Source organism: Dromiciops gliroides, chromosome 4 (assembly GCF_019393635.1).
Source record: "Dromiciops gliroides isolate mDroGli1 chromosome 4, mDroGli1.pri, whole genome shotgun sequence".
Classification (NCBI taxonomy): Eukaryota; Metazoa; Chordata; class Mammalia; order Microbiotheria; family Microbiotheriidae; genus Dromiciops; species Dromiciops gliroides.
The window spans coordinates 461,146,644-461,435,001 of NC_057864.1; the positions used below are offsets into that span (position 1 = coordinate 461,146,644).

Here is a 288,358-nt window from a genome sequence, read left to right on the forward strand (position 1 = left end):
TGACCTGTAGCAGAAGTCATCCAGATATGTTGTCTCCCTCATCAGAATGTGAGCACCTTGAGAACAGGGACTGCTTCTACTTTTCTGTTTGTAGCCCCAGCACTTAGTACCTCGAGAGATCACAAGTGAGGCTTCCAGAGGTAAGGTGACTTACCCAGGGAGGCAAGCAGTAGCTTGCTTGGGATTCAGTCCCAGGTCAATAACGAAGTCAATCAGTAAACAAATATTAATTGCCTGCGATGCATCAGGTACTGTGCTAAGTGCTGATCTCTCCTCAATCCAGATCCAGTGATCTTTCAGTTTGACCATAGACTGACTGCTAGAGTTAGAAAGAACCAGAGAGGCCAACCACCTCATCCTCTCTTCCATTTTACAGATGAGGAAACTGAGCCTTTCTTATTTGCATCAACTTCTCAGACTTTAGGAAACCCAAAATTGGCCAGGATGGCAAACCAGCTTTTCTCCCATTTCATATGTTAATAACAGCTGACATTTATGGAGCATTGAACAAGTATTATGTCATTTGAGCCTCACCACAACTTTTTTTTTTTTTTTGGTGAGGCATTTGAGGTTAAGTGACTTGCCCAGGGTCACACAGCTAGTAAGTATTAAGTGTCTGAGGCTGGATTTGAACTCAGGTCCTCCTGAATCCAGGGCCAGTGCTCTATCCACTACGCCACCTAGCTGCCCCCTCACCACAACATTTTGAAGTAGATGTTACAGGTATCAACATTCCCATTTTACAGGGAAGAATACTGATATGGAGAATAAAGGATTTGGCCCTGTTCACATGACAAGGAAGTATCAAAGACAGGATTTGAATCCAGGTTCTTCTGAGTCTAGGACTGGCACCCTCTCCCATATGCTATCTTGGTTTCTGGATTTGAGAAAGACTTTGAAAGAGCAGTTTCTTTCTGTACCCACAGAGAATGAAGGGTTGTGAGGACTAGCTGGGTCAGAGGCCATGGGGATTATAGACCACCATATTGCACGGTGGTTGTCTGGCAGAATTTCCAGCTACAGGCTTGGAGCAGGTCTCTTCTTGGTGCCCAAGAGACTGTCAATTGCTGTTGAAAAGCCCCCATGCCCAGCCTGATGACCTGACATGGGCTGTTGGTCTTGTCATCAGGTCATGGGGAATTTCTTTGCCAGTTTCTGCCTCTTGGTTCCTTCTTGCTCCCGGGGCTTCTGCTTTAGCAGGAATTGACCGATAAGACAGTGCATCCTATTTCTTAAAATAAAGTCTCTGCTTTCTCTCAAGAGTGGAAATCCACTGGGAGGCTATAAAGTAGTTGATCTTATCTGGATCCTTAAAAATTTTTTTTTTTCCGAACCCTTTTCCAGATAAAGGCACTGAAAAGATTATTTGCAGCTTCAGATACTTTGGGATTTTATACAAAGAGTACTTTAGAAGCCATCGGTGGGAAAAGGGGGACATAAGATCATTAAGTTAGACCTGGATGGGAATTCAGAAGTCCTCTAGTCTGCCATGAAGCTACCAGAGGAGAAAAATAAAGAACTTGCTTCCTCCCTCACAGCTGAGAAAGATGGGGGGGGGGCGGGGAAGATACTAGGACAGAATCTTAGATACATTGTCAGACGTGGTTTCAGTATCAGATGTTTCTGTTTAATTTTTCTTTTTCTCAAGGGAGGAGTGGGAAATGACTATGATGTAAAGGCAGAAGAGATTAAGAAGACATTTTTTAGTCCACAGGATGATCGATCCAGAGATCTCAAAGGCCATCTGTCCCATCCCCTTCCTTTTACAGGTGATGACCGCATGGAGAGCCCACAGCTGTTAAATGACTTGTCCAAGAACACCCAGATAGTGTCAGTGACAGGATTAGAAACCATGTTCTCTGACTCCAGACACCAATTTTCCCCCCTACTTGTGGTCTAACTGTATCATTTTATAAATGAGGCAAAGAGGGGGGCAGCTAGGTGGCGCAGTAGATAAAGCACCGGCCCTGGATTCAAGAGGACCTGAGTTCAAATTCGGCCTCAGACACTTGACACTTAACTAGCTGTGTGACCCTGGGCAAGTCACTTAACCCTCATTGCCCTGAAAAAGAAATAAACAAATGAATAAACGAACAAGTAAATAAATGAGTGAATGAATGAATGAATGAGGTAAAGAGAGGGAAACTTGTCCAAGACTACAAAGGTAATTAACAAATTTTTCTCAAACATCTATCTGCTTTTTCTGTCAAACACAAAATGCTGGGGATACAAAGAAAAAGTACAAATTAATTGACCCTGCCCTCAAGGAGCTCCCATCTTCATGAAGGAGATAACATGTAAATAACAAGATACTGTACTAAGTAAGTACAAAGTAGATACAAGGTAACTTTAGAGGTTAGTGCCAGTTAGCTCAGTGGATAGAGCTTGACCTGGAGTCAGGAAGACCTGAGTTCAAATCTGGTGTCAGACACTTACTAGTGGTGTGACCGCTAGTGGAAGGGGCCAGTGGAACTGGGTCTCAGAGGCCATAGGGGGATGTATGGTGTAAGAAGACTGGAAAGATGGCAGGGCGAGGAGATTATGAAGTCTTTGAATGCCTGAGGATGAAGAGCTTAAAATGGCAACATAAAGGAACCTATATTTGATCCTAGAGGTACTTGGGAGCCATTGGAGTTTATTGAGTAGGATAGCAGCATGGTTAGATATGTGCTTTTGGAAAATCCCTTTGACAACTGAGGATGAACTGGAAAAAAGACAGAGGGTGACCAGTAAGGAGGCCATTGCAGTAGTCCAGGTGAGGAGTAATGGACTAAGATGGTGGCCTTGGTTGTGGAGTTTGGAGTGGAAAGAAGGATATGTGAGAGATATAGAGATAGAAATGCCAGGTCTTGTGATGCCAAATTCAGCTTTTTTTTCCATGACACCAGATGGACTCAATGAAGTATCTTTACCATTTTTACCTTGGCTTAATCATTTTGTCGTTCTTAAATTTTTTTTTTTTAAATCGTACTCTAAAAAGTTTATTTTTCAAGGGGGGAAATAGACACAGGAAACGAGGGGAAATCTCCCATAACTTCTCTCCCCAAGCCCCCAACCATTGATTTTTCTTCACCCACCCTGTAACCCTGTTGGGCCTTCACCCTTCTGTTTCAGCTGCTGTTTTCTGGAGAAAGTAGGTGTGGAGGAGGGGTGGGGGTGGTACAGAGTCTGCTTCCACAGACAGGCAGCTGCTTCTGGGTAGGGGCCAACTTAGCTACCAGCTGTCCTTGCCACTCAGCTGCTGTTGGGCAGTCAGAGGGAGGGGAAGTTCATCCCTCGGTCTCTAGTCCCCTATCATCTTTGTCGTGGGGCCGTGACTCTGAAGCTGGGGGTGGCATCCAGAAGGGGCATCCCATGCATGCACCCAGGCTTCCTGGGAGACGTATCCAGCCACACACATACACAGACACTCTTTCTCTTTCTCTCTCTCTCTCTCTCTCTCTCTCTCTCTCTCTCTCTCTCTCTCTCTCTCTCTCCCCTCCTCCCTCCTTCCTTCTCTCCCTCCTTTCTTTCTCTCTCTTCTCTTTCTCTCTTCTTCCCCTCTCCCAGAAGATCTCCGGGGAGCTCACGCTGGATGCTTTGCTGGAGATGAACGAGACGAAGGTGAAGGAGACCATGAGGCATTGCGGTGCCAGCGCCGATGAGGTCAGCCGTGTACATTATGCCCTCTCCTGCCTCCGGAAAGTGACCGGCTTAGGTAGGACTTCCTTTGCTTTCCCAAGGTGGGCCTCTAACTGAAGCTTTCCCCAGCCACCTGCCCAACCTTTTCCGTAACTGAGGCTGGCCCTGGCAGGCTTGGGGGCTCTCTTGAAGGGTCAGACCCTGCTCCCTGCTGCCCCACAAAGAGGGCGAGGGTGACGGAGATGACGAGATCTGACTCAGCGTCTCATTTGTCTTTGCGTTTGAAACCTCCAGGGACTTTTTTTCCTTGGGGCAGGGGGAAGGGTGGGTGGAGGGGGTGAACAGACAAGATGACAATCTAGAGATCATTCTATCTGGGAAGTCTGGGGTTAGTTCTCTTGTCTTTGAAGTCTCAAGCTTATGATTTTTCCTAAGATTGTAGCCTTAGAGCCAGAAGGGACCTTAGAGGACAGATGAGCAAACTGAGGCCCAGGGAGGGGGGAGTGACTTGCCCAACTTCACAGCAGGCAGTAGATGGCAGAGCCAGGATTTGAACCCAGGTCCTCTGACTCCAAGTCATGTCTGTCTGTCTTCCTGTCTGTCTGTCTATCTATTTACTTAACATGAACTAATCTTTTGTAGACTCCATGAATGATTTTTTTTTTCACCTCTGGAGATCATCTGTGATGACCTTTAATACCTAGACCGAGGAACTTTCCCGCCGTGGTCCAGCGGCTGTGTGCTCAGGGAACTCTTGTTCCCATGTCCCAGGGTCACATGGGGAGACAGTGTGGTATGGTGGAAAGAGGTCTGGATTTAGGGTCAAAGGTCCTGAGTTTGAATCCTGATTTTGTCACATCCAACTTGTATGACCCTGGGCAAGGCACTTTCCCTGGGTTTCTTCCTCTATAAAATGAGGAAGTTGGATGAAATCATCTCTAAGGTCCCTTCCAGCTCAAGATTTATGCTCTGTTGCAGCCAGGACCAGAATCCAGACCTTCCACTCCTGGTTCAGTGCCTTTTAGACCCTCATCTTGTCCATATTCCCACCTGGATGAGGATGAGAGCAATCCTCTACCTGTGGGCTGGGGGTATCCCTACTTGGAACTGAAGGGTGTCTGAAAACCCTGGTCTTTCAGGCTTGGGAATCTGTCTCTGACCAGGTGTTCAAGGATGCATCATGGAAGATTCCAGCCAGCTCTCAACCATCCTGAGCCGAGTGGCCGTGGAAGGTTGGGGTGGCATGCCTGGCTTCTTCTGATACAGAGACATTCACAGGAGAGAAATGTGCAATTTTTAGACCTGGAAAGTACCTCGGAGATCATTTGGTCCAACCCTCTCATTTTACAGAAGATGAAACTCAGGCCCAGGGTATGGAAGTGACTTGTCTAAGGTCATGTAGCTAGTAAACAGTAGGACTAGAATTCAGATCCAGGCTTTCTGTCTTCAAATCCAGGGTGCTTTCTTCTGAACCCCAAAGAAGTATGTGTATATATTTTATTTATTAAAATACACCAAGGGGGCTGCTGTGGAGAGGAACACCACAAGGCTCTGTGTGGCCAAGCAAAGCCTGCCTTTTCGGATTTGAGTCTCCTAAATGGTGTATTTGGGCAGCTTCGGTTTTCTCAAAGCTAGGGTCCCCTGTGCCCACCGATTCCCTTTACTAACCTCTTACAGATCTGTCTCTGGGATTTGCTTCCCTGCCTCCCTTCCTCCCAAATGCTGTTCACTGATTTGATAGAGTAACGTAGTGGTAAGAGACCTGGTTTCTAGTCCTTGGATTTACTGCGTGACCCTGGGTGAGCTCCTCCCCGTCTCTGGGCCTCAGCCTCCTCCTCGGTCAGACGAGAGGGTTGGAGTAGATGATAGCTCAGCTGCCTTCCAACTCTGACATTCTATGGGTCTGTGATCTGACCCCATGGGCCCACAGGTGGGGAACCAAAGGATGACCCCGCGTGGAGCCCGCTGGAAACCCGGCACGAGAGCGGCTCAGGACCTCCCATGGACGCCCTTCCCCCAGCCGGCTTGACTTGGACTCCTGGGGCCTCCCAGCTCAGTAAAGGCGGCCAACAGCTCCGCTCCGTCTCAGTTTCCGCCCTCCCCACGTCGGACACTCCGCCCCAGGGCCAGGGGCTCTCTGGGTATGGCGAGGGCCTCTCGGACAGTTATGTTTCCCTGCATCACAGTGGTAGACTCACCCCTCGCACCCCACACAGCTTCATCACCCCCCCAACCACGCCTCAGCTACGACGGCAGAACAAGCTCAAGCCCCCCCGGACGCCGCCCCCACCCAGCCGCAAAGTTTTCCAGTTACTTCCCAACTTTCCAGCCCTTACCAGGAGCAAATCCCATGAGTCGCAGCTCGGAAACAGAATCGACGAGGTGCCCTCCATCAAGTAAGTGTCTTTGGGGAGGATGGGGGTTAGCCAGAGTGCTATCTCTAGGCCCTACTAGCTATGTGACCCTGGGCAAATGACTTGACCTCTCTGAGCTCAGTGTTCTTATTTTGAAAATAGGAATAATGATGCACGCATTACCCACACTTCAGGATGGTGAGAATCAAGTAATACATGGGGCATAAAGTGCCTCGTCTGCAAATCTTATAGCCTGTTATGGTCTGTTGTTATTACCATTGGTACATTGTATTTTCTACTTGTCTTCTTGAGACTCTTAGGAGTTTAGTTAAGATGCTTAGAGCCCCAAGACTTTCTATGCCTCAGTTTCCCAATCTGTAGAATGGGGGGTTGTGTTCCCTAGGTCACTGTGTGGCTGGAGATCCTTGTGGTCTTGGGTTCTTTGTTGGCAGAGATTTGGATAACACCACTTCTACTAATAATAGCTAATATATAATTATATATTATTAAATATATTAATAGCATATAATTATATGTGTAATATATAAAACTAATGATAGCTAATTGTATATAGCACTTTTTGGGTTTGCAGAGTGCCTTACAAATCTCCCATGTGATTCTCACAACAATTCTGGGAGGTAGGGGCTATGATTATCATCACCATGTTATAGATGAGGAAACAGACGCAGACAGAGGCTAAATGACTTGCCCAGGGTCACACAGCTAGTAAGTGTTGGAGGTTGGATTTGAACCCGGGTCTTCCTGAGCCCCAGTCCAGCTCTCTATCCACTGTGCCATCCTGCTGCCTTGTTAAGATGCCAAAGCCAGATCATTTCCAAACACCTCTTCATAAGAGAGGGGATTTCTATGCGGTCAGCAAATACTGGCCAGAAAGGGAATTCATCAGAGCCTGTTGGTCCACCCATCCTCCTCAAGACTCCCCCCAGACACCAGCCCTTTCTGCTCCATAGTTGCACCAAGCTGGCCCCTCCCTTTAGTGGGGGACATTAAGGCTTCCCAGTCCTAAGGAGTGTGCTTCCCTTCTGGGTCTTGATTTGAGCCATCCCTTTATGACTTTCTCTCTGCTCCCCTCCCTCAATTCAATAGAACGTTTGGCAAACACTTTATCAAATACCTACTGAGTGCAAAGCACTATGTTAGAATGTAGACAAGGTGCAAAGTTAGATTAGGGATTAGAGAGGTCCCCTGCCTTCTTACAGCTGATACAGTCTAGGGGTGGAACATGGGCTGGAAGATGAAGGATACAGGCGAATACTCAAAGACCTGGGTTTTTAGCAGCCTGAGGTTCTCCCACTGTGGAATCTCCTTCTACCAATGCAAGTCGCCACCTTTCTTTGACCAAATAGATAAGTCCTAGGAAGTTGCCCGATGTATATAGAGACTTGGGACATATTGACACATACAGTAATACAAAATGACATATAAATACCTGGACATGGGACAAACCCTGGGCTGAGGGTCTAGGGAAAAATTGGAACTGCCTGAGAAGAGTCAGGGAAGGCTTCTTGGAGGAAGGGATGTTTGAGCTGGGTTTTAAAGGCTCACAGAGTATGGAAGGACCTCAGAGAGGATCTGGTCCAACCTCCTCATTTAACCCCAAGCACATTAGGGGTCTGCCTGACACCTAGCACAGTGCCTGGAACTGATGCTTGCTGATGGATTGGATTGCTGCCACGGGAACAGGACCACACTTATCAATGTCCTTGTCCTTTCACATTTGACATCCTAGATCGGCAGGAGTCTGGGACTCATGTTAAAGCCCATTTTTTTTTTTTTTGCAGGGTAGTGGGGGTTAAGTGACTTGGCCAGGGTCACACAGCTAGTAAGTGTCTAGAATATGAGTTTTCCTGACTCCATGACCGACTCTCTATCCACTGCCTCACTTAGCTGCCTATGTCTGGGCAATAGGCATAACAAGATAGTTTGGCTGAAACAGAGAGTTGGTGAAGGGGAGTAAGTGATGGGAAATAAGAAGGAAGATATATAACCACATCTAGGTGTCAAGGATCACACCTACAAAACACTTACTTATTTATTTGGTGAGGCAATTGGGGTTAAGTGACTTGTCCAGGGTCACACAGCTAGTGTCAAGTGTCTGAGGCCAGATTTGAACTCAGGTCCTCCTGAATCCAGGGCCGGTGCTTTATTCACTGCGCCACCTAGCTGCCCCCCTAAAGCCCATTTTCTACAGAGGTAGACTGAGGTACAGAAAAGAGTTGGGAGAAGGGCCGGGAGAAGCAGTGGCTCAGGGCGTTGGTGGCTGTGACCGCCAGGAGCATTGGATACTGTAGAATGAAAGAAATCTCAGAAAATGTAGCAATATCCTGTCATTCTGCAGAGGGAGAAACCGAGGTCTCATGAAGGGATAACGCCCTGATCAACTTGGAAATAAAGCTAGCTCCAGTGTATGCTTGGCCCTTGGCTCTGCTTCTCCTGTCCCTTGCTTGTGACTCTCCTCTGTACCTCAGTCTACCTCACTGTACAAAATGGGCTTGAACATTTGAGTGCCAGCCTCCTGTTGGCCTACAGTGTTATATAAGAAAAGCTTACTGAGTACTTTCCTTCAAAAAAAAAATTGTTTCTTCTGAATCTAACAAATATCAAACAATATTTTAATATTTGTGGTTCGTATCTGACTCTTTGTAACCCCATAGACCATAGCATACCAGTACTGTTCATGGGATTTTCATTGCAAAGATTCTGGAGTGGTTTGCCATTTCCTTCTCCAGTTCATTTTACAGATGAGAAGACTGAGGCAAACAGGATGTAGTGACTTGCCCAGGGTCACACAGCTACTCAGTGTCTGAGGCTGGATTTGAACTTAGGTCCTCCTGAATCCAGGGCCGGTGCTCCATCCACAGCGCCACCTAGCTGCCCCTAGTCAATAAGCATTTACGGGCCTCCTGTGTGCCACAGTACCATGCTAAGAACCAGGGATACAAAGAAATGCAGAGACACTTCCTGCCCCCCAGAAGCTTACCTTCTTATGGGGGAGACAATTGGGGAGATGCAAGATATATAAAGAGCAAATGGATAGATCGAAAAGACAGATAGATAGATAAAAAATAGAGATGAATAGGTAGAAAGATACATGGATAGAAAGATAGAAAGATTGAATGAAGAAAGCTACATAAAAAGAGCAAGATAGAATGATAGGTAGGCAGGTAGATGGATGGATGGATGGATGGATGGATGGATGGATGGATGGATGGATGGATGGATGGATGGATGGATGGATGGAAAGAAAGACTGATAGAAAGAAAAATAGAATGAAAGAAAACTAGATAAAAAGGTAGGGAGGTAGATGGATGGACAAGCAGACAGACAGACAGACAGACAGACAGACAGACAGATAGATAGATAGATAGATAGATAGATGGATAGATAGATAGATAGATAGATAGATAGAAAAATAGAATGAAAGAAAGCTAGATAAAAAAATAAGTATGTCAGTAGATAGATGGACAGACAGACAGAAAGAAGGTGGAGGTGACCTCTGAGAGGCACAGGTGCCCGCAGCTGGCACTTTGAGAAAGGCTTCCTGGAGTTGGTGGGATTTGGGCTGAGTTTTGAAGGAGGCCAAGAGGCAAAGGTGAGGAGGCAGGCCTTTCGAGTGGGGAGCCCGGCTGCCCTGCCCCAGGTCTCCGGGGTGGGGTTCTAATTGCACTCCCTTGGGCTGCCTCTGATGGTCCCATGTTCCCCCGAAGACGGAACCCCAGCTTACCCATGGTGCTTATTCCTGATGGTTGCTTAGTAGGTTAGGAAGCTAAGTAAACATAGTAAATGGAGAAACAAATCAATAGCCATGCCCCTTATTAAAGGGTGCGGTTAAGCTGAGAGCAGGGGCTTTCTTTTACTGTGCAGGCACAGACCCATCCTGGATCCGTGAGGGCCCAGTTGGCAGGATCTCACGGTGCCCTTTGCCCTGGAGGGAGAGACCAAGCTGTACCCTAAGAGTTGGGGTGGGGGCAGCCCTGCATGCCCTCCGCCTGGGTGGGGCTCAGGAGAGCTCAGACAGGAGCCCCTTCCAAGAGCATTCTCACCAGTCAATTTATTTATCCTTCTGCCATCCCTGGGCTCCAGGAGGCACAGTATGGATTCTCCCTATTTTAAAATCATGAAGAATAATATAGACCTTGGATTAGCATATGGCAAGAGCAGAGAGAGATGGCTGAAATGAACAGGGCTAATCTGTCCTATACTGTCTGTGTGACCTTAGGCAAGTCACTTAATTTTGGAGGCCCCCACCTAACTCTTCTGTTTGAACCAGTAGAGGACATTTCTTACATGGAGCTCCCTAAGTCAATGAAACTAGAGGACCAGTTAAAAGTGTGTGTGTTTATACACACACATATATATACACATATTATATGTTATATACAATATACAATGCAGAATATAGAAATATGTATTTAAAACATTCTAAATATATAATTATGTAATAATTATATAAAACATACATAAATATATATAGAATTATATATAAGATATATAATACACATATATACATTTGTCTACACACATATGTTGTGTATAATATATAATGCATAATATATAAATACATATTTAAAACATTACAAATATATAATTACACATAACAATTATATAAGACATACATAAATATCATATGTAGAATTATTATATATTTATGTATGTTTTATAGAATGATATATAATAATATATAATATTTATAAGAGATATATAATACACATATATACATTTGTCTATACACACATATATGTGCATACACACATATATATATAGAGCAGCTAGGTAGTGCAGTAGATAGAGTGTCAGGCCTGGAGTCAGGGAGACCTGAGTTCAAATCTAGCCTCAAATACTTACCAGCTGTGTGATCCTGGTCAAAGTCATTTAACCCTGTTTGTCTCAGTTTTCTCATCTGTAAAATGAGTTGGAGAAGGAAATGGCAAACCACTCCAGTATCTTTGCCAAGAAAACCCCAAATGGGGTCAAGAAGGGTTGACATGACTGAAAAATGACTAAACAACAAAAAAAAGAGCCAAAAGTCTGAGAGCTACTATAGGGCATGGGACCAATGAGGTACAAAGAGTGGAAAGAGCTCCACCTCTGGAGTCAGAGGACCCGGTTCAAGTCCCTTCTGCTTCCTACTACCCCTATGACTGTGAGCAGGTCTCTCCACCTCCCTGGAGCCCAGATTCCCACTAGATGTCCTGGGAGGGCAGGGGGGCCTCCAGCTAGGGATCCATGTTCCTACGACTCAGAATGCCTTGGTTCACATTCTGCCCTGACACTGGGACAGTTGCTTAACCTCCCCCCCCCCCCCAGTCTCCTCATCTGTCAAGTGGGGATGACCCTTGTTGTACCCACCTCATCAAGCTGTTGTGAAAATCACAAGAGGCAGATAGTGACCGCATGGCAGTTTGTGAACCTTGAAGCCTATAGAAATGTCAGTTATTCCTCTTGTAAAAACAGCTTGATGGGATGTCCCAACAGCCTTAATGCAGCTTCAGCCTTTTGGGACAGTTTGTATGTTTTTCAAAATATTTTCTCTTTCATCAATCAACAGATAGCCTTTGAGCACCTGTTGAATATAAGCAGCTATGGGAGGGTACAAATGAGGTATATATAGTCTTCATCCCTGTTATCAATGATCTTAAGGATCCAAGGCAAGGTCCATGTGCATCAATCAATCACTTAATCAATCAGCAAGTACTGTTAAGCATCTGTGGTGTTCCAGGCACTGTCCTAGGTGCTGGACATGCAGCTTCACCAAGAAAAGGACAAACATTTATTTTTGGTACCTACTATTTACCAGGGCCCAAGAGTACAAATCAGTCAATCAATGAACAATTATTAAGTGCTTACTGTGTGCCAGGCATCATGTTAGGCACTGGCAGAGCTTATGGTGTAGTGAGGGAGACCACCACTGCCCAGAAATGTGTATAGAAAATGCGTACAAATAAATACACCAAAAGGTGACCGCCATGTTGAATTAGGGGAACAATGATTTAGAAGCTTAGCGGAGGAGGAGATCACTCTGGGCTAGAGAAGGTAGGGAAGGCTTCCTAGAGGAGGTGACATTTAATTAAGCCAGGCCTGGAAAGAAGAACAGAGGTAATAAGAGGTGATAATGGGTGACCTTCTCTATTCAAACCTCTCCTTTAAAACTGAGCCAGGAGCTGGCAGACCTTGCCCAAACCAACATGGGCAGGCTGGGTTCTAGATTAAGCCTAGAACTGAAATCACTGTCATGTCCTCTCCAGAGGTAGAACTTTCTAGAAACCAGCTGCCTCTATTCTATAGCTTGCCCTGTCTTGTGCCAAAATGCTGACACATTCTCTCTCTCTCTCTCTCTCTCTCTCTCTTTTTTCCTCTAGGTTTGGTAAGAGAGTTCACTTTCCCCGCGATGTGTGCATACGTTTCCTCAGGGGCGGGAGAGCATCCTCCTCCCTCACACTGGGGCTGCCCTTCTGAGCCCCTCCTTCCTTCATCCTTCTTTGGAGCCTGGAAAAAATGATGTGGCCAGATGTGTTTTGAAATAGCTGGGGGCTCTGAAACGAGTGGAATCCAGCCATGGCGACGACTCGGAGAGGGCGCATAGGCCCCCGGGACCTCACAGCCAGTGTGACGTGTGCTCCATGCTCACTGTGGTCTCTTGAGCACCAGCATGTGTCTTCTCTGAATAACTTGGATTATTTCTTTATTTGCCGTGAAGCAGCTGGGTTTGGAGGAGGGGAGGAGACTGAGTATGTCCCAATAGACTAGGGCATCTTGCTGGAGAGACTAGACCCAGTCTTGCAGCACTCTTTCTCCACTGCCCCACCCCACGCTCACCAGGTTATTTTTGCCTCTATCTCAGTGTCGAGCTGGCTTCTTGGACCTCCTTCCTTTTCCTGAAAGGGAAGCGTCTAACAGACACAGAAGCCACACTTTACTCAGCCATCCAAGGGTCGGGTCCATCAAGGGGCACTGACCAAGCGCCTACTGTGTGCTTAGCCTACTTCTCTCTGTTATTATGCAGAAACAGAACAGCTTCCTCAAGCAGGGTGTGATGCACCCAGAGTCAGGAAAGACCCCTCTTCGAATGCAAAGGCTACTAGCCGAGACCCCTTTCCTAGCCATGTGACCATGGGCAAGTCAGCCCCTCTTGGCCTCCATTCCTATGTCTGTGGAATAGAGATAGTAATAGCTGTGGCACTTCCTTCCCAGGGTCTTGGGGAGGCTGGCAGGATTTTTTTTTTTAAAGTGAGGCAATGGGGGTTAAGTGACTTGCCCAGGGTCACACAGCTAGTAAGTGTTAAGTGTCTGAGGCTGGATTTGAACTCAGGTACTCCTGACTCCAGGGCCGGTGCTCTATCCACTACGCCACCTAGCTGCCCTAATGTTCATTTGTTTTTGGTTTTGGTTTTTTTGAGGGGCAATGAGGGTTAAGTGACTTGCCCAGGGTCACAGAGCTAGTAAGTGTCAAGTGCCTAAGGCCGGATTTGAACTCAGTCTTCCTGAATCAAAGGCCGGTGCTTTATCCACTGCACCATCTAGCTGCCTCGGCAGGATATTTTTAAGATTAAAAAAGCTAAAGGTAGATGATGGGATCCTACTTCTGGAGCCAGCAGGGAAACTCATTTTGCAAAGGAGGAAACTGAGGCATAGGCAAGTAACATACCCAAGGTCACACAGAAAGTAAGCATCAGGTGGGATTTGAAACATGCCCTCCGAAGTACTCTTTGCAAATGTTAAAAGCAGCTATAGAATTAGCATTACTACTACTACTACTGCTGCTGCTACTGCTACTACCATTTTTACTACCACCACCACTACCACTACTACTTCTACTACAACTAACACTACTACTACCACCACCACCACCATCACCACTATTATTATTATTATTATTATGGGCCAGCCATCCCTAGTGTGCCTTAATAACCTGTTATCAATAGGTCCTTAAAACAAAACCTCATGCATCCACAGCCTTCTTCTTAAGAAGTGTGTGCAGAGGCAATGAGCCACCATGGCCTTTTTCTGGCCAACCTAAGATTTGTGGGTTTTACCCTTAGAGTGGGCAGACAGCAAGGCTTGGGAATGCCTGTGTATCTCCGTAGCTATGGCTGCCTAGACCCAGGAAACAGACATGGTGGCTGGATGAATGATCTAGAGATTGCAGAGGGTGGAGCACATTCTAGGGATGCCCAGCTGTAATTTTCCAAGCCATGACTTGTTATTGAGGCAGTTGTGGGTTCAGATCATCATGGTGATGATGAAGGTGACAATCATGATGGTGGTGATGGTGCCTTCGATTTCACTGGTTTGGGAACACCCAGTGAGGGGATTCCCTCCACCAGTGCAGCTTAGCACCTGCTGTGAAACTTTAGAGTCTTTGAGGAGGGGTTCTTAGATTTCTGTCACAGACTCCTTCCAGTGAAGCCTATACACTCCACAGAATAATGTTTTAAAATGAATATAATAAAATACATAGAATAACAGAGGAAACCAAGTTATATTGGCATATAGTTATCAACATTTTTTTAAAAACGAGTTCATGGGGGGGCAGCTAGGTGGCGCAGTGGATAGAGCACCAGCCGTGGAACTAGGAGGACCTCAGTTCAAAATCTGGCTTCAAACACTTAATAATTATTAGCTGTGTGACCCTGGGCAAGTCACTTAACCCCAATTGCCTCGCCAAAAAAACCCAACAAAACAAAAAACAAAAACGAGTTCATGGACTCCAGGTTAGGAATCCTTGTCTTACAGAGTCATCTGGGGCCACTGAGAGGTCAAGCAGCTTGTCCAGGGACACACAAACAACGTTTGTTAGAGATGGGACTGTGATCCAGGTCTTCCTGACTTCAAAACCAGCCCTCGGTCCCTTTCAAGAATATTGCTGGGGCAGCTAGGTGGCACAGTGGATAGAGCACCGGCCCTGGAGTCAGGAGTGCCTGAGTTCAAATCCATCCTCAGATACTTAACACTTACTAGCTGTGTGACCTGGGCAAGTCACTTAACCCCCAACTGCCTCACTTAAAAAAAAAAATTTTAAAAAGAGTAGGAAGAATATTACTGTCCCTTTTATAATTATATTTCTTGACCATTTGACCTTCCTCCAGGGAAAGAGCCCAGGAGGAGGAGTCTGTTGGGAAAGAGTACCCAGGCTTGACCTCACACCCATCCCTGCTTGTAAGCACAGGCTTTATAGTCAGATGGTCTGCAGGGCTTCTCTTTCCCAAGTGTTCGTTGAAAGGAATATAGATCTATTCTTCCTATCATAACCATTACTAACATGGGGTGAGGAACATGGGGAGGAGCATTGGTTTAAGAATCTGGAGACCTGGGCTCCAATCCTAGCCCTCCTTTTTAGTAGCTGTGTGGCCCTGGGGCAATTCGCTGTCCTCTCTGGGCCTCCACTGCCTCCCTTGGATCATCTCTTGACTACCTCTTTGAGCTCTAGGTCTTGGGATCTGCCTTAACCATATCCCAGAGCACTTCAAGCCAGCCTTGGACAGGGACTGGGAATCTTTCACTCCCCCAGCCCATCCTCTTCTCTCCATTGCCATAATGATGGTAGGCTCAGTCGCTGTACTGCTACCCTGATGGGAAGCCAGGAGGAAGTCTTCAGGCTTGTGGTCCACATTGAGATTTTCTTCCATCCTTGCTTGTCCAAAGCCTGCTTTCCTTTCCTCAGGCCAGCAGCCCAATTTCTTTCAGACCCTGTGCATTTTAGGTGGCTTCACCTGTGGCCATTCAGTTTTTGATGCTCCACTGTTGAGGGAGCTGAAGTGTAGGGGATGCTTTGTAATTCTGTATTGGGAGAGCTAGTCAGCCTGCTACCGGCTGTGATTGGCAGAAAATCTGCCTGAGATATGTGTGTGTGTGTGTGTGTGTGTGTGTGTGTGTGTGTATCAGGAGCAAGAGAATGAAGAAATGAAAAGGCATGTATTAAGTGCTTACTGTATGTCAAGCACAGTCCTAAGGCTGACTAGGGATATAAGTACAAAAATGAGACAGTCCCTGACCTCAGGATGCTTTCATTTTAATGAAGGAGGGAAGAGAAAGAGACTGAATGAATTAAATGAACGAAACAGCAGGTATTAAATGCTTTCTATGTTCTAGACCCAGTGCTGAGGCTGACTTTTGTATACAGATACAAAAAGCAAAATAATCCTTGTCCTCAAGGAAATTAGAGTCTAATTGTGTTGGAAGAGAGAATGAATGAATGAAAGAATGAATAGCATATATTAAGAGCTTACTGTATACCAGGCCACAATAGTAAGGCTGGCTAGGGATAGAAATACAAAAATGAGTGTCTGACCTAAAGCTATTTACATTTTCATGAGGGAGGGATGAGAAAGAGAATGAAAGAATGAATTGAATGAATGAATGAATGAATGAAAAAGCATTATTAATGTTCCAGGCCTATGATAAGGGGTACAAATATAAAAGGTAAAATAATTCCTTCCCTCAAGGAGATTTGAGTCTAATTGTGCTGGATAAGGGTAGAAGAAAATAGAGTGAATGAATGAAAAAGCATTATTAAAGGCTTACTATGCCCCAGATACAGTCTCTGGCTTTAAGGAGTTTACATACTAATTGGGGGGGGGGGTTACAGTAGGAAATGGAGGTTGGTGGGTTTGGCACGGGGAAGGTCATGTCGGTCCTTGACTCAGACCCCCAGCTGTGCAGCACCCCTCCATTTCCCTGTTCCCTTCTCTTCATTTCTCATACCAGTGAGGAGGAAAGTGTCCATCAGTAGCTCTGGGAGGACCAAGAGTCAGCTACATGTACCTGAGAGGGTGTAGGGCTGAAATTAAGAAGACTTGACTTCTAGCATAGGCCCTGCCATTGCAAGGTTGGGAGTCTTGGGCAAAACGTTGACTGGTTTATGGGGCTCAGTGCTGGAAAAGCCCTCAGGGTTCATCTGTTCTAACCCCCTGAGAACCTCTAGCTAGACCTGGAAGGGACCTCAGACCCATCTAGCCCAACCCCCTCATTTTACAGACAAGGAAACTAAGGCCCTGAGAGCATGTGACGTGCCCTAGGTGGGTTTTGCCCGGATCTCCTGACTAGCCAGTGCTCTAACCATTGTGCAACACTGCCTTATAGGGTGCCTCTCATCTCTTGGCTTCAGTTTAGACTAAACCATAGATGGAGAGGTTGAAGGGACCTCAGGGACTGTCTGGTTCAAACCCTTTGTTTTATTGATGGGGCAACTGGAGAAGGGAGTGACTTGCCCAAGGTTGACACTGTTAGAAGGGACCGAGCAGGAATTCGAACCCAGACCTTCGGGCCCACTTCCTGCTGCACTGTGTTGGTGCTTCTTTCTCTTCCATTCCCAGAGTGCTCGGGTTTGAAAGTTCAGGGTATGGGTGATGGGGGAAGAGCATAGGACAGGGTTCTTCCGTATGGTAGAGCTGGGGTCGTTGCTTGATCTGGGGGATTTCCTCCTGGAAAATTTTAGCAACTCGGGAGGGGCAGCACTATGGCAACGTCTGGAGTCAGGGAGGCCTGGATTCGAGGCCTAACTCTAGTACATCCTGGTTGTATGTCCCTGGACAAGTCCCTTAACCTCTCTGGGGTCCTGAGCACGAAGGCCAGATGTCAGGTGCTGTAAGCTGGTGCTGATCATCCCGATTCCCTAATTTGGAGTTCTCCACACCCATGCCGTCATACATCTGCCTGTCCCTCCTCACCCTCCCCAAAATGGGCCAATAGGCCTCTGCTGTGCTTTCCTTTCCCGGCAGAGAAGGCGATGAGAAGGTGTAAGGGAGTTTCTGTAGTGATACTTTGGAGCCAGACCTTATGGAGATAGACAGGCAGTAAGCATTTATTAAGCCCCTGCTGTGTCCCAAGGACTGTGCTAAGCCCTGGATGGGATGAGCACATATCCCAGATGCTTCTTCCACCATTTGGCCTTGTCTGGCCCCTCAGAGCCCTGACGAAGGCAGCCTTTGTAGGTACCCTTTCCTTCCCGCTGACCTTTGGGGTGTGTACCCAAATCCACTCCACCTGATTATCCTGCCAAGCTGGTACATGGGGAGGAGGAGTGTTTGCTGGTCCACGGGGCTCCGTGAGAGCCACCCCCCCTTCCTAGAGCAGACCATGCTCAGGTTCCCTTCTAAACTGACTCAGTCCCCGGGAAGCATGCTCAGGAAGGCCCTGTGTGAGGAGGCACCTTAGCATGCAGGAAAGAGCCCTGGGAGGTGGCTAGGGGGCACCGTGCCGGTTTTGGAGGGAGGAAGACCCGAGATGTTTCTTAGCTGTGTGACCCTGGGCAGGTCACTTACCCTCAGAATCTCGGTTTCTCCATCTGTAATGGGAGGAGGTTGGACTCTGGCCAATAAGGAAGGACCCATCCAGCTGTAAATCTGTGATGGTGGGATCTCATCACCACGAATGAAGGCAAATCATTAGGGACTTACTATAGGTGCCAGGCTTGCCTTGTCCCACCCACAGTAGAAAAACTGTTGAATTTGAACTCAGAACACTAGGTTCATATCATACCTTTGTCATCTACTACCTTTTTTGGCCTTAGACAAGTCACTACTCTTTGTGGGCCTCGGTTTCCCAATCTGTAAAATGAAGGACCTGGTCTAGCTGGCTTCTCTGGTCCTTCCCAGCTCTAAGTCTATCATTCTATGAAGCTTTAACCTGGGGTTCAGGTCCTAGCGCTGCCATTGACTACCTGTGTGAACTTTGTCTCTTTGCCTCTGTGGACCTCGGTCTTCTCATCTGTAAAATGGGGGGAGGGAGGTGTCTTTGAGATCCAAGTCTGTGGTCCCCAATATGTGGATATGTCCTACGTGCCACCCCCCTCACTTGAAATCTGTGATTCCTTTGGGTTTTGAGACTTTCTGTGTTAAGATTGCTGCAATCTCAATGACGATTGAGATTCTAAGTGTCTCATGACACCACGATGTCATGGCGGCCCCAGTAAAGGAGAGAAAGGGAGGGGCGGGGGAGTTGGGGGCAGTTGACATACAATTTCACTAAGAGAAATCTGGAAGCAGAGCAAGAGACACCCCCCCACCCCCCAGGCAGAAGAGAGGCCAGCTGGTCTTCCCCTTCCTCCCACCTTCCTTCCCAGCCTTAGGTCGGCATCTGATATGAGAGGAGGGTGCCCCTGACCTTGCCCAAACCCCATTCTTTGCCATCAGATCTCCCCCACGGATCCCCACAGACGGTACGAAGAGACATCGGCCTCTCAGTGACCCATAGGTAAGCCCACCTGCAATTGAAGATGCTCTGAGAAAAGTTGGCTGTGGCCACTCAAGTGTTCTCCTTCCCACAGGGTCTGGGGCCCATGGAGGGGAGGGGGGGGGCAGTTCCATGAGGGATCTCAAAGTGCTTGGTCACTCTTCCCCATGGCGAAAAGTCCATTACCTCAATTTCCCTCTGTTCAGCTTTTAGGCTTCTGAATCCTTGTTTAAGGTTAGACCAGACAAGACTTCCAGCAAGGGGTTTTGGTTTGTTTACTAGCTTGGGTCCCGGTCTGGAAAAAAAAAAGAGATAGAGAACAGCAGAGTAGGCACTGGAGTGGAAATCAGAAAACCCCCTTTCTTTTGAGCAAGCTATGGCCCCTCTCTTGAACCCTCAGTCTCTTTTTCGGTATAAGAAGAGAATCGGACTCTCTGAGCCCTTCCTAAGCTCTGACATCTCCAGGACTGGGATTCTAACTCTTGCTCTTGAATCTGTGGGCCAAATCATTATCTAGGAATCAGGGCCCACTGCTGCTTCAGCCCAGTTTCCTCTGTGGAAATGGCCTCTCCTGGAGTCATCAATCATTGTCTCTCTCCTCCCACAGCCCAGACCTCTCTTAAATTACCTTCCTGGGGTTTAGTTTGGCTTACTGGAGTGGGAGGAAGGGGCTCCGTGGCTCGAATCTCATCACCTTGGGGATGGGCTGTTATTCAATTTTGTTCAGGTTCTCAACGAAGTCTTGGCTGTCCCAAATTTGTCACGTGTGCCAGAAGAGCATGATGTTTGGAGTGAAGTGTAAGCACTGCAGGTGAGCATGGGTGTGATGTGGACAGGTGGGGAGGTGATCTGCCCGCGACAGGTGGGCAGATTCCTTTGGCTCTGTGGGGAATACTTATTCATGTTATACACATTCTTCTCTTCTTCCTGGTCTCCTTTCCTCTCTTCTTCCTCTTCCTTCTCTTTCAATAAGAAAAGCTATCTTATCAATATTATAAATAATCATGTTGAAAGGCAGTGAGGCAAAGCAGATTTGTTATTGTTGTTTATTGTTTCAGTCGTGTCTGATGCTTTGTGTCCCCATTGGGGGTTTTCTTGTCAAAGATCCTCGAGTGGTCTGTCATTCCGTTTTCCAGCTCATTTTACAGTTGAGGAAACTGAGGCAAGCAGGGTGAAATGACTTGTCCAGGGCCACACAGCTAGTGAGTGTCAGGCCAGATTTGAACTCTGGAAGATGAGCTTTCTGACTCCAGGTCCATTGCTCTATATACTATGGCACCCCCTAGCTGCCCCGCACAGCAGTTAGAGTTGGCCTAAAACCCAGGAAGACTGGGGTCAAGCCCCACCACTGATAGGGCTCTATGACCCTGGACAAGTCACTTGTCTTCTTAGATCTCTAGCCTACTTTGAGACTTATCATTTGCAGAGAAGACGCTGACCTGCATTGGTAGAAGGAATTTCCTTACTCAGGTGTTCCCTAAACTAGTGAAATCATAGGCCCCAGCTCCCTCACTAATAACAAGTGTTACAGGAAAGTTAGGTCTTATTATTATTAAGAACTATTTTAATAATCATAATTAAGAACCAATAATTAAAAACTTATTATTAAGAATAAGACGTGTCCCCTAATAAAAATGGTTTATTAATAGAACTGGAGTAAGAAGATCTGGTTTAGATTCCTGCCTTTGCTATTTACTCCCTGGGTGACCCTGGGCAAGTTTCTGAGCCTTAGTTTCCATCTCTGCAAAATGAAGGGTTTGGACCCACTGGTCTCTGAGGTCCCCTTTAACTCTATTTTTAAAAATATTTTTAAAATTATTATTATTATTTGGGAGGGGTGAGGCAATTGGGGTTAAGTGACTTGCCCAGGGTCACACAGCTAGTAAGTGTCATGGGTCTGAGGTTGGATTTGAACTCAGGTCCTCCTGAATCCAGGGCCAGTGCTCTATCCACTGTGCCACCTAGCTGCCCCTAACTCTATTTATGATCTGTCCCTTTTCACTGTGATTTCCATTCTGCTTTCAGGGATCTCTGGATTTATCCTTGGTTGCTGGTAGCTCCTTATTACTTCTCCTTCAGCTTTTCCTCCTCACTCCTCCTAGGCTCTCTTTCAAATGTTTAACAAGTCCTTGAGCACCCTTGAGACCCATTTAGCTCCTGGGTCCTGGTGCAGTACAGGTAGGCTCTAATTTATCCCATTAGTGCCTGCCCCGGTTTAAAGGAGATCCCTTTGCTCCCCCTCTAATTTGTCTGCTTCTATTAGTTCCAAAAGTGGAGCCCACCTGTGCTAAGGGAGTGGGGCAGGGGAGGAAGGGACAGGGTAGTTAGCCTCTCAGGAAAGCACAGAAAAAAATAACAGGGAACTCTCCATTTTGGAACATTGAAGCTTGGGGTCTGTGCATAGGGGAGAAGAAACTAAGATGTTGCTCTCTGGTCCTTACTCCTGGCTGAATCATTGGTAGGACTGCCTCTGGCCTTTATAACTATTTCAGATGTCCCCATGTGGCCTTCAGGGGAGTCTCATGAAGACTGTTGTTTTGAAAGAGCCCTTAGAATTTTCTTTCTTGTATTTTCAATTTAGAAGAGAGAAAGAGAGAGAAACAAAAAAGAGAAAGAAAAGAAGGAAAGAGAAAGGGTGAGAGCAAGAAAAAAAGAAGGGAGGAAGAAAGAAAGTGATTAGGAAGGAAGGAAGAAGAAAGAAAGAAGGAAAGGAGGAAAGAAGGGGGAAAAGGAATGAGGGAAGGAGGAAGGAAAAACAGTTGTTGAAGCATTTCTTTAAATGCACCAAGCAGAGTAGAAGGAAGGCCAGCAAGGATCACAGACAAATGGGACAGCTTTGAAAGTTAAAGGTTTAGGGGGCAGCTAGGTGGCACAGTGGATAAAGCACCAGCCCTGGATTCAGGAGGACCTGAATACAAATCTGGCCTCAGACACTTGACACTTACTAGCTATGTGACCCTGGGCAAGTCACTTAACCCTCATTACCCTGCAATTAAAAAAAAAAAAAGAAAGTTAAATGTTGAAATGATCCTATATTAAAAAAGAAAAGCAATTTGTACATGATCGAAAACTGCAGTTTCATGGACAATCTTTTTTCCCCCTCTTCTCCTATGTCTATTGAAATACTTGTGTTATTTGCTGCTTAAGTTCAGGATGAAAAAAAATTAAAAATAAAAACAAAAACAAAACAGATGAGCCCCTTGACCCCCCCTTGGTTCTCTTTCCTCTGCAGGTTAAAATGTCATAACAAATGCACAAAAGAAGCCCCTGTTTGTAGAATATCATTCCTACCAAGTGAGTCTCTTGGTTTTTTCTCATCCGCTTTTCCAGACTAGGTTAAATTTTTATGGAGACTGACCTCTTGCCCACTCTGGTTTTTCTCCCCAGTATCTAAACTACGGAGGACAGAATCTGTGCCTTCAGACATCAACAACCCAGTGGATAGATCAACAGAGCCCCATTTTGGAACCCTCCCAAAAGCACTGACAAAGAAGGTAAGGCAGAGAGCAGCCCTGATTGTATAGAGCATGAAATTGCCCAGGCAGAGCTCCATCTTGTAGCCAAGCACCACGTTTGGATACGTACCCCCAGCCCCCCACCCCCTTCCAAACTATAATTCTGGGTCCCAGTGGAAGTGCTCCAGGGCAGTTTAGCTTTGCACTCATGGTCAGTCAGGCCATTTAGAGATGACTTTGTGAAAATACATTTGCGTAAAATGCCCAGATTACAGAAGATTCTTACTTGGGCATTGAAGTAAATCTAAGAAAACGTTCAATGAACAAAGCCATTGATGTGCACACTTGTACTTAAAGTGTGTCAAGGAATTGTCATTTTGTGGGCACAGATGTGCTTTCCACCAACACAAATTGTAACGTTTTCATTCCTTAGTAATTGTACCTTGAGAGTTGTTGTGGCCCCCAAAATCCATTACCTGGTGGGCGGCCCATGGAGGGATAAGTGTCTTTGCACCTAGTGATGATAGTCTGCAGATGATCATGCCAACCATTTATAGGTCTCTAATAGGCCCCTAGGTGGCACCACGGTGCAAAGAGTGCTGGGTCTGAAATGAGGAAGACATCTTCCTGAGTTCAAATCTATCCTCAGATACTTACTAGCTGTGTGATCCTGGGCAAGTCATTTAACCCTGTTTGCTTCAGTTTTTTCATCTGTAAAAATGAGCGAGAGGAGGAAATGGCAAAGCACTCCAGTATCTTTTCCAAGAAAACCCCAACTTGGGTCACCAAGAGTGGAACATGACTGAAAACAACGGAAGACTAAGAGTCAATATATTTCCACCTTGGTAGAAGGTGGTAGAGCTGACCTTCCACGGGCACAACCTTTGAGAATCCAGAGTTGCTTCCATGGCTCAATGAGGAATTGGGGTTGAATTTTGGCCATTATCTGATTATAATAAAAGAGCATTTGAATCTTTCAAGTCTTTTGAAATGCTAAAAGTGATAAATACACATGAGTGATTATTATTTAGAGGGTCTCTAAATCACAAAGTCTCAGAGATGGAAGGAACTTCAAAGGCCGTCGATTCACCCTGTCTCCATCTGGCCACATCTCTCCGTCTTGTCCATGACAGAATGAACTAATGATTGAAAAAGCGTTTATTAAGATCTGGCCATGTGCCAAGCACTGTGATGCTAAGTGTTGTTTGAAGATTGGTCCCTGCATTCCAGGAGTGGGAGACAACCTACACAGCAGGAAGGATGGAATAGAGTCCTAGACTTGGAGTTAGGAAGACCTGAATTCAAATCCTGCCTTAGATGCTAGTGTGACCTTGGATAAGTCATTTAACCCCTCTCAGCCGCAGTTTCCTCATCAATAAAATGAGAATGATAATAGCACCTACTTTAAAGAGGTGTTGTGAGGATGTAATAATGATAATAATAGTTGTGAGTATTTGCAATAAAAATAATAATTATGACAACAACAATAGTAACTAACATTTATATAATGCTTAAATGTTTGCAAAGACCTTTACAAATAGTAACTCATTTTATCCTCACAACAACCCTGGGAAGGAGGTGCTGTTATTATCCCCCCTTTACAAAAGATTAAACAGAAGTTAAGTGACTTACCCAGGATTGCACAGCTAGTAAGAGCCTGAGGTGGGATTTGAACTCAGCTCTTCCTGACTACAGGGCCTGTGCTCTATCTACTACATCACCCAGCTGCCCTGAAGTATCAGTGAAATGCTTTGCAAATCTTAAAGTGATAAATGTTATTTAAAATGTAAAACTCTTCTTAGCTCAGGGGCTATACAAAAAGAGACAGTGGTCCAGATTTGACCCACGGGCCATGATTTTTCAACCCCTATACCATACATCATGAGTTTATAATTCTGCTAATTTTTTTGCTAATTCAGACTTGTCTCCTTTGCAATGGACTCAAATGAGCAGTTATTCAGTCAACCAGAGCCACGCATCACTGTTTTTAGCAAGCCGGTTAACCGGTGGAATGTCCTTCAAATAGATTTAATGCTGGTATGGTTGGAGAATTTGCCCTTGTGCAAGGGCCAGAGGGCACGCTGTGACCTCCCTTCACTGGGGCCTGGCCTACAGGCTAGATGCTTTTCTCTGCATCCTGAATATGGGCTTGCAGGTCTTCTTTAATGTCCCGTGATGCCATCACACTCTGCTGGTGTTGGGTGCCCTTGGCTCCTGAGCTAGTTCAATCTGGTGGTGTTTCCTCATTACCCCCCCCCCATGGCACTTGTGTGTCAATGCATGCAGATGGAAGAGGAAAGGCCTCAGCCACCACAGGGGGCTCCTGCCCCTGGCTCAGCCCACCAAGGCCCAGTCAACTGAGCAGGGACCAAAGGCAGCTGACGGAAAATAATAAGTCATGGTCAGGCTGTTCAGTGGCAAATCCTCCCTGGCTTGCTGCCTCCACTTTCTCCCTCCATCCTGTATATGGGCCTTTTCGGTCCAGACCCTTTTGTCTGTCACTCAGGGCTTGCCTGAATTCGATTCTCCCTGAACTGTTGGTACTGATCAAGTGAAATCACATCTGTAAAGTGCTTTAAACTCTTAAAGTACTACACATAGGCTAGCTATTTATTATTACTATGACAACTGCAAATTTTCTTTTGGAGGCAAACAGGGTTAAGTGACTTGCCCAGGGTCATACAGTTAATAAGTATCTGAAGCTGGATTTGAACTCTGGTCCTTCTGACTCTGTCCAGTGCTCTATCTACTGAGTCACCTAGCTGCCCCTACTACTATTAATATTATTATTACCCCATATGTTCTATTTCCTTTACATGAACATTTGCTCCAGTCTCCCATTTCCTCTCTGTCCCCTCCTCATGGTTTTCTGCACCCTCTTACTTTTGCTCATGTTGTACCTTTCCATTCCTCCTCTCTCTCCCTCCCGCCTCCTTCTCTCTTTCCCCTCCCTCTCTCCCTCTCCCTCTCCCTCCCTCTTCCCCTCTCCCTCTCCCTCCCCCTCCTTCTCTCTTTCCCCTCCCTCTCTCTCTCTCCCTCCCTCTTCCCCTTTCTTTCCCCTCCCTCTCTCTCTCCCTCCCTCTCTCTCTCTCCCTCCCTCTTCCCCTCTCCTTCTCCCTCCCTCTCTCTCCCTCCCTCTTCCCCTCTCCCCTCTCCCTCCCCCCCTCCTTCTCTCTTTCCCCTCCCTCTCTCCCTCTCCCTCCCTCTTCCCCTCTCTCTCTCCCTCCCCCTCTTCTCCTCTCTTTCCCCTCCTTCTCCCTCCTGACATCAATTCCTTGCTTATCCAAACCCTAGGTCTTCCAAGACCCAGCATAATTCCCACCTCTTTCTCTGGATCCCCAGACAATGTAGTTCATACAATCCAGTTGGGTCCTTTTCAGTGCCTCATGGGGTCTAGAAGTAGAGGAGAGTTTAGCGATCCAGGCAGCTTTGTGTCTTTGTTCACAGAGAGGCCTCTCCAGATGGGCGGATCTGCTGGGTGACCAAGCTGGCTTGCCCCCACCGTGGGGGTCTCCGCATTTAATCCCTCCTGTCTTGCAGGAACACCCTCCGGCCGTGAACCACCTCGACTCCAGCAGTAACCCGTCCTCCACCACCTCCTCCACGCCGTCCTCCCCAGCGCCCTTCCAGGTTTCCAACCCCCCCAGCGCGACGACCCCCCCGAACCCATCCCCGATGGCCCAGCGGGACAGCAGGTTCAATTTCCCAGGTGACTGCTTAGGGTGTGATGCTCGGGGAGCCCTGTCGGCCTTGGCAGATTCTGCCAGGGCTCCTGTGTGTCCAGTGATCTTTCTCCATCCATTCTTCTTGGGGACTTTGGGTTGGTCGAGACTTGCCTATGTCTGGCTATGATCTGTCCTTCCGATTTCATTCTTTAACAAGTGGGTTGTGTGGGACCGGAAAGGCAAGGGATGAGATACGGGAGGCGCCTGTTTAGAATGAGTCACCTGGGAGCGTCAGCTTGGCCTCTGTTAATGGCCTGTTCCAGTTGTCACGTGAGGGGCAGTGGAAGGGATTGTGAGCCAAGAGTGTGCTCTTGACCCACGGAGGTTATCTCCTGTGCTTCTCCGTAAACTACCTTAACCCCAGTTACGGTCTACACTGCCCTCGCCACGGTGTAAATAAGACCTTGGCTCGTCTCCAAGTGCGAAGAGTCTGATGTCTTCTCTCCAGGTGAAGGACAACAACCTTGGCATCCCTGAAGGAGAACGGGGCTGGTTTGGGGGGGATTGGGGAGGGGGGGGTTGGAGATCGGAGGATTGGGTGGGCAGGGAAGGAGAAGGATGAGAGCAGCTTCCCTCTGAGCTCACTTCTCAGCACTTTGTGCATGCTGCCTGAAATCTGTGGGCCCTAAATTAGGAGCCAACGTAAATCTCCACGAGCGCATGTCAGATCGAATGTTCTCAGCATGAACGGGTGCCTGCTTTTCTCTTCTGCTTCTCAAAATCAGTTTCTGAGCAGCTGCAGCCTTTTGCTAACCACCCCTTCACCCCCTCATTGAGGATGATGGTGTATTAAGTCCCAGGGATGCTTGGGTAGCCTGAGGCTGCAGGGGGCCTGGGTTGTGTGGTTCCCTTCTTTCTTAGGGTTCTGACACATCCCCTCACTCCTTTCCTGGGACCCCCCCCCCCGCCCTGACACACACACACTGCCTCTCCCCCCTCTCCTGAGGTTCTGACACTGTCTCCCTTCCCTACCCACCCACTGCTCCCTCCACCTCTCTCATCTCCCAGCCTATCATTAGGGGCTCCCTAGGGGGAGGCCGCATGAATGTACAGGTTCCCCCAACCCCAGGTTTACTGTTAGCTCTGATTCCTTTCTCTGGTCTGAAATCAGCTCTCCGGAGCTCTCTCCCTGAATGTGTACTGTCCCCCGCTTTGTATAGACCCAGAACACAGAGGTTGCTGTGATGCATTAGTAGGCCTTAATCACTCACCATCCTCATTGAAGTAGCCTGCCTTAGGAGATGTCTTCAGGCCTCTCAGAGAGGGGAGATACAACCCAAAGTCCGAATGAAGGCTCACCTGCTTATAACCTCACCAAGATGAACAGATCCCCCGAGAAACCCTCAACACCAGTTTGTTTTGAAAACCAGCAAGTCTGAGCCTCTGCTCTTTGGTTGAGGTCATCGTTGGTAGTGAAGGTCATGCCTTGACTGTCCAGGTGGCTTTCCCAAGGTGCTTTTCTCATGCACAGTCTCGGTTTACACTCACCTGTAACTTGGGGGAGGAAGGGTAATTAGCTCCTCTTTTATACATAAGAAACTGAGGTGCTGAGAGAGCTAAACTCTGAGAAGGGGAATTGTGGGGAGTGCTGTGAGACTCAGGGAGGAGCGATGAGAGGGGCAGAGGCCCGGACCCTGATTCTGGTGACTCACCTGGGAGATGCAGAGCTTATCTGGCAGGCCTTTTCAAGTGACCTGTTCCAGTATCTCTCAGATTTATTTAGATGAGTAGGGGAGGGGCAGATGGTCACAATTTAAGACCCATGTCTCCTCTCTCTAAGCCCCCCCCCCCCCACTCTTCCCACACAGGTAATCCTGCAGGACCCTGTAGTGCTGGGAGCTTCGGGACCTGTCCCCATTTCCACACAGCTCCTTCTCCCCCCCCACCCCCTTTCTCTGCCAGCTCAGCTGCTTTTGAACCTTGGACCATCCACCCTCTCCTCCCTTGGCCTTGGCCTCCCTTGGTCCGCTCCTCTCTCTCTGAGAATTCTGTGGGGAGTGGGCAAGGAGCCCCATTCAGCCTTGCCTGAGCCACTGCCATGCACCTGGGTCATTTAAGGCATGCCCCTGCCGCTGACCATGTCTCTCAACATGCTTCTCCCGGCTGTGTCTGCCATTTGTCTGTGTGACTCGCTTTCCTCTTTTGTTTCAAGCTGCCCACTACATCCATCATAGACAGCAGTTTATCTTCCCAGGTGAGTGACCGTTGGATTCTACTAACCGCTCGCTTGTCACTTGAGTAATTCTGCCTTTGCTGTCTTGGGCGAGCCTCTCTCTGGAGGGCTCTCATTGCCCCAGGTGGGATTATGAGAATTAGACCCCAGTATTGGGGGAAGGAGGGGTGCTGGAGGGGCCCTCCCCTCTTAGCAGGTGTGGTCAACCCAGCCCTGGCCTGAGAGTCAGCTGACCCGGGGACTAGGCTTCTGGATCTCAAGAAGGTCACTTCCCTCCTCTTTAAACAAGGAGATCAGAATAACTAGTTCTTCTCTTCCCTTCCTGATAATACAACATTTTTTTGTCTCGCTGGGCCTGTAATTTAATTGGTATGTGGAAATCCTTCTACCGAGCAGGTCAGTATTTACTCCTCAACTTACAGTCTTAGAGAATTATCTGAGACACTTAGAAAGGAAATGACTTACTCAGGGTCACACAGCCAGTCTATGTCAGGGGCTGGATTTGAACCCAGATCTTCCTGCATATACTGCATCTCACAATAAAACAGAACCCATAATCCCCTGTCCTTGGGCTGATGCCATGACAGGGGGTGTGCTGGTTGTCTTCTTTGCTCATTTAAACCTGACATGTCCAAAATGAAGCTCACCTTCCCCTCTAAACTCCCCCTCCCTTTCTCCTAATTCCTCTAATTTCTATTGATGGAACCACCACCCTTCAAGACCCCCACCTCTGCAACCTTGAAGTCATCCCTAGTTCTTCTTTCTCTCTCCCTTCTGCCTCCTAGAGGCTGAGTCTCCCTGTCAGAAGGGACTTGGTCATCTAGTCTAACTTGTCCCTGAACAAGAATCTTTTCTGCAATAGCCCTGACAAGCTTGTGTTTGAAGACCTCAACCAAGGTTTCCAATAGAGTCCACTGTAAGAAGCATTTATTAAGTGCCCACTATATACAAGGCACTCTGCTAGGTGCTAGCCATGGAAAGACAGATCAAAAGAAAATGGTCTCCATCCATGATGGTGCAGGACAGAGCATACCATAGGTAAACTGGTAAATCTTCATGAGTTATTTTTTATTTATTTTTTAAAACACTTATTTATTTATTTATTTGTCTATCTATTCATCTATTTGTTTGTTTGTTTGTTTGTTTTATTTATTGCAGGGCAATGAGGGTTAAGTGACTTGCCCAAGGTCATACAGCTAGTGTCAAGTGTTTGAGGTCAGATTTGAATTCAGGTCCTCCTGAATCCAGGGCCAGTTCTTTATCTACTGCGCCACCTAGCTGCCCCCATCTTCATGAGTTATTAAGGAAGGAGCAGGCACTTATGACTGATGGAGGATGCAAAGGGTAGGCGAGGAAGAAATCTGTCCTCTACAGGGCTGCCTTCTTCATCAATATGTCTGGAGTCAGAAAGATCCCCGTTCACATCCAGCCTCAGATGCTTTTTAGCTGTGTGAACCTGGGCAAGTCACTTTACCTCTGCCCACATTCACCTATAAAATGTAGCACTTATCCCTCAGGGTTGTCGTGAGGAATAAATGAGGTAATATTTGTAGAACACTTGGCACAGTGGCTGGCACATAGTAGTAGATGCTATATAAATGTCAGCTGTTTTTATTCTAAATAGAAGGTAATTTAGGAAGGAAGAGCTTAATATGGACTAGTGGGATGGGTGGAGGAAGTCCTTGGAGTGAGCCTTGGTGCTATATCCACTGTGCCACCTACCTGCCTTTTGGAGGCAGGAAGAGCTGGCGATGATTTCCAGGTTACCAGGGGGTCTTGAAAGGTGGTGGTACCCTCAAAATGAATGAGAGGAATTAGGCAAAGGGGAGGGGGAGGTTAGAGGGGAAGATGCCCATGGGAAATCCATATACAGCCGTAGACTTGCTGCAGAGTGCCACCTACTGGCCACCATGGGGAATAGCTCCAGATCACAAAAAGGATTTCAGAGCAATTGCATGTATAAGGGTCCCGATAATTAGGCCAAGCACAGTTTTTAATTAGAGGATCAAAGCTTTATAACTGAAAGGAGCCTCAAACCACCTAGACCCAACCTCTTCCTGTTACAGAGGAGGGAACTTGAGTCCCAGAGAGGTTAAGAACTTACCATGGTCACCCAGGAAGTAAGTAGAGTCGGTATTTGAACTCAAGGCTTGTGACTCTAAGTTCGATACTTTCACTCCTACACCACATTAGTCAATTGGATTCCACAGTTAGACTGTGGAATGTAATGGGGAAATACTTGCCATTTAGTCTGTGATGCATCATCCTATAGCATCCAGGGAAAAAAACTTTAAACAGGAAATTCCTTGGCTACCGGACACTGGGTGGTGCTAAGGAGCAGTGTCCGAATAGACTCGCTCTTTCAGCCCCTGCTGGTATCAGTGAAATGTTACCTGCTCCTGGGTCTCAGAATGGCAAAGCAGAGAGGAGCTTTGAGATCATTCTCAGTGACTAATTCCCATTTTACAGAGGAAGAAAGATGTGTTCTTTTCCAGATGCCACATTTTAGGAAGGAGGGTGGTAAACTTGGAGAGCCTTGGAAGGAGGGCACTCAGTGTGGTGAAGGGCATTGGATTGGTGGCATAGGAGGATTGTCTGAGGGAGCTGGGGTTGTTCAGCCTGGAGAAGAGACAGCTGGGGGTGGGGAGAAACAAGCAAATGAAAAACTGGCCTATGGAAGAAGAATTTGGTTTCTGCCCTTTCCAGAGGGCAGAACAAAGAGCAATGGGTGGAAGTTACAAAGAGGCAAATTTAGGATCACAGGCTCGAAGGTTTAGAGCTGTAAGGGACCCATTAGGCCAGCACCCTCATTTTACAGACGAGGAAACTGAGTCTGTGAGAGGTTTTGGTACAACAGCAGTTTAGTGCAATTGACATGGCTCAGTGCAATTGACATGGTTCAGTGGAATTGAGGTGGTATAGTACATTGACTTGGCCCAATGCAATTGACATGGCTCAGTGCAATTGACATAGTGAAATGCAATTGATATGGCTCAATGCAATTGACATGGTATGGTATAATTGATATGGCTCAGTGCAATTGACATGGTATATTACATTTGACTTGGTACAGTACAACTGACATGAGTCAGTACATTCGATATGGTACAATGCAATTGACATGGTATGGTGTAGTTGACATGGGTCAGTGCTATTGAACTAGGGATCTCAGAACCGAGTTCAAATCCCAGATCTGCCCATTACTACCAGTATGACCTGAGCGATTCTTTTCCTCTCCCTGGCCTTCAGTTTCTTCATCTATAAAAGGAGGGGATTAGACTAGATGATTCCAGTTTTAGCTCTACAATCCTAGGAAGAAACTTTCTGACAATTAGAGCTACCCAGTCATGGACTGTGCTGTCCGAGAAGGGCGCTTAGTTGGGAACATTCTCATTGGCTGTTTCCATCCAAAGGCTGGATGTCCATTTGTCTGGTCTGTTGTGGGGAGACTTGTTGAGGGACAGGTGGGACTAGATGACTTCTGAGATCCATTCCAACTCTGTGATTCTGTTAAGTGAGCCAGATAAGGCTCAATTACAGGTTGGAAGAATTGGCCGAATTTCCTCAAACTCAAAGCTTGTACTCATGGAGATTCATTAGTCACTCTGAATTGTCGCCATCTTCCCTTTTTAAGTAAAGAAGCCTGGTCTAACCACAGGGCTACGCTATCTTCCTCAGTCTCCCCCCACCCTATTTACAGAGGAGGTGACATTCAGATTTGAGGAAAGAGTGCTGAATTTGGAAGCAGAGGCCTTGTGACCTTAGGAAAATCACTTCTCTCTGAGACTCTGTTCCTCATCTTTAAAGTGAGAAGTTTAACTAGACATTGATTGTCCCTTCCTGTTCCATATCTATGATGCTATATAGCCCAGTGAGGCAGCCAGTTAGTATCACAGCAAAGACTAAAATTCAGATTTCTTGGTTCTTATATAATATTCTGCTTAGACTGCATACTTCTCCGTACCTTAAAGACTTTATATATGGGGGCAGCTAGGTGGTACAGTAGATAAAGCACTGGCCCTGGATTCAGGAGGACCTGAGTTCAAATCTGGCCTCAGACACTTGACAATTACTAGCTGTGTGACCCTGGGCAAGTCACTTAACCCCAATTACCTCACCCCCCAAAAAAGAAAAAATGTTTTTTCTTTCCTTTTAAAGATGAGGTCTCTCCATCTTTCCCAGGTTGGAAATACCTAGACTCTTCATGGGGTACTTACTATAACAAGTATCCCAGTACTGATTAGCTTGGGCTGGTCTGCCCCTCTGAAGACAACCTGGTGACCCTCCTCCCTCCCCCCCACTCAGGGATTTATATATTGGTGATGACAAAGAGCAGAGACCCAATCAGATTAGCCAAGACAACTTCTGAGCTCAAGAGAGATCTGACAGCTTTAGCCTCTCTGGTAGCTGGGATTACAGGGTGCACCATCGTGCCCAACACCATGACTTCTTAAGTCATGGTGAGTGAGTAGAATAGAGGCAAAGAATCTGTCTTGAGCAAATGAATAACCTGACCAGCTTTCTACAATAAAGAAGATTCGTCCAGAAGGAGCCTTGAAGGGAGGAAAGAGTAGAGTCAGGAAGATCTGTTGGGTTGTTATGGCAGCAGTCTTGGTGGGTGGGAATGAGGTTCAGTGTCAGAGTACGAGCAGTGGGGTTGGGTTGTAGCATCAGGCTAGCCAGCCCAACCCTCTCCTTTTTTTTTTTTTTTTTTTTGGTGAGGCAATAGGGGTTAAGTGACTTGCCTAGGGTCACACAGCTAGTAAGTGTAAAGTGTCTGAGGCCGGATTTGAACTCAGGTCCTCCTGAATCCAGGGCTGGTGCTCTATCCACTGCACCACCTAGCTGCATCCCAGCCCCCCAAGCCTCTCCTTTTACACATGCCCAAGGAAGTTGAGCAACCTGCCCAGAGTTACACAGCCACTATGGGTCAGAAGAAGGATTTGAACCCAGGCCTTCTTACCTTCAAGGCCTGTCTCCATCCACTGCCTCTTAGTCTGGTGTGTGGTGATTAATAAATGTTTGTTGATTGGTCAGTTAACTTCAAAAATGTGCTTTTATTGTAGTGCAATGCATGGGGGACATGGAAATAAGTCTATCAAGTCTTTTCTTTGGGGTATGTCATGGTTTAAGAGAAAGAAACCAATTAAGAAATGATTTTCAAACAAAGGTTCCACCCCTGCTCTACCCCCTTGACCTTCAGTGAATGGGAAACGTGCCCCCTCATTCTTAGTGTTAATGTTTTTTTGTTTTATCTAGACATTTCCACCCCACCACAAGCGCCCCAAGTCCCTGATGCAACTGAAGAGACGCGGTAAGCATCTACTGCACCTTCATATCCCTCCTTCCAGCCAACAGGGGATTTCTTAATCTCCATCAGCTTTTCTCTCTCTCCCCCCTTTCCCGAGTTAATAAAAAATAAACCCCCAATTTCTTCAAAGTAGCAGGCTTGTGGGTTAAACTTTCCTCTTCCTCTTTCTCTTCCTCTTCCTACTCCTCCTACTCCTCTTCCTCTTCCTCTTCCTCTTCCTCTTCCTCTTCCTACCTGTGTATTTGTGGAGTTGATACCAGCAAATTAAAGTCAAGCTTCCTTCTCAAGGTAGACATTGGAACAAGTTACCCACTTTGGTGGCCAAAAAATGGCTTATTGGCCTAATGTTCATTCAGCCAACTGGAGAGCAGTGGTGTTGTTTCTCTCTGTTGCCCACCTATAACATTGAAGGGCCTTGTGGGATACTATGACTGTGATGTGGGAGAGAGAGCTACAAAAGACCCCACCAATCTGAGTCAACTCCCTCATTTTATTTTTTTGTTTTCCAATTCACAAGCATTTATTTTCTCTCCCTCCCACTCCACACCCAATTTAATAGAAAGGGAAAAAACAAACGGGCAGCTAGGTGGTGCAGTGGATAGAGCACTGGCCCTGGAGTCAGGAGGACCTGAGTTCAAATCCAGCCTCAGACACTTAATACTTACTAGCTGTGTGACCCTGGGCAAGTCACTTAACCCCAATTGCCTCACCAAAATAATAATAATAATAATAATAAAATTTTAAACAAAAAACCCCCCCAAAAACAAACAACCGTTGGAACAAATATTCTCAGTCAGACAAAACATTCTACATCTGGAGTCCATTAGCCTCTCTCTCTGGAGGGGGAGTGGTGAACCTCATCATAGAATCTGGAATCATTAAGTGGACATTGCATCAGTCAAAGTTCTTAAGTCTTTTGAAGTTGCTTGTTTTTGCATTGTTGTTCTTATTGTATACATTATTCTCCATATCAGCCCCCTCCTTTTAAGGAGAGAGAAACAAGCCCATATTTGGGAAAGTGACTTTCCCAAGGTCACACACACAATAAGTAGTAGGAGAGCTGAGGCTGAAACCCTGGTCTCCTCATTTTAATCCTGTGGGTTGTTTTTTGTTTTTTTAACCTCCCTAAGTATCTCAAAGTGGACCCGAATGCTACTGTATCTTTCAGAGGTGAACTGGGAAAAAGGAGGGGGATGAAAAATGTGTTTTCTCCAGAAACATTTCGTAACTTGGCCATAGACAGTTATCTGACGTTGGGAATCACAGTTTTTCCTTGGGGGGACCAGGCAGAGATCTCCAAATCTCTACTTGGTTACAGTTTAGCTTTCCATCACCATGAAAACCGGAATGATCTGCCTTTAACTTTCTTTGATTAATCCTTCTCTCCCCAGGGTCAATGACCACCCGAAAGCCAGCGTGGCAGAGGACCACGAAACAGAGGTGAGCTTGCCAATGGCACAGCAGGGGTCCCTAGGTCGAATGTGCCCCTCCCCTTCCCCATTCATACCTTAATGTCACTATCAGAGTAATGGGTGTAATAATTATGTGTTTATCCTTAATACTGATAGCTAACATTTATGTAGCTCCTTAAGGTTTGCAAAGCATTTTTATATATGTTATCTCATTTGATCCTCATAACAACTCTGAGAGGCATTTTTCACATGAGGAAGAGGTGAAGTGATTTGCCCAAGGTCATACAGCTAATAAATGTCTAAGGCAGGATTAGAATCTTGAGTCCAAGTCCAGTGACCCCTCCGCTTCTCTGCTTTGCTGTTTCCTTAAGACCAATTTGAACCCAGATCCTATGCATTGGTAGCTAGGTGGTGAAGTGGATAGAGTGCCAGGCCTGGAGTCAGGAAGACCTGAGTTCAGATATGGCCTCAGACACTTACTAGCTGTGTGACCCTGGGCAAGTCATTTAACTTCTGTCTGCCTCACCACCCTCATCAGTAAAATAGAGATAATAGCAGCATCTACCTCACAAAGTTGTTGTGAGGATCAAATGAGATAATAATTGTAAAGCACTTAGCACAGTGCCTGGCACATTGTATATAAATGTTATTAAAAAACAACAACAACAACAATAATAATAATGCTATACAGCCTGGCTTCTGGATATAAGATATGGCTTGTGAAAGGTAGAGAGACTGTGATTTACTAGTGGCCTAAAAGGCAGAAACAGTTGAATAATAAAAATATCGACCCCAAAACCCCCTGAATTGATCATTCTTCCTCTTTGCTGTGGCCACTAGCAAAACCTTCTATAATTCTCAAACACTACTCCTTAGTCACTGACAGATCACGGAACATGGAATGCTGGGGTTGGAAGGAGCCCGCAGGCTCATGGAATACAACCCAGCTGAGACCCGAATTAGGGGTGGGACTTGTACAAGGTCCCTCAGAGGCCGAGCCTGGATTGGTATTGAGGTCAGGGCCAGCGGCTCCCTCACTGCACCACGCAGCCTCTTCTCCGGCTCAGGGCGTCTTCGTCTGGTTGGGTTTTCCCGCCAGGTGGAGGAACAAGAGGCAAGTAAGTCGGAGCTGGAGGACGACGAGGACGAGCTAGATGACCTCCCAAACTCGCGGAAGCCGTGGAAGGGGATGATCTCTCGCAAGGCCAGCAAGACCAGCGTCTACCTGCAGGAGTGGGACATTCCCTTTGAGCAGGTGGAGCTGGGGGAGCCCATCGGGCAGGGACGGTGGGGGAAGGTCTACCGGGGCAGGTGGCACGGGGAGGTGGCCATCCGCCTTCTGGAGATCGACGGCAACAACCAGGACCATCTCAAGCTCTTCAAGAAGGAGGTGATGAATTACAGGCAGACGCGGCACGAGAATGTGGTGCTCTTCATGGGGGCTTGTATGAATCCGCCCCACCTCGCCATCATCACCAGGTAGGCAGAGGGGCCTGTGGGCCCCGGCTCACTTTTTAAAACCTAATTTTATTGGTATCCTTTGTTCCTATATCATCTTCATTTCCCAGTATATCCATCTCTCTCCTCATCTACAGAGTCATCTCTTATTAACAAAGTTGTTTTTGTGTTTGTTTTTGTGTTTGTTTTTTTGTGGGGCATTGAGGGTTAAGTGACTTGCCCAGGGTCACACAGCTAGTAATTGTCAAGTGTCTGAGGCCGGATTTGAACTCAGACCCTCCTGAATCCTGGGCTAGTGCTTTATCCACAGCCACCTAGCTGCCCCAAAGTTATTTTTGTTTTGTTTTGTTTTGTTTTTTTAGTGAGGCAATTGGGGTTAAGTGACTTTGCCCAGGGTCACACAGCTAGTAAGTGTTAAGTGTCTGAGGCTGGATTTGAACTCAGGTCCTCCTGACTCCAGGGCCAGTGCTCTATCCACTGCACCACCTAGCTGCCTCCAAAGTTTTTTTTTAAAGAAAAAACAGCTTAGCAAAATTAACCAACATGTCAACAAGTCCAGTATCATATGCTCTGTTCCATACCCATAGTCCCCCTACCTTTGCAAAGAGGGAAAGAAGTACATTCTCATATTTCTTCTTTAGGCCCTTGGTCTCAATATTATGGTGTATACTTTTTGACATTGTAGGCCTTGGAGGCAGCTGGGTGGCAAGGTGGATAGAGACCTGGGCAAGGAGTCAGGAAGACCTGAGTTCAAATTTCACCTCACTTACTAGCCCTGTGACCTTGGGCAAGCCACTTAACTTCTCTCAACTGTAAAATGGGGATAATAGCACCTATCTCCCAGGGTTACTGTGAGGATCAAAAGAGATAATATTTAGAAAAAACCCTTATCACAATGCCTGGCACATAGTAGGCATTTAATAAATGCATATTCCCTTTCCCCTTCTTTCATATAGCAAGGTTCCAAAAAGAATTTCATTCCCTAGAAAATTTTTTAAAACAGGCTCTTTCCGAATGGTGTTTTGATTTTTGATTTTTAAAAAACTCCTTCCTAGAAACAGAGGTCTCCACTAAAAGTCCTTCTTGACTTAGGGATTTTTGTGGTTGACATTAGCCTTAGCCCTCCTGCAGGCCTCAGAAAGCTCTGGATGAACTTATTCTAGCTCTTATTAAAGCTTATTAAAACCTTAGTAAGAATTTACTAAAGCTCGGGCAGACTTATTGGAGAATATCATGTATTATTTCTATGCTGTTGTCTCATCTCTTTCCTAGACTGTTTCTTCTATGAGGGCAGGAACCACAGCTAATTAAAACTTTGTTTCTCACCCAGCAACTAGTACAGAAATCAGCCTACAGTAGCTGTTTAACAAGGGTGTTGTTTTATTTGATTGTATCATATTGCAAGCAGAGCCCCTGAAACTTCTACACTGACTTCTTTGAAATTCAACCTCTTATCCCCACCCGCCCCCATGCATGGATTTTTAAAAATGTAAGGTTGTTGGGTTTTTTTTTAATAGAATTTTTTTTCTTTTTGGTGAGGCAATTGCGGTTAAGTGACTTGCCCAGGGTCACACAGCCAGTAAATGTCAAGTGTCTGAGGCTGGATTTGAACTCAGGTCCTCCTGAATCCAGGGCCGGTGCTTTATCTACTGTGCCACCTAGCTGCTCCCCGAAGCTTATTTTTAAAAATAAAGGTTTCTCACCTCTATCCATAGTCGTCTTTCCTTAGTGAAGGTGAAAGGGAGCCTGGATTTTCAGAGGCTATTCCAGTGTGGAATATGAGAAGATTCTTCCATGTTGGAAAGGCTTCTCTGTTGTCCAAGCACTAAACAAAGAGAGGCAGCTATCACCAGGCTGGCCAAAGAGGGGTGGACAGCAATACTTATAGGCCCGCTAAGTCTTGGGGAAGGTTGTTATCTGTGTGGGTGGAGAGAATGAGTCTGCAGATCAACCAAGCAATGAGCATTTATTGAGCACCCACTGTGTGTTAGACACTCTTCTGGACCCTGAACAAAAACAAGACAGTCCCTGGCTTCAGGAAGCTTACAGTGTCTGGGGCAGGGGCGGGGGGAAGGTGGGGGAAGCAGCATGAAAACATCTGGATATATCTAGATGACATACAAAGGACATAGAAGGTAATTGATTGGAGGAAAGGTTTGCATCATCTCATTTGAGCTTTACAACAGCCTGAAGCAGGTGCTATCAATTATTCCCATTTCACAGGTGAGGAAACTGAGGGTGAGGGAGCTTCAATGATCCCTCTAATATCACATGGCTGGTAAGTGTCTGAGGCTGGATTCGAACTTGAGTCTTCCTGAGCTCAGATCAAGCATCCTGTCCACTCTGCCACCTAGCTGCTTCAGTGACATGAATTGATTGTTACTTTGTTCCCTTGAGCTTAGTGAAGGAATGTTCAGTGTGTGTGTGTGTGTGTGTGTGTGTGTGTCCTATTCTTCCTGACCCCATTTGGGTTTTTTTTTGTCAAAAAGACTGGGGTGGTTTTGCCATTTCCTTCTCCATCTCATTTGACAGATGAGGAGATGGAGGCAAACAGTGAAGTGACTTGCCCAGGGTCACACAGCTAGTGTCTGAGGCTGAGAAGAGGAGTCTTCCTGGCAGTCCATCCATTGTGCCACCTAGCTGCCCTTCATCTTATTAGATTGGGTCACAAGCTATTGTATAACTAAATATGAATAGTAGGGCCAAGATCTAAGAAAATCTCAACAAGCTAGAACAGCGAACCCAATCTAAGTGTCTGAGGTCAAATTTCAGTTCATCTTGATGAGTCTTCCTGACTTCAGGCCCAGCACTCTGTGCTCTGAGGTGCCCCCTAGTGGCCAGTGCAGGAATGCCAACCTTTTTTAATTTGCAGAAAACTTTAATTAAAGGTAAAGAGAGAGTAGCCAGCTATCAGAGACCCTAGAATCAGGAACACCTGAGTTCAGACTTTAGGACTTTATCTCTATTCATTCATATATATATCTTTTTAGACATTCTGACTTTAAACCCTCTCTCCAACACAATTCGTATGACCCTTGACAAGTCACTTAACCTCAGCCGGTCTCAATTTCCTCATCTGTAAAATGGGAATAAAAATCACTTTCGATTCATAGGCTTTACCAAGCCTATAAATATGACCCATAAGAGGACCACGGGATTCTCAATCTAGAATTAGAAGGGACCTCAGAGGCCATCTAGTTCAACCATCTCATGATAAAACTGAGGTCTAGGAATGTCAATGAACCCGCCTAAGGTCACACAGGTAGCAATCATCAAAGGTGGGATTTTAACTTTTAATTTTAAGGATCTTCCTACTGTCCCTCATTCACCCCTCCTTTTACAGAGGAAGAAACCAAGTCACAGGGAGCTTGGGTGACTTGCTGAAGGTGACAGGACTAGTAAATGGGGAGGGATCAGATGGGATTTGGACCCAAGCCCTCTCACACCAGAAGCAGTTCTCTTTTCACCAGACCTCTCTGTCTGCCACTCAGAAGATGTTAGAACTGGAAGAGACCCGGGATCCCATCTGGACCAGCCCTCTCATTGTCCAGAGGAGGACAGCTGCTCACGGGTTCTTTCTCTCTCTCCCATCTCCCTTTCACTCCCCTACAGTTTCTGTAAAGGGCGGACGCTTCACTCGTTTGTGAGGGATCCCAAGACAAGCCTGGATATCAACAAAACCAGGCAGATTGCTCAGGAGGTCATCAAGGTAAGCGGGTAAAATCCCCATTTGGCCACTTTTCCTATGGAATATGGCTTTTTCAGCTTGTGCCTCCCCTCATTGGCCATGCCTGGTGAGCGGAAAGTGTGAAATAGATTGTAAGACCCTTGAGGGCAGGCAGGGACTGTTTGTTTCATTTTTTCAATACTTGAATTTTTTTTTTTTTTGGATGAGGCAATGAGGATTAAGTGACTTGCCCAGGGTCACACAGCTAGTAAGTGTTAAGTGTCTGAGGCCAGATTTGAACTCAGGTCCTCCTGAATCCAGGGCCGGTGCTCTATCCACTAGCGCCACCTAGCTGCCCCCCCTTCTCTTCCTCGCCTTCCATCTTTCCTTTCTTTTCCTTTCACTTCTTCCCTCCCTCCTCTTTCTATCACTATCTCTTCTCACTTCCATCTCTTTCCTATCCCTTCTCCTTTCTTTTTTCTTCCCTTTTCCTTATCCCTCTCTCCCTCCATCTCTCCCTCTCTTCTTCCCTATCCCCTATCATTTTCCATTTCTCTCCTTTTCCTTTCCCTTCTCTCTTTTTTCCTCCTATCCTCTTCCACCTCTCCCTTCTCTATTCTCCCCCTCTCCCTCCATCTCTCTCCTTTACCCACTTGCCTCCTCTCTGTTTCTTCTTTTCTTGTCTTTCCCCTCCTCCTCTTCTCTATATCTATATAAATAATTTGGAGAGGGAGGAGAGACTAGCTCTATGATTTCTTCAGTTAAAAAAAAAAACCCTCCTTCTGCAGATGCCACAGTTCTGTCACTTGTATCTTCAGAGAATTTCCTGGGGGCACCGAGAGGTGCCACTTGCTCTGGCTGCAGAGCTAGTCTTTGGCCAGGGTAGGACAAGGCTGCCCCTCTCTAAATGTATCTAACATAATTATTTAATAAAGAAGCCAACTTTTGCCTAATCTTTTTTTGTTTTGTTTTGTTTTGCGGGGCAATGGGGATTAAATGACTTGCCCAGGGTCACACAGCTAGTAAGTGTCAAGTGTCTGAGGCCTGATTTGAACTCGGGTACTCCTGAATCCAGGGCCGGTGCTTTATCCACTGCACCACCTAGTCGCCCCCCTAATCTGTTTTGATGTTTCTGAACTGAGGGTCTGTAGACTCATGGAGACCTAATACTGGTCAGTGTCTTGCAAAACTCTAGTCACAGGGCAGAGCAAGGCGTGGTTGTATCCCAGCCAAGAAAAAAAAATGTTCATTGGTTGCTGGCCCAGTAAAAAAAGTCGGCATTAAAATAATATGTGAAAATTCCTAAAATGCCTATTTTCCTCCCTTTCCATGACGTAGTGGATAACTCTGGACTTGGAGTCAGAATGTCTGGGTTTAAATCCTGTCTCTGACATTTGCAAGCTATGTGACCCGGGCAGGCCATTCATCTCTCTGTGCCTCAGTTTCCTCCTTTGTAAAATAATAATGCTAACATTTATAAAGCAATTGCCCTGTGTCAGGTGCTGTGCCAAGCGCTTTACTATTATTTTGTCTTCTGATCCTCACAACAACCCTTGGAGGGAGATGCTATTATTATCCCCATTTACAGATGAGGAAACTGAGGCAAACAGGTTAAGTGAATTGCCTAGGGTCACAGATAGTGTAGACTAGCCTTGGGTTGAATCAAACTCATTTCAAAATCACTTGGAATTAATGCCAGTGTCTTCATTCTTTTTTTTTTTTTTGGGTGGGGCAATGAGGGTTAAGTGACTTGCCCAGGGTCACACAGCTAGTAAGTGTGTCAAGTGTCTGAGGTTGGATTTGAACTCAGGTCCCCCTGAATCCTGGGCCAGTGCTTTATCTACTGTACCACGTAACTGCCCCCTTTTTTTGTGGGGCAATGAGGGTTAAGTGACTTTCCCAGGGTCACACAGCTAGTAAGCGTCAAATGTTTGAGGCTACATTTGAACTCAGGTCTTCCTGAATCCCCGACCACCTAGCTGCCCCCATCTTCATTCATTGAAACACACTTCTGTTACTGTTTCTTCCTTTGCTACCATCTTGTCCCACCCTAATGTGCATGCGCGCACAGACACAGACACACACCCCCCTCCCCACTTTAATACCCATTCTCCCATTCTCGAGGGAGCCGTGTCCACATCAGGCACCTTCAGAATCATAGTTGCCTTCCTGGTGCAGAAGCCTTTGGGACTCAGGACTTCAAGGCCTTGCCTCCACCTGACCTGTTTGTGGGCTTCTCTTCTAGGGCATGGGGTACCTGCACGCCAAGGGCATCGTACACAAAGACCTGAAGTCCAAGAACATCTTCTATGACAATGGCAAAGTGGTCATCACAGACTTCGGGCTGTTTGGGATCTCTGGAGTGGTGCAGGAGGGCAGGTGAGGCAGTTACAGGGAGGCCCCACCCAGCCTAGCTCCCTCGTTTAACAGGGGAGGAAGCTGAGATTCTGATCACCCAATGGTCAGCTCCCATTCCAGTCAAGACTGTGAGATTAAAACCAAAACAACAAAACAACCCAACCACCTCTGGATGACTCTTGGCTCCTTTGGTGATAATGCCTAAAACAGAGCAACACAAAGTCCCAGCCTACTCTTGATTGGGAATTTCCAGATTCAACTTGCTGCTTGGGTGATACATTCATTAATGCCAGGTGTTTTTTGCCTTGTCTTTGTCCCAGACTGCTTGGGCACACAGTCTGGTGAATCCCATGGACCCCTTCTCAGAATCACAGTTTGAAATGCACAAAATAAAATACACAAGATCACAAAGAAAATAAATTCCACTGAAATCCAGTTATCAAAGTGTTTTTAAAAACTAATTTCACAGACCCTGGGTTCAGAACCCCTGATCTATTCTGTTTACTGCCTTCCCTAGGTTAGAATGTGGGAAATTAGCTCATCAACTTCATGGAAGCAGAAGGGGACCTTGGAAACACCAAACTCTTTAATTCTTTTTTCTGGCTTTTTATAATTCAGGCGGGAGAATGAGCTGAAGCTGCCGCACGACTGGCTGTGCTACCTGGCCCCTGAAATCGTCCGGGAGATGACGCCGGGGAAAGATGAAGACAAGCTACCCTTCTCCAAAGCCGCTGATGTGTATGCCTTTGGGTGAGCTGAAGCCCCGGGGTGTCTTTTTCTCTTTTCTCCTTGAAGGGGCAAATGGGGAAGAGTCTGGGCCAAGTGTCTCCAGCTGCTCCCCGTGTTAGTGGTCAGTGAATCAACAAGTATTTATTAACCTCCTACAGTGTACTAGTAGGCACCTTGCTAAGTGCTGGGGATACAAAGAAAGACAAGAAATAAGCAGTCCTTGCCCTCCAGGATCTTACAGTCCAATGGGGGAGATAATAGACAAACAACCATATACTAACGAGATATAGACAGGATAAAATCTTAGGGGTGGGGGAGGGCACAAAGATGAAGGTGGCTTCTCAAAGGTGAGACCTTTGCTTGAGGCTTGAGAGAATCTGCTAATGATTAACTCCCTTTGGCCGTGTAGACCAGCCATCTCCAGCTGCTTGAGTCATATTACACAGCTCTCAAGGGGCCCCTTGGCCGCCATGTACAAGTCAGGGGAATAACGGGCCTTTGTGAAGAGGAAAGATGACCAGATGATAGCAGTTTAAATAGACGAGTGAAGGAAATTTTAGAAAATGACAGTATGAAATTGGAGTCAGAGATTGATAGCAAAGAGGTAAATCAATAAAGAGCCTCCGGAGCCTGGGAACCTTTCCCGAGGATGATGGCTGATGGGACACTTTAAGGTTTCCAAAGCACTTTATAGACATCCTGTCTCACTTGACTGTCCCAGCAACGCTATGAGAGAGTTGATTCAGGTATTGGAGATATTTAGGGGGAGGAAATGATCCAGACCATTTCACCAGTGTAGAGAACTTCCAACATGGAAACTCTCTTCACTGATGTAGGTTGGCAACTCATCTGTAACTTACAGCATTAGAGAATTGTCTGGGGGCACTAAGAGGGTGAATGAGTCGTTGTTGTATTGTTTGGTCGTTTTCAGTCATGTCCGACTCTCCCGTGACCCCATTTGGGGTTTTCTTAACAAAGAGACTAGAATGGTTTGCCATTTCCTTCTCCAGCTCATTTGACAGATGGGGAAACCAAGGCAAACAGAGTGAAATGACTTGCCCAGGGTCACACAGCTAGTAAGGGTCTGAAGTTGAATTTATAGACAGTATGTGTCCAAATCAGTACTTAAACTCAAACATGACTCACTGACTTCAGCACTCCCACTCCACTCTCCACCCACTGTACCCCCCTACCTCTTATGACAGGTCTTATTTTTTGGAATAAATTTTTGTTGGTATCTTTTGTTTTTACATCACCCACATTTCTACCAGGAATATCTCTTCCCCTTGACCCACCCAGACAGCCATCATGTATGACTGGTAATATTTTAAAGGGGAAAAAAAGAAAAATAGAAAGAAGAGGGGAAAAAACTAGGAAAACCAATCAAGATTTTTTTTTTAAAGTCTGAAAATATATGTGTATATATGTATGTGGGTGTATATATATGCATACACATACATATGTGTGTATATATACATACACATACATACATGCATATATACATGCATACATACATGCATACATACATACACCCCACATGCATACATACACATCACTGCAAAGGAGTGGGGTGGGAGAATGACAAGTATTATCAACCCCATTTTATAGATAAGAAAACTGAGGCTCAGGAAAGTGATTTGTTCTTGTAGCCCCAGTGGTTACATAGCTGGTAAGTGGAAAGGCAGGATTCAAATCCAGGTCTGCCTGACTCTTAAGTAAGTCCAGCCCTATATCTACTACTTCATCGTCTACTGCTTCACCAACCCAGAATCAGATAGATGGCTGGTACAGTGGGTAGAGCCCAGGATCTTGAGTCAGGAAGACCTGAGTTCAAATTTTACCTCAAATAACTACTACTAGCTGAGAAAGTCATTTATCCTCTGTATGCCTCATTTGGGGGGAGGGACAGCTAGGTGGTGCAGGGGCTAGAGTTCTGGCCATGGAATAAGAAGGATCTGAGTTCAAATCTGGCCTCAGACACTTACTAGCTGTGTGACCCTGGGCAAGTCACTTCACTCTGTTTGCCTCAGTTTCCTCAAATGAGCTGGAGAAGAAAATGGCAAACCACTCCAGTATCTTTGTCAAGAAACCCTATGGACAGGTCCATGAGATCACAAAAAGCTGTCCCGACTCAGTCTGGTTGTTCTTTTCAGGACGGTTTGGTATGAGCTACAAGCAAGAGACTGGCCTTTTCAGACCCAAGCTGCAGAAGCCCTGATCTGGCAGATTGGAAGCGGGGAAGGCGTCAAGCATGTTCTGGCCGGGATCAGCCTGGGGAAGGAAGTCAGTGTAAGTGGCTGTCATGCTTGAAGAGCTTGGGCCGAGGTGGGACGGGGCAGGGTTGGGGCTGGAGAGGGGAGAAGGGGGGGTGGGGAGGAGAGCAGGATTCTAAAGACAGTAACAGGGGGCAGAAGAGCCCAAGGCGCAGTGGGGGCTTCTGAATCTGGGGCCAATGAACTTAAAAAAAACAACCCAAACAACTATTAGAATAATGACCTCCCCGACAGACACACACACACACACACACACACACACACACACACACACACACACACACACACACACACGGGGCAATGAGAGTTAAGTGACTTGCCGGGTCACACAGCTAGTAAGTGTCAAGTGTCTGAGGCTGGATTTGAACTCAGGCCCTCCTGAATCCAGGGCCGGTGCTCTATCCACTGAGCCACCTAGTGGTCCCCAGTATAATGGCTTTCAATAGAATTGGTTTCCTTTGCAATTCTTGTCATATATTTATCTTATGCATTTAAAAAACCTGATTCTAGAAAGGACTCCATGAGTAACTAATTTGTGTTTTTCTAAGTCCATTTGTGGCCCATGGGGATGTTCATTTCTCCATTTGGTTTTCAAAGCCCTTCATAGTTTTATTCCATCCCACCTCTGCAGGAATATTGCCCTTACCTCCCCTTTACCATCGCCACCTTCCTGCCAACCTGGCCTACTTGTTACTCTCCATCTCCACCCAGCCTTTGCACCTTTGCCCAGGCTGTCCCCCACTGTGCTCCCTCCTCAGCACGAACACTTAACAGCCTTTGTTTCCTCCAAGGCTCAGCTCCCACCTGCAGGAAGCCTTTCTCAGTCTTCCCAACTGTTAGTGCCTCCTCACCACCTAAGTTACTTTGTATTTCTTTACCTGTCTAGGGGTCCCCCCACCCCTACCCCTAAGCTCCTTGACAGCATGGATAGGTACGGCTCTATTAGTCTCTCCCTCCTTCATTCCCCAAACTGTGCCTAGCACAAGAGTTCTCTCATTGTAGGTGCTTGACAAATGCTTGTAGATTGAATAAATGAATGACCTTTCACGCTGCAGGAGATCCTGTCTGCTTGCTGGGCTTTCGACCTGCAAGAGAGACCCAGCTTTCCCCTCCTAATGGAAATGATGGAAAAACTGCCCAAACTGAACCGGCGCCTCTCTCACCCAGGCCACTTCTGGAAATCGGCTGAGTAAGTATCCCCCAGAGCCCGTCTGCCATCCCTCTGGAGGCCCCAGGGCCTCTGCCTCGGGTGCCGTGCCCCCCTTCTCCTGCATCCTCTGTTCTGAAGTTCCCCAGGCCTGAACAAGCTCATGCAGGCCTACCCTGATCCCCTGCTGGCCCAAAGTGACAGTAAGGGCCATTGAGGGAGGGGGGATCACTTCTATGGCAAGGAAGCTTTGGGGAAGGGGATTGGGCTCCAGTAAATAGTGAGCATCCTTCCCTCAATCAGTTTCCAGTCCTCACCTATAGGAAGGGAAGGGGAGAGGAAAGAAGTCAGGTTGGGACCCCAGGGGTGGCCCCTGGGACTGAACCATCTCCTTCCACCAAGGCGTGGGCTCTTGTAAATTCTAAAGGTCAGTGAGAAATGAGAAAGCATCATTAACAACCCCACCCCCCAATTATCTTTATACACAGATAGGATTTTTCAAAGACGGGTGTGTCTGCACAGTGACTACATGTGTCTAGGCACAGCCAGACCTCTGGGATCTTCACATTTCCCCCACCTTCCCCTCAGGACAGTCCTGGGAGAGGTGTAGGGCAGGTGTGAAGCTTTCCATCCCATCTCATGGGTGGAGAATCTCACATGTATGTACACACACACACACACATACACACACACAGATTTTTCTAACTGCATATATGTGGTATGTTATAATATGTCTGTGAACACACACATAACATTTATACACATGTGCATGCATGCATGGACATGTGTATCCACATGTACACATACACATGCATATCACTTACACGAAATATCCCAAAAGTCTTAGGGCAGTTCAAAGCTATTAAAACCTAAAAAATCATTAAAGTTCACACCTGCTCTCTGACTTGTGGGACATCCCATAGCCTTCAGACACACAGATTCCATGCCAAGTTTAGAGCTAGAACAGATCTTAAAGATCAGTTAGTCCAACCCCTCCTTTTAGAGATGGGGAAACTGAGGCCAAGAGAAGTCATCGGACTGGAAAAGGCCCTTCATGGTTGTCTCTTTACTTCTGGCCTCATTTTAGGCTGGAGGCTCTCTGAGGGCCAGGGGCGGCTCCAAACATTTTTATTATTATTATTATTATTATTATTAGGCCTTTGGGTTCCCACCACCTAGCATAGAGAAGTGAGAGGCCAAGTCACTTGTCCAGGGTCACACCCCCAAAAGGTGTCAGAGAGGAGACTAGAACCCAGTATTTTTCCTGGGTTGCTGACTCTGAGGCCAGCACCGTCTACTACCCCACACTGTGTGTGACATAGAAGGTAGGTCCTAAAGATGGGCTGAATATACAGACAAGGAAACTTTAAGGGAGGGAGGGAGGGAGGGAGGGAGGGAGGGAGAGAGAGAGAGAGAGAGAGAGAGAGAGAGAGAGAGAGAGAGAGAGAGAGAGAGAGAGAGAGAGAGAAAGAGGCAAGAGAAAGGAGAGAGAAACAGGGAGAAAAGGAGAGAGACAGGGAGAGCGAGAAGGAGGAGGAGAGAGAAGCAAAGAGACAGAGAGAGAAGGAGGGGAGATAGGAGAGAAAGAAGAGAGACAGAGAGGAGAGATAGAAAAGGAGAGAAAGAAAAAAGAGAAAGGAGAGAAGGAGGAAGAGAGGAGAGAGACAGAGAGAAGGAGAGAAAGGAGAGACAGAGGAGAGAAAGAAGCAGAGAGAGACAGAGAGAGGAGGGGGAGAGAGAGAGGACAGAGAGAAAGGAGAGAGAAGGAGGAAGAGAGAGGAGAGAGAGAAGGAGAGAAGGAAAGAGAAAGGAGAGAGAAACAGAGAAGAGAAAGAGGAAAGAGAAAGCAGAGACAGAGACAGACAGACATGCACACATGCACGCGCGCGCATACACACACATCCAAATAAAATATCTAGCTGCCACAGAATAGGTCCCTAACTTGGTCTTCCTCAGTAATGCATCTATTGGCCAATAGCACAAGCATTTACTTCCTTACCCGCCCCCTCCCCCCCCCACACACATTTCAGGCCACGGACTTAGAATACAATGTTTCCAAATGCATCCATCTCAAAAGCTGTCTGGTGTGATTGGTTGGAATGTAGATTACATTTTGGGACATTTCCTTTTGTCAAAAATATATTGGCTGGGGCAGCTAGATGGCGCAGTGGTTAAAGCACCGGCCCTGGACTCAGGAGTACCTGAGTTCAAATCCGGCCTCAGACACTTGACATTTACTAGCTGTGTGACCGTGGGCAAGTCACTTAACCCCCTTTGCCTAAAAAAAAAGACAAAAAAAAAAAATATATATATATATATATTGGCATTCCTGGGACAGCAACACTCATGGATAAAATGGCGGCCCATAGTGAGCTGCTGGTGCCAAGGAGTATGGCTCCACCCAGCCCTAGAGCTGCATTTCTGCAGTGTCCCTCTGGGGCCTGTCCACATCCAGCTTTGGAAAGGGATGAAGTCAAACCTCTGATTTTGGGTCTAGTTGGAGGGAAGATCAATCTGGCTTAGGAAAGTCTTCACTTTGAGACCTCAGATTTAGATCTGGAAGGGAACTTGGGGGCATCCTTCAGTCTGTGCCCCTCATATTACAGATGGGGGAGGCAACCTTCTCAGTGTGGAACCTCCATCCCCTAATACAGATTGGCAACTCCTGACTGAGACACCAGACCAAAGGTATCTCTGAGACCACAAACACTTCATTTGGCCTCTTGGGCCTCAGTTTCCTTCTTTGAGATTGTACCAGATGGCCTCCCCAGTCCCTTTGAGCTCTAGATCTAAGATCCTCTGACCTCTGAGGTCCCTCCACCTCTGTGGAATCACCTTCTGTGACTCTGGGATGTAGCCGCACAGGTCCATCAAAAGAGACCCTAAATTTTAGAGACCTCTCAAATTTTAAAAAATGTATTGTTAAGGGGGCAACTAGGTGGCACAGTGGATAGAGCACTGGCCCTGGATTCAGGAGGACCCGAGTTCAAATCTGGCCTCAGACACTTGACATTTACTAGCTATGTGACCTTGGGTAAGTCACTTAACCCTCATTGCCCCACCCCAAAAATGTATTGTTAAAAATTCTTTTGGGGCAACTAGGTGGCACAGTGGATAGAGCACTGGCCCTGGAGTCAGGAGGACCTGAGTTCAAATCCGGCCTCAGACACTTAACACTTACTAGCTGTGTGACCCTGGGCAAGTCACTTAACCCCAATTGCCTCACCCCCCCCAATTTTTTTTTCTTTTACATGGGATTGGGAAATATTTAATGAAATATATAAAAATAATTATGTCATTAAAAAGAAGGGGGATGTTTTCACAGCCCAGGGACACAAATGCCAATATATTTACCCCTGGTTGATCACCAGCACCTTTCTGCTCATGATTCCTGCTTTCCCGAGCTCAGCTTCTAATTTTCATTTTTTCTCTTCTCTTTTCCATCGGTGTCTGTCCTGGGGTGTATTTCTCCTCAAAACTGGCTTGTCACACCTCCTCTTTCTCTGCCACTCCATTTTTTATCGTGTCTTCCTTCACCCTGTTCTCATCTCCACCCTCCGTCCTGTTGGCTTCTGACTGTCCTGGATGGCATACCACACTTCTCCAAACGTCAATATGGCGGCTCGGCTTGGCTTGGCCCCAGACGCTGGCGGAATCGCTACTCCAAAGGGCGCTTCTACCACCCAGAATTTAAGGGGACCTTCCGGCCCCTCTTGGAGGAATAGCGTGTGTCCTGTTGGGGCCTGTTCCTCACCATTGTGCTGATATGCCCATCATCCGTCCTGCATCCCTCCCTCCACTTTTCTTCTCTAGCTCCTGTCTCATGTTTTCATTTTTGACTCCCATGCAACAAAGTGGGTTTTTCTTAAAAGGTGAACTGGCAAGTTGAGGGATTGATGCTTTCTTATTTCTCCATGAATCATCCAGTCCCTCAAATGGAAAAGAAGATAAGTGAGTTTGGCCTAAGCTACCTCCATGTGTACCTGGTCTTCCCATTGACTGAGACCCCCAAAGTTGGAGATCCTTAGCATATCCTCCCTCTCCCCGAACACAGAAGTTAATTATCATTTCATCGGCTAAGGGGGAAGGGCGATGTAGAATGATTGACAAAGGGCCAGACTTGGAATCAGGAAGACCTGAGTACAAGTCCTGAATCTGACACACACTGACTGACTAGATCACTGAGTTAACATATGTAAAGTCCTTTGCAGACCAGAAAGCGCCGTATAAATGTTAGTGATTGTGATTATAATTCTAATTTTGTGACTCTGGGTAAGTCACTTACACTCTCTGCTCCAGGTAAATTAAGTTACTGAGGAGTTGCTGGTCTGCATCAGTGAAGGGAGTTTCCACAATGGGAATTCCCCAAGGCAATGAAATCACAGGCCTAGGTAGGGAGCATTTCCTGCCTTCCATTTTTTCTCTGCTATCTTTCCACTCTGGGTGAATGCCCCTTAGGAGACCAAAGGAAACTTGACAGTGAGTGGCCAACAGAAGTGATAAGTCCTTTTAGGTCCCCTCAGGGAGGTTTACTAGGGTATGGTCCAGTCAATAAGCATTTATTAAGCACCTACTAGGTACCAGTCTGGCCTAAGACTTCACAACATCCTAGACAAGTTAACCACTGAAAGACACAGCCTCTTCTGTGGGGCACAAGACCACCCCAGAGAGGGTGTTGCTTGTGTTTTTGTGCCTCACAAATAAAAGGGCTCCCCTCACCCTCAGGCACCTTTCCCCTTCAGCTTTGGCAATGGTTGGAAGCATCCCCATTACTGATTCATCATTAAAGTTCCCCTCTGGTACTTTTCTCTGGGCCCTGGGTTTTATTTCTGCCTTTGTGGGAGCCTTGCATCCTTCTGCCTCCAGAAGATCCTCTCTGCCTGGACTGGCTTCCCTTTCACCCCGAATTCCTTTGCCTAATAAGTCCCTGCTCTACCCACATACATTGGGCTTTGTCTCTCCTGTTGGCTTTGACCTCATCCATCAAGGTTTGGGGATGGGGGCGGGGAAGGGGCGGGGCAGAGGTGCCAATAATGTCTAATTTCCTTTGGGGATGATTGCTTAGTCTGATTTTTTGGGGGGAGATTTTGGAAACCTTACCTAATTATTTACATCCCTTCTTCAAAATGAAGGGACAGTCCTAAAAGGCAAATGCCATGCTCTTTCATTGTCAATCAGTCAACAAATATTAATAAGCAGCAGCAGCAAGCATTTATCAAGCACCTATTGTTTACCAGACACTGTGCTTTAAAAAAAAGCAAAAATATACCCCCATCCTCAAGGATCTTACAATCTAAGTGTGTCCCAGACATTGGAGATACAAAGTCAAAGAGTGTTGCTTGAAATAGATGAGCCAGAACCTGGCTGGGGCTTGGAAATCTTGACCATGACATAGAATTGTACCATCATGACCCTTTTGTTTTGAACAGGATTTGTCCCATAATCATGCCAGAGCATCTCGTAGTCAGTTCCAGGACTGAACCCAAAACAATGAATCCCCATCTCTTCCCCCAAAGTTCTTTATGTCATTAAGTGCAAAAGCCTTAACTAGGGTGGGGTGCCTGGGGTTCTGACCCAGAAGGTCAAATTTTAGAGGGTGCTAACAAGCACATGTAGCACTTCTCTAGGTGAAATGTTTGAGTTTAGCAACCCAAGTGGGCACCTTCCTCCCCTAATCTATGGTCCTAGGCTATCTGTGGATACAACCACGTGATTAATAGTTAGCATTTTTGTAGTGCTCCAAGATTGGCAACGCACCTTATATAGGTTTCTGTCATTTGCTCCTCCAAATTAACATGGGAGGAAGGCACATTTAAGATATCTCCAGGGCCCATGGGATCATCCAGCATCATAGATGTGGGGCTGGCAGGGGACCTCAGAGGTGATCATGTCCAGCCCCCCTCATTTTCTAGATGAGTAAATTGAGAATGAGAGAGTTTAAGTGGCTTGTCCTCTAGTTAGGAAGTGTCAGAGGCAGGATTTGAACCCAAGTCCTCTGACTTCAGGTCTAGAAGTCTCTTCTACCTGTTGAATCCCCTAGGGATTCTGAGTATTGGGATAAGTATGGTTTTGTGGTTAAAGATAGGCCAGGAACTGAGGGAGAATCCATAGGAGGCCATGAGAGCATTTGCTTGGGGACAGGGGTCCCTATTCAGAGCCAGGCGGTGGTGGCAGGTGGAGGAGGCCCACCTAGTAGTTCTTCACCCTGACAATACGGGGGCAGAGCCCTGGCTCTGGAGTCAGGGGGCCTGGGACCGAATCCTGCCTCTGACATGAACCATCTATGGGACCTTAGGCGGGTCATATTCCTTCCTCAATTTCCTCATCTGTAAAATGTGGGGGTTGGCCCACAAGGGGACTTTGGAGGCCCTTTCCAGCCCTAGACTTAGAATCCTGCGAACTTGTGACATGGTCAGGGCCCTGCCAACAGAGTGGCCGCCCCCCCCCTCCGTCTTTCTCTGCCCAAGTCCCAGGGACCGTAGCTCCCATTTCTATCGTGTTTCTCTCTGGTAAAACCCATCTGTTTACAACATCAGAGCAGGTGGCTTCCCCATCCGGATAGATGATGGGACAGAGGCCCAGGCATGTTAATTAACTCAGCCAAGGTCCCACCGCTAGGAAATCGTGCCAACAGGAAAAATCTACAGAGCATGTCAGGGCTTCCAGACTGCTTCACCTGCACTGGATTCTTCCTATATCCCCGGGAGGAAGGGGCTGTTATTATCCCCACTTTACAGATGGCTCAGGGAGGATGAGAGACTAGCCCAGGGCCACACAGCTAGGTTCAGTAAGAGAAGACCAAGTTTTGGTAAAATTCTTTACCAGGTCAAGGTTTGGCACATCTTATTTGTGCAAATACTGAGCTTACCCTGTCCCATATGCTGGGTAAGTCGCTTTTCTAGTAAACAAAATTATTTCTAAATTCCCTTCTAATCTGTTTAATCAATAACATGATATCCCAAACTTCATGGCACACCCAGTGGAATTTAGGGCCTACTAGAGTATAGGGCATAACTTTTTTTTTTTTTTTTGCGGGGCAATGGGGGTTAAGTGACTTGCCCAGGGTCACACAGCTAGTAAGTGTCAAGTGTCTGAGGCTGGATTTGAACTCAGATTCTCCTGAATCCAGGGGTGCTTTATCCACTGTGTCACCTAGCTGCCCCCACTGCGCCACCTAGCCACTTCCTAGGGCATAACTTTTGAGAAGCTCTGGACCAGCTAGACTCAGAGGTCTAGCCCCACAATTGACGATCCTTTGATCCACTGAGTCAGACACGATCTCAAAGGGCATCATCTAGCCTCTTGACTCTTTAAATCTGGAGAAGAAAGAGCTGATGGGTGGGCTATGATGTTTTTACATCTACTTTAATAGGTCAACATTAAAAAGGTTTGTTTGATGGTTTAGTGGTTATCCCTGTTGAGTTTCCCTAGATCAGTTGATATTCGCTTCTCCACCCTTCATTCTGAGAATATTTGGGGCGGGGGTAGGGTTGGAGGTTTTTTTGTGTCTTCAGGCTGTGTAGAAACAATACTACCCACTTTCATTTCAACAAATATTTAACAAGGGCTTAGGACTATGTCAGGTGCTAAGGGATAAAGAGACAAAAACAACCATTCCCTGTCCTCCAGGAGGCTACAATCCAGCGGGGGAAATAACATATACAGTAGGTGGTCACTGGCAGCCGCAGTAGGTCACCCCACTTCCCCAGATCCAGAGCGTGCCCCTTGCCCTAGCCATCATCATTCCTAGGGCCTCAGGCAGATCCCAAGCTAACATTTCTCTAATGCTTGCTCCCACTGTTTTTCACTGATTGCTAACTCTCCAATGGTGTGTGTCTGTGTATATTTGTCGATTTTGTCTGTTTCCTTTTCTAGGTTGTAGCTCCTGGCACTGCCTTGCATGCCTCCTCGGCTTTTTTCCCCTCTCTCCTAATCGGCTTCTCAACTCAAACAGTTGCCTCTACTGACTAAAATGCAAACCTGGATTCTTTGCATTAACCATGGGGGATGTAACCTCCGCCTCGCCGAATCCTTTCCTCTGAAAGTATTTTTATATATATAAAAAATCCTTCCCTTTTTGTTACGATTTTTGTTGTTATTTGGGGTTTATTTTTTTTGCTTGTATAACACACTCGTTTTGGGGAAATAACTCCTTCACTAAGTGTTGGATGTGGCCGCCTGTGTTTATTCCCCACCAAAGCACTTTGATCAGCTTTGAAAACCCCCGCCTGGAGGTAACTTCTGGGTTTCAGGCAGTTCTTTCTCACTGTTCCCATCAGCCCCAGGCAGAGAAGCCTGGAGCCCATGTTGTAGGGGTGAGGGATGTTTGGCATCGAGTCCATTGAGTCATCCTATAAGCAGCATCACGAGGCTAAGGCTTGAGCCAGAGCCTATAAAGAAATCAGGGAAAGGTTTGCAAGCCCTTTCACCCCAGGATGTAGTGGGAAGAGTGTATGACTTGGAGGCAGAGGGTTCAAATCCCACCTCTGCCACTGACTACCAGAGTGACCTCGGGCAGAGCCCCTGACCCACCTGGGCCTCCAAGGTTCCCTTAAATCAGGGGCTCTTACCCTTCTTTGGGCCCCAGGCCCCTTGGGCAGCTGTCTGGTGCAGCCCCTGGACCCCTTCTCAGAGTCAGGTTTTTTAAATGCCTAAAATAAAATGCAGAGGATTGCAAGGGAAACCAGCTCTGTTGAAATACAGTGATGAGAATTTCTAAAAGAACAAACTCACAGACTCCAGCCTTCAATCCATGGTCCTGTGATCAGGAGGACCCAGCCTGAAATGTCCATGGAAGAAAATTTCCTCTAGATGCTGTTTCTGTTCCTGCTCTCACAGCCTGGATGGATGGGAGGCTGTCACAAGGGCTACCCTAAAGTTTGCATGCCTGGCTAGCATGGGCTTTCCTCACATCCCCCGGGGCTTCTCCTAGCACTGTGGGGACCCCAGTTAATGCAAACCCCATTTAATACAGTAAAGCTAGAGGGGGTGTTTTGCAGTGGCAAATATTGCATGAGGAGTCTGAGGTCCTGAGTTCGAGTCCTTCTCAATTCTTAACTCCCCGTGTGACCTTGAGGAAGTCACTTCTCTCTCTGAGTCTCAGTTACCTCATCTGTCAAAATGAAAGGGATAGGAGAGAGGATCCCAGACATCCCTTCTGACCCCAAATTTATCCCGTGTAACCCTGGCACAGACCCAGGATTGCCGAGTGCCATGAATTGGCACCACAGGAATTCTCTGATGGGAGGTAGTACTTCTGCAGCCACCTTGCTCTTGAGGCTTGGTTTACTTGTTAATCTTGGAAAGTCAGTTAAAAAAAACCAAGAGCATTTTTTTCTAAATAGTTGCCTGGGTGCCTTTTGTTTTTACATCTCGATCTTTCCCAGCTCTGCCTCACTTCCTCCTTACCCTGAAAAGTCAGCCCTCTATTATAAAAACAACAACAAAAAAGGACAATTAAGCCAAGCCAAGCTCAGTGACTGTGTATGCCACATTCTGTGCCCACAGCCCCCCCCCCCCCACCTCTCCAACCAAATGGAGATGGGAAAGACTTTAATTTTATGACTTGAAAAAGGATCCTTGCTCTCAGTCCACTTGAGTGGCTCTCCACTTAACAGTTGGGGCTCCTTTGGTGCTTTGGATCCTTCAGTTATTGTGAACTTCCTTTTATGGGTAAAGATCCTAAGGAAGATACTTCCCTCTCTGAGTCTCAGTTACCTCATTGGTCAAAGTGAAAGGAATAGGAGAGAAGAGGGAACTCACCTAAATCACCAACGTGAGATTTGAACCTGGGTTTTCTTGACTGCTAGGCTTCCTCTGCTTACCAGATGGGGGCTTCACACCTGGGGCAGCCCATGTTAGGATTCTTCTTGTCATGAGACTCAGTCCTTCACTCCACCTCCTCACCCCTCCTCTCCCCCGTTTTCTAGTCTACCCAGACCAATGCCCAGGAAAGCAAAATGGCGGCTTGCCTTCCGTCTCTTGCAAAGGCAAGTAAGTGGTAGTAGGATGCCCTGGCCTTGTTACTGGTGAAATCCTTGTTACCCTTTTGTCAGATGCCTGGGCTCTTTGTTGGACCCTGGGGACTCCCCCCCCCACTGCCCCCCCACACACACCTGTTTGAAGGTTTAGGGACTCCAGCAGAATGCCACAATGGGGCTAAACCATGTGTTTCTCTTCCTTTTTTCAGCATTAACAGTAGCAAAGTTGTGTCCCGGTTTGAAAGGTTTGGCATGGGCATCCCGGAGTCCAGTAATCCAAAGATTTAGCCTGGTGTGCAATGTTTCTCACTGCTGTTGATTTATATTTTATTTTATTTTTTGTTTTGTGGGTTTGTTGTTCTCCTCCTTTATTCTCTGTTCCCCCACCCCCATCCCCAACAACAACAACAACAACAAGAAGAAAATGAAGAAGAACTCAACTCTGCAAACCATCAGCCACTTCTTAAGACTCTCCCAGCAGAGCCAGCCAGGAGCCTGCCCACCACCATCATAACAGACTCTTTGCACACACATATATTTGTCTCCTGAATGTAGAGCTGCACATAGTGTGTATGTGTATATATGGACACACACACACGATCAGATATATGTATATATTCACAACATGCATAGTATGCATGTGTGTACATACATATACAGGCACATATATGATTCTCTAGGTACATATATGTGCGTGTATAAATCCAGACAGACAATAAGTTTACATGTAAGTTTTCTGTTGAATGAACTTGGTTTTTAGTGGGGTTTTTTTGTTGTTGTTGTTTTTTGCTAGGTAATAATAAAGGTGACCCAAGGGGTCTACAGCCTGGATGTTTGGTTGGCCTGAATGGTGGTGTTGGGGGGAAGGGATCCTTCTCTTAGGAAGGTGAATCTCAGAAATCCATCAGACTACCCATGATAGGAAGGGCTGTGCTGAGGGTAGCCAAGGTGGGGACCCAGCTAACCAAGACTGGATTCCTTGGAAGGAGAGGGAGGGAATGTCTTCCCCTCCCCCCTTCCCTGAAGTCTTCCAGCAAAGTTTGCTGGCTGCCTCCTTGTCGGGTACGTTATACAGGGGACCCCTTTCTGTCATGGTTTGGTGAACAAGATGGCCTCTGGAGTCCCTTCTGGCTCAGACATTCTGGGGCTCCAATTGGACCCCGATTTTACTCTGACCACTTGCTGCCTTCCATGAATCAGTGAAAAATGACCCTTAATAGGGGAGGTCCTTGAGACCTATAGGATAGCGTAATTCAGAGGAAAATCTGGTATCTGACTCCAGAGGACCTGGGTTCAAATCCCACTTCTGATGTAACCCAGCTGTGTGACCATGGGCAAGTAATTTTCTCTAAGCCTCCATGTTCTTACCTGTAAAATGAGGGGGTTGGGCTAGCTGACCTCTTAGGTTCCCTCTGGCTCTGAGACTAGCCATGTGAAATGTGGGCCGGTTGTTTCTCCTCTCCAGGACTCAGTTTCCCCATCTGTAAAAGGAGGGGGTTTCACTAGAGGTAGTCCCTTCCAGCTCAAAGCTATGATCTCCCAATCTTTTCCTCTGCTGGCTAAGATATAAGAGGTGGTTTCCTATTCTGGGGACTCCATGATCAGCACCAAGTTGGGAGAGGATGCCCATTCGGGTTTTTCCCACCCTCTTCCCCAGGAAGGTCACCCTGGACTAGAGGGTAAGCAGGGTATAGAACTCTGCTGCTGCTGCTGCTGCTGCCTCCACAGTGGGTGTCTGCAGTTGTCTCCTGGGAGCTTTCAGGAAGGAGTAGAGTGACGTGAAGCTGGTCTCCAGGAAGTGGGGGATAGACCCAAAGTGAGCACTTGAGGCCCCTGGCCTGGGTGAGGCCAAAGGTAAATGGTTGAGATGAGGAATAAGCAGGGAGTGAGAAGCACAGTAAACTCCCATCTATACCTTCCCCCATCCCCCAGCACAACCTCAGTAGCCACTTTTTGCCTTTCCTGGTTGTCTGATGCTCTCTTCAATCAATTACTAGTAATTATTAAGCACTACTGTATACCAGGCACTAAGAATGAATGTACAGTACAAAGAATGAAATAATCCCTACTCATGAGGAACTTATGTTCTGGTGGGGAGACAACTACCTCTTGGCAGGAGCTTTTTTATTCCTTCAGCAAGCATTTATTAAGCACCTACTATGTGCCTGTCACCATTGTGCTAGACCCTGGAAATAGAAAAACCCAAATAACTCCCTGCCCTTCAGAAGCTTACACTCTGCCAGATATCAGCTGTATATTTGGGAACACTGTCCCACAGTCCTCAATTGGCCATTGCCATGGGTGCCTTTCCACTGAGAATGGCTGAGTCCTTTTATATGGTGTGAGATGTGTAGATGGGTGAGTCTGCCCCACAGAGGGGGTGTTGCAGAGAATCTCAGAGGAGAGGGGAAATCTATCCATGAACCCCACCCAGGTCAAGAACTCCTGCTCTAATCCTACCCTCTAGTTCTGATGAGGAAGTGATAGAGAGGTGAATGACTCGCCCAGGGTCACACAGCTAGTATCTAAAGTGTGCTTTCAACTCTAGTCCTCTGAGTCCAGTCCTTACACATGTGGATTGGACTCAGTTCTTGGGTTCATATTATAGACACAACCAACACTGGCAGTTTGTCCCCATCCTCCCCAAAAATGGGCCTTGGAAAATGATGGCTGATCCAGTAGAGGTCATTAGGCCTGGAGAAAGAAGATAAGTTGAGCCAGAGAAGGCCTGGCTCAAAAGACCTTGGGAGGCCCAACCTTTCAGCCCTGCCCAGAACTTGACTAGGCCCAGCATCCTTAGCAGTGCCTTTCTTTATTGCTACTGAGAGTGCCCTGGGAGCGGTGTAGTGGTCAAGCTCCCGCATCCTCATCCCGGTCCCTTTGGCAGTTGGGGTCTTCCCCAAGGGATGGGGGGAGAGGGTGGTAATTACTCCTCCTGCCCACCCCCCTCCCTTAGTCTTCATCTTCACCACCTGCTGATAAGGCTGGCCACTCACTCTGGTTCTCACCTCAAAGTCGGCAAGCCGACCTGAAGGACCACCCCCTCCCCCACTCTAAAGAAGGTACAAGGTCCTTGAACTCATTCTTGTAGGTGACATGCCATCAAACACCATCCCTTGGCCCCCCTTCCAAGCAGGAGATTCACAGTCTTTCAGGCCCTGGGCTCCCACTTCTCTGCTAAAGGAGGAAGCCCCTCTGGAGAGGGGGGAGGAGGTGAGAAATCACCCCCCCCTTCCAACAGCTCTTTTGATAGCCACACCTTGCAGTTCCCAGAGCCCGGGGCGGGGGTGGGGTGGGGTGGGGGGGTGAATGCTGAGGCCAGATCGCAGGAGTCCAAGGCCCTGCTGATCTCCGCTTCTCAGCTCGACCCCCTCTCCATCCACCCTGGCCAGACAAGTTCCTTCTGAACACTCAGCTCCATTTGCCTCACATCTTAGTGTCAGCATCATATGATGCCGGAGCCAAAAAGAGATCCCAGAAGCCATCGAGTCCTTGTTTAAAGTGACTGAAGCCAAAGCCCAGGGACAGGAAAGGATTGCTGATGGGCTAATGGGGACCCCCAGGGGCAGAGCCTCTTCTTTCTGTTACACCTAGATCAGTGTCCTTGTGTGTGCATGCCTGTGCCCCTGGGTGTGTCTGGTTCCATTGGGACTTTCCAGGCTGGGCCCGCACCTTCCCTGTTTAAGGAATAGGGTTTCCCCCAGACCTCCAGGGCCCTGAGTATTGGCTCTCTTCAGCCTGATAACTCACAGACCACTCCTGGTTTTCTGCCTTTCAAGCATCTTCTGCCCCGAGACCGTGGGTTTTGTGTCTCCCGTTGACCAGATAGAGCAAAGGAAGGCTAGAGTACTATAGTAGTCTGGGTGTTGGAGGGGATAGAGAGCCAGGCCTGGAATGAGATCTGGGTTCGAATCTTAACCTTTTGTTTCAAGTCCCTCTTTAAAGATAGCCTAGTCATCGAGCATTTATTAGGTACCTACTATGGGCCAGGGACAGTGCTAAGTGCTGGGGCGGGGCGGGGGGGGGGTACAAAGAACAGTATTGCAGCCCATACTGTCTATGTGACCCGAGCAAATCACATCCACCCCCCTCCACAATTCTCTAAGAGCAGGTGTCATTCTGCATAGCAGGAAGAATTTCCTCCCTAGGAGTCCCCTATGCCAGTGAAATCATACCGTCTAAAAGAAGCGGGAGAAAGCATACATTTACTTAAATACAATAAGTATATAATTAACCACTTGGTGGGGTAGGTGAGAGCCTGAGTCAAGGTCAGGGCTTGCTGACTGGGCTCAAGGGAATAGAAGAGATGCCCTTAGGATTCCCTCCCAGGTGGGTGGGATGATCTCCCAGCATGAAAACGTACAGACAGTATTGCCTTGACAGTTCAGAGGAGCCCTTAGGTACTGAGTGACTCCATTCCTTTGTCAGAGAAGGGTTAACTCCCTTTTCTAATTCGCTTCCTTTATATTAGACTAGGAAGGAGCTAGCAAGCACCCAAACTTCCCTCCTCTCCTTTACTTGATTGTGTTTTGTGGGGGTGGGGTAGGGACGAGGAGGAGAGTTCTGTTTTTAAAGGTGAGGAAATCACCTGAAACATTTCTCCCACTTTGGCCTTTTTGTTCATCTTTACAGGTGACTGTGAAATGAAACGTAGCTGAATTGCTTGCATGTGGCTTTCCCTAGTTTTGTTTATGCGATATATTGGAAAGATAATGAATACTGTAAATTATTGGCAACTGTCTGAGGAGAAAACCCCGGAGTCCTTCATGGGCTGAAAAGACCACTGATTAGAACCCTGCTTGGAACTGGTCCTTACCCACTTTTTAAAAAAAATTAAGGCCCAGGGGCAGCTAGATGGCGCAGTGGCAAATAACTGGCCCTGGATTCAGGAGGACGTGAGTTCAAATCCGGCCTCAGACTCTTGACACTTACTAGCTGTGTGACCCTGGGCAAGTCACTTAACCCTCATTGCCCTGCACAAACAAAACAAACAAGGCCCAAATCCAAACTTTGTTTGAGATAGGAAGCAAACCTTAAGGCCTTAGAAATCATTTCCTAATTCCAGGCAAAGCCACCCAGCCCCGGGGGACCCCTTCACCCTCCCTCCTGACGCTGGCTGGCCATCTATTTTCTTGGATGTCCAACTTGGTATTTTGAACTCTACTAGGTTCTAGTTTCCATTTAGAATGGCAGGCGTGGACTGGATTTCTCAGTGGCCATTCCTTAAATATGCATGAGGCAGTGGAGTCTTTGGCATTTATAATGTTTCTGATGATACTTAAAGATGTGCTTAGCTCTCTTAGCCTGTATTTTTGTTTGGGGTTTTTACTAATTTTGGGGGGCACATAAATGTGAAACTGGTATGGGAGAGAGGAGGGGCTGGTGTAATACTGCTACATCCTCTGAGATTTCACCTTGTGTGTGTAAACAGTCTCATAGGGTTAAAAAATGAACTTGTTTTCTTTTTAAATGTAATGTAAAATTTGTACAGCAAAAATTTTTATATTTTCTATCAACTGAGTTTGTCTTCCACAGATGCTATTAATTTAATTAAAATGGTTGGTGTTATTAACAAGTGTGTTGTATTAGTCATGTTACTGTCAGGAGTAGCCTCAGTGCCAATGGAATTCTGATCACTTGGAGAGCTTTTCAGTGAATAAAATCGATGTGCTCCATCAAAACATGACTTTTCGGAGTCTGTGTAAGTTTTTGCTTCATTGCAGCAAGGACCAGTGAAGATGAATATAGACTATGTGTGACTCTCCCTGGCATGGGTGAGAGAATGAAGAAGGAGACATTCCAATTAAGTTATCTGTCAGTCGTAACATGAACACTTTGGGGCCAAGGGAGGACACAAAGTAAAAAAAAACAACACTATACTACAAAACAGTATTCACTAAATCTAATAGGTACTGGTTGAAAAAAATAGAAAAGTTGATTAGTGGAGTGGATTAGTTATGCAAAAACCCAGAAGCAATCAAATATTATAAGAAAGTGTTCAATAGACCCAAGCATACCAACTACTGGGATAAGGACTCACTGATAAACAAACAGTGGTGGAAAACTTGACAGGCCAGCATCTCACACCATATACCACAATAAGGTGTAAATCAATTCATAATTCAGATTTTAAAAGTTAGATCATAAATAGATAGAGGAGAAGGGAAGAAGATACATGGCTGTATAGGAGAAGAGTTCTTGACCCAACAAAGAAAAGAGGATCACAGAAGATAAAATGGAACTTTTTTCATAAAATTGAAAAGTTTTTGCACAAACATCAGCAATGCAATGAGACCAGGAAGTAAAACCAGTTAAGTGGGAAGAAAATCTTTGTGGCAAATTTCTCTGATAGAGATCTGATATCCAAAGATAGAGTAGTTTAGTTGTTTCAGTCATGTCTGACTCTTGGTGACCCCACATTTGGGGTTTTCTTGGCAAAGATAATGGAGAGGTTTGCCATTTCCTTCTCCAGCTAATGAGGAAACTGAGGCAAACAGGTGAAGTGATTTGCTCAAGTTCACATGACTAGAAGTATCTGAGGTGGGCAGCTAAGTGGCTCAGTGGATAAAGCACTGGCCCTAGATTCAGGAGGACCTGAGTTCAAATCTGACCTCAGACACTTGACACTTACTAGCTGTGTGACCCTTGGCAAGTCACTTAACCCTCATTGTCCCCCCACCAAAAAAGTGTCTAAGGCCAGATTTGAATTTGGTAAGATGAATCTTTCTGACTCCAGGCCTTGTACTCTATGTATTATGGCGCCACCTTGCTGCCGGGGGGGGGGGGCGGGGGAGATATAGTAAACTGATACAAATGAGTAAGAACAAGAACCATTCCCCAATAGAGAAATGGTCAAATGAAATGAATAGATAGTTCTCAAACAAGAAAAGCAAGGTATCAACAACCAAATTTTTTTAAAAAGCTCTAAATCATCAATAATAAGTCCCAATTAAAACAATTCCGAGGTCCCACTTTATTCATCAAATTGGCAAAGATGACAATAAAATTGCAGGGTTCTCTTGTGCAAATTTTTTTCTCATTGTTTCCTCTTGGCTCACTCTGTGGTGATGGGGAAAAAAGCACCTTTTATTTGGCTGCACTGAGTATGAATGCACAAGTCACAAACATCTCTTTTACTCTTCCATCAGAGCTTTCATGTGAGGATTAAAAAAAAAATTGATGTAAGCCTCTAAGTTCAAATCCAGGTCTCAGATAATTATTAGCTGTGTGACCCTGGGCAAGTCACTTAACCTGTTTGTCTTAATCCATTGGAAAAGGAAATGGCGAATCACTCCAGTGTCTTTGCCAAGAAAATCCCATGATCAGTATGGTCCATGGGGTCAGATATGATTAAATGACTCAAGGATAAAAAGAACAGTAACAAATTTGTGTGGGGGAGAGAGAGGTAATGACTGTAGGTGATGCTTACAGATGCCTTATCTCCCCATCTGGGCTCTCATCTGACCATTTGCCCTTGGTCACTTCTGTTTCTTCTTTCCCTTTTGTAGAAATTCTTTCTTGATCTCAGTGAATGGGAACTGGAGACAGGATGGGCCACTTAACAAACTCATTCACTTCAAAAAGTCAGAATAGACACCAGAGAGAGGTCCAGCAGCAAGAGTTCTGGGTGGAGAATCTCTCCATTGGGTCCCGGCAAATAAAAGGGAGCAGGAGACTCTTCAAAGTACTCCCTGCTATTGCCTTCACCTCTGTACCCACTGAGATGCTTATAGTAGGTTTTCCTCACTTGGAAGGGAGAGATTTCATCTGTTCTTGCCTTTTGTATGCCAACTCAATAGCAGTTCATTAGCCAACTAAATGACCTTGTTTTTATCACCATACATTAATGCCAAAAAGGAAGCTGTTGGAGAATGCCAGTACACGCTTCAAATTGGGACATGGGTCCCTCCAGTGCCCATCAATACATTTCCAGGACCAATCTGTTTCCACATGAACTGGTTCCAAGGGGAGCATACAGTACAGGTTCAAAGAACTCCCCCCCCCACACACACACACGTACTCATACACACACACACACACACACAGAGGTACTTTGTGTGTATAAATAATATATGTTATTCATCCTTTGTTTTTGAAGAGGACCACTGACATCACAAGTGAGGTCTTAACTTTTTCATGGATTGGATTTAAGTGAATTGGAGTTGTACAAACACACACACACACACACAGGTACTTTGTGTGTATAAATAATATATGTTATTCATCCTTTGTTTTTGAAGAGGACCACTGACATCACAAGTGAGGTCTTAACTTTTTCATGGATTCGATTTAAGTGAATTGGAGTTGTACAAACACACACACACACACACACACACACACACAAGCAATGGAGTAGGGATTTGATTCTTCCCCCACCACCACCCCTAGCTCATGTCATATAGTTGCTGCATGTAATCAGAGACAATAATGTGTTAATGTGTGACTAAGCTGTTAATACTATTGTCCCTTTTTCCAAAGTGGGAATCCCTCTATGATTCTGTTTGAAGGGGTAATTCCATAGGTGGGGTTGAAATTGTCCACACTCTAAGAAACTTTCCATAGCTAAGACTGTCAATAGTGTGGACAGTTAGAAACTCTTCCAGTAGGGGGATACATTACCTAGGAATTGGAGAATCAGTTCAAGAATCCCTTTGAGGGAGTTTAAGGCTAAACTGAGAGTAGAAACCCACACCTTCCAGATGGACATATAATTAAAGACTCAAACCTGAAAGCAGTTTTAAGGAGTGGGATCTCAGGCAACAAAAAATAATTACCCATGAACTTAAAAGAAATAACTCAGGGAACAGAAAACTGCTCTACAGAGAGGAGCAAATCCTGGGAGACCAACTGAGTCCGTTCAGCAGAGACACTGGGTTGAACAAGAAACTCCATGAAGAGAGAAAGAGTATTGAGTCCCTGAAGTAATGATGTGAATCTGTTAAATTGTGAGGTTAAAGTCAGAAGCCTCTTTTTGCTTTTGTTATAAGGATACAATATTAGACAAGTTAATATATTAGTAAATGATGTAATTTATGAGCTGTCTTATGTCACCCTAATGGGAAATCTGGTTTTACCTATGTTTGTCATTTAATCTGGAATTAGAACATGTGTAGAAGTATATACAAACTAAGTTCAAAGTCACCTTTGTTTAAAGGAATTCTGAGAACAATAGTCTGTATTTGTGTTCATTTGAATGTGATTAATAACTGAACTTGTTATTATGTGAAACATCATCTAATCTGTTCTCTGTATACAATTTGGGATTATTTGATTTCTACATCTCATCCCAAGTCTTTTTGTTGTTTGCTATTAAGAATTTTAAAGCAAAACCATTTGTGTAATGTTGAATTTAGGGATGAAAAAGCATCTACTAAGCATAAGTATTAGTCATATCAAGATAAGGTGCGATTTTTCTCTAATGAATTTCTTACCATTACCAATGTGAGATTATAGTCAATACTTATCAAGGATATGTGATCCTTGAGAGATGATTTCACCTGAAACACTGTTTATCACTATCTAAGATATTATAAGACTGTCAACTGATATTGTTCTGAGTCAATGAGACAGGATGCCAGCAACTTTATGGGGTTTTTTGGTTTGTTTTTTTTTGGGGGGGGTGAGGCAATTGGGGTTAAGTGACTTGCCCAGGGTCACACAACTAGTAAGTGTAAAGTTCCTGAGTCCAGATTGGAACTCTGGTTCTCTTGACTCCAGGGCTGGTGCTCTATCCACTGTGCCACCTAGCTGCCCCCTTACTGCATATTTTTCCCTATTCTTTTATAGTAAATTTCTATAATCATGTCAGATGTCATGTTATAAACACAATATTGGATCCTTATCTCTTGGGGTTTTTTTTGTTGTTTGTTTGTTTGTTTGTTTGTTTGTTTGTTTTTTGCAGGGCAATGGGGGTTAAGTGACTTGCCCAGGGTCACACAGCTAGTAAGTGTCAAGTGTCTGAGGCCGGATTTGAACTCATGTACTTTTGAATCCAGGGCCGGTGCTTTATCCACTGCGCCACCTAGCTGCCCCCCTTATCTCTTGTTAATGCTGGACTACATCTGTGCTAGTATGCTAAGATGCAGGTATAAGATTTGAGCTATTTGGTCTGGAATTTTCATCCTTTCCATATTCCCAACAACTAGTGATGAAGTATTTTAGCCTTGACATCTGTTACTAGCTGTATATTTCTGTGTAAGATAGGGTCCTTTAATTTCTCATAATAGTATGAGGATAATTAAGCGATTGATTCAAAGATTTTTAAACCTGAGATATGATTTTGTTATTTAGTTAATTTCACAATTGTCTAAATTCTTTGTTCAGGAAAGGAATATCAGCATGCCTTGTGTTCTCTTTTGCAAATGTCTTAAAGAGAAATCCACTTTTGTTAGGAGTTATTCATTTAAACACGGCTAGACGTTTTCTATAAATCACTTGATAAACACTCTTGTAAAATTAATCACTCAGATATATTTTGTATGTCATCCCTGAACCTTTTTTTCCCTTGTAGTTTATTTTTTAAAATAATAAACATCTTTATTTGTAATTTTGAGTTCCAAATTTTATCCCTCCTTCCCTCCCTCCCCTCCCTGCTTCCTTGAGGCGGCAAGCAGATATGGGTTTGACATATACGATTATGTAAACAGGACCATATTAGTCATTTTGTACAAGAAAACTTGAATAAAAGGAAAAAAATGAAAGTGAAAAAGAGCCTGCTTCAGTCTGTGTTCCATCAATATCAGTTCTTTCTTTGGAGGTGGATAGGATGTTTCATCATTAGTTCTTTGGGATTGTCTTGGATCATTGCATTGCTGAGAATAATAGTCATTCACAGTTCTTCATCAAACAGTATTGCTTTCTCTGTAAAACACTCTGGTTCTGTTCACTTCACTATACATCAGTTTACGTAAGTCTTCCCAGGCCTTTCTTATAACACAATAATATTCCATCACCATCAAATACTACAGCTTGTTTAGCCATTCCCCAATGGATGGGCATCCCTTTGATTTCCAATTCTTAGCCACCACAAAAAGAGCTGCTATAAATATTTTTGTACAAATAGGTCTTTTTCTCTTTTGGGGGATGTCTTTGGGATATACACCTAGAAGTAGTATTGCTGGATCAAAGGGTATGCACAGTTCTATAGCCCTTTGGGCATAGTAGGAGATTAAAATTTTTTTTTCCTATTTAGAATTTTGGTTTTTTACCCCAAAATTACATGTAAAAACAAATTTTAACATCGATTTTTAAAACTTTGTGTTCCAAACTCTCTTCCTCCCTCCCTCCCCAAATTTTTTTAAAGCTGAAAATTATTTTAAATATATTGTATAAATCAATAATCTTGTTTTTTTTTCTTTGTCCCAATTGAAAGAAACAACACCTGGCTATGGGGATAGGTAAGGTTGGATAGCCTGAACCCTGGAAAGGAAGTTGGACTTTCTGATGGCTCCTTATTCTTTTTTTTTTTAATTAATAAAGTATTTTTTTTCCGTTACATGTAAAAATAGTTCTCATCTTTTGTTTATACGAGCTTTACAATTTCAGATTTTTCTCCCTCCCTCCCCTTCCTTCCCCCTCCCCTAGACAGCAGGTAATCTGATATAGGTTTTATATATATATATACATATACATAATAACATTAATCCTATTTCTGCATTAGTCATGTTACAAGAGAAAAAATCAGAGCACTGATGAAAAACCTCAAAATAGAAAAAAACAACAGTACCAAAACCAAAAGAAATAGTATGGTTCATTCAGCATCTATACTCCACAGTTCTTTTTTTTTTTTCTTGGATTTGGAGATCCTCTTCCATCCTGAGTTCCCTGGAACTCTTCTGTGCCATTGCATTGGTGAGAAGAATATAGTCCATCACAGTAGATCAACACTCAATGTTGATGATACTGTGTACAATGTTCTTCTGGTTCTGCTCATCTCACTCATCATCAGCTCACACAAGACCCTCCAGGTTTCTCTGAACTCCTGCTCATCATTTCTTACAGCACAATAGTATTCCATTGTATTCAGGCTCCTTATTCTTTTTTTTTTTTTTTTGCAGGGCAATGGGGGTTAAGTGACTTGCCCAGGGTCACACAGCTAGTAAGTGTCAAGTGTCTGAGGCCAGATTTGAACTCAGGTACTCCTGAATCCAGGGCCAGTGCTTTATCCACTGCGCCACCTAGCCACCCCCTTTTCTTTTCTTGTGTTTTTTTTTTTTTTCAGGCTCCTTATTCTTGATGGGCTGAACTCACAACAGGCTGTGATGTTAGAGTGGAACCCAGGCTTTTCTGTACCATATGGCCCACTCTCAGATTGAGGCCCTGACAACCCCAGAGTTTTGTGCTGGGGTTTGGGGCGCAGCTTTTCCTTCCCTCCATTGGTGAGGGAAGGGAGCTCCTGGAGAGGACCCAAGCCTAGATTTTGACATCATGAGACATCAGGTTTCAGTTCTAGAACTGGGAGTACTGTTTTCACAGGGTCACCTTGACTTCTCCAAGAGGTTCCTATTCTTTCAGCAGAACAACAGGAAACCAGGACCAGATGTAGAGATCTGGTTCTGCTTTCTTTTGTGTGTGTGTGTTTCTTTTCTTTTCTTTTTTTTTTTTGTGGGGCAATGAGGGTTAAGTGACTTGCCCAGGGTCACACAGCTAGTAAGTGTCAAGTGTCTGAGGTTGGCTTTGAACTCGGGTCCTCCTGAATCCAGAGCTGGTGCTTTATCCACTGCTCCACCTAGCTGCCCCCTCTTTTTTTTTTTTTAAGTGAGGCAATTGGGGTTAAGTGACTTGCCCAGGGTCACACAGCCAGTAAGTGTTAAGTGTCTAAGGCCGGATTTGAACTCAGGAACTCCTGAATCCAGGGCCGGTGCTCTATCCACTGTACCACCTAGCTGCCCCTGGTTTTTTTGTTTTGTTTTGTTTTGTTTTTGGTGAGGCAATTGAGGTTAAGTGACTTGCCCAGGGTCACACAGCCAGTAAGTGTTAAGTGTCTAAGGCCGGATTTGAACTCAGGTACTCCTGACTCCAGGGCCAGTGCTCTATGCACTGCGCCATCTAGCTGCCCCTGGTTCTGCTTTCTGATGGATGGTTGGCCTTCTTAAGAATGGGATGGCCTTTGTTTCTCCTTAATGAAAATTCAATCCTTCGAAAATGGAGGGTAACATCTCTTCTGGCCCTGCTTCTAACCAAGAAACAAGTAATTAGCTGATGGGGTGGAGATGATGGAAATCTTGGAAGGAAGTCACCACTCCATCAAGTGAAAGAGTGGCCACGTGTAGGGGACAGGCGTGAAGAAGCACACAGGTAAGCATATGCATGGAGGCATAAATAGCTCGTGCTGCACTTGTCATTACTGTTGCCTGCTGGATGGCATCAGCTGGCTTCTGCCAGGCCGGTTCTAAGGCTCTGCTCTCAGTCTCTGTTGGGCATTCCTTCTCCAGGGATGGTTTTGCTAGAAGATCCTCCGTTGTGGTCTCGTCTCCACTCATCCCTGAACCTTTTGTGTCAACTTTTATATGGATTCATTTTTGTATTGGAGCCCATCTTATAAAAAGGATACTGAGATGCCTTCCTAATGGGGGATTGAATAAAGCCAAGTAAAAAAAATTGGGTTCCAATTTTCTGTTTGTGTCTAGTCTAAAAGGTTCCAAATTTCATTTTCTAATAATGGAGATATAAGGTTTGAGCTAACTTTCATTATCTGACCTGTTTATTGGTAAAGTTATTTAAAGTTGTGTTAAGATCAATTCTGTAGGAGTTTTCTTTCTTTTCTTTTCTTGTGTGTGTGTGTGTGTGTGTGTGTGTCAATTGGGGTTAAGTGACTTGCCCAGGGTCACACAGCTAGTAAGTGTCAATGTTCTGAGGCCGGATTTGAACTCAGGTACTCCTGACTCCAGGGCCAGTGCTCTATCCACTGTGCCACCTAGCTGCCCCTGTAGGAGATTTTTAATAGAGAAAAAGGTTCTCTATGAGTGACCAGAGCCTAGAGCCTAAGAGAACAGAAAGCTGGGGAAGACTTGCTCTGAGACCACACCTGAACCACAGGATTTCATCGGATGTTTCCAGAGGAACAGGAGACACATCTATGAATATCATATTTCTGTTTACTTTCTCCCTTTTTGTGGGACAATAATGGATTTAAGTCAGATTAAACTCTGAGGATGGAGTCTGAAAGATACCTACCCCCCCTACCCCCCCGCAGAATAGCTAGCCTCTCGCTTTGCCTAAAAGTTAATTGCTTGTCAAATTCTCAGTCTCCTTTAAGTTTTATCGTTGAGATAATGGACTTGGGACAGTTCTGTAAACTTTGGGGATGGGGTCTGGGAGATATCCAGTCCCCCAGTAAGTTTTATTACTTGTCACAGTTCTACCAATTAGCACTATTTACTTTACTTCTGCTTAGTTCCCACATGCCAGCTACACCTTAGTTTATGGCCTATAATAAAAAACTCCCCTCTCACATGTCAGAATCCCAGTCCCTCTCATGGCAGATAAGGGAGTGATTTCTGCCTCCCTCTTTCTTTGACATTCCTCAGACTTGTACCCCTTCCCCTTCTCCCCTTTGTTCTTGGACATGTCTCCATACATGGATGACGAGCTGGGTACGCACCTTGGGTGAGACAGGATTGGATGTTAGATTGTGAGCTCATCCACCCTAGATGTACGTGGGGACAGTCCTTTTCAAGATTACTATAAAAACCTAGAGGATTGGGCATATCTTTGCAAGACTTCAATGTGTAATTGGGTTTTGCCCGTCCTCATGAGGATGTAATAAATCTGTCTCTGCTTGACTTGGTGGTCTCCTCGAGTTATTTGGATAAACTGAGGCAGTTTGTCCCACACACCTTTGTGTATATTACCTGTAAGGTCTACTTACTAAAAGGGACTGCCCCCTTTGGTTTTGTCAATGTGTCACTCAATTTCTCCCTTTTCCCCCTTCACTATGCCACTATGGCTCACAGGGCATAGAAGCAATCAAGAGTGTCTACAGAGCAATCCTCAAACTCTACTCTGACAATTTGTTTTACTCTTAGCCTTTCCCCTATGTGCCAGCAAGGAAACGAAGTGAAATAACTTTCTGGTCCTCCCTTTTGGGGCAGCTAGGTGGCTAAGTGGATAGAGCACCAGACCTAGAGTCAGGCAGACGCAGGTTCAAATCTGGCCTCAGATACTTACTAGCTGGGTGACCCTGGGCAAGTCACTTCACCCTGTCTGCCTCAGTTTCCTCATCTGCAAAATGAGCTGGAGAAGGAAATGGCAAACCACTCATTCCAGTATCTCTACCAAGAAAACCTCAAACAGGGTCAGGAAGAGTTGAACGTGATTGACTTCCCCTCTACCTCCCACTGTGGCTCCTGCAGACTGGCTACTGAGGCATGAGGGAGAGAAGCAAGGTCATTGACAAAGTCCACCCTCCAGAGCTGGCTGTCTTGGGTGGGCAGCCCCTGTGAACATGCTGTGTAGAGAGTGATAGTTAGAGGGTTAGAGAATGGATGCTTGTTACCCACTCTAGCAGCTAGCTAATGTAGCTCTTCACCCCTGCCCCACTTACTGTAGGATTGTATTACAAGATCCTAGCATAATATCAAGATTAAAAACTAGGCAGAGCCTTAGACACTATCGAGTCCAGCCCTCTTATTGTGGGGAATGGAGCAGTTTCGGTTGCTGGTAGAAGATCGGGCAAAGGTCACCGGCTCCATCTGGGGCCTTTTCAGTCTTGTTCCCAAATCGATTTGCATAACAACCCAAGGCATTATGGGGGAGTGTGTGTGTGTGTGTGTGTGTGTGTGTGTGTGTGTGTGTGTGTGTGTGTGAATCCCTTCAGTCCAACTCTTTTGCAAGTTTGTCAAGTGGCATCCCAAGGAGAACTTGAACAGCAGCCTGACCAGTAACAAAGGAAAGGGAGTTTAAAAAGGGTTTAAAACCAAGGGACCCAGAACAAGTAAGAGAACAAAAGCAAAAAGACAAATGTAGAAATTCTTAGAGCTCTCCTAGCACTATGACTGGAGGTAACTGAAGAGACTTTTGTTTCCCAGAAGAACTAAAGATACCCTTGGGGCTGTCCCATTAAAGAGCTGCTCCCCTTCTTCCAGTGGGGGAAGGGCCATGCAGTATCAGATCAGCCATGGAGATGCCCAGCACAGACCAATTCATATTTTTGTTGGAGCTTTGACCCTGTTATTATCTTCTTCTTCTGAGGTTATATTGTGGTCTACCTTACCTCTTCTGCTTTCTCTGCCTACTCATCCTGGCTTACTATTTCTTGGCTTTTAACTCCTTCATAAAGTGTGGCACTACTTCCAGGACACACTGTTCAAGCTACAGTGTGGCCCGGGGAATGGTTGGACTTCTTTTCAGCCTGCCTGGCCTCGATTTCATTTGATTTTAAACTCTCCACTGCGGGGTGGGGGTGGGGGTGGGGCTGCTTCTTGGCTCCACTCCTGTTCTCAGCTTCAGAGGGTCCCAGGTGTTTTGGGTTGAGGGAGGGCAGGCTTTAATCTCACCTGCCCTGTTCTCAGGTCCAGAGATAACCTCAGGCCTACTTTACTAAGCAACCAACCAGCAAAGCTTTCTGTTGGTGTGGTTCTCAGCTTCCGATGAGACTGCTCCCCTCCCCTCCCCAGGTCTCCCACCACTCAGGATTTCTTCCTGGTTCCCTGCTGGGGTGGGAGAGTCGAATCCTTCCCCCCAGTCCACTGGTACCCCTGCACTCCCCCCCCACCCCGCCCCCTGCCAGCTATTCAGTCTGACAGTGCTCGGTTCCAGAAGACACTGGTGCTGCAGCCGATTCAGAGGCACTGGGGCAAATTCCTCTGGCGGGTGCCTGGTGTGTTGGCCTGATTGCAGGGTTCGTCTTTATTTATGGCCCAGCACGGCCCCCTGAAATCTATCTATAGCTGGAGAAAACTCTCAGCCCATATTTTTGTGTGTTTTTCTGCCCCAAGGGGTCTTTTATTGCTATTTTTGGGGTGCTTGTATCAGGAGCCCTGTGGGTTTAATGTCTATCCTCCGCCATCTTGGCTCCACCCCTCTCCTATCATTCTTCTATGCCCAGCAGAGAAAAAAGGGACAGGGAGAAGAAAGGAGAAGACCAGCTGGGCAGAGATGGCAGTTTCCTCAGTGACCTCACCAGAGACATTGGCTCTGGAATGTCAGGGGAGTGAGTGGTCCTGGCCACACAAATGCCTTGGGCATATGTATTCCTCATGTGTATCTTTCCACACATGTTCCATAGTCACATGTGTTCTGTGCATGTGTCTCTCCCCCCCCCAACGTGGGAGAATATATCCCTGGGTGTATGGGGGGGGGTATTCTTGTCACTACCTTGCTATTGTGGGTATAATTATCGGTGCCGAAACAAACCAAAACCAGAACCAGAACCAGAAATAAGTTTAGGAATCAATGAGAGTATATTGAATTTGCCATCAAGGGAGCTCTGCCCCCCCCCAGGTAAAAGCAATATAGATTTCAGTTAGGTGGGAGGTAAATTGAATCCAGGGCCCCCCTTCATTGGACAGGGCTTGATATTGGAGTTTGGGGGCTAAGACTGAGGACATGTAACAGGAAAGGAAATTGGGTTAGCTTTTCTCTAACTCTGGATACTTGCTGTTTCAGCAGAAAGATTGCAGACAAGGGCAGGAGCTGTAATACAAACACAATCAGAGACAAAATAGAGGAACTACAGACAAAAAGGAATTGCTTGCTTCTGTTTTCTCAACTACCCACACTCTGCTATTTAAAGGTCCTTTACTTTGAACTAATCATTATTGATTTGACTGGTACAAGAAACCCGGGGAGACACAAAGATATGTCACTTCTCTACTTTCCCAAGGGAGGAGAGCAGCTTACTCTAACTCCTCCCCGATGGGGGTGGGGGGAGAGCTTGGGGCTTAGAGTCCAATCAGCCAGGGAGAAGTGAGGATGGGAGGGAGAGAAGAAAGATTCAGGCTGGGACACCTGGCTGGGAGACCCTTCATTATCAGACACCTGCACCTAGGACATCTGGGTTGTAGGCCCTTAATTAGAACTGAATGTGGGTCAACTGGATGTCTCCAGAAATCTCCAGCTTGTCGATAGAGATCAGGTTTGTCATGCCGTGATTGTAGTCAAACTGGTGCTGCCCATTGACAGTCACCTTGAGGCAGCTGACTTCGCATTTGATCTGCACCTGGAAGACAAGGGGACAATCAATCAACAAGCATTTATTAAGCACCTACTGTGTCCTGAGGACCATGTTAAGCACTGGGAATCCAAAGTAAAAAAAAAAGAAAAGAAAAGAAAAGAAAAGAAAAGAGAGAAAGAAAAAAGAAAGAAAGAGCCCCTGCCCTCAGAGAGTTTACAGTCTTGTTGGGAGACTTGTGCCTCGATATGGGTCCATAGGAAACACACATAGAGGCGATGTGAGGCACAAACCGTTTTCAGTGCTGCTGCTCATTCATATGTGGCCATGTGCTGCTTCCATAAGTCAGCTAAGGCCTCGAGGAAGATCAGTTTTTCTGACAAATGATTCTAGGAGACTTGTTATGAGGTTATGACTGTGTTGTCCTGGACTGAGATGGGATTAATGGAATTGATTGTATCATAGACAGAAGATCAGAATTTGATCATTAGCCATAAACTAAGGCAGCTAGGTGGCTCAGTAGATAGAGCCCTAGTCTTGGAATCAAGAAGACCTGAGTTCAAACCCTGAATCAGACACTAGCCTTGTGACTATGGAAAAGGCACTTAGCTCACCTCAGTTTCCCCATCTGTAAATTAGGGGTAATAATAATAGCACCTGTCTCCTAGGGTTGTTGTGAGAATCTGATGAGATAATAATTTTAAATTCACTTTGCAAACTTTAAAGCACTATATAAAATGCTGGTTATGATCACATATTAATTCACAGAAATCTACTAGAATAGGACCCTCACAAGAGCCTACCTTAGGATCCTGGGCTTACAGATTTGGAGCAGGATAGGGTAATCAGGAGTCTTGTTCAGCTCCAAACTCTACAACCTACTCCCTGTGTGCATGTGTCTTCCCTCCCCTCCCCTTCCCTCCTCTTCCCTCCCCTTCCCTCCCCTTCTCTCTTCCCTTCCCTTCCCATTTTTCTAATGTCCTATTTGTCTAAGCTTTATTTTCTAAGTATAATTATATGTGTGCTGGGCCCTCAACAAGGATCCCTCTAGATAAAAATAGTATTTAAAGGCACCTTTTTGACACCTCTACATGTCCTTCACTTTGGTCCTCTTCTAAAGCCTCAAGGTGGCATAGATGTGTGACCCTGGGCAAGTCACTTAACCCCCCTTGCCCCAGGAAAAAAAAACCAAAAACAAGACAAGGTGGCATAGAAGAGACCCAGTATTTGGTGAAATCTATGAGAGTAGACCACACAAAACTGGAAAGGTTTCTATGGGACCAGTGATGGAGTGAGTTAAAGCCCACCATTGGAGGTTCAGTCTAGCTAAAGAGAAACTCATTTCAGCTTAACTTCAGTATGATAAATGTTTTGCTCCCAACATCTCTTGGAGAGCACTGATTAGGTGGTCTGTGACAGTGGAGGGAGAGTCTAGACTGATGAAATCTCTGATCCTTGTAGTATTGAAGTCATGCCAGGGCCATTCTGTATCATTTTAAGCATCATTACTGACAACACCTCTTGGAACTTGCTTCATGAACCACATTAACCCTTGGGTTATCACTTTCCTGTTCTTCATCTTCCCATGAGCGCAGAAACCTGGAAGAGATCTGCTTTCACCCCTGAGAAATGAATTACCTAGTGTCTTGGATTGTTAAACTCCTTCCCAGTTCACTGTGCTCTGAAGGAACATCTGGAGTTCAAGGTCTATCTGCTTCCCACCCACCAAATCCCATCTCCCTCCTCATGCTTTACCTTGAAGGCCTGACCTTGGGTGAAGGGCATCAAACTGAGCAGACCACGCTCCTCAGATTTCTCTGAGTGGGGAATCTTTGTATTCCAGATCATGGTTTTCTCATTAAACCGTGGGTTCAGATTGAAGACAATGTCCTTCCCATCCTTCAGGTTGATTGTGAACCTGAAGGAAAGAGACAAGATGTGTACATGTTATTTTCTTTGAACGTGTACAAAGATTGCAAGCTCCTGAAGGGCTTTTTTTTTTTATCTTTTTGCCACCACCTCCTAGGACAGTACCTAGTGCTTTTGGGGAGTGATTAATTCAGTCCTCTCTTCTCTCTCTCCTCCACCCTACCTCTCTTTATTGAAATGCGCCTTTTCCTTCAAGACCCTTCTCAGGTGCCCCCTCCTCCAGGAAGTCTTCTATGATACCCCCACCCAACCCAGCTGAAAGTGATCTCTCCCACTTCCTACTTCTCACTTTGCCTGGATCTCTCCTTTGGGCTTACAACTAGGTCCTGATTAGTTCCAATGAGGAATCCTGTCAAGTGGTTACATGATTCAAATTCATAATGCATATTTCTATTGAGCTAGAATCAATTACCAGAGTTTATATAATTTTAACTTCAAATACTGTACATTTGAATATTTGCAACCCCCACATCTCCTTCTCCCTTGTAACAGTATTGTGTGCTCAGGTCTTTCTTCCCATTAGTTTGTCAGTTGTTTTCTACAAAGTTATTAATGATTTCTCTCTGTGTGTGTGTGTGTATATATATATATATATATATTATATATATATAATTTTCCCCAATTACATGTTAAAACAATTTTTAAACAATTGTTATTTTATTTATTTATTTAAGTTTTGAGTTCCAAATTCTATCCCTCCCACTCTCTATTCCCTTTCCCCTCCCTGAGATGGTAAGCAATCAGAGGTTATATATGTGCAATCATGTAAACCTAATGATCCCTTAAATGCCAAATCTATCTATTTTCCTCATTCCTTATCCTTCTTGACCTCTCTGCAGCCTTTGACACTGTCAATCACCCTTTATTCCTTGGTAATCTCTTCTGTCTAGGTTTTTGTGACACTACTGTGTCCTGGTCCTCCTCCTGAATGCCCTCCCTCCTCATCTGTTCCTCTTGACTCTCCATGGCTTCCTTCAAGTGACTGCTAAAGTCCTACCTTCTATAGGAGGCTTTTCCAGATCCCCCTTAATGTTAGTATTTCCTTCTGTTGATTAATTCCAAATTAATCCTAAATATTGTTTGCATGTTGTTTCTCCTCTTAAATTGTGAACTCCCTGAAGGCAGGCACTGTCTTTTGCCTTTCTTTGTATCACCAGTACTTAGGACAGTGCCTGGCACATAGCCTGTGTTTAATAAATAAGCATTAATTGATTGATTGATTGATTGATTAACTGAATAGTGAGTGGGAAGGGACATGGCTGCCCAGAGATGAGAGGAATGCTAGAAAAAAGGGATCTGCTCTCCCAGTGAACTTAGAATTGGTGCTAACTTGTCAGCAGTAAGCAGGATGGTGCCAGATATAGTGATGTTCCTGGATGGGTAGAGTCCTCCAGTGACTGTTGTAGCGAAAGGTAAAGGCTGCAGTGAAATAAGAGACAAAGGGTTCAACAATGGGTTGAGTAATTTCTTTTGCAAAGAGGGTCGGTCTAAAAATGTGTTACTTGGGCAATTGACTGAGGGTTTGGGAAATAGTTTGGTGCCTTTGAGAAAGGCTAAGAACGGGGACTAAAATTTTTTTAATGAATAATAATAATAATAATAAAGAATGGGGACTAAACCAGCGATTTCATTGATATAAGGAAATCCCAAGTAAGGAAACTCCCTCTACCAATGCAGATGAATACCTTTTCTGTAACTTAGAGTCTTAAAACATTTCCTGGAGCCTAGAGTGGTTGTGACTTACCCAGGGTCACACAACCAATAAGTATCAGAGGCTGAACTTGAACCCAGGTCTGCCTGGGTGGTCAAGGCCACCACACCATGCTGTTTCTCATTTAAGGGAAAAGGATGACAAAGATGTTCTCCACAGAAAGAAAACAAAAGTCAGAGGAAGCTGGCCACAAGAAGAATTGAATCAGGGCACAAGGTAGGTTTTGAGGGCCATCCCAGGGGAGTGGGAACGTTGCCCCCAGGTGAGATCTTTTGGTCATTTCCAAGGGTGGGCTGTCTTTGGCTTTCTGAGCTTTTGGGGTCCCCTCCACCCCAGAGGACCTTCTCTAAGAAACCACAGGGTTTGAGGTTTGAGGCTCATGCCATCCTCCACACTACCCTCCCCCATGAGCACAAGGCAACAACTTACATATGGCTGACTGGTCAACACCATGGGTGGGGAAACTGGTGGCTAGAAAAGAGGAAAGAATAGAAACACCCAGAGTCAGCAACACATAGTCACACACACACAGACACAGTCACAGTCACACATAGACACATAGAGACACACACAGAATCACACATGCAGACATACATGGCCTCTTAGATAAACTTGTAGTTGCACAGATATACACAGACACAGACTCACACACAGAGTCACACATAAAGACCATCACACATGCAGACACATGTATACATACAGACACACAATCATACACAGATGCTCAGACATACATACAGATGCACAGACATACTTACACTCACACATAATCACACTGTCACATACACAGTCACACACTATCACAAATACACGTAGACACACAGTCACACACATATACATGCACACAGTCATATAGAAACACACGTAACACAATTGTTCAGACTCATACAGATGTACACACACACACACACACACACACACACACTCCTCCTGAAAGCTGGAGAATATCAGTTCGGTCACAGAACTTATAAGAGAAATTCTTCCAAGCCTGTCTCTCTGCATGTCACTTCTCTGTTGTCCATGGAGGGGATTTCCCTTTCTTTTCATAATTTCTTTAAGCTACTTCCTGAACACCCACTGTCCTCTGCTCACAAGTGCTGCCCTGAATGCCCCCCTCTCTCAACCTCTCCACTTATACTGAGCCAGGAGAGAACAAGTCAGAAGCAGGAGCCCGGGCAGGGTTGTACAAAGAGCCTGAGTTCAAATGCCATCCCTTCTACCCATGTGACCTTAAGCAAGTCACTTCTCTGGGCCTAGGTCTCCCCATCTGTAAAATCAGCAACTTGGACTAGCTGGTCACTTGGGGCCCTTCCAGCTCTGTTCCTATGATCTAGAACTTCTATGCTCAGAGCACAGAGAGTGTGGGACAGAGGCTTTTATGGTGTTAGGTCAGATGCTCCAGATGCTGTTATTCTTCCTGCACCCTTCAAAGGGAAGGCAGAACAATTTCCTGTCCTTCCCCCCACCCCCAGCCTCTCAGGCACATCTCTCATTCCTTCCTGGTGAAGAGGAAAGAGCATTGGTTCTGGAATCAGAGAATGAGCTCAGATCCCACCACTGATACTTCCTGTCAATGACCTGTATGACCTGAGCCCAGTCATTTGAACATAGGATCATATATTTGGAGCTAGAAGGAATCTTAGAGGTCAGAGAGTCCAATGCCCTTATTCTACAGTGGAGAAAATGGAGGCAAATGGGTTGAGTGATTTCCCCAGGGTCACACAGCTAGGAAGTGTGTGAGGTAGGATTTGAACCCAAGACTTCCTGACTTTGAGACCAACTCTCCATGTGGTTCCTCTCTATAGATTTAGAGCCAGAAGATCAATGAGTCCAACCTTTCTGGACCTCATTTTCCTCCTCTGTAAAATCCTTAGCACTTAGCATAGTGCCTGGCACATAGTAGGCGCTTAATAAATGTTTATTGACCTAGAGTGTTGGATTAGAGAGCCTTAGGGAACCCTTCCAGTTCTAGCCCTGATGGACTGACTCCTTGTTCTAACTGGCCAACCCCCTGGGCCAGCTGCCATGCTCTGTCCTAGACAAAGTGACTGACTCAGTATTCTAAGTGAGGGGACAGTCCGACTGCCTGTTCTGACTTTGGTCCTGTCAGTGCTGAGCTGTCTGATGTCGGACCCAAGCTCTCTTCTAACTGGGCCGGCTGATGCTTCTAACCGGCTGGCAAACAGGGTCAGTCTCCTCACTCACTCATTCACTCACTTTGGGTTTGCCCCCATCGGGCCTACGGGGAGGTTGTGCTGTCATTGCATGATGCGGGATAGCAGAAAGGCTTGAGTAACAGTCTGGTTGGTTCACACAGAACCTCCCTCTCTTGAATGGGGGCTTCTCTATGGCTGGGATGCCAAGTCTAGTCCATGAGCTGTGTCACAAGGCTTTTGTAACACACCTGAAAATTCCCACTCTCCCCATTGCCCAAGCCCAAGACTCAGATAATATCCCTCACATCTGAAACCATCTTTCTGGTCTTTTTTTTTTTATCCATTCAGTCCCCATCCTGCCTGATGCAGACAGAGAGGGTGCCTTCCTGGGCACCCAGTTATTGCTGAGAATCTTTTCCTGATCCTTTTTATGAGAGAAGATTGGATGAAAAATGATCTATGATCTGCTCTCAATTGAAGAGAACCTGGAATGGGTGAAGGACAGTGGGGCAATCCCCTTGTCTTAGGAACATCCTTGGGATGCTCCATCAGCATGACAATACATCCAGAACATAGCCAACATATTTCCACACATCCCAAGCAGAACTCACTATCTTCCTTCCTAAAAACAACCCTCCCCCCTGCTAAGGGCACCACCATCTTTCCAGGTGCCCAGGTCTGAAACCTCAGGGTCATCTTTGAATCTTCTCTCTCTCTCACTCCCAGGTGCCAAGTCTTGTTGAATCCACTGCTCAAACAAACGTCTCTCAAATCTGTCCTCTTTTCTCTACTCACACAAACATGCCTCTGCTTTATAGCCCTCTCCCCTCTCCCCTGGACAATTGCTGTAACCTTTTCACAGAACTTCTTCCCTCCAGACACTCCCCTCTCCAATCTGTGCTCCCTAAAGTTGTCAGTCATCTTTTTTTGTTTGTTTGTTTGTTTTGTGGGGCAATGAGGGTTAAGTGACTTGCCCAGGGTCACGCAGCTAGTGTCAAGTGTCTGAAGCTGGATTTGAACTCAGGTCCTCCTGAATCCAGGGCCAGTGCTTTATCCACTGCATCACGTAGCTGCCTCCAGTCATCTTCTTAAGGCATAGGACTGACCTCCCTGCTCACCAACCTTTAGGAACTTCCTAGAATAGGGCCATGGACAGTTGAAAGGGACCTCAGAGGTCAACTATGCTTCAGAGATCTGCCACTCCAACTCTCTCATTTTAGAGCTAAGGAGCTTTATTACTTAATTGTAATTAAGTAAAATGAGTACAAAATTGATTGTACAGGTGTTTACAGCTTTATTGCACAAGTAATAAATGACAGAGCTAGAATTTGAACTCAGGTCAATTTGAATGCTAAGGTCAGTGCTCCAAGATCAGCACTCTTTTAATTATAGAATACTTCCTCAAGGATCTCCTATCACCACTGGAGTAAGACACACATTTTTTAGGCTGGTCCTGAAAACCCTTCCCAGTCTTCCAACCTTATTTTATTTTATTTTATTTTATTGTTTTTTGTTTTTGGGTAGGGCAATGAGGGTTAAGTGACTTGCCCAGGGTCACACAGCTAGTAAGTGTCAAATGTCTGAGGCCAGATTTGAACTCGGGTCCTCCTGAATCCAAGGCCAGTGCTTTATCCACTATGCCACCTAGCTGCCCCCCAACCTTATTTTATATCAGTCTCCTTCCAAACTGGCCTACTTGCTGCTCCCCAAACAGCATTGTATTTCCCACCTCCAGACTTTTGCCTCCCTCTTTACCTTTGCCTATTAGAATTCTTAGCTTCCTTCATTTCTCAATTCCAATGTAATTTGAATGGAATTTCCCACCTCCAGGCTTTTGCCTCCCTCCTTACCTTTGCCTCTTAGAATTCTTAGCTTCCTTCAATTTCGATGTAACTTCCTGTGGAAAACCTTCCCTGATTGTCCCTAGTCACTATGTCCCTCCTCATCTTAAATCACTTTGTGTTTATTTCTCTGTATGTTCCAGTAGAACGAAAGTTTCTGGAGGTCAGGAATTACTCTGATATTCAGCTTCATATACCCAAGGGCCTTGCACTTAGGAAGTGTTTAATAAATGCCTGGTGAATGAATTGAATCAGCAATAAACTACATTAGGTAAAGGTCCATCTAAAGGGAGAGGAGAGGTCAGCCTTCATCATGACCTCCTCCTCTGTTAGCAATTTCCTATGTTGGGGTGGGAGATGTTTATGAAAAAGGAAGGAAGGAAACAGAAGGAAGAGAAAGGGCAGGTGTAGGGAGAAGAGATGGATGAGCAGGGCAAAAGCACAGACGGAAATAAGGAGAGGTAAAGATGGGGGAGATAATCAGGGAAATGCCAACCAAGGCCACAAATCTTACAGGAGAGGAAAGAAACTGGATGGGGGCAATCCAAGTTCAAAGCATTTAGAGGTAGGAGTAACCCTAAACATCATCTCAATCAAGCCCCTTGTTTTATATCAGGAGAGGTGACAAAGACCTAAGCTAAGGGCCTTGGAAATTAAGTGGTGAGGAGACAGTGAAGTCAGAGACATCACATGACTTGCCTCAGATCACAAGGGTAGCAAAGTCAGGATTTGAACTCATGTCCTTTTGCTCTATCACTTTGCCTCCAAATCAGTGAAGGAGGAGCAGAAATAACAGCATTTACTTAAAGGGACAGAATCAGTGAGGAGAGGGTAGGAGTGGGGATGATAGAGCCCAGCAAGGGGGCAGTTTAAGTTTGGTTCAATTCAATTCAATTCAACAAATATTGTTTAAATGCCTACTATGTGCTAGGCACTGTGGTAGGTACCAAAAATGGAGGGGGGGGGGTGTAAAATGACAAAGCTCAGTGGAAAGCAAAGGAAACAGAGCCCTTGGGAGGGTAACTGGAGCTTTTCCATTCTAAATTCAGGAGAGACAAGCCCCAGCTGGCCAAGAGAAGTTGGGACAAAGGGGACAGGTGAGGAAGGGGCTTCCTCCTGGCCAGTCTATAGTCCTGAATATGTCTCCTGGGAGTGGCAGCTGCTGCTCAGTAGGATCTTTCCCACTCCTTTGGGACATGACAGAGGACAGTGGAGGTGAGTTGTGCCACCCATTCTGACCTGGAATTGGATGAAGGACACCTGCACTATGCCCTGGATGGCGAGGGTGTTCACTTTCTCCAGAGGGATCTGATGCTTGTAGAAGACAAAGTCATTGTCATTGACCATCACCTGCCAACAGGAGGAAGCTGCATGAGCAAGAAAGCCAGTGGGAACCCCAAACTTGAGTCCTGGAGACTGGATCCTCCCCCACCTGACATCTTGAGCATCGGGTCTCCAGTCCCTGAGAATGGCCAACATCAAGCTCCCACCCAGTGCTCCTGGTTCTGTCCTTTGGCAACAAATAGAACAAATCTAATCTTTCCATATAACTATTTTATTATTTTCCAGTCACATTGAGAGATAATTATCAACATTTGTTTTTATAAGATTTCTAGTTTCAAATTTTTCTCCCTCTCTCCCCCCTCCCCAAGACAGCAAGTAATCTGATATAGGTTATATATGTACAATCACAAAATCTAATCTTTCCTCAGCAGGACAGTCCTTTAATATGTGAAGGCATCAATCACCTCTCTCCTGAGTCCTCCCCTCTAAGGCTAAATGTCCCATTTCATGTTGCTTCATCTGCTTTTGACATGGACCCAAGATGTTTCACCATCCTGGTTGGCCTCCTATGGACACACTTCAGCCTATCAGGGCCCTGTTTGAACTGTGTTGCCTGGGACCCAACACAGCACTCCAGATGTAGCCGGAGAAGGGCAGAGTACAACAGGACTATGGTCTGCCTCTCACTGCAGCCCAACTTTGGTGACTGTGTTACACTACTGATTCACAGTGAGCATGTGGGCCGCTAAAACCCTCTGATCTTTTTCAAACAAACTTCTCTCACCAAACCACGCTTCCTCCATATTGTATACCACTGTGCTCTCTTAAAGGAAGGTGACTTAGGAGGGATGATATTATACTTACATTAAAGCCTATACTCTGGACCTGAAAGTAAATTTCAAAAGGCTTCCCCTTCTGGAAAGGCATCTCCATCTTCCTCACCTCAGGCTTCCAGTTACCATCTTGCTTTGTGTTGCACACAACATAACCGCCACCATCAAACCGAGGGTTAAAATGAAAGGCAATATCGTTTCCATTGAACCCACACTCAAAATTCACAGAAAACCTAGGCCTAGGGACAAAACAATAAGACCAGTTTGTGGGTGCAGTGTGCTGCTGGTGATCAGTAAGATGTTGGCTGCTCCCCAGAGGCTACTCCCTAGCCTTTGAGTCTTTCCTTTCTCTGTCACTCTTCTTTTCTCTCTTTCCTTCTTTCTTTTAGTCTTTGTCACACTGTAAGTGCCTGTACTTGGAAATGTTAGTTCTGTTGTCTCTAAGTACATGATCCTGTGACTTCTCAGATGATAAATGAGAGGAATGTCCACTTATTCTTAGTCCCATCCTACTTATCACTCAAGCCCCACTTCCTCAGGTTCAATTAATAATGCTTGATTGATTTAATGCCGTGTTTAATTTCTCCTGGAAATGTTCTGGATTCCTATTCCTAGTTTAGCATGGGCCAGTAATAGCTGAGAAGGTTAATGTAGCCCACAAGTTCAATTCATTAATATTTATGAAGCTAGATTCTGGGAAAACTACAAAATTTAAATCACATATGTTACCTGCCTTCCTTGATTTTTACAGAGTAGCAGACAAGTAAGGAGGTTAAGGGGTAGTGGTGGATAGAATGCTGGGCTTGGAGTTGGGAAGACCCATCTTTTTTTTTTTTTGTGGGGCAATGGGGGTTAAGTGACTTGCCCAGGGTCACACAGCTAGTAAGTGTCAAGAGTCTGAGGCCAGATTTGAACTCAGGTACTCCTGAATCCAGGGCCAGTGCTTTATCCACTGTGCCACCTAGCCGCCCCAAGACCCAATTTCTTGAGTTAAAATCTGGCCTCAGACACTTACTAGCTGTGTGACCCTAGGCAAGTCACTTAATGCTGTTGGCCTCAGTTTTCTCATATGTCAAATGAACTGCAGAAAGAAATGGCAAACCACTTCAGTATAATTGCCAAGAAAACTCTAAATGGGGTCACCAAATGTCAAAAATGACTAAAAAAAATTTGACTGAACAATGAGGCTAAAGTACCAGCTTCGATTCCTACGTGGTCAAGGGTCAAAGTTTGACCAAATAAAATGTCATCCCCTACTATTTCCCACTTCTGGGCATTTACTTTAAGACTGACCAGTTTTCCTAAAATGGGTGCCTACCTCTTCATCTCTGCTTCTTAGATTTTTGGTCTAAGGCTCAAGGCTCAATGTAATGGTCTCCTCCTTCAGTTCATCACCTCCCCTCCTCTTCTAGTATTACCTTTTTTGATATCTCCTCTGCCTTCATTACACCCTATGTTATATTTACCCAGCTCTGTGTGCATGTAGTTCCTGAGACCCTCCACCCCATTATCATGGTAACTCCCTGATGAGAAAAAACAAAACAAAACAGAAACCTAGGTCCTAACATGGTGCCTTATGCATAGCAGGCACTTCAGACAAATTGGTTTTTTCTGGCTAGAGACCACACCCTTAATGCCGACCAGTCACCTGTCAGATAAAATCAGGTCCAGAGACTGGGCCGAGAGAGTTTGTGACACACTGCCCTATTTAGATCATGACTGTAATCCCATGTATTGCTGACGGTCAACCAGGGTATCATTGTCCTATGATTTTGCCATAATTATATGGTTTTCTGACCCTTTAGCTTGTTCAGCCTCTGAAATCAGGTGCAACAAGTTGAGAAGTCAAAGCAATTACCAGGGACAATTCTTGAGATGGTTGCTTGTGCAACCTGCTGGTGAGTCCTCTGGTCTATTCATAGATAAGGCATATAGGAGGATAATAGAAGGAACAATTACCAAGTACAACAGGTATAAGAGGAGACCAATCCATTGACAATAACCACATGTCCATCCTGGAGCTCATTTGGGATTTTTGTCCTGAATGGAATGACCTGCAGAGAGGAGGAAGGATAGAGTTGTCAATTCTAGGTCTCCTAGCAAAAAAATCCAGGAATCTCCTATAGTCCCAGGTCTGGGTTTGGAGTCAGAGATAGGGCTGACCAAGGCCAAGCCCAGAAGAGACGGCTCCCCAGGATTTTACTACTTTCTACCAGCAGCACCAATTAGAATGGCAGGGAGAGGGTCTTTCTCCCTCTCATATTTGGGACAATGGCTTTCTCCTCTGATTTTTTTCTATAATTATTTAAAAATTGTTTTTCTTTTTCATTATGAATTTACTGATCATAAACAAACATGAGCATTTCAACATAGACCAAAAAGGAAAAATGAATATGAAATCAATAATTTCTCTTACCAGCAATTTGTTTTTTTAAAGTATATTAAATGTAACATGGTAGTGACAAGATTGGCTTATGTGTGTTCTTTCAGGAGTTCCTATTTGTTTTCTTTGACCTTATCAATTCTATTTGTTGTTGTTCATATTTTATTGTTTCTAGGAACTTAATAAACACCAGCAAATATGAGTATTTCAACATCCAAAGAAAAGCAGAAAAGGTGTATTATATAAAAAACTATTGTAATGGGAGGTTGGTCTCATGTGGGCCATCTTAGCAAAGTGATGGGATCCACATATGCATCAGACACCCATCACTCTCTGAACTTCTGTTATAAGCCCTTTCTTTTTCTTCTTTTCCCCCATTTATTTAAAATTCTATTTTTCCCCAATTATATGTAAAAACAAATTTTAACATCTATTTTTTGTTTGCTTGTGTGTTTGTTTTTGCGGGGCAATGAGGGTTAAGTGACTTGCCCAGGGTCACACAGCTAGTACGTGTCAAGTGTCTGAGACTGTATTTGAACCGAGGTCCTCCTGAATCCAGGGCCGGTGCTTTATCCATTGTGCCACCTAGCTGGCCCCAACATCTATTTTTAAAACTGTGTGCTCCAAATTGTGTTCCTCCCTTCCTCCCCACCCCAACCCCCTTAAGAACACAAGCAATTCCATATAAGTTATACTCTTGTAGTCATGCAAAACATTTTCATATTAGTCAGGTTGTGAAAGAAAACAGACAAAAAAAGTAAAAAAAAAAAACTAAAATAAATTATGCTTCAATCTGTATTCAGATACCATCAGTTCTTTCTCTGGAGATGGATCACATTTTTCATGCTAAGTTGTTCAGAGTTGTCTTAGATCATTGTATTGCTGAGACGAGCTAATTCATTCACAGCTGATCATCTTAGAATATCACTGTTACTTTGTATATAGTATATTTCACTTTGCATCAGCTCATGTAAGTCTTGCCAGGTTTTTCTGAGAACATCCTGCTCATCATTTCTTATAGCACAATAGTGTTCCATCATAATCTCATCCCATAATTTGTTCAGCTATTCCCCAATTGATGGGCATCTCCTCAATTTTGAATTCTTTGCACAGAAAAGAGCTGCCATAAATATTTTTGTACATATAGGCCCTTTAACTTTTTGTTTTTATCTCTTTTAGGATATCAACCTGGTAGTGGCATTACTAGGTCGAAGAGTATGCATGGTTTTATAGACCTTTAGCCATAGTTCCAAATTGTTCTTCAGAATGTTTGAATCAGTTTACAATTCCACCAACAGTGCATTAATGTCTCATTTCCCCCATATCCCCTACATTTGTCATTTTCCTCTGCTTGTCCTGTTATCCAATCCAATAGGTATGAGGTAGTACCCCAGAATTGTTTTGACTTGTATCTTTCTCATCAGTCATGAGTTAGAGCATTTTTTAATATGGCTATAGATAGCTTTAATTATTTCATCTGAAAACGTTATTTCTTTTGATCATCTATCAATTGGGGAATGCCTCTTATTTTAATAAATTTGACTCAGTTCTCTATGTTTGAGAAATGAGGCCTTTATCAGACCAACTGGCTTCAAAATTTTTTCACAATTACTGTTGCTAACTGTATTTCCCTCCCATCCTATTCCCTCCCCATGCCATTTATTCTATTCTCTATCTCCTTTCACTCTGTCCCTCCTCAAAAGTGTTTTGCTTCTGACTGCTCCTCCCTCAATTTGTCCTCCCTTCTATAACTGCCCCCCCAATCCTCTTTTCCTCCTACTTTCCTGCAGGGTAAACTAGAGTACCATAACCAATTGAGTGTGTATATTATTGTCTCTTTGAGCTCTTCACTGGCACGGCCTGTGCTGGACTGTGCTTCACTCTCACCCTGGTGCAATAGAGCTTTACTGCTGACCTTTTAAGTTGTCTTCGGCTGGTAAAGTATTTCACCCTCTCTTTTTGTGAATTCTCCTGCTCCAGGAATTATCTTACAGCATTATTTGAAGGTATTTGGAGGGGTCTTGAGGAGAGCTCAGGCAGGTCATTGCTGTTCCCCCACCATCTTTGCTTCCCACTGCCCACCCTGGCCCACCATAAGCCCTTTCTTTTTTAAAAAGTGTACTAAATTTCACATGGTAGTTCCAAGATATCCCTCCTTCTCTGCATTCCCTTATCAACTTTCTTCTTCTCTCTTCTGGGCATTTTAAAATATTTAAGTGCCACTATTACTTTTCTTCTTCTTCTTTTTAGTTATAATACTATCATTACATCTCCCAGCAATGCCCCCATCCTATAAAAGTACTCAGTTGTTGTCCCATGACTCTTAACTGCCCTATGACTTTTAAACTCTCACCTGCCCAATTTCCTTTTCAATCACATCTTTGGGGAGCAAATATTTACAACTGTTCCTAGATCACCATTCTCTAAGTCCCCAAGACTCTTTCAGGGGCTACACGAAGACAAAACTATTTTCACAAGAATACTAAGATATTTTAATTTCTAATGCAACAAATATGTATAATAAATATATAAACATAATAAAGATGTAATCCACATAAACAAAAGATCTTTAGGGGATCCACAGTAATTTTTAAGAGTATAAAGGAATCCTAAGACCCAAAAGTTTGAGAATCACCGTTCTAGAATAAGCATTGCCTTGTTAGAGTGGTATGAAATTTACAAGTCACTGACCTCTTCTTAAGATTCTTACTAAACCGGGGCAGCTAGGTGGCGCAGTGGATAGACCACCGGCCCTGGAGTCAGATTTCCAACTGATAACAGGACCCATGCTCTTATTTCTGTTCTGTACACTCCACCTGAGTAACGCCCTCATTCTCTTGTTATCATATTATTGTACCTCATCAGCCATGCGATCATGTGATCAAAATGTTTCTGACTTCTGCCTATTTGCAGCACAGATGTCGGACTGTCTGTAAACCTTGATCTCTGGGCACACACTTAAATTCACCAAAAACTATTGCAAACATTCTGCAGAAACAAACTTACTGACTCTCTTTGCAGTATTAAGGCTGTTCTCCAATTCACACTTATCCCCCATACAGGTAACTATTCTTCTATCTGAGGGAATAGCTAATGATAGAAGAGAATGTCTCCTCTGAAAGGATTCTTTCCTTACAAAGGTTAGTTTATATAATATATACATTTATATGCATACATTACTTGAACTCATCTAGTTTCTTAAATATGAATCAACATATGCAACTGAACTTCCAGTACATTTATCATTCAATATAGTGCTTGTTACTAGCCAGCAGAAATGTAAACAGTTCATATCATAATTAGCTGTTCTTTTTCACCAGGTTAGGTGACTAAACATTTAAAATGAATTTCCATCTCTCAACAAGAGAATTTGTCATATTCTCTTACCATTTTCCACTGTATGCTTGTATGAGTGAATAATTTCCTTTTATTCTTATTTTAAATCAGAATAAAGAAATAAATTGTGCAAAAAATGTACAAGATTCAGAGGAGGTATGTATGTTCAGTTGGTTTTCAATCAAGTTTGACGCTTCATGACCTCATTTGGGGTTTTCTTGGCAAAGATGTTCTAGTGGTTAGCCATGTCCTTTCCCAGGTCATTTGACAGGGAGAAAACTGAGGCCAATGAGTTTAAGACATTTGCCCAGCATCACACAGCTAGGTGACTAGCAAGCTATTTAGCGTCAGAGGACAGATTTGAAATCAGGAAGATGAGTCTTCCTGTCTTCAGTCCTGTCACTCTATGCACTGCATCATCTAGCTGCCCCTGCTAGATATAATAGGGGGAACTTCTCTCCATAAGGGCAGACTGACAGCTCTTTAGTCATACTCATTCCCCCACCCCCCATCCCCACCCACAGCTCCTAGACTAAGATTAAGACTTGTCTTTTCAAATTCTTTTGTCTGGGTAGAGCTCAATCCTCTGTTACAATTTGGGGTTAGATTTTTCCATGATCTTCTCTGGATTAGCTCCCAAAAAAGTAAAATAAGGAGTCAAGGTCTTTGTTCTCCACCCACCTAGCCCCAACTCCTCTCCAATCTGTCCACAGTAAAACCCTGATGCTTTGCTCATGTAGTTTTTTGTTTTTTGTTTTTTTGGTGAGGCAATTGGGGTTAAGTGACTTGCCCAGAGTCACACAGATAGTGTTAAGTGTCTGAGGCTAGATTTGAACTCAGGTCCTCCTGACTCCAGGGCCAGTGCTCTATCCACTGCACCACCTAGCTGCCCCTGCTCATGTATTTTTATTAGTGAAAAAAGCTGGCCATCTCTTTGTAAGAACATGGCCCCAGTCATCGGAATTCCATTTGGTACAGAGGATTAATGTTCTCACTCATGGCCTCTCTGCAACTGTGTACATAGCGAAATATGGAACCACCAATTGACCTTTACATTATCAATGAATCATCCAACATGCGAGACAGCCCATGCCCTCATGGAGTTTACATTCAACAATGCAGATACATTTACACAGAAGAATAAATACTGGGAAATAACTACACAGTCTTTGGGGGAGTAAAGGGACAATAAAAACTGGGAGGATCAGAAAAGACTCTTGGAGGAGGTCGCACTTGAACTGATCCTTGAAGAGGCTCCATGGTGGTTCTGAAAAGCAGTGGTGAGAAGGGCACCCAGGCAAGAGGGACGGCCCAGGCAAAGACATGCAAAGAGTCAGAGGAGACCTAAGTTCAAATCCCATCTTAGACATTTACTACCTGTTGACTTGGACAAGCCATTTAACCTTTTTTGTACCTCAGTTTCCCCATCTGGAAAATGGAGATACTCCTACTTTCTTTTTTTCCCATTTCTCCCTCCCCCTTTTTCTTTTCTTTTCTTTCTTTTCTTGTCTTTTGTTCCTTTTTTTTTTTTGGCAGGGCAATGAGGCTTAAGTGATTTGCCCAGAGTCACACAGCTAGTAGATACTCCTACCTTCATGACCTGACTCAGGGATGTTGTGAGGAGAGCACTCTGTAAACCTCATAGCATTATGGCAGTATGAGCTATTGTCAGTCAGTCAAAAAGCATTTTAAACTATGTTGCAAGTACTGAGGTTACAGTTAAAGGCATGTGTGCACACATACATGTATATGTTTATACACACGTGTATGGATATGTATACATATATTCATGTGCATATACACCTGGATATGTACAAACATGTACATATGTGTCTCCATGTGTTTTGTGTGTGTGTGTGTATACAAGATAAATGAGAGGTGATCTCAGAAGGAAGAGAGGAGGCAGGAATGCTGGGAAAGGCTTCATGCAAAAGTTTCAGTTAGAGCCGAGTCTGAAAGGAAGCCAGGAATATCAGGAGGCAGAGGCTAGGAGGGAAGAAAGGAAATGAAAAGTTAGGGTTCTGATAGCTGGGGATGGAGTTATTTAAGTCTTACTGCTATGCCTCCTATCTTTTCTTGTTTTAATTTAACCCTGACCCTTAGCTCAAAAACCAAACCAACCAAACAAAACAAACCCCAAACCCCCAACCAACCCTCTTCTATTTCTCTACTTAAATCCCCTCCCCTAGAGTCACACATCCAGTCCTTCTGGCCAGTTACCCAAAGGCCTCTAGTTCATCTCATCCTATCACAGTCCAAACATTGGCAATACTGAAGCCCCTTTTATATTATAATTATTGTTAGTGTTCAGCCATTTCAGTTGTGTCTGACTCTCTGTGACCCCATTTGGGGTTTTCTTGGCAGAGATACTAGAATGATTTACCATTTCCTTCTCCAGCTCCTATTAAAGATGAGGAAACTGAGGCAAATGGGGTGAAGTGACTTGCCCAGGGTCACACAGCTAGTAAGTGTCAAGTGTCTGAGGCCGGATTTGAACTGAGGTATTCCTGAATCAAGGGCTGGTGCTCTATCCACTGCACCACCTAGCTGCCCCTTCCATGTATATTTGGGAGAGGGGAGTATTGGCCACAGTTTATTCTACCTAGTCCTTACCCTACCACTAACTATTTGGGTGATCTCAGACAAATCATCATTGCTTGGGGGCCTCAGTTTCCTCATTTGAAAACTGATGATCAGATCATCTCATCTGCCTCTCAGGACTGGGAGCAGATGCAGCCTCAGCCAAATTGAGTCAGACACCTATGGGCTGATATCAGGGGTTCTGGAAAGATCCATCTATCCCTCCAAATATTTCCTCTACCTGTTTTCTGATGCCTGAAATCCCATTTAACAATCAGGAAAACCTTTAATTCTTCTCTGGAGGCCATGTTTAAACTACAAATGCTCTTGACAGGGGTTAGAACTTAACTTGATCCAACATAAGCCATGGTAATAACAAAATGATCCCGTTTGTATTTCTTGAATTTCTTTTTTTTGTTTCCTTCTGCCCACAGAGTGTGGGATTGGATAGGGAGAGAGACTCTGGGATACCTTAGTATGCCCCCAGCTCTTGGAGGCTCTTGAAATGGGAGGCATTTTAGAGATTATCTAGTAAATGTTTTCATTTACTCATTGATACAAGGGCTCTTAGGGTCAGTGGATAGAGCCCTGGCCATGGAGTCAGGAAGACTCATCTTCCTGAGTTCAAATCTGGCCTCAGACACTTACTAGCTATGTGATCCTGGGCAAGTCACTTAACCCTATTTGCCTCCATTTCCTCATCTATAAAGTAAGCTGGACAAGGAAATGGCAAACCATTCTAGCATCTTTGCCAAAAAAAGCCCAAATGGGCTAAGGGAGAGTCACACATGACTAAAATGACTGAACAACAACTCCCTAACTAGTACCTAGTGCACTCCTGCCTCAGGAGATGACCCCCTCTGGCTGTGGGGGCAGAATTCCATACCAATGGTGGATAGCAGGAGGTCAAGATGAGGAACCTTAATATTCCTTCCTCGGCCTCATTAGAAGGGACTTTTTCTTCTGCAGCCAGCACCCTGGTTTCCAGACCCCCCCACCCCCAGACCCAGAGCTCCGAACCACAAGCATTTGTAAGAGCCCAAGGTTTTGGAAGTTTAGCAATGAGGTTACCTCCTCAAGGGCTGAATAGGGACCTCAGGGGCTGATCAGATGTCTTGGACCTCCTATCCTGTGTCCCCATCCCTGAAGCCAATAGAATGAGAAGTAATGAGGGCAGAGAGGCAGTGAGTGGTGTGGAGAGCAAGCTGGAAATAAAATTGGCAAGAACTGGATTCAAGTCCTGCATCTGATTCTTACTATTGACATGGGGGTTGGTACTATTAAAGTTTAAACTGGCCAGCTAGATATCAGGAGGGACACACCTAAGACGTTTGGGGAGATTTAATTCTATAGCAAGAAAGTCAGTTGGGGGTGGCTATTACCTGAACTAGGAGACAGAGATAATAACTCCAGAGGTCTGGACTATCATTCCAAAAGAAGCCCCCCCCCTGCCTCGCCCAGTTTCTCAGGAATCTTTCCCCACCCACCCCCAAAAGTAACTTTCCATTGTGAGGTGGTTCCCCTGCCCCTCATCTATCCTCCCCATCATCTTCTATAAAAGCTTTTGCCTTTCTTCTGTTTGAGGAAAAAGGTATCTCAGAGAATCCTGTCTCTATGCCACGTCCTCTCCTCTTGAGGTGAGATCCTTGACTTCCCTCTTGGTCACTTTCTCTTGTGGCCAAATAAAAGACTATTTTATTCTAATTGGATGGTGTGCTGAAAGATATAATTCTTTCTTTTTTTGGCGGGCCAATGGGGGTTAAGTGACTTGCCCAGGGTCACACAGCTAGTAAGTGTCAAGTGTCTGAGGCCGGATTTGAACTCAGGTATTCCTGAATCAAGGGCTGGTGCTTTATCCACTGCACCACCTAGCTGCCCCCAAGATATAATTCTTTAAAGAGGAATACCTAAGGACTCCTCCCCCCCATTTCCCCTGTGACACTATCATACTATCATACATGATACCTAGCTGGGTGATCCTGCCAAGTCATTTCACCTCCATGAGCCTCTGATTCCTTCACTGGAAATTGAAGGGGTTGAACTAGATGGCCCCTGAGGTCCCTTACAGTCCCAAATCTATCAACTTTGTTGGGCCTCAGTTTCCTCAGTTATAAATGGAAATTGGCAGGGTTTGATTTGAAGCTGTTATGAATGCATAATGTACAATACTCCACCACACAGTTTTGCTCTGAGGAAAGGCATTGAGATGTTTCTACTCCTATGTAAATGTGAGAAATGATTATTAATAACCAATATCTATAGGAGATTCAGAGACTTTCACCTTCTTCTAAATTCCTCATTTAAAAAGACCCTTTTTTCTGCAAGACATTACTGAATGATATTGCATTGACTCTCCTCATCTCCGTCAGCCCCCACCCAACCTTTCAAGGAATTTAATCTAGGGTGGGGAAGTTTATTATGTTCTACTCAAGATTGAGTGGAGACAGATCCTTTTGTCTATATAGTCAAAGGCTTCTTAGTCCAGGGGTAACTCAGCTCACCCCCTTCCCCCGAACCCTCTATTGTTTTGGGGGTTTTTTGGTGAGGCAATTGGGGTTAAGTGACTTGCCCAAGGTCACACAGCTAGTAAGTGTCAAGTGTCTGAGGCCAGATTTGAACTCAGGTTGTCCTGAATCCAGGGCCAGTGCTCTATCCACTGGACCACCTAGCTGCCCTCTGCACCCTCTATTGAAGAGGGGATATGTTCTTTGAATTGATAGCACAAGGTTGGGGATGGTCTGAATACAGATAATCTCTTTGTGCAGGGGTCAACTCTTGGCCCCACTGGGTGGGAAGACAAAAGGAAAGGAGTCTAAAGACAGTTCTGGTATAGAGTAGGGAAGCTGGGGGCAGAAAGTTGGATCCTTCAAACACCCCAAACCACTACCCCAGATTTTCTCATCCACCAGGTTAAAGTACATTTAATCATCACCATGTGTCTCCAAGCATAGCCACCATCAAGGAGAGATCTCTGGGCTGAATAGACCATGGGACTGCATCATTTGAACCTTCTTAACATTCTCTGTGGAATGGGGTTTGTGCTCTCCCCTCACCCCACCACCCCCATCCTATCTAAAATGAACCATCCTCTCCTGACTATTTCTTCCAGTACCCCAGATGCATGTCCCCAGAACAGGGTCCTTATAGCTGCACGGAGGGAGCTTACTCCACTCCATCCCAGCCTACTTCCTCTATGTGGTGCCCACCACAACTAGACTCACCGGACCGTGGTAGGTAGTATGGTTGTTCCTCAAAGACATGCTGCTGCTGCTGCTGCTGCTGCTGCTGCTGCTGCTGCTGTTGTTGCTGCTGCTGCTGCTGCTGCTGCTGTTGCTGTTTTGATTAAATCAAAAACTTGGAAAGGGGAGGGATACCACTTGATGCAAAGTTAACCTTGGCAGCAGTTCAAAGGGGAGGGAGCTGCTGAGAAGAAGGAAGTGATGGGGAGAGTTAGGTGGGAACAGGCGACCGTGGACGGTCACTATGCTTTCTCTTGTAGCCTCTATTACAGCACCTACATGTATATAACATGTACTCAATACAACATGTCCCCAAGTCCATAAACGCAAAGTCCTTTCCAGAGGGAGAGAACACTCGCCTCCCTGAATGAAGGCCGTGGGCAAGAGGGGCCATCTGAGCTCTGCTCATAGACACAGACATGGAAGGAACCTTCATACACGAGTCAAACTCCCTCCTTTGACAGCAGAGGAAACTGAGGCCCAGAGAGAATCAGTGGCAGAGCACGGATTCACATCCCAGCCCCCTTACTCCAAATCCAGCCACTCTTTCCAACGGACTAGGCTGAGCTCCCAGAACACGTGGGGTCCCTTTTACTCCCTTGGGCACTTGATAGCAATTGTCTCCTAGTCAGACATAACTGGATGAAACCAGCTGCTTGTAAGTTCCTGGAGGGCAGGACCTTCATGTTATAGGACTCTAGTTCTAGAGCTGGAAGGGACCTCAGAGGGTGTCCAGTCCAACCCGTTCATTTTACAAATGAGGAAACTGAGGCCCAGGAAAATGAAACCACTTGCCCAATGCCACACGAGTGAAATTGTCATACCTTCTTATGTCCCCTTGGGTCTCCTGCAAAGTCTAGGGAGCTCAATCATCATTAGAAGTGCAGAGGGGGGGGGCAGTGGATAGAGCACCGGCCCTGAAGTCAGGAGTACCTGAGTTCAAATCCAGCCTCAGACACTTAACACTTACTAGCTGTGTGACCTTGAGCAAGTCACTTAACCCCAATTGCCTCACAAAAAACCAAAACAAACCAAAACAAAAAACAAGTGCAGAGGGATAACTAGCAGTTTGGGAGATGGGGCAAGTATCGGCCAAATGTGCCCTCAAATCCATTTTTACCTAGATTTGGTGGCTGAAGTAGGGAGTAAAGGGAAGGCTTTGGGATAACAGGCCCTGTGGAAATGGCGATACTAGGTGGCTGTCCTGTGGTAGGGAGAGAGTGACCCTAGAATGCTAGTTTTCCAGGGCAAAGACCCAGAACTTATTGAGGTTGCTGCCAGCGAATCTGATATCTGGTTAGGGTGGGGATAGGTGTGGTACACCCAGAACTCTTGTTGTAGGACCTATTTTTGGTGGCTATTTTGACTTTTTGAAGTATAAAAGATTGTAATGTGGTTCATTCTGTCTCCAATACCCATTCACCCAAGATCAGAAAAGAATTTATACAAGAGGGAAAGAAGAGACAGAAGGGGCCAGGGTCAGATGAGAGCCCACATGTTGAGATAAGGCATCTTTAGCATCACCTGCAGTGGCCATTAGCTCTCACTCTCTCCCCACCCAGAGGTGTTGTTGTTGTTGAGTCATCTAGTATATCTGACTCTATGTGAACCTATGGACCATACTGTCCACAGAGTTTTCTTGGCAAAGATATTGATTGGAATGGTTGGCCATTTTCTTTTCCAGTGGATTAAGGCAAACAGGTTAAGTGACTGGCCCAGGGTCACACAGCTAACAAGTATCTGAAGCCCAGATTTGAACTTAGAAACTAAGAGCAATTCTTTTTCCTCATCATTTGAATGCACCCAGGGAAGAGTAAAACAGATACTTGTGACTTAAAAAAAAATTTTTTTTTTACTTGTGACTTTTGCATGCATACTCAATTCTAGGTTAGCAGCCAGTTAAATTTTTTTTCATCCCTACAAAACAAACCTAAAGGAAACAGTGAGAAAAAATTTGCACAAGAGAAGCCTGCAATTTTGATTGGCATCTTTGCCAATTTGATGAATAAAGTGGTACCTCAGAATTGTTTTAATTGGGATTTATTATTAATGATTTGGAACTCTCCCCCCCCAGTTTGGTTGTCGATACCTTGCTTTTCTTTTTTGAGAACTGTCTGTTCATTTCATTTAACCATTTATCTATTGGAGAATAGTTCTTGTTCTTATTCATTTGTATCAGTTTACTATATCTTTCTCCCCTTGAGCAGTAAGGTGGTACCATAGTGCATAGAGCACCAGGTCTGGAGTCAGAAAGACTCATCTTTCCAAGTTCAAATCTGCTCTCAGACACTTCTGGTTGTGTGATCTTGAGCAAGTCATTTCACCCTGTTTTCTCCAGTTTCCTCATCGGTCAAATGAGTGAGAGATGGAAATGGCAAATCACTCTACTGTCTGTCAAAAAATCCCCAGAGAGTCAGACATTACTGAAGCAAATGAACAACTCTATCTTTGGATATCAGACCTTTATCAGAGAAATTTGCCACAAAGATTTTCTTCCCACTTAACTATTTTTATTTCCAAGTCTCATTGCATTGCTGTTGTTTGTGCAAAAACTTTTCAATTTTATGGAAAAAGTTCCATTTTATCTTCTGTGATCGTCTCTTCTCCTTGTCAGGTCAAGAACTCTTCTCCTACAGTCATGAGAGGTATCTCCTCTTCTCCTCTAACCTATTTATGATAAAACTTTTAAAACCTAGGGTATAAATTGATTTGGACATTATTGTGGTATGTGGTGTGAGATGTTGGCCTATTAATCTCTGCCAGATGGGTTTTCAATTTTTCCAGCAGTGTTTGTTGTTTAGTGAGCCCTTATCCCAGTAGTTGGTATGCTTGGATTTGTTGAACACTTTCTTGTGTTTCTTAAATACTTTCTTTAAAAGTTTGATTGCTTCAGGGTTTTGTGTACCTAATCTAGTTCGCTGACCAACTTTTCTATTTTTCAACCAGTACCTAATAGATTTGGTGATTACAGTTTTGTAGTATAGTTTTTCATCCCTTTCTGTCTCCCTTTAGCCACAAAGTATTCATGTTACTACTGACACCGATAACTTACTTGTATGCCTCCATCCTCATTCTTTCACCCATGCCAGGGAGAGTCACACTCTGGGCCACATGGTCAATATTCATCTTCATTGGTCCTTGCTTTAGTGAAGCAAAAACTGACACAGACTCTGGAAGGTCATGGTTTGATGGAGCATATCAATTTTATTCACTGAAGAGCTCTCCAAGTAATTAGAATTCCATTGGAGCTGAGGGTATTCCTGACAGTAACATGACTAATACAACACACTTGTCAATAACACTAACCATCTCAATTAAATTAATGGCATCTGTGGAATATGAACTCAGTTGATAGAAAATATAAAAATTTTTGCTGTACATATTTTACATCACATTCAGAAAGAAAAAAGTCCATTTTTCAACTTTATGAGACTCTGCTTACACACACAGGTGAAATCTCAGAGCGATGGAGGAGGCTAAAAAAAGGTAAACAGACAACCTAAGATCGGAGCTCTAAGACCCACCCCAGCTCTAAAAGGGGCTAAGAGATAACCTATCAACTGTAGCTAAAAAGGATTAAAAGATAACCTAAGGGGGGCAGCTAGATGGCCCAGTGGATAGAGAACCGGCCCTGGAGTCAGGAGTACCTGAGTTCAAATCCGGCCTCAGACACTTAACACTTACTAGTTGTGTGACCCTGGGCAAGTCACTTAACCCCAATTGCCTCACTAAAAAAAAAAAAAAAAAAAGATAACCTAAGACTTGATCAATAGTACCTAAAAGGGTTAACAGAGAAACTAAGGCTTGTGTTCTTACAGTAACCGAGAGGGTTCAAGTCCCTATCAACCAACACCATCAACAGAGACAGTAACTAGGGACCATTTACCATTAATAGCCATTAATATTCCTAGATGGCAGGGCACATAGAAACCAGATCTTACATAAAGAGATATAAAAAACACAGAGACCCTCTGGGTCTAACAAGTTAAAGCATGTCTTTAGGAAAGGGTCAAATGTGTCCTTAGGTTCACCTTATGACAAGTAAACCCCCAAAACACACCTCCAAGGAAAAAGGTACCTGCCTCAGGGGTTGTCTTAGGATCCCAGGAAGTCCAAATTAAGGAGGAGATTAAGATAATGAGGAGATAACCTACTTTTTCTTACTATAAATATGACAATTTTCCTCTCCCTATTCGAGACCCCTCCCTGGTACTCTCTCTGTGGTCATCAGTCTTTCAATAAAACTTGGGACACTGAGTCACTGAGTCCTGTAATTCTTTGGGAAGCCTCATGATCAATTTGATCAATTAAATACATCCCTACTTCAAAGGGACATAGCAATATTATACCAGCCCCCTTGACAGTTTCACATTTATATGCCCCCCCAAATTAGGAAGAACCCCAAATAAAAATACAAGTTGACAGAGCTAAGCACATCTTTAAATGCCAGCAGAAACATCATAAATTCTGCAGAATGGCTCCATCGCCTCATGTATATTTAAAGAATGACCATTGAGAAACCCAGTCCATTACTGCAATTCTTTTTTTTTTTTTTTTTTTTGGTGAGGCAATTGGGGTTAAGTGTGTGTTAAGTGTCTGAGGCCGGATTTGAACTCAGGTACTCCTGACTCCAGGGCCGGTGCTCTATCCACTGCGCCACCTAGCTGCCCCCATTACTGCAATTCTTAATGGGAACTAGAACCCATTCATATTCAAACCACCAAGTTGGAGGTCCAAGTAAAGAGAACATCAGCCAACATCAGGAGGAATTATGAAGGGGCTGCCAGGAGACAGGACTTCCCTGAGGCTGGGAGGATTTGCAGAGAATTAGGAAATGAGTTCTAAGGTTTGCTCTCCATCTCAAGCAAAGTTTGGATTTGAGGCTTGATGTGGGGGGTGAGTTCAATGGATCAAATTGATCATGAGGCATCCCAAAGAATTACAGGACTCAGTGACTCAGTTTCCCAAGTTTTATTGCAATACCATGACCACAGGGAGAGCACCCAAAAGAGAAAGGTGTCTTGAATAGGGAGAGGAAAATGCTTATATTTATAGTGAGAAAAAGTAGGTTATCTTTTTTTTTTACAAGGTTATCTCCTTGTGGGAGGATCATGGGAGGTCTTATCCTAATTTTACCTTCTTGGGGTCCTAAGGGCTGGAGGTGTGTTTTGGGGGTTTACACATCCTAAGGTGAACGTATAGTCTTCTCTGCACATGTTCCTAAACACATGCCTTAAACTTGTCAAATCCTAAGAGTCTCTGTGTTTTGGGTATCTCTTTACTTAAGATCTAGTTTTTAGGTGTCCTGTCATCTAGGAATATTAATGGCTATTAACGGTTAATGGTCCCTGGTTACTGTCTCTGTTGATGGTGTTGGTTGATAGGGACTTGAACCCTCTTGGTTACTTTAAGAACACAAGCCTTAGTTTCTCTGTTGACTCTTTTAGGTACTATGAATAAGAACTCAAGCCTCAGTTTATCTGTTAACCCCTTTTAGCTACAATTGATAGGCTATCTGTTAATCCTTTTAGCCTCCTCCATCACTCCCTCCTTTTCATGTGCCCCAGGAAAAGGGACAAAGATCATTTCTTGTGTAACTGCTTCCTGCTGAGTGAGGGTGATGGTAGGGGCCCACAGCGGCATCTAGGAGCTGAGGGAGATCTAGGAGCCAGAGTTACAAATGCAAGGACCACAACACAAAACACAAATGATAAACAGACCAAGGGGCAACAGGGACCCTAATACAGAATAAATCTAAGAGGTCCATAAAAAAACAGACGGAGCAAACAGTTGTCAGCCATCAAGGTGAAGACCTGGTGCAACCTTTGTCCAGGGCAATCCAGTTGTCCAGGACCACATTTGCTAGAGAGTTTGAGTGCTCTTCCAATTCTTGTAACCCGAATGCAGTGGAATTAGAAATGTATTCTATTGTCAGTGTTAAATTTGTAAGCACAGCTTCATTTTCAAGATACCCAACCCAGGGGATAGTCAAGGCAGCAGTTATGGACCCACCAAAGAAAATTATCCCAGGTTCCTCTTCTGACTCTAGTATGAGAAGAGGGAGTAGGATTCTTACTCTAGGATCCAAATAGCCCAAGGTAACATATGGGCTTAAGCAGGTGGTAGTTAACACTAAAGATTTATAATTTCCTCCCTGGTATAGGAAAGGGAGATACTTTGGGGCACAATAGGGTGCAAGGGAACGAAGTCTAGGGTGAACAGGTGAATGGACCTGGCGACTGATTTTGCTGCAAAGTCTACCCTGTGATTCCTTTGTGCCATGGAGTTGATAGCTTGGTGCCCTTGGCAGTGCATAACGATGTTTCCTAATTTCCATCCTCCCTTTGTTTGCAATGGGGAGGAATTTCTTCTAAACCAAAAAGATACCCAATTAATTTAACCTTATAAACATTAACAGGCAGATGGCACACCTGAATATTAATACACCTGGTTGTTTGACATATCAGATGACCACACATTTAGACTGAAAACAGTAAGATCTTACATACTTGCATTGTGCTCATTTCTTCTATGGACTTCTTGCTCTGATTATAGAAATCTGCTATAAAAGAAAAAGCAGGGACATAAAAATAAAACGGCCAGGATAAAACATCCTTAGTTCTGTTTGATTTCAGGTGAGAGTTACAAGTGACAATTATAGTCATGCAGTACTCTGGGGTCTAAATAGCCAGATAGCCAGGTGGGAAACTTCCTGTTCAGTAGGAACACAATGAGCTAGAAGGTTCCTACCTTGGATGAGAGTCAGATTGTCCTTTTGGATTTTTCCCAGATACCTCCACCTGTAAGCAGCACATTCCTTCTTGTGGCATTGATTTGTGGCCTTCTCTCCAGTGTTTGATTACTGGCTTAATGAGCCAGATAACTATACCTGAATTCAAAACTCAAAACAATATAAATTACAGTCCCAACATATTTTATCTTAAATAGCAAGCCTCTACTCTAATGGAAACAGACAAAATCGACAAATATACACAGACACACACCATTGGAGAGTTAGCCATCAGTAAAAAACAGTGGAAGCAAGCATTAGAGAAATGTTAGCTTGGGATCTGCCTGAGTCCCTAGGAATGATGATGGTTGGGGCAAGGGGCATGCTCTGGATCTGGGGAAGTGGGGTGACATATTGTGACTGCCAGTGACCACCTACTGTATACGTTATTTCCCCCACTGGAATGTAGTCTCCTGGAAGACAGGGGGTGGTTGTTTTTGTTTCTGTATCCCTAGCACATGTAGTAGTAAGCCCTTAATAAATGCTTGTTGAACTGAAAGTGGGTAGAATTGTTTCTACCACCCCCCCAAAAACACACCTAACCCCCAAAATAGTCTCAGAATGGAGGGTAAACAAGTGAATATCAACTGATCTAGGGAAACTCAACCAGGATAATCACCAGACCATCAAACAAACCTTTTTGATGTTGACCTATTCTTAAAGTAGATTTAAAAAACTACAGCTCATCCTTTAGCTCTTTCTTCCTCAGATTTGGAGAGTCAACAGGCTAAATGATGCCCTTTTAGATCATGTCTGACCTAACATGATTAGCTTCCAAGGCTAGTTAGTCCTGACTCATCAGTTGTGGGGCTGGAAGGGATCTCTGAGCCCAGCTGGTGAAGTGGTTCTCAAAGGCAGTACCCAGAATTCCAAGAGGCCCTAAGTTTCACTGGGTATGCCATGAAGTTTGGGATATCATGTTATTGCGGATAAAGGAAATTCAGAAGTATAAATGCAATTTATCCAGCATATGGGATAGATACAGGGTTTGGATAAATAAGATGTGCTAAACCTCGACCTTGTAAAGAATTTGACCCAAAACTGGGCTTCTCTAACTGAAAGGAACCTTCTTGGGGCTCTGTTGGACTGTGCTCAACCCTCAATACAAAGACCCCAGTGTTTATAAACAGGAAGAATTTGGGAACTATGGAACTAGTCCAAGCCAACCAAGGAAGGAAGTACTGAGGACCCAAGAGGAAATGGCTCCTCCAAATTCACAATGGAAGTGAGTAGGAGAGTGAGGCTTTGAAGGCTATGGTCTCTGACTTCATATCCAGTGTTTTTCCACAACCCTTCTAAAACACTAACTCCTAGTTAAAAATTAAATTAAAAAAGCAAAATGGGTAATAGGTAGAATGCCAGAGCTGGCATCGGGAAGAGCTGGGTTCAAACCCTGCCATGGATACTAACTGTGTGGCCCTGAGCTATCTTTCATCCTGTTTGAGCCCATTTTCTCATCTATAAAGTGGAGATAAGAACAGCACCTTCCTCCCAGGGCTACAGGAAGGATCAAATGCAAGTGAAGCATTTGCTTTCCAATCAGATAGTGAAGAAGGAACAGATATAACAGCATGGACCTAGAGGGACACAGACATAATAAGGAGGGTAGGAATGGGGATGATAGAGCCCAGCAATGGGGGAGGAGTACAATTCAGTTCATTTTAGTTCAATTCAATTCAATTGAGCAAATATTGATTAAATGCCTACCATGTGCTAGGAGCCAAAAATGGAAGAGGGGAAATGACAAAACCAACTGGGAAGTAAAGGAGACACACCCCTGGGGGAGGGTAACAGGAGCTTTTCCCATCCAAATTCAGGAGAGACACATCTGGCCAAGAAAAGTCCCTCCTTTAGGACATGAGATGGGACAGTGCAGGAGAGCTGTGCCACCCATTCTGACCTAGAAGTTGATGTAGGACATTTGCACTATGCCCTGGATGGAGATGGTGTTCACTTGGAGAAGGATCCAGTCTTGGTAGAGAACAAAGTCATTCCCATTGACCATCACCTGCCAACAGGAGGAAACTGCATGAGCAAAATGTCAGTGGGACCTTGGGAACCCCAAACATGAGTCCTGGAGACTGGATCTTCCCCCATCCGACATCATGAGCATCAGGTCTCCAGTCCCTGAGAATGGCCAACATCAAGCTCCCACCCAGTGCTCCTGGCTCTGCCCTCTGACACCAAATAGGACAAATCTAATCTTTCCTCAGCATGACAGTCCTTTAAATATGTGAAGGCCTCAATCACCTCTCTCCTGAGTCTTCCCTTCTAAGGCTCAATGCCCCATTCCCTGTTGCTTCATCTGCTTTAGGCATGGACCCAAGATGTTTCACCATCCTGGTTGGCCTCCTATGGGCATACTCCAGTCTATAAGGGCCCTTTTTGAACTGTATTCTAGATGTGGCCAGTGGAGGAAAGAATACAACAGGACCATGGTCTATCTCACACTGCAGCCCAAGGTTACATTTAGCTACTTTGGTGATTTTTACATTACTGATTCACATTGAGCCTGTGAGCCACTAAAACCCTCTGATCTTTTTCAAACAAACTGCTCTCACCAAACCATGCTTCCTCCATATTGTACACCTAATAGCGCCTTTAATTAAACCCAGGCTCTTTGACTTATAACCCACTGTGCTCTCTCAAAGGAAGGTGACTTGGGAGGGATGCTGTACTTACCTTGAAACCTATACTCTGAACCTGAAAGTGAATTTCAAAAGGTTCCCCTTCTGGAAAGGCATCTGTACCTTCTTCTTTTTGGGTCCCCCAAAACCACTCTTTTTTGTGCTGCATACAATATAACCAACATTTTCAAACTGAGGGTTGAAATGAAAGGTGATGTTATTTCCACTGGCCCCACCCTGAAAATTCACAGAAAACCTAGTCCAAAGGCCAAAACAATAAGACCAGTTAGTGGGTGCAGTGTGCTGCTGGTGATCAGTAAGATGGGGGCTGCTCCCTAGTCTTTCCCTTCCCTGTCACTCTTCTTTTCTCTTCCTTCCTTCCTTCCTTCCTTCCTTCCTTCCTTCCTTCCTTCCTTCCTTCCTTCCTTCCTTCCTTCCTTCCTTCCTTCCTTCCTTCCTTCCTGTTTATCTTTGTCACACTTTTCCCTGGGTACTTTAAATGCCTGCCCTTGGAAATGTTAGGTCTACTGTCTCTAAGTTTATGATCCTGTGATACTACAGATGGTAAATGAGAGGGATGCCCACTTATTCTTAGTCCCATCCTACTCATTACTCAAGCCCCAGCTCCTCCTTGCAGCCCCTTCTGTCTGCTCCAGGCTACAGGGATGTTCTGTGAGCTAGATGGAGGAGGGTGGGAGGGGAGAGCAATGAACAGTTTAGACTACGTACAGTCCCTGCCCTCTTGGAGTATCTCCTCCAGTAGCAGGTGAAGGTAGCAGAGCTGAGATTTGAAGCTGGGTCCCTAACTCCTGGTGCAGTGCTCTCTTCAGACATCCCCTGATGCTGGTTAGGGTAGCCTGCAAGTTCTATTCATTAATATTTATTAATCTAGATTATGGGGAAGCTGCAAAATTTAGGTTGCGTATGGTACCTGCCTTCCTTGATTTTTACAGAGTAGCAGACAAGTAAGGAGGCTAAGGGGCAGCAGTGGATAGAGTGCTGGGCTTGGAGTTGGGAAGACCCATCTTCTTGAGTTAAAATCTAGCCTCAGACACTTACTAGCTGTGTGACCCTAGGTAAGTCATTTAACTCTGTTAGCCTGTTTTCTCAAATGTCAAATGAACTGCAGAAGGAAATGGCAAACCACTCCAGTATCTTTGCCAAGAAAACCCTAAACGATTACAAAGTGTCAATAATGACCAAAAAACTGACTGAACAATGAGGCTAAAGTACCAAGTTCAATTCCTACATGGTTAAAGTTTGACCAAATACAATGTGATCCCCTACTATTTCCCACTTCTGGGCATTCACTCTAAGGTTGGCCACTGTGCCTAGAATGAATGCCTGCCTCTTCATCTCTGCTTCTCAGATTTCTTTTCTTTTCTTTTTTTGGTGAGGCAATTGGGGTTAAATGACTTGCCCAGGGTCACACAGATAGTAAGTGTTAAGTGTCTAAGGCTGGATTTGAACTCAGGTCCTCCTGAATCCAGGGTCAGTGCACTATCCACTGCACCACATAGCCGCCCCACTTCTCGGATTTCTTGACTGAGGCTCAAGGCTCAGTAGAACTGTCTCCTCCCTCAATTCATCACCCCCTCCTCTCTACACCCCTCTTCTAGATTTCTTCTCTGCTTTCATTACACCCTTTGTTGTATTTACAAAGCTCTGTGTGAATGTAGTTCCTGAGACCCTTCACCTTGTTATAATGGAAGTTCCCTGAGGGGAGACTCTCATTAGAAAAAAAAATCTTGCCATCCCTAGTTCTTAGCACGGTTCCATATGTATAGTAGGTTCTTCAGACAAATTGGTTGAATTGAAAAACTGTTTCCTGACTAGGGACCATACCCTTAAGGCTGACCTGTCACCTGTCAGATAAAGTCAGATCCAGAGGCTTGGACAAGGGAGTGTTTGTGACAACATTGCTCTATTTAGATTGGGGCTGTAAGCCCAAGTCTTACAGTGTTGGCCAGGGTATTATCGCCATATAATTTTGTCATCGTTGTATGGTTTTCTGACCCTTGGGCTTGTTCAGCCTCTGAAGTCAGGTGGAACATCTTGAGATATCAAAGCAATTGGCAGGGACAATTCTAGAAGTGGCTGCTTGAGCCTTCACCTGCTGGTGGGTGCCCTGCTCTACTCGGAGACAAGGCATGTAGGAGGAAAACAAAAGAAGGAACTCCCTGTGATAATGACTTTGTCTCCAAACTAGAGTCCACCATGGATAGGTCCAGAGAATGGAATGAGCTACAGAGAGGAGGGAGAATAGAGTTGTCAATACAGGAAGCTCCTATAGTCCCAGTTCTGGACTTGGAGTAGGGCAGACCAAAGTCAAGCCCAGAAGAGATGGCTCCCCAGGATTTTACTAGTTTCTACCATCAGCACCAATTGGAATGGAATAAAGGGGGTCATTCTCCCTCCAGTCCTTGGGACCATGGCTTTCTCCTCAGAATTTTTTTTGTAATCATTGAAAAATTATTATTTTTTATTATGAATTTAACAATCTTTAGCAAACACGAGCATTTCAACATAAGGAGAACAAAAAAGAAAATTGTATACAAACCATAAATTTATTATTTGCAATTTGTTTTTTAAATGGTTCATATTTTATGTAATATGGTAGTAACAAAATTGTCTTATTTGCATTCCTTTCAGAACTTCTTGTTTGTTTTCTTTGACCACGTCAATTTTCATTGTTATTGTTCACATTTTATTGTTTCTATGATCTTTTTTTCTTTTTTCTTTTTTTTTGTGGGCAATGAGCTTTAAGTGACTTGCCCAGGATCACATAGCTAGTAAGTGTCAAGTGTCTGAGGCTAGATTTGTCCCCTAGAGGGGACAGCTAGGTGGCACAGTGAATAAAGCACCAGCCCTGGATTCAGGAGGACCTGAGTTCAAATCTGGCCTCAGACACTTGACACTTACTAGCTGTGTGACCCTGGGCAAGTCACTTAAAGCTCATTGCCCCACCCTAACAAAACAAAACAAAACAAAACAAATAAATACCAGCAAATATGAATATTTCAATATCCAGAGAAGAGCAGAAAAGGGGGATTATATAGGAATTATTGTAATGGGGGTTGGGCTCATGTGGGCCATCTTAGAAAACTGATGAGATCCACACATCCACCCATCACACTCTGAACCTCTGTTATAAGCCCTTTCTTTTTTAAAAGGTGCTTTAAACTACAAATGCTTGAGAGAATTTAGAGCTTAACTTGAACCAACATCAGCCTTTTCTGGGTGAAAGTAACATGGTCATAACAAAATTACCGTTTGTATCTCCTGAATTTCTTTTTGTTTCTTTCTGCCCACAGAGGGTGAGTTTGGTTAGAGAGAGAGACTCACTATTCCCCCAGCTCTTGGAGGCTCTTGAAATGGGAGGCATTTTAGAGATTATCTAGTAAATGTTTTTATTTACTCATTGATACAAGGCTCTTGGAACAGGTATGTGACCCAGTGGATAGAGCCCTGACCAAAGAGTTAGGAAGACTCATACTCCTGAGTTCAAATATGGTGTCAGACAATTAATTACTAGCTGTGTGATCTGGGTAAGTCACTTAACCCTGTTTGCCTCCATTTTCTCATCTATAAAATAAGCTGGACAAGGAAATGACAAACCACTCCAGAATCTTTGCCAAGAAAACCCCAAATGGGGTCAGGGAGAGTCAGACATGACTAAATAACCGAACAACAAGTCATTACTTAGTACCTAGCACACTCCTGCCTCAGGAGATGCCCCACTCTGGCTGTGGGGGCAGAATGCCATACCAGTGGTGGATAGCAGGAGGTCAGGTTGAGGAACCTTAATGCTCTTTCCTTGGCCTCATTCCCTTCTGCAGACAGCACCCTGGGCTCTGCACCTTTCCTTTCTCCAGGTCCTTGCCAAAGTCCTAGAACCCAAGGCTTTGGAGGTTTAGCAATGAGGCTGCCTCCTCATGGGCTGAATAGGGGCCTCAGGGGCTGAGCAGACTTCTTGGACCTCCCATCCTGTGTCCCCATCCCTGAAGCCAATGGGATGAGAATTAATGAGGGCAGAGAGGTAGTGAGTGGTGTGGAGAACAAGCTGGGACTAACATTGGCAAGAACTGAATTCAAGTCCTGCATCTCCTCCATGTGCCTCTGTTTCCTTCTCTGGACAAAAAGGGTTGGACTTGAGGCCCCTGAGGTCCCTTCTAGCCCCAGATCCATCAACTTCTCTGGGCCTCAGTTTCCTCAATTATCATTGCACATTGAAAGGGTCAGACTCGAGGTCTCTGGGTCCATAGTGGACAATCCTCCAGCCCACAGCTTTGCTGTGAGGACAGGCATGTGAGAAGGGTCTGCTGGACATCTCTCCTCCTCTGCCAGGTGTCCATGGCCTCCCAACTGGAGAGGAAAGCTGGAAAAGCCCCCCAGCCCAACCCCCCTCCCATTAGACAGGAGGAACCTAAGGCCCAGGTAGGGGATGACTTGTTCAGGGTCACACAGCTAGGAAGCTTTGAAATGGCACTTGAGATTGCTCCCTGACCCCAGACCCAGCACTCTCCATAAGACCACCCAGCCTCTATTGTGTGTGTTGCATCATGGGACCAAGAGAGGGCTAGATTTGGCTTCAGAGGTCCCAAATTCCAACCCCACTTTGTTGGTTATTCCCTGGGGAAGCTTGAGGAATTTCCTGCATTTCTCCAAAGGTAGGGTGTGGGGGGGAAGGCGGGGGACTGGAAGTTCTCTATTGTTCTACTGGCAGCTTTCAGTTTCCAGGAGCCCTGATAACAGCAGCCACAGCCTTAGGGGTGGGGTCAGAGCACAGCCCACATTAAGGAAACTCAGGCCCAATATAGCCAGCCTTCCTGGCTCAATATCCATTCAAGTTTTTTTCTTTCCTTGTCTCTTAAGCATGAGCACCGCTCCCCAAAGGGCCTGCTGGTATCCTCTATATCTATAAAATGAGGATCCTTCCAGGTCTAATCTCTAATCTCCTGCCTTTGCTTCTCTCCTCTCCATATCCTCAGCTGCATCTGGATGTGGCCTTGGGCCACCCTGTCAGCTCCTCTAGTCCTCTGTTTCCTATTTTGTAAAAATGAGACACCTTAGCCCAGAGCATAGATTTAGAGCTTGGAGAGACCTTAGACTTTGTCCAGTTCAGTGGTTCTCAAAGAATGGGACGAGTACCCTTGGGTGGGGGAAAGAGGGAGGAAGGGAGGCTCCTGAGATCCTTTCAGGGGTCTGTGAGGTCAAAATTATTTTCTCAGCAATACTAAGATGTTATAACTGTATTAAAATTCTCTTCCGTTTTCTAACTACATATCTCTGTGAGGCTGGAATTTCTTCATATACTTCAACCAAAAGAATGCATCATAGAAGATAGAATGAAGAAGTAAATACAAGAATCCAACTGTCTTCTATTAAGTCAGACACTAAAGATATTTTCAAAAATATATGAAAACAGTTTCACTTCTCATTTTTTGGGGAAAATATTGTTATTTTCAACAAAATATGTTAAACAGTTGATGTGTTTCTATTGCTTTTAAAAGAAATTGCTAAACTGATGAATCATTTGAATTACTGAATTAAAATGAATTAATAACTTAAAATTTGATCAGTTTTTGTTTCTAATAAGGTAAATATGGAGAACTATAACCCACCAGAACAGAAGCTCTTTGGGATCCTCAATATTTTTTGGGGGGGGTTGGGCAATGAGGGTTAAGTGACTTGCCCAAGGTCACACAGCTGGTAAGTGTCAAGTTTTTGAGGTCAGATTTGAACTCAGGTCCTCCTGACTCCAAGGCTGGTGCTCTATCCACTGTGCTACCTAGCTGCCCCCTCAATAATTTTTAAGAGTGTAAAAGGATCCTGAAATCAAGAGTTTGGGAATTTCTGGTCTAGTTTAGAGATGGGCTCTAAGGTCCCTTGGGGTTCTAAATGGTAAGGTCTGATTTAGGGTTCTTCTAGGCTTCTTGGATATATTTCATGGGGAGGTGGAGTCAAGCACATCAGAGACCAGGGGCTGGGAAGGCAGAAGGAAAGGAACCTGAAGACAGTTGTGGGGTAGAAAAGGGAAACTGAGGCAGATAGCTGGATCCCTCACCCAAACCCAACCACTTCCCCAGGGTTTCTCATTCACCAGACTGAAGCCCATTTATTCATCATCATGTGTCTCATGGCATGGTCACTATCCAGGAGAGATCCCCGGGCTGAGTGGACCATGGGATTGGATTACCTGAAGCTTCTGACCTTCTTACATTCTCTGTGGAACAGAGTTCCTGCTCCCCCTTATCCCTCTGTCCTCTCTAAAATAAACATTCTCTCCTGACTGTTTCCTCCAATACCCCATATGCATGTCACCAGAACAGGCTCCTTATAGCTGCATGGAAGTAGCCTGCTTCACTCCCTCATTGCCCACTTCCTCTATATGCTGCCCACCACAAGTAGACTCACTAGGTTGTGGTAGGTGTACTGGCTACCACAGAAATGTATATTGCTACTGCTGCTGCTGCTGCTGCTGCATGTTTTCAGTCAGAACAGCCTGAGCAGTAGAGAGGGAAGCTTCAACTGAGGGACTGAAACTAATAAAGGCACAATCTGGCAGGGGTTCAAGGGCAAGGAACTATGGGGGATGTGTCTTTGAGTGGGACCAGAAGGTGGGGAAGGGAAGATGGGGCAATGAAGAGCCTGACACTTTACCTTCTATTCATGGAGATGCTGGGCAAGATATGGACACAAATCAATAAATATAAAAGGCATGAACAGAAATGTAGGGTTGGAAGAAACCTTAGAAATCAATGAGTCCAACCTCTTCATTTGACAGATGAGGAATTAACCCCAAAGAGGTTAATAGATTTGCTTGGGAGGGGCAGCTAGGTGGCACAGTGGATAAAGCACTGGCCCTGGATTCAGGAGGACCTGAGTTCAAATCCAGCCTCAGACACTTGACACTTACTAACTGTGTGACCCTGGGCAAGTCACTTAACCCTCATTGCCCCACAAAAATAAAAAAAAATAGATTTGCTTGGGGTCACACAACCAATCTACGTCAGAGAACAAACTTGAATCCAGGTTTTCCTGACTCCAAATCCACATGGGTCAGTGTGAGTACCTCTGGTACTGGGCTTGACATCAAGGAGATGTGGGTTCAAGTCTCCCCTTTTCAGGTGCAGACCTTCACTGGTAGAAAGGGTCCTAATGGGGGTTGGGGACAGGTGGGGAGCGGGTGGGAAAAGAAAATCTCTATATGGTGACTTATAGTACTTATTCTCTATACTGGTGCTTGTCAAAGGGTAATCCAGGTGATTTCAGAAAGGCCTGCAAAGACTTATATGAACTGAAGAATAGTGAAGTGAGCAGAACTAGGAGAATGTTGTGCACAGAGACAGCAATATTGTTTGATGAAGAACTGTGAATAACAACTATTCTCAACAATACAATGATCTAAAACAATCCCAAAGGATTTATGATGAAGTATACTATCCACCTCCAAAGAAAGAACTGATATTGATGCAACATAGACTGAAGCAAGCTATTTTTCATTTCCTTTCTTTTATTCAAGTTTTCTTGTACAAAATGACTAATATGGTAATGTTCACATAATTGTACATGTATAACCCATATCTGATTGCTTACTGCCTGGGGCAGGGGAGGGAGGGAAGGAGGGGTAAAAATAGGAACCCCAAACTACAAATAAAAATGTTTATTACTTAAAAAAACAAACGCCCCCCCAGGGGGCATCTAGGTGGTGCAGTGGATAAAGCACCGGCCTTGGATTCAGGAGGACCTGAGTTCAAATCCAACCTCAGACACTGGACACTTACTAGCTGTGTGACTCTGGGCAAGTCACTTAACCCCGACTGCCTCACCAAAAAAAAAAAAAAAGAATGATAACCCCCCTCCCCCCAAATGGTGAGAGATCCAGATGATACCAAGAAAATATAAGGATTAAATTGAAAGCTAATAAAGAAACAAAAATTAGAAAAACAAAACAAAACAAAAGGTAATCCAGGGACCCCAGAGTCCCAGACACTTTCTCATGGTCAATAAGGCTGAAAAAATCTTTAATCTTTAAGAGTGAGTCTTGAGATCAAAAAGTCAGAGCATGTCTACAATATTCAAGGAAATCTCTAGGAGGAAGAGGTGCTTATAACTGTGGGGGGAGGGATCAGGACAGCCTTATGTAGAAGGAGTCACCTGATCTGTGCTTTATTGGAAGCTGGAAAGGGTCTTTGGGAGTTAGTGACAGAAGCAGGTTTCAAACTCAGGACCTCTCATTCCAGATCCAGAGCTCTATCATTTGTAAGTACATGCCACATTCCACATCTGTAGCAAACTTCCTCCCCCTCCTCTTCCTGACCCTAACCACAGATAGTGGATACCTTGCTGAGCCTGCATTTAGGAAGACCTGGATTCAAAATCTGGCCTCAGACCCTAGCTGTATGACCCTGGAGAAGTCACTTTAACCTCTATTTGCCTTAATCCACTGGAGAAAGAAATGGCAAACCACTCCAGTATCTAAGAAAACCCTGGGGACGGTCACAAAGAGTTGGACACAACTGAATATTTCCAGAGTGGGGTCACAGTTCTTTCTACAGAGCAGGTTTCAAATAAAAATCGCCACATTCTCTTCATAGTTCAGATTCCTCACTGAAAGACAGAACCATTCCCACAGAAGCATAGTGCCCCTTCACAGTCACCTGTTCTCCCCAAACTTCCTGTTCACTTTCTTCTCAACCACTCCCTCCCCTTGAACTGCTGCTAGGGTATTTTTGTGTTAGTTACTTTATCTCCCCTTTCCAAGCTTTTGGTTTAATGAAACAGCCACAGCAGCCCCATCAGCAGTAGCAACAACGTGGCATTGTCTAGTGCCCAGCTTCCCTATGAGAACCTGGTGAGTCTACTTTTGGTGGGCACTATCTAGAGGAAGTGGGCTGTGAGGGAGTGAAGCAGGCTCCTTCCATGCAGCTATAAGGAGCCTATTCTGGTGACATGCATCTGGGGTACTGGAGGAGATAGTCAGGAGAGAATAGCTAATTTCCTTTTTCTTTTCTAGAATTTTATTTTCCTGAATCACATGTAAATATAAATTTTGACAACACATTTTAAAAAAAGAAACTTTGTATTCCAAATTTTCTTCCTCCCTGCCTCCCTCCCCCCCCAAACTCAAGCCATTCAAGATTCAATATAAGCTATACATGAAGAGTCATGCAAAACATTTACACATTAGCCAGGTTGTGAAAGAAAACAGACAAAAACAAAACTTCAGATAAAGGAACTAACAACAAAAATTATGCTTCAATCTGTATTCAGACACCATCAATTCTCTGAAGATGGACTACATTTTTCATAGGACCTTCAGAGTTGTCTTGGATCATTGCATTGCTGAAAAAAAAACTAAGTCATTCATAGCAGATTATCTTAGAGTATTGCTGTTATTTTTTATTTTATTTTTAATTAAAATTTTTTTAATTTATTTTTTATTGCTGTTATTTTGTATACAGTACAGAGAATGGTTTATTTTAGAGAGGATAGGAGGATAAGGGGTAGCAGGAACCCTGCTCCACAGAGAATGGAAGAAGGTCAGAAACTTCAGATGATTCAGTCCCAAGGTCCACTGAGCCCAGGGATCTCTCCTGGATAGTGTCCATGCCATGAGACACATGGTGATGATTAAATGTGTTTCAGCCTAGTGGATGAGAAACCCTGGGGAAATGGTTGGGGTTGGATGAGGGCTCCAGCTATCTGCCTCAGTTTCCCTCTTCTACCCCACAACTGTTTTCATACTCCTTTCCTTCTGCTTACCCAGCCCCTGGTCTCTGATGTGCTTGACTCTATCTCCCCATGAACTATCCAAGAAGCCTAGAAGAATCCCAAATCAGAGCCCTAAGGGACCTTAGAGCTTGTCTCTATAGTGATGGGGTTGGACTAGACCAGTGATTCCAAAACTCTGGTCTCAGGATCCTTTATACTCTTAAAAATTATTGAGGATCCCAAAGAGCTTCTGTTACAGTTCTCCACATTTACCTTATTAGAAACAAAAACTGACCAAATTTAAAAATATTTATTGATTCATTTTAATTAATTAAATTGGTAATTCATTTTAAAAGGCAATAAAAACTCATTACCTGTTAATATTTATTTTTTTTTTGCAGGGCAATGGGGGTTAAGTGACTTGCCCAGGGTCACACAGCTAGTAAGTGTTAAGTGTCTGAGGCCGGATTTGAACTCAGGTCCTCCTGAATCCTGGGCTGGTGCTTTATCCACTGTGCCACCTAGCTGCCCCCTGTTAATATATTATTAATGAAAAATAAGAGCATTTGCCAAAACAAAAAAAAAAGAAAGAAACAAAACCATTTTTACATATTTTTGAAAATTTCTTTAATGTTTGGCTTAATAAAAGACAGTGGGTAGGGCAGCTAGGTGGCACAGTGGTTAAAGCACCAGCCCAGGATTCAGGAGTGACTAAGTTCAAATCTGGCCTCAGACACTTGACACTTACTAATTGTGTGACCCTGGGCAAGTCACTTAACCCTCACTGCCCTGCCCTGCTCCCCCCAAAACCAATGGATTATTTTATTTGCTTCTACATTCTATCTCTTATGATGCATTGTTTTAGTTGAAGTCTATAGAGAAATTCCAGCCTCACAGAGATATGTAGTTAGAAAAGGGAAGAGCATTGGAGCATTAGTACAATAATAACATCTTAGTATTGCTGGAAAAATAATTTTGACCTCACAGACCCCTGAAAAGATCTCAGGAGCCTCCCTCCCTCCCTCTTTCCCCCACACAAGGGTACTCGTCCCATTCTTTGAGAACCACTGAACTGGATAAGGTCTAAGGTCTCTCCAAGCTCTAAATCTATGATCTAGGCTAAGGTCTCTCATTTTTACAAATGAGGAAACAGAGGCCTAGAGGAGCTGACTGGGTGACCCAAGGCCACATCCAGATGCGGCTGAGGATATGGAGAGGAGAGAAGCAAAGGCAGGAGATCAGAGATTTAGGACCAGAAGGATTCTTAGAGGCTGCCTAGTCCAACCCCCTCATTATACAGATACAGGGGGTGCCAGCAGGCCTCAGACACTTGACACTTACTAATTGTGTGACCCTGGGCAAGTCACTTAACTCTCATTGCCCTGCCCTGCTCCCTCAAAAACCAATGGATTATTTTATTTGCTTCTACATTCTATCTCTTATGATGCATTGTTTTAGTTGAAGTCTATAGAGAAATTCCAGTAGCTCTTGGGGAGTAGCTCTTGCCTTTAGGAGATAAGGGGAGAAAAAAACTCGAATGGATGTTGGCAGCAGCCAGTGGTGGGCTCAGGCCTAAAGAGCAGTCACTGAGTCAGGAAGGTTGGCTATATTGGGCCTGAGTTTCCTGAATGTGGGCTGTGCTCTGACCCCACCCCTAAGGCTGTGGCTGCTGTTATCAGGGCTCCTGGAAACTGAAAGCTGGCAGTGGAACAATCGAGAACTGCCAGTCCCCCACCTTCACCCCCACCCCCACAACACACCTTTGGAGAAATGCAGTAAATTCCTCAAGTTTTCCCAACAAAGTGGGGTTGGAATTTGGGGCCTCTGGAGCCAAATCTAGCCCTCTCTTGGTCCCATGATGCAACACACACAATAGAGGCTGGGTGGTCTTATGGAGAGTGCTGGGTCTGGGGTCAGGGAGCAATCTCAAGTGCCATTTCAAAGCTTCCTAGCTGTGTGACCCTGAACAAGTCATCCCCTACCTGGGCCTTAGGTTCCTCCTGTCTAACGGGAGGGGGGTTGGGCTGGGGGGCTTTTCCAGCTTTTCTCTCCAGTTGGGAGGCCATGGACACCTGGCAGAGGAGGAGAGATGTCCAGCAGACCCTTCTCACATGCCTGTCCTCACAGCAAAGCTGTGGGCTGGAGGATTGTCCACTATGGACCCAGGGACCTTAAATCTAACCCTTTCAATGTGCAATGATAATTGAGGAAACTGAGGCCCAGAGAAGTTGATGGATCTGGGGCTAGAAGGGACCTCAGGAGCTTTGAGTCCAACCCTTTTTGTCCAGAGAAGGAAACAGAGGCACATGGAGGAGATGCAGGACTTGAATTCAGTTCTTGCCAATGTTAGTCCCAGCTTGTTCTCCACACCACTCACTGCCTCTCTGCCCTCACTACTTCTCATCCCATTGGCTTCAGGGATGGGGACACAGGATGAGAGGTCCAAGAAATCTGCTCAGCCCCTGAGGCCCCTATTCAGCCCATGAGGAGGCAGCCTCATTGCTAAACCTCCAAAGCCTTGGGCTCTAGGACTTTGGCAAGGACCTGGAGAAAGGAAAGGTGCAGAGCCCAGGGTGCTGTCTGCAGAAGGGAATGAGGCCAAGGAAAGAGCATTAAGGTTCCTCATCCTGACCTCCTGCTATCCACCACTGGTATGGCATTCTGCCCCCACAGCGAGAGGGGGGCATCTCCTGAGGCAGGAGTGTGCTAGGTACTAAGTAATGACTTGTTGTTCGGTTATTTAAGTCATGTCTGACTCTCCCTGACCCCATTTGGGGTTTTCTTGGCAAAGGTTCTGGAGTGGTTTGTCATTTCCTTGTCCAGCTTATTTTATAGATGAGAAAATGGAGGCAAACAGGGTTAAGTGACTTGCCCAGGATCACACAAATTTGAACTCAGGAAGATGAGTCTTCCTGACTCCATGTCTAGGGCTCTATCCACTGGGCCACCTAGCTGTTCCAAGAGCCCTTGTATCAATGAGTAAAAGAAAATATTTACTAGATCATCTCTAAAATGTCTCCCGTTTTTTCTTTCTTTTTTAAAAATAATAAACATTTTTATTTAGAGTTTGAGGTTCCAATTTTTATCCCTGTTTCACTCCCTCCCCTCCCCTCTCCCTGAGGTGACAATCAGATATGGATTATACACGTATGATTACATAAAACATTACTATATTTGTCATTTTGTACAAGATAACTTGATTAAAAGAAAAATATGAAACAAAGTGAAAAATAGCATGCTTCAGTCTATTACATCAGTATCAGTTCTTTCTTTGGAGGTGGATAGTATGTTTTATCAATAGTCCTTTGGGATGATTGGATCATCGTATCCTTGAGAATGATCAAGTCATTCACAGTTCTTCATCCAACAATATTGCTGTCTCTGTGTACAATGTTCTCTTGGTTCTGCTTACTTCACAATACATCATTTCATACATGTCTTTTCAGGCCTTTCTGAAGTCATCTTGCTTGTTATTTCTTATAGCACAATAACATTCCATTACATCATATACCACAGTTTGTTTATCCACTCCCCAATTGACGGGCATTCCTTTGATTTCCAATTTTTAGCCAGTACAAAAAGAGCTGCTATAACTATTTTTGTACAAATAGGTATTTTTATCTTTTGGGGGATGTCTTTGGGATATAAACCTAGCAGTGTTACTGCTGGATCAAAGGGTGTGAATGCTTCCCATTTCAAGAGCCTCCAAGAGCTGGGGCATCCTGAGGTATTCCAGAGTCTCCCTACCCAATCCCACCCTCTGTGGGCAGAAAGAAACAAAAAGAAGTTCAGGAGATGCAAACAGGGTAATTTTTTACTACCATGTTACCTTCGCCCAGGAAAAGGCTGATATTAGCTCTATCCCCATCAAGAGCTTTTGTAGTTTGAATATTATCTCTAGGAACAGAATGAAAGGCTTTCCTGCTTGATAATAGGATTTCAGGCATCAGAAAACAGGTGGAGGAAATGCTTGGAGGGATAGATGGGTCTTTCCAGAACCCCTGATATCACCCCATCAGTGTCTAGCTCAATTTGACTAAGCCTGCATCTGCTCAGAGTCCTGACATGAGTTGATCATCAGTTTTAAAATAAGGAAACTGAGACACCAAGGAATGAGGATTTGCCTGACATTACCCAAATAGTAAGTGGTAGAATAAGTACTAGGTAGAATAAAGTGTGGCATATACTCTCCTCTCTCAAATAAATATGGATTTGAGAAGAAATTTCTCTAGATGAAAAAGTAGTTGGCAGTGGATAGAGCAATCAGCCTGGGATCAGGATGACCTGAGTTCAAAACTGGCCTCTGACACTTATTAGCTGTGTGATCCAGGGTAAGTCATTTCACCCTGTGTGCCTCAGTTTCCTCATCTGTAAAAGGAACTGGAGAAGGAAATGGCAGTATCTCATCAAGAAAACCCCAAGTTGCTTCATGGAGAGTTGGACACAACTGAAATGACTGAACACCAGCAACAATCATAATATAAAAGGGGCTTTAGTATTTCCAATATTTGGAATATGATAGGATGAGATGAATTAGAGGCCTCTGGGTAACTCTGGTTAGCATGTGTGACTCTAGGGGAAGGGATTTATGCAGAGAAATAGAAGAGAGTTTTTTTTTTTTTTTTTTTTTAGCTAAGGGGCAGGGTTAAATTAAAACAAGAAAAGATAGTGATATGATTTGATGTGGATTACAGAATTGAGGGAAGGTTTCTTGAGATCAACCTCTGTCTCATTTAGGATTCATTCTAAATAACCAATAATCCACTAGAGAGCTGCTCTAGCTGAGCTCTATCCACTGCCCCTCCCCCAACACACACACACTCCACCTCCATAATGACAGCTAAAATCTGGGAGTAGCTGCTTAGGAGAATTCTGTCTAGGTGAGAAGGGGAGGGGTCAGTCTGGATGTTCAAAGAAGACAGACTTGGTGAAGACAGGGTAGAATGCAGGAAAAAAGAGAACTGTTAAGTTGGGGTTCTGGTGGATGGAGCTATTTAAATCTGGAGCAGAGGGAGAGATCTGGGGCCAGCAAGGAAAGTCCAAGGAATTCAAGCATGGGGCTGAGGGCATCCCCATGTCAACCTGGGAGGGAACTGGAGAGTCTGGCTGAGTTTGATTACTGAAAGATTAGTGAGGCTAGACGTGAGAAGACACTGAGACCAACACTGGCCTTCTTGCTGTCCCCTTCACAGGACACTCCATTGCCTTTTCACTGGCAGCCTCCATGGCTGGAATCCTTTCTTCCCTCATCACCTCTGCCTCCTGATTTTCCTGGCTTCCTTTCAGACTCAGCTCAAACTGAACCATTTGCATGAAGCCTTTCTCAGCATTCCTGCCTCCTCTTCCTTTTGAGATCACCTCTCATTTATTCTGTACAAACACACACACACACATCATATATCTGTATATGAAGCATTTATACACATATAACATATATATATATATATATACTAGGCTAATACTAGTACATATGCATACACAATGCGTGTGCACATCTACAAATGTGCATGCATGTGTAATTATATACATGTATGTATGCATATATATATACACACATTTGCATTTATTTGTATCCTCAGGACTTGCAAGAGAATTTAAAATGCCTGTTGACTCACTGACAATAGCTCATACTGCCATAATGCTATGAGGTTTACAGAGTGCTCTCCTCACAACATCCCTGAGTTAGGTCATGAAGGTAGGAGTATCTACTAGCTGTGTGACTCTGGGCAAGTCACTTAAGCCTCATTGCCCTGCCAAAAAAAAGAAAGAAAGAAAGAAAGAAAAGAAAGAAAAGAAAAGAAAAAGGGGGGAAATGAGAAAAAAGAAAGTAGGAGTATCTCCATTTTCCAGATGGGGAAACTGAGGTACAAAAAAGGTTAAATGACTTGTCCAAGTCAATAGCTAGTAAATGTCTGAGATGGGATTTGAACTTAGGTCTCCTCTGACTCTTTGCATGTTTTTGCCTGGGTAGTCCCTGTTGCCTAGGTGCTCACCTTTCTCACCACTGCTTTTCAAAACCACTATAGAGCCCCTTCAAGGATCAGTTCAAGTGTGACCTCCTCCAAGAGCCTTTCCTGATTCTCCCAGTTTTTATTGTCCCTCCACCACCCCCCCAAGACTGTGTAGTTATTTCCCAGTATTTTCTCTTCTGTGTAAATGCATATGCATTGTTGAATGTAAACTCCATGAGGGCATGGGCTGTCTCGCATGTTGGATGATTCATTGATAATATAAAGGTCAATTGGTGGTTCCATATTTCGCTATGTACACAACTGCACAGAGGCCATGAGTGGCAACATTAATCTTTTGTACCAAATGGAATTCCAGTGACTGGAGCCATGTTCTTACAAAGAGATGGCCAGCTTTTTTCACTGATAAAAGTACATGAGCAAAGCATCAGGGTTTTGCTGTTGACAAATAGGGGAGGAATTGGAGCTAGGTGGGTAGAGAATGATCTTGCCTCTTTATCTTACATTTTATTCAGGCTCGCAATTTTTTGGTAAGCTAAATCTAACGCCAAGTTGTAACAGAGGATTGATCTCTACCCAAATATAAAAGAGTTGAAAAGACAAACCTTAACTAGGAGCTGTGTGTGTGTGTGTGTGTGTGTGTGTGTGTGTGTGTGTAGAGGGGTGAGTATGACTAAAGAGCTGTCAACCTAATGGAGAAAAATTCTACTTATTTTACCTAGTAGGGGCAGCTAGATGATGCAGTGGATAGAGTGACAGGACTGAAGACAGGAAGACTGTCTTCCTGAGTTCAAATCTAGCTGCAGACACTTGCTGTGTGACCCTGGGCAAGTCACTTAACCCTGTTTGCTTTAGTTTCTTCATCTGTCAAATGAACTGGGAAAGGACCTGGCAAACTACTCCAGCACCTTTGCCAAGAAAATTCCAAATGGGGCTCTGTAGAGTCAAGCACAACTGAAAAATTACTGAAGATGTATCTCTTCTGACTAGTAAATTTCTGTTTGGGGCATAATTTATTTACTTTGATTTAAAACAAGAGTAACATGAAATTCTGCACTCACACATACAGTGGAAAATGGTAAGAGGATTTGATTAACTCTCTTGTTGAGAGATAGAAATTCATTTTGAAATTTTTAGTCACCTAACAATGAAAAAGAACAGCTAGTTATGACATGGAATATTTACCTTTCTACTGGCTAGCGACAAGCACTACATTGAATGTTAACTATACTTGAAGTTCAATCGCATAGTTTGCTTCATTTTGAAATTAAAATTTTTTTCACTTAATAGTAGTTTATCTTTCCCAAATACATGTAAAGACATTTTTCAATATTCATTTTTGTAATATTTTGAGTTCCAAATTTTTCCCCCTTCCCCCCCCCCTCCAAGACAGAAGCAATCTGATATAGGTCATACATTACAATCATGTTAAACATATTTCCACATTGGTCATGCTGCGAAAGAAGAGTCAGAACAAAAGAGGAAAACCACAAGATAGAAAAACAACAACAAAATAAAAACAGTATACTTCAATCTGCATTCAGATTCCATAGTTCTTTCTCTGGAAGTGGTTAGCATTTTCTTTTTTCATTTTTCTCTCTTTCTTTTGCTTATAAATGCTTCCTCTCCCCTCCCCTCCCCTCCCCTCCCTTTCTCTCCTCTCCTCTCCCCTCCCCTCCCCTCCCCTCCCCTCCCTTCCTCTCCTCTCCTCTCCTTTCCTCTCCTCCCCTCGCTGGTGTTTGGGCCAGAGGTCCAAGGCAGAGGGGGACAGGAGCCCAGGAAAAGGTGGAGCCCTTCGAGCCCACATCGGCAGCATTCGTGTCGTAGTGATTGCTATCAGTTCTGTCCCCGGGAATTTGGAGGTGCTTGGTGAGCAGCTCGCAGACCTGTTTGCTGTACGCCTGCTTCTGGGACCCGCCAATCTTACCAATGCTGGGCAGGCTGCAGAGGGCACACGGGTCCGAGGAGCCCCCGAAGACCATCAGCTGGTCGGCTGAGAGGTGCACCACGATGTACCCAGCGGCCTTGGCCTTGGCCAGCTGGCCGTGAGCTCGCTCAGCAGGGAGTCGGTCACTGAAGTGCGCTGCGCGTTGGTCTGCAACGTGCGCGGGGAGGCGGGAGTGGGGCAGCGAACAGCGGGGCCGGTTTGAGTTCTTATCTTTTTTTTTTCTAATAGGATTTCTTTTTTTCCCCAATTACATGTAAAGATATTTTTCAGCATTTTTTATTTTAAATGACAACATGTTTTTATTTTATTTTTAATTTTTCCCCAAATTCGTGTAAAGGGTTTTTTTTTTTTGAGTTCCAAATTTTTCTCCCACTCTTCCTTCCCTGCCCCCTCCCGAGGCCAGCAAGCAATTTGATATAGGTTATGCATTACTCATGTTAAACATATTTCCCCATTAGTCATGTTGTAAGAGAAGAATCAGAACAAAATGGGAAAAAAAGTAAGAAATAATAAACAAGAAAAATAACAAAAAAGCAACAAGAAAAGTGAAAATAATATGCTTCTGTCTGCATTCAGACTCCACAGTTCTTTTTCTGAATATGGAGAGCATTTTCCACCATAAGTCTTTTGGCATTGTCTTGGATCATTGTATTGTTGAGAAGAGTTAAGTCTACCACAGTTGATCATCACAAAATATTATTGATACTGTGTACAATGTTCTCTTGGTTCTGTTCATTTCACTCAGCATCAATTCTTGTAAGTCTTTTCAGGTTTTTCTGAAATCCATCTGCTTCTCATTTCTTTCTTTTTTTTAGAACTTTAAAAACTTTATTTTATTTGTGATATATAATTAAATTTTTCACACATATCAAACAGATATAATATACATACACAATATATAATGTATATTTTCTATGTTATTACGTTTAGATGTACCTAGATATATTCTAGTACATATAACTTAGTATTTTAAATCCTTCTTCCTTTTTTTTTATAAACAGGGAGATAACTGTTTTATATATCATGTATATGTATCATTTAATATAAATAATATATATGACATATTTCTTTAAATATAATTACTATATAAATTAAACCTAAATAACTCATACATGCACAACATATATATTTGTGTGTGTGTATATAGATACATATATACATCCTGTACCCTTCCCAGCACACCCCTCCCCCACTTTTTTTTTCCAGGTTAAACATTTTAATTTTTATTTTTCTGTTCCAACCTATCCCACCTTCCCTCCCTCTCTTTCCCCCTTCCCAAGGCAGCAAACAATCCGATATGGGTTATACATGTATGATCATGCAAAAACATCACCGTATTTGTCACTTAATGAAAAAATGTGAAAAATAGCATGCTTCACTGTTCCATCAATATCACTTCTTTCTTTGGAGGTGGATAGTATGTTTCATCAATATTCTTTTGGGATTGTCTTGGATTATTGTATTGTTGAGAAAAGTCAAGTCATTCACAGTTAGTTCTTCATCGAACAATATTGCTGTCTCTGTGTACAGTGTTCTCTTGGTTCTGCTCACTTCCCAATACATCATTTCATACATGTCTTTCTAAGCTTTTTTGAAGTCATCCTGTTTGTCATTTCTTAATATTCCATTACCATCATATACCATTGTTTGTTTAGCCATTCTCCAATTGATGGGCATTCCTTTGATTTCCAATTTTTAGCTACCACAAAAAAAGCTGCTATAAATATTTTTGTACAAAAAGGTCATTTTATCTTTTGGGGGATGTCTTTGGGATGTAAACCAAGTAGTGGTATTCCTGGATCAAAGGGTATGCACTTTGGGCATAGTTCCAAATTGCTCTCCAGAATGGTTGAATCTTTTCACAGTAGATTAGCATCCCAGTTTTCCCACAATCCCTCCAACAATCAATATTTTCTGTTCCTGTTATATTTGCCATTCTAATAGGTATCAAGTGATATCTCAGTTGTTTTAATTTGCATTTCTCTGATCAATGATGATCTAGAGCATTTTTCCATATGATTATTGATAACTTTGATTTCTTTGTCCAAAAACTGCCTGTTCAAATCCTTTGACCATTTATCAATTGGGGAATGACTTGTATTTTTAAAAATTTGATGCAATTCTTTCTATATTTGAGAAATGAGGCCTTTATCAGAGATATTTGTTTCAAAAATTCTTTCCCAGTCTTCCCAGTTTTCTACTTGCCTTGGTTACATCAGTTTTGTTTTTGATAGAGAACAAGAAGAAAGTTAGGAATAGTTGCAGATGTGACCCAGATTTTTAGAGAACTGATTTAAAGGTGTTCAGGCAAAGGGAAAACTAGGATTCCATAGCCAAAAATTTATGGGAGAAGTCAACCCAGAATGGACAAGAAACTGAAGAATAAAATTCTGAAAAGACAAAGAGAAACAATTCCAGTGACAAGGGGAAAAAATTCTAATGATGCTGATTTTGATACTCACTCATCAACTTAGATTTGAAAACAGATGTGTATGGAGAGTTCTGTGTTTAAAAAGGGATAGAAGTTATTACAAAAATTAAAATAGATTATGTAGATTACAGGAAACTGCAAAGCTTTTGCAAAAACAAAGTCAATGCAACCAGAAAAGGAAAGGAAACTTTATTTTAAAAAATTATTTAATATTTTATTTTCTCCCAATTGTATGTAAAAACAAGTTTTAACATTTGGTTTTTTTTTAAACTTTGAGTTTCAAATTCTCTCCCTCCCTCCTTACCTCCCTCCCCATTTAGAAGGCAAGCAATTTAATATAGGTTATACATGTGTAATCATACAAACCATTTCCATTTTAGTCATGTTGTGAAAGAAAACAGACAAAAAGAAAAAAGTTTTTAAAAAGTATCATTCGATCTGTATTCAGACAACATCTTTCCCTGGGGATGGATAGCATTTTTCATTCTAAGTTGAAAGGAAAGTTTCAATGGGAGGAAAATGTTTGCATGTCTGCATCTTATGTCCTTCATAGGGGTCTGACATTGGAGAAATATAGGTAATTACCACAAATCTACAAAACCAAGAATGATCCTCCCATGGATAAATGGTCAAGGGATATAAACAAATTTCTCAAAAGAAGAATTTTATAAACTCAATTACCATGAGAAAGGTTGTCCCAGATCACAAATAAGAGAAATGCAAATGAAAACAAGTCTGAGATTTCACCTTAATCTAGAAAGTTGAGAAGATTTTTTTTTAACAGATAGGAATAGTCAGTGTTGGAGGGACTAAAAAAGGGAAAGAGAGAGAGAGAGAGAGAGAGAGAGAGAGAATAACACATTGTTGGTGGAGTTATAAATTGATCCAGTCATTCTAGAAATCAATTTGGAATTAGGCAAAAAAAATTTGTCTTTGAACCAGGGATCCTACTACTTTCACCCAAAGAGGTGAAAAACAGAAAGGTCCCTTATATGATTAAATAATAATAACAATAATAAAATAGCCAACATTTCTATAGCACTTAATATGTATTATCCTATTTGATCCTCACAAAAATGCTATGAGGTATGTGATATTATTTCCATTTTGCAGATGGGGAAACTGAGAGGTTAAGTAACTTGGTCAGGATCACACAACACTTTTTGTGGTAGCAAAGAGCTGGAAACAAAGTAGATATCCATTGACTGGAGAAGAGCTAGGCAACCTTTGGTTCATGAATGTAATGGAAGATTATAACCACAAAATCAAAATTCTATCATGGGGAAGACATTGGTGATACAACGTCAAAAAAGAAATATTACCTGCCCTCAAAGGCATTTGCAATGAGGGCAGCTAGATGGTGCAGTGGATAGAGCACCGGCCCTGGAGTCAGGAGGACCTGAGTTCAAATCTGACCTCAGACACTTAACACTTACTAGCTTTGTGGTTCTGGGCAAGTCACTTAACTCCAATTGCCTCACCAAAAAAAAAGGCATTTGCAATCTACTTACATATAACATGTACACAGATAAGTAAATACAAGGTCTTTTGAAGAGGAAAAGAGCCCTGGCAACCAGAGAAATCAGGAGGGGCCCCAGGGAGGAGGTGACACTAGAGCTGAGCCTTGGAGGAACCTAAGGATTTGAAGAAGCAGAGATGAAGAGTGAATTCTGGGGGATGATTTGCATGAATATAGATTCATTCATTCAATAAATTTTTATTAAGCACCTACTGTGTGTCAGGCACTGTGGTAAACACTGGGGATTCATAAAGAAGCAAAGGACAATCCCTGCCCTCAAGGATCACCCAATCTAATGAGGAAGATGAAGGTGGAGTGTGGAGTTAGGGGGGAACTGCTAATAGGGCTGTCAGTTGGGTTGGAATATAGATTATGTGAAGGGGAGTAAGTGATAAGGAGAAAAGTGAAATAAGAGTGGTTACAGATTGGGGAGAGCTTCATATGCCAACATGAGGAGTGTACCTTGTTTTCTAGTATCAAGAGGGAGCTATTGAAGGATCTGTGACGTTATCCGTGCTGAGCTTTAGGAGAAGGGAAACTAGAAGCCACCAGACCAGTTAGCAGGCTATTATCATAGGAAGTTATGGAAACCTGAACTAGTATGACTTTACCCTGGGGAAACTGTGTCCTACAACCTTAGGGACTGGTGACATTTCCACAAAACAGATCAATACATAAGCCTGGGAACTTGGCCGCTTGATGTAATAAAATCTCTTTTTAAAAAGGACGTAGCACCGAGGCCTTATTTTGAAGGAACACCAAGGTTTTAATTTAGGGGACTTTTATGATTACAAACTACTTACTAAAAGCAGAAGTTCCATCTGACTCTCTTTTCATACCTTTGTTTAGGAAAGGATGGGCTGGTGGAGGAAGTACCCACTTGGATGAGGTCACAGATACTTCTGACGTTTTGAAGCAAGATGGCACAGAGGATAAAGTGCTACATTCAAACCTTGCCAGACACTCACTAGATACATAGGTTTTAGGAAATCACTTGGCATATCTGTGTTTTAACCTCTTCATCACTGGCCTCAGTTTCCTTATCTGTAAAATGAGGGGTTTGGACTCAATGGTTTTTAAGGTCTCTTCCAGCTCTAAATATGGGATCCCATAATATGTATTCAAGTTAGCATCCAGAAAAGGTTCCACCTCTGTCTCTGGGACAGGACTGGCTGAGCCCTGGCCATGCTCCCAGACTATGGGACATCTTGCTAAGACAGACCCTTAAGTGCACACGTAATTGAAACAACATGACATTGTTACAACAGACATTACTCTTGGATTATTTCTGTAGAATGGGCATCCATATGTGGAGGGGAAGAGAAGGAGCATTCATTAAGTGCTGACTATGTTCCAGGGACTATGCTAAGCCCTTTAGACATATTATCTGATTTGATCTTCACAACAATCCTGCAAGGTAGGTGCTGTTATCCTCATTTTTCAGGCCAAAGACCTACTGGATGCCCCCAGCTTTGCTACAGAGATGTATGCAAGCGAGACTTGAGGGTTCTGGGAATAGACATCGGCAGCTGGGAGGAGATAGCCAAGGACCGCGCCGATGGAGTTCAGTACTCAGGAGCAGCTTGCGTGCAGCTGAGATGGGCCTTCAAGCTCAGGAGGAAGAAAAACGAATGAGACGCAGGAACCAACGGGCAACAGAGAGCACAGTTTTCCGATGTCCTCATTGTGGGAGGAGCTACGGCTCCCGTATTGGACTGCACAGCCACACTGTGGCCTGTGGCTCTTCAAGTCACTGATCCATGGTCGTCCTCGACTGGTGGAAGCCTACTAGAGTTGAGGAAACTGAGACAGATAGAAGTTAAGTTACTTGTCCAGAGTCACACAGCTAGGAAAGTGTCTAAGGCAGAATTTGAACTCAGGCCTTCCTGACTCTAGGCCCAGTGTTCTATTCACTGAATCACCTAGCTGACTCTAGGCAAGCACATGCCAAAGAGGATGAACTGTATGCCATCGGAAAGGTGGTCCCCTCTGTTGACTTTGGTTACCAGGTTCATGGAAGTGATCCCTCTCTTAGGACCTATCTTAAAAAGACATACCACGATGTGGAAAGAGCCATGGAATTGGAATCAAAAGGCCTGCGTTTGAATCCTGCCTCTGCTCTTGACTTTCTGTGTGACTTTGCATAAGTCCTAGCCCCTCTCTTAACTTAAAATTCCTCTTCCAAAAAAATGAGATAAAATAGATCATCTTAATTACACGATAATGTCACGAATCCCTGAGGTTTCTTGGGCACAGTTTTCCCAAGGTAAAGTCATACTAGTTCAGGTTTCCATAACTTCCTATCTGCACAGTGAATAATAGCTTGCCAACTGGTCTGGTGGCTTCTGGTTTCCCTTCTCCTAAAGCTCAGCACGGATAATGTCACAGATCCTTCCATAGCTCCCTATTGGTGCTAGAATACAATGTACACTCCTCATGTTGGCACATGAAGCCCTCCCCAATCTGGCACCATGCTTTTTTGTGATGCAATGAGGGTTAAGTGACTTGCCCAGGGTCATAGAGCTGGTAAGTGTCAAGTGTTTGAGGCTGGATTTGAACTCAAGTCCTCCTGAATCCAGGGCCGGTGAATCCTGAATCCACTGTGCCACCTAGCTGCCCCCATGACACCACTCTTATTTCACATTCCTCCTTATCACTTACTCCCCTTCACATAATCTATATTCCAACCCAACTGACAGCCCTATTAGCAGTTCCCCTCCACACTCCACACTCCACCTTCATCTTCCTCATTAGATTGTGTGATCCTTGAAGGCAGGGATTGTACTTTGCTTCTTTTTGAATCCCCAGTGTTTACCACAGTGCCTGACACACAGTAGGTGCTTAATAAATATTTATTGAGTGAATCTGTATTCATGCAAGCCATCCCCCAGAATTCCCTCTTCATCTCTGCTTCTTAGAATCTTTAAATTTCTTCAAGGCTCAGATCAAGTGTCACCTCCTTCCTGGAGCTGCCCCTGGTCACTTTGGTTGCCAGGATTCTTTCCCTCTTCCAAGGACCTTGCCTTTACTTATCTCTGTACATGATGTGTGTATAATTGGTCTCTAAGGTCTTTTGTAGCCCTGTCTAGGAGTGAATTTGATTACTGATTTACAAGTCACATCTGTTCTGTGAAATGGATATTGCTTTATGACCTTTGTATTTTTCAGATTGAAAATGTATTCTCCCTTGGCCAACAATAGGTCTTTATAGCTTGTATGATTACCTGGAGGGTGGGGTCAAGCTAGTTTCCTAAGAGAAATACTGATTAAAGAGAATTGGGAACACATCCCGCATATCATCAACAACTTTGAGAACTGGAAGGGTCCTCAGTGACCATCTAGTCTAGCCCATATGTGAAGGAATGCCCAGTATAATATGCCAGAGCACTGATTGTCCTTCCTCTACCCAGAGATCCCTAAGAAGGGGAAAGCCACCATTCCCTATATGATGAGGAGTGTTGGGGGGGGTGAGGAGGAAGGAGGCCCTGAGTCCCTCCCCCTTTCAGCACTCTCAGTCATCATTGGGATCCAAGGAGTCACTTCAGGATCCTAAAGACAAGAATGAAGCAAAGAGATAGCCAGACCTGACTTGGGTCCTTTGGAAGATGCTTGTAGTTCTGGTTATGTGGCCAGTGAAGAAAAACTCCCACCTGCCACAGCAGGTCAGCCGGAAATAGTTACAGGATGTCCACATATGCCTTTCCCTCCCATGTCACAACGATTCTCCTGGAAGCATCTCCCTCTTGTTCTCCACATTAACTTATGGAGTTTACATGTGAACCAGACTCCCCTCACACTTGCTTAACCTTGCCTCAGCTCATGTAAATTTTCCTATGTATTTCTGAATTCTTCATGTTTATTGTTTCTTATAGCACAGTCATATTCCATTTTGTTTAGGTATCATTAGTTATTTAACCATTCCCTAATCGATGGGCACCTACTTTGATTCTAATTCTTTGCTGCTACTATAGAAAGTGCTGTTATATTTTGGTGTATATGAATTAATGACTGAGTGGATGGATGAAAATTCATTTAACACATGCTTACTATGGGTTAGGTACCATTCTAGGATCCTGGGACAGAAATACAAAAGTGAGACAATCCAAGTCCACTAATTATCATTATCTTTATCATTATCATTGTAAGTAGCATTACTACTAGTAGTAGAAGTAATTAAAGGGCAGCTAGGTGGCGCAGTGGATAGAGCACTGGCCCTGGAGTCAGGAGGACCTGAGTTCAAATATGACCTTAGACACTTAACACTTACTGGCTGTGTGACCCTGGGCAAGTCAGTTAACCCCAATTGCCTCACCAAAACAAAACAAAAACAAAGTAATTAATATTTTCCCAAGTGTTTTAAGGTTTGTAAAGAGATTTACAACTATTATCTCATTTTACCCTCACAACAACCCTTATAGTAAACAAAAGGTAGGAAATTTTATTTCTCCCATTCTACAAATGAATAAGCAGAGGGCAGCTAGGTGGCGCCATAGTACATAGAGTGCCACTCCTGAAGTCAGGAAGCTACATCTCCCTGAGTTCAAATCTGGCTTTAGACACTTACTAGCTGTGTGACCCTGGGCAAGTCACTTAACCCTGTTGGTCTCCATTTCCTCCTCTGTCAAATGAGTTGGAAAAAGAAATGGCAAACCACTCCAATATCTTTGCCAAGAAAATCCCAGATAGGGTCATGAAGAGTTGAATATTACTGGGGGAAAAAACCCCCCAAAACAAAACAAAACAAAAACCAACCAAACAGCTGAACAACAACAATAAACTGAAGCAGAGAAAGCTGAGGTAGCTGGGTGGCCCAGTGGATAGAATGCTGGGCCTGGAGTCAGAAAAACCTGAGATCAAATCACTTGCTGTGTGACTCTGGGCAAGTCACTTAACCCCATTTTGGCTTAATCCACTGGAGAAGGAAATGGCAAACTACTCTATTATCTTTGCCAAGAAAACCCCAGATGGGGGTCACAAAGTAAACAAGAGAGAAACCGAATGACTTCTGCAGGTTCACACAGCTTGTAAGTATCTGAAGTCAGATTTGAACTCAGAACATCTTGACTAAAGTCCAAGTCTGGTGCTCTATCCAGTATTCCACCAAGTTTACTTGTGAGCAGGTAGAGGTGCTGTGTTCTAGGAAGTCACTAAAGCAGCCCACAGAGAGACCTTTCCAGAATGGCTGGACCAATTCATATCTCTACCAATAGTGCATTGATATGACTATTTTCTCACAGTCCCTCCAACATTTGAAGCATTGTCATTTTCTTATTATCTTTGCCCATCTGATGAACATTGGGTGTAAACCATCTAAGTTGCAGAGCAGGAGCCATCTCCATTGGTAGAGGGAATTTCCTCACTGGGAAGTCTTCTATACACTAATGAAGACATAGCTCTAGTCAAGTCAAGTAAAGAAGCATTTCTTATGGGGCAGTTAGGTGGCACAGTAAAGTCAGGAGGACCCGAGTTCAAATCCAGCCTCAGACACTTATTAACTGTCTAACCATAGGCAAGTCATTTGACCCCAATTGCCTCCAAAAAGAAGAAGAAGAAGAGGAAGAAGAGGAAGAAGAAGAAGAAGAAGAAGAAGAAGAAGAAGAAGAAGAAGAAGAAGAAGAAGAAGAAGAAGAAGGAGAAGAAGAAGAAGAAGCATTTACTAATTGCTAACTACATTCCAGGCACTGGATTACCACCAGAGAATACAAAGAAAGGCAAAAGACAGCCCCCACCCTCAAAGAGCTCTTGGTTAAATGGGGGGGGGAGGGTGTGAGGACAACTCAAAAACAAATATTTAAAAACAAGATAATGCAAGATAAACTGGAGATGATGCCCAGAGGGAAGGCATTAGCCTAAAGGGAGATCAGGAAAGGCTTCCTATAGGTGATGGGATTGAGCTGAGATTTGAAGGAAGACAGGCAGTTGGAGATAAGAAAGCCGGGCAATGGGGGTTAAGTGACTTGTCCAGGGTCACACAGCTATTAGGTGCCAAGTGTCCGAGGCCAGATTTGAACTCAGATCCTCCTGAATCCAGCCAAGATGACTGGAGATGGCCCAGGATCCAATGGATGACCTTGGTGTGTTCAACATCTGATCAAGCTCTAAGCTCCTAATTGGGAGAGAACACTGAATGCCTTGCTACTGGAAACCTGTTGTGAGTAGGTCATTCATGGCTTTTGGGGAGAGAAGAATACTTTGTTCAAGGAAAGACTTTGGAAACAAAAAGAGAGGCCTTGACCTCACCCATGAGGAAATTCTCTCCTGAGCTGCTAGGGAGGCAAGCTGGAAATCAGAGATATGGTGCAGAACTAGCTTCCCCTCCACTGAAAGTACACACAATGCAGGGTTGGTTTTGTTTTTTGTTTTTATTTTTTTTTTTGCGGGGCAATGAGGGTCATACATGCCCAGGGTCATACAACTAGTAAGTGTCAAGTGTCTGAGGCCGAATTTGAACTCAGGTCCTCCTGAATCCAGGACCAGCGCTTTAACCACTGCACCACCCAGCTGTCCCCATAATGCAGGTTTAATATGTAATCTGATGGTGACAACTAGTTCTGTATTCCTGGGTTTAAAAAGGGGGTGGGAGGAGAGTGCTTGCTTTGGCAGCTCATACACTAAAAAAAAAAAAAAAAAAAGGACCAAAGATCCCTAATGTGTATGTTTGCTTTAAGATAAATATGTACCTTGATGACAAGAACTAGGTCCCATGTACCTTGCTGTTCCCTGCTCTGAGTCCAATGTCTTAGGCTGAGTAGGCATGGAATAAATGAATCAAAATGGAAATTAGTTTGAAGAGTAGACCAGATTTAAAAGATGGAAAGGACATATGCCAGTTTCACATTTGAGCCGTAAGAACAGATATCATCTCACTTCAATTCAGTCTTTTTGTTTTATTGGTTTCTTTAATTTTGAGCGAGATGCATTTATGCTTTGTATCAACCATTGAATAATTATATGTCTATGATTTTATGCAAATCAAGATGGGGTGCTTTTAAAAGTAGTGGTTCTTTACTGTGTTTATATCATAGACCCTCTAATGGCAGCCTAGTAGACCTGGGTCCAATTAGGGATACTCTGACTGTGAGGACACTCTGACTATGAGAAATAATAGGGTTGATCAACTTGCTGGGGTCAGTTAGAGGGAATTCTTTCCTTGGAAAAGCAAAGCAGCTAATTAACCAGATAGCGGTTGGTCAAACAGATAAGCAGACATGTCATGGGCACCCAGAAAGTTGGGTGCCTTGAAATTTATAGCAGGAGTCTAACTGGAAGCCACATGTTCTTGTTACCTGACTCTGACCATTTAGTGACTATAACCTCATGGCTCCCAACTGTTTCAAGCATCCCCCCTCCCCAATAGCTGTAACTGTAACTTTTCAGTTTCAAGTCTCCCCCAATCCCCCTATAAAAGCATTGTCTTGGGCAGCTAGGTGGTGCAGAGGATAGAACACCAGTCCTGGAGTCAGGAGGACCTGAGTTCAAATCTGGCCCCAGACACTTAATACTTACTAGCTGTGTGACCCTGGGCAAGTCATAACCCCAGTTCCTCACCAAAAAAACACAACAACAACAACAACAAGAACATTGTCTTTACTCTGGCTGATGGAGCAACGCGTTATAAATCTGCTCTTCCCCAGGAATTGACGTTCAAATTTCTTCTCTTGGCCACATCCCTTTGTGCCAAATAACAAAAGCTTTTACTTAAACTTTAATTGGATTGGGAATGTGAGGAATTCTTTAATAGAGGGAGATTTTCAGATCCATTTTCTTTTTTGTTGGTGGTGGTTTTTGTGGTTTTTTGTTTTGTTTTGTTTTGGGTTTTTTTTGTGTGTTTTTTTGGTTTTGTTTTTGTTTTTTGGTGGGGCAATGAGGGTTAGGTGACTTGCCCAGGGTCACACAGCTAGCAAGTGTCAAGTGCCTGAGATCAGATTTGAACTCAGGTCCTCCTGAATCCAGGGCTGGTGCTTTATCCACTGTACTACCTAGCTGCCCCCTCAGATCCATTTTCATGGTGTTAGACCCCCCTTGGGAAATCTGATGAAATGTATGAACCCCTTCTCAGAATAACGGTTTTAAATGCACAACATAAAACACTTAAGATTACATATGGAGGGCAGTCTTTTTTTCATTTTTTGTCTTTGTATTTCCAGAGGGGGCAGCTAGGTGGTGCTGTGGATAGAGCACCCAGCCTGGAGTAAGGAAAAAGTTCAGTTCAAATCTAGTCTCAGACTTAGCTGTATGACCCTGGGCAAATCACTTAACCCCTTATTTGCCTCAGTTCTTCATCTGTAAAATGGGGACACACTAGAGAAAGAAATGGCAAACTACTCCTGTATCTTTGCCAAGAAAACCTCATGGACACTATGGTCTATGGGGTCACAAAAGTTGGACACAATGGAATAATATCATTCCCAGAGTGTTATCACAGTTCTTTGTACAGAGTAGATATCAAACAAGAATTGCCACATTCTCCCCACAGTTCAAATTTCTTACTGGAAAGCCACTCCCACAAGGGTTACTGAGAAGGCAATAATTGGAACTCAGGTGAGGAAGGGAGAGAGGTAGGAGAGAGGTCAGCTTCACAGAGGATGTATGCAAAACAGATATACTTTAACACCTTCCCATTGGCTGGAGAATCTCAACTACTTCTTTGTTTGTTTGTTTGGGTTGGGTTTTTTTGCAGGGCAATGGGGGTTAAGTGACTTGTCCAGGGTCACACAGCTATTAGGTGCCAAGTGTCCGAGGCCAGATTTGAACTCAGATCCTCCTGAATTCAGGGCCATTGCTTTATCTACTGAGCCACCTAGCTGCCCCCTCATCTACTTCTTTATTATAGATTCAGTCTCAATTATAAAGGGTTATAGAGGCAGTTAGGTGGCTCAGTGGATAAAGCACTGGCCCTCGATTCAGGAGGGCCTGAGTTCAAATCTGGCCTCAGACACTTGACACTTACTAGCTGTGTGACCCTGGGCAAGTCACTTAACCCTCATTGCCCCACAAAAATAAAGAAATAAATCCATTATAAAGGGTTAGAAATCTGTAATAAGAATAGTCAAGAAGTTAAGAGTGAGTTAGAGACTTGGAGAAAGGCTGTAACCTACATCTCCCAAAGGAAATGGGTTTCCTAGAAATCCTGACCCTCCTGACCCAATTCCCTTGACACTTCTACCTAGATACTTATTTGGGGGGGAGGGTGTCAATTAGGGTTAAGTGACTTGCCCAGGGTCACACAGCTAGTAAGTGTCAAGTGTCTGAGGTCAGATTTGAACTCAGGTCCTCCTGAATCCAGGGTCAGTGCTTTAACGACCTAGCTGCCCCTTCTACCTAGATACTCCTTAACCCAGTGAGGCAGTGACTACTGGTGAGACCAACATGTTGCCTTAGCAGCTATAGTGGAATTGATGGCCCTTGACTCTGTTTCTTATCATGGACTTGTACCTTGAAAACAGGGTCAGGCTACCTATCAGGCAGACAGAATGGGTCCTCAGGAGTGGGGGATGGGAGCTGGGGAAGTGACCCTCCAGGGTCCAGAGAGTGGATACTGAAATGGGGAAGGAGGCAGGGTTTCTTTCCCCTGTTGGCTGTTAGAAGTTGGATTTTTCATAACACTGTTGGGAGAAACAGATCATGGTGCTTCCTATAGGGAACTCTTCTTGATCTCCCCTGTCCTTAGCAGTCTTCCCACTGTCCCCAGTCGTATTCTACTCTTTGTGACCCCATTTGGGGTTTTCTGCTTTCTTGAATGGTTGTACAACTTTACAGAGGGACTGACATTAACATGTCAAGTGTCCTCTCTTCCATGAAGCCCTCCAGGAGTTCCCTATAGGCATAGCGGGAAGAGTGCTGCTTCTGGAGTCGGAGGATCCAGCCTCTCCCATTCCTTGCTGGGTGACCTTGAGCAAAGCTCTCTGTGCCTCCCCTTCTTCACCGGTAAAACAACAAGGTTAGATGGATGGCCTCCGGGTCCCTCCCAGGTCTAAATCTCCACTCGTCAGACGTCTCTCTTTACTGAACTCTCTTGTACTGTCCATTCCTACTCCATATCCCACCTCCTCATACCCAAACTGTTTTATGTACACAGGCATTAGTTTCCTCTCCCCATCTGAACTGCAGATTCCTGGAGGGCAATGAGCACAGTTCCTATTTCTTCTGCATCCCCATTTAGAACCAGGCGGAACACATTGCATGTGCTCAGTAATATAAACCTCTCTGTTGAATGACCAGTGAAATCAGCTGAGTCATCACAAAGACCACTCTCTTCTCCCCACCCCACACTGGCTCCCTACTGCTCGTTATCTACTGGCTCACCTTTCTGCCTGGTACGAGTCTCACCTGCTTCTTCATTGCTGTTCTACACTGACATCAACACACAGTGGCCCCTCTTCCCCCCTCCCCTCCACCCTTTCCCCTTTCCCCCCTCCTTTCCCCACTGAAGCCAGAGTTGTGCCCCCAGGAGCTGCCATTTAGAGGGGACTAACCAGATTTGTATTTCCTCAGCAGCACAGAAATCATGCAACATGGCACCTAGCTGGCACAGGTGACAGATGATGAACTCACATCACACTTATCCCCACCCCAACAAGATATCAGATTACCTGGCAGCAGCCTCAATAAGTTCTGGGGCTATGCCCTTGAAAACTGGCATTCTGGGGTCACTCCTCAGTCACCTGGTGCTGCCATTCTCACAGGGCTGGTATCCCCAAGCCTTCCCTTTAGTCCCTACTTTAGACACTGAATCTGGGCTAAAAACTGATTAGAGGGCACATTTGGGTACTGCTGAAAAGCATTTCCCAAACTGCTAGTTATGTTGTTGCACTTCTTCTTCTTTGGGGAGGGGGCAGGGCAACGAGGGTTAAGTGACTTGCCCAGGGTCACACAGCTAGTGTCAAGTGTCTGAGGCTGGATTTGAACTCAGGTCCTCCTTAATCCAGGGCCGGTTCTTTATCTACTGTGCCACCTAGCTGCCCCTGTTGCTGCACTTCTAACACTGACTGAGCTCCCTGGACTTTGCAGGAGACCCAAGGGGACATAAGAAGGTATGACAATTTCACTCGTGTGGCATTGGGCAAGTGGTTTCATTTTCCTGGGCCTCAGTTTCCTCATTTGTAAAATGAACGGGTTGGACTGGACACCCTCTGAGGTCCCTTCCAGCTCTAGAACTAGAGTCCTATAACATGAAGGTCCTGCCCTCCAGGAACTTACAAGCAGCTGGTTTCATCCAGTTATGTCTGGCTAGGAGACAATTGCTATCAAGTGCCCAAGGGAGTAAAAGGGACCCCACGTGTTCTGGGAGCTCAGCCTAGTCCGTTGGAAAGAGTGGCTGGATTTGGAGTAAGGGGGCTGGGATGTGAATCCGTGCTCTGCCACTGATTCTCTCTGGGCCTCAGTTTCCTCTGCTGTCAAAGGAGGGAGTTTGACTCGTGTATGAAGGTTCCTTCCATGTCTGTGTCTATGAGCAGAGCTCAGATGGCCCCTCTTGCCCACGGCCTTCATTCAGGGAGGCGAGTGTTCCCTCCCTCTGGAAAGGACTTTGCGTTTATGGACTTGGGGACATGTTGTATTGAGTACATGTTATATACATGTAGGTGCTGTAATAGAGGCTACAAGAGAAAGCATAGTGCCCATCCACGGTCGCCTGTTCCCACCTAACTCTCCCCATCACTTCCTTCTTCTCAGCAGCTCCCTCCCCTTTGAACTGCTGCCAAGGTTAACTTTGCATCAGTTTCTGTTTCTCCGGTAAATCCTCCCCTTTGGTAAATCCTCCCCTTTTGACTTAATGAAAGCAGTCGCAACAGCAGCAGCCCCAGCAGCAGCAGCAGCCCCAGCAGCAGTAGCAGCCCCAGCAGCAGCAGCAGCAGCCCCAGCAGCAGCAGCAACAACAACAACACAGCATGTCTTTCAATAATACCCAGCACACTTACCAGAATCCGGTGAGTTGTATGGTAATCACATAGAGGAAGTGGGCTGTGAGGGGGTAGACTGGGCCCCTTCCATGCAGCTATAAGGAGACTTTTCTGAGGACATGCATCTGGGGTGTTGAAGGAAACAGTCAAAAGAGGATGGTTCATTTTAGAAAGAACACAGGAGTTAGAGGGAGCAGGAACCCTGCTGCTCTAGAGATTGCAAGAAGGTCCCATGGTCCACTCAGCCCAGAAATCTCTCCTTGATAGTGGCCATGCCATGAGACACATGATGAAGATTAAATGTGAATGAGAAACCCTGGGGAAATGGTTGGGGTTGGGTGAGGGATCCAGCTATCTGCCTCAGTTTCCCTTTTCTACCCCACAACTGTCTTCAGGTTCCTTCTGCCTTCCCAGCCCCTGGTCTCTGATGCGCTTGACTCCATCTCCCCATGAAACTACCCAGAAGCCTAGAAGAACCCTAAATCAGACCTTACCATTTAAAGCCCTAAGAGACCTTAGAGCTCATCTCTATAGTAATAGGGCTGGACTAGACCAGTGATTCGAAAACTCTTTGCACTCTTAAAAATTATTGAAGATCCCAAAGAGCTTCTGTTTATGTGCATTATACATCTCCATATTTACCTTATTAGGAATTACAACCCATCAAATTTTAAAAATTCATTAAGTTTAATTAATTAATTAATTTAGCAATTCATTTAAAAAGGCAATAAAAACCAATTACTTGTTAACTATATATATATTTATTTGTTTTTTTGGCCAGGCAATTGGGGTTGTGACTTGCCCAGGGTCACACAGCTAGTAAGTGTTAAGTGTATGAGGCCAGATTTGAACTCAGGTCCTCCTGACTCCAGGGCCGGTGCTCTATCCACTGCGCCATCTAGCTGCCCCCATAATATATTTTTAATGAAAAAATGACAGCATTTTCCAAAAGAAAAAAAAGAAAGAAACAAAACCATTTTTTAAAACATATTTTTGAAAATATCTTTAATGTCTAGCTTAATAGAAGACATGTATTCTTGTATTTGCTTCTACATTCTATCTCTTAGGATACATTCTTTTAGTTGAAGTATATAGAGAAATTCCAGCCTCACAGAGATATGTAATTAGAAAAGGGGGGGCAGCTAGGTGGTGCAGTGGATAAAGCACTGGCCCTGGATTCAGGAGGACCTGAGTTCAAATCTGACCTCAGACACTTGACACTTACTAGCTGTGTGACCCTGGACAAGTCACTTAACCCTCACTGCCCTTAAAAAAAAAAAAGAAAAGGGAGGAGCACATTTTAATACAGTAATAACATCTTAGTATTGCTGGGAAAATAATTTTGACCTCACAGACCCCTGAAAGGATCTAAGGAGCCTCTCCTCCCTCCCTCTTTCCCCCACACAAGGGTGCTCACTCCATTCTTTGAGAACCACTGAACTGGATAAGGTCTAAGGTCTCTCCAAGCTCTAAATCTATGATCTAGGCTAAGGTCTCTCATTTTTACAAATGAGGAAACAGAGGCCTAGAGGAGCTGACTGGGTGATTCAAGGCCACATCCAGATGCGGCTGAGGATATGGAGAGGAGAGAAGCAAAGGCAGGAGATCAGAGATTTAGGACCAGAAGGATTCTTAGAGGCTGCCTAGTCCAACCCCCTCATTTTACAGATATGGAAACTGAGTACTAGAAAGGTGATGGCATTTACTCTGGGTCACACGATACTAAGTGACAAAAGCAAGCTTCGAATCCAGGGTCTCTGACCACAGAACTAGTACGCCTTTGGATCCACTCCCAAATTCACACCCTTGAGGCAAAGGACATCTGTCACCAGAGGTCTTGGAAACCCAACTCTGAGGAAACTGGCCATATAGGAAACCTGGGGAGTCAGGCAAGTGGGTGGTGCAATGACAGTCCAGGAGACCAGAGCTCAAATTCTGCTTTAGATACTTACTAGCTATGTGACCTTGGACCAGTCATTTTACCTAAGCTAAGCCTCAGTTTCCTCAAGTAAAACATGGAGATAATAATGGCACTGACCTCCCAGGGTTGCTGTAAGGATCAACTGAGAGAACATTTGTAAAGTTCCTTGTGCTTAATAAATGTTTGTATCATGCCCCTCCCCCCTTTCTACCCCATTTCTCCTCCCCCACAGTCTCCAAGTTATTAACCCTCTCTGGGCCTCATTTTTCCCATCTGTACCGGGATTATACCAGATGGTAAATTAAGGCCCTTCCAACTCTAAGAGCTGCGATTCTCTGCATCTCAGCAACTCCTACAGTCCCGGGTAGGTCAATCCCCCTCCCGTCTCCGCCTGCCTTGCTTCGTAGTGGACTAATTCTCAGTGAAAGAAAGGCTCTATTCCATTCCAGGAAATACAGGGAACCTATTCCTATCGGGCTGGACTTGGACCCTAGATGCCTCCCTAGGGTTTCTCCTTCTGTCCCTTTATGGTTGGGGTACCAGCAGGACTTTGGGGGAGTAGCTCTTGCCTTTAGGAGATAAGGGGAGAAAAAAACTCGAATGGATGTTGGCAGCAGCCAGTGGTGGGCTCAGGCCTAAAGAGCAGTCACCGAGCCAGGAAGGCTGCTCATATTGGGTCTGGGTTTCCTTAACATGGGCTGTGCTCTGACCCCACCCCTAAGGCTGTGGCTGCTGATATCAGGGTTCCTGGAAACTGAAAGCTGACAGTGGAACAATCAAGAACTTCCATAGCCCCCTCCACCCCCAGCCCCCCTGCTTTTTTTTTTGGAGGGGGGCAATGAGGGTTAAGTGACTTGCCCAGGGTCACACAACTAGTAAGTGTCAAGTGTCTGAGGCCAGATTTGAACTCAGAGTTCACCTAGCTGCCCCCACCCTCACTCTCTGCTTTTTGAGAAATTCAATAAATTCCTCAAGCTTCCCCAGGGAATAACCAACAAAGTGGGGTTGGAATTTGGGAACTCTGAAGCCAAATCTAGCCCTCTCTTGGTTCCATGATGCAACACACACAATAGAGGCTGGGTGGTCTTATGGAGAGTGCTGGGTCTGGGGTCAGGGAGCAATCTCAAGTGCCATTTCAAAGCTTCCTAGCTGTGTGACCCTGAACAAGTCATCCCCTACCTGGGCCTTAGGTTCCTCCTGTCTAATGGGAGGGGGGTTGGGCTGGGGGGCTTTTCCAGCTTTCCTCTCCAGTTGGGAGGCCATGGACACCTGGCAGAGGAGGAGAGATGTCCAGCAGACCCTTCTCACATGCCTGTCCTCACAGCAAAGCTGTGGGCTGGAGGATTGTCCACTATGGACCCAGAGACCTCGAGTCTGACCCTTTCAATGTGCAATGATAATTGAGGAAACTGAGGCCCAGAGAAGTTGATGGATCTGGGGCTAGAAGGGGCCTCAGGGGCCTTGAGTCCAACCCTTTTTGTCCAGAGAAGGAAACAGAGGCACATGGAGGAGATGCAGGACTTGAATTCAGTTCTTGCCAATGTTAGTCCCAGCTTGTTCTCCACACCACTCACTACCTCTCTGCCCTCACTACTTCTCATCCCATTGGCTTCAGGGATGGGGACACAGGATGAGAGGTCCAAGAAATCTGCTCAGCCCCTGAGGCCCCTGTTCAGCCCATGAGGAGGCAGCCTCATTGCTAAACCTCCAAAGCCTTGGGCTCTAGGACTTTGGCAAGGACCTGGAGAAAAGAAAGGTGCAGAGCCCAGGGTGCTGTCTGCAGAAGGGAATGAGGCCAAGGAAAGAGCATTAAGGTTCCTCAACCTGACCTCCTGCTATCCACCACTGGTGTGGCATTCTGCCCCCACAGCAAGAGGGGGGCATCTCCTGAGGCAGGAGTGTGCTAGGTACTAAGTAATGACTTGTTGTTCGGTCATTTAAGTCATGTCTGACTCTTCCTGACCCAGTTTGGGGTTTTCTTGGCAAAGATTCTGGAGTGCTTTGTCATTTCCTTGTCCAGCTTATTTTATAGATGAGGAACTGAGGCATTAAGGTTAAGTGACTTACCTAAGGTCACACAGCTAGTGTCTGAGGTTACATTAGACCTCAGGAAGATGAATCTTTCTGATTCCATGGCCAATGCTTTATCCACTGGGCCACCAAGCTGCTCCAAGAACTCCTGTATGAATGAGTAAATGAAAAAATATACTAGATACGACAAGATAATCTCTTAAATGCCTCCCGTTTTAAGAGCCTCCATGAGCTGAAGGCATACTGAGGTATCCCAGAGTCTCTCTCCCTACCCAATCCTTCTCTCTGTGGGAAGAAGGAAACGAAAAGAAGTTCAGAAGATCCAAACAGGGTAATTTTGTTATTACCATGTTATCTCCACCCAGGAAAAGGCTAATAATGTTGGTTCATGTTAAACTCAACCATTTGTAACATTGTCTCTAGGAGCAGAATGAAAGACTTTCCTGCTTATTAGAGGAATTTCAGGCATCAGAAAACAGGTAAAGGAAATGCCTGGAGGGATGGGTGGATCTTACCAGAACCCATGATATCACCCCATCAGTGTCTAGCTCAATTTAGCTGAGCCTTCATCTGCCCACAGTGGTGAGAGGCAGATGAGATGAATTGATCATCGGTTTTCAAATGAGGAATGAGGATTTGCCTGAGATTATCCAAATAGTAAGTGGTAGCATAAGGACTAGGTATTATAAGGTGAGGCCAACACTCCCCTCTCCCAAATATACTTGGATTTGAGGATAATCTTCTCTAGATGGGAAAGTAGTGTCAGTGGATAGAGCAGTGGACCTGAAATCAGGAAGACCTGACTTCAAATCTGGCCTCTGACACCTAACAGCTGTGTGACAACGCTATCTTTCCTCCTCTCTGTAGCTCATTCCATTCTCTGGACCTATCCATGGTGGACTTCAGGATGGGCATGAGGTCATTGTCAATGGGTCGGTCCTTTATTCCTTTCAGAAAAGGTATTTGTTTCTTTTGTTTTCCTCCTACATGCCTTGTCTCTGAATAGACCAAGGGACCCACTAGCAGGTGAAGGCACAAGCAGCCAATTCAAGAATTATCCCTCTCCAAAAAAACCCAAAAAACAAAAAACCACAACACAACAAAACAATTAAAAACAAAAACAAAACAAACAACAAACAACAAAAGAACTATCCCTCTCAAGTTGTTGCACCAGACTTCAGAGGCTGAACAAGCCCAAAGGTCAGAAAACCATGCAACAATGACAAAATCAGAGGACAGTGATACCCAGTCTGGCCCTCTGCAAGACATGAGTTTACAGCCATGATCAAGTTAGGCAATGTGTCACAAACTCTCTTGGCCCAGCCTCTAGACCTGACCTTATCTGACAGGTGATTGGTTGGCATTAAGGGTATGGTCTCTAGCCAGTAAACAGTTTTCAACTTGACTTAATCAACTTGTCTGAAGTACTTACTATACATAAGATACCATGCTAGAAACTAGGGATAAGATTTTTTTTTCCTAATGAGAGTCTCCCCTCAGGGAGTTTCCGTGATAATGAGATGGAGGGTCTCAGGAACTACATTCACACAGAGCTGGGGAAATACAACATGGGGTGTAATGAAGGCAGAGAAGAAATCTAGAAGAGGGGATATAGAGGAGGGGGTCATGAACTGATGGAGGAGATAGTTCTACTGAGTCTTGAGCCTCAGACAAGAAATCTGAGCAGCAGAGATGAAGAGGCAGGCACTCATTCTAGGCAGAGTGGTCCGTCTTAAAGTGAATGCCCAGAAGCGGGAAATAGCAGCAGTTGCCATTTTATTTGGTCCAATTTTGACCTTTGACCATGTAGGAATTGAAGCTGGTACTTTAGCCTCATTGTTCAGTCATTTTTTAATCATTTCTGACACTTTGTGACCCCATTTAAGGTCTTCTTGGCAAAGATACTGGGGTTGTTTGCCATTTCCTTCTGCGGCTCATGTGACAGATGAGGAAACTGAGGCCAACAGGGTTAAGTGACTTGCCCAGGGTCACACAGCTAGTAAGTGTCTGAGGCCAGATATGAACTCATGAAGATGAGTCTTCCCAAGTGCACACCCAGCAGGCTATCCATAGTTTCCCTTACTCTCATTACTTGTCTACTAGTCTGTAAAAATCAAGGAAGGTACCAAATCAAGGTACCATATGTGATTTAAATTTTGTAGTTCCCCAGAATATAGCTTAATGCATATTAAAGAATTGAGCTTGTGGGTTACTCAGCTATTACTGGCCCAAGATAAACTAAGAATAGGAATCCAGAACATTGCTAGGGGAAATCAAACATGTTATTAAATCAATCAATATTTATGGAACCTGACAATGTGCCTGTGTGGAATCAGAGAAACTTGTCAGGTGGTATTGTGGGTACAGAGCAAAAGGTGCCAGGTTTGGAGTCAGAAGACTTGGATTAGGATATCAATGGGATCAATGAAAAAAAAAATACAAAAGAAGGTGGTCTAGCAGTACCAGATCTCAACCTATATTATAAAGCGGTAATAATCAAAACAATTTGGCACTAGCTAAGATACAAGTTACACTATAGTAAATGACTATAGTAATCTAGTAAATAATAAGTCCAAACATCCAAGCTTTTGGAACAAAAACTCATTATTTGACAAAAACTGCTGGGAAAACTTGAAAACAGTATGGCAGAAACTAGGTATAGACCAACATTTCACACTTTAAACTAAAATAAAGTCAAAATGGGTACATGATTTACATATAAAGGGTGATAACCTCAAGCAAATTAAAAGAGCATGGAATAGTTTACCTGTCAGATTTATGGACAGAAAAAGTTAGGACCAAAGAAAATATAGAGAGAATTACAAAATGTAAAATAGATAATTTTGATTATATAAAATTAAAAAGTATTTGTACAAGCTAAAAGAATGTAACCAAGTTTATAAGGGAAGCTGAAAACTGAAACAAGTATCTTTTTTTTTTTTTTGGTGGGGCAATGAGGATTAAGTGACTTGTCCAGGGTCACACAGCTAGTAAGTGTCAAGTGTCTGAGGCTGGATTTAAACTCAGGTCCTCCTGAATTCAAGGCCGATGCTTTATCTACTGCGCCACCTAGCTGCCCCTGAAACAATTATCTTTGATAAAGGCCTCATTTTTCAATTATAAAGAGAACTGAGTCAAATTTATAAAAAATACAAGTCATTCCCCAACTGATAGTCAAAGGATATGAACAGGCAGTTTTCAGACAAAGAAATCAAAGCTATGTATAATATGAAAAAAAATGCTCTGGATCACTATTGATCAGAGAAATGCAAATTAAAACAACTCAGCTCTCACCTATCAGAGTGACAAATAAAACAAAAAAGGAAAATATTGGATGTTGGAGGGGATGTGGGAAAACTGGGACACTAATCCACTGTTGGTGGATTTGTGAAAAGATCCATCCATTTTGGAGAGCAATTTGGAACTCTGCACAAAGGGCTGTAGAACTGTGCATACCCTTTGATCCAGCAATTCCACTGCTAGGTTTATATCCCAAAGACATCCCCAACAAGAGAAAAAGACCTATATGTACAAAAATATTTCTAGCAGCTCTTTTTATGGTGACTAAGAATTGGAAATCAAAGGAATGCCCAAAGGAATAGCTAAACAAGCTGTAGTATATGATAGTGGTGGAATATTATTGTGCTATATGAAATGACAGGCAAGATGATTTCAGAAAGGCCTGGATAGACTTGTATAAATCAATGTATAGGGGCAGCTAGGTGGTGCAGTGGATAGAGCATTGGCCCTGGAGTCAGGAATACCTGAGTTCAAATCTGGCCCCAGACACTTAACATTTACTAGCTGTGTGATCCTAGGCAAGTCACTTAACCCCAATTGCCTCACCCTAAAATAAATAAACAAACAAACAAATAGATAAATAAATAAATGTATACTGGGGGCAGCTAGGTGGCGCAGTGGATAGAGCATTGGCCCTGGAGTCAGGAGTACCTGAGTTCAAATCTGACCTCAGACACTTGACACTTACTAGCTGTGTGACCCTAGGCAAGTCACTTAACCCTCATTGCCCCCCCCAAAAAAAAGAGAGAGAGAGAGAGAGAGAGGAAGGAAGGAAGGAAGGAAGGAAGGAAGGAAGGAAGGAAGGAAGGAAGGAAGGAAGGAAGGAAGGAAGAGTGACAGAGAAAGGAAAGACTCTAAGGCTAAGGAGGAGCCTCTGGGGAGCAGCCTGCATCTTACTGATCACCAGCATCCACTCACTAACTGGTCTTAATTGTTTTGTCCCTTGGATTAGATTTTCTGTGAATTTTCAGTGCGGGTTCGATGGAAACAACATTGCCTTTCATTTCAACCCTCGGTTTGATGATAGTGGTTATGTTGTGTGCAACACAAAGCAGTATGGTAACTGGGGGCCCGAGGAGAGGAAGATGCAGATGCCTTTCCAGAAGGGGATGCCTTTTGAAATTCTGTTTCAGGTCGAGAGTACAGCCTTCAAGGTAAATGTAACATGATCCTTCTTAAGTCACCTTCCTTTGGAAGAGCACAATGGATACAAGTCAGAGGGTCTGGGTTCTAAAACGTCAGTTTCAGGGGTACAATCTGAAGGAAGCAGAGTTTGGTGACAGCCATTTTTATGAAAAATCCCATTTTTTTCTCACAAGATCAAAGGGTTTTAGCGGCCCACATGCTCAATGTGAATCAGTAGTATAACACAGTCACCAAAGTAGCTAAATCTAGCCTTGGGTTGCAGTGAGAGGCAGACCATAGTCCTGTTGTACTCTGTCCTTCTCTGGCTATATCTGGAGTGCTGTGTTGGCTCCCAGGCACCACAGTTCAAATAGGTCCCTGATAGACTGAAGTGTGTCCATAGGAGGCCAACCAGGATGGTGAGGCATCTTGAGTCTATGCCTAAAGCAGATGGAGCAAAGGGATTGGGGCATTGATCCTTAGAAGGAAAGACTCCAGAGAGATGTGATTGAGGCCTTCACATATAAAAGGACTGTCCTGCTGAGGAAAGATTAGATTTGTCCTATTTGGTGTCAGAGGGCAGAGCCAGGAGCACTGGGTGGGAGCTTGATGTTGGCCATTCTCAGGACTGGAGACCTGATGCTAATGGCACCAGGTTGGGGGTCCCACTGGCTTTCTTGCTCATGAAGCTTCCTCCTGTTGGCAGGTGATGGTCAATGGGAATCACTTTCTCCAGTACCAGCACCGGATCCCTCTGCACCAAGTGGATACCATCTCGATTGATGGCATAGTGAAAGTGTCCTACATCAATTTCCAGGTCAGAATGGGTAGCACAGCTCACCTCTACTGTCCTCTCTCATGTCCCAAAGTTGGGCTGGCGATCACACTGAGCAGTAGTTGCCACTTCCAGGAGATATATTCAGGGCTACAGACTGGCCAGGAGGAAGCTCCTTCCTTACCTCTCCCCTTTCCCCCCACTTCCTTTGGTCAGCTGGGTCCTCCCTCTCCTGAATTTGGAAGTGAAACACTCCTGTTACTCACCCCCAGACAAGTGTCTCCTTTATTTCCCACTTGGCTTTGTCATTTCCCTTTCTCCATTTTTGGTACCTAGCACAGTGCCTGGCACATAGTAGGCATTTAATCAATATTTTTTGAATTGAATTGAATTGAATGGAACCAAACTTGAGCTGAACTGCAGTTCTGCCTCCTTTCTGGGCTCTATCCCCCCTACTGCCACCCTCCTCATGGTATCTCTGTCCCTCTAAGTCAGTGCTATTATTTCTGTTTTTCTTTTACTGTATGATTGGGAGGCAAAATGATAGAGTGAAAGGGCCTGAGTTCAAATGCTGACTCTGCTACCTTTGTGATCTGAGACAAGTCACATTATGTCTCTGACTTCACTGTATTCTCCTCACCGCTTAATGACTGAGGACCTTAGCTAAAGCCCTTGTTACCTCTTGGTGGAAAGTGAGGGACTTGAGTGAGATTTGATGGGGTTTTTTTCATCATATGTTTTTTATAAGGGTCTGATATTCAAGATATGTAAGAACTAAAATATGTGACTGAAAACCATTTCCCCTAAAGATCAAAGGATATGAATAAATGGTTCTTAGAAGAATTGAAAACAATCAGCAGCCATAAGAAACTGCTACAAATCACCAAAGACAAGAGAGATGCGCAGAAATGTACATACAATAATTCTGAGGTTTCCTCAAACATTCGATTGGTCATTTCTTCCATTTTAAGGAAGGGCTCTCAGGGCAGCCATGTGAGTGAGATGATTTTTACGGTTACTACTCACTCTAAATGCTTTGAACTTGAATTGCCCCCAATTTCTTTCCTCTCCCTTAAGTTTTGTGTCCCTGGTTGCCATTTCTCCTGTCTCCCCATCTACCCCTCGTTTCTGTCCATGTTTTTGTCCTATTCATTCATTTCTTCTCCCTGTGCCTGCCCTTTCTCTCCCTTCTGTCTCCTTCCCTTTGCATAAACATCTCCTACCCCAACATAGGAAATAGTTAACAGAGCAGGAGGTCATGGCTAAGGCTGTCCTCTCCTCTCCTCCCTTTAGAGAGGCCCTCACCTAATCTTGTTTATTCCAGATTCAATTCATTCACCAAGCATTTATTAAGCACTTTTAAAAGGCAAAGCCCTGGACATACAAAGCCAAATATCAAAGTAATTCCTAACCTCCAGAAACTTCATTCTACTGGAGGATACAGAGAAACCAAATGCAAAGTGATTTCAGGTGAGAGAAAGAGAACTAGTGACTGGGGAGCAATCAGGGAAGGCTTCCCACAGGAAGTTACATCGGAATTGAGACATGAAGAAAACTAAGGATTCTAAGAGGCAAAGATGAGGAGGGATGCAAAAACCTGGAGGTGGGAAATTCAATGTTGAGTTTGGGGAGCAGCAAGTAGGCCAGTTTGGAAGGAAATTAATATGAAATAAGATTGGAAGGTTGGGGAGGGCGTGAGGCAGCTATTCTTTAATCAAAAGAGGGCTAATCGGGGCAGCTAGGTGGTGCAGTGGATAAAGCACCGGCCCTGGATTCAGGAGTACCTGAGTTCAAATCCGGCCTCAGACACTTGTCATTTACTAGCTGTGTGATCCTGGGCAAGTCACTTAACCCTCATTGCCCTGCAAAAAATTTAAAAAAAAGGAGTGCTAATCTTGGAGAACTAACCTTAGCATCCCAATTGACCTGAATTTGAATCCTATCCCTTTCATTTATTACTCATGCAATAAAGCTGTAAATAAATGATAATCAATTGTGTAATACTTACATAATAAAGCTCCTTTTCTGTAAAATGAATAGTTGACCTCTGATGTCCCTTTCAATTGTCCATGGCCCTATTTTAGGAAGTTACTGAAGGTTGGTGACCAGGGAGGTCAGTCCTGTGCCTTAGGAGGATGACTTTGACAGCTTTGGGGAGCACAGATTGGGGAGGGGAGTATCTGGTCCGTAAAAAGGTTACCGCCACTACACCAACTGTCCAGGAGAGGGGGGATAGGGCTGTAAAGCAGAGGAGTGTTTGTGTGAGGAGAGAAAAGGGGACAGATTTGCGATATGTTTAGGGGGCTGGATTCAGCAAGACTTGGTAACTGGGAGTAAGAAAGAGAAGATTCAAAGATGATCCTAAGGTTTCAGACCTGGGCACCTGGAAAAATAGTGGTATCCTCAACAGACATATGGAAATTTTGGGGAGGGGTGGTTTGAGGAAGGAAGATAGTGAGTTCTGCTTGGGATATGTTGAGATATGTTGGCTATGTTTTGGGTGTGTTGTCATGCTGATGGAGTATCCAGGTGAAAATGTCCTAAGGATGTCTTTCAAGCATTCCAGGTTCTTAACAACTGAGGCCAGAATGGTTCTATTTCATCCAATCTTCTCTCATCCCAAGCATCAGGAAAAGATTCTCAGTAATAATCATGTGCCCAGGAAGGCACGCTCTCTGTCTTCCTCAGACAGGATGGGGACTGAATGACTTTAATAAATAGACCAGAAAGATGGTTTCAGATGTGAGAGATATTAGCTGAGTCTTGGGCTTGGGAGGTGGGGAGAATGGGAATTTTTAGGTGTGTTACAAGAGCCTTGTGATGTAATTCATGGGCTAGGCTTGGCATCCCAACTATAGAGAAGCCCCCATTCAAGAGAGGGAGGCTCTGTGTGAACTAACCAGACTATTACTCAAACCTGCCTGCTTGATTCTCTCTGCCTGCTTCCTCCCTGAGCTTGCACAAGCTTCATTTTTGCAGGGAGGTCCCTCCTCTCTGAGCTTCCCTCAACTCTAGCCTGCACCCTGTCCCACATCCAGCTTCCTTCCTGCCTTCCCTTTCTCCTGTTATCCTCCTTGTTCTGGTAAACCCACTAATCCACACTGTACACCAAAGTTAAGTCAAAATGGGGGCATGATCTAGATATAAAGGGTGATACCATAAGCAAAATAGAAAGGAAGGAATAGTTTACTCATCATATCTATGGAGAGGGGAAGAATTTGTGACCAAAGATGAAATAGAAGGCCATTATGAAATGCAAAATGGATAATTTTGATTACATTAAATTAAAAAGTTTTTGCACAAATAAAACCAATGCAAACAAGATGATAAGGAAAGCAGAGAGCTGGAAAACAATTTTTATGACAGTGTTTCTGATAAAGACCTCATATCTAAAATATAGAGAGAACTGAATCAATATATATAAGAATAAAATTCATTCCCCAATTGAGAAATGGTCAAAGGATGTGAACAGGTGTTTTCAGTTGAAGAAATTAAAGGTATGTATAGCCATATGAAAAAAATGTTCTCAATCACTACTGATTAGAGAAATGCAAATTAAAACTACTTTAAGGTGCTACCTCATGCCTATCCAATTGCCTAATATGACAAAAAGGAAAAAGATAAATGTTGGAGGAGATGTGAGAAAATTGGAGCAATAATGCATTGTTGGTGGAGCTGTAAACTGTCCCAACCATTCTGGAGAGCAATTTGGAACCATGCTCAAAAGGCTATAAAACTGTGAAAAACTATATATATATATATATATATATATATATATATATATATATATAAAACTATAAAACCCTTTGACCCAGCAATACCATTACTAGGTCTATGTCCCAAAGAGATCATAAAAATGGGAAAAGGACCCACATGTACAAAAATATTTATAGCTGCTCTTTTTGTGGTGGCAAAGCATTGGACATTGAGGGGATGATCATTAATTGGGGAATGGCTAAACAAGTTGCTGTATATGAATGTAATGGAATACCATTGTGCTATAAGAAATGATAAGCAGGGGCAGCTAGGTGGAACAGTGGATAACGAACTGGCCCTGGATTCAGGAGAACCTGAGTTCAAATCCGGCCTCAGACACTTGATACTTACTAGCTGTGTGACCTTGGGCAAGTCACTTAACTCTCATTGCCCCACAAAAACAAAACCAAACAAACGAAAATCAAAGAAGTGATAAGCAGATGGATTTCAGAAAAACCTGAAAAGATTAACATGAATTGATGCTGAGTGAAATGAGCAGAACCAAGAGAACATTGTACACAGTATCAACAACATTGTGTGATGATCAGCTGTGATAGACTTGGCTCTTCTCAGCAATACAATGATCCAAGACAATGCCATGATGGAAAATGCTCTCCACATCCAGAAAAAGAATTATGGAGTCTGAGGGCAGACTGAAGCTTACTATTTTCACTTTTGTTGCTGTTTTTCCCTTTTTGTGTTTTTTTTCTCTTTTGTCCTGATTCTTCTCTCACAACATGACTAACATGGAAATATATTTCATATGATTGTAATGTATAACCTATATCATATTGCTTGCTGGCTTCAGGAGTGGGGAGGGAAGGGAGGGTGGGAGAAAAATTTGGAATTCAAAATGTTACAAAGTGAATGTTGGGGCAGCTAGGTGGCGCAGTGGATAGAGCACTGGCCCTGGAGTCAGGAGGACCTGAGTTCAAATCTGGCCTCAGACACTTAACACTTACTAGCTGTGTGACCTTGGGCAAGTCACTTAACCCCAGTTGCCTCACTAAAAAAAAATGAATTTTGAAAACTATCTTTACACATAATTGGGGAAAAATAAAGGTCTGTAAAAAATAAATCTACTAATCCAAATGATGTCCTTTTTTCTTGAGTTCCAAATATTTTTGCGGGGGAGAGTGAGGCAATTGGGGTTAAGTGATTTGCCCAGGGTCATACAGCTAGTAAGTGTTAAATATCTGAGGCTGGATTTGAACTCAGGTCCTCCTGACTCCAGAGTCAGTACTCTATCCACTGCACCACCTAGCTGCTCCATGATGTCCTTTTTCTTTTCTCTTTTTTTAACAGAACACCAGATTTATTCCAGTTCAGCCTTCCTGTTTTGTCCATCATGCAACGACAGCAAAAGCTCCACTTAGGTTCAAATCCAAAGTGAGTGAATGAGTGACCCTTCACTCTGTGCAGTCTGGGCCAGTTGTCTGCCAGCCAGTCAGAAGCATCAGCTGGCCCAGTTAGAAGAGGGCTTGGGTTCAATGTCAGGCAGCTCAGCACAGGCAGGACCGAGGTCAGTTAGAACAGGAAGTTAGACTGTCCCCTTACTTAGAATATTGAGTCAGTTACTTTGTTTAGGACAGAGCACAGCAGCTAGCCCAGGGGGTCAGCCAGTTAGAACAGGGAGTCAGACCATCTGGGCACAGAGGGATAGGCAGTTTGCACGGTTAAAACAGGGAGGCCAGCTCTCAGGACAGTTTGGAGTAATTAGCCAATCAGATTATCAAGAAGAGGGGGTCATTTAGGTAAGACATAGGCAGACCATCAGATCCTCTAAAGTTGGGAGTCAGACAGAACAGCCAATCAGGGCAGTTTAAGCATGGAGGACAACAGTCAGAATAGGTAAAGCAGGTCAGTTACATCAGTTAAATATTTCTCAGGCCAGTTAGAATAAGGAGTAGCTTCCCATCACTTGGGGCTGTTAGAACAATGGGCGAATAACTATTTAGTCAGCAGCTGTTTACTTAACACACTACGAAGCCCCATGGGGGCAGGCAGAAGCCTGCTCCCACCTGGGCCTCCAGAATGACAAGGGCTCAACTGTAACAGAAGAGGTGCCTGGACACCCAGGGCCACCTCACCCCCACAGGGTCAGGCAATATTTTGCTTCCTTTGAGGTCTCCTTAGGAGAAAAACCCCTATGGGTTCCTTAAAGCAAACAGAGATTGCTTTGAATAAAGGAGCAATTTGAGAATTAGTCTCCTAGGCCGCTCTCACTGCCAGCCTCCCTGGTGGGAGGATGAAGGGGACACCTGCACCGGAAATCAAAACTTTGGCTTCTGTCTTCATGGAGAGGCATTTCCAGGCTCATGATATGTCCAGGAAGGGGGCAGGGGAGTGTTGGGGGAATCCACACGCAGGGTCCTTCTAGGGGAGGTGGGTTAGGGCAAAGCAGAAAGATGGGTAGACCCACATGGAAATCCTTCCTGGAACAGGGGCTTCTAATTTGTGTGTGTGTGTGTGTGGGGGGATTAGGAAGGAAACCAAATATATTGAACTAAAGATATAATTTTCTGAGCTCCCCCAGGTTAAGAACCCCTCATCTAGGTCAGTCCCTAGATCAGGGTTACAGAATCCTTGGGCAGCAGGCTGAGGAAGCCTGTGGACCTTGTCTCAAAAACAATATTGTTGAATGTCTAAAAGAAAATGCATAGGATCGCTAAGTAAACCAATTATAGCGAAAGACCATTATCAAAATATTTTCTTAAAAACCACACACCTGGGGGCAGTTAGGTGGCGTAGTGGATAAAGCACTGGCCCTGGATTCAGGAGGACCCGAGTTCAAATCCAGCCTCAGGCACTTGACACTCACTCATTCTGGAAGATCAGTTTTCCTGATTCCAAGCCCAGCACTTTGTCCACTGAGCCACCTAGCTGTCCTAATTTGCATTAAAATTTGTTTTCAAAATTATATGTTTTGCATATAATTTGCTTTCATATCACCTTCATTTTCAAACATATCCCATCTCCACCCTCTACAAAGAATAAAAAATTTTAAAAAAATCAGTTCAGCCAACTAAATAATATATGAGCTGAGTTTAACAGAACATATGATCAATGTTCCACACCCATAGTTCCCAAACTCTGAAAAGAAGCTAGTCTTTCTTTCTTTTTCTTTCCTTCCTTCCTTCCTTCCTTCCTTCCTTCCTTCCTTCCTTCCTTCCTTCCTTCCTTCCTTCCTTCCTTCCTTCCTTCCTTCCTTCCTTCCTTCCTTCCTTCCTTCCTTCCTTCCTTCCTTCCTTCCTTCCTTCCTTCCTTCCTTCCTTCCTTCCTTCCTTCCTTCCTTCTTTCTTTCTTTCTTTCTTTCTTTCTTTCTTTCTTTCTTTCTTTCTTTCTTTCGAGATGGGGAAGGGAAGGATTTTAAAGTCCTGTCATAGTTGAATGATTGAGAGTGATTTTCTCAAAGATGTCTCAGATGACAGGGAAGAGGGTATGGCGTGGGATTTCTCAGCACACCTCCACCAAGTTAAACACCCCAGTGGAAATGGAAACAGTCCTTTCTAGCTCAAGAACATTGAAGATTAACATGTGAGGCTGGTACCATGGAGGGGTCTACAGTGGGTTTTCATGGTTGGTGCATTAATTGAGTGTTTTCTCTCTTGTTTCTCCTTTCAGACTAAAAAAGTTTTCCATGACGTCCACTCTGTTCCCCCAGCGGCCAATGTAAGACTTAATTTGCTAAACACTCGCTGGTCCCATCCATCCATCTCCTACCCTTCATCTGTTGAAATAGACTTGCGTTCTCTGAGCCTTGTGTTGTGATATGGGCCTCTTAGCCAGGGCCCTGAGAATGCAAGACACAAGATCATAACTTTGGACTGGAAGGGTTCTCTAAGGTTCTCTAATCCAACACTCTAGGTCAATAAATATTTATTAAGTACCTACTATGTGCCAGGCACTATGTTAAGTGCTAAGGATTTTTACAGAAGAGGAAAGTGAGGACCAGAAAGGTTGAACTCATTGATCTTCTGGCTCTAAATCTATAGAGAGGAACCACATGGAGAGTTGGTCTCAAAGTCAGGAAGTCTTGGGTTCAAATCCTACCTCACACACTTCCTAGCTGTGTGACCCTGGGGAAGTCACTTCACCCATTTGCCTCCATTTTCTCCACTGTAGAATAAGGGCATTGGACTCTCTGGCCTCTAAGATTCCTTCTAGCTCCAAATATATGATCCTATGTTCAAATGACTGGGCTCAGGTCATACAGGTCATTGACAGGAAGTGTCAGTGGTGGGATCTGAGCTCATTCTCTGATTCCAGAACCAATGCTCTTTCCTCTTCACTAGGAAGGAATGAGAGATGTACCTGAGAGGCTGGGGGTGGGGGGAAGGGCAGGAAATTGTTCTGCCTTCCCTTTGAAGGGTGCAGGAAGAATAACAGCATCTGGAGCATCTGACCTAACACCATAAAAGCCTCTGTCCCACACTCTCTGTGCTCTGAGCATAGAAGTTCTAGATCATAGGAACAGAGCTGGAAGGGCCCCAAGTGACCAGCTAGTCCAAGTTGCTGATTTTACAGATGGGGAGACCTAGGCCCAGAGAAGTGACTTGCTTAAGGTCACATGGGTAGAAGGGATGGCATTTGAACTCAGGCTCTTTGTACAACCCTGCCCGGGCTCCTGCTTCTGACTTGTTCTCTCCTGGCTCAGTATAAGTGGAGAGGTTGAGAGAGGGGGGCATTCAGGGCAGCACTTGTGAGCAGAGGACAGTGGGTGTTCAGGAAGTAGTGTCTCTGTGTATCTGTATGTGTGTCTGAGAGACTGTGTATGTCTCTGTGATTGTGTATGTGACTGTGTACATATGTCTGCATATGCTTGTGTGTCTCTATGTGTGACTGTGTGTGTATTTGTGTATGTGACTGTGTGTGACTCTGTCTGAATCATTACGCCTGGGGATGACTGTGTGTTTGGGTGTGTTGCTGACTTTGGGTGTTTCTTCTCTTTTCTAGGCACCTGTTTTCCCACCTACGGTGTACAGCAATCAGTTCTTTGTAAGTTGCTGCCGTGTGCTCTTGAGGGAGGGCAATGGAGAGGATGTCACAAGCCTGCCCCTCTGTGTCCTCTTAGAGAAGGTCCTCTGGGGTACAGGAGGCCCGAAAAAACTCAGAAAGCCACAGGCAGCCCCACTCTTGGAAATGACCAATTGCTCTCACCTGGGGGCAAATGTTCCCACTCCCCTGGGATGGTCCTGAAACACTACCTTGTGCCCCCCTTTAGTCTTCTTTTCTTTCTATGGAGGACATCTTTGCCATTCTTTTCTCTAAAATGAGAAACAGCATGGTGTGGTGGATAGAGAGCTGGCCTTGGAGTCAGACAGTTCTGGGTTTAAGTTTGGCCTCTGATTCATAGTGGTTGTGTGACCCTGGGTAAGTCACAACCACTCTGGGCTCCAGGAAACGCTTTAAGACTCTAAGTTACAGGGTGCAGTGGATAAAGCACTGGCCCTGGATTCAGGAAGACCTGAGTTTAAATCCAGCCTCAGACACTTGAAACTTGACACTTACTGGCTGTGTGACCCTGGGCACGCCACTTAACCCTCATTGTCCTGCAAAAAAAAAAAAAAAGACTCTAAATTACAGAAAAGGTACTCACCTGCACTGGTAGAGGGAGTTTCCTCACTTGGGAAATATCAATGAAATCACCAGTTTAGTCCCCATCCTTAGCCTTTCTCAAAGGCACCAAACTGTTTCCCAAACCCTCTCTCAATTGCCCAACTTACACATTTTCAGACTTACCCTTCTTGCAAAAGAAATTTCTTTTTTTTTAAATTTTATTATTTTGGGGGGGGTTTCAATTTGTTTTAAAATTTTTTTGCAAAAGAAATTTCTTAACCCATTGTTTAATCCTTTGTCTCTCATTTCCCTGCAGTCCTTACCTTTCTATGCACCAATCTTTGGAGGATTCTACCCATCCAGGAACATCACTATATCTGGCACCATCCTGCTTACTGCTGACAAGTTAGCACCAGTTCTAAGTTCACTGGGAGAGCAGATCCCTTTTTCTAACATTCCTCTCATCTCTGGGCAGCCATGTCCCTTCCCTATCACTATTCAGTCAATTAATTAATTAATTAATTAATTAATTAATTAATTAATGCTTATTTATTAAACACAGGCTATGTGCCAGGCACTGTCCTAAGTACTGGGGATACAAAGAAAAGCAAAAGACAGTGCCTGCCTTCAGGGAGCTCACAATTTAAGAGGAGAAACAACATGCAAACAATATTTAGGATTAATTTGGAATTAATCAACAGAAGGAAATACTAACATTAAGGGGGATCTGGAAAAGCTTTGTATAGAAGGTAGGACTTTAGCAGTCACTTGAAGGAAGTCAGGAAAGTCAGGAGGAACAGATGAGAAGGGAGGACATTCAGGAGGAGGACCAGGACACAGTAGTGTCACAGAAACCTAGAGAGAAGAGATTACCAAGGAATAAAGGGTGATTGACAGTGTCAAAGGCTGCAGAGAGGTCAGGAAGGATAAGGAATGGGGAAAATAGATAGATTTGGCATTTAAGGGATTATTAGGTTTACATGACTGCACGTGTATAACCTCTATTCGATTGCTTACCATGTCAGGGAGGGGAGAGAGAATGCAGGGTGGGAGGGATAGAATTTGGAACTCAAAACATAAAAAAATAACAATTGTTAAAAATTGTTTTAACAGGTAATTGGGGAAAATAAAATATTATATAAATATAAATATATAGATATATAAAGAGATCATTAATAACTTTGTAGAAAGCAACTGACAAACTAATGGGAAGAAAGACCTGAGCACACAATACTGTTACAAGGGAGAAGGAGATGTGGTGGTTGCAAATATTCAAATGTACAGTATTTGAAGTTACAATTTTATAAACTCTGGTAATTGATTCTAGCTCAATAGAAATATGCATTATGAATTTGAATCATGTAACCACTTGATAGGATTCCTCATTGGAACTAATCAGGACCTAGTTGTAAGCCCAAAGGAGAGATCCAGGCAAAGTGAGAAGTAGAAAGTGGGAGAGATCACTTTCACCTGAGTTGGGTGGGGGTATCATAGAAGACTTTCTGGAGGAGGGGGCACCTGAGGAGGGTCTTGAAGGAAAAGGTGCATTTCAATAAAGAGAGGTAGGGCAGAGGAGAGAGAGTGGACTGAATTAATTACTCCCCACAAGCACTAGGTACTGTCCTAGGAGGTGGTGGCAAAAAGATAAAAATGAGACAGAGCCTGCCCTCCAGGAGCTTGTAATCTTTGTACATGTTCAAAGAAAATAGCACGTACGCATCTTCTTGTCTCTCTCTTTCAGGTTCACAATTAATCTGAGGTGTGGGCAAGACATTGCCTTCCATATGAACCCACGATTTAAGGAGAATGCCGTGGTCCGGAACACACAGATTAACCACTCATGGGGATCTGAGGAGCGTGGTCTGCCCAGTTTCATGCCCTTCATCCGAGGCCAGGCCTTCATGGTAAAGCATGAGGAGGGAGATGGGATTTGGTGGGTGGGGAGTAGGTAGACTTTGAACTCCAGAGGTTCCTTCAGAACACAGTGAACTGAGAAGGAATTTGACAATCCAAGACACTACTACTAGGGGTGAGAGCAGGTCTCTTCCAGGTTTCTGCACTCATGGGAAGATGAGAAGTAGGAAAGGGCTAAGTTAAGGGCTAATGTAGTTCATGAAGCAAGTTCCAAGAGGTGTTGTCAGTAATGATGCTTAGAATGATACAGAATGGTCCTGGCATGACTTCAGTGCTACAATGAACAGAGATTTCATCAGCTCAGACTCTCCCTCCACTGTCACTGGACCACCTAATCAGTGCTCTCCAAGAGATATTGGGAGCAAAAAATTTATCACACTGAAGCTAAGCTGAAATGAATTTCTCTTTAACTAGACTGACCCTCCAATGGTGGGCTTTAACTCTGGTCCCATAGAAGCCTTTCCAATTTTGGTTAGACCAGAGCTTGTGATTTGCTATCGTAGATTTTAACAAACAAAGGGTCTCCCCTATGCCACCATGAGGTCTTAGAAGAGGGCCAAAGTGAAGGACATGTAGAAGGGTCAATAAGGTGCTTTTAAATACTATTTTTATCTAGATGGATCTGGGAAGGGCAGGGCAGGGCAGGGCATCCAAAGCACCCACACTCACACAGGAAGTCAGTTGTAGAGTTTGGAGATAAGTAAGGCTCAGAGGCTCACCCTGTCCTGCTCCAAATCTGTAAGGCCAGGATCCTAATGTGGGCTCTTGTGAGGGTCCCATTCTAAGTAGATTTCTGTGAATTAATACGTGATCATAACCAGCCTTTATACAGTGCTTTAAGGTTTGCACAGTGCTTTACAAATTATTATCTCATTGGATCCTCGCCGCAACCCTGGGAGGTAGGTGCTATTATTATCCCCACTTTACAGATAAGGAAACTGAGGCAGACTGGAGTTAAGTGACTTTCCAATAGTCGCAGGGCTAGTGTCTGATACAGGATTTGAAATTAGGTCTTCTTGATTCTAAGGTGTGAAATTAAAATTGGATATTAGATCATAAATCTACCCTACTTAACCTTTCCCTTAATTTATCTCCCAGACTAGTAAATGGAAGAAGTTTCTGGTTTTCTAGATAGAGCTTTTATTGTATGGTAGTCACAAGGTGATGTTGATTAGAAGGATAGGAAAGTAGAAATACAATACAAATCGTCTTAAGTCTAGGCTTAGTCTATATTCTGTATAAAACTCACCAAAACCCAAGGCCACCTTTGGGGAGAGAGACCGAGTCAAGCGCGTGTTAACCGAGAGCCGGGCCGAGTCAAACTCCAGTCCGTGTCTGTCTGTGCAGCGCAGCCAGGAGACCAGCGGAGTGGGGAAAAAAGGCCCCACTTCCGTTCTCTCCTTGCCTTTTAAGCTCGCACCCCGGAAGTCGAGTGCTCAGCAGGCAATTTGGCGTGCATCACAGGCGGACTGGTGTGCGTAGCTCATGCTGTTGGTCTCCTCCCCAAAAGGGTGGTCCTAAAAAAAAACCTGGCATCTCTCCATTATCTAACCGACTGTTAAAAAACTTTTTACCACAAAGGTCAGGGCTCTGTGTACTGGCCCTTAATTTATGGCTAATGACCAAATTCTGATCTTCTGTCTATGATGCAATCAATTCCATTAATCCCGTCTCAGTCCAGGGTACTACACTCAGAATCCAATAACAAATCTCCTAGAATGCTGTGTCAGAGAAAGTGATCCTTCTCGAGGCCTTAGCATACTTACGGAGGCAGCACATGTCTACATACGAATGAGCAGCAGCTCTGAAAAGGGCTCATGCCTCACATAGCCTTTACATGTGTTTCCTATGGATCTATACAGATGCACAAAGTCTCCCAACCAGACTGTAAACTCTCTGAGGGCAGGGGTTGTTTCTTTCTTTCTTTTTTTTTGGGGGGGGGGAGGATTCTGAGTACTTAACATGATCTGTGGGACACAGTAAGTGCTTAATAAATGCTTGTTGATTGATTGTTCCCTTGTCTTCCAGGTACTGATCAAATGTGAAATCAACTGCTTCAAGGTGACTGTCAATGGGCAACACCAGTTTGACTACAATCACCGCATGAAAAACCTGAGCTCTATCGACAAGCTGGAGGTGTCTGGAGACATCCAGCTGACCACAGTGCAGGTCTCATGAAGGGCTTCCCACCCAGGTGTCCCAGGTGCAGGTGTCTGATAATGAAGGGTCTCCCAGACAGGTGTCCCAGGTGCAGGTGTCTGATAATGAAGGGTCTCCCAGACAGGTGTCCCAGGTGCAGGTGTCTGATAATGAAGGGTCTCCCAGACAGGTGTCCCAGCCTGAATCTTTCTTCTCTCCCTCCCATCCTCACTTCTCCCTAGCTTATTGGACTCTACGGCCCAAGCTCTCCCCTCACCCCCAATCAGCGAGGTGTTGGAGTTAGCTTCTCTCCTCTTTTGGGGAAGGCAGAGAAGGGACATATCTTTGTTTCTCCCCGGGCTTCTTGTCCACAATCAGTAGGATGAATACCTTCCTGAGGCAGGGTTGTTGACTTCTCAACAATGGCAGAATGGTTCACCTTCTAACCTGGTTACTGTTGTTTCAGGTGTGATCTTTTTTTTTTTTTTTTTTTTAGTGAGGCAATTGGGGTTAAGTGACTTGCCCAGGGTCACACAGCTAGTAAGTGTGTCTGAGGTCGCATTTGAACTCAGGTACTCCTGACTCCAGGGCTGGTGCTCTATCCACTGCACCACCTAGCTGCCCCATGGTGTGATCTTTTGCTATTTTAGTGCAGAACAGGGGCCTCAGAGGTCACCATTCCTCTCACTCCAGATTGGAGCCCCTACCTCAACATCTTTTCCGATTTGAGCCCCACTGCTCCCACTCTCTTTACGTGGAGCCAGTTGTTTCTCTTCCATTCCCTGTTACTCTACTGTGGCTCCATCAATAACCCCTTTGTCCTTCCTGGTGCCTTTAAGACCCTGGACCTCCTCAGTGCCTCGTTATGTGCCCAGAGCTTTCCCTATTCCTTATGAAGCCCTCTTCCTCCAGGGAGTACTCTCTGATAAGTGGGAGTTCTCCTGCCCCTCTCCACCTGGGTGACCCAAGCCATCCTAACCCAATCTCTGTGACCACATTATTCAAAGAATGTGAAGCAATACCTGCTTGGTTTTTTGTACACTCTAACTCCTGCTCTTTGGATTCTGCTTCCTGAGGGCAGGAGCCATGTCTTAACTATACTTTGTATCTTGGTACTGCCCAACCCAGTCATAGGTATACAGCAAGTTCTTAATAAAAGTTTGTTATGTGGTACTGAGCTCAGAATGCTTGTGATTTATTAAACTTGTGTTTTGGGGGTTCAGAGGTTGGTGAGACATTTGCATTCATCTCCTGATGCCTTTGTCAATTGTCAGAGTGATGAAATGGGAGCTTCTTGGATGGACTCAAATCTGGAAAGGACTTGGGGAAAAGGAGTCACCCGCAGAGCTGAAACTAAGGTTGGGTGACTGGGCCTTTGTCCCAGGGCTCCTCAAGTGTACTAAAGATAAAAGACCTTCACAACATTTATGATTTAGGTAGAAACAACTGATCTTAGTAGCTAATTAGCAAGAATAATTAGTTACAATAGGAAGCTACTTCCCCTGGCTGTTGTGCCCCAGGGGATCTCTTCCTAATACCTCTTCTCCTCACCTCTGTAAGTACACCCCTCAACTGAATTTGTCTTAGATACATGCCCAGCAGCATTTTGTGAAACCTGCCTGAGATGCACAAATGTTATTTATGATGCTTCTTGCCAGCTCAACATTGCTGAGATTAAAGGTGAGGGTAAACAAATTCTTGGGTTTCTTGGAAGTGAGGATCCAGGTATCACTTCTGTATATTACATAGTAGGGCAGGGGGAACAGAGTTTTCGGGGCTGTGAGAAACCTTGAGTGAAACTGGAAAGTTAGATGATGAATAGAATGATGGGCTTGGAGTTAAAGCTTGGAAGAGCTGAGCTCAAATGCTACCTCAATATTTATTAGCTGTGTAACCCTGGGCAAATCATTAACCTCTGTCTATCTCAGTTTCCTCCTCTGTAAAATAAGGATAATAATAGCACCTACCTCCCAGGATTGTTGTAAGGATCAAATGAGATAATGTCTGTAAAGGATTTTGCAAACTTGAAAGCATTATATCAATCTTAGCTATATTTATTATTATTATTATCTCATCTGTAGATAGACCCTGTTGTGCTGCCCTTCTGTTCTTTTCTCCCTGCCACCCACCCCTACCGCAGACAGGCTTGTACAAATAATACCCTGGGTTCAAGGGACTTTGCACTTATTAGTTAGCATACACTCAAAAAAGAGTTTGAGCCCCCACTGATGTGTTTCGTTTACCAGCTAAATCAATAATGATTAGTTCAAAGTAAAGGACCTTTAAACAGCAGAGTGTGGGTAGTTGAAAAAACTGAAGCAATTCCTTTTTATCTGTTCTATCTCGTCTCTGATTGTGTTTATATTGCAGCTCCTGCCTGTCTGCAATTTTTTTTTCTGCTGAAACAACAAGTATCCAGAGCAGTCCTGTCAATTAGGGCAGACCCAGAGAAACTGCTAACCCAAACAATTTTCTTTACTGTTACATATCCCCAAGTCTTACCCCCCCAAATCCCAGTAATAAGCCCTGTCCAATGTAGAGGGGCCCTGGACTCAACTTACCTCCCACCTTACTGAAATCTATATCAATCTTACTTGTGTGTGTGTGTGTGTTGGGGGGAGGGCTCCCATGATGACAAACTCAATATACTCTTATTGGTTCCTAAACTCAGTTCTGGTTTGTTCCCACACTGATCATTTTATTCAAAATAGCAAGATAGTGACAAGAAGACGCCCCTATATACCCAGGGGTCCATTCTCCCACAGGTTACCACGTCAGAGGGGAAGGAGACATGTCCACAGAACAAATGTGACCAGGGAACATGTGTGGAAGGACACACACACAAAGAATACATATGCCCAAGGCATTGGCGTGGCCAGGACCACTCATTCTGCTGATTCTGCAGAGCTGTTGGTGTCTCTGATGATGTCACTGAGGAAGCTGCTCACTTCCCTCTGTCACATTTTTCTCTGCTGGGCATCTCCATGGCTGATCTTCAGTTACTGTATGGCCCTTCCCCCCATGAAAGGAGGGGAGCAGCTCTTTAATGGGACAGCCCCAAGGGTCATCTTTAGTTTTTCTGGGATACAAAAGCCTCCCTAATTTCCCCATCATATTGCTAGAAGAGCTCTAAGAATTTCTAAATTTGCCCTTTTGCTTTTATTCTCTTGCTTGTTCTGGGTCCCTTTGTTTGAGTAATAGCCCATAACTCCTTTTCCATCCTAATCCTTTCCTTTGTTACTGGTCAGTCTGCTGTTCAAGTTCTCTTTGGGATGCCACTTGGCAAACTTGCAAAAGAGCTGGGCTGAAGGGATTCTTACACACACACACACACACACACACACACACACACACACACACACACACACACACACGCGCTCCCCCACAATGCCTAGGTTTGTTATGGGAACAAGACTGAAAAAGCTCCAGATGGAGCTGGTGACCTTTGCCCGATTTTCCACCAGCATCTGAAACTGCTCCATTCCCTACAATAAGAGACCCCGAAGCCCTTATTTAGAGAACATCTAGGAGCAGCTAGGTGGTTCAGTGGATAGAGTACCGGTCCTGGAGTCAGGAGGATCTGACTTCAAATGTGACCTGAGACACTTGACACTTACTAGCTGTGTGACCCTGGGCAAGTCACTTAACCCCAATTGCCTCACTAAAAATAAATAAATAAATGAAATAAGTAAATAAGTAAGTAAATAAATAAATAAATAAGGGCTGCTTCAGCTCTAGGACCTGCCATTCTCTAGATCTCAGCTCCACAACCTGGGGGCTAGTTCAGGCTCACCCTGGTTTCAGCCTTGCTTTGCACTGGAGTAACTCAAAGTTCAAAAACAAAAACAAAAAACAACTTCCATTACAGGAGATGCTGGCTTGCGCTCTATTCACAAAACCTCTTGCCAAGGGTCCAGAAGCAGCACTAACTTTGCATGGTTTGGTGTCTCTTCCCCCCAGCCCACCCCTTATCCAGTCTCACATGCTGTCTGCATGCCCCCTCCCCAGGTCTTTAGCGTTGGGCTATGGGCAAGCCATTTGGTGGGTGGATCTCACATTTATGGAATAAGGGAAGAAAAGGTTTGGAATGATTATTGACTGCAGAGAATGGTGGTCCTAGGCCTGCACATGACAGTCACTGAGCCAGGTAGGATGTGCGTCCTAGGTCCCATATTTGCTTTCTGTGGTCTATATTCTTATTCCATCCCTGAAACTGTGACTGCTTGGTACCAGAGTTCTTGGAAGCTGATAGAGGACAGTGGGACAACACAGATCCTTTGAACTTTTGGGTCACAGCCTTGAGGTTCAGAGAGGTCAAGAAATTTGCTCAGGGTCACACAGGTAATAAGGAACAGAGATGCCACAGGAGTTAAACCCAGATCCTCTGACTCCACATTCAACCCTCTGTCTGTTGTACTACACTGTTTGTATGCAGTAATAAGGGTGCTGGACTTGGGATCCAAAAGATCTGGGTTCAAGTCCCACCAGTGACTCTCATTGGTTCTGTGACCTAAAGTAAGTCACTTCACTCATGCAGCTCCCCAGAACCCATCTCCTAAGTCATAGATGGAAGGAATTCCCATGAGCTTACCAAACCTTTCTGAAGTACCTACTATGTGCAAGGCACTATGTCAGGAACTTTGGATACAAAGAGTTTTTTAAAAGTCTCTCCTCTCAAAGAATTTACTTTCTATGGGGGAAGGGAAGAGGAAGGAGCTACAAGCACACAGAGGTGAGTAAATACAAGGGAGGGTATAAGGGAGGAAAAGGGGAAATCCAGGTAAATCCAGATCGAATCTGAAACTGAAGTTTAAATACTTTGGACACATACTGGGAAGACAAATCTCTGGAAAAGACCCTGATGCTGGGAAAGATTGAAGGCAAAAGGAGGAGGGAATGGCAGAGGATGAGGTGGATAGATAGTGTCATGGAGACAATGAACATGGACTTGGACAGACTTGGAGAGATAGTGGAGGATAGATGGACTTGACGTGCAATGTGGGGGTCTCTAAATTTCAACCAGATTTCAGCCCAAGGGATCCCAGACACACAAAAAGAGGTTAAGATTCCCTTAAACTTTGAGAATTGCTTCAGATTAGGTGACTCATGCAGAAAGGTGTTAGAAGCAGGGCCTGTCTTTCTGGCTCCAAGGCAGGCTTTAAGGACACTCAAATATTTGAGGAGGAAGATAATCTTGATGAAGAGGTATGGAGGAAAGTTTCAGGAAGACCATCTGGGGCCGGGGCCACTTCTGCTGACCCTTGAAGTGAGAAGGTAAGGATTCTGAAAAGCAGAGATAAAAAGACATGCATTTTAGGCATGAGGACCAGCCTGAAAGGGAATGCCCAGAAATGGGAAATGGAAAGAGATGGCATTTTCTCTAGTTAAATCTCAACTGACTCCTGCCCCATTTAGAATTGAACTTGGGAGCCGAGTCTCTTTATTAGTCTATCATAAAACCCATGAGGGAAGGCACCATATGTGAACTAAATCTAGCTGTGTGACCCTGGGCAAGTCACTTCACCCTGTTTGCCTCAGTTTCCTCATCTGTCAAATGAGCTCGAGAAAGAAATGGCAGACTAGTCTCCTTGCCAAGAAAACCCCAGATTGGGGGGGGGTGTCACAAAGAGTCAGACATGACTGAAATGAGTGAACCACAATAAAGGTTCTTATCCTTATTACCCAGACGCCCCCATTGTTGGGGGGGGGGGATGCCTATTGTGAACATTTCATCATTGTAGATGTGCCCTGGCTACTAAATGTTATAAGAAGTCACAAAGGACAAGATCCTGGTGACACAGAGGAGGCTGCATGGAGAAGGCGGGGCTCAAGTGATGAGTGAAGTGGGGCTAGGAACAAGTGGAGGCTCCTCCGTTACAATTTCAGGTATCACCAAGTATGTGCTTAGAGCAAGGGTTCTTAAGAGCTAGCATTAAAGCTTAAGCATTTTCTTGCTTCAAGCATGCAAAGTGCCTTAGGAGTATTATCTCATTTGATCTCTACAACACCCTAAGAGGTAGGTGCTATTATTATCCCCACTAACATATCATAATTAATAATAATAATAATAGCTAGCATTTATATAATGCTTTGAGGCATACAAAATGCCTTACAAATAAAATCTCGTTTGATCCCTACATCAATCCCGGGAGGTAGGTGCTATTATTATCCTAATTTTACAGATGAGAAAACTGATAGAGCAGATAGAGATTATTTGACTTGCCCAAGGTCTGAGTGTCTGAGCTCAGATTTTAACTCAGGTCTTCCTTACCCCACGTTCAACACTTTATCCACTGCGCCACCTAGCGGTCTTCCAGGATTATCAATTATTATTTAAGAACTGAGGGAGAGATAGGGAGTCAAAACACCACTACCACCTTGACCAATACCTCCCCTCAGACCCTGATAGAAACATCCCAAGGCTCTAAAGCCAAGAGCCTTGGGAAGACCAGTGTCCCAAAACACCAAACTTCTAGCCCAGTCACCAGTGAAGGGAGAAATCACTAAGGAGAAGGAATCTCTCTCTCTCTCTCTCTCTCTCTCTCTCTCTCTCTCTCTCTCTCTCTCTCTCTCTCCCTCCCTCCCTCCCTCTGTCTCTTTCTCTTTGGATCTCGTTTAAGAAATCTTAGCTTAGAGAGAAGAAGACTAACATTTACAAGTGCAAAAATTTAAAGCAAAAAAATGTGAGGGGAAGAAAGACTAAAAGAAAGAAAGAAAGAAAGAAAGTAAGGGAGAAAAGAGTGATGGGAAAAGGAAAAATTCTAAAGCTAAGAAATATCCTCTGGGTTCCTGATCACCAGCAACACATTGCACCGACTAACTGGTCTTATTTTTTGACTCCAGGACTAGGTTCAATGTGAATTTTCAGTATGGGACCACTGGAAATGACATTACCTTTCATTTCAACCCTGGGTTTGAAGATGGCAGTTATGTTGTCTGAACACAAAACTGAATGGTTCTTGGGGGGAATAAGGAGAGGAAGATGTGGATGCCTTTCAAGAAGGACTATCCAAGCTGAGATCCCATTGGGTAGTACCCTTTACCACCAGTGATCATTGTCCTATGTGTTTCAGTGCTGAGTTTGGAGTTATAGTCTGCCTAGAGGGAATTCCCTACAAAAATTACTATTTTAGTTCCTTCAATTGGCACCATTGCAAAACTGATAGTTTTATTGATGAAGTTTTCATGTACCAGATCTTTTCACAGGCTCATTTCACCTAAGAAACACCTCTACCCAAAGGAGGAGAGATTGCTACAGCAGGTCATTAACCCAGAGCTAGAGACCACACAGAGGGGTTCCTTTCTGATTCTTGCTTCAAACAGGATTTCTCCTAATGTAGTTTATACACAAGCCAATTCAATTCAACAAGCATCAAACATCTACTAAGTCTAAGACACTATTCTGGGTACTACGACTATAAAGACAAAACTAAAAAATTTCCAAGCCCTCAGGAATGTCTACTGGGGGGATACACCATGGTCACAGACCAGTAAATACAAAATAATTTAGGAAGGCAGAAAGTACTAATAACTGGGAGGGTCAAAGGCTTCCTATAGGAGATGGGGGCTGAATTGAGCTTGTAAGGAAGCTGTTTAAGAAACAGAAGTGAGGAGAGAATCTATCCAGGCACACAGTACCCATGCCTGTGGGCAAGGGCATAGAGGTGGTCCGGTTTGGAAGGGATTGATATGAAATGAGGTTGGAAAGCTACACTGAAGACAGACTGTGCAGGGCTATAAACAACAGGCTAAGGAATGTGCATTGAATCCTAGAAATGATGAGGAATCACTCAAATTTCTTGAGCATGATAGTGACAGGTTGAGACCTAGCCTTAGGAAAATTATTTTGGTAGTTGCATGGAAGATGGGTTGGCATGGGGAGAGACTGGATGCAGGGAAATTTATTGATTAGGAGATCAATGCAATAGTCCAAATGCAGAGTAAGTGGGGGCAAGGGGACCCACCAGAGAGACATAGCAATAGACTCAACAAGGCTTACATAGAAGGTTTTTAGAGATGATTACCTGATCTGCAGTCTGTGTGGGAACTGAATAGGCTGTGTCATGAGGGAAACAAAACGCATTCCCCTTAGCCTGCTATTTGACTCATTACATTATTAATTTTCATCCTATTTTTTTTTTCAGGGCAGTGAGGGTTAAGTGACTTGCTCAGGGTCACACAGCTAGTAAGTGTCAAGTGTCTGAGTCCAGATTTGAACTCAGTTCCTCCTGAATCCAGGGTCAGTTCTTTATCCACTGCTCCACCTTGCTGCCCCCCCCATCCTAGCAAATCTTATAACCTGATATTTCTTTGTAAATGAATAGAAATTCCTGTTTGGTTAATAAAATTTGAGCTTTCAGTCTGGTTAATTATGTAAACTGGATAAACTACCTTTCCCAATAACTTTCACTCTAAATTTTAAACTCCTTAATCTCAAAGACTAAAATAAACATCTATGTTATAGGCTATACAATTTATTAACAATGTAATATATATATATTATATCTCTATCTATCTATCTATCATCTATCTATCTATCTATCTATCTATCTATCTATCTATCTATCTATCTATCTATCTATCTATCTATCTATCTATCTATCTAAAACTGTTTCAACAATGTATTACAGTGAGAAGTGTCATAGCCAGGGTTACCTATAACCATCAACTGCAACTGCTAACTTCTCAGTTACAGAAGCACAGTCCCCCCATTCAGCTCTTACATGAGGGCAAAGTTTTTCAAAAATCCTTTTCAAGAATATTCACAGGAAGGATACCTTCTGGTATCTTAGAAGGGAAACTCTTCTTAGACCCTCCTCTCTTCTCTCAAATAGTCTTTCTGCAAGAATGACAGTTAACAATCTCTAAGGTCCATGGTTAAACTGTCTCTCACAAGATTTTGTTATTGTTGTTGTTTAGTTGCATCTGACTCTTCATGACCCAATTTTGAGTTTTCTTGGAAGAGTTACTGGAATGGTCTACCATTTCCTTCTCCAGCTCATTTGACTGATGAGGAAACTGAGGCAAACAGGGTGAAACGACTTGCCCAGGGTCACCCAGCTAGTAAGTATCTGAGGCTGAATTTGAACTCAGGAAGATGTGTTTTCCTGATTCCTAGCCCAGTGCTCTAACCACTGCACGACCTAGCTGCCCAAGATTCTAATTCCAACTTAAAGATACAGTAACACTATCTACATTGATTTGATCAGGAAGAAAAGGAAATCAGATAGGTCTGTTAGAATAATTAAGTCATTGAGCTGAAGAAAGGGGGGCAATGAGTCGTGAACCGCCTCTGTCACTTACCTGTGTGACCTTGGACAAATAATTTTACAGATGAAGGCTCAGGAGGAATAAGTAATTTGCTTAAGGTCACTTAACTTGAACCTATGTCCTCTGACTCATATCACATTCTCTGTTCTCTTTGCCGGGGGTCCTCTTTTTCATCTGAAACATTCTCAGGACAGAAATATGGAAGTTATTTCCAGGTGTAAGGGAGTGTGTATTTGTTAAAAGAATGCGTGTGTGAAGGATTTCCCTTAGACCCTATGAGATTTTTGTTTTGTTTTGTTTTGTTGGGCAATGAGGGTTAAGTGACTTTCCCAGGGTCACACAGCTAGTAAGTGTCAAGTGTCTGAGGCTGGATTTGAACTCAGGTCCTCCTGAATCCAGAGCCAGTGCTCTATCCACTGAGCCACCTAGCTACCCCCAGACCCTATGAGATTTAAGGGGGAAAAATGGTCTTCTCTGATGACCTAGGTCTGTAAAAACTCAAAAAGTAAAAGACAGGCCCAAACTTGGAACTGAGAGAAAATTCACTTGGTAGTGGAGGAAAAATGGGGGTGGGGGGAGCGGTGTGTGACAATCTCATGCTTCCACTTTCCTGGCCCTAAAGACTTGCCTTAAGCCTGCCAGCCTCAATTTCTTCCATTGAACACAAGTGATGTTTTCCCCTGGCCTTTCATTGTTTTTTGGGGGTTGTTTGTCTTTTTGCCAACCTTTTTTTCCCCCCCTGCAGGGCAATGAAGGTTAAGTGACTTGCCCAGGGTCACACAGCTAGTAAGTATCAAGTGTCTGAAGCCACATTTGAACTCAGGTGCTCCTGACTCCAGGGCTAGTGCTTTATCCACTGCACCACCTAGCTGCCCCTTGGGTTGCACCTTTTCAAATTTGTTTCTCCAAGAGGCAGGAGTTTCCTTATCATTGCTTAATACTTGGTGCCTTTTGTTTTCTTGCAGACTTTACCTTTCTGTGCCTCAATTTGTGGGGGACTCTGTCTTGTGTTTGGCTCTGTCCTGCCCTCTGCTGACAGGTAACTCACAGGCAGAGTCATTGTCCTGAGTTCACAGGGTTAAAATGGTCCCCAACCCCTTCACTAGTCCTAGGCAAAAGGGAGGTGCAGAGTTGGTTTTCCAGGGGGATAGCAAAGGGAAAACCTTCCTGAGTCATCAGAATGATTCAGCAAAAGCAATTCAACAGATACTAAATGCCTAAGGCAGCATGAGGTAGTGGAGAGAGCAGTGGCCTCGGAATCAGGAAGATCTGGGTTCAACTCCTTCCTATATATACTGGAGGTGTGACACTGTGTGAGTCACTGAACCACTCAGTTCACTAGACATCTCTCTAAGATAGAAAGTAGCAGAGAAATGGCTGATGTCCTTTTGTAGTGGGACATCTTACTGTCTCTGCACCTCAGGTTTGAAATCAACCTGAGAAGTGGGGACGGCGTCACCTTCCATCTGATTTCGTCTGCTCAGCGCTATGCTATTCGTCAGAAGTCAAATCTTTATGGTAAGGCATGAGAAGGGGGAGAGGGCTAAGGAAGGATGGAAGAGTGAGACGAACCTTGAACTTCAGTGGTACTGCTACAGAGTATAGTGAGCTGTGAAAAGCCTTTCAATGAGTCAGGGGTTCTTCATTTTCTAGGGTCCTTCCCTGGAGAGACCCTTTCAGGGATGAGGAAAGATTCCTCCCAAGCCTCTGTATCTTTAGAGAAAGTGATGATTTTATTGGTAAGATCAGGCACTAAGGAGCTTCTGGCTTTGGTTTGTGGAGCAAATACTAAGAAGTGATCTAATTTATACCTACAGTGACATAGAATGACCCCAGCATGACTTCAGTACTACAGTGTTCAGGGATTTTATCTGCTTGGACTCCCCTTCACTGACACAGATCATATAATTAGTGGTCTCAAAGAAGTGCTATAATGTGTTTATCCCTAGCTTATGTTTATAGTGAGCTTTAAAATTAAAAATGTGTTCTGCCTGTAACTGTGGGAAGCTGGTCTTGAAAATATTATTTTTTAAAATAATATACATTTTTATTTGAAGTTTTGAGTTTCAAATTTTATCCCTCCTCCCCTCCCTCTTCTCCCCCTTACCTTCAGTGGTAAGCAATCAGATAAAGGTTATACATGTGCAATTAGGTAAAACGTTACCATATTAGTCATTTTGTATAAGAAAACTTGAATAAAAGAAAAAATGAAAGAAATGAAAAATAGCATGCTTCAGGCTGTGTTCACTCAATATCAGTTCTGTCTTTGGAGGTGGATAGTATCATTACTAATTAATTAATTACTAATTATTATTATTAATTAATTACTAATTAATCATTAGTCCTTTAGGATTGCCTTAGATCATTGTGTTGCTGAGAATAGTTAAGTCATTCACAGTTCTTCATCAAACAATATTGCTGTCACTGTGCACAATGTTTTCCTGGTTCTGCTCACTTCACTATACATCAGTTCATAGAAATCTTTGAAAATATTATTAAAGAGAGGCAATGTGGCCAAGTGGAAAGCACATTGTCCTCAGAGACAGGGAAAGCTGGGTTCAAATCCCATCTCTGATATTTACTACCTGTGTGCCCATACATAAATCATATGATTTCTCTGAACTTCAGGTATTCTATCTATAAAAAGGAGATGATAATAATGCTTTTGTACCCCACTTACAAGGAGTCTAGGAAACTCAGATGAGAGAATGCATCTAGGTACTTCACCCACTTTAAAGCATGGTTTGCATGTTAGCTGTTGTTCTTTGTCCTCTTTGTCCTTCATTCTTGAAGAGGACTATGATGTCGGGGTGATGTCATGACTTGCAGTGAATTGGATTTAAGTGAGTCACCAGCCTCACTCTCTCCTCTAGAGCCATCTGGGTCCAGTGGCAAGATCTCTCCCTCCCTCCCTCTCTCTCTCTCTCTCTCTCTCTCTCTCTCTCTCTCTCTCTCTCTCTCTCTCTCTCTCTATATATATATATATATATATATATATATATATATATATATATATATATACATACACACACACATACATACACACACATATATCAGAATGACTGGAGATGGCTCCAGATGTTTAAGGCAATTGAGATTAAGTGACTTGTCCAGGGTCACACAGCTAGTAAGTACCTGAAGTGAGATTTGAATGTAGGTCCTCATGACTCCAGGGCCAGTGCTTTATCCACTGTGCCACCTACCTGCCCCTTTCCAAAAGTATTGTCCATTTGACAGATGAGATTGAAGATCGGAAAAGTAAAACCACAAAGATATCAATCTTTTTTTTTTTTTCTGAGCCCTGCCTGGAGGGTGACCTTGTTCTAGGGAAAAGTGGGTCAGGGATATATTTTTATTACTTCCCAAATGTCTAGTAAAGGGCCTGCTATGTAGTAGATGCTTAATAAATGCATATTGCTTGAGGGTCGCTCCCATTCTAGCAGAGTGGAAGTTCTATGAGGACAACAACTGCTTCATTTCTCTTTGTATTTCCAATGCCTATCACAATACATACACAGTATGTAGTAGGTGCTTAATAAATGCTTGCCAGTGGTTAGATGGATGCACAGTGCCTTCCACACAGGTAGGCTAGTATATATAAACTGCTTTTCAAACTTTCAAGCATTAACGTAAAGAAAAATCAGTGATTATCGGGAGATCAAGGCCCATCCACCCACTTCCAAGAAACCACCACACAGACCGTTGGCTCTTTTCCTAAGTGCAAAGTCATTTATTGGTAAAGCTAGAATTTGACAGAATCCAAGCCGATTCCTAGAGAAAGTGCACAGTCGAGAGCCCAGTCCATTTCACTTCAGCTTTCTTCCTTAGTGTTGGTATCAGAACAGAAAAGAAAACCCACTTAAAAAATAATACAAGGCATTTCCCACAGAGAGATAAAGGCCATTGCTCAACCATATCCCAAAGGAAACCCCAGGCTTTCTTCTCTCCACCCTTCCCCCTCCCTCCTCCTCCTCCTCCTCAAGTCTCAGATTTCCATTGCACAGATAACTTGTCTTCTAGCTCTCTCCTGTCTCCTTATGTAGCAGCTACTTGAGCACTGTAGAAAGAGCCCTAGCCCCGAAGTCAGAGGACCTGGGTTTAAGTGTTTGTTCTGCCCAAGGGATCTTTGGCCTTCGATTCCCAAGATTCTCCTCTCTAGAATGATGACCTTCAAGCTTCCTTTCCTGTCTAAAGAGACAATCCCATGATGCCAAGGGCACATGCCGGGAGAATAAAATCTCTGTCACAAGTGAACCTGGTACAGATTGTGACTCAACCCAGCATCCAGTCAGTATCTCCATATGTGAATGGCACTTTCTGGGGGGCTGAATATCCACACAGATCAAAATTACCAGGGGCTCAAAGCGACTTACTTTTCCCAGGGTCACATAGTTAGGAAGTATCAGAGGTGGGATTTGAACCCAGGTCCTACAGCCTCCAAGTCCCCTATGCATACTTTGCTTATCTAGAGATGTCTAAGGGACAGGGATAGGGAATGAATCTAGGATTTCATTGCTAGACAGAGCTTTCAGTGAATAGGCTCCCTCTACCAATGCAAGCTAGCACCTTCTCTACAGCTCAGTCTGAGAGAATTGTCCAGAGCAGTGAGAAGTTTTTTTGATTTGTTTTGTTTTGTTTGCGGGGCAATGGGGGTTAAGTGACTTGCTCAGGGTCACACAGCTAGTAAGTGTCAAGTGTCTGAGGTCAGATTTGAACTCAGGTCCCCCTGAATACAAGGCTAGTGCTTTATCCACTGCGCCACCTACCTGCCCCCATTCCACCTAGCTGCCCCCACAGTGAGAAGTTAAGTGAGCTGTCCAGTATCTTTTAGCCAGTATGGGTCAGAGATGGGATTTGTCTGAGTACCCAAAATTCATTTTTTAAAAATCATCTTTAGGGACCTTTCTGGGTAAGCCCATAGGTCACTTGGGAGCAGAATCTCTCCCAGGTGGGGTTAAGGGGTTTTAAATAAAAACAATATAAATAACTGTACATAATTAGTCTGCCCTCCATCCCCTAAAGTAGCATGGCTCTTGGCAAGCCTAAGGATTACAGTACAATACACCCATTGTAAACAGAATAACCGTGTGTTGGCCCCAACTATGATTACAGAAGAAGCTTGCCTCCCTTTCTTTTCTTCCTGGTCACTTAGTCCAAATGGATACAAATATGGTTGTCCAGTCTTTGCCCAGAGGTCCAATTTGGTCCTTGTATGATTAAAACAGCCAGCTCTCAATGATCTGGGGTGAGCAGTGGACCTAGTTTGGGTCCCAGAACAGTCCCTTCTCATGTTCATTGCCCCCCTTCACTGGCCACAGGTGGCAGATGGAGTAGGAGGAGGAGAGGGAGAATAAGGCAACTTCGGTTTGTTCCTCTGGCAGAAGGCAAAGGTCGCTGGGGGCAGGAGTAAGGGGTAGGGGAAGTGTGGGAGGTGGTTGAAGCTTCTCTTCCCTCTGTAGCCACAGATATTGAAGAAGTGGCTACATCCCTCTGAAGTAGCTCTAGCTGAGTCCTGCCTTAGCGATCTTGGCCTCCTCAGGTTTCGATGCTGCTAGGTCAGTTTTCACCTCATAGGGAAAGACAGCCCCAAAGATGTCTTCATGGTATCGCTTCTGGCTCTTAAAGAGAAAGAGACCAACAGGAAGTGAGCCCCATGGGTCAGCTGCATTAATGGGTTGAGTGTGTTGGTAAGAGACAGCAAAAGTACCACATACCCACAATGAGAAGACAGCCTTTTGACATAACTAATTTCAGTTTACACAAACAGTGGCCCCGGGAAGGAGGAATCGCAAGGCTTATCATGGCAAGAAAGCTGGGTTAGAGTCAGAGGATCTGGGTTCAAATCCAGACTCTGCTATTTACTAGCTATTTGGCTTTGGGCCTCTCTGATGGCAAGGGAGTTGGATAAGGTGGTGTCTAAGGTTCCTTCCAACTGAAAGCTATCATCCATCCCATTCCCTTCTATTATTCCTATACCACTTCTTTGAGGGAGCCTTCAAAACATTTTGATTCCTCTCTAAAATAAGGGAGGGGCAGAAAGGTAGAGGAGAGAAATGTCTCTTCCTATTTTATAGTTAAGAAAGTAAAAGTACCTCATTGCCGGTCACATAGTGAGCTAGTAACACAGTTCATCTAAGTCCTTACTCAAATTTCTTTCCATCCCTCCTCCCAAGCTGATAGGAATGGTATCATTTGTCCAGCATTCTTGGCATGGGTCCTACCTTGAGTTGGAAGAAATAGTTCTCAGCCTGCTCTTCATTCATCTTCAGTCTGGTAGCAAAGAGATCCTTCAGAGTCTGGGCCACATCCCGGGCCATCCTCACATCCCCACAGACATACAGGTGCCCTTTGTTCTCGTGCAGTGTCTGAATCACCTCATCTGCCAGTTGATGCTGCAGGATATGCTGAACATAGACCTGGGAAGAAATAATAGTAATTTATAGAGAACAATTTGCTGACAGGAGAACTCCCAATTGGATTTGACCTTGCCCTTCTAGACATCCTTTCAGCTGGGGTCTGTTTCCTTAGTGTGGCTCATACATCTCCAAACAGGTGCTGCAGAAGGACATGGTGCCAACTATGGCCTTCATGGTAAGCTTCCTAGCAGTAAATACTAAGTTTTTACTATTCTTATATACAGAGTATCACAAAAGTCTTGGTACAGGTTCAAGCTTATTAAAACTTAAGCTTTAATAAGCTTGGGGCAGCACAGTGGATAGAGCCCTGCTCTTGGAGTCAGGAAGGCTCACCTTCATGAGTTCAAATCCAGCCCCACACACTTACTAGCTGGATGACCCTAGGCAAGTCACTTTACCCTGTTCGCCTCAGTTTCCCCATCTGTCAAATGACCTAGAGAAGGAAATGGCAAAACCACTCTAGTATCTTTGCTAAGAAAACTCCAAATGCAGTCATGAAGAATCAGACATGACTCAAACAACTGAACAACAACAAAAAGCTTAAACCCACACCAAGATTTTTGGGATGTCCTATGTATCCTTTCTACAGTGTCTGGTACAGAGAGGCTTCAGTTTGTGGTCTGACATAGTGGACGGGGCATTAAACTCAGGTGGAAAGCTAGGGTTTGAATCCTGGCTATGAGACTTTCCAGACTTGTGACCCAATAAGTCCTGGTAACATTTTTGAGCTTCTTTCCTCATCTGTAAAATGGGAACACACACTCCCTCCCTCAGGGTTACTGTAAGGAAAGGACCATGTGCACCTTTTCCAATGGAGTTCAGCTAAAATGATTCTGAGACAAGTCTTTCATCTGCCATTATGCTTTTCTGTTTACTTGAACCCAATCCTCCAGACTTGTCCTGGGTTCTCCTGGCCACACCACTGTTTTCAAAGAGCTTTCATGTAAGGTTGCTAAGACAACCTTATACAGAGAGGGCTCCAAGAAGAGACTGGAGCTCACTTGTCCAAACTTTACCCAACCAATCAGTGGTGAAGCCAAGGATTTGAACAAGTCTCCTGCTCCTACTTCCTTGGGGTGGGAAGGCTCGGAGGAACTCCCTCCTGTTTTTCCTTTCCCCTTCTCTCCAGCTCAGGCCTCTGAATCTGGGCTCTGTGATCTTGGCTTTCAAAAAGATTTGAGGGGGGGGGGCGGCGGCAGCTAGGTATCATAGTGGATAGAGTACCAGCTCTGGAGTCAAGAGGACCTGAGTTCAAATTTGGCCTCAGACACTTGACACTAGCTGTGTGACCTTGGGCAAGTCACTTAACTCCAATTGCATCACCAAGAAAGAAAGAAAGAAGAAAGAAAGAAAGAAAGAAAGAAAGAAAGAAAGAGAGAGAGAGAGAAAGAGAGAAAGAGAGAAAGAGAGAAAGAAAGAGAAAGAAAGAAAGAAAAAGATTTGGATGACTATATTTCAATATAATTAACTTCCTTGGTATCCTGTGTTTTTATTTGATATATTTATAAATACGGTTTTGAGAAGGAGTCCCTAGGCTTCACCAGACTGTTGTTCAGGAGTCCAGGACACAAAACAGACAAGGATCCCTTGCGGGGCTAGTGGCCAATGCTCCTTTGCTCATGGACATGAGGATGACTGTAACTTTGAGGTCAGCTTCACGCCAGGCTTAGGAAGCCTAATAGGGGCATGGCTGGCTGGGGGTGGGGATGGGAGGTGGGGCTATTGTTGGTCTACAGGCTCAGAGATCTAGAGTGGGAAAAGACCTCAGAGGCAACTCATTTTAAAGAGTTTAATTCATTTTAAAGAGGAGGAAATGGAGGCCCAGGGAGATTAAGCGGATTTCCCAGAGTCACAGAAGGAGTATTGGAACACAGTTCAAATACAGTATTTCCTCCACTCTATCATGCCACTATCACCCGAATATAAGGACAACCCTTGGCACTGGACATTTACAGAAAGCCCAGCTTACCTTGGACTGGCCAGGCTGGCGGGAGTAGGCTGTGTAGACATCCTGCAGTACCCCCTTCTGAGTCATCTCCTTCATCTCCTCTCGATAGAGGTGGTCCATGTCGGGGTGTCGGCATCCGAACACCAAGGTCATGCAGGCTGTCTTGATACCTAGGGAGAGGCAATGGGCTGCAGTCACTATAAGGCAGGCACAAGAGGGCGCTGTATCCTAAGAAAAAATGCTCTCGATCTAGGAGAGCGCCTCAAGCTTTTTCCACTTGTCACCCCTTTTCGCTGGGTATAGAAATATATAAAATATATAAAACAGGTGCGCATAACCTGTTACTGTTGCCAAGTTTTTCGGGACCCCCCACATTCAGTGGTCACGACCCACAGATTAAGAAGCTTTGGTCTATAGGGTTGGATAAACAAGGGTTTGGCAAAGGGACAGAGGGAGGGAGTCTAAGAAGGGTTGCAGTGTTAAAGTAGAACGGGAGATCTCAGAGGCATTTTAGTCACAGATAAGGGACCTTGGGGTCTATCTAACCCTATTTCCTCATTCTACAAATGAGGAAACTGAGGCACAGAGAGGTTCAGTGACTTGCCTAAGGTCACACAGCTATTAAGTAGCAGAAGTAGGATTTGAATCCAGCTCCTTTGGCCACTGCTCTTAAGGGTGCGGGAGGTGGAGAAGGAAGGGGTGAAGTGGCCTGGGAAAGGGCAGGAATGGGGTAAATAACTTTGAAGGAGGGACAGGAGGAGATGGGAGCTGAATGGCATCGTTAATGTAGATCCCTTGGGAGGAACCAGATTCGAGAGTGTTTATTTCCATATAGGCCTGATCCAATGCCCTGAACACAGCAGATGTACAGTAAGTGATTGCTGCTGCTCTGGTTGATGGTGATAACCTACCCCTGCTTCTCTCAGGGGCTCCTGGGAAAATGTTATAGTGGGAAGACCCAGAGAGAAAGTGTGGCAGAGCAGTTAGAATGCTGGCCTTAGGGTGAAGAAACCTGGTTCTAAGGAACAGCTAGGTGGCGCAGTGGATAAAGCACTGGCCCTGGATTCAGGAAGACCTGTCTTCAAATCTGGTCTCAGATACTTGACACTGACTAGCTGTGTGACCCTGGGCAAGTCACTTAGCCCTCATTCCCCCACCAAAAAAATAGGGGGGGGGGTGTAAGAAACTTGGTTCTAGTTCTGGTTCTGATTCTTACAAGCTGCGATTCCATGGGCAAATCGGCTCACCTCTCTGGGTCTCAGTTGCCTTCTCTGTAAAATGGGGATGATCATCCTCCTCCCTCCCCCACAGGGCTGTTGTAAGGAAAGCCCTTGGTAATGTGTAGAGTGTCAAACAAATGGGCGGGGTGGGGGTGTCCTTGGGTCCTTTACCTTTCTTCTCTCTGTCCACCAGCCGCTGTTGCCAGAAACTCCGGAAGGGGGCGATCCCCGTACCTGGCCCCACCAGAATGCAGGGGTGGCTGGGGTTCTCCGGCAGCTGGAAACCACTGGCACTGAAGTTGGGGAAAGTAAATTGGAGATTATGAGCTTCTCGAGGTCTGTGTCCCCCAATCCCATCCCTTCTATCCTTCCCTCTTTGTCTGGCTGTCTGCCTCATTAAGCTAGGAGAGGAGGGAAGAAGCAGCTTGAGCGAATGGCACTGTTCTGTAATAGACAGGGGCCCCCAGCCTGTCCTATAAAAATCCTAGCAAAAGGGACTAAGAAGGAGGGGGGAAGAGGAAGGGAGGGAGGGATGGAGGGAAGGAGAGAGAGAGAGAGAGAGAGAGAGAGAGAGAGAGAGAGAGAGAGAGAGAGAGAGAGAGAGAGAGAAAGAGAAAGAGAACTGTGTCCATTCCTCCATCTTGACTTTTTTGGAGGCCCTGTAGGCCTAGCACCAAGCCAGGTTTCCTTCACCAGGTTTTCCTTCAGTCCATGTGAAGAGGGGAGCCTCACCTTCGCACAAAGCAGGGCACAGTCTCCTGGAGCTTCAGGTTGCTGAGCCATGTGCTGCAGACCCCATGGTGGAGGGGGCCCTGACCATCTAGAAGGAAAGAGAGAAAATGACCGGTGAGGCCGTGGGGTCCCCTAGTCCTTCCCCCAAGGTCTAGGAGTCCGGAACGGACTGAAAGGTGTCTTGGCTGACACAGTTTCTGATCCTCCAAAAACCACCTGATTGCCTCCTTTAGGCTCTTTTCTTTTTTTCTTTCTTTTTTTTTTTTTTTTTTTTTAGGGAGGCAATTGGGGTTAAGTGACTTGCTCAGGGTCACACAGCTAGTAAGTGTTAAGTGTCTGAGGCCAGATTTGAACTCAGGTGCTCCTGACTCCAGGGCCAGTGCTCTATCCACTGTGCCACCTAGCTGCCCCTAGGCTCTTTTCTTTTCAATCCTTCCTACCCAGAGTGATGCTGCTGACCTGCTGGAGAGAGTGTATGACATATTGTCAAGGACATTTGACTGCCTGGGGAGTCAGGAAAACTGAGTTCAAGTCCTTTCTTTGCCACTTGGGCAAGTAATTTCCCATCTCTAGCCTCAGTTTCCTCTTCTATAGGATGATGGGGCTGGACAAATGATCTCTAGAAGTTCTTTCCAGCTCTAACATTCTCTGTTCTAACACTCTAAGTTCCAAGGTCACTTCTGGCTCTAACATTCTATGATCTAAGGTCCCTTCTCTCTTTGGCATCCTCCATTCTAACATTCTGTGTTCTAGGTCCCTTCTCTCTTTGGCACCCTCCATTCTAACATTCTGTGTTCTAGGTCCCTTCCCTCTTTGGCACCCTCCATTCTAACATTCTGTGTTCTAGGTCCCTTCTCTCTTTAGCATTCTCCATTCTAACATTCTGTGTTCTAGGTCCCTTCTCTCTTTGGCATTCTCCATTCTAACAGTCTGTGTTCTAGGTCCTTTCCCTCTTTGGCATTCTCCATTCTAACAGTCTGTGTTCTAGGTGCCTTCTTTCTTTGGCATTCTCCATTCTAACAGTCTGTGTTCTAGGTGCCTTCTCTCTTTAGCATTCTCCATTCTGACATTCTAGGTCCCTTCTGCCTCTATATCCAATGAAATCCCCTGGTTACTTTAAAAGCAGTGCTTCTTTTTGTCTCTAGCTTTGCAGCAAGGAGGAGCAGGACTGCCTTTGTTCTCAGTCCTTGGAGTCCTTACCTCTGGTCCGATAATTGACCACAGCCACGGTCAGGTGGATCTCCTTGGGAGTGAGGTCTTGAGATGAACTTATGGAATAGTAGCGGGGCTTTAGCAGGGGCAGTTGTGTGAGCAGGAAAGTAGCTGAGATCTGGATGGAGGGAAACTCTTCCAGCACCTCCAGGAATGTGGGACTATTGCTGAATTTCCACTTATTGTACTCGGAGGTCTGAAATCCAAAGGTTGTGTTAGAGACTCACTGGAATTCCCCTGAGCAGCCATTGGTCAGGGATCATTTAGAACTGTAACTAAGCCACTTCAGTGGGAGCTTTGCCTCAGTGTACTGAAATTTAAAGGGTACTAGCAGCACCCAGGTTCTACTAGTCTAGGAAGCCTATGTCTTACCTAAACTTTGCATCTCTCCTAGAACACAATTCTGCACACTTAATAAATTCTCAATATTTGAATTAAAATACTCCATTCTCCTCCCATAATTCCTATTAAGATCACAAATCCAAATGCATTTATTATGAGCCTACTATGTGCTAGGCATTGTGCTCATGGCTGGAGATAGATATAAGGGCACAGAGCTTTATTTTATCAATTCCTATTTAAACTTGCTTTAAAAATCCCCCTCTCCCCACCCCCATCTCCCTTAAGCATTAGGTAAATTCAGGCCATGCATGAAACAACTTAACTTCCTTCCTCCCCACCCCTCTCCAAAAAAAAAAAAAAAAAAGGCTCCAGTCCCTCCAGTCCACCTAGGTTTTGTTTCCTGTTATCTATCTGTCTTTTCTGCTGTGTTGAACTGGATAGCTCCTGGTAAGCAGGAATGGTGTCCTTGTAAGGCAGCTTTGTACAAAGCCCTGTGCTTGGGTAGCCCACTTATGGCTCAGGCTCAGGGGCTGCTTGGTCATCCTCAAAAGGTCAAACCACAGAGCAGAGTGGCTCCCTTGGTCTCAGACCATGACCTCTCTCCTTATCCCCCTGCAAAGGGTTCAGATAGGAAAGCATCCCTGGTAGTTCATTGGTAGACATTTGCCCTATGTCTGGTTGCCTCCTGCAGGGAAACCCATATATACTTCCTGCCAGTACAGAGCCCGTGTTGACTACTATTTAAGGAATCCAAAAATTATGGGTAAGAAGATACACTTAATTTTCCACAGCCTCTTTCTCAAGCTTCCCTCTTCTCAAGACATTTATAGGGTACCCTAGTGCAGGGGTCTGAACTTGGATTGGGAAAAAGTGACATCTTTCTTTTCACTAATCCCTAACTGCAACTGAGCATTTCCTTCAATTATTTAAAGTCATTATTCTGAGAAAGGGTCTGTCCCCAGGCTTCACCAGCATTCCTGAGGGTCCAGAACCAAACTTAACTAAAAATGGTTAAGTACTTATGCCTTACTAAGGGGTTAAAGACCAGCACTTGGAGGTGGGTATTCTACCATACTTCCCTCCCTTTTCCCAATCCCATCAGCACCTGACACAGTGCCTCCAGCTGCCTCTTCTCTTCCTCTGAAGTGGTCAGCTGAGCCAGCTTTCGGAGCAGCAGCTGGGTGGGGGGAGTGGTGACATCGAGGAAATACGTCAGGGCCTGGCTGAGCGAGCAGGGGGGAAGCTTCTTATCACTTATCCAGTAGTTACCTGGCCAGGGGAGGAAGGAAACCTTCAGACATGGCCAGTACTTGACTCACCAGATAGCTTCTGGAGACCCCATAGAGAGTGATGGGCTGTTTCACACTTACTTAAGAGGAAGACAAGGGAAGCTGGCTTCCACCAGACCCTAAGCCTGTCACCCAGAGGGGGCTGACCTATTTCTCATGACTGTTGTTGAGTCATTTCAGTTGTGTCTGACTCTCTATGACTCCATTTGGGATTTTCTTGGCAAAGATACTGAAGTGGTTTGTCATTTCCTTCTCCAGCTGATTTGACAGATGAGGAAACTGAGGCAAAGAGAATGAAGTGACTTGCCCAAGATCACACAGCTAGTAAGTGTTTGAGACTAAATTGAACTCAGGTCTTCCTGATTCTGGGCCTGGCACTTTATCCACTCTGCCATGAGACAGGTCCAATGTCAAAAGACTCTGACACAGCCCCACGGTGTTAGGAACCTTGTCTAACACCAGCTTGAAGAGAAGGAACTTTCTAGTCTGTACTCCAATAAGAATTTTGTTATAAAGAAAAGTTGTCTTTTGTATGAGAAAGGGACGCTACTGACCCATCACAGAATGGTGAGTTTGGGTTGGTTTTTCCCCTTGGGGTGGTGGTGGGGGAATCATAGGACAATTGATATAAAACTGGGAGGTATCTCAGAGAACATCTAGTTTATAGATGAAGAAATAGCAGCCCAGGAACATTGGGTGGCTTGCCCAAGGTCATGCAGGTATTGAGCATGGGAAATGAGATATGAACCCAGGTCAACCTCTCTTTTCTCCTACACCATGCTATAACCTGGTTTGGGCTGAACTAGCCACACCCTAACTCAGTCTCCCTTTTGACCGATGGCCTACATTGATAAGACAATAGGCCAAGGGTCAGGGTGAAGCCCCAAACTTGAATAAAACATAATGGTTTCCTCATCTGTAAAGGGGAAGAATCATCCCTTCTCCTGCTTGTGTCATATGCAAGGGATGAAGGTAACATGAGATAATAGATGGGAAAGCAATTTAAACCTCAACTATTAGATTTTTTTAAACACACCTATCATTGTATTAGCATTGGGAGCTTATAGTAAGGAAACTCCCTCTGTCAATACACTGCAATTTAGTCTTAGAAAGTTGTCTGGGGTCCTGACAGGTCACTTGACTTGCCCAGGGTCACACAGTTAGAGGGTATCAGAGATCAGACACAAACCCAGGACTTCCTAATGCCAAAGCCATCTCTCTACAACTAAGTCAGATAGCCCCTCTTTCTTTATTAGATATTATCAACCAGTTGAATGGAAAAGGACCATAATCCTCATGCTACCTCCCTCCACAAGTCCTTGTGAGGACCCAGTATCTTATATCTACTGAGAAATAAGGCTTTATAACTTGTAAAGTGTTGGATGGGCTATTTGGAAAATCAAGTGGTTAGTTCAACACAAGAGACCAAGGGGTCCAGTGGATAGAGATTTAGAGTCAAGGGCACTTAGGTTCAAATTGCATTTCTGACACTTACTACCCATATGACTGGGTGAGTCATTTAATATCCATATACCTTGAGCAACTTCCTAGGCATACATGGGTTGCCCTGATCAAGAGAGAGATTGCACATCAGGAGTTCTCCATGCTCAAAGATACTTCCCATATTTGCATTCAATCAGTCCATTCCCCAACTTCTTGCTGAGTCTGCTTTAAAAGCAACATGGCACCATGGAAAGAGTTGAATTTGGGGTCAGGATCTAGGTTCAAATTGTGGCTCTGGGGGACCTTGGACAAGTCATTTAATAATGAATTTTAAGTTGCTTTCCCTTCTAACATCTCATGTTCTCTAGCCCCTAAAAGGCAGGGGAAGGAATGATTTCTTCCATTTTACAGATGGGGAAACTATTTTGCTTAATTTCACAGTCATGGGCTACACCCCTAAGCCCTAGATTGCTGTCTTACAAATGTAGGCCACTGGTCATCAGGCTCACAGAGGAGGAGCTCATAGAGTAGGCTAGCTCAGTCCAAACTGGGACTCATCATGGTGCAGTAGAAAGAATGAGGACTCTGGACTGAAAAGGACCCCTCCACAGCCCCTACCTCTGATGCTTGCTACATTTAAGTCCTCTTATGACCTTTAGCCCTTAGTCTATTCCTGTGTAAAACATGGGAGTTGGACTCCATGACCCCATAAGGTCCCTTTTAGCTCTAAATCTATGATCCTCTGAGGACGTCATAGAGAAAGGTGTCTCTTCCCAGCTCTCTCTGGCAGGCAGGGTGTTTCAAAGGCAGACTCTTGTTGGTCTTCCAGGCACTTTTTGGTAGAATTTTTACTAGGTGGTTATTTACAAGACTGGTCTACTTTCCCCGGCCTGGAGAAGAGTCCCTCCTTGACTCATCGACCCCAAACATGCAATGAAGCCTTCAGGCTGAAGTACCAGATATCAGAGTGACAGCACAGAACTCTTGGGCTATGAAGGGAAGTTGGGAAGGGGCTGGTGGTGTAGATTTGCCCCTTGGGAAAGAGCTTACCATTCTCCTCTCGGGTTTCTAGGCGGACGGATTGGTGAGGTGATGGACCACCTTTAATTCGCCCAATAATACCCTCAACTAGGGCAGGCTGGTTGCCAGGAAAAACTCCAAGATGCTCCCCTGGTACATAATTCAGATTCTGGTTTCCTTCACAGGAAAGTTTAATGAGGAGGGTTGCCCGGCTAGAAGAGAGACAAGAAAGCCACAGTGACATCAGTAGGATTTCCTCTGTGGCCTGGGGATGGGTGGACCCCTCTGGCTCCAGTTTCCCCAGGAAATGTGCCCATCCCCCCCCCATCAGGAACCTGACCCTTTGGATTAGGAAAGTCAAAGAGCTACTTCCAAATACCTGATTGTTAAGGAAGTGACTGAGTCTTGGGGTGAAGGGGGTTGCTCCCAGAAGGTAGGCACGGCTGAGACAGGTTTGGGGCTTTCCAGAAAGAGCCAAAACTCCATTTACTGGGCATTTTCCCCAAGAGTGTAGCCTTGGCTCATAAGTTCTAGGAACAGATTACCCCACCCTACCCAACAGAGATCTCTTCCTGAAATGCTTATTGATTGATCCCGTTCATTTATTATCTATTCTCTTTATGTTTATTCTGCATATATTTCTATATGTACTTGTACCTTCCCCATTAAAGTATAAGCTTCCTGAGGGCAGAGATTGTTTTGTTAATTTTCTTTGTAGTCTCAGCACAGCACAATGCCTCACATACAGTAGGCTCTTAATAAATGCTTATTGATTGATTGACTAACATGATTTCTCTTTGCTTTGGTCATTAACATCCTTGAATGTTCCTTTGGAAATTCTGTTCTGTATCAGAAAGTATTGCCCTGGGGGCAGCTAGCTGGTGCAGTGGATAGAGCACTGGCCCTGGATTCAGGAGGACCTGAGTTCTAATCAGACCTCAGACACTTAACACTTACTAGCTGTGTGACCCTGGGCAAGTCACTTAACCCCAATTGCTTCACCAAAAAACAAAAAACAAAACAGAAAGTATTGCCTACCATACCTGGATTTGAGACTCTGCAGATTCTGTCTTGATTTGAGCCTCATGGAAAACACATTCTTGGCATGCATACTGCTGAGGGCTACAGTGGAAAGAAATAGAATGAATGCAGGATTTGCTCCAGTGGTGCATGCTGGGAAAGGGGCAGGGGATTAATCATGCCTACTTTCTAAGGCTGCTTTTAAAGGAGAGATCTTGGTGATCTTGGGAAAAGAAGGCAGGGAAAATAGAGGCTCATCAAAGAGGCAAAGAATGAATGAAGTCATCTAATCTAGAGAGTGCCGATTGTCATCATGATGGTTAGTGCCCTAACTCACATGTCTTTCCTAAAACCTTGCTAGCATTTGTCACAGGGCACCAGGGTTGTGCTGGAACTAGGTCAATTATAGCTCGAGTTGGTTGTTAAATTTTCAGTGTGAGCATTTACACCTCAGAAATCATGTTACAAATCAGGGCTCCGTTGTTTTGTTGATTGTTTTGATTTAAGAAAGTGATGGAGAAAATGCCAATGATGCAGATTAAACTTTAAAGTGTGTCACGTGAATATTCCTTCCCCCTAGAGAGCCAGTTGTTAAACATTTACCAACATGGTATGATATGGTTCTCTCATTTCACACCAACTCCATCACCTTTCCCCTCGCTTTATCTTGAAAAGGTCCTTCTTAGGGTCGGACAGTTCAAGTTTCCTGAAATACTACTTAACATTTTGCCATGGATCATTGACTTGGCTATTCTCACCAAACTTGTGCCAGGTAACCTCCAGCTAACTGGGACCCTCTAAAATTTCAGTACAGGGAAGGATGGAAACTCCTTGGATACAGAGAAGCCAGATACCTTTGTGGAGGTCCAGGGGCTGGGGATCCTGCACAAGGCGGTAATTTTCAGGGTTCCAGGTTTCATGGGTGGTATACAACTTGGGAATCTGAATTGTTTGCCTGCCTTTGATGTCGAAGTTCTCACAGGCCACCTGGAACAAGAGAGGGAGAAATGTTGGCAACCCTACCTAGTTCAGCGACCAGTTCTCTGGCTCAGTGGTGTTAACAAAGGGGTCAACAAACATTCGTTGAGTACCTACTATGCACTAGACACAATGAAGGAAAACGGTGAGGAAGGAGATGTAGGATGATCCTTCCTAGAAAAGAGAAGGCCAGATTGGAAAATGATGAAAATGTCACAGGAAGGACCAAGAGAGATCCTAGGCTTTGAGGAGCATATGGTGGAGCTGCACTGTAAACACATGAAAAGTTAAATATTGGCACAAGAATTAAGGAAGGACAGAAGAGATGTCACATGTCAGGACAGGATAAAACTAAGGGAACAGAATCGGGTTGGTCTGCTAGTGATTCAGAGGGAGGAAGCTTGGCCACTTGGGACCATCAGGGAAGGTTCCTTAGATTAATCAACAGGTATTTAACAGGTATCTACAATGTGCCTGGCACTGTGTTCCAGCACTGGGTTTGCAGAGATTAAAAAAAAGAACAGTCCCTGCCTTCAATAAACTTATATTGGGGCAGCTAGGTGGTACAGTGGATGGAGCAGGGATTCAGGAGGACCTGAGTTCAAATCCGGCCTCAGACACTTGACACTTTCTAGCTGTGTGACCCTGGGCAAGTCACTTAACTCTCATTGCCCCACCAAAACACACACATCAATAAGCTTATATTCAAGCTGGGCCTTAAAGATGAGTAAGGGAGGGTGCTGCAGATGAGGGAAATAGTGTCAGCAAAGGTGTGAGACCAGAAACTGTAAGGTGTGTTTGTCCAAGCAGGACATAATGAGGAGGAGTAGATTATTTGTATTTAAATTTAGGCAAATTTTTGGCTCAAAGTAAGGGAAAAATCCTCCAAACTATCTAAAGTTGAATGGATCATTTCAGAAGAGAGTGAATTCTCCATTACTGAAGGCTTTTAAGTAGAAGTCAGATGGCTCTTTGCTGAGGATGTTGACAAAGAGATCTTATTCCTAGAGGGGACCAACGTCTTTTCCAGGTCTATAACCCTTTTAAAAATGCAAATGGATTTTAAAGCCCTGTACTTTGTCATGAGCATAATTCTTCTCCAAGCTTTTCTCATGCTAGGATTTTCCCAAAAAGCAAAGGGGTAAGTGCCCAGACACTTGTCCTCCTGTGGACGGGAGACCCCGGTTGCCCAAGCCTGATCAGGGCTAGATATGATGACAATGTGCCCAGGCCACAGTGGTGCCAACATGCCACCCTTGGCTTCTCCTACAAATGCAGTTTACTCTTTCCTCCAGACTCTAGCTAGGAAATTACCTTGAAGGTATTCAGTGCCCAGCTGCGGTAGGCCTCATCTTGTCCACTGAGTTCATCTCCTTCTCCGGTTGGTGCAAGTTGGGAGGCTCCCAATTGCAAAAATTTCTGGTCAATGTCATGGGCGAAGGCACAGAACTGGGGGTACATGCTGGAGCCGAGTCCAAACACAGCATACCTGCCCATAGAGGAGAAAGGTGTGGGCAAGGTGAGCAGGCTTTCTGGGAGACACACCTGGCCTGCTTTCAGGCAGCAGGAAGAGCAGGGGAAAGACCTACCTGAATTTGTTTTTTAGCTCCTTCAGGATAAACAGCGACTTCTTCAGTGTCTAGAAAGAGGGAATATCACAGAATTCTCAGGCCCCAAAGTCAAATAAGCTGGTGCTTCCCAGTACATCTTAAACTGGTTCTCTTGCCTCTATTAACACTCCGTTTAACCTTCTGCAAGAGGCTCTTCCTAGTCCTCTCAGCTTCTAGTCACTTCTTCTCTCAGATTGTCTTCCATTTTCCCTAAATATATCTTCCCCATTAGAATATATGCTCCCAGAGGGCAGGGACGCTTTTTGTCCTTTCTTTGTAGCTCCAATGCTTAGTACAATGCCTAACATATAGTAAATGCATAATAAATATTTGTTGACTTCTGTTTGGATAGCACTCAAATCCTCCCTGGCTGCTGCCATAACTAGGAGTCAATACCCTGAGAATCATTTCCCAGTATACACAGGGGCATAGTAACGGACCTTCTAGAGGAAAAACATACCTACATATAAGTCGTTCCCTGTTCTCTCACCAGTGGAATATTGTCCACTACTAGGACTGCTTGAAAACAAATGAATCATGGGGGCAGCCGGGTGGCACAGTGGATAAAGCACTAGCCCTGGATTCAGGAGTTCAAATCTGGCCTTAAATACTTGACAGTTACTAGCTGTGTGACCCTTGGCAAGTCACTTAACACTTACTGCCCCACCAAAAAACCAAACCAGAACAAAACAAAAACCCAAATGAATCATGAACAAATCTGAGGCAGTATGGTCCAGAGAATAGAGAACTGGCCTCAAATGAAGAAAGACCAGGGCTCAAGTGCCACCTATGATATGTATTGACTTTGTGACCCTGGGAGAGTCACTTAACCTTTGAGATGACTGTAAGACTCTAATGCTTTGTGGTTGTGTTCCATAATCCTAGTGGAATGAAGGAATTCAGTGTTTTTCATTTTGGTGAAACTTACCTCACCGTTCCCAGGAGAGTCTCCATTTCCAAAAGTGCTGGTAACCACCAGAAGTAGCTTCTCTTTTTCTAGGTCACTCAGTTTGTATTCGTCCATGCAGAGAACCTATAAGAAACCATAACCCTAAATTTAGCCTTCAAGGGGCCAACTTTACCAGAATCATGCTTTTCAACATGGAGCAAGGCATGAGAGGTGGGCAGGGGGTGAATCCAGGAAGTAGCTTGGGACTCTGAGTTGGCTCTGCTGTGGAAGTTCATGAGATAAAGCAAAGCAGAGCCTGGAGGGAAAGGGGGCACCAGGGAAGGTGGAGTAGCAGCCAGGCAGGGATTCCAAGAGCTATTGATCTGGGTCTGTACCAAATCATCTTAGCTCTTTGCTTGATTTGAGTGTCCAAGGAAAAGTAGAGTTTGCCTCATCATATGAATGACAGCCTGGATACTGGTGCCATGGTAAGACAACCAGAAATGAAGATCCCAGAATCCCAGAATCTCAGAATCTTAGAGTTGTGATAATTCACTTGGCCCCAGAAGGCAGAACTGAGCTCAATGGGTGAAGGATAGAGCAAGGCACATTTCTGTTCAACAGAAGGGAAAGCTTTTCAACAACTAGAGTTGTTAAAAAATGGTTTCTTCTGGATGTAGCAAGTTGCGCATGAGGAGAGGTCTTCAAGCAGAGGCAAGTGACCACTTGGGGATGCTGTAGACTAGATTCATGATTTGGGTGGAGGATGGATTCAGAGGTGTCCAAGCCCAGGTCAGTTGGCCAAGAGGTCTGCTAAACTCCTGAGCTTAGCCGGAGCCAGATTAAAATGTAATTGGCAAATACTTAACAATATAAGTAAAAAATAAAATACAATAGAGATAATGATAATTTGTGGTTTTCTAAATCAATATACAACCCACAGGGATCCATTTCTACTAGTGTTTGCTACCACTGGATGAGATGATCTCTAAGGTCCATTGCATATCTGAATTCCATGATACTGTTTTCAGAATGACAACTCCTGTGTACATTTCATAAGGTTTGGTCTAGCCCATACCCAACAAGCCTCCACAAAAGGTTGCTGAGGTGGACCTCAGACTGAACTCCTAGAAAATGAATAATGCAAATTATCCCCCAAATATCATATCTTCCCATTCCTACACACCTTCTCTTTACTCAGTGTAGATAATCTGATAGACCGGATGGGCACTCAGGTTAAAAGGAACAGCGTTGTGTGTGTCTGGCAGGAACCAAAAATTTACCTTGGTATTGAAAGCACAGCTGAACAAGTCTCCCAAATTCCTGGCCAGAGTTTCTGATTTTCCCGTCTCTGTTGCAAAGAGCACTGTGACTTTGATCCGGGCTGCCATAGTCTTGCGCATCAGGACAGAGACAAAGAGCACTGCTCTGTGGGGATGGACAGACAGATTGCCCAGGTGAGGTGTCACACACAAAACATGGAGGGCTTGGGTATGGGAGAGATTGATGGAGGGAGATGAGGTTTGAGGTCATAGGTGTTAGTAACTCAAATGATTGCCCACTCACCAACCTTGACCATTATCCCCTTTCCTTCCTCTCCTCTTACTCCCTTTCTAGCCACTTTGGGGAAGAGGAGAAGAGAGGAAGATAGATCAGATGGTGACTTCAAAAGTGAATTGTACCCAGCGAAGTTGAATTTAGTAGATGGTGTAAAAAGATAACCATTCTTCTTTGATCCCTCCTACCCCAAGGCTTGGGGAGTAGAGAGAGGTGAGAGAAGAGACTTATAGGAATTGATTGGAAAGAAATACTGCCATTCAGATTGTAAAATACTGATCTCTCATACTTACTTGACCAAGACCTTTAATTTGATCTCTCTTTTCTTGGGCCTTTTCTTCTCATCTTGCCAGACATGGGTTTTCCAGGCCTCCACCTGGGAAAAAAATAAATGTGATATAAGACAGAAAAGACACACTAATGTGGATTTACTCTAAGAGACAAAAAGCCTTGGTAGTCTTGGGAGAGCTCAGGAATGGACTTACTTTGAAGCATTAGTTCAAGGCAGTTTTCAGAAGAAGAAATCAAAGCTATCAATAGTCACATGAAAAATGGCTTCAATCTACTATTGATTAGAGAGATGCAAATTAAAATAACTTTGACATACTACTTCACAACTATTAGACTGGCTAACATGACAGAAAAGAAAAAGGACAAATGCTCGAGGGATGTGGAAGGGATGTGCTACCCTAATGCACTGTTGTTGGCATTAAGAACTAATCCAACCATTCTGGAGAACAATTTAGAATTATGCCCAATGGGCTATAACTGCGTGTATCCTTTGACTCAGCAATACTACTACTAGGTCTGTATCCCAAAGAGATCAGAGAAAAGGGAAAATGACCTATTTATACAAAAATATTTATAGCAGCACCTTTTGTGATGGCAGAGAATGGGAGATTGAGGGGATGACTATCAATTAGGGAATGACTGAACAAGTTATGGTATATAATTGTAATGGACTACTATTGTGCTATAAGAAATTACTAGCAGGATGACTTCAGAAAAACCTGGAAAGATTTATATGAACTGATATAAAGTGCAGTGAACAGAACAAGAAGAACATCGTACACAGTAACAACTATATTGTACAATGATCAACTGTAATCCAAGATAATTCCAAAGAATTTATGATGAAAAATGCTATCTACCTCCAGAGAAAAATCTGATAGAGTTTGAGTACAGATTGAAGCAGAACTTTTTCACTTTATTTTTCTTCCTTTTTGGAAACATAGCCAATATGGAAACATTTTCCATGACTTCACATGTGATATCAAATTGCTTCCTATCTCAAATGGCTAGGGGATGAGTGGGAGGGAGGGAGAAAACTTGGAACTCACAATTTTTTACAAAATGAATGCTAAAAGTAAATAAACAATAATTTTTTAAAAGAAATATCAAATCAGCCATTAATACAAATTCACAAAGGAAACTTTGGTATCAGTGATATGGGAGATCCAAGGATGAAAACTCCCTCTACCAACTTAGACCCGCATTCCATCTATAACCCATTTGAGCCTCAGAAAAGTTTAGTGATTTAACCAGGGTCACACCGTTGATTAATAGTGCCGTGGATAAAGCACCAGCCCTGCATTCAGGAGGACCTGAGTTCAAATCCGGCCTCAGACACTTGACACTTACTGGCTGTGTGACCCTGGGCAAGTCACTTAACCCTCATTGCTCCACCAAAAAAAAAATTAATAGTGCCAAAGATTATATTTGAACCTAGGTCCCTTTGATTCTAAACCTTGTCCTTTATCTATCCTAACAAGTTCCTTTATTTGGTTAGTTAGTAGTCAATAAACAACATCCCAAAGACAGCCAGTGGAAGCAACAAACTTCCATATAGAAGGAGAGAGTTGAAGAGACTGCAGCATTGGCTCTGCTACCTAATAATAGACTTTCCTGCTGTAGGCACATTTCAGGGTGAGAGGGAACCAGGGAACCTTTCATCCTTTTCAATAATTTAGAATAATTGATTCACTGTTTCATTTTTGTCTTTGGATCTTCAGGCATGGTGTTTGGAACATAGTAGGTGTTTCATAAATGTCTGCTACTTGATTAAGTGATGTATACACAGGTTGTTTCCTCCCCAATAGAATGTAAGCTTCTTGAGGGCAGGAACTGTTCTACTTTTGGTTTTGTAGTCCCAGCACCTAGCACAGTGCCTGACACACCATAAGCCAACAATTAATAAATGCTTGTTGAAAAATGGCCTTCTGCTGACCTTCAGGCCAGAAGTGAATAGAATGCTGGAGGATGCTCTCGAGATTGGAAGTGAGTGTGAGGGCCAGCTTACCTGGTAGTAGTAGAAAGGAGAAAGGATGTAGTTTAGCATCTCCTGATGAAACACGGGGGTGATGCTCCCAGAGATTGGGGGGACCAGCCAGACCCAATCTGCTGGGCAGCCTCCTCGAGACTTGTATTCATTCTGCATATATTTCATGAAAGATTCTGCTGCGGAGTGGTGATCCATGATGGTGACGTTCTGTTTCTAAAACAAAAGGATGCACAAAGGGATACAGTGAGGCACCAAGGGGTGAAGAGTGTGGGCAGGCGTCATTTTTCACTCTCTGTAAAATGGGGGTGACGAATCACCCTTGATCCTGTTCTCTATTATTCTGCAACTAAATGAAATAAGTGAAAGGGAATTAAAAAATAGGTGAGATAAATGGGAAAACAATGGAAAACACTTTCTTGGGAGGAAAAACATAAAGAAGCTGTGATTATGTCTGTATGAGTGACTCCTGGTGTGGGAATTCCCTCTACTAATGGAATGAGGTCCAATGGAAAAGCGTCTCATCTTTGAAGTCAGTAAATGGACCTTGGTATAATTCTGCCTCTGTCATTCATTACCTAAGTGCCCCAGGAAAAGTTACTTTAAACTTCTTGACCCTCAGTTTATTCATCTGTAAAAAAAAAAATGAGGGGGTTGTATGAGATAAACTAACAACAACAGTAATAATAACTAGCATTCAGAAAGTGCTTTACAATTTGCAAAGTGCCTTGCATATGTTATCTCATTTGATCTTCACAACAGCCCTGGTGGCGTTATTATTATCCTTACTTTATAGATGAGAAAACCGAGTCTAAGAGAGGTCAAATGATTTTCCCAGGATCACACAGTTAGCAAGTGTCTAAAGCTAGATTTGAACTCTGGGTCTTCCTGATTCCAAGTCCAGCACTCTAATTACTACACCACCTAGGAGCCTACAGGTGGCCTCTGAGGTACCTCCCAGTGGTCAGCTGTTTGCTAAGATAAGGCAGAAAGCCATAAGAGAGTCACTTCAACTTTCTGGTCCTCAAAGAGCCAGGTATAAGTAGGTAGAGTGCTAGACTTGGAATCACGAAGACCTGAGTTCAAATCCTGCCTCAGACACTTCCTAACTGTGAGACTCTAGAAAAGTCACTTGACCTCTCTCAGACTCAGTTTCCTCATCTGTTAAATAAAGGAGTTAGACTTGATCACCTCTAGAAGGTCCCTTCTAGCTATAAATCATATTATTCTGTGATTGATGACACTAAGAGTGTGTGGCCATGGGCAGGTGTCACAGAGGATAAACCTTGGAGTCAAGAGGACATGAGTTTGAATCCTGCTTTGGACATTTCCTAGCTGTGGGACCCTAGTCAAGTCACTTAACGTATATGGGCCTCAGTTTCCTCAATGAGGTTAGATTCTAAGGTCCTTTCTGGGTCTAAATCTATGATCCTTTGATCCTAATTGTATCTGGGAGTCTTGGGGATGATTTTGTGAAAGGATCTCAAGTACTAGGAACTCACTATACCTGGAAGAACAGAAGCCGAGGAAGTTGTCTAACTGAATTCCGGTTGAATTCAATCAGATTTAATTAAGTGAGTGAAGGGGCCTATCTCAACATCTCATTATAAACCAGAACTGGTGGAGCATTTTCCCATCCTTATCCCAAATCTGCCTGTTTCACAGATGGGATTGGGATTCCCCAGGACAGGAATTCTGCTCACACAGCCCTTTCTGAACTAGGTCAGCTACCAGATGGCCTTTTTTCCTGTTTATACCCAGGTTCTTACTTCTGCTGAAACCAAATAGCCCACGTGGCTTTAGAAGTCACATAGTGGTCAGGATGTCATAATTTTAACTAGGGCAGGGACAACCAGGACTTTGTCCCAGGCACCGAAATTTAGAGGGATGAAAACATTCCCAGTCCTTCAGCAACACAGAAGAGAAGGAGCTTAGTTAGGAAGATGAGTCAAATGACTAATATGGTAATATGTTTTGCATGATTGAACATGTGTAGCCTATATCAAATTGCTTACTGTCTCAGGGAAGGGGGAGGGGAGGGAGGGAGAGAAAAACACTGGAACTCAAAAATTTTTTAAATGAATGTTAAAATTTGTCTTTGTATGTAACGAGGGGAAAATAAAATATGATTTTACAAAAAGATCAGTTAAAATAAGAAACTGTGAGGCCTCACCCCAAGGGAGCACTTTACTGGTGACTTCACAGTTTCTACCACTGAGATGGAAGCCCATTTGTACCACTTGCCCCAGATACCAAAAAAATCTCTGATATTGCCTTTATGGAAATTATCTAGTATAAGCCTCTCACTTTACAGAGGTGGAAACTGGGAATGAGGGACGTGAAGCTCAACTCAGACAGGTCTGGTTTTAATCACCGATGCCAACCTCTCATCGCCAGCTGCCATCAGCACCCTGGAGAGAAGCCATTTGATAGGGAGTTGGGCTTGGCACATTTTTTCCCTCTCTGTCGGGATATCTCAGCATCCTTGGCTGTTATTTGTTGCCCCAGACGTGGAGAGCTGGTGTGAGAAATGTCTCTAATTTGTTTTAAACACACTTCTCACTCAATCTGCTGCTGTTTCAAGAAGTGTGATCAGTGGCAGAGCTGCTAATGAAACGTCTGAAGGGGCTGGTTAACTGTCAGTGATTCGCTTCTTGAATCAGGTCCAATGGCACCACTCCCCCTAGGAACACATGGCTCCCTCTACAAACATTTCAGTCTCACATCATACACTCCAAAGCTAGATCATCTAACCTGACCTCACTTTACAGGAGAGGAAACTGAGGCAAAAAAAGGGAGGAGCCTTTTTTTTTTTTGCCTGTTTGGGAAGAAAAAATATCTCTCCCCAGGAAGATTCTAGGTACTTTGAGCTTTTTCCTTCCAAAGTTTATGGAGGATATTTTATCTTTTGAAAATGAAGGGGGGTAGCTAAGTGGCACAGTGGATAAAGCACCAGCCCTGGATTCAGGAGGACCTGAGTTCAAATCCAGCCTTAGACACTTGACACTTTACTAGCTGTGTGACCCTGGGCAAGTCACTTAACCCTTATTGCCCCACCAAAAAAAAATGAAGGGTCAGAGCCTTTGTTTCCATGGTCCAGACTTCCGGCATCTGAAAGTAATATAGTAATGGCCTGAAGCTTACTACTTACTTACTACTAGTTCAAAGGAGACACTAGAAACCACTTGCTTATGGGGGCTACTGTCTAGTCATTGGCCCAGAGGATCATAACTCTCAAGCTAGAAGGGTCCTGAAAGCCCATTGAGTTTAACCCTCTCATTTAACCAATAAGGAAACAGAAGCACAGACAGGCTATGAGACATGCCCATGGTCACACAACTGGTATGGAGCACAGGGTCATAGGGCTGGAGGGGACCTCAAAGATCATTGAATCCCAAATCTTACAGAGGAGGAAGCAGAGATATAGGCAGGCCAAATGCCTTACCCATAATCACACAGCTACTAAGCATCTGAAGCAGGCTTTGAATCCAGGTCTTTCTGACTGGAAAGGTACATGGCTTTCCCCACTATGCCATATTGTCCTTGGAGAATAGGGAAGGGGCAGGAAAATGAGCGAAGCTTGAAGGTCTCACTATTTGATAATGGACTGAAGGAACAGGGAATATTCAGAAAAAACTTAAGGAGGATATGATGGCTGCCTTCAAGCATCTGAAGGGCTGCCACATGGCAGAGGGATAGGACTTTTTCTCTTTGGTAAAGAAAGAAAATACTATGACTGCTGGGTGGAAATTACAGAGGTCAATTTAGGCTAATGTAAGGAAACACTTCCTTGCAAGGAAAGCAGATTGGCAGGTAGTGGTTTGCCCTCACTGGAAGACTTTAATCAAAGGCTACATGACCTTCTGGAAGAAAAAGGCATAGACTGATGGGATCATGGAAGGCCAAAGTTGGAAGGATAACCCAAGTCCTTTCATCTTATGAGAGAGGAGGCTGGGGTTCGCACAGGTTAGCCCATAGTCTGAGCTGCTCAACTGAGCACAACATCCCCATGATGAGACAAAAACGGAGCTTGGATGATTCTGATCTGTAACTGTTGACACTCTCAAGGATGTAAAAGTTCTTTGAAAGCAAAGGCACTAGGGGGAGAAGGAGGCATTTTTTTCACTGTCTTGTTCTATACCGGAATGGACAGAAAGAATTAGCTGCTCCATGAGCTCTGATCTAGGAAGCCAACATTTGCAGCTCCCTGCGCCCCCCCCACCCCCAACTCTGTTCCTAACTACCTGGATAACCTTAGGCCATTCATTCAGACTTTCTGGGTCTCTGTTTTCTCATCTGTAAAACAAAGGAAGAAGTCTTTCCTCTAAAGTAACATGATGGGGGCAGCTAGGTAGCGCAGTGGATAGACCACTGGCCCTGAATTCAGGAGGACCTGAGTTCAAATCCAGCCTCAGACACTTGACACTTACTAGCTGTGTGACCCTGGGCAAGTCACTTAACCCTCATTGCCCCACCAAAAAATAAAATAAAATAAAAATAAAGTGACACCAGGCAGGTCAATCAGTCAGTCTACAAGTACGTATTAAACACCTAATATGTGCCGAGCACTGTGCTAAGTACTGGGGATTAAAAGAAAGGGGGGAAAAAACCAGATGGTGTCCTCCAGGAACAGGAGTCTAATGTCAATGAAATAATAGATTCAGAACATTTCAGTTCATTTTTCAGCCTGGTGTGGTGCATACAATGCTGGTTTCAGAGCCGAGAAGGCCCTGGGTTCAAATCCCACCACAGAGTCTTGCTACCTGTATGATCAGGCTACTTACCCTTCCTGGGCCTCAGTTGGGGTTGGACTAGATGGGTTCTAAGGTCCTTTCCCGCTCTGAGTCTATGACCCAATGAAGTCCATGCCCTGGGGACCGGGGAGCAAGCTGCACTGTTTCCTTCCCAGGGAGGGAAGCCACAGTCCTGGGATCTCTGCCCAGAGACATCTGTCTCCTGAGAATCTGCCAGATGCTTGGTTGGTTGGAGGGTGGGGCCGGGGTGAGCAATGGGTCCAGGACGATTCATTCTGGACATCCTCTAGCATGTTTTCAACAGCTCTTTGTGTGTATTCATAGGCCCTCACTCTGGACAAACCCCTAGGGCTGCACTTGTTTCTGATACCTGTGGGAGTCTTCCCCTCTCTGGCTGTCTTCCATCTACTCTGTCCTATCTCCTGTGTCCTTACTTAGAGAGGAGTCATCCCCCCATTAGAATATAAGCTCGTTCAGGGCAGAGGAGGCATTTCTGCCTTTCTTTGTACCTGGCACATAGTACGTACTTAATAAATGCTGGTTTATTGAAAAGGGAAGGGGAATGTCCACCCTAGAAAGTACAGAGAATACCCCATAAATGCCTGACTTACTTGGAAACTATGCAGCACGGCCACGTTGATCTCGATCACTGCCCTGTCCTTCCAAAGGGAAGCCAACTTGTGAGTTTCCAGACCCATCCTCCTTCCAACTTCCTGTAGGGAGGCAAGAGGATGGGAGCTGGTTAATCCTTTATGGCAAAGAGATCAAAGAAAGAGGGAAGGGGTCTATGTATACAAAAAACCTCACTAGCATCTCTTTTTGTGTTGTCAAAGGACTAGAAAGTAAGGGGGTATCCATCCATTGGGGAATGGCTGAACAAATTCGGTATATGAATGTGAGCATTATTGTTCCATAAGAAATGACAAAAGGGACAGATTCAGAGAAACCTGGGAGGACTTGCATGAACTGATGCAGGGCAAAATGAGCCAGAGTACAACTTAGACAATAACATTATAAGAACGAACAGTCTTGGAAGACTTAAGAATTCTGCCCAACACAATGATTAACCATGATTCCAAAGGGCCAATGAATGATGAAGAATATTGTCTATCTCTAGACAGAGAAAAGACAGACTCATCATGTAGAATGGGGTAACCATTTTTGGTCATGGCCAATGTGGGGATTTGTTTGGCTTGGCTATGCATGTTTGTTATAAGGGTTTTGTTTCTTTTTCTTTTCTCCCTATCAGAGGTATAGCTATTTCTCTCTTACCTCCAGGATATTGTACCTCTGCACATCACAGAAGTCTCGGACACCGATCTCAGTCCCCATGTACCAGCCATTGAACGGGCACCCAGGGAACTCTAGGCCACCCACTTCCAGAAGCATATTGGCCACAGCGGGCAGAGCGTACCACTTCAGATCCAGCTCCTTGAACCACTCATACCTGTTGAGAAAGGGGGGCGTGCTGCAACTCAGGGCTCCTGAAGAACATTGAATTGGAAACTAGGGGATCTGGCTTCAAATACTACTCATTCTCATCGCAGACCCAGATAACTTACTCCCCGCCCCCTCCTGCTCTGGCCTCAGTGTCTTCATCTGTAAAATTAGAAGGTGGGACTAGATAATCCAGGGAGGCAGTGTGGAATAGCTGAAAGAGTCCTGATTAGGGAGCCTGGTTCAAATTTCAGTACTTCCTTTTGTTTTTTATATGGGCAAAGCATTTAACCTTTCTGTGCCTCAATTTCCTCATCTGTAAAATGAAGGGGTTTGGTCTATGACCTGTAAATTTTCTATGATCTTATGTCATCCTTTTTGGCCAGAGAGACTTTCAGAAGGACACCAGCAATAAAAACTCTCTCTCTCTCTCTCTCGTTCTCGCTCTCTCGCTCGCTCTCGCTCTTTCTGTCTCTGTCTCTCTGTCTGTCTGTCTGTCTCTGTCTCTGTCTCTCTCTGTCTTTGGGTCAGAGAAACATGTAGCATGGTGTCCAGAGTGCTGGACCTGTAGGCAGGAACACACAGATTTGAATCCTGTTCCCTGACATCCCCTTTGGATTACGAGCTTCTTGAGAGCAGGGATTACTTGTGCCTTTCTTTGAATCTCCAGTGCTTAGTTCAGTTATTGGCTGACCAAATGGCTAGTTGACTTGACTTGACCATTACTTAATTCTGAGACCTTAAGTAAGTCCCTGAACCTCAGCTTTCTCATCTATAAAATCGGGATAAAATAATAGAAACAGACAGGACAGAACAGGACAGGGAAAGCATGGGACACAATATCATTTCATGATTAGGCTTGTTTTGTTTTTCCAAAGTGGGGAAGTAAAAGGAAGAGAAAATAAATATTTCTTAAACAGAAATTAGATAGATAGACAGGTAGATGGGTGGGTAGATAGTCAGATGGGTGGATAGTTAGATAGATAGATGATAGAGATAGATAGATAGATAGATAGATAGATAGATAGATAGATAGATAGATAGATAGATAGATAGATAGATAGATAGATAGATGATAGATAATAGATAGATGGGTGGGTAGATAGATGTATGTAGACATAAATATATATGTAGACATGTGTATATATGTATGTGTATACATATACACATACACATATACATACACATACACATACACATACAGTTTGGTCAGAAGAACTGGCTTTGAATCCTGGCTTTGCTATTCTGTGTGAGACTCTGGTAAAGTCATTTAGCAAAACTTCCCTGGGCTTCAGTTCCCTCCTCTGGACCATGAAGAGATTGGACCAGGTGGCCTTTGATAATGTTTCCAGCTCTAACTCTTTCATCTTGTGACTTTTAAAAAATCTAAATCTATAATGTTTTCATCTTATGATTTGAGTACCTACTCACAGGGTCCTTGGGACACTCCAGTGGGATAAGGTACATAAAACCCTTGGCCAGTCTTGGAGCAGTATCTAAATGTTGGCTGTTATTAAGATCAGGCCAGGAGATTTTAGCTGTCTGAGGGGAATCAAGATCACTAGGTAGTTTCTCATTCTTTTCTTTAAAAAAAGAATCCTTGGTTTCTTTAACCCTGGCTTGGTGGCTAGGATATGGTCGTGCACATGGACACTCAAGCAGGGGCGGTAACAGGATAATGGATGGGTTTTTTTAAAGCTGATCCCTGAGGTTGATCCCTCATGGTGCTGCAAAGCTCAGGGAGAGAAGGCAGTTACTGGGGAGACATGCCCCCCCTATTGGCATCTTGAGGGAAATCCCAGCCATTCTCACCCTAGTTACAGCTCTGAGATGACCTGACAAAAGAGTCTCTGGAGGGCTAAATGTGAACAAAAGTTCCTCCAAGGGATACTGAGAGACCAGATCCTGGAGGGGTGGCAGATGGAGCAAGAGAAGCCACTCCTCCCCCCCCTCCCCATACATCAACATGCTTTCATATGCCTTCACTTCTGGATGGAAGCACATAGTTGCCAGAGAAGGTAACTGATATGCTGGTCTATGAAAGGAATTACCTCTTATCTTTAATGGGATGCTATTTCAGCATTATGGGAAAATCATTGCAAGATGCTTTGGGGGCAGAGACTGGAAGACTATAAAAGTGTTCTGGTGGGGGATGGGACATGCAGGAAAGACCAGACTTCCAATCCCTCTGCCCAATTTACTTACTTGGGATGCTCTATAGACACCTCAAGGACAAGGTCTTTCGGGATATCGAAGACCTCTGGGTCCTGGCCATTTGCTTGTAACACGAGAGGCAAGATATCAAAGCGACCATATTTGGGCACCCATCCCAAGTCTATACACAGCTGGAGAGTGAGAGAACAGCATGGTGAGTGACATTGGTGGTGACTGGGCATTGAGACTCCTTTGGGGCCCTCTTGTTGCTTGTGTTGGAACCTCCCAACCCTCACCCTTGTTCCTTCCTCCTCCATCCTTCTTTCCTTCCTTCCTTCCTTCCTTCCTTCCTTCCTTCCTTCCTTCCTTCCTTCCTTCCTTCCTTCCTTCCTTCCTTCCTTCCTTCCTTCCATCCCTCCTTCCCTCCTTCCTTCCCTCTCTCCTATCTTTCTTTCTTCCTTCCTTTCTTCTTTTCTTTCTTTATTTGCCCCTTCCTTTCTTTCCTCCCTGCTCCCTCCGTCTTTCCTTCCTTCCTAGAGTTGGAGAGCATATACATACCTGGGTGAAGTCAAGGCTGGCAGGATCACCTATAAAGGAACCATCTGGCATCTGATAGCCAGCATATCGAAGGAGCTGAGCATTCCAGACCCGGAAGTCATGTTTCCCATCACTCCGCTGGGGAAAGAGGGTAATGGCTGACCTGCTCAGGGAAAAGGGAGAATGCTTGTTTGTTAAGTAGCATTGGTCTCCAGTCAGATTTCCTGGAAACTGACATAACTAATGAGGGTCCAGGAAGACAGACCACTCAAGAGGGTCCCTCTCGTCCTTCACAAGGAGGCTCAGACTCAATGACAAGAAAGGAAATTAGTTGGACTTTGGGGGTGAGGTTTGGGTAGGATGTAGCAAAAGGAGGACGCAGTAGTAGCTTGAGACCCTGGAAACTCTACCCCATGGGTTCTTGTCATTTTGTGATGCTGGCCTACTCTGTTTTTCTTTTTTTTTCTTTTCTTTTTTTTTTTTTTAGTGAGGCAATTGGGGTTAAGTGACTTGCCCAGGGTCACACAGCTAGTAAGTGTCAAGTGTCTGAGGCCGGATTTGAACTCAGGTCCTCCTGACTCCAGGGCTGGTGCTCTCTTCACCTACTCTGTTTTTCAGGAGGGATTCCAGGTGGATCTGAACAGGATTTCAGAGGTCATCCAGTTTTAGCAGCTCATTTTTCGGATGAGGAGCCTGAAGCCCGGGGGGGGGGGGGGAGTCACTTAACACATGCAGTAACATTCAGAGGTGGAATGTGAACCATCCTACCTTACAGCATCCTTCTGCCATATCATGTAATCAATCAATAAGCATTTATTAAACACCTACTATGCACCAGTCCCTGTGCTAGGCACTGGGCAGACAAAGCCAAAAAGGAAGCAGGGGGTTTAAATCCTATCAGGCAGAGAACATGTACAGACAATAAATATATGCAGAAAAACCAGAAAATGAATGCAAACTATTTTACGGAGGGTTGGTACTGTAGTTGGGAAAAGCCACATAAAAAAGGAGATTGTATTCACAGGGTGACAGATTTAGAACTAGAAGGGGGGTCCAGTGTACTAGTTTCTTTTACAAATAAGGAAACTGATGATAGAAGAGGATCTCCAAATCCAAGAAAAAAAAAGAAAGAAAGAACTGTGGAGTATAGATGCTGATTGAACCATATTATTTCTTTTGTTTTGGGTGCTGTTGTTTTTTTTTTTTCTATTTTGAGGTTTTGCATCACTGCTCTGATTCTTTCTCTTGTAACAGGATTAATGCAGAAATAGGATTAATGTTATTATGTGTATATATATATATCTATATGTATAGAGATATATAGATATAACCTATATCAGATTACCTGCTGTCTAGGGGAGGGGGGAGGGAGGGGAGGGAGGGAGAAAAATCTGAAATTGTAAAGCATGTATAAACAAAAGTTGAGAACTATCTTTACATGTAACGGAAAAAATAAAATACCTCATACATTAAAACAAAAACAAAAACAAAAAAAACAAATAAGGAAACTGAGTCGCATATAAATGAATTGACTTGTCCAAGGTCACATGGTCAGTAAAAGAAGCAGGAAGGATTTGGATGTACATCTCCTAATTCAAAAGCCTTGGATTGTTGAGTTTTATAATACTGCTTCTGCCTCTGGGGCAGTCCGACCTCTGTAAACCTGGGTTTATGCTGTGAGGATTCAGGGGATGCAGTTAGCCATGGCCACATCAGTTCTAGATTCATTAAGGGGCAGAATTCCAACTGGTAACCAACCCTAGGCAAAAAACGCCCTGAAGGTCACTTCATCTCCCTCTGCCTCCATCCAGCTGCCAAAATAATCTTCCTCAAACACAGCTCTGACCATGTCCCCTCCTACTCACCAAGCACCCATGGCCCTCACATCCCGGATCAACTAGAAAATCCTGTTTGTTTGTTAAAGCCCTTCGTGGACTGGCCCCTGCTTCCCTTCCCAGTCTGCTTTTGTTTACCACCTCCACATGTTTGACCATCCAGTGACACTGGCCTGACTGTTCCTCAAACAAGACACTCTTTCTCCAGACTCTGTTTTCACTGGCTGCTCCCACATGCTTGGAATTGTCTCCCTCCTGCTTTCTTCAACTCTTAGCTACAATTCCACTTTTTTGGGGGGCAGGGGGAATGACAATATTTTTTTATTTTAGTATTTTCCAGTTACATGTAAAGATAGTTTTCAACATTTGTTTTCTTTTTGTTTGTTTGTTGTTGGTGTTTGGTTTTTTTCCGGGGCAATGAAGGTTAAGTGATTTGCCCAAGGTCACACAGCTAGTAAGTGTCAAGTGTCTGAGGCTGGATTTGAACTCAGGTCCTCCTGAACCCAGGGCTGGTGCTTTATCCACTGTGTCACCTAGCTGCCCCCTCAACATTTGTTTTCATAGGATTTTTCGTTCTAAATTTTTTCTCCCACCCTCCCCTCCCTCCCCCCTCCCCAAGACAAAAAAGCAATCTGATATAGGTTATATATGTACAATCACATTAAACATATTTCTGCATTAGTCATATTGTGAAAGAAGAATCAGAACCCAAGTATAATTCCACTTTCTAAAAGAAACTTTTACTAGTTCCCCTTCATGTTTGGTCTTCCCTTGGAGAATACCTTCCATCTACCTTGTCCATGCACTGTAGGCATATCATTGTTGGCATGTTGGTGCTCTCGTTAGACTGTCAGCTCCTCGAGGGCAGGAACTGTTTTTGCTTTTCTTTGTATCCTAGCACTTAGCACTGTGGCTGGTACACAGTAGGTGCTAAATAAATACTTCTTGACCAACAGACAGGACTCTACAGAAAGCAATTCAACCTTAGCTTATAAATCCACTCCATAGCCACACCCCAAAAGAATATACTGGGGCAGTGTGGCACAGTAGTTAGAGGACTAGATTTGGAGTCAGAGAACCCAAGGCCAAATCTTGGCACTGCCATTTAGTACCTCAGGCAAATCACATGGCTTTCCTCACTTTCTTCACCTGTAAAAAACAAGAAGGTTGGACTAGATGAACCTTGAAGGTTCCTTTCATCTCTAAATCTTTGATGGTTCACAGAGTTTTGTAGTCTAGAAGTTACTAAATGGAAATCCAAACTACAAGTTGTTTCCTTCCTTCCTTCCTTCCTTCCTTCCTTCCTTCCTTCCTTCCTTCCTTCCTTCCTTCCTTCCTTCCTTCCTTCCTTCCTTCCTTTCCTTCCTCCTCCATCCCTCTTTCCTTCCTTTCTTCCTCCCTCCCTTCCTCCCTCCTTTCCTTCCTTCCCTCCCTCCCATCTTTCTTTCTCTTCCTTCCTTCCTTCTGTCTTTCTTCTCCCTCTCAAAGTGACTCCAAGCTGGAGAAACAAGATGGAGAGAGACAAACGGAGGTAGAGATGGCGATTGCCAGGGAAGGGTTATGCAACCTACTTGTCATGGAATCTTAACATACTTTTCTTTCTCTCTTCATTTCCCAGATAACCTTGGGCTACATCCCTGGGATGCCTTACCTGTAAACATGTCTAATGACAAAAGTTAGAGGTTACCTGGGGTTTATGGAAAAGAGGCCTCAGGCAGCTAGGTGGCGCAGTGGATAAAGCATTGGCCTTGGATTTAGGAGGACCTGAGTTCAAATCCAGCCTCAGACACTTGACACTTAGCTAGCTGTGTGATCCTGGGCAAGTCACTTAACCCTCATTGCCCTGCAAAAAAAAAAAAGAAAAGAAAAAGAAAAGAAAAGAGGCCTCACCTGATATTTCCATTGTTGGTTGCATAGCGGATATGCTGACAGATGTACTCAAACATCTCTTTGGCTGTTGTGCAGTTCCGAGCATCAAACACCTACAGATCCCCCCAACCAACAAGATCAAGGTCATTAATGACAGTATGAAATTGGATCCTCATCCAGTTATTGTCAGAATCTAATTAAAGATAGCTTCAACATTTGTATCTTTGTATCTAATCATGCCACTAATGGCTCCCAAAGCAGCAGATGTTTTGAACAGCTGGGAAAATAAAAACCCTGTGCTCCCAACACATCCCATCTCATTCCTGGTCCTTTTCAGGTCTTTCTATAGTTCTTCTGAAACAGAGAAATAGACACCTTGGTTTCACTGGTATCAAGAACTCCCAGATGAGAAAATTCTTCCAAATGCAGGTCAGTAGCTTCCCTCAGAGAGTTGCCTGGGACACTGAGGGTTTAAATGACTTACTCAGGGTCACACAACTAGTAAATGCCAGAGGCAGCATTTGAAATCAGGTCTTTATGACTTCAAGACCAACTTTTCAATACATACTGTTGTCTTTCACCTTCTACATAGTAAGTACTTAATAAATGTTTGGTTAAATGACATGTTGTAGGGCTAGCAGTATTAGTATGATATAATATTATAAATCAATCACAATATTGACGTGTCTACGTTAGCAAACAGCCAATGACCCACATCCAGTTAGAGGTGCTGGATGGTATAAGAAAGCCAGAGTGAGTAAAATGGGACTTTTGACCAACTGGTCAAAACTGGTGCAGCTCTGCTCTCAGTCACCAATTGGCGTGTGCCAGGGGAGCTATCCCAGAGTGCCTTAGTGCCTCCCCCACCATTGAGATCACAGCCTCTCCATCTCATCCCCAGGAAGTTCACCTGCAGGTTCGACCACTGGATCCTCCCAATGCATCGAGGGGCATTTCTCCAAGCCTGCTTGGTTGCATAAATGAGCTCATCTTCCGTCAGCTGGTAGGTTCCTGTTGTTTCTATCTCCTTTGTTACCGCTTCCACTCTGGCCAAATGTTGCTCTATTTTTGCCCTACAGGACAGGAAAAGGTTAGGAATAGAAACAATAGGAACTGCCTTATTTCCCTCCCTGGGGATCCATGATTTCAGCCTTATGGGAGAAGTCCCTGTGTGGAAACTCCCTTCACCATTGCAGGTGTGCAACTTGCCTATACCATAAATCGCAGCGAGTCAACAGGGGCACTGAGGAATTCATTGACTAGCCTACAATCACCAAGAGAGTGAGTGTCAGAAGCAGGAGCTGTCCCCATTCTCTCAGACTCGAGGGCCAGCCTATGAACAATTCACTACACTGTGCTGCCCCTCACCAGGGAAACTGCTTTTCATTTTAAACAGATTCAATCCACCGACTTGGAAACCAAAGTGTGATTTCTAGCACTGGAACTGAAATGTAACTTCCAGAGAATTAACTGTCACTGGGAAACATTCACTAATCAGTCAATAAATATTTATTTTTGTCATCATTTGGTAATGTCTGACTCTTCATGACCCCATTTGGGGTTTTCTAAAGTATTTTTTTTATTTTTATTTTTATATTTTTGCAGGGCAATAACGGCTAAATGACTTGCCCAGGGTCACACAGCTAGTAAGTGTCAAGTGTCTGATGTCGGATTTGAACTCAGGTCCTCCTGAATCCAGGGCCCGTGCTTTATCCACTGTGCCACCTAGCAACCCCAAGGGTTAGAATTCTAACTCAGGTTCTCTGACTAAACAATGCCCTTTCCGGTCTAGATTTCATAGTTGGAAGGCACCTTAGACATGGAACCCAATTCCCTTATTTTACAGATTAGGAAACTGAGGCACAGGGGAACTAAATGACTTGCTTTTGGTCACAGAGGCAAAAAAAAGGCATTCAAGACCGGAATGCTTCAAGACACACACACACACACACACACACACACACACACACATGCCATCACACCATCACACCAACCTTGAAGTTTCCAGTTCTCACACAAAGACACTTGGAATGGCAACAATGAAAAGTATTTAAAGAACAAAGTCAGTCTTGATTACGAATGGGATGGACAAGTTAGAACAAAATGGCCTTTTAGTCCATAAAGACGGTCTTGACAACCCTTCTTTTCCTCGATAAAAAAGAGGCCAGAGACAAAACACTTGGAAATATTTATCCCCAAGGACACAACTGGAACATAGACTCACAACAGCAACGCAACAGGAAACCAACTCCAAAACAGGACTCTTGGAGGACTAATAATATCTCTTCTCCCACCTCCTATCCCCTCCACACTCCATAAACAAACACACAGACCCAGTTCAGACCCAGTTAATGATGGTAATGATATTTCAGGCTAACTTATGTTATCACCCAGACATAGGATGAATGGACAGATGAATGACTGAATAAAAAAGGATTTATTAAACACTTGCCATGTGCCACATACCGAGCTAAATTCTGGAAATACACACACACACACACACACACATACACACAAGTAAGTCTCAAGGAAATCAATCTAATCATAGGATCCAGGTTGTAGACCTGGAAGAGGGCTGAGACCTGAGGCCTATAACCCAATCCCCTCATTTTACAGATAAGGAAATTGAGGCCTATGGAGACAAAGTGACTTGCCCAAGGTCTTCATGCCTGTTCATATTGAGTGACTTTTGTCTAAGACCTCCCATAAGCTCACCATACTAGGGTCTCTTCTTCAAATTTTCTCCTTAGGTCATGAGGAAGATTCTGGTGGTTACCACAATTATTATTATTACTATTACTATTATTATTATTATTATTATTAGCTGTCATTGTCTTCTCTTCCATCTGTATAGTGCTTTACGCTTTTCAAAGTGTTAATACCTACATAATCTTGGTCAAAAGGATCACAGACCTAGAGAGCTGGAAGGGAGCTCAGAACCCAGTCAGTCCCATAACCTTATTGTTTCAGATGGGGAAACTGAGGCCCATAGTGGTTAAATATTCCCCTAGGGAGTAAGTGATAATGTCAGGATTTGAACCCTCTGAACCCGTCCACCCCCAATACGACATTCTTTCCACCAGACCATACTGCCTCTTTCTTATTTAATCTTTTCTCCACAAAGATTTCAAAATGTTAACAACAGGGGCAGCTAGGTGGTGCAGTGGATAAAGCACTGGCCCTGGATTCAGGAGGACCTGAGTTCAAATCCGGCCTCAGATACTTGACACTTACTAGCTGTGTGACCCTGGGCAAGTCACTTAACCCTCATTGCTCTGCCCCTCCCACCCCGAAAAAATGTTAACACCTATTATCTTCTTCAGACTTAGGGTTCTTGTCTGCTATTCACTTTCTTTGGCACCTTAGGTAAGTCATTGCCCATCTCGGGGTCCCATTTTTCTTCTCTCTTACATGAGGGCAGTGAACAAGATGACCCCCAAGGTCCCTTCCAGTTCTGATAGCCTATGATGTCATGCTTCTATAGTGAAAGGAGTGAAAGATGATAATGTTCATTTTATAGAAAGGAAAACTGAGGGCCAAAAAGACACTAATGCTGTCTAATGTCAAAAAAAAATGAACTGGGGCTCCAGAACCCCAAGGTATGGTGCTCCTTCCAGCATCCAGACAGAAGAAAGATGGCTCCACTCATCATCAGTGGGATGCACCATGTGGGTCATTTTGGCAATCGTGACCATGAGCAGTATTGCATTAGTTATACTCTTCTCCCCTCTCCCCTTCTGGGGATCCAAGGTGACCACATAGCTGAGTTTTCCTCCAACAAAGCCACTGCCTTGTTTCTTGCAACTCAAAATCTGTAATCCTATGGCCTTGTACTTCCTCCCTCTCACAGCGCTAACAGCCCAGGTTCACTCATTTTCAGCACAAGATGAGCTTTGTGAGTTTTGAAGAGAAATGCAGTCAGTCTGGGACAGTGAGCACCTGGAGCATCTTCTTGCTAAGCACATGGTGGACACCGGATGAGTAAATAACCTGGTGAATTATATCACACACACACACACATACACACACACACACACACACACATACACACAGAAGGGAGAGGATGAGCTGGAAAGGGAAATGTTCTTACTCTTTGAAGGAGCCATAATACTGGTTGATGAAGTCGATGGCTTGAGGTAGAAGCTCTATTGGTGTGATAGGTCTGTCTCTAGTCCCTCTTGTCATACTCTTGGGGGTCATGATTGACCCCCGGCAAGACTTGGACTGGCAGTCAATGTCCTGAGAAAAAGAACAGATGGAAGATCACAGATGTAGAGTTGGGAGAGACCTTCATTCCCATCCATCCAGTGTCCTCATTTTATAGATGAGGACAATGAAACATGCAGAAGTGATCCCAAAGCTAATAAGTGATGTATTAATCGGTCAATCAACAAACATTTATTGAGCACCTACTATGTGCCAGGGATACAAAAAGAGACAAAAGACATCCCCGAGGCAGGATTCGAACTCAAGTCTTCCTGATTCCAAGTCCAGAACTCTATCTACTGTATCTGGAGTGTGAGAGATCAGGAAAATGCCCCAAAGGTGTTCGTGCTCCGCTTAAGTTGGTACCAGGCATCTCCTGTATGCCACCTTCCCCACCATATACAGCTTCCTTGCCTACTCACTCCACTTTGCCTATTCCAGGCTCTCTACTCCTTCCCTGTCATATCCTTTGTTGCCTACAGGGACACCCCCCAACCCCCGCAAAGTTTGACAGCCTCCTGCTTGCCTGTGAATCCTCCACCAAAGGTTGTCCCCACCTGAGAAGAAGAATAGTAATAATCGCTAACATTTGAAGGTTTGCAAAGCACTTTACAAATATTATCTCATTTGATCTTTACAACCCCAGGAGGGAGGCACTATTATTATCCCCATTTTACAGATGAGGAAATTGAGACAGACAGTGGTTAAGTGACTTATCCATGGTCTCACATAGCTAGGAAGTATCTTAGGCTGGATTTGAACTCAGGGCCAGAACTCTGTCCACTGCACCCTACCTGCTAACAACTAAAAGGACACAAGGTACTATCGTTTTTATACACTCTGGACTCTTGAGATGTGACATGATACAGTGGAAAGGGTGCTGGTTTTGGAGCTAGAGAACCTGGGTTCAAATCCCAGCTCTTCCACTTACTACCTGTGTGACCTTGGGTGAGTCATTTAACTTATCTGAGCCTCAGTTTCCTCATCTGTAAAATAGGAAGTTCTTTTGAGTTTTAGAGCTAGGATCTTTGTAGAGTTACCCGATCTGTCCTCCTTCACAGCCTCAGGCTGAGAATAGACATGGGCCCACATCTTATTTAGTACACACAGTGGTTTTGTTGAAACCCTCCCCCAACCCCTGCCCTGCAATCTCCTTTTTGCTTCCCAGCCTCTTTGCACATGTGAGACCCGGAGGACCCTAAAGAGTGGCTTAAGGTCAACTTCAAATAGGAATAAAAATGTTTGGGGAAGAAAAACATCCTTGAATGAAATCTAACAACCTGAGGATTATCTCAGTTTTCGGATTATTCATGCTCCATTAGTATGGTTCCTTAAGATATGCTCATTCACATTTGCTTCTTCCTCTAGCTGGTTATGGGGTATAATTCTCCACTGATATTCTGGTTGTTTGGGATAGGTTAACCAGCGTGAGGCCTTAAGCTCCTGAAAATCAGGGACTGTATGTATCTGTTTTGCTGCCTTCAGGGGGGTAGCAAGCACAGGCTAGGGGACTTTTTTTGAGAAGGACAGCTTTAGAACCTTCGGCTACTCACTCACCATTTTGGCTTTGTGGTGTAGAGTGTCTTGGAATATCACTCCACTGCCCCAGTTTTTCACCCTCACATGCCTTGGACAGCCTGATACGGGATGGATAGTCTTGACTTCAGGAGACTTCTAGAGAGCAGGAAACAAGGTGACAGGGTCAGTCAGGGCTTTTCAAGTATGTTCTATCTAATGACCAGGTTCAAGTCTCCTGAACTTGTGGGATCAACTGGAACCTAGTACCAGGCTTTGCACACAGAAGGTGGTCAGTGATTATTAATCAAATGAATGAATGAATTTCAATAAACCCTTTCTCCCCACTGATAGGTCTTGATAGGAATAGAGGTAGAGAATGCATACATGTGACATCTTCTCTTCCCTTGAAACTCGAGGCCACATGTACTAAGTCCCAATTAAAAGCTCCAGGTCCTTGGAACCTAGAGTGGCTATACCAAATGCTTCTTCATCAGATGATCTGTCCCAGCTGAGGTGAAAGAAATTGGCCCAACAACCAATGTGGCTTAGTAGTGAAACTGGAATTAAGGGAAACACTCTAAGATCCTTCCCTAGAGGCCTTAAAGGACTGTTTCCCTACACCCTACACCATGTATTGGGAGTGCCAAGATCCAGGGCACTTAGGGGCCTGTTTTACCAAAAGAGATAGACACGAAAGGCTACCATCACCTCCAGAGATGCTACGTCTAGCATGACAAGAGGGCATGTTATTATGGTCTGTGAGTCCCTAGCATAAAGGATCAGGTGTGAGAGGACTGTGGACCAGGAATGGGTTAAAGGTGGTGACCCCCTCCACTGACCTTCGCCTCCACTACAGGTGGTTGTTGCTGCTCATTCCGGGGTTTGCTCAAGCTGTGAGGCTTAACATCCTCCTCCTTCGGCGGACTGTGAAAGAAATGATAGGTATAATAATGACGATGATGACATTTACATAGCATCTTGCAGTTTCCAAAGTGTAATCACAACATCCTAAGTACAAGTATCAGTGTTGTCTCTTTACCAATGAGGAAGTGAAACTTAGTGAGATGGTGACTTGGACAATATCACCACCGGGACACCAGCCTGCGAGATGGTCCAATGGATAAAGTCCTGGAGTCCAGAAAACCTGAGATAAAATCCTGCCTCAGTCACTTACTCTCTGTGTGACCTTGAACAAGTTACTTAACCTGTCTGTCTTGGGCTCCCCATCTATGAAATACCTGTTTCCTCATCGGTAAAATGAATGCTTTGGAGTAGCACGTCCCCATCATCCTGAAATCTCTGGTCCTATAATCTAGGTCTCTCTCGTTCTGAGTCCAGGGTTTTCTACTACGATAGACAGGAAATCCAAGAATCTCGGGCTATCAGAGCTGGAAGGAAACTTTGAGATCACTGAGTCTACTCTCTTATTTCACAAAGGAGAAAACTGAGATACAGGGAAAGTGACTTACTAGCCCTGCTATAAATGGAAAGCTAGCCGGGAGCTTTGAGTAGAAGACTGCTGAGGCCCCTTCTTGCTCTAAATCTGGGATCCTGAGCTCTGGTCCAACCTTTTCTTTTCTTTTTTTTTTTTTAGTGAGGCAATTGGGGTTAAGTGACTTGCCCAGGGTCACACAGCTAGTAAGTGTTAAGTGTCTGAGGCCGGATTTGAACTCAGGTACTCCTGAGTCCAGGGCTGATGCTCTATCCACTGCGCCACCCAGCTGCCCCCAAACTTTTCTTATTACAGAGGGGCACACTGAGCCCCAGAGAAGTTAGGCACTTTGCCCAGCTGCTGGCTTGTGGCAGAGCTGAGACTAGGACTCGGTCAATTATCAAAAAAACATTGATTAAATTTCTACAACATGCCCTGCACTGAGCTAAGTCCTGGGGATACAAGTATTAAGAAAAGAAATAGTCCCTGCCCACAAGGGGGCTTACACCCTAATGAGATTTCACTCTTTTCTGCTGCAAAACTTCAACTGTGAGGGCAGCTAGGTGGCGCAGTGGATAAAGCACTGGCCTTGGATTCAGGAGTACCTGAGTTCAAATCCAACCTCAGACACCTGACACTTAACTAGCTGTGTGACCCTGGGCAAGTCACTTAACCCTCATTGCCCTGCAAAAAACCCAAACCAAACCAAAACCAAACCAAACAAACAAACAAAAAGCTTCAACTATACTTTGGTATATAAAAGGGCAATGGAGGTAAAAGGGGGAGAGAACCAAACCCAGAGCACAAAAATGGTATCCACGAAGTGCCAAGTGGTATAGTAGAAAAATACAAAGCAGGGCAGCTAGGTGGCATAGTGGATAGAGCACCAACCCTGGATTTCGGAGGAACTGAGTTAAAATCTGGCCTCAGACACTTAACACTTACTAGCTGTGTGACTCAGAGCAAGTCACTTAACCCCAATTGCCTCACTAAAAAAAAAACAAAAACAAAAAACCAAAAAAACCAAAGCACCAGGGTTCAGATTCTACCACCGATTCTCACTTCATGTGTGACCTTAGATGAGTCATTTCATTTTCCCTGGGTCACATTTTGCTCATCTGTAAAATGAATGGATTGAAATAGATGTTCTCTGAAGTGCTTTCCAGATCTTAAAGTCTATAATCCTATGAGGTCTAGACTTCTTGAATGATCCTCTGTCCTCCATTACTTTGGTTAGTTAAGAGCTGCCTCTATTTGCCTAATAGAGAGAATTCTCTCCTTGCCTACTCGGTTGATTGTTTTATTAGACCTTAAAAATCGCAAAATCTCAAGCACCAAGCAAGAGTTGAGTTTGATCAGGAATGGCATACATAAGAACACATTTCTTATTCATTAAAATGACAACAATTGTAATAATGACACAAATGACGTCCTACAATGCCTCATCATGGTGTGGAGTTGACCTTGACTTCTCGAAGGCTATAATAATAACAACAACAACAAAATTCTTACTTCAATATTTCAAGGATCTGTGATTTTGGTGGTACATATGGACACTCTAAGCACCACATAATTTGCAACCTCTAAGTGACTTAGTAAACAATCTTAGCAAATTGCCATGACTCAAAACAACAACAACAACAACAACAAGAAAACCTCCCATCACCCTGAGGAAGAGCTTTTCAGAACATAGCTAAAATGGCCTTCGATGATAGGCAATCTAGGAGTAACTCTTCATCAGAAGCCTTTCCAGCTCGATACAACTCCAGGTGGGGCTCAGGCTGAGCCTGAAGAGGTATCTAGAACCCTCAGTTACCTCCATAATAAGGGGAAGAAGCATGGAGTGGTGGAAAGAGTATTGAATTGAGAATCCAAGGACCTGAATTCAAATCCCAGTAGAGCTACTTAGCTGTGAAAGAGGCAAGACAAAAAGAGGAGGAGGAGCCAAAACCAATGGACAGAAACACCAATCACAAAGCACCAAATCATAGAATGGAGAGTTCAAATTCTGGAGTCAGAGGTCTCAGGTCCAAATCCTTTGTGTCTGTCTCTATAATATATATGTGTGTATATTATGTATATTTCATATGTGTCTATTATAGAGATAGATATAGTCTTGTCTTTTCCATTAAAACATTAGCTTCTTAAAGCATGAAACAAGTGGGAAAGATTTCAATATTTATATCTAGATCCTTAGTGCCCAACACAGCACCTGGCACATAGTAGGCATTTAAAAATGTTTACTGACTGGATGATTTATGAAGATCATGGGGGGAATATCAGGAGCTATGAACATACTGTTGAGAGAGAGTGAAATCAGAGACTTTTGGAAGTATCAGAATAATCACCATAATATTAATTGATATTTAGCAACAGTTAGTCAGTTATATGAGGGGTTCATAACCTGGGTGCCCATGAACTTGCTTTTTTCTTTTTGAATATTTTGATCAATTTGCAATCATCTTTCTTTGTAATCCCATGGATTTTATGTTATGTATTTAAAAACTTGATTCTGAGAAGGGATCCAGAGACTTTTCCAGATTGCTGGCTAAGGGGTCCATAGCACACAAAAGGTTAAGGTCCCCAGAATTAAATAGTGAAATAAAATTGACAAATTTCTTCTCCCTAGGAAATCTAAATTGCTCAGTCTTAACCAGACTTTCTTTTTCTTTTTCAAAGAAAGAAATAAAATTAGTATGGCATGACCTGTTTTTTAAAAATGATCATTGATATATATTTACATTTTATTTTATTTTTGTTTTATTCCATGAATTTAAAATAAAATAAATTAATATTAAATTTTAAAAATAAAAAATAATTGATATCTTTTGTTTTTAATGTCATATCAATTTTGGAAAAGCCTTCTCTCCTTTATTTCCCTTTAGATAAAAGTGTTTTTTTAAGGAAAGAAGAAAAAAGGGCAATCCTACAAAATTAATCAGCACACATTCATTGAGATTGTGTAGAAAATATTGCACACCCATCATCTCCCAAATGGACAATAAAGGGAGGGAGGGAGGCAGGCAACGAGGTGCATGTTCTCATCTCTCCTCTGGGCTGAGCTTGGTCCTCACCATTGTACTACACTTGGTTTCTCTTGATCATTCTTTCTCCTTGGAATTCTTCACAGACACTAACCTATCTTTTTGACAGGATTTTGAGAGGTTCTTCCAGCACGGGGCTAGAAATGGTACATGGCTTGAGTTTTTAAGTGGAACTCTTCATTTAGAGAAGGAAGAGGAAAGTCAGTGCTATCTGAAATCTTTGTGGATGCAATCGGTTCAGGTTTGTGGTTTCAGCTTAGCTTTCTTGGCAAAAAGAGGCAGCAGTGATGTAAGGAATAAAGAAGACCCCAGTTCAAATCTGGCTTCTGATGCTTAGCAGCTGTGAGACTCCACCCCTCTGGGTTTCAGGCAATTCAAGAGAATAAATTATAGACTTGTTGCAATTGGTGTTGGCAGAGGTGAATTCTTGCCGTTTGCAGTATCCTGGCCAACGCAAGGGGAGTCTGTGATACTACTGCCTCTTCGTAGGTGTTACCATATCATGTACATGAATGTCAAAGACTTAGATAGTGGGTTCTGTTGGGCATCTGAAGCCCTTCGTGCCCTGGCCCCAAACTACTGTTCCAACTAGATTATAAATGACTTGCTTCATGTGCTATGTAGTTCAGCCAAGGTGGCCTAAGTCTTGCTGTTGCTCGTGTGGAGCATTCCATCACCCATCTCTGGGCTCTGTACAGACTGCCCCATGCCCGGAATGCCCTCCTTCCTTATCTCTGCCTTTCGGGATTTCTTGCTTCCCCAGGCTGCCAGTAACACACAAGCGATCATTTGGGACACAGCATGGCACAGTGAATGAGTATTGACTCTAAATGTCTGAGGACTTGGATTCAAATCCCACCTCAGATGTTTACTGCCTGTGTGTCATCCTTCAATAGGACCCAGATGTACCCCCACATGAGAAGCCAGTACAGGAAAATCCAGCCAGAGATCAGATAGATACATTGCAAGACGATTCGTCATTCATCAGAGTACTCTTTTCTTTAATAATGACTCATTTCCAAACTGCTTTAGGGTTTGCAACATAGCTATTTTTTAATAACTCAGAGGTGAGGTATGTATCCCAATTATATAGATGAGGAAAATGAGGCTCAAAGAAATGGAGAGACTTGCTCAGTCGCACAGCTAGTCTGGGGTGGGATCTGAACCCAGGTCTCAAAGTATAACCCTCTGTTTCTTATACCAGGTATTCCAAAGAAGTGGTGGTGGGAGAAGAGCATAAATAAAGTTTTTAGGTGGCACCATACATAGATCACTGGACTTGGAGTCAGGAAGACATGCATTCAAATCCAACCTCAGATGTTGACTAACCAAGTGACTGAGCAAATCCCTTCTACCTCAGTTTCCTCAGCTGTAAAATGGAGATGATATCACTTACCTCTTAGGGCTGTGGAAGAGGAAGATGAAAAGGAATACTATGAGTTTGGGGAAAACAGTTCTCCCCACAAAAAGAAACCTTTGAAGCCAAAGAAAGAGAGGTATAGGGTTGTACCAATAGAAACCCTCAGGCTGCATTTCATTCCCCTCTTACAACAGAGGGGATTGACCCATTCTACCTTGAAAGAGACCTTCACTATCTTTTTTTTTGTTGAGTTGTTTCAGTTATGTCCTACTCTTCATGAGCTCTTTTGGGGTTTTCCTGGCAAAGATACTAGAGTGGTTTACCATTTTCCTCTCCAGCTCATTTTACAGATGAGGAACTGAGGTAAACAAGGTTAAGTGACTTGCCCAGGGTCACACAGCTAGTAAGTGTCAAGTGTCTGAGGCCAGATTTAAACTCAGGTCCTCCTGAATCCAGGGCTGGTGCTTTATCCACTGCACCACCTAGCTGCACCTCCCAGGTCAAATTTGAATTCAGGTCCTTCTGACTCCAGGACTGGCTCTCTATCCACTGAATTACTGAGAAGGCAGCTGTGGATTTTACTCAAGCCTGGGAACCCGATCTGTACCCTAAAAAATGGAGGCTGCCACCAGCCCAAGTAGTCTCTCATCTAATAATTAATCCTTCCTCCCCGCCCCCCCCCCAGGTTTTCTACTCAGGTTACCTAAACCCCAGGCAGAAGATCCAGCAGGTGGGTAAGATTCTCCCTGGACCCTCCAGGAACCCAAGATGAGAAAACTCTCACAATCGGAACAAAAGAGATAATATTTGTATATAAATGCCAGCTATTAAAATAATAAAATACACGGAGGGCAACAAAACATTCAGAAAGAGAAGCAAACAGGGGCAATGTTGCTGCTACCTTGTGAAATTTAGCATCCTCTGGGAAAGCACGCGGCATAGAACAGAGGTGCTGTGAACGATCTTTTCCATTCTCTCTATTTTGACATATTTGTGTTTGTTGGATTACATTTACAATAAAAAACAAATGCGGGGCAGCTAGGTGGCACAGTGGATAGAGCACTGGCCTTGGAGTCAGGAGGACCTGAGTTCAAATCTAGCCCCAGACACTTGACATTTACTAGCTGTGTGACCCTGGGCAAGTCACTTAACCCTCATTGCCCCACCCCACCCCCCAAAAAATGTGAGAGGGTTTTAAAACAGTGAGCTTTCCTAGTGCATTTAAAATTCAGTGCAATGTATATGGGGGGAAAAACCCCAACCCGCTCTTGTCCCAGTCAGGGCTGACTGGTAAGGCCACCTATTACCTAACTTCTCTTTGCAAGCATACTAAACATTCATACAAATATACCCACATAAATGCCCCATGGGCAGCTAAGTGGCACAGTGGATAGCATGCTGAACCTGGAGTCGGGAAGACCTGAGTTCAAATCTGATCTTAGATACTTAACTAACTAGCTGTGTGACCCTGGGTAAGTCACTTGTAATGATTAAAACTATGAGAGACCGAGTTTCTGGGTAATTTGATCATTTTGTCAATAGATTAGCAGATTATTAATAAAAGGATGGCCATTTGGTTGCCTCTCACAGACCAAAGATCCCTAATGGTGGTGGGGTCTCAGTTTATATACCCTTCTAACTGTAGGAGGTCCATCACATCATGATCAAATCTTATCAGTTAATATGATTTGGAGGTGTGTTATATTAAAATGAAGTCTGGGGATACTTGACTCAGGTCACTCAAGTCTTGGTGAAGATGACACCAGAAAAAAATGTAGATTCACCCCCCCCATACACACACACACCTCCAAGATGATCAGGGCAAAATAGTTTCCACCTAGTTGTGGTTCCAGAAATCTTATCAGTAACTTCTTTCCGCTATCTAGATAAAAGGATCTGCCTCCACCCAAGATTCTTTGTAAGCTTGGGTTGGTTTTGACTCATGAATCCTATTTTCAAGGAGAACTAACTAGATTTTTGAGTTATGGGGGAGGAGGGAGAAAGGACTAAGAAAAAAAGAGAGATCCCAGGGTCCCCCAAGATATTGATTATTAGTAATTATTCCTCACTCACTTAACCCCATTTGCCACAGTTTCCTCATTTGTCAAATGAGCTGGAGAAGATAATGGCAAACCCCTCCAGTATCTGTGCCAAGAAAACCTAAAATGTGGTCATGAAGAGTCAGACATGACCGAAAACAACTGAACAACAACAAATACCCCATCCTTCATGTAGGGAGATGGCCTTCCTGACCTTCTAGCTAAGTTCTGTCCAGCAATGGGAAAGGATTTGCTTAGAGCCATCTATAGTCTTTTGACTAGTCTTTTTGTGACTCAGAAACAGCTGGCCTGGGAGTATTGTCTGTTGCCTTGAAAACAAGTTTTTGTCCATGAGAAAGTAACATGCAGACCAAAACCCAGTAATCTTGACTTTATTAGCATCTGGCACCATGAAATGGATCCAATGGGCCACAGGCATGTAACTACTACCCACCTATAGATGTATATGAAACGCACCTAATTTTTGCAGTCAATATTCTCCTTTGCTTTTTGGGCTGTGTCTCACTTGGTAAGACTACCTTTCCCCAAGCTAAAAATTACCTCTTAGAAAGTTTCAGGATGCAGTAATGATTTCATCCCTGATCAAACTGTATCCATAGCCACATACATATGTGAGGGAGCCATGTGTGACTATCACAATAGATTTTACCTTGAACAAAAGAAGATGTAAACTCTTGGGTTCGAGTCCTACCTCACACTCTTACTACCTGTGTGATTCTGGGCAAATCACTTAATTTCTCTAGGGCTCATAAATGAAATGATTCATAAATTAAAATTCATAGGATTACAAAGAAAAGTAAGTTTTTCCTATCTAAGTTGATGGACCCTAGGTAAAGAACCCTTACTTAAAGGTAGTAAGTACTCCAACCCACTCAATTGATTAAGATGGGTGACTTTGCCAAGTCATCCTCTCTTTCTGAGCTTCAGCTTTTGTTCCTAAAAGCGAGGGGGCTGGGGCTGGATGATATGATCACTAAGGTTCTTCCCAGCTTTAAGAATCTTAGGTCCTGGGGGCAGCTAGGTGGCGCAGTGGTTAGAGCACTGGCCCTGGATTCAGGAGGACCTGAGTTCAAATCTGGCCTCAGACACTTGATACTTACTAGTTGTGTGACCCTGGGCAAGTCACTTAACCTTCATTGCCCCCCACACAAAAAATAATAATCTTAGGTCCTTTTCTAGAATAGCTATGCCAGCTCATGCCCTTCTCCCTGGCCATTCCAGACCTGAGGCTCTGAGGAGCTCAGTGGTAGCTTGTGGGCTCCCCAGAGATAGATGCTGGTGTCTGGAAAGTACCTGGATGAATTCGGACAGCGCACAGGATGGCTCCCAAAGATCCTTTTAATCAGCAGGCACATCCTTGGCATGGAGCAGGCAGAGCTGACCCCTTCCCTCATGGTCCCCTGTGACTGGAGGAAGCTGGGCTGGAGCAGAGCAGCTAAACGTGGCTCAGGAGCACAATGGTTCACCCTCGTTCTGGGGAGCCCCTCCTTTTCTCTGGTTTTATAGCCCTCCGAATAGGCCCCCTCCTCTTTCCTGGTGAGGGGGGAGGGAGGAGGAGGAGGAGGGGAGGGGCCTAAACCGAAGGAGGGAACAGAGATAGAGACCGCCTGATTTAACTCAACAATGCCCCAGAGGAAGGAGGATGAATGCAGCCGTGTGGGATCCTCAGCTGCCCTGGAAAAAGCTAGGTTCAGAATTAGCACCAGAGCATTTTCTTGGCTATCTGAGGAGAAAAGCTTATCTGAGAGGAGGCTGGATTGACCTGAACGAGAGCATTGAACCACTCGTTTATTCCCCCTCCCTCTGAATGGCATAAAGGGAGATAAGGGCTCTGAGAGGGAGGTGGGAGGGTCAGAGATCCAGAGCTGAGAAGAAGGCAGGGGAATCCTGAGTCTAGAGCTGGGAAAGAAGCGGAGAATCATGGATCTAGAGCCGGGAGAGACACAGAAGGATCAAAGATCTAGAGGTAAGAGGGAGGCAGGGGGATCAGCGACCCAGACCCAGGAGGGAGTTGGGAAGATCATGGTTCTAGAACCAGGAGGGAAAGCAGAGGATTCTAGATCCAGAGCTGGGAGGGAAACAGGGAGATCATGGTTCTAGAACCATGAGGGAGAAAGGAGGATCATAGATCTGGAGCTAGGAGGGCCTTACCTTAAAATCCACCAGGTCCAACCCTTCCCATTTAACAGATGACTAAACTGAGGTCTGGAGAGCCTCAGGAACTTGGCCACTATCTTACAGGGATAGAGTCAGGATTTGAACCCAGATCCTCTGATGCCAGAGTCAGAATTTTGCACACAGTAGGTATTTACTGAAGTTTTAGGAAGGTTGGCGGCAGAAAGGGAAGTTATCTGGGGTATCAATAACAGAATTTGGCCTCAAATCCCACTTCTGCTCTTTGTTTAATCTTGGGCAAGTCTCTGCCCCCCCCACTCTGGGCCTGTTTCCCCACCCATGAAATGTGGGGGCTCAACTAGATCTAAGGTCCCTTCCAGTCCTCAGTCTATGATACTATGACTTTGAAGCCCACTCTGTGCAGCCCCCCCGACATTTTACAGATGAGCCCCAGAAAAGCTAAGTGACTTCCCTAAGGCCATACAGAGAGAAAGTGTCAGAGCCTAGAGTGGAACCCAGGAAGGTCTTCCCACTCCAAATCTACTAGCCTTTCCACCACACCAAGCTATGAAACTTTGTCAAGGCTTGCTCTTTCTTTTCAGGTACAAACTATTCCAGGAAGGAAATCTGGTGTCTGGGAAGTCCCACAGACAACCTGAAGTACAGCATGGAGAGACCCCTGAGGGTTTAGACCAAACATGTGATAGTGTAAAGGGCACTGACCTGGAAGTTAGAGGGCTGGGCTTCGAGTCGCAGCCCTGCCGTGAACTACGTGCATAAATTTGGGCATAATTTACCTCCTCTGCAAAATGGGTGTGTTTGGACTAGCTGATGGTCTCTCAAAAGCCCTGACATTCTAGTGTTCTGTCAATTCATGGGCTGCTCCAGAGATGATCGATATGTTCAGAAACTGCCTTTTCTCAGAGCAGTCACTCGGACTTTCTCACCCACAGGGACTCTCCCAGCAGGGGATTAGGTAACGTTTTGTTTCCTGTTTGCCCTCTACCAGGAGGTCCTGAGCACCCTCAAAACTCTCTTTTCTCCACTTCCAAGATCTGTCCAGACAGCTTTGTGGAGGCTAACCTCCCCTTCTTTCCCGGCCTTTCTTTTTTCTTTTCTTTTTCTTTCTCTCCCTGCCCTTCTTTCATGCTACCCCAACATCTTCATTCTCTTAGGATTTCTTGCTGACCCTCTGCCAACAACCCCTGAACTCCCTCTAAGCCTCTTTGATAACCCAGAGGGCTTCACCCACAGGGGAGCTTTCCTTGTCAGTCCAATCCTCTTTGAGAATGAAGGACAAACGGCTTCCAACACCTATAAAAGGTTACAGAGCGGGTAGCTAGGTGGTGCAGTAGATAAATCACTAGCCCTGGATTCAGGAGGACCTGAGTTCATATCTGGCCTCAGATACTTGACACTTACTAGCTGTGTGACCCTGGGCAAGTCACTTAATTGCCCACCAAAAAAAAAAAAAAGGGGGTAACAGAGAGGTGCTACTGTACCCAATGAGTGGATAGTCACATAGAAGCCCCTCCTATCCACCATCCAAGCATAGCTTCCCTTAGTATCACCACTGATAATATAGAAACCCTTCCAATGTATCATAGATATAAAAAGGCTTCCCTATAATTATCAATGATAGTATAGATCCTTGAAAATTCCATGGAACTATGATACCCTCAAAACTATTATGGATAACATAGAACCCCCAAACTACTATGGAGACATAGGGTCCCCACGACTATCACTGATAATATAGGCCTCCCCCAAATTACTATGGAAATAGGCATCATTGATTATACATTGACTCCCTCCCCCTAAATCAAATAATATTGATTATATATGCCTCCCCCAACTACCATGGCTAATATAGAGACCCTAATAATGGGCTAATATGGAGTCCCATGGATAACGTAGAAGTTCCCACAACTACAATGGAAATATATGACCCCTTCCATAAGTATTATGGAAATATAACAGAATATATGGAAATGTAGTGTACACTACAGCTACCATTGGTAATACAGAGTTTCTCAATTTCCATGGAAATACAGGGGCTCCCACAATTATCACTGATTATATAAAGCTCCCCAATTACCACGATCATGGGAGTTCTCATAACAATCATTGATTATATAAATCCCCTCAACATATGACTCCCATGATATCAGGACCCCTGTTGGTATTACCAACTATTATTAGTAATAATTACCAACTATTATTGATATTTCAAGTACCCCAACTAACATAGGTAATATAAAGGTATAGAGTGGCCCTGCAACTACTTGACTTCAATGTTGTAATGGGTAGATTACTTTATATGGAGTCATGGAACCTTGATTTGTACCTTGACTCTGTGTGACTCTGGGCAAGTCACTATACCTCTGTCTGCCTCAGTTTCCTTGACTGCAAAATGGGGATAATAACAGTACCTCTGCCTCTTGAGGTGGTTGTCTCAAATGAGACCACATTTGCAAAGCACCTGACATATAGTAAATGCTTAATAAGTACTTATTTCCTTCCTTCTTAGAAGATAAGTATAAAGTCAGGAGAAGGTGGATGAACTTGAGCACTGTGGAATTTGGGGGAAATATCTTCTCCCCAGAAAGAACAACTTCTGAGGCCAAGGGAATAGAGCCATGGAGTTGTGCAAATATAAACCCTCAAGTCATATTTTCCCCCTGTTTACAGGTAGCAAGAGCAAGAGCAAGATTGATTCTATCTTTAAAGAGGTCTCTGCTATCTTAGAGATTTCCTGCCAACATCAGAAATTTCATAAGACTAATCACAGAGAAATGCATTTTCTCACAGGAACAAACCTAATCTTTAGCAGCTCCTGTGACCTGCAAGGTTTACCCTCTTCCTCCTCCTCCCCATATCTTTCCTACCACAAACTGCCTATGGTTAGCTGGGTACTCTCATGGAGCCCCTGAAGCTAGTCAAGCCCCAAAGGTAGCTCTAAGTAGCTGCTACCCAGAATGGTCTCGGCTTAGATCAAATTCTGTCTCTTTTAGTTTAGTCACTCATGTTATTTGACAAGTCTTCTCCTCTCTACTCCTCAGTCTTGTAGCCCAGATGGTGGCTGAGATTTTCCCAGGCTTCCCTAGTAACCCAGGATGAGAAAATCCCATGACAATGTATGTGATCATTTGTGACAGGCAGCCTGGCCACGGACTTTTACATAGCACCATTTCATTGGTGGCTGGGAGTTTTGTAAGAGGGCTCTAAATTCTCCATGATAGTTGTGGGAGATTTCATTTGATCTTTATAACAACCCCATGGGGGTAGATGCTATTATCCCTCTACTTTACAGATGAGGCAACTGAGACTTAGAGGGACTAAGTGATTTGCTTAGGGTTATGTAACTAGAGAATCTATGGAAGGGGATTTGAACCCAGGTCTTCCTGACTCGACATCAACATTACCTTGCTTCACTTCTTCTTCTTTTTTTTTTTTGGTGAGGCAATGAGGGTTAAGTGACTTGCCCAGGGTCACACAGCTAGTGTCAAGTGTCTGAAGTCACATTTGAACTCAGATCCTCCTTGAATCCAGGGCTGGTACTTTTATCCACTGCGCCACTAGCTGACCCCCTTTGCTTCACTTCTATTATTTTTATCTTTATTCTTATTTATTTATTTTTCTGGGCAATGGGGGTTAAGTGACTTGGCCAGGGTCACATAGCTAGTAAGTTGTCAAGTGTCTGAAGTCAGATTTGAACTCAGGTCCTCCTTGAATCCGGGGCTGGTACTTTTATCCACTGCACCACCTAGCTGACCCCCTTGCTTCGCTTCTATTATTTTTATTTTTATTTACTTTTAAATTTATTTTTCTGGGCAATGGGGGTTAAGTGACTTGGCCAGGGTCACATAGCTAGTAAGTTGTCAAGTGTCTGAGGCTGGATTTGAACTCAGGTCCTCCTGAATCCAGGGTCAGTGCTCTATCCACTGCACCACCTAGCTGCCCCCCAACATCACCTTCTATAAGGAACCTTTCAAATCACCCTTAATGCCAATGCCTTCCCTCTGTTGGCTACCTCCAATATCCCATCCATGGATTGTTTGTACAGTCATTGGCCTATTGTCTCCCTCGTTGGCCTGCAAGTTCCTTAAGAACAGAGATGATGCTCTGCCTTTCTTTCCCACCCCTGATGTTTAATAAATGCTTGGTGACTTGAGTCTCAGTTATCACATCTGTAAAGTTGGTATAATAATAGTACTTATGTCACAAAGTGGTTGTGAGGATCCGATAAGATTATAGGTGTAAAATGCTGTATAAACATCTGCTATTTTTGCTGTTAATAATGAGGAAGAAGGAGAGGAGGAAGGAGAGGGAAAGGGGAAAAGGAGAAGGAGGAAGAAAGGAGAAGGGAAAGGAGAAGGAAGAAGTGAGAGAGAAAGAAAAGGAGGTGGAGGAAAAGGAAAAGGAGGAGGAAGAGAAGGTGAAGGAGGAAAAGGAGTTGGAGGGGGCAGCTAGGTAGTCCAGTGGATAAAGCACCGGCCCTGGGTTCAGGAGGACCTGATTTCAAATCTGGCCCCAGACACTTGACACTTACTAGCTGTGCGACCCTGGGCAAGTTGCTTAACCCTCATTGCCCCCCTCCCCCCAAAAAAGGAAAAGGAGTTGGAAGAGAAGGAGAAGGAAGAAGGAGAGAAGGAACAGGAGGAGGAGGAGGAATAGAAATCCTTGGTTAGAATCACAGGTAGACCTGGAAGGGATCTAAGAGATCATCTGGTTTACTTGTTGCTACTACAAAAGAAAAAAAAAAACTGCCAAGACTTGTCTCTCCTTAGGGACTGTGAGCTGCTTAAGGACAGGAAGCCTTATCACAGGCTTCTTTTGTCAGTCAACCTAATAAACATTTATCAAGGTTCTTCTAGGATCCAGGCACTGTGGTAGGTGCTGGGGGTATTAAAAAAAAAAAAAAAAGCAAAAGTTGATCCTTGCCCTTAAGGGACTCACAGTCTAACAGTGGAGACAATATGCAATCAAGCCTAATATTGAGCAGGAACTTTGCGGGGGAGAGTAGGGAACCAGACTGTGATTTCATCCGTATGTTGGACTCCCAAACGCCCAGTGTGGAATCCCCACGCCTGGATGCAGATCAGCCTCCCCTCCTGCTATTTATCCTCTTCAGGAGTTGCCATGGGGCGTCCAGGCTCAGTGCCTTGCCCAGAGCCCCTGAGTTAGGAGCAATCCAAACTAACCTGGAAGTTAAGTCTCCCTGACTCTCCTGCCTGCCCTTTCTCCACTCGTCCTAGTCACTACTGCGTGAGTACATGACTGGCACTGAGAAGCCAGTAGAAATGCCCTTCAGCACGGGGCAGCTAGGTGGCGCAGTGGATAAAGCGCCAGCCCTGGGTTCAGGAGGACCTGAGTTCAAATATGACCTCAGACACTTGGCACTAGCTGTGTGACCCTGGGCAAGTCACTTAACCCTTATTGCCCTGAAAAAAAAAAAAGAAAAAGAAAGAAATGCCCTTCGGTAGACAGAAGTAGGCACCTAGAGTCCAAGGGAAAGCTCAGGTCTGGAAGCATAAAGTTGAGTCATCAGCAGAGACCAGAAAATTTCAGATCAATCCGGAAACCATGACAATTTCAGACCAATAAAGAAACTAGGAAGAAAACAAAGGGGGAATCTTACCTGATGGTTTTGATGCTGGGCTTCCCCACGTTGTTGTTGATATCTTTGTCCTCTTCAAAGATGTATTGAGAGCTTTTGGGTCGGAACAAGAATCTCCAGGGGCAGGTCATTTTGGAGACTGAAGCAAAAGTTTGTTCGTTTCTCCAATCTTACTCTGGGCTCTCTGCTCTCAGGTAGGAGATAGAAGAGCTGAGGAAGGAAAAGGAGACTTTAGCACACGATGGAGGAGAAGTTCATGGATGGCTCCAGCTCTTCCTAGGATCATGGGTTTAGAGCCAGAAAGGAGAGGACTAGCTAACATTTATTTATTATTACTTAGTACTGTAAGGCTTGCAATGTATGTTAGTGCATTTGACCCCTGTTTTACAGTTGAAGAAACTTTTGCTGAGACATAGTAAGTGACTGACCCAGAGACACACAGCTAGGCAGAATTTGAACTCGAATATTCCTGACTCCATGCCCAGCACCCTATCCACTCAAGTGCCTAGCAATATCCTTAGAGGGAATTCAGGGGAACCCTTTATTTTATAGATGAGAAAACTGAGCTCCTGGGTGGGACAAGTGATTTGCCCAAGGTCATAAAGGTGGCAAGCAACAGAGTCTGGGTTCAAATCCAGATCCAATCCTTTGATCATACTGCTGTTTGTAAAATCCTATTTCCCCTCCAAATGCCTAAGGAAGTAATTGTGACCAAGGGGGAAAAAAAAAAACCCAACATGTTTTCCTTAAGCTTTTGTCAAACAGTCACTTTACAGGTATTATCTTTTTTAAGACTGTGGGGGAAGGGGGTGCTTGTGGTGGTCCTTAGGTATTCCTCAGTAAAGAATTACACTCTTGAACACAGCCAGTCCAATTAGAAATAAAGTGGTCTTTTATTTGATGCTAGGGAAAGTAACCCAGTGGGAAGTTCAAGACTTCACCCTTTAGGGAGGAGGGCTTAGAAACATTCTCCTCCCAGAACAGAGGGAAGGCAAAAGCTTTTAGAGAGGGTGGGGTGTCCACTTGAAAACTGGAAAGTTCCCTTTTGGGGTGGGGTGGGGTGGGGAAAGCTTGGAGGTTTGTCATGCTCCTGAAAGTCGAGGGGGATTTTTTTAAAAATGATGGTCCTGACCTTTGGGGTTATCTCTGTCTCCTAGTTCCAGCCAGGTAGTAGACACACCTAATTGACTTTCCTGCTATAGAATTTTATCTCCCCTTACTTCTTAGGTATGTCTGTTCTGATATCTAGTTGGTCAATCTAAACTTTAATAGTCCCTCAATTCTTCCGTATGTCTATCCTGTTATCTAGTCATCTTTGGTTTTGCTTCTTTTTTTTTTTTTTTTAGTGAGGCAATTGGTTGGGGTTAAGTGACTTGCCCAGGTTCACACAGCTAGTAAGTGTTAAGTGTCTGAGGCCAGATTTGAACTCAGGTACTCCTGACTCCAGGGCCGGTGCTCTATCCACTGTGCCATCTAGCTGCCCCGGTTTTGTTTCTTACAGGGGAAACTTCTGATTTATCCTAAGCCTCGTGTCAATTGGATCTCCCTGTTTCTTCAGGGATGGAAGTATAGCAGTCACTTACAGGGCCAACCCCAGTGCTGATGGGCAGAGCAGCTTTGACAAATTCCATTTCCAACCTAGGCTGGTTCTTTTCCTCCTTAAGCAGTCTGCTGGTCCCTGTTCCCAGGAGTCCACCATATTGGTGCTAGACTTAGCAAGGATGCCCTCTTGGCCTTCACCCTACTATAGTTCTGAACTTACTGAGCTCACACGATTAACCATCCTCAGCCTCCCTGGTAGAAGGAATTAGAGGAATATGATGCCACACCTAATTCACAAAGACTCTTCAAAGATTACTCCAGTGTTGGGAGCTTGAAGTCATGAAGACCCAAGCTTAAGGTCTATAGAGTATTAAAATAACCAAGTGAAATGAAAATACTGGAAGACAAGGATCACTATTGACCAAAAATGAAAGTGAAATACTGTTGTCACCAGAATCAGATTTGGGGGTGGATATAGATCTATGATCTCCATGAGTGTGGAGAAACTCTAAGTGTGGAAATCCCTTCTACAGATACAGAAGGGCAAGTCATCTGTAGCTATAAGTTACATGTATGAGTTGGTCGACAAATTGGTGGGGGTTTTCCATAATTAATCAGAGAATGACAAAATTGGAGATGTGAGAGATTATCTAGGCCAGGGCTTCTCAATTTTTCCCACTCACGACCCCTTTTTGCCCAAGAAATTTTTACATACCCTGGGTATGTAGGTATATAAAATAAGTATACATAACCTTTTACTGTTGCCAATTTTTTTGCAAACTGCCACATTCAGTTATATGACTCCATATGGGGCTGAGACCCATACTGTAGGAAGCTTTGGTCTAGTCCAACCCTAATTAAGACCAAATTAAGAACATCCCAAACAAATGACTGAACAGAATCTTCTTGAAGACCTCTGCTGAGGGGGCAACTCTACCACCTGAGGTATCCCATTCTCTTTTGTTTTTGTTTTTTGTTTTTTCGGTGAGGCAATTGGGGTTAAGTGACTTGCCCAGGGTCACACAGCTAGTAAGTGTTAAGTGTCTGAGGCCGGATTTGAACTCAGATCTTCCTGAATCCAGGGCCGGTGCTCTTTCTACTGCGCCACCTAGCCCTCCCCCCCCCCATTCTCTTTTGATTAACTCTCATTGTTAGAGAATTTTGTGGTGAAGATCTGGGTTTGAATTCCAGCTCCATTCCTTGCTCTCTGTATGATCTTGGGCAAACCTCTTGACCTCACTGTCCTCATCTGAACAATCATGGGGTTGTTGTTTATTGGCCTCTAAGGTTCTTTCAAGCTCTGGATCCATGATCCTAAAATACCAGGCACCTGTTTTCAGGCATCTCTTATCAACACCACAATGATCATTAGAGTTGTTGACTAATGTTAGCTATGAATTCCTTCCTTCCTTTCAGGAATTTTCATTTTTCAGTCAACTTTGATAATCACTACCTCCTGTTTCCATTTACATATATGGATTTGGGGCAGCTAGATGGTGTAGAGGATAAAGCACTGGCCCTGGATTCAGGAGGACCTGAGTTCAAATCTGGCCTCAGATACTTGACACTAGCTGTGTGACCCTGGGCAAGTCACTTAACCCTCATTGCCTTGCTACTCCCCCCAAAAAAATCCACCACTACATATATGGAGATTGGAGGGGATGTTATTTGGAAGAGAAAGTAGTAAAAAGAGAACTGGATTTAAAGTCAAAGAACCTGGGTTCAAATCTCAGTTCTGCTACTTACTACCAGGGAGACCTTAGGCAAGTCACTAAACCTCTTGGTTTCCTCCTCTGTAGAATGAGGAAATAATATCAAACTAAATGACCTTAAAGGTTCCTTCTATCTCTTAGATGCTGATTCTGTGATCCCATGAAACTCCTGAACTCTCAGAATTGTGTCTTTAAAAAAGAATCAGATAAAATCAACTGATGCTGAGTGAAGTGAGCAGACCCAGGAAAACATTGTACACAGTAACAGTGATAGTGTGTAAAGAACAGCTGTGAATGTCTACTTAGCTATTCTCAACAATACAATGATACAGAGGAGTCTTTTTTTTTTTTTTTTTTTGGTGAGGCAATTGGGGTTAAGTGACTTGCCCAAGTGTCAAGCATCTGAGGCCAGATTTGAACTCAGGTCCTTCTGAATTCAGGGCTGGTGCTCTATCCACTGTGCCACCTAGCTGCCGCCAGAGGAGTCTTGATGAAAAATGTTATCTGCCTCCAGAGAAAGAACTGTTGCCCTCTGAATACAGAACAAAACATACTATTTTCTCCTCTTTCTTTCCTTCCTTCCCTCCCTCCCTCTCTCTCTTTCTTTCTTTTCTTCCACAAAATGACTAATATGGAAATGTTTTACATGATTGTTCACATAAAACCTATATCATGTTGCTTATCTTCTCAAGGAGGGGGAGGGATAGAATTTGGAACTCAAAAAAAAATCAAAGAATGTTAAAATTGTTTTACATGAAAAAAATTAAAAATTGTTTTATATGTAATTAAGGGAAAATAAAATGTTATTTTAAAACTTAAAAAAAAAACAAAATGAGAAAAGCATTTTTATAAAAAAGAGCCAAGAAGGACAACCAATAGAGACTCAGATCATCCTCTGGAAGGTCTGTAGAACACACCATTGGCACCATTCTGTGAATTGGAATCTCCTAGGGCTTTCCAAGAACATCCCAAAATAGGTATGGCAGCTGAGCAAACTGTGACATTGAAAGAAATCTGAACAAGAAGACTTGGTTGTTATTTAATTGGTTAACCATCAAACCTGGAGCTGTTAAGGTCTGTTCCTATTAGCTTTAAGGTTTAGTAGCAGAATATTCCCACTGTACTGTCTAGTCAATATTTTCAAGCTAGCAAGAATCAACCTCTCTCAAAAGAGAGTTCAGCCTTCATTCACTGCTAATGTCGATGGCAAGCCTTTGCAGGTTAAGAGCAGAAAAGGAGAAAAGCGCCTAAGAGCCTGAGCAGTGAGAAGTCAGGTAAAAAGGAACTGGCTTCCATGTGCCCTTACCTGGATCAGATGGCAGGGCTCAGATGGGTCAAGGCAGAGTCAGTGAATGACAAGGTCTCACCCCCTCCCTGTAGCACTCACTGTGGCCTCACCAAAAGCTCAAAGGGCATTTATACTCTCCCCTTGGAAAGCAGTTTTGCATAGTACCTTTCCCTTTTCATTTCAAAAGGAAGTGTCTCAGCTGGCTGAACTGTGAGTCAATTTGTGATGATGACTGATGCTAGTCAACAACCTGGCCTTGCTGTTACATCAACCCCATAGCCCCAGAGCATCTTTAAGAGGTCCACCCCTTCCTGGTCTCTGTTCCAGTGAAAAAATGAGCTTCTTGACCAGAACACCAGGTCGCATTGAAGAGCCACAATTTGGGGATTTATTCATAACCAATTACCTCATTTTCAGGAGTTGGGAAATTCTCATTCTTTCTACACTTCACATTTTCTCTTTCCCTTTCCCCTTCCCCTCTCTCCCTCTTTCTCTCATCCCTCTTCCAACCTCTGTATTGAATATTCAGAATTTAGTTCCCCACACATACACAACCATATTTTCAATTCTCAAGCTAAGAGGAGTTTCAGAAGCCCTGGAATATTCCCATTTTTCTAACTGAGAGGAAAATATTCAGGTTACAATGTTGCCAAACTTCAGAGCAGTCTCCAAACGCAGTCTGTGAGGTCTTTGGGAAAAAGCTGGAAAGCAAACCAAGTGGGAAGGAGCAGAGACTCTTGGCCCATCAGTATCAAGATACTGACCACACTCCAATTGCCAGGGAGAATATGCCTGGAAAGAAAATGCTTTTTTTAACTCAAAAAGAGGGGGTGGAGATATCTTTGATTTTTTCTAAATGAATAGAACTTCTGGTTCTTTATGATCTAGGTCTTGGTGATGAAATTTGCTCAGAGTTTGAATATAGCTTGTATATGCTAATGAATTGATTCTGGCTTTATGGGACTGCAGCATCCTGAGGCTAGAAGGGAACTCCCAAAGGTCACTTGCTACATCTTTCTTTCTTTCTTATCTTTCTTTCTTTCTTTCTTTCTCTTTTTTTTTTTTTGCGGGGCGGGGGCAAGAGGGTTAAGTGACTTGCCCAGGGTCACACAGCTAGTAAGTGTCAAGTGCCTGAGGCCAGATTTAAACTTGGGTCCTCCCGAATCCAGGGCCAGTGCTTTATCCACTGAGCCACCTAACTGCCCCCTTTGCTCCATCTTTAAGTTCCAAGTCAGCCCATGCTTGCTCAGGTCCAGAACCAAGTCCCAGCATTTACAACTCATCCCATTTCTTGGCCAACAAACAAGTTGATTAGATGATACAATCTTGCAACTTGGAGACCATCTAATTCAGGAGGAAACTGTGGCCTAGAGAGGGGAAGACAAGCCTGAGAATGTGCTTCAAGCTTCTCTCTCCTCAATGTAAATCCCACCCTTGGCTCTGGCTCATACTTTCCAGTTCAACCAGAAAATCTGACTTCCTTCTCCTGTCCCATGGTTTCATTTCTCCTAGCTCTCCCCTTCCTTCAAATTGTTTCTAGCGGGGGCAGCTAGGTGGCACAGTGGATAAAGCACCGGCCCTGGATTCAGGAGTACCTGAGTTCAAATATGACCTCATACACCTGACACTCCCAATTGGTCAATATAGTTGTTCGCCATATATTCCCTATATTCTCATACACATAGTCACTGACCAGCTTGGCAACCCTGTCATAAGATGTCAGAGCTGGAATTGACATTAGGAGGCAGGTCAGATACTTTAAGTCATTTTCAGACCAAATTGGTTAAGAACCTTCATCACCTCAAAGGAGGTGGCACAGGCTAAGTGCTTTGCCCATCTTAAAGTGCTTTATAAATGAAACAATTACTATTATTTAAAGACTGAAGTTGTTTAAAGAGGATGAGCTCCTGAATTTCACACTGAATCCCTGGCAGTCTTCCCAGCAGACCAGAAGTCATGGCCTAAGAGGTGCCTGAGGTGTGACATATAATTTCAGTAAACTCTGCCAGGAATCCATTGGTCAGTTACAGAATCCTGGAATGTCAGAGCTGGAAGGGATGTCAGAGGCCAGCTTGCCAAACCCTGCCATTTTATAGATGAGGAAATTAAGTTGTCAGAAGTGGCATTGGGTCCAACGTCTTCTGATTCCAAAGCCAGTGCTTCCCCCCTCCCCCTCCCCCCGCCCCGGGAGGGGGGTGCCCACTGCACCATCTAGCTGCTCCCCCCCACCCAGTACTCTTTTCAACTCAATATAAGCACTAGCTTCTTAATGAAGAGAGCTGTTCCAAAGTTCAATGGAGTGTCTCAGGAAGTGGGGAGCCCCCCCCCTTTTATCAGATTTTGTCAAGTCAAGGCAGAATGGCCATTTATTTGGAATGTTGTTTAGGTGTCTTGGATTCATTGGACTTTGAGAGCCATTCCAACTCAGAGCTTCCATGATTCTATAACTGACCAATGGGCACCTGGTAGAAAAAAAAAAGAGTCAAAATGACATTAATCAGTTTGATTAGACCTTAATTGACACAAGATGTGCCTTCACTTGTGTGAGAGCAGGGGTTCTATACTGAGGAAGGAATAAAAGTATTACCAGCATCCCCGGTATTCAGCAAACTCAACAATGCCCTAACCACTCAGCTGTAGTTATAACTCTGACATTCAGTCAGTCTTCCAGAAATGACATATGTAGATAAAGAGCTTGGTAACCAAATTGGTGGGGGTGGGGGTAGGAGTGGGGTGGTACAGCTAGATAGAGCACTGGGTTTAAAGTCAGGAAGACCTGGGTTCAAATTCAGCCTCAGATATTAATTGTGTGATTTGGGGCAAGTCAATTGACCCTGTTTGCCTCAGTTTTCTCGTCTGTCAAATGAGCTGAAGAAGGAAATAGCAAACCACTCTAGTATCTTTATCAAGAAAACTCCAGGGGGCAGCTAGGTGGCACAGTGGATAAAGCACTGGCCCTGGATTTAGAAGGACCTGAGTTCAAATCTGGCCTCAGACACTTGACACTTACTAGCTGTGTGACCCTGGGCAAGTCACTTAACCCTCATTGCCCCACCAAAAAAAAGAAAGAAAAGAAAAAAAGAAAACTCCAAAAAAATGCGTTCACAGAGAATTGCTCACAACTGGAAACACTGAACAATGACCAAATGGGAATCATTACTTTCATTGCTATGGTTTGAGATGGCAAACATCTATTTAGGACTAAATCAACTAGCTACCTTGGCATCATATTGGTGTAAAAATCTTTTTGCCATTAAATGAGAGACTCGCTCTTTGTTGGTACATCTATCTACACATTCTGAATCTTTGGAATTTCTATTCCCCTGACACTGAGCATCATAAGGATAGTCCCTGGGGCTCATTTTCAGGTTCTCAGAATTGATTATCTGCATTTTTGCTTCTTCAAGTCTCAAAGTAAATGAACCTAGGCAGCCACCTCTTGGTCATGTATTATCAACCCCTTCCCAATTTATTGTCTATTGAGCTCAATATTTGCAAATTGCAGGAAGACGTTTTTGACACTTCTTTCTCTTCTATGAAAAGGTTGGGAACTATGGGTATGGAATACTATATATATATATATATATATATACACACACACACACACACACATATATACACATAAAAACATGTATATACATATATATACACATAAAAACATGTATATACATATATATACACATAAAAACATGTATATACATATACATATATACATATATATATACATATATACTGTTGGACTTTGTCGATGTGCTGGTTAGCTTTCTAAACAGGTTTTTCTCTTTCTTTAATTTTTTTTTGTTATAAATGATAGCTCTCTGAGTAGAGAAGATAGACATATCAGGAAATTAAGGTCATATAAAATAAGATTTAATTGTTTAAAATTTAAATAGAGCTTGGTTCAGCTATGGAGAATTTGACCTTCAATTCAGGTGTTCTTAAACTGGGACCCACTAACTTTTAAAAAAAATTTTGATAACTATTGCAATGCAATTTATTTCCTTTGTATCTTAGGTATTTTACTTTATACATATGAAAACACTGTTCTGTGAAAGATCCATTGGGTTTCATTAGACTGTCTGCCCAAAGGCATACCTGTTTAAGAACCCCTAATCTAAAACATTTCATGTATTTAACCAAAGCACAAGGCTCAGTCTGCCCAGTATTGATTAGTTTTGGAAAATTGTTGAATTGAATTCATTCTTTATTCCCTCAACAAACATTCTTTAATCACCTATTAGGTGCCATTCAATCTGCTAGACCATGAAAGAGTTACAAAGATGAGTAAGAATAGTCTCTGCTCTTAAGGAACTTCAAATACTAGAGGAGCCCAGAAATAACTCACATTTGCATATTTTAAGATCATAGAGCTAGAGCTATAAAATGCATTGGAAACCATTGAGTTCAACCCTCTTGTTTCACAGATAAGGAAAATGAGGCCCAGTGACGTAAGGTCACAGAGGGAGTAAGCAACAGGGGTGACATCTGACCCTATGCCCTTTGTCTCCAGCGATGTGCTAGGGTCTGGGGATGGCTTTCTCCACTATACCATGTGACTCCTTATAAAGTGCTTATAAAATGCTTCCAGGACTTATAAAAAGCAATTCAGAGCTGCTATAATAATTTGTACATCTTCCTTATTCAGAAAGGACTCAGAAACATATATAAACTCAATGGAGTTCATGATAACCCTGGGAGGGGAAAAACCATGGAGGTTAGAGGAAATAATTAATGATAAGGATTATTGGATAGTCAAAGCTCAGAGGTTAATGAAGGTTGCACAAGAAATCCACAGAAGAACCAGAAAGAGAGCCATGATGTTATGACTTCAAAATTCCTTTCCTCTAGATTCTACTGTTTCTCCCTCAACACTGTAACTAGAGGAAGGCAAGGTAGGCATCCTCCTGAGGGTTCCATGTGTATAGGGGCAGCTAGGTGTCATAGTGAGTGGAGCACTGGCCCTGAAGTTATGAGAACCTGAGTTCAAGTCTCACCTCAGACACTTACTAGCTGTGTGACCCTGGGCAAGTGACTTAACCCTCATTGCCCCTCAAAAAACGTTATGGACATATTTGGTTTTTATATTGTCTTCCTCTCTCAATATTTTCCTTCTCTCTCTCTGGTACCCAGGGAACTATCTCTTTCAACAAAGAATAAAAAAGAAAGCAAAAGCAATTCAGTAAAATGAAGCAATGCATCAACCAAACTGTACAGTGAATGAATGCAATGTTACACCCCTATCATCCTCCACCCTTTCACAGAAGGGAAGGGAGTTATGCACATATTTTTAAAGGCAAGAAATTCTACCTTCAGTGACCTTCAGGTGCCTATTCTGAGAGAAAGGAGGGAGAGAGAGAGAGAGAGAGAGAGAGAGAGAGAGAGAGAGAGAGAGAGAGAGAGAGAGAGAGAGAGAGAGAAAGGAGGGAGGGAAGGAGATCCAAGATCTATGTGTCCATTAAAGTTCTCAAGTTATATGTGTTGCTGGTGAGAGGTGGTGGTCCTTAAGTATTCTTCAAAAAAGAATTACACTCTGGCACACAGTCCAATTAGAATTAAAGTGGTCTTTTATTTGGTGCTAGGGAAAGTGACCAAGTGGCAAGTCAAAGACTTCACCCCTCAGGGAGGAGGACTTAGAAACAGTCTCCTCCAATAGAGGGAAGGCAAAAGCTTTTATAGAGGATAGATGAGGTGTTCACTTGAAAACTGGAAAGTTCCCTTTTGGGGTGGGGTGGGGAAAGCTTGGATGCTTGTCATATGCCTGAAAGTTGAGGGGATTTTTTTTTAAATCATGGTCCTGACCTTTGGGGTTATCTCTGTCTCCTAGCTCTGGTCAGGTACTAGCCACTCCTAACTGATTTTCTTGCTATAGAATTTTATTTCTCCTTACTTCTTAGGTATGTCTGTCTTGATATCTAATTGGTCAATCTAAACTTTCTTAGTATTAGGGCAGCTGAAAGGAATAAATTTAGATGGAGGGCACAGGTGGGAATTGATTATGAAGGAATATTTGTAAAGCATTTATTTTTTGTTTTTTTGTTTTTTGATTTTGTTTTTGTTTTTGTTTTGCAGGGCAGTGGCATTCCCGGGGTCGAGCAGCTGGTGAGTGTCTTGTGTCTGAGGCTGAATTTGGGCTCAGGTCCTCCTGGGTCCAGGGCTGGTGCTTTGCCCACTGTGTCATCTAGCTGCCCCATGATGACATCTTTAAACTAAAATTAAGGGGTGAGAGGATTACACTGGGAGAAAAGGAAAGGAAGAGGTGGAATAGAGTAAAGTATTTCACATAAAAGAAGCAAGAAAAAGCTTATGGAGTGGAGGGGGAGATGGGGGAGGAGCAGGGGAGTAAATGATCCTTACTCTTATCAGAATTTGCTGAAAGAGGGAATAACATACACACTCAGGTGGGTATAGTAATATATCTTGCCCTGCGGGGAAGTGGAAGGGGAAGGGGATAATGGGGGAGAGGCAAAGGAAGGGAGGGCAGATTGGGGGAGGGGCAGTCAGAAGCAAAACACTTTTGAGGAGAGAAAAGGTAAAAGAAGATAGAAAATAGAATAAATATCATGGGGAGTAAATAGGATGGAGGGAAACACAGGTAGCAATAGTAACTGGGGGGAAAATTTGAAGCAGAGGCAAGAGCAATGTAAGTGATGATGATGGTGGTGGTGGTGGTGGTGGTGGTGGTGGTACTTACTTTGCTGGGCCATTGTGAAGAAAATTCTTTGTCAGGTATAAGGTACTATATAAATGTTAAGTATTATTGTTTTTGCAATAATCAACCTCATGAGTGTTTTGTAAGGAAATCTCCCTTTAAAATACTATATAAATGTAGTTTACAATAAAAGATGAGCAGGATGCAATCAGAAAAACCTGGAAAGATCTACATGAGCTGATGCAAAGTGAAATGTACTGTATACAAAATAACAGCAATATTGTAAAATGATCTGCTGCGAATGACTTAGTCATTCTCAGAAATGCAATGATCCAAGACAACTCTGAAGGACTTATGAAGAATGCAATCCATCTAGAGAGAAAGAACTGACGGTATCTGAATACAGATGGAAATATATTTTGTTGGCGTTGTTGTTAGTTCCTTTCTCTAAAGATTTTTTTGTCTGTTATGTTTTGCATGACTGGACATGTATAACTTACATTGAATTCCTTGATTTCTTAAGGGGGGATAGGGAGGAAGGAAGAGAATTTGGAACACAAAGTTTTAAAAATCGATATTACATTCTGGTTTTATATGTAAGGTGGGGAAAAGCTCTAAATTAATTCATTTAAAACATTTTTTAAAAAATAACTTTAATAGACCCTTGATTCCTCTATATGTCTATCCTGTTATCTGGTCATCTTTGGTTTTTCTTTTCACAGGAGAAACTTCTTCCAATTTATTCCAAGTCCATGTCATCTCCCCCCTTTTATATACCTAAGGGAAAAGGGGGGGGGAAGGCAAAGATTCTTCTGTAACTGCTTCAAGCTGAACAGGGTTGCAGAAATCACAGAGGGAAGAGGGACCTGCTTCCAAGGGAGAGGAGGTATATATGCAAGCCTTGAGCCAAGGCAAAACAAACTTTAACAAGAGGTTAGGGAGACAAGGGGCAAAAATCAAAAGGACAAGAACCAATATCACTATGGGGGAAAGGGGGTCCACTGAGAGAAAATCCAGGAACCCCATGATCCCATGTTAGGAATGAAGAGCTATTCATGAGTATCCTTCATCATAAAAAAAACCAACCCATTTTGCACTGTCAATAGTGTTTGCAGGGGCTTAAGGGCACTTTTTCAGTGGATTTAATTCCCTGTTCCAGATGACTTCATTTTGGAAGTCCAAATCTAAATACCCCTTCATTTAAAGTAGTTGCAATTTAATTCAATTAATCAATGACTTCTTCAGGAGGAGCAGAGACAGATAATTATCTAATACCCACATAAAACTTAGAATACAGAATACTCTTATAAGAAAATAATCACAAATGAACTTACATAAAAGGTACCAAGTTAATTTCAATTGTAGCAAAGGACTTAAGTAATTAATTTAAAAAGAGTGCATGTCAAATAAGTTGTCCAAAATAAATCATGTGTGTACCATAGGACATGCTCTACAGACAGGTGTTATTTTCACATTACATGATAAACTTAAATAAAGTTGACCTTTCCATAAGTGTATAAGTTATCCTCCTCTAAGAAAACTGTTTTCCTTAAATTCTTTTTTCCAAGGCAGACTTAAGAAGTTTCTGATTCAGTTTTAAAATATATAACTAATAAGTCAGATGACAAAGCCAGATGCTTATACACTTTAGTTGTTAGACTATAAAAAGGACTAGAATTTTTAGGTTAACTAATTTAAGCCTTTTCCTGCGTCTGACTATAATAATCCAGATATTGCAACATTAACCTAAGGGATGAAGATCCAATACTGTGTTCATGCTGATCACATGACATGATTATAGGAATTTGCCATAAAAGAAGAGGGACAAAGCTCTCAGGATATACTGCTTCCTTAAACTTCATGTCCACTCCAGGCAGAAGTTGTATAGGTATCCAATTGCAGTGGGACAGGCTTAAAATCAGACAGGTGGGATAGTTTCCATTCCATGTGTCATATTGGAGAAATTGAGTCAGGAGAATCCTACCTCAGGCTTTACTAAAAGTCATTCTCCCAGCCTTTTCCATGATAATTCCACCACCTGCAATTCATGTATGTGAAACCCCTTAGGGTTGCTGGCACTATGGCTCATTGGTTCAGTAGAATTCCTTGATGATCATAAGTGGAGTCAGACTCAGAATAATAACAGTTAACAGTCCCATAATGTCTTTAAATAGTGAGTTACAATAATAAGTACTGTAAGTGAATTCATTTCTCAAGGATCTCATATCCTAGATAGCAAGTATTAGCTATACTTGCACTTACATTAAGCAGATGCTTTTCATCCCTAAGTTAGTATTACATAAATGAATTTTGCTTTAAGATGTTTAATAGGGGCAGCTAGGTGGCACAATGGATAAAGCACCAGCCCTGGATTCAGGAGGACCTGAGTTCAAATCCGGCCTTAGACACTTGACACTTACTAGCTGTGTGACCTTGGGCAAGTCACTTAACCCTCATTGCCCTGCAAAACAAAACAAAACAAAACAAAACAAAAAAAAGTCCATATACTCATCCTGCTCATGGTCTTGGAGTGATGGACCTCGTAGGATTAGAAGGATTCTTAAAACTATACAGAACATTTATTCCTACGGAAGGATCTTATAATCATGTAATCCCCCAAACTGTGGGGAGTAGGTTCTATCATTATGCCTTATGAGACAGTAAATGGAACGTTTTAATTTCAAAGGCCTAATACTTTTAGCACTTTAAAGAAAAAGACGTCCATAAATTCTTATAGTACAATTGATAATGTGGTCACCGTTTTCCAGCTATGTTTAACCTTGTTTCTTCCTCTTTGAGGAGCTAGGACATCCATACTTGTCTTAGGAACTTATCAGATGAGTCAGAGTTAAAATGTGCCTCCCCCACCCCTTTTTTTTCTGTTGCGATGACTTTTTTGTCAAAGCTTTTGGGGCCTGCAGGTAAGGAGACATAAGGAATTTTTGACAGGGTGTGGCCCCTTTTACCAGAGTTAAATAATTAAATCAAAGCTAAAAGCTGGTTTTAGGACAGTCTAGAGACTTTTTAAAAAATCTTTTTCTTTGAAACTTCTAGCTCTTAACTAAAACTGAATCACCATACTTTACTGAGAAAACAATGTTAGGCACTTTTACACATTACAAATAATTTCTGATTTTAAACTATTCCACTACAAAAGATTACAAAAGTACACACACAGATTTCAACCATGCTTACATCCTTAGGCACTAGTTGCTATCAGATTGCTCCCTTCCCCCATAGCAGAAATTGCCACGTGCAAAGAGAGAAGCTTAGGACACTTGGCATCCTCATTTTGATTCTAGCATCCTGTAATAATTCTGGAGATTAAAAAGTCCATATACTGGGGGCAGCTAGGTGGCACAGTGGATAAAGCACTGGCCTTGGATTCAGGAGTACCTGAGTTCAAATCCGGCTTCAGACACTTGACACTTACTAGCTGTGTGACCCTGGGCAAGTCACTTAACCCTCTTTGCCCTACAAAACAAAACAAAACAAAACAAAACAAAACAAAACAAAACAAAACAAAACAAAACAAAACAAAACAAAACAAAACAAAACAAAGTACATATACTCATCCTGCTCATGGTCTTGCAGTGATGGACCTTGTAGGATTAGAAGGATTAATTTACAGATTAAAAGAGCCTTCACCCCATTAATTACCTTAAAAAAACACAGCTTCTACAAAATTTATCTAAGGCTATGAATGCCTAGAAGAGAATTTACATTCTAGTGCCAGATTCAAACTCTGAGTAGTTCACAATGTAAAGATATCCTGTGGTCAGAGTCTGCCCTTTCCTTACTTTCCCAGCCTGGCCATAGTTTGGGAAGGTAAGGGAGTCTTAGAATCTACTTATCAATTACAAGCAAAAATACTTTCTGTCCACACACACAAGCACAATGCTTGGCAGACACAGAAATGCACATAGGACACACAAACAAAGCACCAATTGTGAGATAGTGCTATCAACATCAAAGGTTACTTCTTCCATGGTTTCCTGACAACTGAAGGAGTCCTGAGAGGGGAGAGGCTACTTTTTGGTTCACAATAGCCTCTAGTAAGCTAGGCACATCCTGCATTGTTCCTCCATTCTGATTTCTAGCTTAGGCTGTGAGGTCTTTCCCTAGTGCCCGCAGAAGAAGAAAAATTGATCTTTTCAAGTTTGTAAAGTTGGATTTAGCCCCAATTACTCAGAATACATCCAAAGGGGAATCCCTTGGAATATCCCTCTCTCTGTCCCATGCCTAGGAGGAGTAGGGCTGGCCCAGCACCTAAGGAGATATAAGAAATGGAATTTGGACCCGACTGAGCCATCCCCCAACTTTCTGGTCCAAACGTTGGGCATAATTTTTCTCAAGGAGGGACAACCCCACCCCTTGATACTGAAAACCAGCCTGAAGACTAGCCTCTCTTCCTTTGGGGTGCCACCAACAAGGGACAGGGGTCAGGTGTGGGAGAAAATACACAGAAGGAGTCTTACCTCAGGGTGTTGTGGTGAAAGAAAGAAATTTCCCAGGCCCCATGTTGGGTGTCAGAAATATGTTGTGAGTGAGAGGTGTTGATCCTTAGATATTCCTCAATCAAGAATTACACTCTTGTCCAATTAGAATTAAAGTGGTCTTTTATTTGGCACTAGGAAAAGTGACCAAGTGGGAAGTCAAAGACTTCACCCCTGGGTGGGTGGGGGGAGGGCTTAGAAACATCCTCCTCTGAGAAAAGAAGGAAGGCAAGAGCTTTTATAGAAGATAGATGGGGTGTCCACTTGAAAACTGGAAAGTTCCCTTTTGGGGTGGGGTGGGGTGGGGAAAGTTTGAATGCTTGTCATATTCCTGAGAATGGGGGGAGAATTTTGAAATCATGGTCCTGACCTTTGGGGTTATCTCTGTCTCCTAGCTCTGGTCAGGTAGTAGCCACACCTAATTTACTTTCTTGCTATAGAATTTTATCTCCCCTTATTTCTTAGGTATGTCTGTTGATCCATCTAAACTTTAATAGTCCCTTGATTCCTCTATATGTCTCTCCTGTTATTTAGTCATCTTTGGTTTTTCTTCTCACAGGAGAAACTTCTGATTTATTCCAAGCCCATGTCATCTCTCTCCTTTTTTATATCTAAGGGAAAAGGGGGCAAAGATTCTTCTTCTGTAACTGCTTCAAGGCTTGAAGTCTCTCCTCAGAGTAGAACACATATAGGGGTAGTCAGTAGGGATCAGAGAGGTCCAGATAAGAAATTGGTCTAAGAACTGTTACCAGTGGGGCATGGGTGCGTGTGGACCATTAGGAAGGTCTCATGGAAGAGGTGGTTTCTAATTTGGGCTTTAAAGAATGGCTAAGAATTCAATAGAAAATATTACCATGCTCAGGAAGACAAAGCACTTGAGCTGTAGGGCAGGGGGGCAGTGGTTGTGGTCAGTGCCCTAGGGAAGGGACTAGCCCCTTTCTCACTCCCACATGTATATTAAAATAAAAGTAGAGAATATGGGACTCTGGCCTAATGTTACGCTGGCCCACCCACTCTGCCATGAAGGATTCATTGTATGTTTTAGAAAAAGAAGTAGAGGTGAGACTTTAGTGTGTGTGTGTGTGTGTGTGTGTGTGTGTGTGTGTGTGTGTGTGTGTGTGTGTGTGTGTGACAGAGCAGCACAGTTCAAAGAGGTCTGTTTGTCTGGGTGGCTTTTCTTTTGTCTTGGTGCCTGTGTTTTTCTACATTGTGGGTGATACTGGGCAAAGCTTCGTGCATTGGGCTGAGTTGTGAACTGCTGGAGGACTTGGATACAGAGCATAACTAAGGGCTAGTAGATGATAACTCCATGTAACATGGTTTAGAACAACTGCATCTGTGACAACACCCTCCTGAGCCCTTCCTTATTTCTTGGGCATGACTATGGGTTATGAGACCCTTATAGTATAACAAACTAGTCTCTTGACCCTCCATTTCCCATAATCCTAAACCAGGAGTTCTTAACCTTTTCTGTGTCACTTGTGAGAGCTAGTGACTCTTCTCAGAATTCTTTCTTTTAAAATTCTATTCTTTCTGTTTTTAAAAAATCATAATCGAAAGAAATGCTAACTTTCAGTTAGAGGTAGTGCAAAAAATATTTAATTAATGTCTAAGTTCATGAAATCTATTCCCCTGAAATCTATTCATAGGACCCATGGAGGCCCCATGGACCTCTAGTTAATAATCCCTGTCCCATAGAGTCAGATACAGTTAATCTATAGACTCAAGGAGTTGGCATTCTGTCTATGATGCTGCATAACATCCCATGAAAAATAGCCTTGAGGGTGCTGCCAACATTCTCTCTCTCTCCCTCTCTCCTTCCCTCTCTCTCTCTCTCCAATCTTTCCCCCTCTCCCCACTCCCCTCTCTCTCTTTCTCTCTTCCTCTCTCTCTCAATCTTTCCCCTTTCCTACTCCCCTCTCTCAATCTCTCTTTCAGTCTTTCTCTCTTTCCTTCTCTCTTCCTTCCCTACCTCTCTCTCTCTCTCTCAACTGTGGCAAAAAAAAATGCAAGCAATGGAAATTCTGATTGCCTGGCTAGCTATTCCTGTGTTGTATAGGTTTAGCAAAAGTTTTATCTCATGTGTTGGTCTATGTCTTTTTAAAAAATTTTAATAAATATTTTTTATTTAAGTTTTGAGTTCCAAATTTTTTCCCTCCTTCCCTCCCCTCTCCTGCCCCTTTCCCTGAGGCAGCAAGCAATCAGATATAGGTTATACATATGCAATTATGTAAACCATTACCATATTAGTCATTTTTGAATAAGAAAACAAAAGAAAAAATGAAAGAAAGTGAAAAATAGTATGCCTCAGTCTGTGTTCAATTAATATCAGTTTTTCCTTTAGAGGTGGCTAGTGCTTCATCATTAGTCCTTTGAGATTGTCTTGATTCCTTGTATTGCTGAGAATACTTAAGTCATTCACAGTTCTTTATCAAACAATATTGATGTCACTGTGCACAACGTTCTCCTGGTTCTGCTCACTTCACTATACATCAGCTGATATAGGTCTTTCCAGGTCTTTCTGAATTGTCTGCTTGTCATTTCTTATAGCACAATAATATGTCCATCACCATCATATTGTTTGGTCTGTGGCTTATACAGACTTGGCTGTGAGGACTCTGTCACTGACTATGTCAGCTATGCCTGAGACAGTGACTTCTAAAGCTTTCTCTGTTCTCTTGGGTGTCAAAGATCATAGGGCTCCTGCAGCCATATTTGTGGGACCCCAAGGATTAAAGAGAGGGAAGGGGAACGTTCCATAGAAAAGTGGAATAAGGTTAAAGAAGAAGGAAAATGGAAAGGGTCTTTGGGGTACAGATAGTAATCCAATTTGTCTGAAACATACAATTGTTTAGAGGGGAGAGAAGATGAGTGGTCAGAAAATGAGGGGACTCCTGACCACAGAGGGCCTTGAACACCAGGCAAAGAATTTTGAATTTAGAGAAGTTAGGAAAACCAAGGAACATTTTTTTTTTAAAGCAAGGTAATAGCATGACCACGTCCATGCACAAGGATGAGAACTGGGGAGCTATAGTGAAGGAAACTTTGGAGAAAGACTGGTTGAAGGACTGCTTGCAATAGTCCAGGACAGGTGGTATAAGTGCTTGTGCAAGTGGCAGCAGTGGACATTGAGAGAAGGGGGCATATGCAGGAGCTCATGTGGAGGAATAATCAACCAAATGAGCAGACATTTCATAAGCATGCCCAACACTGAATTCTGGGTGAAACAAAGCTGTGATACAAGTTGTGTGGTTTTTTTCAGATTGCATGCTCTTGCCCCCCAGAACTCCAGGCCCCACATTGCTGCTTACAGCTTCTACTGGCACACACTCAACAGGCCAGATCCCAGGCTCTCTCCCTGATGACAGACAGACCAGGTGAATCCTCACCCCTGCACAGGGTCCAGAGAGAGAAAGAATCTCTTATTCACATAGATTTCCAGCTGTGGATTCAGAGATTGCTGGGGAAAGGGAGACAGGGAGGAGCGAAGGGGGAGGGCATGGCTGGAGCATAACTTTCTCCTAAGAAACCAGTCAAGTGTTCCATCTCAGCAGTGACCTTGGGCAAATAAATCAGTTATCCAGTTAGTCTCTCTGAGTCTTGTTTTCTTCACCGGACATGAGTTGGGAGCAGTGCAAAGAATGTTGGCTTGGAATCAGGACGACTTGAACTCATATTCACCTCAGACACAGTAGCTATGAGACCATGGGCAAATCACGTAATCTCACTGTACCTTACTTTGAATATGGCCTGTGCACATTTACCAGAAAGGGCTTATTAGACCCTTGCATGATCATTATTCAGGATCATTAGGTGTTTCCTCTTTCTCTTTTCTATGACTTGTGATGTTTAAAATCGAAATTGTTGGTCGCCTTAAATCAGAAGCTTCCGCACCAGTCTTAGGCAATTAAACATTTATTAAAGCATAAAGGTATTCACAAGGAGTTAAGAAAAAGAAGTCCTACCTAGCCTAGAGTTCCAGCCTTGTTGGTTCTTCCTGAAGTCTCCTCCATGAGTCTGGCTTTAATCAGGAAATCCTAGCAAGCTGTTTGTGGAAGCTTTTTTATAGATCTCGGACCAGAGGCGGTCCTTACACACTGCTTCAAGGTGATTGGTTGGCATCATCAAATCCATTGTCTTTGAAGGTGTTCTCAAGTTGAGTTCACAGTCTAGCTTCTGAGAACAATACTGTCTTAAGGGATAGCTAGGTGTGATTACAATCCAGTTAACTTGAAGTAGGCCTTAATCAGCAGTCAATCCAGTCTCACTTGATTTAATCAGTATAGATTAATCTCCAGGTGGGTCTTTGAGTATCTGCTAAATCCCCTTATTTCATCACAGACAGATAGCTGTACTAGCTGTAGGAGTTGCCAGGGATGGAGTCAAGGTTCTGGTGTGGGGTGTGGGGAGAATGGAAGAAGATTAAAGATAAGGATGATGGAGGCTGCATAGTGCTGAAAATGCTTAAGAACTGAGAGATGACTGAGGCCAAATGTTAGAAGTCTGAGGATATCTGTAGATTTCACTTGTCCCTATCAACAGGTAATTAAGAATTGGTTGTATATTTCTTTGTTGATTCTATGGGTTTTCTAAGTCATGTCAGCAAATAGGAATAGTTTTGTCTCTTGGATGCTAGAAATCTGAAGGGCAAAGAAGGGTAGATCAATAAGGCCTGAAGCCTCTAGAGGAGTGAGCTAGACCTCAAAAGATGGGTAAGATTTGAGTATTCCAAGGTATTATAGGCAAAGGGGACAATAGAAGGAAGAATACATAGGCACATAACCAGGATTCAAACTGAATCTGCTGAGAGGGATGTAAGTCTAGGGGTAAAGATCACCTCCAGTGGGAAGAACCAGATAAGGTTTCATGGAAGAGATCACAAACTGAGGCCAGCCTTTAAGGATAGATAGCATTTAAACAGGCAGAGAATATGAGGAGGGCATTGTGTGAACAAAAGCAGAGAAATGGAAACTGCAGGATGGATTCAACGAATGGGGAGTAATTCAGCGTGGCTGTGCCCAAAAGACAAGACTTCCTCATCAGTGTGTGAAAACATGAGAGGACATTGGGAAGGTGAAATGAAGGCTTGATGACGGCCTTGAATGCTAAGATGAGAGACTATCCTTTGCCCTTGATGAAGTTGAAAGAGCATTGAGTTGGGAGTCAGAGAAGTGGTGTTCAAATCCCAGTTTCACTCCTGGCTACCTGTTGTGACCTTGGACACATCACATCACCTCTCTGGGCCTCAGTCCCCTTCTCTACAAAATAAAGGGGTTTGGTATAACTAGATGATTTCTAAGGTCCCTTCCAGAACTAAGTCCTATGACCTACATAGGGTGGGAAGATCACACCTGGGCACCTCATAAAATCACCAGGCAGCCCTGTGGATGATAAACAAGTAGAGACAGAGACTGAATGGGAAAAAGCATCCTGGTTATTATATGGCTTTCATTCAGGTGAACGAGGCAATTGAGGGTCTATTTGTCAAGTGGCTTAAGTACCTTGACCATAGCTGGAATGGTTTCAGAAGAGGCTCTTGCCTCCTCAAAGGCACTACCAGCACCGATGATTCAGTGGCATTGTTGCCATTGTCCTCTTTACCCCCATAGCTCTGCTTATCCTTCAAACATATCTGAGAATCTGCTGGAGGCGGGGAGGATCATCCCCATTTTACAGATAGGAGAGCTAAAGCAGGAATGGGGAGCAGCTCACTCAGACCTCCCAACAATTCAGTGGCGGGGTTCAGTCATTGGTGCGACTGACTATTCCACTGAGCCTCATCCTAGACTTTTCCCCACTCCCAAAATAGTATTTTGAAAATACTTGAATATATGACAATGAGTCTATGCTGTGTCCAAAAGGAGAGAAGGGCTGATGCTGGGGGAAAGTATGACATCGGTCTGCAGGTTCTTCTCTTGAATTAAGCTGGTCCCCCCTCCCCGCCACTGTTGTAGATTTAGAGCTGCGAGAGACCTTAGAGGTCATCTAATCCAACTTCCATTCATGTTGCAGAAGAAGAGGGAAGCTTGAAGATAGTGATCTGTCAAAGGAGACACAGCTAATAAGTAGGTAGCAGAGCTGGGATCTGAACCCTACCTGCTGACTCCAAATCCAATATTCTGCCACTATGATTGAAAGGACTTTTTTTGTAAAAGGGAAGGAAGGAAGGAAATGGAAGGGAAGGAGGGAAAGAGGGAAGGGAGGAAGGAGAAAAGGAAAGAAGGAAGGAAGGGAAAGAAAGGAGGACAGAAGAAGGGGAAGGAGGGAAGGAATAAGGGAAAAGAGGGAAGGGAGGAAGGAGAAAAGGAAAGAAGGAAGGAAGGGAAAGAAAGAAGGAGAGAAGAAGGGGAAGGAGGGAAGGAATAAGGGAAAAGGGGGAAGGGAGGAAGAATGGAAGGAAGGAAGGATGGAAGGAAGAAAGGATGGAAGGAAGGAAGGAGTTGCTTTGAACAGCATTCTGTTGCCTGAGAAATAAAGTCTAAAATTGCTTAGCCCAGTAGTCAAGGCCCTACCAGTGCTGGATGTGAAGTCATAGGAACCAACTTCAAGTCCTAGTTCACCATTTATTTATTCCCTGTGTGACTGTGGCTGATTCACTTGACCTCTCTGGGCCTCAGTCTTCTCCTCCATAAAATGGGGCAGGGGATTGAACTAGATGGCCTTTGAGGTTGCCTCCCATTCTAAATCTGTGATTTCTATAGAAATGTGAAAGATTTTTTTAAAAAAAGAAAAAGAAATGTGAAGGATACAAGGAGGAGTGGCCCACAAAAATACTTTGGGTCTGGTGTTATATGGGTGCTGACCACTAGAGGGAGGGAGTTATATGAATTCAATGAACTGTGACGGTGAGAGCACTTCTTGAGAGAGAAAGCCTGAAGTCTCTATGTAAGAAAGCACATTTAAGCTGGAGGAGCCTCCAAGGCCCCCTAGAACAGCCTCCTCATTTTAGATCTAGATGAGGAAACTGAGGCTCAAGGGGGTTATGTAATTTCCCCCAAAGTCATATAAATAATACGCTCCAGCATGAGGATTTGAACCCGGGTCCCTTGCATCCAGAGTCAGTGCTCTTTCCACTTAGTCTTCAGTAGAATTACCCTGGATTCTCTGCAGAGCTTGGACAGGCCTGCCAGTTAGGCCACAGGGTCTTGGCAGAAGAGATGTGCTATTTCTCTCTCTTCCTGGATCTTAGTTCATGTTGGCACCAGGACAGTGTCTACCTCCGTTCTTTGCCAGGCATGAGGCAGGGCAGCATTCGGGTGGCTTTCTGAGAGACTGGCATTTCCTGACAGTCTTTCTGAGCTCCACAACATTCCACAAATCCTCCCTTTTCCCCTCCAACTTGGTCCCCTTTTCTCTCTCTTCTCCCCTTCCCTCTTCTCCTTTCTTTCCTTCTTCTTCCCCTCCCCCTCCTTTCCCCCTTCTCCTTCTTTCCTTCCCCTCTTCCCTCCTCTCCCCTTCCCCTTCCCTCTCTTTCCTTTCCTTCTTCCCTCTCCCCTCTCCTTCCCCCTCTTTCCTGACACTCTGTCTCTCCCTTCCCCTCTCCTCTCCACCTCTTCCTTTCTCTTCTCCTTTCCCCTCCCCCTCTTTCCTTTCTTTTTTCTTCTCCCCTCTCCTTCCCCCTCTTTCCTTCTACTTTCTTTCTCCCTTCCTCTCTCCTCTCCCTCGTCTTCTTTCCTTTCTCCCTCTCCTTATGTCTCTTTCCTCCATCCTCTCTCCCTTTTCTGTCTCCACTCTGGACTCAGTCAGGAGATCTAAGGGTCAAAGTCTGGTTCTAAGACCCCCTAGCTGTGTGACCTTGGGCAAATCACTTTATTGTGCCCCCCAATCCAAGCTTCTGTTTCCAAGCCTGTAAAATGGGGTCAGTGATATGTGAACTAGCTACTCCAAAGGTTTGTTGTGGGGGGACCCCTTTGTAAACTTTGTGCTACAGTGCAAAAATCACTAGCTCAGTAGTGAAAGGACCTCACTTCAGATCCGCACTGTGTGATGTTTACTACCTGTGTGATCTGAGTCAAGTTATTTCACTCCAGTTCCCTCTTCTGTAAAAACGAAGGACTTAGGGGCAGCTAGATGGCGCAGTGGATAAAGCACTGGCCCTGGATTCAGGAGAACCTGAGTTCAAATCCAGTCTCAGGCACTTGACACTAGCTGTGTGACCCTGGGAAAGTCACTTAAACCTCATTGCCTTGTAAAAAAAAAAGGGGGTTAAGAGGAGGCGGAGCCAAGATGGCGGAGAGGAAGCAGCAAGCTGCCTGAGCTCTCCTTCTGTTCCCTCAAAAAGAACATTAAATCAAGCCTCTGGATGGATTCTGAAACTACAGAACCTGCAAAGAGACAGAGAGACACAGTCCTCCAACCAGAGATAATTTAGAAGACTTCAGGAAAAGGTCGGTCTGACTCAGGCAAAAGGGAGGCCCAGCGCAGGGCAGCAACCCAGCGCCGAGGGGGTCGGGGCAAGTCAGCAGGAGCTGCGGGCCACAGCCGGACAACTGAGGCTCCCGGAACCTGGTTCAAAAATCTGGTGGCCAAGAAAGACAGTGGAAAAACCTACCTGCACCGGCCGAGAGGGCCACGAATGGGTCAAGTGGGATCAGACGGGAGATCGGGCGCCTGGCTGGCCAAGTGCAATCAGACAGGAAGTGCAGGCGGGGGATCTCCACACACCATAAAGGCCTCAGAGTAAAAAGCCGGTCACACAGCACCTATACCCCTGCACAAGAAGCCCAAAACAGGGACCCTGGTGCCCCCAGAGCAGACCTCAACTTAAAAAATAAATCAATAAGCTGCAATAATGAGTAAGAAGCAAAAAAGGGCCCTCTCCATTGAGAGCTTCTGTATCAATAGGGAAGAAGCCAACACAAACTCAGATGAGGACAATAGCTTCAAATTGCCTCCATCTGAAGCCTCAGGAGGGAAAGTGAATTGGTCTCAAGAACAAAAAGCCTTCCTGGAAGAGCTCAAAAAGGATTTTAAAAATCAATTGAGGGGGCGGCTAGGTGGCAGTGGATAAAGCACTGGCCCTGGATTCAGGAGTACCTGAGTTCAAATCCGGCCTCAGACATTTGACACTTACTAGCTGTGTGACCCTGGGCAAGTCACTTAACCCCCATTGCCCTGCAAAAAAAAAAATCAATTGAGAGAGATAGAAGAAAAAATGGGGAGAGAAATGAAAGCAAAACAAGAAAACTATGAAAAAAGAATCAGCAGCTTGGAAAAGGAAGCACATAATTTCACTGAAGAAAACAAAGCCTTAAAAAATTCATTTGGCCAAATGGAAAAAAAGGTGCATAATCTCATTGAAGAAAAGACTGCCTTAAAAAATTCACCTGGCCAAATGGAAAAAAAGGTGCATAATCTCACTGAAGAAAATAATACCTTAAAAAATCCATCTGGCCAAATGGAAAAAAAAGGTGCATAATCTCATTGAAGAAAACACTGCCTTAAAAAATTCACTTGGCCAAATGGAAAAAAAGGTCCATAATCTCACTGAAGAAAACAATGCCTTAAAAATTAAAATGGGACAGTTGGAAGATAAGGAATCCATGAAACACCGGGAATCAGTCAAGCAGAATCTAAAAAATGAAAAAATAGAAGAAAATGTGAAATACCTCATTGGAAAAATAACTGATCTGGAAAAGAGATCGAGGAGAGACAATATGAGAATCATTGAACTGCCTGAAAGCCATGACCAGAAAAAGAATCTAGACACCATATTCCAGGAAATTATTAAGGAGAACTGCCCTGATATCATAGAATCAGAGGATAAAATCATCATTGAAAGAATCCACCGATCACCTCCTGAAAGAGACCCCAAAAGGAAAACTCCAAGGAATATTGTAGCCAAATTCCAGAATTATCAGGTGAAGGAGAAAATACTCCAAGCAGCCAGAAAGAAGCAATTTAAATATCATGGAGCCACAGTCAGGATTGCTCAGGACCTGGCAGCTTCAACATTAAAGGACCACAAGGCTTGGAATACGATATTCCGGAAGGCAAAGGAGCTTGGATTGCAGCCAAGAATCCATTACCCAGCAAAAATGTGCATTTTCTTTCAGGGGAAAAGATGGACATTTAATGACATTGGGGACTTTCAATCTTTCCTGGTGAAAAGACCAGAACTGAATAGAAAATTCGATCTCAACATACAAGACTCAAGAGAAGTTTAAAAAGGTAAACAGAGGGGGGGAAAAAAAGGTTACCCTATTAGGTTAAACTGTTTATATCCCTACACAGGAAGATAATACTCATAACTCTTAAGAATTGTAAATGTATGTGGGCAGAGAGAAGGACTTTACATAGAGGGTATAAATATAAATTGTCTTTGATGTGATGATACAAAAAAGAATTAAGGGGTTAAAAAGGGAGTCTATGGGGAGGAGAGGAAAGGGGAGGTGGAAGGGGATGAATTATATCATATGAAGAGGTGAAAAAAAAACAACCTATTACAATAGAGGGAAAGAAAGGAGGGGGGAACATTGTTTCAACCCTATTCTCATTAGATTTGATTCAAAGAGGGAATAACATATATGATCATTGGGATAAAGAAACTTAACTCATTCTTTAGGGAAGCAAAAGGGGAAGGGAAAGGGGGGGACTGATAGAAGGGAGGACAAAAGCAAGGGAGAAAAGGGTAAAGAAAAGAGAGGGGGGTGATAAAAAGGGAGGGCAGATTGGGGGAGGCAGGGGTAAGAAGTAAAATGTCGGTGAGGAGGAATAGGGTGAAAGAAGGGGGGGAAAAGTACAAAGGGGGTAAATAGAATGGAGGGGAATAGACAGTCAGTAATAATAACTGTGAATGTGAATGGGATGAACTCTGCTATAAAACGGAAGTGAATTGCAGAGTGGATTAAAAACCAGAATCCTACAATATGCTGTTTACAAGAAACACATTTGAAGCAGAGAGATACACACAGAGTAAAGGTAAAAGGCTGGAGCAGAATATATTATGCCTCAGCTAAAGTAAAAAAAACAGGGGTAACAATCCTTATCTCAGACAAAGTGCAGGCAAAAATAGATCTCATTAAAAGAGATAAGGAAGGAAATTACATCTTGCTTAAAGGTACTATAGATAATGAAGTAATATCAATATTAAATATGTATGCACCAAGTGGTATAGCATCCAGGTTCTTAGAGGAGAAGTTAAATGAGTTACAAGAGGAATTAGACAGTAATACTATACTAGTGGGGGATCTGAATCTCCCCCTCTCAGAATTAGATAAATCTAGGCGAAAAATAAATAAGAAAGAAGTGAAAGAGGTGAATAGATTACTAGAAAAGTTAGACATGATAGATGTCTGGAGAAAATTGAATGGGGATAGAAAGGAATATACCTTTTTCTCAGCAGTACATGGCACATTTTCAAAAATTGACCATGTATTAGGGCACAAAAACATCATAGTTAAATGTAGAAAGGCAGAAATAGTAAATGCATCCTTTTCAGATCATGATGCAATAAAAATTACATGTAAGAAAGAGCCAGGGAAAAGTAGAATGAAAATCAATTGGAAACTAAATAATTTCATTCTAAAGAATGAATGGGCCAAACAAGAAATCATAGAAACAATCAATAACTATATCCAAGAAAATGACAATAATGAGACAACATACCAAAATCTATGGGATGCAGCCAAAGCAGTGCTTAGGGGAAAATTTAAAGCTCTAAATGCTTACATGAATAAAAAAGAGAAAGAGGAGATTAATGAATTGGGCATGCAACTTAAAAAGCTAGAAAAAGAACAAATGAGAAATCCCCAATTAGACACTAGAGATCCTGAAAATTAAAGGAGAAATTAATAAGATTGAAAGCAAAAAAACTATAGAATTAATCAATAAAACTAAGAGCTGGTTTTATGAAAAAACCAATAAAATAGATAAAATATTGGTTAATTTGATTTAAAAAAAGAAAGAAGGAAACCAAATTACTAGTATCAAAAATGAAAAGGGTGATGTTACCACCAATGAAGTGGAAATTAAATCAATAATTAGGAACTATTTTGCCCAACTGTATGCCAAAAAATTTGACAATCTAAATGAAATGGATGAATATTTACAAAAATACAAACTGCCCAGGTTAACTGAAGAAGAAATAAAATCCTTAAATAAACCCATATTAGAAAAAGAAATTGAACAAGCCATTAATGAACTCCCTAAGAAAAAATCCCCAGGGCCAGATGGGTTTACAGGTGAATTTTACCAAATATTTAAAGAACAATTAATTCCAATATTATACAAATTATTTGGAAAAATAGGTGAAGAAGGAGTTCTACCAAATTCGTTTTATGACACAAATATGGTGGTGATACCAAAACCAGGCAAAGCAAAAACAGAGAAAGAAAATTATAGACCAATTTCCCTAATGAATATTGATGCTAAAATCTTAAATAAGATATTAGCAAGGAGATTACAGCAAGTGATCACCAGGATAATACACTATGACCAAGTGGGATTTATACCAGGAATGTAGGGCTGGTTCAACATTAGGAAAACTATTAACATAATCAACCACATCAATAAGAAAACCAACCAAAATCATATGATTATCTCAATAGATGCAGAGAAAGCTTTTGACAAAGTACAACACCTATTCCTAATAAAAACACTAGAGAGTTTAGGAATAGGTGGAGCTTTCCTTAGAATAATAAACAGTATCTACCTAAAGCCATCAGCAAGTATTATATGCAATGGAGATAAATTAGAGGCCTTCCCAATAAGATCAGGGGTGAAACAGGGATGTCCATTATCACCCCTATTATTTAATATTGTCCTAGAAATGTTAGCTTTAGCAATCAGAGAAGAGAAAGGAATTAAAGGAATTAGAATAGGCAAGGAGGAAACAAAACTATCACTCTTTGCAGATGATATGATGGTATACTTAAAGAATCCTAGAGAATCAACTCAAAAATTACTTGAAACAATTAACAACTTTAGCAAAGTAGCAGGATATAAAATAAATCCACATAAATCATCAGCATTTCTATACATGACCAACAAAGTCCAGCAGCAAGAGATAGAAAGAGAAATTCCATATAAAGTAACAGTAGATAATATAAAATACTTGGGAGTCTACTTACCAAGACAAACCCAGGAACTCTATGAACACAACTACCAAACACTGTTCACACAAATCAAATCAGATCTAAATAATTGGAAAGATCAATTGCTCATGGATAGGCAGAGCTAATAGAGTAAAAATGACAATACTGCCTAAATTAATTTACTTATTCAGTGCCATACCAATCAGACTACCTAAAAATTATTTTATAGAGCTAGAAAAAATAATAACAAAATTCATCTGGAAAAACAAAAAATCAAGAATATCCAGGGAAATAATGAAAAAAAATTCACAGGAAGGTGGGTTAGCGGTACCAAACCTGGAGCTTTACTTTAAAGCGGCAGTCATCAAAACTATCTGGTACTGGCTAAAAAATAGAGTGGTAGATCAATGGAATAGGCTAGGCTCAGGAAATACAGTAGTAAATGACACTAGTAATGTAGTGTTTGATAAACCCAAAGACCCCAGCTTCTGGGATAGGAACTCAGTATTTGACAAAAACTGCTGGGAAAACTGGAAGATAGTATGGCAGAAATTAAAATAAGCTCAAAATGGATACACGATTTAGACATAAGAGGTGATACCATAGGTAAATTAGGAGAGAAAGGAATAGTCTACCTATCAGATCTTTGGAAAGGAAAACAGTTTATGACCAAACAAGAGATAGAGTATATTATAAAATGCAAAATGGATGATTTTGATTACATTAAATTAAAAAATTTTTGTACAAACAGAAGCAATGCATCCAAAATTAGAAGGGAGGCAGAAAGCTGGGAAACAATTTTATGGCCAGTTCTTCTGATAAAGGCCTCATCTCTAAATATATAGGGAACTAAATCAAATTTATAAGAATCCAAGTCATTCCCCAGTTGAGAAATGGTCAAAGGATATGAACAGGCAGTTTTCTGATGAAGAAACCAAAGCTATCTATTCCCATGTGAAAAAATGCTCTAAATCTCTAATGATTAGAGAGATGCAAATTAAAACAACTCTGAGGTACCACCTGACACCTATCAGATTGGCTAAAATGACAAAAAAGGAAAATAATAAATGTTGGAGAAGCTGTGGGAAAATTGGAACACTAATGCATTGTTGGTGGAGCTGTGAACTGATCCAAGCATTCTGGAGAGCAATTTGGAATTATGCCCAAAGGGTGATAAAGCTGTGCATACCCTTTGACCCAGCAATACCACTTTTAGGTCTTTTTCCCAAAGAAATCATGGAAAGGGGAAAGGGACCCACATGTACAAAAATATTTATAGCTGCTCTTTACATGGTAGCAAGGAATTGGAAGTTGAGGGGGTGCCCATCAATTGGGGAATGGCTGGACAAGTTGTGGTATATGAATACAATGGAATACTATTGTGCTGTAAGAAATGATGAGCAGGAGGAGTTCAGAGAAACCTGGAGGGTCTTAAGTGAGCTGATGATGAGTGAGATGAGCAGAACCAGAAGAACATTGTACACAGTATCATCAGCATTGAGTGTTGACCTACTGTGATGGACTATATTCTTCTCACCAATGCAATGGTACAGAAGAGTTCCAGGGAACTCATGATGGAAGAGGATCTCCAAATCCAAGAAAAAAAAAAGAACTGCAGAGTATGGATGCTGAATGAACCATACTATTTCTTTTGGTTTTGGTGCTGTTGTTTTTTTTTCTATTTTGAGATTTTTCATCATTGCTCTGATTTTTTTCTAATGCAGAAATAGTATTAATGTTATTATGTGTATATATATGTGTGTGTATAGCTATATATATATGTATATGTATATAGATATATAGATATAACCTATATCAGATTACCTGCTGTCTAGGGGAGGGGGGGAGGGAGGGGAAGGAGGGAGAAAAATCTGAAATTGTAAAGCTTGTATAAACAAAAGTTGAGAACTATCTTTACATGTAACAGAAAAAATAAAATACTTTATATGTAAAAAAAAGGGGGGGTTAGACCAGATAGTTTCTAGGGTCCTTTTTTAGCCCTAAATCTATGATGCCAGGGTCTAACTCCAAGAGCAGACTGGGTGATAGATATGGGCATATACCTCTTTCATGTGATTGTGTTTTTTTCTGCTAGATCTTTATTTAGAAAACTTCCCTTAAGGACAGGTAGGGATTGTAAGAAGTGGAGGTTAAGAGTAAATGTATTGGGGTGGCTAGGTGGTGCAGTGGATAGAGCACTGGCCCTGGAGTCAGGAGTACCTGAGTTCAAATCCAGCCTCAGACACTTAACTTACTGGCTGTGTGACCCTGGGCAAGTCACTTAACCCCAATTGCCTCACTTAAAAAAAAAAAAAAAGTAAATGCATTCCAAGCAGGAAAGATGGCAGGTGAGAAGCATGGTGCTAACTGGGTCCCACTTCAATTTATATCACATAACCTCAAGTGGACCCTCACTGCTGCAAGGCAATCCTATTATACCTCTCTTATCTTCTTACTCTCCTCTCCACAGAAGCTTTTCCAAACCTTTTCATCCCACCTCAAACTTCCTTTCACTTTCCCCAGTCACTCACTCATCTGAGAACCTTGCTTTATATTTTACTGGAAAAAAATGAAGCCATGCATCAAGAAGTTCCCTCTTCTTCCTTCCTCCTCATTTCACATAACCCAGATGCCTTTTGTCACTATCTCCTTATTTAGTCTTATCACATAATGAGGTGGCCCTTCTCGTGGTGGCAGATCCTTCTACATGCAGAAGTGATCCCATTTCATTCATTCTCCAGCAAGATTGTCCTCTCTAGCATCCCTACTCTCTCACTTATCTTCAATCTCTCCCTGTCTACTGGGTACTTCCCTAGTGCCTACAAAAACACCTCTATCTCCCCATCCTCAAAAAACTCTCACTTGATTTCACCCATCCCTACTAGCTATCATCCCATATGTCTCCTGCCTTTTGTAACTCTGGAGAAAGCTGTCTATCCCTCTACTACCTTTCTTCTCACTCCTCCAATCTCTAGTCTGGTTGCTGACCTCATCATTCAACCAAATCTACTCTCTCCAAAGTTATTAATGATCTCTTACTTGCCAAAGCTCATGGCTTTTTCTCAATCCTCATTTTTCTTGCCCTTCTTTACACAGTTGATCACCTTCTTCTCCTTGATTCTCTCTTCTCTATCCCCTTTGCCATTTTCTTTTTTTATTTAGAATTTTAATTTGCCCAAATTACATGTAAAAACAAATTTTAACATAAATTTTTATAAAACTTTGTGTTCCAAATGCTCTTCCTCCCTCCCTTCCCATCCCCACATTTAAGAACTCAAGCAATTCAACATAAGTTATACATGTGTAGTCATGCAAAATATTTACACTTTAGCCAGGTTGTGAGAGAAAACAGACAAAAACAAAACTTCAGATAAGGGAAGTAACAAAAAATGATGCTTCAATTGGTATTCAGATAAGTTCTTTCTCTGTAGATGGATTGCATTTTTCATAAGTCCTTCAAAGTTGTCTTGTATCTTTGTATTGCTGAAAATAACTAAGTCATTCACAGCAGATCATCTTACAATACTGCTGTTATTTTGTATACAGTACATTTCACTTTGTATCACCTCATGTAGGTCTTTCCAGGTTTTTCTAATAGCATCCTGCTCATCATTTTTTATAGTAAATTACTTTCATATAGTACTTTAAGGAGAGATTTCCTTAAAATAAACCCATGAGGTTTATTATTGCAACAACGGTAATAGATAACATTTATATAGTACCTTATACCTGACAAGGAATTTTCTTCACAATAGCCCCCCTTTGTTGGATTTTCATTTAGTTCATGCCCTCTAGCCATAGGTATCCCCATCAAGATTCTGTACTGGACCCTCTTCTCTTCTCCCTCTATAGTATAGCACTTGGTGATCTCATTGGCTCCCATGGATTCATTTTCAGCTCTATGCTAATGATTCTCAAATCTATTTTTCTAGCCCTAAGCTCTCTAGTCTCCCATCTCTGACTACCTATTGGACATTTTCAACTGAATGTCCCGTAGACATCTTAAACTCAACCTGCCCCAAGTTAAACTCATCATCTTTCTCTCCAAACTGTCTCTCCTTCCAAAGTTCTCTATTACTATTGAAGGGACCACCAGTCCAAGGCTCACAACAAAGGTGCCATCCTTGATTCCCCATTCTCCTTTATCCCCATATCCAATCTCTTGTCAAAGCCTTCTAATTTTACCTTCTTAAAATTTCCCATATGTTCTCCCTTCTTTTCTCTGATACTGCCTCCACCCTGTCCAGGCCCTCATTACCTCATGTCTGAACAATTGTAATAACCTGCTGGTTTGTCTCCCTGACACAAGTCTCTCCCCACAACATGCTGTCAAGGTGATCTTCCCAAAGTTCATATCTGGTCATGCCACACCTCTACTCAATAAACTCCAGTGGTTCCCTATTACCTCAAAGATCAAATAGAAAATCCTCTGTATGGTATCCAAAGTCTTTCAGAATCTGCCTTTGCAATCGTTTCCCAGCTTAAACAGCTCCTTCTCCACCCCCATACTCTATGATCCTGTGACACATGGTCTCCTTGCTGTTTCTCAGATGAGACACTCTATTTCCCAACTTTGGGCATTTTTCCTGGTTGTCCCCCCAAGCCTAGAATATTCTCTCTTCTTATCTCTGCCTCCTGGTTTCTGAACGTTCCAGCTCAAGGCCCATCTTCCACAGGAAGCCTTTCCTGAACCCCCTCTATGCTAATGCCTTCCCTCTCTTAATTATCTCCTGTTTGTCTCGTCTGTAGCTTGTTTGTACACAGTCATTTGTATGTCATTTTCTCTTTTAGACTTGAGATCAGGGACTTTGTTTTTTTGTATCCCTTTGTTTTTTTGTATCCCGAGCACTTAGCATAGAGCATGGCATGTTGTAGATGATTAATAAATATTTATTGGCTGAAGTAGTTCAGTTTGACTAGACTAGCTTGAATGTCCAGTCTGTGAAGGGAAGCTAAATAAATGCCTATCAAACTGAATCCAATTGAGTTGATGGAGTATGTCTTATGACCCCAATTTTATAGCTGAAGCTCAGGGAGAGCTTGCACAAACTGATGATTACTGCTTTGGGACTTCAAGAAGTCACATAAGGGGGTGGCTAGGTGGTGCAGTGGATAAAGCACCAGCCCTGGATTCAGGAAGACCTGAGTTCAAATCCGGTCTCAGACACTTGACACTTACTACATGTGTGACCCTGGGCAAGTCACTTAACCCCCATTGCCCTGGAAAAAAAAAAGTCACCTAAGTTCTTCATTTCCTGATCTCTAAAGTGAAGGAGCTGGACTCAGTGGCCTCTGACATCCTTTCTAGCTCTAGGTATCTGGTGAATCATAAACTAATACATACAAAAGTCAGTTTTTGAACTCAGGTTTCTTCACTCCATCTCCAATATCCTTTCCACTTTCCTACACTGCTCTATGGCATTGAGTGGAGCTCTTCCCTAGAATAAGGGTAAATTGCAGCATGTAACATTGGGAGAAAATACTAGGTTAGGAGTCAGAGAATACAAGTTCAATCCTGGCTCTGCCCTGCCATTTACTCTGAGTGTGACCTTCAGTGGAATTGATGTAGGAGGCAAAAAAAGGGGTTAACAGAAAAACCTAAGACCCCAGCTCAAACTGATAAATGAAAATATTTTGAAACTAAGCATGGGAATCAAAAGGTGACAGGCACAGAAAAGGCCAAATTTGTCCCCAGATTCACCTTATGACATGTAAATCCCCAAAAAGGTACCCACGTCAGGGGTGGGCTCAAGTCCCCAGGAACTCCAAATTAGGATAAACCTTCCCCTGTACCTCCCGAAGGTGGAGATTATTATAATGAGACTGGCAATCAATTTATCCATACTATAAATATAACTGTCTTTCCTTTCCTTTCCTTATTTGAGAGAAACCTTTCCACTTTTCTGGTTCTCTCCCTATGGTCACTCACAGTATTGTAATAAAACTTGGGAAACTGAGTCAATGAGTCTTGTAATTCTTTTGGGATGACTCACAATAAATTTGACCCTAAATCCATCCCACATCATTTGGTGCCCAACATGGCTTAAAGTCCCAGAATCAAACTCTTTTTCCTTTTTTTTTTTTTTGAAAGCAGTGGGGTGAGATCTTGCTGAGGTAAGTTTTTCTCCTTTGGGAGACTGGCCAGCTCACCAAATGGAGCAGGGAGCAGGGTATTTTCTCATTGGTCAGGGATCAAGTGATTTGTCCCAAGGGATTTCCCTTTGATCAAGCAATTGGTTAAAGGATCTCCCAGCAAAACTCAGAAATCTGGGGGATGCCCCGGATAGCAGTTTTTGTGGTTAATTAACTGACACCCATGTGGACACAGATGTGGTGTCGGTAATCTCTGGGAGATTACAAATGGGTCAGGAAGTTAGGGTAGTTTGGGGTAAATTTTGACAAATTGGAACCAGTCTGATCACACTGACCTTTAAAAGAAAATTGGTGGTGTTTTATTGCAATACTGTCTGGCCACAGCAACTCCCTCATTTAGCTCTTGGGTTCCCTGGGATGGAGTATGCATTGTGTTTATCTCCTCTGTCACCTCAGAAACCTCAGTCACATTGGGTGGGCCCCCACGGTATGAGGTAGGATTTTTCTCCATTAGTTTCTGGCTTCTGGATATCTTTACAGGTGTGTGTCTACTTAAGAGTTTGAACTTGGAATTGGGATACAACTTCTTTGCTAGGCATTTATAGCCTTAGATGAACATTATAAAAGCTGGTTTGAAAATGCTGCTACTTTGAAATCTTTTGTAGTGGAATGGTTTAAAAATCAGGAATTAGGGGAGCAGCTAGATGGCGCAGTAGATAGAGCACCGGCCCTGGATTCAGGAGTACCTGAGTGAGAATCCGGCCTCAGACACTTAACACTTACTAGCTGTGTGACCCTGGGCAAGTCACTTAACCCCAATTGCCTCACAAAAACAAAAACAAAAATCAGGAACTATTCATAATGTGTAAAAGTTTCAAAGAAAAATGAACCCTAGTGAAGCATGACTTATGGCTGCACCACTGCTCTCTTTCTCCCTCCCTCCCTCTCAGGTGCTGCCTGCACAGCAAAGGAGTTGTAAGAGAGAGAGAGAGAGAGAGAGAGAGAGAGAGAGAGAGAGAGAGAGAGAATGTGTAGAAAATCTTAAGAAACTGTCCAGAGAATTTTAAATTATTGGTAAAAGCAAATAGAAAGAAAGCTGTGCTGTTTTATACTGACAGTGCAAAGAATTTGGAATCTTGAGGGGGAAAAAAAGTAAAGGGGAGTGTATTTAAGGTGAACTGTCTTCTTTAAGGGCTCACCTGCAATTTCAAGGTCTGTGAAAAATACTGTTAAAGTTTTAAAGTTACTTGTAAATTGGTCTATGTGTGTTAAAATTAGTGGAAACAAAGCAATTGATGGTTTTAACAAAAACAGGTACAGTTGTTGTTTCCTCTAAGACACAAAGGAAAGCTCTGGTATTAAGTTGGTAAAAAGACCCTCTAGATTTCTTTTAATTTGAAAACTTGCCAGAAAAGACCTTGTTACAAGAAATAGTTTTGCTGAGGATTTATAAGGCTGCTTATTATGTAGAAGTAATTTCTAATAATTGATTTTTACATCAGGATAAAGTTTAAACCTGAGAAGAAGGAAAGGAAAACCAAGCAACATGTGTGTGTTCTGGTAAACCTTTTTTGCTCATTGTAATTTCATGAGAGTAGAGGTTTGCTATTTAAGATAAAATATTTTAGGGCAGTAATTTATAATATTGTTTTGAGTTTTGAATTCAGGTATAATAGTTTGGATGGTTAAGTCAGTAATCTAAGCACTGGAGAGAATGCCACAAATCAATGCCACAAGAAGTAATCTGCTGCTTACAGGTGGAGGTATCTGGGAAAAGCTAAAAGGACGATCTGGGTTTCATCTGAGGTAGGCTCCTTCTGGCTCATTGTGTTCCTGCTGAACAGGAAAAGCCTCTCACCTGGCTACCTGGCTATCCCTGAATCTGGCTAGTACTGCATAACTGGTGGTCACTTGTAACTTTTACCTGAAATCAAACAGAGCTAAGGATGTTTTATCCTGGCCATCATAATCATGTCCCTGATTTTTCTTTTATAGCAGATTTCTATAATCAGAGCAAGTAGTCAGTAGAAGAAATGAGCACAGTGCAAGTATGTAAGATCTTATTGTTTTCAGTCTAAATCTAAATGTGTGGTCAATTGATATGCCAAACAACTAGGTATATTAATATTCAGGTTTGCCATCTGCCTGCAAATGTTTATATGGTATTATGATAAGGTTAAATTAATTAAGTATCTTTTTGGTTTGAAAGTGTGATAAAATAATGGGATTTAGCAGATACTCAAAGGCCCACCTGGTGATTAATCTAAACTGATTGAATTAAGTAAGAGTGATTGACTGCTGATTAGCCTCCCCATTCTGATGAAATTTTCTGAATTTCCTCCCCATTCTGATGAAAAGGAAGATGGTAACTAGGAAACGTAGTTATTCATTTCAGGTTTTACCATAAATCTGCCCAGTCAGATCTCTGTTATGTACTGCCAAGGGCACCAAGCTATCAACTCCATAGCACAAGGGAATCTCAGGGCAGACAGATTGGTTGCCAGGTCCATTCACCTGTCCACCCTAGCCCTGGTCCCCTTGCACCCTACTGTGCCCCAAAGTATCTCCCCTTCTTATACCAAGGAGAAGATCATAAATCTTTATTACCAACTGCTTAAGCCCATATATTAATTTGGGCTATTTGGATTCCAGAGTAAGAATCTTACTGCCTCTTCTCATTTTAAATGATGTGGGATGGATTTAGGGTCAAAATGATCATGAGCTGTCCCAAAAGAATTACAAGACTCATCGACTCAGTTTCCCAAGTTTTATTGCAATACTGTGAGTGACCATAGGGAGAGAACCAGAAAAGTGGAAAGGTTTCTCTCAAATAAGGAAAGGAAAGGAAAGACAGTTATATTTATAGTATGGATAAATTGATTATCAGTCTCATTATAATAATCTCCACCTTAGGGAGGTACAGGGGAGAGTTTATCCTAATTTGGAGTTCCTGGGGACTTGAGCTCACCCCTGAGGTGGGTACCTTGCTCCATGGAGGTGTGTTTTGGGGGTTTACACGTCATAAGGTGAATCTGGGGACAAATTTGGCCTTTTCTGTGCCTGTCACCTTTTGATTCCCATGCTTAGTTTCAAAATATTTTCATTTATCAGTTTGAATTTCTATGCCCTGTTTGTATATCATTGTTATAGTTAAGGTCTCTAAGGCCTGCCTCTTTATGTTCTTGTTATGGGTACTGATTAATGTGGGTAATGAGAACCTAGGCCCTGACTTGTATTAATGAAGACTCAAGTCTCAAATTATCCATTAACTGGGGTCTGAATCCCTTTCAGAACTGGGGCCCGTAAGTTATAGTCCCTCTTGGAGCTCAGATCTAAATCAGAGTTTGGGTCTTAGGTTTTTCTGTTAACCCCTTTTTTTGCCTCCTACATCAATGCTGTGGTTGAAAAGGCAGTTGATCTTGAGTCATAGGACCTGGGCTCAAATCCTGCCTCTGAGATATACTAACTGTATAAACTTGGATGTATTGTTTTGTTTCCCTGGGCCTCAGTTTCCCCATCTGTAAAATGAGAAGTTGTACTAGATGGTCACTGAAGTTATTTCTAGCTCTAAGTCTATGATTCTCTCTTTGATAAGTACAGGAAGCAGGTTGGGGATGTGAAGCTTAAAAATCTGTGATGTCTAAAAATATCTAATGCGTGGTCTCCTTAAATTAGAAACTCACAGCACTAATCTTTGGGTATTAAGTACTTATTAAAGTATATTTGGGGTTAGTAAAGAAAACATGCGGAGAAATAAAGAGATCTGTCTACTCTCTCTATTCTGCCTGTTCCTGCCACCAATAGCGGCTCCTGAATGAAAAAAAGGCCAAGCCTCACTCTCCTAGAGCGGAAGCCCTCTGACAGCCCAGAAGAGGGGCAGTCCCCACACACAGCTCCAAGTTAATTGGCTGGCCCATTGATTGACATGACTTACAGGTGGTAGACATAACTTCCGGAGGCCAATCTGACCTTCAAAATCTCAGAAAGGTCACCTCATGCTTTCTCCTCAGGGTGGAGCTGCCCTGGTTCTTACAATATATTTCTCAGCAGGGTGGTAGCGCTCTGATTCTCACAGGGATAATACCTTTGCTATATACTCCCTCCTCACTTCTACCTCTTAGAGTTCCTAGTGTTTTTCTTTTTCTTTTTTTCTTTTTTTTTTTTTTGAGAGGCAGTGAGGGTTAAGTGACTTGCCCAAGGTCACACAGCCAGTAAGTGCCAAGTGTCTTAGGCTGGATTTGAACTTGGGTCCTCCTGAATCCAGGGCCAGTGCTTTATCCACTGTGCCACCTAGCTGCCCCCCTCTAGTGTTTTTCCAGCTCAAGGACCATCTCCAACATGTAGCCTTTCTAGATCACCCTGACCAACAGTATCTTCTCCCAAATCTGGAATTACATGTATGTATGTATTATATGTATATCGTATACACACATATACCCATATATACAAACTTATACCTATACCTTTACTTATACATACCTACATACATAGACTAGATATATAGTCTGTCTGTCTGTCTATCTATTGTCTATGCAAAAGCAGTATGATATAGTGATGCTGGCCTTAGCACCAAGAATACCTGGGATCAAGTTCCATCTCTTACACATATTGGCTACATGGCCCCTTAACTACTCAGTGAACTAGCTAATGGTGTCAAATGCCAAACTGCAGAGAAGGCACTGATCTGCCTTGGTAGAGAGAGTTTATTTCCTCTTTGGGAAATTCCCTATGTCAGTGAAATCACAGGAGTGGCCTCTATACCCTGTATTTCTTCTATGTGCATGATAGGGTCTGACACATGAGGCAAGTGCCTCTGATAGCCATTTCCCCATGTGAAGAGATTGGGAAGCCCAAGTCCAGAAGAGCCATGATGGTGCATAATGGAAGCTCCTTGGAAAGACATTGAAATCTGTGTAGACACTCTGTAACTGGCTGGCTAATGATGGGGTAAAGGGAAGGCTCTTTGATTGACTGTAGAAGCATTTAATATAGCCTACCCATCTCAGCCATGTGCTCCTTAGAGACACTCAAAGGGGACCTCATTGATTCCTTTGCTCAGGGCATCTGGCAGGAGACAATACTGCAAGGGGAGAAGCTTTGAGGCCTTCTCTTTGAGGTCATGTGGCTCCCTGAAAGCAGGCCTTGGTCCTTGGTCTGAGCTTTTGCTTTTTTCTGTTCTGGGTGAAGGGAGTAGAACCTCACGTCTTATGAGTTTTGAAATATCAGGATGGGGGGCAGCTAAGGTGGTGCAGTGACTAAAGCACCAGCCCTGGATTCAGGAGGACCTGAGTTCAAATCCGGCCTCAGACACTTGACACTAGCTGTGTGACTCTGGGTAAGTCACTTAACCCTCATTGCCCTGGAAAAAAAAAGAAGAAAAGAAAAGAATGGAAATATCAGGAGGGGACACATTCTGGGTTTGCAGCCAGTTTGGCTCTACTGACCCACCTTCACAGAAGCTGAGATTAGGACTTATCCAGGATCAATATCCCATGTGGATATGACCACAGTGGGACAAAAGTTATGGAGGAAGTGTGTTAAGGTTGAGCCTATTACTGTCAAAGTAAATGTCATCTTGTAAATGCTATTTGACATTATGTGTTCAAATGAAACTGAGATGCTAGTCATTGGTATCTTACAGCTGGGGGTGAGGAGACTCAGCCTGGGACTAGACCCAATTGCAGCAGTAGAGAACAGACATACCCACACATACTTCAGGATACCCTACAACCTTTAAAGGGCAGGTGTCACCTGCATGGCTCTGGAGTCAGAGTATACTGGCTGCATATGTATCTGTCATCTTTCATGTAGACTGTAAGCTCCTGGAAGGTAGGAACTATTTCATTTCTGCCTTTATTTCTCCATTGTCTAGCACACAACAGGCACTTAATAAATGCTTATTAACTGACTGATTAAAAGACAAGGTTCTAGATGGATTTCATGATCTCAAGAAACTCATCATTCCGCAAAATGAAATCAGCTCTGAAGCTCTCATCTCCTTAGATCATTTCCCACCTGACTACAAAACTTCATCATGCCCTCATGTACTGAGTGGGCCTTCATACCCTTTTCAGCTTCTTTCTAGCTAATTACCACCTATTCACATTAGATTGTGGGCTCCTTGGAGGCCAGGATTATTTTATACCTTTCTTTGTATCTCCAGCATTTGGCAAAATGCCTGACACATAGTAAGCAATTGGTTAATATTTATTGACTATTGACTGTTTCTTCATGATTACCATCTTGGATCTTGGACCAGTTCTCAGTGAGAGCTTATGGAATTCCCCTCTGAGGAAGTCAGGTGAAGGAGGGCTAAAGGCTGGCATCTTGCATTACCCTGAAGACTGGGTGTATATGTAAATAATGTTTTCCATGGGGATATAATTTATAATAAGAACCTGTAGAATTCTGGGTGGAGGTTACTTATCCTCTAAAGGCAAACTATTGTTTGTTTCTCCTCCAAGATAGGGAGTTGGACTCAATACTTTTTCTTTCCCTAACTAGCGCTCGCTCTCTCTCTCTCTCTCTCTCTCTTCCCCTCTCACTCACTTTAGAGCAAATCTCTAAACTCTTCTCTGACCTTCAGTTTCCTCATCTACAAAAGTACATCAATTGAGCATCCATAGAATCATGGAGACCTGAACCCAAATCTAACCAATCATGCTTAACTATACCTCTGGGACATTGGGCAAACCTCCATTTCCTTATCTTTAAAAATGTATCATTGGACTTAGGGTCAGAAAGACCTTATTTCACATCATGCCTCAGCCACATAGTAGATATACGACCCTGGGTAAATCATTTACCCTCTCTGAACCTTAATCCCCTCATCTGTAAAGTAAAGGGATTTGAACTCAATGGTTCTTTCAGCTCTAAATCTATGATCACAAAATTAAATGATCTCCAAGAACCTTTGTACTTCCAATATTCAATAATTTATGTGATATAAAAGCCAGGCCATTGACTTGTTCCTCCTCTACTCTTCCCAATCTGTCTTCTAGAGGCAGGAGGTGGTGCAGTGGATGGAACTCTGGGCCTGGAATCAGAAAGAGCTGAGTTCAAATCCAGACTCTAACAATTACTAGGTTTTTGACAATGGGCAAGTCATTTAATCTCTGTCTCAAACTCAACTACGAAATGGGGATAATAGAGCACGTAGCTCACAGGGTTATTGTAAAGATCAAATGAGATAATATTCATAAAGTACCTAGCATAGTGTCTGGAAGAGTATAAGTACTTAATAAGTGTTTATTTCCTTCCTATTTTCATCTCCCAAGATAATTCCTGTTGGGTTAGGAGAAAAAAATCAGGAAGCTCCAAGCAAAATTTGGTGGAAGTAGTTGGTGAAGTACTTTAGGTTGGAGCTGTTCCCAGTTCTTCTCCCCAGCAACCTCTGCCCCTCAGAGAATTAGGCAAGAGCTTGGCATTGGAACACGACCCTCCCCAACCCCATTGCTAGCTCCATACTGCCCAGTGACTGGTAGGTAAGAGCAGTGACACTTCAGAGTGACCTCCCAAAATCAGAGGAAGTAAAGAAAATTGGAAAGGGGCAAAAAGGGCATAGTATACATGTGTGCCTTAGGATGGGGAGGGTGACAAGCAGAAGGGGGAAAAGATATAGACATTTCTGGGGGAATTTGTACTTTTCTTAAATGTGAGGTTTTCATACCTTTCTGTGATAGTTAAGGCAACAACCATAGTAAACTCTCATTTCCTATCAGCCTTAGGCTTGTCCCTCTTGTTACCCCGTGTGCCCCAGTCTGTCCCTCTTACAGTGTGTAGGTGAAGCCAAGATGATGTCACTGACTTCTCCAGTAAGATCTGGGCTGGCCATGTCTGGCAATTGAATCACTAATTTCTAATTGCCCATCTAGAACTTCATGTGCTATTGGCATTTCAAACTCCACATTCCCAAAATGGAGCTCAGTATTTTCCCCCCAAACCTTCCTGTCATGCAGACTTCCCTATAAATGTTGAAGGCATTCATTGTCCCAGTTACCCAGGCTTGCAACACTGGGGTAATCCTTGACTCCTCACACACTCACCCCACATATCTAACCTGTTGCCAAGTCTTGTCCTTTCTGTCCTCACAACATCTTTCGTATGAGTCCCTTCCTTCCACTGGCAGCTGACACCTTGATGCACTCTCTCATCATCTCATTCCTGGACTATATAGGAAGAACCTTCTGGTTGGCCTCCATGCTTCAAGTCTCCCCCTACTCCTGTCCAGGCTTATTTTGCTGCCAAAGTAGGGGGGGGTTTTAAATCATAAAAGTATTTTATTATTTTCCAATTACATGTAAATATAGTTTTCAACATTTGTTTTCATAAGATTTTTAGTTTCAAATTTTTTCTCCCTCCCTACCTTCCCTCCACCCTCCCCCAGACAAAAAGCAATCTGATATAGGTTATATATGTACGATCACATTAAACATATTTCTGTGTTAGTAATGTTGTGAAAGAAGAATCAGAACACAAGGGGAAAACCTCAATAAAGAAAAAAAACAACAACCAAAAAGTAGAAACAGTATGGTTCAATCTACATTCAGAATCCACAGTTCTTTTTTCTGGATGTGGAGAACATTTTCCATCATGAGTTCTTTGGAATTGTCTTGGATCATTGCACTGCTGAGAAGAACCAAGTTTATCACAGTTGATTATCATACAATGTTGTTGTTACTGTGTACAATGTTTTCCTGGTTCTGCTCACTTCACTCAGTATCAGTCAGTCCACTTAAGTCTTTCCAGGTTTTTCTGAATTCTGCCTGCTCATTATTTCTTACAGCACAATAGTATTCCATTACATTCATATACCAACAACTTGTTCAGACATTCCCCAACTGATGGGCATTCCCTCGATTTCCAATTCTTTGCCACCACAAAGAGAGCTGCTATAAATATTTTTGTATATGTGGTTCCTTTTCTCTTTTCTATGATTTCTTTAGGATATAGACCCAGTAGTGGTATTGCTGGGTCAAAGGGTATGTATGCACAGTCCCATACCCCTTTGGGCTTAGTTCCAAATTGCCCACCAGAATGATTGGATCAACTCACAACTCCACCAACAATGCATTAGTGTTCCATTTTTTCCACAGCTCCAACATTTATTTTTTTCCTTTTTTGTCCTATTAGCCAATCTGATAGGTGTGAGGTGGTACCTCAGAGTTGTTTTAATTTCTCTGATCAAAAGTGATTTAGAGCATTTTTTTTCCTATGGGAATAGATAGTTTTGATTTCTTTATCTGAAAACTGCCTGTTCATATCCTTTGACCATTTCTTAATTGGGGAATGACTTGCATTCTTATAAATTTGATTTAGTTCCCTATATATTTTAGAAATGAAGCCTTTGACAAAAACACTAGCTGTAAAAATTGTTTCCCATCTTTCTGCTTCCCTTCTAATTTTGGATGCATTGCTTCTGTTGGTACAAAACCTTTTTAATTTAATGTAATCAAAATGATCCATTTTGCCTTTCATAATATCCTCTATCTCTTGTTTGGTCATAAATTGTTCTGCTCTCCATAGGTCTGAGAGGTAAAGTATTCCTTCCTCTCCTAATTTACCTATGGTATCTCCCTTTATGTCTAAATCCTGTACCCATTTAGACTTTATTTTGGTATAGGGTGTAAGATGTTGGTCTATGCCTGGGTTCTGCCATACTATCTTCCAGTTTTCCCAGAAGTTTTTGTCAAATACTGAGTTCCTATCCCAGAAGTTGGAGTCTTTGGGTTTATCAAACTGTAGAATACTATAGTCATTTACTACTGTGCAAAGTAGTTTTTTAAAGTAAGTTACCCATTCTGGAGAACAATTTGGAACTTTGCTCAAGCAGCTGCACAATTGTGCATACCCTTTGATCCAGCAATACCACTGCTAAGTTTATATCTTAAAGACATCCCCCCAAAGAGAAAAAGACCTATTTGTACAAAAATAATTATAGCAGCTCTTTTTCTGGTGACTAAGAATTGGAAATCAAAGGAATGCCCATCATTTGGGGAATATGTAAACAAGCTATGGTATATGATGGTGATGGAATATTATTGTGCTATAAGAAATGACAAACAGGATGATTTCAGAAAGGCTTGGAAAGACTTGTATGAACTGATGTGTAGTGAAGAGAGAAGAACCAAGAGAACATTGTGCACAGAGACAGCAATAATTTTGGATGAAGAACTGTGAATGAATTAACTATTCTCAGCAATACAATGATCCAAGACAATCCCAAAGGACTACTGATGAAACATCCTATCCACCTCCAAAGAAAGAACTTATATTGATGGAACACAGACTGAAGCATGCAATTTTTCGCTTTCCTTCATTTTTTCTTTAGTTTTCTTGTACAAAATGACTAATATGGTAATGCTTTACATAATCATACATGTATAACCTCTATCTGATTGCTTACCACCTCAGGGAAAGAGGGGAGGGAGGAAATGAGGCATCAAAATTGGAACCCCAAACTAGAAATAAAAATGTTTATTACTTTAAAAAATAAAGTAGGTTACCTTCCTATTGAATAAACTTCAGAGGCTCCCTATAACCTCTAGGATCAAACTTTACAAGCTTTCCTACCTTTCCAGTCTTTTTAAGCTCCATTCTCTTCCACATATTCTATCATCCAACAACACTGGCCTCTTTGTTGTTCCCTCATGGGACACTCAATCTCCTGATTCTTCAGCTTCCCACAGATTGTCCCCCCTGCCGTGCCTGGAATGCTATTGCTCCTTCCTTCTGCCCTCTGGCTTCCCTGACTTCCTTCAAGATTCAGCCTAAAACATACCTTCAGCAGGAAGTCTTTCCTGGAGTGGGTCCCTCTCCCTCCCTTAGCCCTCTCCTCATGCATTACCTCTAAAATTGCCTCCCATCAACACGGTTTATGTACTGCTGCCTCCCATCACCACTTCTGTGTACTGTTTACCTGTCATCTCCCCTATTAGAATGTATGCTTCTCGAGAGCAGGGACTACATTTTTGGCTTTCTTTGTATCTCCACCACCTAACATGGTACATCACTCATTTGTGTAAGTAAATTCAACTTAAGTATCTATGAATTTGGGAGGCTGAATGGTGCAGTGGGTAGAGCACTGGGCCTAGAGTCAGAAAGACTTGAGTTCAAATTTGACCTCAGATGCAGCCTAGCTCTGTGACCCTGGGCAGTCACTTAACCCTGTTTGCCTCAGTTTCCTCATCTATAAAATGAGCTGGAGAAGGAAATGACAAACTAATCCGGTATCTTTGCCAAGAAAACCCCAAATGGAGTCACAGAGAGTCACATTTCATGACTGAAATGACAGAACAACAAAATCAACGCATTTATTATCACCTGGAGGGAGGACTACTCAACATGCCCTGCTTTCCCCTGCTGCTGCCATCATCCCTTAACATTCTCCTCCCCTATCCCCTAACCTTCCCCTTCTCCAGACTGATGGAAAATAACCATGCATCACTTCAGCTCTGCCTCAGTCCTACACCATTGACAAAGTCCACGAGCCCATCCCAGGGAACACAAGGTTCAAGACCAGCTCAGGATGCTTGGGGCCACTGGGGCTAGGGTGGCCTCTTCAAACAGGATAGCTTCTAAAGGACAGAAACTAAAGGACAGTTTCAATCACATGATCAGTCCATAAAGGAGAGAAGGGGACAATTATTTATAAAGCACCTACTTGTGCCGGGCACTGTGCTAAGCACTTTACGAATATCATTTCATTTAAGCCTCACAACAACCCAGGGAGATAGCTGCTATGACTATCCCCAATTTACAGTTGAGAAAACTGAGGCAAACAGAGATTTTTTTAAGGGACTTGCGTAGTCACTAGGATGTGACCACAAGCTAGTCAGTGTCTGAGGCTGGGTTTTTGAATCCGACTTCCTGTCTCCAGAGCAGAGCCCTGTCACTGAACAATACAGCTGCTTCTAAGGCATTTATTAAATGCCTGCTAGGTACCAGACATGGAAATAAAAAGACAACAGAGAAACAATTTCTGTCCTGAAGAAACTTGCGCTCTATTAGGGAAGACAACGTGAATGTTATACAACATGCCTAAACATACAAGTTATAATACCTGTGCTGTGGTGGGAAGCATCTTTTATGTAGACTGGGCTGGTTTCCCTTTATGGGGCAGCACCACCGTCCTTGGCATCTGGTTGGCTCTGGGAGCTAGGGAATGAACCTTTACTTTGACTGCCTTCCCTGCCCCCCACCCCCAACCCTGAGGCACAAAGGTCCTCCCTCTGGGGATTTGGGGCTGGGGAGATTTTTAGCAGAATTTCCATTTCCTGCCAGTATGAAGTTCAGTGGGTGAATGGAGAAGTGGAAGGGCATGGCATGACATTAGGAATTGTATTTTTATTCATTTTATTTTATTTTTTGTGGGGCAATCAGGGTAAGTGACTTGCCCAAGGTCACACAGCTGGTAAATTTCAAGTATCTGAGGCTGGATTGGAATTCAGATCCTCCTGAATACAGGACGGGTGCTTTATCCACTGCACAAATTAGCTGCCCCAAGGAATTGTATTTTTAAAAATTATACCACAAACAAAGTAGTTTTTATTGTATTTTCTGTTCTGCAGATGATTTCTAACATTGTATTCCTATCCTAAACCTGAATCCCTGGAGTAGCATGAGCTTGACCTGAACACAAATAGATACCCACATGTGCGTATGCATACATGCGTGTAAAGCACACGAATGTACTGTACAAAGCAGATCTACATGGTATGTGTATATATACATGAGTATGTGTGTGTGTGTGCAAAATTGATACAATATAGAGCTGGGAAGAAGACTAAGAAAGGCTTTGCCTGAATTTGAGCTGAGCCTTCAGAGCAATCAGAGATTCTTAGGGTTGGGGGATAGGGGGAGGACATTCCAGATGGGAATTTCAGTGGGAGCCAGCCAATATGGAGGCAGAAGAGGGAGTAGCATGTATGGAGACCAGTAAGAAGGGAAGTTTGGCTGCTCTGAAGTATGTGTGAAAGGGTATCATGAATAGGGAGACTGGATAGTGGATTGGGGAAGATTTTGGATCCCCCCAGACCCCATGGGACACACCCACAAGTCTGCTGAGAGCTCCACCAGCCTGCACTGTGGGAGTGGAAGAGCTCCTTCCACTGCTGTCCATGTACCCTCTTCTAGTCCTGCAGCCTCTCTCTGCCAAAGGCAGCAGGAAAGCTTGGGAGGTGGGGTTCAAAGCTGCTGCTGACCTCCCCTCCCTCTGCCTGAATACCTTCCTTGCTGATGCCAAATGAGCCAAGTGGTGAGTGATCACAGAAGATCACTGTATGCAACATGAGAGAATGGAAAGAATGATGGTGTCAGAGTCAATAGCCCTGGTTTCCAATCCTGGCTCTGCAGACTCCTATTTCTGTAGCCCTGGGGGGTGTAGCCTCTCTGAACCTTAATCTCTTTATCTGTGACAGGAGAGGTGGGGTTGGAGTAAATGACCTCTGAGGTCCTTTCCAGCTCTTAATTTGTGATGGGAGAAATCCCTGGCACAATGGATGCCATGGCACTGGTCTTGGATTAAAAATGACCTGCCTTTAAATCCTGATCTGGACAAGTCACTTACTCTCAGCCTCTGTTTCCTTTTCTGTAAAAGAGAGAGTAATGATAACATCTATAGCACAGATTTGTTGTGAGGATGTGTAAACCATATATATATATATATATATATATATATATATATATATATATATATATATATATATATATATATATAGGCATATATGTATATATAAAGGTGAGCAGCATTGATAACAAAACTAACCAAAATCATATGATTATCTCCATGATGCAGAGAAAGCTTTTGACAAATTCAGCACTCATTCCCATAAAAACACCAGAGAGCATAGGAGTAAGTGGAGCTTTCCTTAAAATAATGAGCCATGTCTACCTAAAACCATCAGCAAACATTATATGTAATGGGGATAAGTTAGAGGCATTCCCAATAAGATCAAGAATGAAACAGGGATATCCATTATCACCTCTGTTATTTAATATTATACTAGAAATGTTAGCTCTAGCAATAAGAGAAGAAAAAGGAATTAAAAGAATTAGAATAGGCAAGGAGGGGGGTGGCTAGGTGGCACAGTGGATAAGGCACCGGCCCTGGATTCAGGAATACCTGAGTTCAAATCTGGCCTCAGACACTTGACACTTACTAGCTATGTGACCCTGGGCAAGTCACTTAACCCCCATTGCCCTGCAAAAAAAAAAAAAAAAAAGAATAGGCAAGGAGGAAACAAAACTCTCACTCTCTGCAGAAGGTATGATGGTATACTTAGAGAATCCTAGAGAATCATCTAAAAAACTAACAATGAACAACTTTAGCTAAGTTGCAGGATATAAAATAAATCCACATAAATTATCAGCATTTCTATACATGACCAACAAAGCTCAGCAGCAAGAGATAGAGAAATTCTATTTAATGTAACTGTGAACAATATAAAATACTTGGGAGGGGAGCTAGGTGGCACACTGGATAGAACACCAACTCTGGATTCAGGAGGACCTGAGTTCAAATCCGGCCTCAGGCACTTGACACTTGTTAGCTGTGTGACCCAGGGCAAGTCACTTAACCCCAATTGCCTCACCAATAAATAAATAAACAAACAAACAAACAAATAAATAAGTGAATGAATAAATGAATGAATAGATTAATAGATAAATAAGTAAGTAAATAAATAGATAAATAAATAAATGAATGAATGGATAAATGAATGAATGAATGAATGAATGAATAAATGAGTGAATGGATGGATGGATGGATGAATGAATGAATAAATAAATAAATAAATAAATAAAATACTTGGGAGTCTACCTGCCAAGACAAACCCAGGACCTCTATGAACACAATTATATAAACGTGAGCTGTTATGATCTCTGAGCAAACCACTTTACATGTGATATCTCAAGATTCTAGATCACCTTGTTCAACTCTATCATTTGAGGAAATTGCAGCCCAGGGACACTAAGGGGCTTACCCAAGCCTTAATCAAATGAGGTAATGCACAATGTGAGATAGTCAAGTCGTCTTCCAGCCCAGTTAGTGGTGTCAGTTGTCCTCGTGCAGAGGATGGAGGAAGAAAACAGAGCCATAAATCAGGGAACAGAAAGGAGAGTGATCCTTCTGGCATGAGATTAGAGGGCTGTAGGGGCAGCTAAGGTTACACAGTGGATAAAGCACCGGCCCTGGATTCAGAAGGACATGAGTTCAAATCTGGCCTCAGACACTTGACATTTACTAGCTGTTTGACCCTGAGCAAGTCACTTAACCCTCATTGCCCCGAAAAAAAAAGAGAGATTAGAGGATTGGGGTGAGACTATGCCTTCTCTTAAACAGGAGAATCCTCACTGTCTTTGGAAGGAAGAAGGAGGGAGAGGGCCTCTGCTTTCCCTGGCTCTGAGATGTTGTTTCCTTCTCCAGGACTCAGCTGATTGAAGCCAGTGTGGGACAGCAATTCATCTTAGTCACAGACAACCAGCAATTTCCTTCTCTCTCTCTCTCTCTCTCTCTCTCTCTCTCTGTTTCAAATTTTATTTTAATTTTAAATAACAAACATTTATTTTCCCCCTGCCCTCCCCAACGTTAGGGGAAAAAAAAGAAAAATAAACCACCTTTTTTTATAACAAACATACATCGTCAAGTAAAAACTAACTCCCACTTGGGCTGTGTCCAAAAATGTGTGTCTCATGTTGTAGCTTGAGTCCATCACCTCTCTATTAAGAGGTGGGTGATATGTCTCCTCATCAGTCCTTGGGAATTGAGATTGGCCATTGCACTAATTAGAATTCTTGTGTCTTTCAAAGTTCTTTCTTTAGAATATTGTTGTTAGTCTATAAATGACCCTTCTGCTTCTCCTTCTCATGTCTTTTCATTGATACTTTTTGCTCAAACATCACAATCATTTTCCAATACCTCCTCTTTCCCTAGAATCATCTCTTATTTTTTTCTTTATCATAAAACAATTTTAATATTTTCTAGCTACATGTAGAGATAGTTTGCAACATTTGTTTTTATAAGATTTCTAGTTTCAAATTTTTCTCCCTCCCTCCCTCCCCTTCCCCCTCCCCCAGACAGAAAACAATCTGATCTAGGTTATATATGTACAATCACATTAAACATATTTCTGTCTTAGTCATGTTGTGAAAGAAGAATCAGCACAAAAGGGAAAAACCTCAAAAAAGAAAAAAAAAACTAGAAACAGTATGGTTCAATCTGCATCCAGATTCCACAGTTCTTTTTCTGGATGGAATCATCTCTTATAAAAACAATTCCAAATACTGGCCAGGTCCTAACCACGTCAAGTCCTAAAATAAGTCAAATTCATAAATGAAAAATAAAAGATTTTTTAATTGAATAAGATGTTAGAGGGCAGCTAGGGTGGCACAGTGGATAGAGCACTGGCCCTGGATTCAGGAGGACCTGAGTTCAAATCCAACCTCAGACACTTGACACTTACTAGCTGTGTGAACCTAGGCAAGTCACTTAACCCCAATTGCCTGACCAAAATAAAAAAGAAAAGAGAAGAGAAGAAAAGAAATAAGATGGTAGCAAATTGCCATGCTGGGGGATGTCACCGGGAACAATTCTTATACTTTTAGGAGAAAAGGAGTAGGGGTCACATTAGGTAGCAAGGCCTGCTGGTCTTTCTTGGCAAACTAAGCAAGGAAAACCATTTCTTTCTGACTGTTTTGTCTTTCATGCCATGAATCCCAGTAGAAGGGGCTAAGGAGCTGATCTGGCTCAAGCTGGCTTTGTTTTTACAAAGAAAAGTTCCAGGGTGGGAACTTAGGGTGTGTCTCGGCTCGGAGTATCACTGTAGTAGGAAGGCAAGGACATTACTGGAATTCTGATATTGCTAGGATCATTAAGAGGGAGTGGCAGGTAATATTACAATTTTACTGTCACCACTTAGACCTTGCTTTGCATATAGTGCACCATCAGTATGGTGCCTTGGGAAAAGCTCTGAATTTGGAGTCAGAGGACCTGGGTTCAAAGTCTCCCACTGCCACTTCTCACCAATGTGACCTACATGACCCATGTGACCTTGAGTCAATCACTTTGCCTACTCTAAGCCTCATCTGTAAATGGAGATGGACTTAGAGGTCTCTTTCAGCTGTAAATTTCTGCTACTGTGCCATTTCCAATGAGAGCACCAAGCTTGGTCCCAGGACAATCAGAGTTCAAATCCATTGCTCTCTGACATCAAAAGCAATCATTACCTTGATCTGAAGCCTTTCAAATTTTGTTTACATTATTGTGGTTGTTGTATACATTGCTTTTCTGGTTCTGATTATTGTCTCTATATCAGGTCATATAAGTCTTTTAAAGTTTCTCTGAATTCTTCATATTAATTACTGCTTACAATGACAGTCCATCTCTTTCCAGACACTAGATAATGAGTGTTGGTCTTTAGGATATGACTTTAGGACTTTAGAATATGACTACAGATGAGACCAATGCATCCCCAAATCAGTGATTCTGAAATATTAATTTGATTATGATACATCTTTGGGGACTTATGTGACAGTTAGGTGGGACCTGGGTACAGTCCTGGACTTAGAGTCAGTAAGACTTGGGATCAAATCCAGACCACAGACACTTTCTGTGCGGGTTGTAACCCTGGGCAAGTGTCTTAACCACTTGTGCCTCAGTTTTCTCATCTATAAAACAGGAATAATAATAATGTCATGAGGATATAAGGAGAAAATATATGTTAAAGCTCTTTTCAAACTTGATAGCACCATATAAATGCTCACTACTTGGAAATATATAGGTTGAAGCCAAAATTATTAGGTCTGAGGATGAAAAGTGCTGTGGGTAGCATTTGAACATCCCTGAGATGAAAGAGGTAAGGAAAAAATTAGAACAAAATAGAAGAAATTAAGTCAATTTTCATACTAAAAAGCAGCCACAAAAATCAATTTTTTTTGACACATACATAAATTCACATTGAATATTTTAGAAGGAAGTATTTCTAGAATGAGAAATTTTATTATGAGCCCCTATCCCATAGGATCCAGGGTTGAAAGGGTCTTAGAAAGTCATCTAGGCCAGCCCCCCTCTCTTTATAAACTGAGGCTGAGGGAAATGACTTGCCTAAGGTCTTACAAGGTATTAAGTAGTAGAGCCAGGATTCAAAAACCAGGTCTCTCACTCAGTCTCTCCACTATCCCACATGTGCCTCTTACACCCGAATCATGTGGAACACCAGCTATCCGCAGGCCCAGACTGGGAAACTGCCTTAAATAATGAGCAGATATCTTTTCAGAGACTGAGCTCCATTCTCTCATTTCAAAAGGTGTATTAAGGTTGCTCAGTAAAATTGAATGGGGAAAAGAGGTGCAATAAATACCCATTGTATTCATTATAAATATACCCACTGTGCTTCAGTCATCTCCTAACCTTGATGATTACAGCCTGATCAGTAACCCCCCCAAAAAAATCGAGCACCAGCCTCAATATATGTATTATTTATAACCTATGCAATGTATCATTATACTATTGTTATAACAATATATACTTGGTCCCTCCCCTCCAGGCAAATAGAGTGGGCTTCTCAAACAATAATCGTTGTTATTTAGTTAATTTGATCAACATTGCCAAACAGATGAATTTCTTTGTTTTAGCTACTTTTTAAAAAATTAAAAGATACACAATACACTAATACAAATGTTGGTCTCAACAGTCAGAAAACCTAATGCTTTTCAGTAAGAGTCCTGCTTCTCCATGTGTAGATCTTATCCATGCACAATGCAAGAACAACAAACCAAAATGATTGGTCTCATGTCGAATTGGCCTGAAGTTTTCAGTATAAATCCATTTCTCTTTCATCATATGGTTTTGCTTAATGGATGGTATCATATCTTCATTTTCTCTTCATGTTTGGACATTTGAATTAGTTTTTTTGTATGAATGCGAGGGGCATTTTGGCAAAGCAATAGAGGGCAAGAAGAGAAGTAATATGTGAGGAGAGTGGAAAGGTCCATTAGGGTCAGATTGTAAAGGGATTTTAATGCGAAGAAAAGGCACTTATATTTGATCTAGAGATAATCGGGAACCACACAGGTTTAACAGTGCGGGTGTATATGGGGGGTAGGATGACATGGTTAGATCTGCGCTTTCTGAAGAACACTGTCAGCTGGGTGGAGGATGGAGAGGGAAGAGACTTGAGGCAGGGTGACCAGTTAGAAAGATAGCACCCATGCCAGAAAGGGGAAATTTAGAAAAGGTCTGGGTTGGAGTGAGGGAGGGGGAGGGGAGAGATGTAATGGAAAGAGCTGAGTTCCTCGACTTTCTTCAACACTCAACTCAAATCCCACTTTCTACAAGAGTCTTTTTCTGGGTCCTTCTCAGTCCCCTGTCCCCCCAGCTCCAGTGCCATCCCTCTGGGGTGCTTTTTTATACCTTATATTCCATAGTTATTTGCCTTTTGTCTTCCTCGGTAAAATGTGAACTCCTCCAGGGCAGAGACAGTGGGGTTTTTTGCCTTTTTTTTTTTTCCGTATCCCTGGTACTTAACAGAGAGCCTGACATATAATAGCCTTTTTTTGGGGGGGGGGGGGAAGAGGTAATGAGGGTTAAGTGACTTGCCCAGGGTCACACAGCTAATAAGTGTCAAGTGTCTGAGGCTGGATTTGAACTCAGGTCCTCCTGAATCCAGGGCTGGTGCTTTATCCACTGTGCCACCTAGTTGTCCCAAATAGCCTTTAAAAAAATTTTTTATGCATTTTGAACTTAAATACATAAAAGCCAAAAGGGGGGGGAGATCATTTCCATGTACACAGCAGAACATAAAAAGAAGATTCACTATAAAACCATAAATTTGCATTTCACCTTGTTTACTTTACATTTTCTTGTTGATTGATGAATTGATTCACTGAACTGACCTGAGCTAAGCTTTGCCCAGATTGCCTCAGGATATTCTAATATGTTATGGTGGTCCAGTGATCTAGCTAACCTGTTTTACCATTTCGGTTCATTCATATGCAGTCAGTGGATCATCAGCCTGATGGAAAAAAGGCAGGGGAAAGATGGGGGAGGAGTGAGCAGTTTCCCATAATTTGCATGTGATTAGGGAATGATAATAGTCTGTATAGTTCTTGCAACAGACAGTCTATAGAAACAACAGCATCTTCCATATACCTCAGCAAAGAAGGGTTTTTCCTTCCAGATATTTACATGACTCAATTTCCACAACATAGTCCCAACTCCCACAATGTACAAGATACTTAGTATCTTATGTTTGGACTTTAGGGGGAGGCATGGCAAGGTGAAAAGGAAGACAAAGAATTGACCTCTTTACACACTAAGATGTCCTCCATCCTCATTTCTGCTTTGCAAAGTTTCCCCTTAGTTTCTGTCGTTCAAGAACAAATATGAAACCTTAAATGATTTTTAGGAATAATTTAATGAAATTGGGTCAGCAGAGGAAACAACTGGCTCCCCCCAAATCTCTGTGAGTCTCCCATTACATAGAACTCAAACAAGGGTATGAGTTAAGTGGCCTACACATAGGCAGTTTCCAAAAAGAGTCGTTTCTGTAGGTTCCTTGAGATGTACATTAGTAGGTAAAAATAAACATTCAATAAAATTTGGGTGAAGCCAAAACACAAGCTATTGGGTGAGGTCCTAATCATTTCTTGTTGTAATCTCCGACGTACCTGGAGAGTCTTTGGGATCAGCATGACCTACACATAAGCAATATATCACCACACAAAGCTAGATTCAAAACATATTAATAAATAATATAGTATTTCCCTCATGGTTCTCCCCATGGCTCAGAAGCTACTTCATCCTTGAGGTCTTTTCCTCAATTGTCAGCACTCTCACCATCTTGAAATAACTTTGTACATGTGTTCTCTCACCTCTTCAAATGAAACTGTTTGTATGCTCTGTATTTACTTTATGTTTATTTTCTCTCATACATGATATGTTTCCCTTGAGGGAATGTAAGTTCCTTGAGGACAGGGACCTTTTTTCATCTTTTCTTGGTGTCTCAGCACCTAGCACAGTGCCTCATTCACTTTTGTTATCATTGTTCAACTCATCATGATCCAGGATAGGGACTTTCTTGGCAAAGATAACTGGAGTGGTTTTGCCATTTTCCTTCTCCAGCTCATTTGACAGATGAGGAAACTGAAAGTAAACAGGGTGAAGTGACTTGCCCAGGGTCACACAGCTAATAAATGTCTAAGGCCAATTTGAATTCAGGAAGATGAGTCTTCCTGGCTCCAGGTCTAGTACTCTATCCATTAGATTAATAAATTTAAGTTAGGTCGCTCAGAGGTCAGAAAGGAGAGGAAAGAATGAAATCAGTTGTCCACATGAGGTATGGAATTTTGTATTTCTCTGTGTCCTAGATCCCCTTCAGAATCAAGATTTGGGTTTCTAGATAATCAGATTTAAAGGATTGATCTTCCTTTGGGCCTTGACCTCCAAAGCCCTTTGGCTTGCTAGAAGTATATTTGGTGTTTCGTAGAACAGTGTGAGCAGTAATAGACAATTAGATCAAAGTACAAGGCGGATGAAGAATAGAATGGAGATTTCACCATGTACAAAAAATTAATTATTAACTATAACTATATCTAATCTGAAAATTTATATAATTTTGGACTTATGAAAATTATGATTATATGAAAAATTATAGGTTTAGAAAAATTATAATTGGGCCGTAAGTCCTGTTGCAGTCACCATTCAAATGTGAGAATATTTTAAATGACTAGCTGGGCCTGATTTGGGGGGACTAATTTGACTGGGGTGACTAATCTGGGGATCTTTTGACTGTTTGGCTATCTGACTGCTTTTAATTTAATATGGGCTGTTTATAAAGTTCCACCACACTGCTCCACTCCCAAATTGATAAGCCAAATATTAAGAAGCCTCTTAAACCAAATAATCAAAGCAGAGTTTATTTATGAGATACTATTGAAAATTAAGAATACAGGGAAATAAAATGTACAATCTGACTGCAATTGCGGTGCATCTCTTCCACTGTGTCTCTTTCCCACCTGCTGGGCTTCGAACTTCTTGAATACAATAAGGGCCTCAGGGTATTCTCACTTGCTCAGCTATTTTCACTAACTCTACCTGGACCCTTTCACTTTATAAATCCCCCTGCTTCTAACTTTCCTCTCCTTACTGCCACCTCTGAACCCCTGTGTTTCTCTCTCACTGACCTTCTGTCTGTCTGCTCCATCAGTCTGCCCTTCGGCCTCTCTTTTCTCTGCTCCTAGTCCTACTCGTCTTCTCTTGTGTCCTTGTAGCCCCATCTCTAGTCCGATCCCTTGAGTCTAACTCCCAGGTGTATATATACCTTTTCTTCTCTCCACTCAAATCTCAGGGCTTCCTATACCCCCATAGACCAAGCTAATTCACCAGCCAGGGCTGTGGCTGGTGGAGGGGGGGGGGCGGGGTGCGCTCCAGCCTCACAGGATCTTTCAGATAGCTCCACTCAGGTCCAGGTTGGAGGGAGTTGGGGGCTTTTTTCCCCCCCCAGCTGTCTGACTTGGCATCTTGTACAGCCCATGGGGCTTTGGGGCTCAGCTGAAGCAGAGGGGGAGGGGAACCAGTCCCTCCCACACAGAAGAGACCCTGAGGGCCTAAGGCTTCCCAATTTCAGCCCAAAGGTAGGGTCCCCAAATCAAAATAAATTTCCACAACCATCATTGACAAGAAGAAAATTGAAGGACTAAACTGAGAAGAACTCTGGAGAAAGGGGTAGTTGTCAGGATTAAATTGAGGAATACCTGTCTGTGAGCATGTCCTGTTAATGTGGAGGCTAGTCTCCATTTTATTCTATAAATGAAAGCAAAACCTTTTAAATCCATTGTGAAGGAAAGAAATGCTAGTAAGCCACTCAATTAAGCATGAGAAGACTATAGGGAAATGAATTTGAGATAATTACACTGGATACTTTACCAGAGATCTGAAGAAGGAAACAAACATAAGTTAGGGATTTATTTATTTATTTAGAATTTTCCCCAAGTTACATGTAAAAAAACCAACAATTTTTTTACATTGATTTTTAAAAACTTTGTGTTCCAAATTTTCTTCCTCCCTCCCTCCTCACCCTCCCTAAGAAATCAAGCAATTCAATATAAGTCATACATGTGCAGTCATGCAAAACATTTTCACATTATTCAGGTTGTAAAAGAAAACAGACAAAATAACTTTCAAAAGAGGAGCAAACAAATAAAATTATACTTCAATCTCTATTCAGTACCATCAGTTCTTTCTCTGTTGATGATTTGCATTTTTCATACTTCGTTCTAATAACATTCTGCTCATCATTTCTTTCACAATTACTATTGCTAAATATACTACCCTTCGTTCTATTCCCTCCCCTTGATATTTACTCTATTTGCTATCTTCTTTCACCCTATTCCTCCTCAAAAGTGTTTTGCTTTTTACTGCCCTCCCTCAATCAGCCCTCCCTTTCTTGCCTCTTCCCCCTTATTCCCTCCCCCTCTCACTTTCCCGCAGGGCAAAATATATTACAATACTTGAGTATGTATGTTATTCCCTCTTTGAGCCAATTCTGGATGAGAGTTAGGCTCACTCAGTCCCCTGCTCCTTCCCCATCTTCCCTCCACTCCAAAAGCTTTTTCTTATTTCTTTTATGTGAGCTACTTTACCACATTCACCTCCTCCCTTTCCCTTTCTTCCAATGCATTCCTCTTACCCCCTTAACTTTAAAGATGTCATCATGGGTTAGCTAGGTGACACAGTGGACAAAGCCCTAGCCCTGGACCCAGGAGGCCCCAAGCCCAAATCCAGCCCCAGACATAAGTCACCCCATCCTGCCTGCCCCACAAAAAACAAGTATAAACAAAAAATAATGCTTTACAGATACCATTCCTTCATATTCAGTTCAGACCTGTGCCTTCTGTCTAAGTAAATTCCTTTCAGCTGCCCTAATACTGAGAAAGTTCTTATGAGTTGGAAGTATTATCTGCCTATGTAGGAATGTAAACAGTTTAACCTTTTAATATCCCTCATGATTTCTTTTTCCTGTTTAACTTTTTATTTTTGCATTTTTTTTTTTTTTGCTGGGCAATGGGGGTTAAGTGACTTGCCCAGGGTCACACAGCTAGTGTCAAGTGTCTGAGCCTGGATTTGAACTCAAATCCTCCTGAATCCAGGGTCGGTGCTTTATCTACTGCACCACCTAGCTGCACCTCCTCCCCCCCCCCCCCCCCCCGCTGTTTAACTTTTTATGCTTCTCTAATATTTGAAAGTAAAATTTTCTATTCAGTTCAGGTCTTTTCATCATGAATGCCTGAAAGTCCTCTTTTTCATTGAAGTCCCATTTTTCTCCTGAAAGATTATACTCAGTTTTACTGTGTAGATGATTTGTGGTTATAATTCCAGTTCTTTGACCCTCCAGAATATCATATTCCATGCCCTCTGGTCCTTTAATGTAGAAGCTGCTAGATCTTGTGTTATCCTGACTGTACCTCCACAGGATTTGAATTCCTTTTTTCTATCTGCTTGCAATATTTTCTCTTTGACCTGGGATCTCTAGAATTTGGCTATAATATTCCTGGAAGTTTTCCTTTTGGGATATCTTTGTGGAGGTGATCAGTAGATTCTTTCAATTTCCATTTTACCTTCTGCTTCTAGAATATCAGGGCACTTTTCTCTGACAATTTCTTGGAAGATGATGTCTAAGCTCTTTCCTTGATCATGGTTTTCAGG

The 288,358-nt window shown here is 43.6% G+C and overlaps 5 protein-coding genes and 1 long non-coding RNA gene across 14 annotated transcripts in view; 2 read left to right on the forward strand and 4 right to left on the reverse strand.

Annotated features, from left to right (window-relative positions):
- The window catches only part of KSR1 (kinase suppressor of ras 1), a 224,777-nt gene extending 162,237 nt beyond the window's left edge, over window positions 1–62,540 (forward strand). The window contains exons 3-21 of one of the 8 annotated variants that reach the window (XM_044002780.1): window positions 3,550–3,697; window positions 5,552–6,017; window positions 12,356–12,360; window positions 19,127–19,187; window positions 19,894–19,977; window positions 22,399–22,460; window positions 22,554–22,660; window positions 26,162–26,330; window positions 28,499–28,540; window positions 33,779–33,833; window positions 35,222–35,270; window positions 36,342–36,721; window positions 40,313–40,409; window positions 42,613–42,746; window positions 43,344–43,475; window positions 45,608–45,743; window positions 46,783–46,916; window positions 50,518–50,598; window positions 57,064–62,540. In XM_044002780.1, the coding sequence (XP_043858715.1) occupies window positions 3,550–3,697; window positions 5,552–6,017; window positions 12,356–12,360; window positions 19,127–19,187; window positions 19,894–19,977; window positions 22,399–22,460; window positions 22,554–22,660; window positions 26,162–26,330; window positions 28,499–28,540; window positions 33,779–33,833; window positions 35,222–35,270; window positions 36,342–36,721; window positions 40,313–40,409; window positions 42,613–42,746; window positions 43,344–43,475; window positions 45,608–45,743; window positions 46,783–46,916; window positions 50,518–50,598; window positions 57,064–57,142 (2,421 nt within the window). In that variant the 3' untranslated portion in view covers window positions 57,143–62,540. Of the gene's footprint in view, window positions 1–3,549; window positions 3,698–5,551; window positions 6,018–12,355; window positions 12,361–19,126; window positions 19,188–19,893; window positions 19,978–22,398; window positions 22,461–22,553; window positions 22,661–26,161; window positions 26,331–28,498; window positions 28,541–33,778; window positions 33,834–35,221; window positions 35,271–36,341; window positions 36,722–40,312; window positions 40,410–42,612; window positions 42,747–43,343; window positions 43,476–45,607; window positions 45,744–46,782; window positions 46,917–50,517; window positions 51,702–54,749 lie in introns of those variants that run through there. The other 7 variants (XM_044002777.1, XM_044002774.1, XM_044002773.1 and 4 more) reach the window with 7 other exon arrangements.
- Window positions 62,541–74,233: 11,693 nt separating this feature from the next.
- LOC122755290 (galectin-9C-like) lies at window positions 74,234–99,390 on the reverse strand. Its single transcript, XM_044003606.1, has 9 exons — window positions 99,311–99,390; window positions 96,241–96,352; window positions 86,680–86,774; window positions 84,830–84,959; window positions 83,843–83,953; window positions 79,036–79,077; window positions 78,226–78,314; window positions 76,722–76,884; window positions 74,234–75,014 (listed from the first exon to the last, which is right to left on the reverse strand). Exons 1-9 carry the CDS (start codon window positions 99,388–99,390, stop codon window positions 74,868–74,870), a joined length of 969 nt encoding a protein of 322 aa, XP_043859541.1. The 3' UTR covers window positions 74,234–74,867.
- A 5,558-nt stretch (window positions 99,391–104,948) lies between these two features.
- LOC122755292 lies at window positions 104,949–128,446 on the reverse strand. Its single transcript, XM_044003607.1, has 6 exons — window positions 128,409–128,446; window positions 123,070–123,530; window positions 117,734–117,804; window positions 117,375–117,464; window positions 105,731–105,751; window positions 104,949–105,056 (listed from the first exon to the last, which is right to left on the reverse strand). The coding sequence occupies exons 1-6, from the start codon at window positions 128,444–128,446 to the stop codon at window positions 104,949–104,951; spliced, it is 789 nt and encodes a 262-aa protein (XP_043859542.1).
- Window positions 128,447–129,010: 564 nt separating this feature from the next.
- LOC122725620 lies at window positions 129,011–143,322 on the reverse strand. Its single transcript, XR_006352747.1, has 3 exons — window positions 143,148–143,322; window positions 139,178–139,284; window positions 129,011–129,062 (listed from the first exon to the last, which is right to left on the reverse strand). It is a non-coding gene; the product is annotated as an uncharacterized LOC122725620 (long non-coding RNA).
- LGALS9 (galectin 9) lies at window positions 139,005–164,127 on the forward strand. 2 transcript variants are annotated; one of them, XM_043962821.1, is made up of 11 exons: window positions 139,005–139,186; window positions 143,979–144,070; window positions 147,364–147,565; window positions 148,243–148,353; window positions 153,373–153,456; window positions 155,692–155,739; window positions 157,024–157,065; window positions 157,943–158,031; window positions 159,368–159,530; window positions 161,569–161,709; window positions 164,050–164,127. In XM_043962821.1, the coding sequence occupies exons 1-11, from the start codon at window positions 139,148–139,150 to the stop codon at window positions 164,080–164,082; spliced, it is 1,044 nt and encodes a 347-aa protein (XP_043818756.1). In that variant the 5' UTR covers window positions 139,005–139,147; the 3' UTR covers window positions 164,083–164,127. The 2 variants fall into 2 exon arrangements, with proteins under 2 accessions (XP_043818756.1, XP_043818757.1); XM_043962822.1 differs by lacking the exon at window positions 164,050–164,127 and having other exon boundaries at window positions 161,569–162,856.
- Window positions 164,128–176,063: 11,936 nt separating this feature from the next.
- NOS2 (nitric oxide synthase 2) lies at window positions 176,064–222,534 on the reverse strand. Its single transcript, XM_044004885.1, has 26 exons — window positions 222,403–222,534; window positions 214,053–214,137; window positions 213,253–213,369; window positions 211,580–211,728; window positions 208,400–208,562; window positions 207,511–207,602; window positions 203,807–203,948; window positions 203,300–203,439; window positions 200,930–201,104; window positions 200,269–200,370; window positions 194,925–195,119; window positions 192,919–193,001; window positions 192,352–192,496; window positions 191,108–191,212; window positions 190,159–190,208; window positions 189,884–190,058; window positions 188,446–188,578; window positions 187,615–187,693; window positions 186,602–186,783; window positions 183,925–184,088; window positions 182,466–182,673; window positions 181,266–181,353; window positions 180,705–180,826; window positions 179,335–179,483; window positions 177,171–177,365; window positions 176,064–176,567 (listed from the first exon to the last, which is right to left on the reverse strand). The coding sequence occupies exons 1-26, from the start codon at window positions 222,501–222,503 to the stop codon at window positions 176,451–176,453; spliced, it is 3,456 nt and encodes a 1,151-aa protein (XP_043860820.1). The 5' UTR covers window positions 222,504–222,534; the 3' UTR covers window positions 176,064–176,450.
- Window positions 222,535–288,358: the final 65,824 nt, after the last annotated feature.

Coding starts and splice junctions, on each gene's coding strand:
- LOC122755290 (XM_044003606.1), bottom strand. CDS start 99,390: ATGAAGATGAATATTGACCATGTGGCCCAGAGTGTGACTCTCCCTGGC. Junction 79,078..83,842: donor TGTCCTTCATCCAATTCCAG/GTCAGAATGGGT, acceptor CCTCTTTTCTAG/CCACCAGTTTCCCCACCCAT. Junction 78,315..79,035: donor TGTTGACCAGTCAGCCATAT/GTAAGTTGTTGC, acceptor ATTTCACTGCAG/CCTTTACCTTTCGCTACAAC.
- LOC122755292 (XM_044003607.1), bottom strand. CDS start 128,446: ATGGCCAGGGCTCAGCCAGTCCTGTCCCAGAGACAGAG. Junction 123,531..128,408: donor GTCCTGTCCCAGAGACAGAG/GTGGAACCTTTT, acceptor AAATCCTATTAG/AAAAAAAAAAGATAAGAACT. Junction 117,805..123,069: donor GGGAGGAGAGGAAAGGAGAG/GAGAGGAGAGGA, acceptor CCATCCCTGAAG/CCAATGGGATGAGAAGTAGT.
- LGALS9 (XM_043962821.1), top strand. CDS start 139,148: ATGTCTTTCAATAATACCCAGCACACTTACCAGAATCCG. Junction 159,531..161,568: donor TCCGAGGCCAGGCCTTCATG/GTAAAGCATGAG, acceptor CTTGTCTTCCAG/GTACTGATCAAATGTGAAAT. Junction 161,710..164,049: donor TCCAGCTGACCACAGTGCAG/GTCTCATGAAGG, acceptor TTTATATTGCAG/CTCCTGCCTGTCTGCAATTT.
- NOS2 (XM_044004885.1), bottom strand. CDS start 222,503: ATGAGGGAAGGGGTCAGCTCTGCCTGCTCCATGCCAAGGATGTGCCTG. Junction 191,213..192,351: donor GCTGTGCTTTCAATACCAAG/GTAAATTTTTGG, acceptor GGTTTCTTATAG/GTTCTCTGCATGGACGAATA. Junction 180,827..181,265: donor GTGCCCTGCTTTGTGCGAAG/GTGAGGCTCCCC, acceptor CCCCAACTTCAG/TGCCAGTGGTTTCCAGCTGC.